Source organism: Tenrec ecaudatus, chromosome 1, assembly GCF_050624435.1.
Source record: "Tenrec ecaudatus isolate mTenEca1 chromosome 1, mTenEca1.hap1, whole genome shotgun sequence".
In the NCBI taxonomy this organism is placed as follows: domain Eukaryota; kingdom Metazoa; phylum Chordata; class Mammalia; order Afrosoricida; family Tenrecidae; genus Tenrec; species Tenrec ecaudatus.
In genome coordinates this window covers 95,919,545-96,207,902 of record NC_134530.1, presented here as the reverse complement: position 1 = coordinate 96,207,902, position 288,358 = coordinate 95,919,545, and the positions used below count along the sequence as shown (strand labels likewise).

Below are 288,358 nucleotides of genomic sequence, written 5' to 3'. Positions count from 1 at the left end.
TTGGGGGAAGAAGCATCCAGGATCTGGGGGAAAGCTGTCTTCTTCATTGGTACTACCTCGCACCCTAATTAACCCATCTCCTCTCCTAAACGCCTCTATGAGGGGATCTCCATTGGCCGACACTTGGGCCTTGGGTCTCCACTCTGCACTTCCCCCTTCATTTAATATGGTATATATATACATATACATATACACATATATACACATACATACACACACTTATATTGTTGTGGTTTTTTTTTTGCATGATGCCTTATACCTGGTCCCTTGGCACCTCGTGATCGCACTGGCCAGTGTGCTTCTTCCATGTGGGCTTTTTTGCTTCTGAGCTAGATGGCCGCTTGTTCACCTTCAAGCCTTTAAGACCCCAGACACTATCTCTTTTGATAGCCGGGCACCATCAGCTTTCTTCACCACATTTGCTTATGCACCCATTTGTCTTCAGCGATCCTATCATGGAGGTGTGCAGTCAATGATATGATTTTTTGTTCTTTGATGCCTGGTAACTGATCCCTTTGGGACCACTCGATCACATAGGCTGGTGTGTTCTTCCATGTGGACTTCGTTGCTTCTGAGCTAGATGGCCGCTTGTTTATCTTCAAGCCTTTAAGACCCCAGTCACTATCTCTTTTGATAGCCGGGCACCCTCAGCTTTCTTCACCACATTTACTTGTTCACCCACTTTGGCTCCAGCCGTTGTGTCGGGAGAGTGAGCATCATAGAGTTCCAATTTAATAAAAGAAGGTATTCATGCATAGAGGGAGTGTTTGAGTAGAGGCCCAAGGTCCTTCCGCCACCTTAATACTTGACCTATAAATATAGACACATAGATCTTTTGAATGCACTTCTCTCGGTTTTTGTAAGTAACTAGATCTGAAAGCATCCAGCTGAACTTGAAGAAGCTGTTGTTTTTAAAATACAAAACACTGTCAGCGTATTTAAATGTACATATTGCTTAAAAATGGCTTTTAATTTTTTAAGGTATGAACACCCAAAAAGGTAGCAATATTGCGCGGAGATGGGAAGGAGGACAGAGTAGAACTGTTCCTTAGGGTTTTTGAGACTGTAAACTTCCCAGAAATAGACAACCTCATGTTTCTCTCAAGGAGCTGCTGATGGTTCCAAACTGCCGACCTCTTGGTTAAAAACCCAACACTTAAATCACCGCATCACTAGGCGCTGCTTTGACACAGAGTAAAACGCAAAACCTCAAACTCGCTGCCATGGAGCCCACTCTGACTCCTCTCCACCCTATAGGACAGGGTGGAACCGCCCCTGGGTGGTTCTGAGATTGTAACTCTTTAAGGAAGTAGAAAGCCCTATTTGCTCCTGAGGAGCGGCAGGTGGATTTGCACACATCACCCACTATGCCACACAGAGTCAGTCCTCAGTAACTGACGTTTCTCTTTGTTGTGTTTTGAAAGCAGGCACTATTAAAGGTACTGGCACAAATGCTTTGCAAACACCCAGAAGCCAGTTTATTGTCCACAGGAAGGAAGACTTCACCACCTGTAACAATGGGTGGAAGGATAAATAGCATTGTGAAAGGCAATGGACTTAGATTGTTTAAAACTGCACCTCCTTCAGATGTAAGCGCAAGATGAAACTCTAGTCTCTCTCTTTTTTTAATCATTTGGGAGGGGACTCATACAATGCTTATCACCATCCATACATCCATGCATTGTGTCAAGCACATTTGTACATTTGTTGCCATCAGCTGATAGACAGCAAAAGCTTTGAGAATGATGATGGAAACCCTAGTCTTGACTGAGTCAGGTCTGTGCTGGGCCAGGGTGAGTAGCAAGAAAAGTAGGCAGCCTGCTCTTGATTCAGAAGTGGGGCTCTCACCACTTCTCTGGCTCTGTCTTTCCCAGATCAGGCTCACATCTGAAAAGAGTCGGGTGGGGTAGCAGACTGCCATCGTGGCTCTCAATAGGTCCTGGGTCGAGGGCCCCTCAGCACAGATTTTTTGTCTGCAAACCCAGCTTCGGAGGTGCCTGAAAGTGTACAAATAGTGAACCTGGCCCAGCGGAGCCGATTCATTACAGGGCTTCAGTGCTGCCCGCTGAGGATTCACTCTGCAGCTCACCTCTCCTCGGGGGGCGCCAAGGAATCAGCAAATCCCCCTGCATCAGAGCCACCAATCCAGGCACAGCTCATTCACACACAGCGGGGCGGCTGTGGATTAATTGGAGGGGGGATGTTGTGAATTCCAGAGAGTTCTTTCTCTTTGCCTCACAGCCGGTGGCCAGGGATATTGCTACATGAAAGCTTTCCTGTCAGTATCAATCATCATTGCTGGGCCGCTACATTCCAGAGAATGAATTGGCCTCATTTGGTAACTCCGGGAAAGATGTGTGTGTGTGTGTGTGTGTGTGTGTGTGTGTGTGTGTGTGTGTCTGGGGTGGGGGTTAACTAGAGAGAGCAGTTATTCATAAATGGTCCACATCTTCAAGCCCTGGTTCCCACCTCAGAAGAAGTGTCCAAGGACAAACAGAAACCAGAATTGTCCAGCTTCCTTTATCTGGATTTCCCAGTTCAGTGATTGTTTGGGAAGGCAAAGGACCCTGGAGGTGGGGTGGGAAAGGGGTGGGATCTGGGTTAGGGCCCGGCAGGAAATTAGTTGAAGGCAAAGTCCTGGTTTAGAGGAGAAAGGCAGACAAATAGCCCCCCAGGGCCTCTCTGATTGCGTTGATGCAGAGACTTGCCTGTTCTCCCTGACAGCCTTCCCTCCCCTTTTACTTCTCAGGCCTGTCTTCTCTCTGCAAAACCTCTTGAAATTCCCACTAAGCCCAAGGTCCACCAGCCAATGCCACAGTTTGCTCTGTGAGGTGCTGGGCCGTTATTATTTCCGAAAACCATGGAGCGTTATCCCTGTGAGAATTCAAGTTACAAGGTGCAGAAGGCGAAGCTATCCCCCATAGGCATGATTGTAGGGCAACAGGCCATTCCCAGGGGTCCTCTGGCACAGCAAGAGGCCAGCATGGGTCTGAGGAACAGACTGCCAAGTCACTCTCACTAACGGTCATCTTGAGCAAGCGTTTTCTCCCCCTGGGCCTGTTTCCCCCACCTCTAACAGAAGTGAACAAAAACAGACTTCGTTTTAAAAAGATCATTTTATTAGGGGCTCATACAACTTTCATCACAATCCATACATGCATCAATTGTGTACAGCCCATTTGTACATTCCTTGTCCTCATCGTTCTCACAACATTTGCTCTCCACTTAAGCCCCTGGCATCAGCTCCTTATTTAAAAACAGACTTCTTTAATTATCTTATCCAATCCTCTTTGGTTTTTTGTTAGTTTGTTTTTAATCATTTTATTGGGGCTCCTACAACTCTTATCACCCACCCCTTCTGTTTTATGATTCCTTGGATGCCTCAATTAGGTCTGCTAACTCAACAACTCTTAGAATGTCCAGTTCATCCACTTGAGAAAGTATCAGAGATTACCTATCTTCATTTCGAATACAGAGAAGTGAGTAAAACAATGCCAGCCGCTGTGGACTGCCTGCTTGATTTTGACTCATTGAGGCCCTAAATACTCAACTACAACCCACTGCCACCCAGCGACCTTATAAACCCTTACAGGAGCATACCAAAAACAAACCAACTCACTGCCATCTTGTCCATTCTGAGTCACAGTGACATCGCAAACCCCATAAGGTTCCCAGACGGTGGCTCTTTGGGGAGTAAACAAACCCAGTCTCCTTCCCTCCAAGATGATGGTGGTTTCAAACTGCTGACCATTTGAACTGCAGCCCAAAGCCTAACCCGCAGTGCCACCTGTGCTCCTCAGAGACCTGATAGGACGAAGTAAAACTGATCCATGCCTTAGAGTTTATATCCCGAAACTAAGGTTGCCAACGGCTACAGTTCACGGTGAGAGCCCCAAATCCATTTTGAGCCTCCGTATAAATGTCACCTCCATGACTTCTTTCTGACCATTCAACCAGTCATTTGACTAGCCTTGCCCTCGGGAAAATGGATTCCAAAGTGGATTACTACCATTCCCACTAGCCAGGCCATTGCTTAGGGACTTCACTGCGGGTGCCCTCACTAGGAATTTGGGAGTGGGTTTCCCCACAGTCATGAGTCAGATCCTGATTGCCTTGGTCAGAGGGCCCTGAACCCATCTTGTAGGCTTGTCTGTGTATCGCAATCACGGTCCCTTTCCCGCTTCTGCTGACCTGTCTGCAACTGTGGTGTGTGGATCTGCTGCCAACAACGCTTTCGGGGCCATTTTCCTTGTACTTCCACGTCCTATTTAGGGGGCCAATGTCTGCACATCCCTGGACGCCATTATGGCTGGTGTCTATGGACTGCCTCATCCCGATGAGTGTTCTTGGTTGGGTGACAGGACAAAGACTGGGGCTTTCACTCTCCTAAACAGTTACAGGCTTGGGAACCTGCAGGGGGTCACTATGGGTCAGCATTGACTCCATGGCAGTGAGTTGGGTTCCGTTTTCTGTCCTGTGAAAGACTAAACAACATGTGTCTGTCTGTATGTGAATTCAGGGTCTCTTTGTCCCCCTACAATACCCATAGAATTTTCTAGGCTGTAAATTTTCTGAGTATAGTTTGCCAGGTCTTTTTACCTTAGGAACAGCTGGTGAGGCCTAGCCAGTTAGCAGCCAGTGCTTAACCGCTGCACCACCAACGGTCATGTCAGCCCCTAAGGGACTATACGGCTACATCATCCTAATGAGGACATTCCACCCTGGAAGGCCTGCTGGCATATGTAGTTGGCTGTACCTTGGGCCGCTAATCTCCAGCTTTGCGCTCTCTGTTCTGCTGGAGAAAAATGACGCTCGCTGCCCCTGTAGATTCCCAGCCTCAGAAATCCTGGGGTGCAGTTCTATTCTGCTCTATAGGGTCGCTATGAGTCGGGATCGGCTCAAGGATTGTGGATTTGGGGGTACGGGAGAATCACATTATGTCTTTAGGACATGATCTCCAGTGTAATTAGCACAGGTTTCCTACCTCCACATAGTTTAATGTTAAAAGTGCCCTGTTTGCTAATCACTGTAAAGAGTAAATCACTGATACCTGGAAACCACACCTTTGTGTTGCAAAACTCCTAATAAACAGGAGGTCAGCATTCCATTGCACCGAACCAGAACTTTTGTCTGAAGCTTTCCACCCAGAGCCCTTGCCTTTATCTCCCGCTGCACACATCTGCCTCCTGAGACTTCTCTTTCATTCCCAGATGCTGTCAGCTGGGTTCTGCCCACCCTGGGAGCCTTCACGTTCAAGTTCTGCCAGCTGGATGGAGTTCAGCTGTAACTGTTATCCTGATGGGTTCTTTTAATTCTCCTCATTTTGATCAAGTCAGCTTCCACAACCAACAGGGTTCACCAGAATGGCGCCTGATCTCACCAAGGCAAACTCACTGGGCTTTGCCTCCCAGCTGCCTGAGGCCAGATCTCCTCCAAGTCTGTCAGGCTAGTTTAACCCTTGGCTATGGAAGCTTCCCAGAGAAGCACTCTTCTTCCTTCCTTCCCTGGCAGGGGCAGCAGGGTGGCGCCCTTAGAGAGAAACACCCAGTTGCCAGCATTAATTAAGCCAGGATGCACATGGCAGATGCCTTTCACCCGCACTGGAGCCAAGACCTGGTTGGCTAGGAGGATATTTCTGCTCCAAATGCTCAGCAGTTCACCAAGAGTTACTCCAGCTGATAAAAATAGCTCTCTTTATTGAGTGGCAGGGAGAAAGATGGTGCTTTCTACAGCTGTAAACTGTTACAGTCTCAGAAAGCTACAGGGGCCATTCTGTCCTGTACTATAGAGTCGCCATGAGGTGAAATTGTCTTGAGTTTGATTGGGTGTCAAGAACTATTTTAAACGATTTACAGTACTAATGCATTTCATATTATGAAAACATTAAATAGATATTGTGCTCATTTCATAAATTAAGAAATCAGGATGATAGCAGTTAAGCAGTGTGCCCAAGATCGTATGGCTTGCCTAGACAGACTCAGTGATTTAAACCTAGACCCTGGGTCATAAATGTTAGCTGTTAATACCCATTGTTTTGCAGTGAAAAGAGTTCTTGTTAGGAAAGCTAGATTTACCGACAGAGGGGTGTCCCTCCCATTCCTGCAACGGCCCCCATAAAGGAGGTTGGAAGGAAATACGGCAACCGTTAGACACCCATGAAGACACCAAACTGAGCATGCTCACACTCAAGCTCCCAGCCAGGTGGGAGGTACACCTGAGCAGTCCAAACTAGGCCCCAGGCTCATGACATCACCCAGGAGGGCTCAACCCAGCTAATGGGGTCAACCAATATCATCACCCACACCTCCCGGCTGGCTCCTAGTGGCAGGGGAGGGCGAAGGTCCCGTGTACATTTGCGTGGGCGCTGGGCCTTCTTGGGGCCTACAGCCCCTCTCGCCCCATACTCTGGCCCCCTCACTCTCTGGCACGCTCTCCTGTCCCTTGTTCCCATACCCCTAGGTCGCTGGGAGTCCCCCCCTCCCCAGTTCCACACCTGTGGGTGCTGTTTTCCACGAGGGTGCTCATGCCAGTGTGAGCCCCTTTGAGACTGTGAAACCTGAAACTTGTCCTGTCCTTCATAAAAACCCACTTGGATTACAAAACGGGCTTTGGCGTGAATTCTTTCATCGCAGGAAGCCAAGAGCAAGACGAGAGAAACCGGACAATCTGGGCAGAGTAGGAAGTTCTATGACTTTAGGCGCCTTGGACAAGCCTATTTTCTGGGTCTTGATTTCCTTTTATGTAAATTAGGGCATAGAATTAAATCCCTTTTCCCCCTGACTGCATTCTTTACTGCTTTTCCTAGATCTACGTACAATTTGTACTACTATTTAATAGACATTTTAATTTAAACCAAGGCACTACTTGTTTAACTGTGTTGGGAATTAAGTGAGCTTATACAGAGCATCAGCAATTCATACCTATTTGGAGCCAGCCCATCGGTTGCCATCCCCACTACATACTCTCCATAATTACAGCCCTTCCTCCAGCAGTTCCGGTTTCCATGACCCTTTTCTATCTTTATGTCCTTGTCCTGGGCTGAATGCTGCTCCTTTGATCTGAAATCCTGATTATTCCAACTCGGAGATGAGTTCGTTAGTTCCAGACCTGATGGATAAGAGCTATACTCTTGACCAGTCTCTCTCTACCAGTAAGGCTGATCTCTTTTATGATTTTGAGTTTTGGTGGACATTTTTCTCCCATTGTATCTGGAACTGTCTAATGGGATCCTTTTCAAAGAAGTTGGTAGTGGTAGCTGGGTCCCATTTAGTTCTTCAGATCCAGGCTTCAATGCACTCTCTAAAGCCATCTAAAATATATTTTAAAATTAGACTTCATTAATCAAAAGCCAAAATAAATTGTTCTAAATAGATGGCAGTAATAAAAATATGTTGTCATTGTTGTTGTTGTTGTTGTTAGATGCCATTGAATCAGTTCCCACTCAGAGGGACCCAACCCTAGACACAATGGAACAAAACACTGCCTGGTCCTGAACATGATAAGCCACATGGAGAGAATGCAGAATAGCAGCACAAAACCTCACGTGCTGAACTAGAAAATGCCAGGGGCCCAGAGGGCGTGCTGGGTCCCACACTGCTTGTATTCCCTTCCACCCCACTGGCTAGGGGAGGCATGGTTGAAGGTATGGGCTCGCCCCTACTGGCTGAGCTTAGGTCCCCCTGTGTGATGCCATGTGGCAGGGCCTAGTCTGCGTGCCCACGAGGACCTCTCACCTGGGCCTAGGGCTTGTGTCTGAGCATGCTCAGTTTGGATCTTTCCATAGGTGTCTAATGGGTGTCTGGTTTCTTTCTAATGCCTTTGTTGTGGCCCCATGCAGGCATGGGGGAGACAACCCCCTTTAGTCTCTAGTTGGCTACCTAACAAGACTACTGGAAAACCAAACTTTTAAAACCTCAAACTTGTTGCAGTGGGGTCACTTCTGGCTCCTGGTGACCCTACCTGTTGCAGAGAAGACCTGCTCCGCAGGACCTTTGACTGTCGTGTTCATGAAAGCGGACTCTCAGGCCTTTCTTTGAGATGCTCTTCGGCGGTTTTGAACTGGTCGCCTCTCAAACAGAGTCAGTGTGAATTGTTAGTGCTACTCAGGGACTCATTTAACATCTCGTCCATTTCAAATTTGACCATTTCATCACGCGAGTCTCTTTCAGCATTTACACTTTTAAAATAACTTCAGTTCTAATTAGGAAAGGGATGATTAATGAGAACTAAATTTAAAAGTTAATTCAGCAGCACCTTCTGGGTATTTCTTGACCTCCAAAGAAAGTAAAATAGGAAGCGACCTGACAATAAGCCATTACTGTTATTTATTTATTTGAACAGAGAAAGAGTAAAACTCTTTCTTGGGACCATGTCTTCCAGGACTACCAATCGCCCTGCCCTGTGCTGTGGGCAGTGTGGCCCAGCAGCGTTCAGTGTGGTTGAATCACCTAGGAATCCCCAACGCCCGTTCAATGGGTCCCAGAAGTCAAAACTATTCTCTAGGAATGCCTTTTTCGACTCTGCGTGAGCGACGCTGTGCAAAGGCAAGATAGGATGTAAAATACTGCAACAGATTGAAGGCAGAAATAAATATCAAACTCCAACAGTCTTCTCTTGAGACAGACATTACATAGATTTGAAAAAGAAAAGGTAAACATATAGCTATTAAACATAATCGATATCCCAAGACCAAAGCATTTGCAAATGTCTGAGCCATTACAAGCAGCCCTTCTGGACTCCATCTGTCATGGTCCGAAAAGGGTGAGGTCAAAAGGAGCTCAAGAGACCGGGTTCCACGGCGGTGCTGGGAAAAGCTAAGCATCGCCAGTGATGAATTGTTAGAGTTAGAAGTAGTGAGCCAGCATTTCTGAAATGGTCACCAGCTCAGTACATGGCATGTGACCCTTACAAATGAGGAAGAAACGTGTCCACTAAAACAATATTTGCATGAAATCAAAGCTCTTTCCCTTTAAGTCCGTGTACAAGACCTCTTTAAAGTGTTGAAGAGCAAGGATGTTTCTTTGAGAATCAATGCCTGGTTTCTTCAGTCAACTCTTGGCACATGAAATTTGGATAATGAATTAGGAATATTGCAGGAGAATTGATGTATTTGCATTATGGTGTGGGCAAAGCATTTTGAAAGTACTGATATCACATCAGGCCTCAGAGCCCTCCTGAGACCCCATGCACTTTTCGGCCTTTGTACTCTGGCTTTGTGGTTTTGGTGAATTAACTTGCCTTTGCTATTTTCTTTTGGAAACTAGAGCTTAAGGTAACTCCTATGAAGTGATTTAAGTACAAAGGAATTACAGAGACTCATAGTGAAATAAGTAAAGGGTGGCCTAAGAATTAAGGTTCTTTATGATTGAAGTATAAGTCGTTTCTTTAGCAGTAAGAATTGAAACAAATTCGTTTATGTTTTTAGGCCAGAACAGGAATGCTTTTTATAAAGTTACTAGACTGCAATGTTTTCTTTTGAGTGGCAGAGTAAGAGCAAAAAAACTATTCCATTTTGCAGTCATGACCCAAGGTGACGACTCCTGAACACAGAGCAGAACGCAGCACGAAAAGAGGACATGGTATTTACCAGCCCAACGCCCTGCCGCTTGATTACAAGACTATTCGCACTGTTTTCCTACCCCTCTTTTCCTAATGGATGAAAAATCCCCTAATTCTGTTGGTGAGAGGACACAGTTTTTTGCTGTCTTGGATCCCCGTCTCTTTGCATATCAGTACTCCCTGCAGCCCTCACCACCCCCAGCACCCCTGTCTCATGCATGGGCTGGCTGGTGGCAGGCAAACCGAAGTACCTGCATAATGGAACTAGTACCCCGAACTGCTAGAAAAACAAGCAAATCAGTCTTGCTAGATGTACAGCCAGAATGCTCCTTAGAAGCGAGGACAGCAAGACTTGGGATTTGTTAGCAGCAGAGGTCAATCCCGGGAGAAGGACTCTGCTTAGTAAAGTAGAGGGTGGGTGAAAAGAGGGAGATGCTCAGTGAGATGGGCCAACATAGGAGCTTCAGCAATGGCCTCAACTGTAGTAATGGTTGTGAGAATGGTGCAGGACTAGCAATGTTCTCTTGTGCAGGATCACTGTGACTGGGAATGGAGAACATAACATTAACTTCTGGACATTGCAGGAATATAAAATCTGTCTGCTGTGCATAAAGCCTGGAAAGGGATGTGGAAAATGGAAACTTTTATTGGGAAATTTACATGTAAGAAAATGTTTAAAATACTGTATTTATCATTTTATTTTTAATGATGCCCTAATGCCACTTATATAATCACTATTCATTGGTAATTAAAATTTAATTTCTTGTGTTGTCAAGCTACTGCTGAAAGGTGGGACACTAGCTTTGGTTCAAAGATCATACACTTGATTAAGTCAACAAGTTGGGCTAAGGTAGCTTAGTAATTTTATTGTGGAATCTCATCAACTATATGACCACAAATTGATTGTGACTATCGGCTGAGACCCTGGCCAAAAACATATATAATTGTCAATTAGTGTGTTTCACGTAGATAAGGCCAAAGTGTATTGGCACCGACACTAAATGTCTCAACCTCATTTTGATTCTGGGAGCTCAATTTACAAAGAGAATTAACATTCGTCTTTATTTTAAGTGGTTTCTATGGATACCTTCTATGAAGCTTTTCATTCACATCCATCCAATTTAAGCTTCTCATTTTAATTTAAATACATTTTTCCTTTCCTTGAGAATCTATATATGATCCTCTCAGTTCATTTTCTGAAAATAACCTCTGAAAAAACTCATGCACACAAAATTTTAAATTAATCAGTTTAAATGTTTTAAGAGAAAGGAGAAAATAACCTCCTACAACAGAAATTCATAATCTCCAAATCTACCTTCACTCAAAGCCTGACTAGTAATCTAGAGACACTTGATTTCAGCTTAGATACTTTTGATCATTGTCCCCCTTTCTTGTCATTTGTTTTGATAAATTATAGTTTCTTGCATAATAGGGTTGGGGTTATGTTTGGATTTTCCTTGTATATAAACATTTCTGATAAAAACTAATAACATTTCCACTGCCAACATTGGATGCTCTAGTAAACACTAGATCTTGGTTTGGTGTTTTTTTATTTTTTCCAAGAAGAACTGTTATACAGAAATTTGTTAGAGAAAATATCTGATGTCACCTTAGCTGAAAATATATACATTTTTTAAGTCTACTGTGCAAATGTTCATACATCTCAGCCTGCAATCCAAGACTGCCCACCTTATGGCGCCAGATTGGCTGCCAATTTATTCACCACCACTCAATGCCAAAATACTGTTCTGCTACCAAAAAGCCTTCTCCTTTTCCACCTGGTCCCTTTGCCTACAAGCACTTCTGGCCTTTGCTCATAATTGATTCTCTCCCCTTGAAATAGCCTCATCAGACTCTTCAGTGTCTGCCAGCTGAAATCCAGACCTGCAGCGTGATTGCCAAAGCCCCTTGGAAAATCTCTCCTGTTCCTTCCAAACAGGAATGATCACTAGCTTCTGAATAGCCAAGGCCCTCTTCCTGCTTGATAGAATACATTGGTTTGGGATTTTTAAAAATTTGTTTATAAAAGGCTTTATCTACCTTTTCAAATAAAATCTCCTTTGAGATTTTTAGTGTTTTATGTTAACCAAGTAACCCGTGCATCTAGCGGTGATATCAGTCAGAAGGCACCAAATGACATACAAAGAAAAAAGTCTCCTTCCTGCCTTTCTCTCCAAGGTCTCCTCTGCACAGGTACTTACTACTCCTTAAAAACTTTCCCAGAGATATCCGATGCTTTGTGCGTGTGTGTGTGGAACAGTCGATTATTTAGTATGGCCCTTCTAGCTATGGTCTTTGACTGTCACACAATTGGGTAGTATTTTGCAGATCAGGTGTATGGAACTTGTTTCAGCTTGGCTGGACTATGATTTTCAGTGATTTAGCAATTTTGTAATGATGTAATTGGCCTCTTTTTTATGGTGTATTATAATTCCTAGCCTTTATGTCTAGGTATGGTCCCATTTGGGAATGAGTAGTCTGTTATGCCACTGAGGCAGAATTAGGGTGGGATGCATCTTAAGTCACTGCCTTACTAGATGATGTGACTCAGGACATCACCCTACGGTAATTACGCCCCTTCCCGTAGCCCCACCATTACCACCCTTATTCTGGTCATACCCTTGCACTACCTGCCTCAAGCAAAGGGAGCTTCCTTAAGGGTAGGGTCTGTATCTCATATATTGGAATGCTTTGGCAAAAGTTCCTCTCTTAACCTGGATCCTGTAACCAAGCTTGCTGTCATCTGACCTCAGGTTCTCAGAACTTGAGCCATCAGCCCATTTTTTAACCTGATTCTGCAACTAATAAGCCAACCTACAAGCTTGAGTTGGTCCATCCATGCAATCACATGCATGGAGAGAGCTTAGCCTCTAACAACTGTCCAAGCCATTTCTCTGACCATTTGTGAGAACTATAAGATGTTTCAGTGAATTAAGGAACCCAAAGATGGGACCTAGATTGTTGAGGGGAGGAGGGATACTTGATGTTTGAGACGATGGAGTAGTTTAGCAGTTTGGAAAAGTTGAACACTTAGACATCTTCAACCTCTGCCTCATAGGAACCCGCTTTAAGATGATCTTTCTAAGAAGAAATCATTTATTTAGTGTGTGTCCAATAAACAGCAATGGAGGTGGACATATCCGACTTGCTCTGACTTCCCTATCGCCATGAGCCAAGGCCTCCATACTCCACCCTTCCTTACCTACTCTGACACACTTCTGTACATCTATGCTGGTGTGATAATTCATTGCAATGGGCCACACAGAACTCACAAATACAACTCACCGTTTAGGGGTTTGTTGGGGGAAATCAATAGGTTACCACAAGTCAAGATTAGCAAGCAGTAAGGGTATAAACATTTGTCTCTTCACCCAGCAGTCAAGTCTCTCTCTAATTGTCAGACTCCCAGCTGTGTAGTAGCCAAGTCTCTAGGAGCCACGTCTCTCTCCAGTCCTCAGTCACTCAGTCATATGGTCCTTTAGCCTTTGTCTCTATGGAAACCAGACTGCCTACCACTCTGTCCCACAGTTCCATAGTCTCAGGCCAAATGAAGAGAAAGTACTCCAAAACCTCAGCTCTGCTCCTCTGAGTCTCCATGCACAGTCTGTAATGCACCTGGTCTCGTCTCAGCAGCCTCCACCACTTCAGACGGAGATCTTCAGCGTGCTCTTCCAAGGTCCTTGGGGTTTCTGTCTCTGCCAGTACTTCCTTATAGCTAGGGGTAGGGTGGGGTGGGGGTAGCAGTGAAAATGCATCAATCTCCTCTATTAGTCCTACACATAGAGTGTTTGTATAGTCAAGTCTAGCCAGTTGGGGAGAGTTCTAGAGACATGGGTAGAAGAGCCATATTAAGAAACTTAGCAAGAGAATAACTTGTATTCTGCAGGGAAGATACAAAGTTGGGTAGGCTGTGTCTTATTCAAGGGCACTGTGGTGGTTTGATTTTATATTAGTTTGCACCTGTGTGAAAATGTACAGGTGGAACCCAACCTGTCCATCAGGTCACAGCCTGATGATGTGGCCTTTTATAAGAGCGATAGTGGAAACTTCCTCTCTGGCCCTTTCGCCTACCTCAATGGGACTCTTATGTCTACCTTCAGGGCATCCCCATGTGGGTCACCAACCTGGAGAGCTGTCAGCGACCTGTCATGTCTCCACTGACCTTGGATCCACATGGCTCTGCACCCACCGTCCTGTGATTTCCCTGCTTCCTGATTCACCTTTTTGTCCCATCATTCAGCAGCTAGGTGAGTCTGAAGAGGGTCCCGGCTAGCATTAGACCAGGTTGGGATGCCTTCTGATAGAAAAGTACTTCTTGATGTAAAGTTCTTTTTTCGACATCTATGAGTATGACTTGTTTTGATTCTCTAGAAAACCCAACCCAACACAGGCACCCAGGGGAAGGGGTCACTGGGGTAACCCAGCCCCTGAGTCTCTGGCCATGTTGTATGATCGGCCACCTGGCTATAAACATCCTATAAAAGAGGGCCTTCTTCAGGTTTCCACAAGTTTGTCTCATAGATTAGCAGTGTCTCTAACATTTTCATTCTTTGCAAAATAGCTTTGTTTTCTTCACTTTGTACTAGAATAAGAAAGGGTTGGCATTACGATTTGTGCTTAAACACTGTCACTGGGAAAAGACTAATTTGCACACACTGTTTTCAAGTACTGGTCTATTTCTTTAGAACTGTCAATTCAGATTATCGATGACTAAATTAAGTCCAACTTGTTTTAAAATGAAGTAACTGTAAAAAGGATTTTTAAAGGTCATGAAGATATTATAGATAAATTTACTTATGGAGCTTATCATTATTCTATTTTGAAGCAAGACTTTAATTATGAGGCTGTGTTGTTTGGATTTTATTAAATCTAAAAACCAATTTAGTGCAATGATTATGCTTTTCTTTAAATTAGTCTAATACAGTATAAAATACATAGACAATTTCCATCCCCTGAGGATTCATTGAGTGTCAGTTGCAAAAGATACCGAGTCCCAGCCTCTTCTGGCAAATTCAACTTTAATGTTGCTCACTGCAGGAGTGCCCTTTTGATGTGTCTGCCCTCATTTTCCAATAGTTAAATCCCAACCTACTTTTCTTCTCAGAAAATCTGTCACTCTTCTATGAGGCCTGAGAGTTGCCATTCAGGACCATGATTACTGAAAAGGAGAACCCCGACTTTCGCCCACTCACCTGAGTATAATCGAGACTCCTACTCAGGTTCATCCCTCTAAGAATCTTATTTCAAATGGCCATGTCACTCTGCTTGTGTTTATCAGATCAGTATTAGGATCTCTAGAGGATTGCCCCAAGCCTAAAATTCAAGCACATGAATATTTTCCAACACTATAGAAATTGAGAATTTTCTCCTATTTTATGAACAACCACACACACACACACATACACACACACTCTTAAATTTTCACCTTACAACAAAACAAATCAAGCAATGCTCCACTAGCATTTACAGTGATACAAAGGGTTGTTGTGCTAGGCAGCAAAGCAAAATGTTGGCAATTTGAGGCCCCTCAGAGGGGCCCCCATATTAGCCACTGAGAATTCTACGGAGCCTTTAGCTAGTCTAAACAGCCTGGTAAAATGTAAAAGCTAGACCTTATATTCTGCGGATGGTGGACCTTCCAACATATGCTGGCTTTCTGGCGGGTCTTCTTTTATTGGCTGGTCCTGTGTAGTGCACTCTCCTCTTCTCAGGTATGTACATTCTGGCACCCCAGCACCACAGACTTCATGCTGTGCTCTTGGTGCAGACCCCACATTCAGTCTTTTCAGTCATTGTGGGGGTTGTGTGAACATCCTGTCCCTGCCCCTAACCCCCACCATTTCATTATCTCCAATATCTCAGGTCCCGTGTCCATTGATAAGGACATGTGTTTCATCTGACCCTTCACCTTCCTTTGTGCTGGAGGTTACACACAGAACCCATGTCTCTTCCTCTCTCCTGTTGAAGATCCCTGCTCATTTCCTTCCATTCTCACCTCTTCTACCTGGCCAGTTCCTGATTAGCTAACAGCATCCAAAGAGACCAGGGTCTGGAAAAGGACCACACGTTAGCTAAAGCAGGTCTTCAGCGGACAAGAGGAAGCCTATCAAAGAGGTGGATTGATACAGCAGCTGCAAGAATGCTTCTCAACCTGTGGGTTTTGACCCCTTTGGAGACTAAACAACCCTTTCACAGGGGCCACCGGATTCATAACAGTGCAAAATGACAGTTATGAAGTAGCAAAGAAAATGATGCTATGGTTGGGGGGTCACCACAACCTGAGGAACTGTGTGAAAGGATAGCAGCATCAGGAAGGTGAGAACCACAGGCTTAAACTAGCAATGACTGTGAAAATGGCATAGGACTGGGAAGGCTTCATTCTGGACTCTTGTGCATCGGGTCGCTAGTCGTGAGAGTTAACTCAACAGCCCCCAACAACAACAACAACAACAAGCATTCTCCAATCTTCTTTATACATTTGCATTCGTCTAAAATGATTGGCAATGCCCTTGCTGGCATCAGGCATGTCTTAGTCCTCAATGTCACAACTTTGCTTTTGAACATCTCCAATGGTTTTTTATAGAACATTTCTCCAATTCAATACCGTCTTTCATTTCTTGACTGTGGATTGTGGAGATCTTAGAATAATGAAATCCTTAACAACATTGATCCTTTCTCCATTTATCCTGATGTTTCTTAATGCTCCGGTTTTGAGGATTTTTGTTTTCTTTATGTTGAGTTTCAATCAATACAATAAGTGCCTCAAATCCTCTTTGCTTTCAGCAAGCAAATGTGTGCCATGTGCATATTGAAAGCTGTCTGAGCCGTCCTCTAATATTAAGGCTGCATTCTTCTTCACATTGTCTAGCTTCTTGGATTATTTCTCCAGCCTTCACATGAAGTACTGTGATGAGAATTAACAACCGAGATGCAGCCCTTTCTCGACTTAAAACCACGTAGTATCTCTTTGTTTGTTTTGAATGACTGCTTCTTGGTCTGTGCACAGGTACTGCATGAACACAACTCCGGGTTATGGGATTCCTACTGTTTGCAGTGTGGTGAAGCACACAGGGGAACGTCCTCATTACAGTCTCCGTTTCCAGTCAGGTTCCATCTGTGATCAAAAATGACATCCCTTGTTCTTCGATCATCCTCTCCGGAACTGGGCTTGCATTTTGGCAGGTGTCTTGATGGAGTGCTGCAACCATTTTAAATTAGCTTCAGCAAAATTCTAATTATGTGTGATATTAATCATAGTGTTTGACAAAGATTACATTCTGTTGACTCTTCTTTTAGTGCAATGCAGTGATTTGCTTAGTATGATTTTTGTTGTTCTTTTAACTATAGTCTTTGTAGCTTCCCAATGGCTGAGTAGGACTATGCAAGCGATGTGCTCATGGTCCACCAACAGGACTGATGGCTTGTCAATAAGCCATACTTGTGGAGGTGGAGCCATATATACAGGGTGCTGGGTGGGGATTGATTGGTTTTGACATCTCATTATGTTCAGAATGAGCCATCCCGTAGACTGAAAGGAGAATCAAGCAAGAGAGGTAGTAGAGGTGTGCTGCCGATGGCCCTGAGATCCCTGAGCTGCACCTGCTTGGTCCAGGGGCACAAGAGATGGCGAGAGAGAGAGGGAGAAGCAGCAGCAGAGGTACCCAAACCAGAAGACTGTTAGGAGATAAGAGATGGGCACCCAGGTCTGCCAATCAAGGAAGCTGAGTGCCTTCAAGCAGAAGGCTCGTTGGCAGATTGATGAGCAGCCTTGGGCAGTGATCTGGGAAGCTAGACTCGCTGCTGTCAGGCTGAGGTTTCCTGGTAGAGCAAGGTGCCTCTAGGCACCTAATTGTTAGAATTAAAAGAGCTTTGTAACCACTCGCCCAGAGAAGGCTCAGAACAAGGGGCCACATGACTGAGAGGCTGGAAGCCAGAGAGAATCTGTAGGTGAGTCTGAGCAGAGGTTTTCATAATCAAATCATTTACCCTGAGCACTTCTCATTCTGAATTGTGACCCATTAACGTCATGAGAAACCCACAGCAGTGAATGGTCTGTGAGTTGTATGACCACTGCAATCAATTAGGAAATCCAGCAGAGAAGCAGAGCATGCCTTGAGAGGGATGACTGTCAGAATTGGCATGTCTGCTCCCTGCCCTACAGGAATCAGCTTTGTGTGGACGCTAATTCTGACTCTCCCCCTCCCCCTTCCTAGTTAGCAGAGGTCAGATCCCACCACCCACCCTCCACTACCCTTCTCCTGGTTTTGAACGTCACTATGAGCCTCACGCAGGTCACGTGCCAGCCTCAGCCTCAGCCTCAGCCTCCACTTCCTAATGTGCGCAGTAAGAACGGCACCTATGGGGAAACTCTATTTTCATGGTGATTCGGTGAGCTATCTGTGCAAAGCATCTAGAAGGAGCGCCTAGACATCAAAGGCCCATTATAAAGTCCATTTCGTCCTTTACATCTAATAAACAAACAAACAAACAAAACCCAAGCTCACTGCCATGCAGTCTATGCTGACTCACCAGGACCCTATAGCGCATGGTAGAACGGCCCCTGTGGGTTTCCAGACTGTAACTGTTTAGGGATTAGAAAGCCGCTCAGAGTGGTTGATGGCTTCCAACTGCTGGACTTGCAGTGATCAGCCCAATTTGAAAGCATTACGCCACCTGGCTCCCTGTCCGTGTTTAAATCTCCCCTCGTCTGTGTTAGTCTGGGAGACTAGAGAACAAATCCAGAGACACTCATGTATGTATGAGAAAGCGCTTTATATAGAGTAACCGTGTTAGGTAATGAGAAGCAGGGACCAGGAGTTGTCCCTCTCTATGTTTGAAGGCACTCCCTCAGTCAGTCATAAAAGACTAATAGGTCATGCTCCAAATTTAGGCCCCCGAACCAGGTGAGCGGTATACCTGGTGGGCCCAAACTAGGCCAGGTGGGCTTAATTTAGCCAATGGGGCCAACCAATACCTTTGACCATGCCTCCCAGCCAAAGGCCCTAAATACCAGAACCTTGAGACCACCTGCTTTTCAGCTGCTTCTCAGCATTCCACTCAGCTGTGCCTCAGTGTCTCTCTCTGGCCTCATGTGTGGGTGTGCAGTCCTGTGAGGTTACCAATGTTCAGTGACTATAAACCTGAAACTTCTGTCTTTTATAAAAACTCACTTGGATCATAAACCAGGTTTTGGCTTGAATTCTTTCTCTTGTGAAGCCAAGAACCGAGGTATTTCCCACCCAAGAAACCTAACAATTGTATATTAAGAAAACATCCCAGCCCAGTCCAGATCAAGTCTATAAGTCTGATATTAGCTATATGTCTGATACCCGTGTCTATAAATTCCTCAGACTCAGGCAGCCATGCAATGATGCTGAATGCCGGAAGATCACAGGCCAGTGGGTGGAAAGTCTTGTGGATCCAGTGGCAGTGGAACCATCTCCTGGCGCTGGTGAGGGTCTCCATGTGGCTCCATCAGCATACCTCCATGCGGCTTGTCAGCGTGAAGACGAAGCAGTGAGAGTATATGCCTGGCCTTCAGAGGGCTATTTATCTCCATAGCGCCTCCAAAATGAGGTCATCAAGCTGTGACCTGATTGACAGGTTAAACTCCACCCCTTCATGCTTAGTAGTCTCAAACTGACCCGATTATGTAACTACCACAGAGTGTTTCCTGGTGGACAACAAATGCTGAACAAAATCCACCCAGCGCCATATAGAGGCAACAAGCCAGGGCTTGTGGAACTCATCTGTACTGGTTTTCTTTTAGGCAAAAATTTGATTGATTTGGCAGCTCATCGTCATCTGGGATGGGGACAATGCTGGGAAAGAAAGGTTTGAATGGTGATGGTGGGAAAAGGATATTAAATTACCCCATGTGCCCGCCAGCGAACCAAAACAAAACACAAAACCACTGCCATTGAGAAGAGTCAGACTCCTGGGGATCCCATTGTTGAAGTGGGGTGTGGGCAAGGAATGGAGACAGAAGAGATGGCCACATAAGATGACTAGGCTAGGGAAGCTGGCGATGAGAGCACTTTCCTCCCCTGGGTTTCTCAGGGACTATACCAGAATTTATTTCATCTTTCACCTGTGTGTCTTTACTCATGTGTGAAAAAGGACTGAAATGCCTAAGGCTCGTTTACTAACCTGCTGACTCTTGCTTCCGTGGTTTTGTATTGCTTAAACTTGCTGCTTCTGCATTAGTTTTCCTGCCTCGAGCCACCAGATTAAACAGTTTGGTGGGCTGTTGCCCATCGACATAAGGAATATCAGTGTGATGTCCCCTAGCTGTTCACCCCGCTAGTCAGCACGTGCGGTTGTGATTAGCATGAGAAGTCACTCCACCCCCTCGCGGTTGTTGCTTTATAAACCAGTGTTTGTGTAGCGCTCAGACAGAGACTTTGGTGGATAGCTGAGTCTTGGTCGCTGGTTTATAATAAAGCTTCTCATTAGACCAGTTCGGTGTGATCCTGATTGACTTGGAAACCGGGCTCATCAGAAGCAACCAAGAGAAACCCATCTATTGATCCATTTGCTCCTTTAATTTGAATTAATGAACTATTTAAATGTGCCCCAAAAAGGTAAAGCAGGGGTGGGGGTGGGGGAGAGACATAAAACGCTCCTTCCCTACAGTTGGCTCACAGTTTCACTGTCATGGCACAGAGGGTGAGTACTCAGACGCTAGCTGGAACGTCAGTGGTTTGAACCCACCAGTTACTTTGTGGTGAAAACGCTCTGTAATCTGCTCCTGCACCTGTGACGGTTACAGCCTCAGAAGCCCCGTGGGTACTCTGTCATATACAACGATTCCAACATACAGACGTTATAAACTGGCATCGACCCGGTGGTACACAACACCACCACTCCGGGGATAGAAGTTAGCGTGGAGAGTTAGGAAGCAGAGGAAAGAAAACGTGCTGGGGCAAAAAGAAAGAAGCCCTAGGCTGTAACCCCACCCCCACCCCACTTCCACCCCGCCCCGCCTCCTCCAGATTCCACAAATACATTTAAAACTCAAAACCAATCCCACTGAGTCAAATCTGACCCACTGTGATGCTCCACAGGGTTTCTGAGGCTGTTAATCTTTTAGAGAACATGAACTTTCCTTTCCTGCAGACCAGCTGGTGGATTTGAACCCCCAACCTTGTGGGAGGCACTCCAGTACTTAACTAACAGTGCCACGACAGCTCCTATTTAGCTTCATACCTTTTCTCCCAAAACCCCAACCACCAACCCTGTGATTTGTTAAACCAAATACTCACTGCAATGGAGTTGATTCTGCCTCCCAGCGACCCAACAGGACAGCATAGAAGTAGCCTGGTGGGTTTCCAAGACTGTCACTCTTCACAGGAGTAGAAAGCCTCCTTTCTCCTCCATAAAGGAATGAAGTCATTTGCCTTCGTAGGTCTCCATTCTAAATGGAGATTAGAAACAAAAACTAAATATAGTTGACATCAAGTCATGTAGCAGAGTAGAATTCTGTCCCATAGGATTTTCAATGACTAATTTTTCAGAGTGGATCACCAGAGCTTTCTTCTAAGGTACCCCTGGGTCAGGTTTAAAAAACAATTTAGTGGTTTATTGACATATAATTCACATATCATGCAATCCAATGATTTAAGCATATTTAAAATGAGTTGCACAATCCCCACAATTCAATTGATTAATTGATTGATTGATTGATATCCATAAGGGTTTATTGGGTGATTTCCCACTCATCTTGATTCACGGTCTGTTAGTGCTGCTTCAGTTCTGAAGGAGCGTTCTGTAAGCCTCGCTTTGACTCCCGTAGGCTGACCAAGGACTGTAGAGCAGCCAACACACAAAAGTACAGCTTGCGCGTGGCTGAAGACCGTGGTGATTTTATAGCAGCCTGGGCATTTGACATCCATGAATTAGGAATTGGGGCTCTGTACCAGGTGCTTCTTGTGTTTCCTCTTCTCTGAAGAGGGACGAAGGAAATCCTTTGAGAGAGGCATGTTCCATAGGGAGATCATCGTGGCCGGAAAGGAGCCTCAATTTGAGAACATTTTCTTCATTTTTGTGTTCATTATTATTAGCTACTCAAGACTCCCAACCTCCCTTGCTATTCATCCAGTCACTGTCTCTAGATTTGACTATCCTAGATTTCACATACAGTACAACACGTCAAAGAAACAAACCAACAACCACCCAAAAAAACCCAACAACGATAACAAAATAAAACACAAAACCTCAATCAAAATGAAAGCATAACATAATAAAAATAGAAATTTAAAATAGGTCAAAAGGGAAAACAAACGATAAGGTTTCAATTCTCACCTAACAACATCTGCGTGAATCCTCTTTCCAGTGCCTGCTACTAACGAGGCTCTTCACATTCACTGTCATGGTTAGAGGCGATTCACTGGAGGTTAGACCAATGTGGGGACCTCGCACATGGATTTCTGTCAGCCATAGCCTTTTGGAAACCAGGTACTCTCCTCAGAATGTTTAGATAAATTGCTCAGATTACATCACTTCAAACCAGGCAGCCTGACCTTCAGGGCCCTTTTTTGACCTCTAAATGATGAATTTCCTATATTTGTGTTACAGAGAATGGAGGACGAAGAACCACCTGTCTCCTTCCTGGAATCAAAAATTGAGCTGAGAACCCTTACTTAGCTCAGGGCTGTGCTCTCCCGCCTTTCTTCCCTTTCATGATGGCTCCCCAGAAATAAACGTTTAAAGTATTTTTACTTGACTGTCCATTCACCCTAAAATTTTCACACAGTAGATGTACTAGCCTCAGATATATATTCATGTACTGTGAGGAACATGTCTAAGATTTCTGCCACATCCACCTGCCCGAAGAGCCCATTTTCAGACTCCCAGGCGATAGCATCCTTTTCCAGAAAGTATGCAGTTAGAACACTACCCAGGAGGCGCTTTCTCATATTGCCATTACCTCACATCACCACCAAATAGTCTGAATCAAAAGCCCTCACAGACGCCAGCACGAGGGGCTCTACTGAAATGGGAAGATGGTGGTCACTTCTCCTTCGGCTTGCGAGGTTCTGTGTTTGGGGCGAGCGTGGGGGTGGAGGCTGGAGAGGAGGCTGGTGGGAATGAGCCGACACCAGAGTAACTGCCTCCAACCTGGAAAGTCCTGTTGTCCTTCTGATACAGCCAGTTTTCAATTATGTGTGCTAATGAGGTCCAGCAACAGGAAGGGTAATTGAAATCTACAAAGAATTCCCCAACCTCATTTAGAAAACTTGCAAGCTGCTTCTTGAACCTGCAAACATGTTCGAACCAGACTGGGACAGCTGTGCCTTTTCCATTGTCTGTACTCCGATGGAGTGGGAGTGGCCATCATGCCCCGCAGCTCTTTCATTGATTTAGTTGGGGCCTTTCCTGGGCCAACTCATAGGCTTCATCCGTGGTTGGAATCAGTCATTCTACTTTGCAGCTGTGAAAACTGACATGTTGAAATCCTTCAATACAGGGCAAAGGGAACCACCAGCATTCTCATTTCTGTGTTTCTATTTCTAAGGACTCCCCTTTGTACTAGCTTCAAAATGTTTGACATGGAAAATATTCAATCTAATTGACAACAAATGTCATTATTTGAGCTCTTCAGTTAGATAAACTGGCTTAATTTCTTTCTAATCATAAGCGAGTGTCCTAACTGCCCTGTGTTTCATTCAACATCCTTACCAGTATAACCGTGTTGTAAGAATCAAAAGAGCATGTTTTGAAGTACCAGGTACACATCACATCATCAGCCTTGGCATTTCCTTCTCCTTCTGCCAGCTTGTCCTATCATTCACCCGGCCTGTGGTCCATACTGCTCTGCATTGTTGCCTGCTATTTTATAAAAACCTGCCTGGCCTTCTTAATGGAATCGTAAGAACTTTAGTATCACAAACCACCATAAAAATTGTTGAATATATAGAAACCATAGATACACAAATTAATTTGGGACTCACATTTAATTCTAGTCCCATTCGAAGAACAACTACTTCTTATGACATGGCCCTGTTTAATGCTCACCCTCATGAAGAGATTGCTCAGGAAGCGGGTGCTATGGAGAAGTGTAGTGAAAATACTCGATAGCGCCCGGCTTTCAGAAGGAGTGGTGTCTGGGATCTTAGAGGCTTGTCTTCAAGCAGGCAGTAATGAAGTGAGGCATCAACTAACATATATACTCATGTATAAACTGAGTGTTTCAGCACAAAAAATGTGCTGAAAAATGGGTTCAGCTTATACACAGGTCAGTGGTACCCCAGCGAGGTGTAACATCTCCCTGTGATTGGTTCCTCCCCTGTTCATTCAAAGCCCCGCTGACACTGCAGGGCTTTGAATGTTTGTTTACTCACATCTAACCAATCAGAGCCTTCCTATGACATGGACGGCTCCAATTCACAGAAGCACCATAGTGATTCACTTATGCCAGCAGCTGAACTGGTAAGGATGTGTCTGTGGCTGCGCTCCGTCTCTCCCCTCTGGTCTCTGTGCTAATTCACATCCTGCATTCCTCACCCTAGGCTTATACTCGAGTCAATCGGTTTTTCTGGTTTCCCAGGTAATAATTAGGTACCTCGGCTTATACTCGGTCGGCTTATATTAGAGTATATACGGTACTCCCCGATGTGTCCTGGATGACCATTTTTATGGTCACAGTAGAACACAGATCGAGGCTTAAGTCTAAGAAAGCTCTATTTGAGGCCATAGAGTCCTCATTTGGGTATTATCTTTAATTGTGTCATAGTTTGATCATTTGTTAAATGATTTGTTCACTCATTACAAATTTAGAAGGATAACTGCTACAAAATTGTCAAACACTAAAACAAACACAAATTGCCGCACAAAGATAAATGATACCATCTAAACACCAAGGAACCAGGTGATGGAAGGGTCCAGAGGCAGGGCCGCTAGTGAAAGTGAGTGATAGGAACACACGAGTGACTCCATGGGAGAACAGACCCGAAATCTCCTCCCGTAACGAGATAGCCCAAGAGTCCTTTGGAGAAGCCCCATTCGGTCGTATTGGGGTGCTATGAGTCAGAATTGACCATAGTTCAACATGTAACACAATAACATGTTGAACCCATACAGATAAGAGGCATCATCATTTAAGCGTTCAAATTTTTCCTTACTGGGTGATGTGTGAGTCTGAACTTAACTTGTAATTGGCATTTAATTTATTTTGATAATTCAGGGTAATGTATGTAACGTTATTTATCTTCATTGTCTGTAACTCTTGTATATCTCTCTGAAATTTCCTGATCTTCGGTGATATTATACTGACACATAATCATTTGTGTGAAAGGCAAGACAACATACCTTAAGGGTATGATTAATAATGAAATCATAATTGGCATTTTAGGAGTGTCACTGTGAAATTTAAACAAATTCATGTATTCAACATTTTTATAAACCATTTTATTGGCATTTAATTCCCAAATCATAAAATTCAATAGTTCAGTCATATTAAGAAAATTGTAGACAAATGTACTTGACACACTAGATATATGTATGGATTGTGATAAGAGCTGTATGAGCCATCAATAAAACAATTTTTTAAAAAAAGAAGAGTTGTACAATCATCACCACAATAAATTTCAGAATATTTATTCTTGGAGTCATCATTATTGACTCCCCATCACACACACCCTACTTCCTTAGTTGCCCTGTCATATTCCCAAGGAAGCATTAATCTAGTTACTAACCTTATAGGTTCACCTACCCTGGTTTTAATATACAAGAAAATATTTCAAAACAAAACTAATAACAACAGAGAAAATAATCAAAGAGAATGCAGGAAATATTAAAAACTAGAGCAAATTTAAAATGGGTCAAAAGGGAGGTCAAATGATAAGATGTTCAATTTTAACCTGCTCCTGCAATAATCCACTTTCTAATACATTCTGCATGCTAGCAGGGCCAATCACACCCCTGAGGGGATTGACCAGAGGCTTGATTTATCACTTTTTATTTAGAACTAAAACAATATCAAAGTGGGTCAAAAGGGAGATAGAATGATATTACTTTTAACTAAACTATCATTTGCCAAAATCAACGTTGGAATGCTCTCTGATAACAAGGATGATGGTCAGTGATTCACCGAGGCGTAATCCATATGTGGACCTTGCAAATGGATCTCGGGCTTCCACCGTCATCCATAGCCTTCTGCAAAGCAGGTGTTCACAATTTGGACTTTGATATCATTCCCTCCTTTGGGTTTGGATTATATTACTTACAATCCTTAGATAAGACAAATGGGTGGAGTTCCTCCACGTGGACTTACCATAATTTTACCACAAAGCTGCATTAATAATTTGCTGAAAACTCAGCTTATACACAAGTATATACAATATTTCAACAAGTCGATGAAACATTCACTCATCTATGCTAAGAAATTTGGAAGGCAACCACTTGATTAACCAACTGGGAGAGATCCATATTTGTGCCTATCCCAAAGAAAGATGACTCAACTGAATGTGGAAATTATTGAACAATATCATTAATAGCATGTGCGAGTACAGTTTTGTAAAGGTAATTCAACAATGGTTGCCACAATACATTAGCAGGGAGCTGCTACAAATTCAAAAGAGGATACAGAATGAGGGCTAGGTAGATCTTGGCTGAAAGCAAAGAATACCAGAAAGATATTTGTGTCTTTTGGACTACGCAAAGGCATTCAGCTCTGTGGATCATAACAAACTATGGGTGACATTGAGAAGAATGAGAATTCCAGAACACTAATGCTCAACAGGAACCCTGGTGGCATAGTGGTAATGCACTGAGCTGCTAACTGCAAGGTCAATGGTTCAAGACCACCAGCTGTTCCAACAGAGAAAGGCAGGGCCTTCTACTTCCATTTAGGGTCACAATCTTGGAAGCTCACGGGGGCAGTTTTACCCTGTCCTAGTGCCTCGCCATGAGTTGGGATTGACTCTATGGCAACGAGTTTTGTTGGGTTTTTTGTTTGTTTGTTTGTTTGTTTGTTTGTTTTGGGTGGTGGGTGGCATACATTGTGCTCATGTGGACTCTGTATGTAGACCAAGAGGCAGTTGTGTGAACAGAACGAGGAAATTCTGTGTGACTTAAAATCAGGAAAGATGTGTGTCCGGGTTGGACCTTTCACCATACTTATTCAATCTGTATGCTGAACAACTAATCTGAGAAGCTGGGGCATACAAAGAAGAACACGGCTTCTAGATTTGAGGAGGGTATATACAACATATACAGATGACACAACCTTACTAGCAGAAAGCAAGGAGGACTTGAAGCATGTGCTGAGGAAATTCAAAGACTGCAGACAACAGTATGAATTGCAACTCAATGGAAAGAAAACCCACATCCTGGACTCAAAGAAACATGAGAAATTGAAAAGATTAAAGTTATCAGAGACTTCATTTTACTTGGATCCACAACCATTGCTCATGGAAGCAGCAGTCAAGAAATCAAAAGACGCATTGCATTGGGCAAATGTGCCCAACTCTCTGTAAGGTGATGAAGACCACGGTGCCACTTTGAGGACTAAGGTGTCCCTGATCCATTATTGTCAATCATCCCAGAGGCACATGAGAGCCACACAATGAATACAGACCACAGAAGGATCGATGCGTTTGAAACATGTTGTTGGTGGAAAATACTGCCAGAAGAATAAACAAACCTGTTTTGGTAGAAGAACCTTCAGAATGCTCCTGAAAATCAACGATGGATATGTTATTAGGAGAAACCACTTCTAGGAAAAGGACACTGTGCGTGGTAAAGTGGAAAGTCAGCAAAAAAAAAAAAGTGGAAAACCTTCAATGAGGGGGACACAGCAACTACAACAGACTTAAACGTAACAGCCATTGTGAGGACGGTGCGAGCCGGGGCGATGTTCCATTCTGTTGTGTACAGGCTCTCTAGGGCCAGGAGCGGACTCGACTCAGCAATAGCAGCATCCACTCATTATTTTTAGACTGGTTTCCCTTCACTGTAATCTTCAAGTGTGCTAGGGATGCTCATTTTTAGAGAGATGGCTTGCGAAGAGCACACGGTATGTGTGGTAGATTTCATGAAAAGATGGCCACACACACTTTTTCCTAATTATATACATCTGCTGCCCCTCTAAAATGCAAATTCAGAGCCATCAAGTTCCTTCTGAGTCACAGCAATCCAACAGGACAGTGTAGAACTGCCTTTTGGGGTTGATGAGATTTTGAACCTTTATACGAGTACACAGGAGTGGCCGGTGTGTTTGAACCACTGAACTTGTGGTTAGGATACCCTTGAGAAAAAATGCGAGTTCCACAGCCCTTCATTATGCTCATGCAGATGACACAAGCTTGGTGGCTGACGGGAGGAGGACTTGAAGCACTGGCTGATGAAGATCGACCACTGCAGCCTGCAGTGTGGACTACAGCTCAAGGAAAAGAAAGCATGATCTTCACAGCTGGACCAATAGGGAACATCATGGTGAATGGAGAAAAGATGGATATTTGCAAAAATTTCATCTTCCTTGGACCTACAATTGATGCTCATGGAAGCAGCAGTCTAAAGCTCAGGCAACACATTGCCTTGGGTAACTCTGCTGCACAAGACCTCTTTAAAGTATTGAAAAGCAAGCACGTTACTTTGAAGAATAAGGTGCATCTGACCCAAGCCATAGTATTTTTAAAAAATATTTTATTTAGGGTTTATACAGCTCTTATCACAATACATACATACCTCCTTTGTGTCAAACACATTTGTACATTTGTTGCCATCATCATTTTCCAAACATTTTCTTTCTTCATGAACCCTTGGTATCAGCTCTTCATTTTCTCACCGTGGTATTTTCAATTGCCTCATAGGCATGTTTAAGTTGGACATTGAATAAAGACTGAAGAAGAATTGATGTGCCTAAGTTGTGGTGCCCGGGAATATTGAAAGTACCATAGACTGCTAAAAGGACAAATCAATCTGTCGTGGAAGAAGTACAGCCAGAGTGCTCCTTAGAGGCAAGGATGGGAAGACTTCGTGTCATATCCTTTGGGCATATTGTCAGGAGAGGTGGGTCTAAGAAGGGCATCATGCTCGGTAAAGGAGAGGGCCAGTGAAAGAGAGAAAAGCCCTCACTGACATGGGCGGTTGCACAGGAAGAATTGTGAGGGTGTTGTAGGGCGAGGGAGTGTTTCGTTCTATTGTTTAGAGTACCTCTGTGGATCAGAACCGACTCGATGGCACCTAACAACAACATCGGATTTTTCCACCCATGGATATTCAGAGGAGGTTGGTGACGTTGACTTTGACTAATGCTCTCAAAGACAACTGACACGTGCAACTATCAGATGGAAGTCAGATTTAAAACTCAAAGTTGTTTTCCAATGTTGTGGTGGTGGGCTGTCAACATGCGATGGGATCTAGACTCTTGATGGACTAAATACCAGAAACGGAATGTCTAAGTAGTGGCTTCAAGAAGGCATTGTTAGTATGTAGACAGGACATGCAGCCGCATTCCCCTCAGAAAGCAACAAACATGAAAACACACAACCTTTTATTCAAAGTTGTATTATGTTATACAATCGACATTTTAATGACAAAGAAAAATAATAAATAAGCCATCATCTTACCACCAAAATATAACAGTTGTAATTTTTCCCAAGTAAATTTGCAATATTTTTCCTCATGCCCTGTAAAAAAGCTAGTCCTTACATTTGGCTGGTTTAGTATCCACATTTCCTTGCCACAAACTCAGAGCAATGTGGTCTTTGTGATCAGGGAGGCAGGGAAAGAGAAACAAGCGGGTTTGGGTTCCCTATGTCCCTGAGAAGCAGTGGTTCTCACCTTCCTGGTGCTGCGACCTTTTCATACAGTTCCTCATGCTGTCATGACCCCCCAACCATCCGATCATTTTCATTGCTACATAACTGGCCATTTATTTCTTTATTGAGAATTGCGGTTAGGCATCAAGAGTCAGTTGTGATTCATAGCAATCCTGTGTGCACAGACTGAACGCAGTCCGGGCCGGGCCGCCCTCACCCTCACCCTCACCCTCAGTCACCTGTTTGATGCCTTTGTTCAGCTTCTATGTCAACCCACGGGCTTGAGAGTTGTAAGTATGTCAAGGTCTTATAACTTATAACGTCCTTCAGATATGTCATTATTTTTCTTTCTTTATCTTTTGTTCAATTTTCTGTTTAAGGTACATATAAGCCTGGATCTTTTTTTCCCTTGTTCACCATCATTTTCCTAGAATTTAATGCAATTCCCGGGACTTAAGTAGATATCTGTTGGGTGGAAGCAGGGAACTGTAACTCTATGGGACACAGTTGCCAAACTGGAGATGGAAAGGAAGGAGTATAGAGAAAACTGTTGTTAAAATCACACAGTGGGTAAAGGCTATGCATGAGAAGGAGCGTGTGTGTGCCCCAATGCACTTTATAAGAAATATGGTCTCTTTGATTAACGCTGCTAGTTAGAATTTGGGTCTTCTATAAAAAAAGAAAAAAGATGAACCCTTCTCTGGAGACATTTTGTATTCAGTTCATCCAATATTTATATTGAGTTCTTAACATAGCATCCTCAAGGCGACCAAAGATGCTAGTTAGCCTATGCAGAGTGATCCTCAGGAGGAGGGCAGGAGCACTCCCGACGCTGCCAGTCCCAGATAAATCAGTCGAGATTGAGTCGATTCAGGTGCTCTTCTAGAGGGTGGAGGGAGAACACGAGAATGTTCAAAAGGGAACTCTTGTCCTTCCCTTTTTATTTCCCTGCAGGATTGTAGCCGACGTCGCAAATATGTTGCCTTTTACAAGGAGTAAAATCTAGTAAAGTTAAGAAAAAGCCTAAAAGAAACGCTTAAAGATGCAATGGTTGAAATAAGATGAAATTTTATTTGTCTCTTAAAAAAAACAAAAATAGGAGCCCTGGTGACACAGTGGGATGCATGGTGAGCTGCTAACCAGAAAGCCATCAGTTCGAACCCAGCAGATACTCTAAGAGAGACAAATAAGGCTCTCTGCTTCCATAACGATTTACAACCTCAGAAGCACAGGTGCAGTTCTGCTCTAACCTGTAAGGTCACCATGAATTAGAATCGACTGATGGAAGCGGGCTCGAAGACCAGGTTACTAGACAACTCTGCTCAACAAAATCCGTGGAAGACCTACATTTATCCAGTCAGTTTATCATCCACACCCTGATGACCCAAACCCAGTCCACCTTATACAGGGTTTCTGGGACTGTAAGCCTCTCAGGGAGCAGACAGCCTTATCTTTCTCCTGTACTACTTCTCAAATTTTGTCATGAATATAAATCACCTGTGGATCTTGACGAAATGCGAACTCTGATTCAGCAGACCTGCAATGAGGCGTGACTTTCTGCATTCCTTAAAACCTTCCGGGTAATTCTACTGCTTCTGCTCCAAGGACCAGATCTTTAGTAGCCAGGCTCAGGCCATTGCCGTCGTTTGCACGCTTGAAGCTGGCTGAAAGCACATCTGTGTTTCCCCTCCCGGGAAGGAGAAAGGAAATAAGTTCAGGGCAACAAGTTCTCTTTCAGCAAACAATGCAGAAATAATACACATGTATTTTTCCTAGAGTCAATAGGCAAAGACAGTTAATTGATAACGTTTGACTTTGAGGAGGTTGGCAAATGTGGTTAATGTCTAGCTCAGCAGCAATGTTATGAATCAAAAAATGGAGGGCAGAGGAGAAGAGTATTATTACCATTAGAAACAGGAGAATGGTTACTGAGGAGCAGACAGCAGTTGGCACTACAAATTCAAAGAAACGGAGCTTATAATTAAGCAATAGAGATGAAATATAACACAAATAAATGGAATAGATACACCAGATATTGCTTTGAAACTGATTAAAACTGCCTTAGCATAAAGCTATTGGATCAAAAGTCAAGGATCACTGATCACAACCCATTTTTAAAAATCATTTTACTGGGGGCTCATACAGCTCTTATCAGAATCCATCCATCTATCCATTAGATCAAGCACATTTGTACAATTGTTGCTCTCATCATTCAAAAACCATTTGCTTTCTACTTGAGCCCTTGGTATCAGCTCCTCATTTTCACCCCCCTCATGAACCCTTAATAATTTATAAATTATTATTATTATTTTGTCACATATTGCACTGTCCCACGTCTCTCTTCACCCACTTTTCTGTTGTCCATCCCCCAGGGAGAGGGTTATATGTAGAACCTTGTGATTGGTCCCCTTTCGAACCCACCTTCCCTCCACCCTCCTGGTATCGCCACTCCCACCACTGGTCCTAAGGGGTTCATCTGTCCTGGATTCCCTATATTTCCAGTTCCTATTTGTACCAGTGTACATCCTCCGGTCTAGCTGGATTTGTAAGGTAGAATTGGGATCATGATAGTGGGGTGGGGATGGGGGGAGGAAGCATTTAAGAACTAGAGGAAAGTTGTGTTTCATCATTGCTACACTGTACCCTGACTGGCTGGTCTCCTCCCCACGACCCTTCTGTAAGGGTTGTCCACTTGCCTACAGATGGGCTTTGGGTCCCCACTCCACACTCCCCCTTATTCATAGTATTATTTTTTGTTCTTTGATGCCTGATACCTGATCACATTGACATCTCGTGATCACACATGCCGGTGTACCTCTTCAATGAGGGCTTTGTTGCTCCTCAGCTAAATGGCTGCGTGTCTATCTTCAAGCCTTTAAGACTCCAGACGCTATATCCTTTGATAGTTGGGCTCCATCACCTTTCTTCACCACATTTGCTTATGCTTTGACTTCAGTGATCATGTCAGGAAGGTGAACATCACGGAATGCCAATTTAATAGAACAAAGTGTTCTTGCATTGAGGGAGTACTTGAGTGGAGGCCCAATGTCCATCTGCTACCTTAATACTAAATATATATATATGTATACATATATATATGCACATAGATGTATTTCCCGTCATCATATATAAATATATTTACATATGCACATGCCTGTATTTAGACCTCTATAAATGCCTCTTAGTTCTTTCCTCTATTTCCTTTTACTTTCCTCTTGTCCCGCTTTCATGCTCAGCCTTCATTCGGGTTTCAGTAATTCCTCTCAGTTACATTGCCCCTGATCAAGCCCTACCAGGCCTCTTGCACCCACTCCCCGCTGGTTTTGGATTACTTGTTGTTCCCTTGTCCCCAAGTTTCTTAACACCACTTCCTTTCCCCCACCTCCCCTTCTTCCATGTCCCCCTGGAACCATCAGTTCTCTTGTTTTCCCCTCCAGGTTGTTTATCCAGCCTATCTTATCTAGATAGACCTGTAGAGATAGTAATATGCACAAAAATAAGACAGATAATAAACAAATAACAAAGCAACAAAACAATAAACCAATGACTAAAAAAAAAAAAAAAACCAGCCTGTAAATAGTTCAAGGTCTGTTTGTTGACATTTAGGAGTGTTTTCCAGTCAAGTCTGATGGGGCACCACGCACTGGCCCCAAAGTTTATTATTGATATTCCCTCGGGACTTCCTTGCTTTGCTCTCCTTACTGTTCTGTTGCACAACTTAGTGTTTTGCCTCGGTGTGGTGGGGTCAGATCGGGCACAATTCCCACACTGTGTGTCCTGTGTTGTCCCCTGTAGGGCTATAGGTCAGTGAAGGATGTCGTGTCTCATAGTGGGGCCATATGGTCCTCTCTGTGCATTGGCTGCTCTGAGCAAGGATATCATCCTCAAGGCTTGGTGGACCAGGATGTGCTCCACACTCTCTTCCTCCCCCTTCATTTGCTCCCTTGTGCTCTGATTGGACATGTCCATCTCCCTGAGCTGTAGCTTCAGTGCTGTCCTCTGAAGTAAATTCTTCGGGGTGAAGGGCAGCTGTCCACATAGTTGGCATTGGGGCCAACCCCTCAGACCTCTCCACTGGTCCCCTACTCCATGCCAGCATGTTGCATTCACATTTTGGAGTACCGGGTTGAAGTCTGGTCCCTCTTTCCCTGTGGAGGTATAAACAACACCCTCCCCTTGGGTGGGTTAGTGCCCTGTTCCCCCACGACCCATATCTTTTTTCCCTCTCTTTTTAATTAGCTACCATATCTACTCTTGGATTGGATCTGGCCCCTGCCATACTACCTGGACCTCACCCCAGGAATGTTTGTGTACAGTAGTTTTTTTCTCTATACCCCTTTTGCATTTTTTAAGCTTACCTTAGCAGACTCATGTTGTACTTGTCCTTTTGTGCTTGGCTTACTTCGCTTAGCATAATTTCCTCCAGTTCTTCCTATGTGGCGATGTACTTCATGCGTTCATCACTGCTTTTTAGCGATGTGTAATACTCCATTCTATGTACCCAGAGTTTTTTTAATCCACTCGTCTGTTGATGGAAATTTGGGTTATTGCCAAATCCTTGCAATTGTGAACTGTACCACGATGAAGATTGGAGCACAGATGTCTGGCCTTGGTTTGTTTCTTGCCTCTTCTGGGTACATGCCCAATAGGGTGATTGCTGGGTCCTACGGTAGCTCGATTTCCATCTGTTTTACATATCACCAGATTGATTTCCATAGTGGCTATACACTCTTACAGGTCCACCAGCATTGGATGAGAGTTCCTACCTCACCACAACTCCTGCAACACTTGTTGCTTTCTGATGTTTGAATCAGCCTATCTTTGAGGGTATTTAGGTGGTATCTCATTGTTGTTTTAATTTGCATTTTCTTATGGCTAACGATCACAAACATTTTCTTAAATGTTTATTGGCCATTCAGATTTCTGCCCTTGTGAAACTTCTGTTCAGGTCCTTTGCCCACCTCCTCAGTGGGAAGTTAGTATTTTTGGTTTTGGAAGCTAGCAGAATATTGTAGATTTTAGTAATAAGGCCTTTGTCTGATATTTCATTGCTAAATATGTTTCCTCAGTCTGTGGACTCTCTTATTACTCTCTTGGTGAATTCTTTTGATGTCCACAGGTGTTTTATCTTCACTTGTAAATTTGTGACTCATCTGTATTTGTATCCTTCCCTATTTCTGATAGCCTGTGTGTTCCCTGTGCCAAAGTTCTCAGATTGATCTCAATTCCCTCACTGATGGCCCTAATAGTTTTGGGTTTTACCTCGAGGTCTGTGATCCACCTTGAGTTTATTCTTGTGCATGGAGTGAGATAAGGTCTTGCTTCCTTTTTCTGAAGGTAGATATCCATTTTATCCAGCACCACTTGTTGAAGAGGGCATCTGCTTCCCATTTGATACTTTTTGGGCCCTTATCAAAGATTAGTTGTCTGTATGCTGATGATTTTATTTCTGGGATTTCAGTTCTTTTCCATTGGTCTGAGTATCTGTCATTGTACCAATACCATGCACTTTTGAGCACTGTGGCTGTATAATATGTGCTAAAGTCAGTTAAAGCAAGCTCTCCCACTCTGTCCTTTACTTGAGGAGTTCTCTGCTAATTCTGGGCTTCTTCCTTCTCCATATGAAGTTGGTAACCAGTTTTTCCATTTTGGGGAAGAAAGATGAGGGTAATTGTATTGGGATTGCATTAAACCTATATAATGCCTTGGGCAGAACTGACATCTTTACTATATTGAGTCTTCCAATCCACGAGCATGGGATAGTCTTCCCTTTGTTGTGGTCACTGTTGGCTTCTTTTCATAGTTCTGTAGTTTTCCTCATATAGATCTTTTGTTCTTTCAGTCAGGTATATCCCTAGATATTTCAATTTGTTCTTGGCTATTGTGAAGGGTTTCACCTTTTTAATCTCCTCTTCTGTGGTCTTATCTGATCTGTACAGCAATGGGATAGGCTTCTCTTCGTTGCTCTTGTATCCTAACACTCTGCCATTTTCCTCTATTGCTTCCAGTACTCCCCTTGTGGAACTTTTTGGATTTTCCATATGTAAAATCATATCATCTGTGAATAACGATAGTTTCACTTCTTCCTTCTCCAGACAAATACCTTTGATGTCTTTTCTTTGCCTTACGCTGTTAGCTAAAACCAGCATAACATCCAGTACAGTGTTAAATAAGAGTGGGGACAAGGGGCATCCTTGTCTGGTCCCCTTTTTCAGTGTGATCGCTTTTGTCTTTTCTCCATTGACTACCACATTGGCTGTTCATTTTTCATATATAGCTTGTATTGTCTGGAGGAATTCTCCTTCCGTTCCTGGAGTGTCTTAAACAGGAGTAGGTGTTGGATGTGGCGGAATGCTTTCCCCACATCCATTGATGTTATGTGTTTTTATCGTTTTTCATGTCAGTGTGGCAAATAATACTGATGGTCTTTCATGTGTTGAACCATCCCTGCGTCCCTGGTATGAATCCCACTTGGTCATGGTTAATTATTTGTTTTTGTTACTTTTGTATTCTATTGGCCAGTATTTTGTTAAGGATTTTTGCAAGAATGTTCATTAAGGATATTGGTCTGTAGTTTTGATTTTTGTGTAATTATCCTTTTGATTTCATTAGGGTCTGTTGTAATGTCTCCTCTTTCATCCCTCATCCTTGCTATTGAAATTTGTTCCCTCCTTTCTTTGGTTAGGTTTCCTAGCGGTCTGTCAATTTTGTTTATCCTTTCAAAGAACCAACTCGTAGCAGCATTAATTTTTCCATATTTTTCTTATTTTCCCCCTCCTGAATCTCAGTCCTGATTTTTATTATTTCTTTTCTTTTGCTGTTAGTGGGATTATCCTGTTCACTCTGCTCTACTTGCTGTAAATTTTGTGCTAGCATAGCAATTATAAGTCTCTCTTCTTTTTTCATGTGTTCATGTATTTCTATGAAACTTCCTTTGATAACTGCCTTTGCTGTGTCCCACAAGTTTTGGTACATTGTGTTCTCATTCTCACTGGTTTCTAGAAATTTCCTAAGTTCATCTCTGATCTGGGCCAGTACACATTCCTTTTGCAATAGAGAGTTATTCATCCTCCAATTGTTTGCTCTTATTTTCTTCATCTTTCTTTTGTTGATTTCCAGTCTTAGGGCACAGTGGTCAGAGAGAAAGGTCTGTATGATATCAATGCGCTTAAATTTATGTAGATTACCTTATGCCCCAGAATATGGTCTATCTTCGAATATGTGCATGTAGGTTTGAATAGAATGGATCACAACCTATTTTTAATGTACAACCCCTGACATGCAGAGGCCTGCATGTCCTCCTTGACTTGTTTTTTGTGAGAGCTGACTGTATGACATGCAAATGGCAATGCCTCAGACTACTTTAGAGACACTGAGTGGACTGTGACATGTCCTTGGGTTGAGAAAATAAACCTAAAGACCAATGCAGCATATAGTTGAGATTTCATCAAAGATGACCCAAACACTAAGAAAAACAATCCAAACATAAATTAGAGTTTGTGGACACACTGAACATGCATTTATATCCCTATGACCATTAGTTAGCCAAGACATGTTTTGAAATCTGTCTGCTTCTGATAGCATCAGAAGCAAAATGTATTTTCCAGACCTTTGGACACGACACATTTTCTGAAAACATTCAACTGAGCCATACATTTTAGAAACTTTTAGCAAAGAAAATTGTATAATCTCTCTGGTCCTCCCACCTCCTTTCAACATTTATGTATCCTCTGATTTACAGAAAATATTTCTGAGCATGAAATGGGCATTATTAATCATTATTCCAGAGCAATAGGTATGAAATAGGGCAATCTTGAGTAACAGGGTTTATGGTCCCTCTAATTCTAGATAATGCTTATCATATTTTCTTACGTACATTTTTAAGTTCTTAGGAATAAAGGAACACTAATGGCTGAATTAGTATGTTGTGTTTGTAAAATTCTAAGATCTCAAGGAGTCCCTGGGTAATGCGAATGGTTACCATTTGTAGTTGCTAACCGAAAGTTTGGCTATTTCAGTCCATCCAGAGGTGCCTCAGGAGAAACGTCTGTTGATCTACTTTTGGAAAATCAGCAATTGAAAACCTTCGGAGCATAGTTCTACTCTGCCTCACATGGAGTTGCTGTGAGCTTTTAATCTACTTGATGGCAACTGGTTTTTAGATCTCAAGGAATAGTCATTAGTAGATTATCTTTGGTATATAGTCTGACTTCTTCTTGTGAAGGTTTACAGAGCAGATACTCAGTTTTACATTCAGCAATTCATGCACATTCTCATCTCACTCATGGCAGTCCCTCAATGCCATACCACGTATTCCACCCCCTCCCTGGGACTCCCCACCTCCAGTCCTCCTTCTCTCTGAACCATCCTGAAATTTTCCCCTGGCAAGTGCTGACCCCTTGATCTCAAATGGTTGATTATTCAAAGGTGTGCTTGATTCACTCGTGTTATTTTCCCTCTTCTAGACCTATTGTTTGACTAAAAATTGAGCCAATGGAGGTGAGTCCAATTCCAGACCTGTAGGATGACTAAGGGCCATAGTCTCGGGGGCTCCCCAAGCCTTTATCTAACCAGTAAACTGAGGCTCTTTTATGATTTTGAGTTTTGTTCCACCTATTCTTCCACTCTATCCAGACTCTTCTAACATGATCCCTTTCAGAGCAGTTGGTAGTGGTATTCAGGCACCATCTAGTTCTTCTGGTCTCAGAGTTATAAAGGCTGATGTTCACAATAAGTTCCTTTGGACTAATTGTTTCTCTGTGTCTTTGATTTTCATCACTCTTCTTTCCTCCAGACACGGAGCGACCGATAGTCACACCGTCAATGATCACTCACAAGCAGAGCCTTGTTGCTACTCACTAGAGTGAAAGGGTGCACATTATTTCTGTGAACCGTGTGATGCTAATTGGCCAGGAGAGACAATGAATGTGATGAGCAGGAAAAACGAAAGTTGGGCCTGGATCTCCCCTGGTGGCTCCGGCAGCCTGAGAAAGAGCTGTCCGCTGTGGTGAAAATCCGGATTGCTCTAAGAGAAGAGTATTACATGGGAGGCTGTAGCTCAAAATCACACAGCCTCCAGAAGTTATGAGAGAAAGCAGTATGCCGGGTGTGTCAGTCTGGGTAGACAAGAGACACAAATGCATGGACACTCATATGTGTATAAGAAGGAGCTTTATATGCAAGAGCAATTGAACATTGAGGAAACATCCCAGCCCAGTCCAGATCAAGTCCAGAAGTCTGATCTTAGCCCAATATGCCCAATACCAAGCTATAAATTCCTCTTCAGACTCACGAAACACATGCAATGATGCTGAATGCAGGAACATCACAGGCCAGTGGGTGAAAAGTCTTGTGGATCTAGTAACATCTCAGCACTGGTAGGGGTCTCCAAGTGGCTCCTCCAATTCCAGAGCCCTGTCTTGTCTACAGGAATGTCTTTCAGGGAGTGTGCATGTATCCCACCTCCAGGGAGCTATTTATCAACTTTGCCCCTCCAAATGAAGTCATCAAAATATGACCTGATTGACAGGCTAGACTCCACTCCTCCACAAGTTGACACCAGATTATGTAACTACCACACCAGATATGGAAATAAGGTTGTAACCCGTGAACAACATTAAGTGCTACCTCAAACCATAGGGACTCCTGTGGAAGTATAAAATAGTAATGAATGAAATAGCAACAACAAAGTGAGGAATGAGGGGCTGGGTTGTCAAGGTCAAGCATTAATGTCTGTGGATTCTTGGATACTGCACAGCTGATGAAGAATTATTGTTTTAAAAGATGGGTTCTGCCTTATTTCACTAGAATGAAGAATAATCCTTAAGTAAATTGAAGGGAATAAAATACATTGCAACCACGGAAAGCCAGAACCCAATAGGGCAGCCTTGTATTTTCATGTCTTAAAAGTTTGACATCTTTGACCGTACAGTCCTACCACTTTCCCGACATGCTCTACTTGTGGGAAATATTTGGGTTTTCCTTCTCTGACAGGTTTCTACCATACACAAGTGAAAATATGGAAAATTGTTCACAACAGATTAGTAGGTAAGTAAAAGGAAGTCTATGCTTGCATTATTGGTAACAAGACCCTGAATGGTAGTTTAGGGGAGTCACCATTGAATGATTATGCACCCTTCCCTTGTTGGACTAAATGTTGGGGGAAAGCAACACAGTTTTGTTGGATGAATGAGTAATTAGCATTTTTATTTCCCCTTTCCTCCATTCAGATGCAAACACTGCTTGAAAGGCCAACCTTACCACTTTCTTATCATAGGGATAAAGCGGAGAAAGGCCTGGTCATCTATGTGACAATTACGTAATCTCCTGTCATCCTGGGAAGGGGTGGAGTCTAGCCTGTCAACCAGTTTGCAGCTTGATGATCTCATCTGGAGGTGCAAAGGAGATAAGCTGGAGGCGGGACACACATTCTCTGCTTCGCATTCCTGATGACAAGACTCAAGGAGCTATGCTAGAGCCCTGGAGCTGGAGGAGCCACATGGAGATGCTTCCACCATCACTGGATCCCAAAGACATTCCACCCACTTGCCTGTGATCTTCCTGCATTTGGCATCATTGCATGTGCTGTGTGAGACTGAAGAGGAATTTCTAGATTAGTATTGACATATGGGGTAATAGACTTCTAGGCTTGATCTGGACTAGGCTGGGGTGTTTTCTTAATGTACCATTTCTTCTTAATATAAAGCTCTCTCTTTTTTGTGTGTGTGTGACCAAAGTGTGTTTTCATAAAGGATAGACGTTTCAGGTTTTACAGTCTCTGAGCACGGGACTGCACCCCCACACATGTGTCAACCTGAGCACGAAGGGAGGGAGAAGGAAGAATGGAAGGGGGAGGGGGTGGCAGGGAGAGGCCACAGCACAGCCACGCAGAAGGCAGAGGAGCAGGAGGAAAAAGAGCATAAAGTTCTCTCTTACACATAAATAAGTGTCTCTGGATTTGTTTTTCTAGTCAACCCAGACTAACACAGTCTACTTCTATAAAAATTACAGCTAAGAAAACCCTCAAACAATTGGAGATGAAATAACAGAAGTAATCCTTTTGCTTGGTATATCCCCTAGAGAAATAAAGCACTTAGTTTGGCCAGTTTTATGCACACTCCTGTTCATACTGGGGCCATGGGGAAACCTGTACTCATAATCTCATCGATCGTGGTACTCTCTATTTGGCACCAATTCCTCTCACCACCTTCACAAATCAAGCCCCACATCAAGGCTGATGTTGTCTTTTGCAAAATCTTTCACCAACTTTCCCCCAAACATTGGTCTCCAAAATTCACTGTCTTGGCAACATTAAAGGCAGGAGCATGGCGAAGTGTGGAACATGGCTTTTCTGTTTTCCAACCCTTCAGAATGGAAGGCCTGGAAGCTTCCTAGCAGTCCAACTTCCCTTTAACCCCAGGGTGTGGTGTGTGTTGGAAGGCAGAAAACCTAGGTTCAAAGCATTGTTCAACAACTTAGTAGCCATGTGCCTTTGAACAAGTCACTTACTCCATACACTCACATTTATTCATGATGACTGGGGCAATTAAATTAAGAGACACTGTGTGAGAATTCTTTTATAACTAAAAGTTTTTCTGTAAGAGAAGGTGTAAGGCCCTGCTTGCTATTAGTGGGATAGAGCACTTTTTTCTTGACTCAAGTAATCTTAGTATTAAAAAGAATATAACATCCTGATTCATTAAAAAAATTTGAGAAATAAGTTTTGAACAGCAGAAAATTAGACCAAAGCTTAATATTCACAATTCTCTATGGACTTGTTAATAAGCTCTAGGTTTTAGACTTGAAATGCCTGGGATATTTTTGACACTAATAATAGGATTCTTCTTAATGAATATGCAAGAATTCAATAACATTATTCTTGATCTCAGATCTAGTTTGCAGGAGCTTTCTAATTTTCTAATTTTGTGCTTTCTTCATGACTTCTATTGTTTGTTTTCATTTCTGAATATTACATGAAGATTACTGTTGAATAACAGAGTCTACTTGGTAGGGCTGATATTCAGCAGGTACCACTCATCCAGCCTCACTGATGGTTTACGTTTGAACTTGTTGATGATCCTAATGTTGTTTGGGTAGAAAGATTAGCATTTTTAAATCAACGGCAGGAACATATTCTTAAAATTTCAAAACAAATGTCATTTACAAGTTGAGTAAATCACAAAGACTTGCCCTGGAGAACTGGTACTATTAAAAGCATGAGTTTACTTAGTCAGGGCCCCTTAGACAATAAAATAGACAATGAAAGGACTCAGCACCCCTCCTCTGCTCCCTTCCATGGGATTAATCAACCAAAAAAAACAATGTATGCCTCTCTTTTAAAGATTTTTTTAACTTTCCTTATTTTCTATTTTTTGTGAAGCAATGGGTATTTCTTTATGTACACAATCTATAATCATTTTGCTTACTTGTTTATTGTTGAAAATATACATGCAAACACATAAAAACCTAGCCGAACCTACAGAAACCTATCACTTCAACAGTCTATACAGGCACCATTCCTGTTCTTGCTGTCATTTTCGGAGTTGCTTCTCCATGAGCATAATTTCCCTTTTCCTCCCCTGAGGTTTCTATCTAATCTTTCAAGTTACTGTTACGGTCCATAAACAAGCAGATTTTTTTCACTAGTTAAACTAAACTATTGTTGGGTTTGAATAAGACTGACTAAGACTTAAGGGAGTTTGGGGACCCAGGTCTAAGGATGATCTCAAAGCAATAGTTTCAGGGTACATCCAAACCGCACGGCTCCAAGGAGTCCGGAGTTTATGACAATTTTAAATTCCATTCTGCATCTTCCCCTTTTGATCAGGGTTCTTCTACAGCATCTTGGAGCAAAAGGCTCAGTAGTGGGAGGCAGGCACAAGCCAGTGCTCCAGGTCTCTTGGGAAGTGAAGCAGTTATCTATGGAAGCAGTTAGCCACACGGTTCATATCTTCTCTGTTGCTCCAGGACAATGGGGACCAATTGTTGTGCTTTGGATGGTCACTTAGAAACTTTTGAGAACCAAGGCACTAGAACAGAAGCACCGAACACATTATTACGCCAATTAACAGGATTGTCCCATAAAACCATGGCCATTATCTCCACACCAAGGAACCAAATTCCAAGATTGGTTTGGTTTTCCATAAGTAGCCTCAATCATTACTCCTTTTGTAGTTATTGTTGCATATATCTTTATCACACAACTTGCCAATCCAATTTCACAGGCGCTCCTCTTATTGACCATTATAATAATTGGCTGTGCAACCTTCCTCTTCATCAACATGATCTATCCATCACCATTAAACCCTCCTCCCTCTCTCCCACACTTTTAATTAACTTTGTTTTCTACACATCTGCCTTGTTATATATGAGATTATAGGATATTTGCCTTTTTGTGATCAGTTTATTCTGCTCAGCGTGTCTTCCAGCTCTATCCCTATTGTAGCATGTATCAAGACATAATTTGTGTGCCTGATGGAGTAGTATTTCATTGTACGTGTGCACTCCATCTTGTGTATCCATTCATCTGTTGACGGAGTTGAGAGTGCTTCAACGAAGAGTGGTTGTGTTAGTCTGGGTACACTACAGAAACAACTTCATGAACACATGTATGTGTATAAGAAAGAGCTTTATATACAAGGGAAAATGAATATTGAGAAAAGATTCTAGCCCAGTGCAGACCAAGTCCATAAGTCTCATATCAGTCCATATGCCTGATACCAATCTATAAAGTCCTCTTCAGATTCACAAAACATGTGCAATGATGCTTAATGCAGGAAGAACACAGGCCAGTGGGTGGGAGATCTTGTGGATCCAGTGGCGTTATAAACATCTCAGTGCTGGCAGGGGTCTCCACATGTCTTCGCCAGCTCCCAGGGCACAGGTACTATCAGTGTAGCACCGTGTGTCTTGTCAGTAGAGTGTCTCCAGCCTCCAAGGAAGAAATCCAGGAGTTCCCAGAATCCTCAGGAGAAGGCAATGCCCACACAGAGACCTCATTGGCTATGACTTGATTGGCAGACTAGACTCCACTCCTTCACTCTGAATCTCAGAAGTCCCAAATTAACTCCAGATTTTGTAACTACCGCAGTGGTGTACAAGTCTCAGAGTCTCTGCTCTCAAGTCTTTCAGGTGTACGCCTAGAAGCAGAGTTGCTGAATCCTACAGCAGTTCTATTTGCATTTCCACGAGTAATGATCAAGGGTCCACTTTGCCATACATCCTTATCAACAGTTGTTATTTTATGATTTCAAGATAACAAAGTGCATTTGACCCAAGGCCTGATATTTTCTGTGGTACACAGGGTCCCTATAAACTGGAAAGACTCAAAGGCACCTAGCAGTAAGCAACAATGACCCTTCTGTGAGAAACTCTTTCCAGATTACTAAACTGTGTAACTTTCTTTCTTTCTTTTAATTGAAAGATCATTTTACTGGAGGCTCTTCCAGCTCTTATACATCAACTCTGTCAAGCACATTTGTACCTAGGTTGCCATCACTATTGTCTAAACATTTACTTTCTATTTGAGCCTTTGGTATCAGTTCCTCTTGTTTTCCCTCCCACCCACATAACCCCTTGATAAATTATAAATTATTATTATTTGCATATCTTACACCAACCACTGTCTCTCTTCCTCAACAGTTTCTGTTGTTCACCCCCCTGGGATGGGGGTGGTTATGTGTCGATCATTGCGATCAGTTCCCTCTCCCTCCCCTCCTTTCCCTACCTGCCCCCTATCCTCCTGGTATCATTACTCCCATTCCTGTTCTTGGATTTTGTGTGTTGTGAGCTCCTATCTGTACCTGTGTACATGCTCTGGCCTAACGGGAAGTGAAAGGCAGGACCGAAGTCACGATAGTGGGGCGGATGCCTCAAGGAACCAGAGGAATATTGTGTGTTTCATCAGTGCTATATCGCACCCTGGTTGACTCATCCCTTCCTTGTGACCCTTCTGTGAGCAGATGTTCTGTTGTCAACAGATGGGTTAGGGGTCTTTGCTCCTACCCACCTTGTTCTCAACAATTTGGGTTTTTTTGGTTTGTTTGGGGGCTTCAGGTTCCTATTACCCAATCCTGTGGAGACCTCATCATCGCACACTCTGGTGTGCTTCTTCCATGTGGGCTTGTTACTTCTCTGCTAGATGGCCGCTTGTTTAGCTTCAAACCTTTAAGACCCCAGATACTATATCTTTTGATAGCCTGGTATCATCAGCTTTCTTCACTGCCTTTGCCTATCCACCCATTTTGTCTTCAGCGATAGTACTGTGAGGGTGAGCATCACACAATATCACTTTCTGAGCAGACCTCTGTGTCTTTAATTTAACCAGTCAAGATAACATCAGAAGTCAGTGTTTTGATTGGACCTATCTGGGGGGGTGGAGATATGTGAAAACACATTTAATGATACTAAGATAAATGTATTGTTGATAGAACTTGTTTCTAGTCATCCACTGATTGCAGACATGTTTGAACATGCTTGTTTGGGATCAGCCTGTGCAAATAAGAGCTGGAACCCTAGTAGCAATATATTTTTTACTTACACTTGTGTGTGTGTGTTGATTGCATACACACATATATGTGCTATTGAGTAAATTCTGACAGACGGTGACTCTATAGGGGAGAGCAGAACTGCTGCATAAGGTTGTCTAGGCTGATTGCTCTACAGGAGGAGATGGCCAGGTCCTTTCTCCCAGTGAACGGGGAGTTGCTGGTGGGTTTGAACCTCTACCTTTCAGTGATGAGTGGAGTACTTTGTACCACCAGGACTCCTATGTCCACATATGATATGGCTCCAAAAGCTTGTGGGAAAATGGAATTAAAAGGCATGATTTAGGATTTGTGGCAACCTGACTGGGCCAGGATCCTCAGTAGCTTTGCTGTAATACTTCCATCATAATGTGCAGGTCAAAACCTGATGACATCTTCTTGGGGGTGTGGCCTATTTGATATCCATAAAAAGAGACTCTGGAAAGAAAGCACCTTCTTATTCTTCTTGCTGTCCTGAATTCTGCTTTTAGTTCTCTGAGACTTAAATCAGCAGCCTGCCACATGGCCAGCCAGCCCTGGGAGCTATCGGCAGCATGCCAAGTTGTCTGCCATGGATCTATTCAACTCTGCTTCCAGGAATCTGTGCTGGTCCCCCCTCTTGTTTTGTCCTCTTGCCTCTTGGTTTATCTTCCAGCTTCCTGGTTCCCTGGCATGAGCAGCTTCATGAGTCTGAATGGGCCTCAAGCTTAGCATCTGACCCAAGGACTTGAGCTGAACTTGACCTGCTTCTCTGCTTCAGAGTGGGCCACTCCCTGGGTATCATTTCTGGCTTGATAAAAATTGCTTTATACATATATGAATATCATTGGTTTATATTTCTTTTTCCTCCAGAAAACCCAGTCTAATACAAAATGTAATCAAATTCTTCCACAAAATTTTTATAATACTCCAATTTATATATAAAAATTCACTACATCAATTCAGTTTTCACTTCTAGAGACCCCTATAAGGACAACGAGCTTCCCTTTTCTGTTTCCAGGCTATAAATGTTTGCTGGATCAGAAATCCTTAGCTTTCTCCCAAGGGGTAGCTGGTAGGTTTGAACTGTTGACTTTGGGGTTAGTAGCCCAATATGTAATCTACTATCCACCAGGGTTCCTTGCATAGATAATATGCACATCTAAATATATGCATACTATTTGGTTCATGTAAGTGGAATTATCATTATAAGCTTATTATACATATTGTGCTTATGTCAACTATATGAGGAGGGATCAAAGAGTTTGTGGGAAAAATGGAATTGAAGGGTGTGCTAGTTAGGTATTTTGACAACTTTTGGGAGCCAGGATTCTCTCATGATATGATTTAGCCATGAAGTCAACTCCATGATGGGATCTTTGGGGAAGCAGTCAGCAGTTGTGAAAGGAATAGGGAAGAGTGTCACCTCCTTAATCTGGTCCCAGCCTTCTCTTTGCAACCAAGGGAGCTTTCCGTCAGGGTATGGCCTAGTCTTAGCAGAGAGTGACACTGTGGAATCTAGCTCATTTCTACTGCTGAATCTGGGACCTCCTACCCTGGAACCATCAGTAGACTGCCAACCGTAGAGTCACTCAAGTCTGCCTTTACCAGCCTATGGTCTTCTTGCTTTATCTTTCTGCTTTCTGTTCATCAGTCCCTGCAACTACAGGAGTCAGGAGAAGCCTCCAGCTTACACCTGACCCATGGGCTTGAACCAAACTCAACTTACCTATTTCTACAACAGTGTGAGCATTTCATAGTATAACTCTCCCTCATTAGACATACACATACAAGCATCACTGATGTCGCTTCTCTAGAGAATGCTACCTAACACAGGGCTAATGGAATACTTCCACCACCTTGCCTGGTGATGCTCAAGGTTGAATACAGATATGTTTTTGTTTTTGTTTGGCGGGGGGGCAGAGTCCAAAACAAGTGAAGAAAACAGTTTGTAATTGATATGTTTGCTTTGCTTTTTTGTTTGTGAAACATACTTTCAACTTTTTCAACAAGGCATTAGATACTTTGTCCATTCCTGGCCTCTGATAATTTCCAATCCGTTTAATTAGCTCAAAGTAAAAGAGCGTGGCTAAATGAGTAAATTCAGAAATTACTTCCCTGTCCTTTGTACCATACCAGAGTAAGAGTAAAATGAAAAGTTAGAAAGTTCAACCATTTCTATCAAGCCAAATCAAATCAATAAATTATTGAAGGCACGAAATCTTCAAAACCTTAAATGAATGTAAAATAATGTGTGAATTATTCTAAACTACCAGGTTAGTTTCTCACACTTTTCTATAACACGTTAAAATATGTACTTGCTATATTTCAGATGTGAGGTTGTGGATGGTCAATTGCTTCCTCTCTGCTTAAACAAATTTGGTACTCCCATTTATTTATTTATTACTTTGAAACATAAATTTATTATATTAAGGTTACTTTAAAAGTTAGAATGCTCATTATGTGATAAAATGTTGACTCCACTTCTTTGTATAGCTTCAAAAACAGTATGATCTTTTAAAATTAATAGCTGTTGACTTAACTGTGGTCCTCTAATGTTCAACATCATCAGTTTTAGAATGCTTTGATGCCATAATTCTAAAGCCATTGTATGTTTATAAAATTGAATTAAAATTATATCTGTGGTGCAATATGTCTCAGGGAGGCACCAATGGCTGAAGGACTCTACCTACAAAGAACCTGAATCAATTGTAATGAGAAGTCAAATTCCTAACTTTATCACATGCTCATATGAACTTTCGCTCCACTTAAAGAAGACAGGTATCTGATTGTGACTAGGCATTGAAACAAAGATTTAAGCACATTTGCCTTCTATTCAGTAAAACTGAATGAAAATTGAAAAAGGCCACTGGAGAAGACATAAGAAAGCATTATAATGGAGTGTGCAATGACCTGAAATTAGAAAACCAAAGAAAATATTATAAAATTTGGCTAGTTACTCTTATTATGAGTTTCCAGTTTGCACAGTTTAACAGTTGGGAGGCGGGGAGGAATTCCCTCCAGGAGACCACTTACGAGACTCCAAGGTCATAGTCTCAGCCTCCCATGAACCCTTCTCCAGACTCCTCACCAAGAGCTACTTTGCAGTCTGGTGTTTCTAAGGGTGGGGGTTAGTCATTAGCTTATGAATAAATAGAATTTTAACTTCTGTTGATCTTACCTGCTTTAAGAAAAGTTCTTGTGTATCTTTATTCCCAGTGTGAAAAGTTGTATGAATAAAAGATACAGATATTATATTAATGTTACCACCCTGAAAAAATATGTATAATGTGTTAGCGTATTCAGCAGAATATTTACAACTTTCCGTTGACCTTGATGATTAAGCATGATACTAAATGCAATGTAATAACAAATTTTCCCCTCCCAACAAAAAAGAAAATCAAAAGGGAAGAACACGTTCAGCATATCTGAAGCTCAAAGAACTGCAGAATAAATGTAAGTCACTCGGCTGCAATGTTGAAGGGTTCTCTGAGCAAAATATGGAATTCTGTCAGAAGCATGAGAAGGGGATGGTGGGGGTGGAGGAGACATAAGGAATACATAAGGTAACTATACCACTAGAATTGGTGGGCATTGTACTATTCCACGAGGTAGCATATGGTCAAGAACAAATTGTATTGAAGGAAGAAATCCAAGCTGCACTAGAAGGTATTAGTGAAAAACCAGGCCCCAAGAATTGATGGAATATCAGTTGAAATGTTTCAACAAACTGATGAAGCACTGGAAGCACTCACTATCTATGAAAAAAAAATTTGAAGACACATACCTAACTAACTAAGTAACTAACTGGGAAAGATCCATATTTCTGCCTGTCCCAAAGAAAGGTAATCCAACAGAATGTGGAAATTATCAAACAGTATCATCAAGATCATGTTCTAGTAAACTTTTGTTCAGATTGTTCAAAAATGAACACAGCACTGTAGTGACGGCGAGTTGCTAGAAATACAAGCTTGACTCAGAAGAAGATGTGAGACTCAGAAGAAGATGTGAGACTCAGAAGAAGCGGTGAGACAAAGAGTACCACTGCTGACACCCGACGGATCTTGGCTCAAAGTGGAGAAGGACCAGAAGGGTGTTTTGTTGACTATGTAAATGCAATCAAGCGTGTGTCATAGCAAACGATGGACAACAGTGAGACGTGTGCGAATTCCCAAGCACCTCATTGCGCTAATCTGAAACATGTACATAGGGCTGTGCACATAACAAAGTACTGGGGCAGGGCTTAAAATCAGGAAAATGGGTGTCAGCATCATATCCTTTCACCAGCTTTATTCAAGCTGTGTGCTGCGCAAACTGTCTGAGAAGGTGGACTGTATGGAGGAAGAAGAGGCATCAATATTGGAAGGAGGCTTATTAACAACCTGCAATATGCAGATGACACAACCTTGTTGCTGAAAGTGAGGAGACTTGAAGCCCTTGCTGATGAAGATCAAAGACCGCAGCAGGTCACAGTACCAATTCCATTCAACATAAACAAAGCAGAAACTCTCACAAGTGGATCAGCAGCACAGAATGACAAACGGAGAAAAGACAAAAGTTGTGAGGGATTTAATTTTGCTTGGATCCATAACCGATGGTCATGGAAGCAGCAGTAAAGAATTCATTGGGCAAAGCTACAGTAAGATCTGGTAAACGTGAACAAGAGCAAAGTCGTCACATGGAGGACTAAGACGGACCTCATTCAGGCTAGGGTCTTTTCAGTTTCCTCTCTGCAAGTCAAAGCTGGGCAGTGAATAGGGCAGGCAGCAGAAGAATCGATATGTTTGACTAATGACATTGGCAAATGATATTGAAGTGCCGTGGTCTCCAGAAATCTGCTTTAGAGGAAATACAGCCAAGATGAACCTTGGAAGTGAGGATTGTTGTTATACGAGCTGTAAGAGCCCTGAGTAAAATGATTTATTAATAAATAAATTCCTAGAGCTGTAACGGGGGCTCGGGGGGTGGGGAGCGAAGATTGTGAGACCCATTCCTCTCTCGGATCACTCAGTGACATGGTCCCCTGGCCTCGGCCTTCCTAGACCAGGAAGCCCACCTGTCATCGTCTCACTGCCACGTCCTTGACACCACTGCCCTGGCTCTGTCCTTTGGGCTCCTTACCACACTCTCTGTTGCTTCTGGTCTTAGACGTACCAGCTCAGACAGACAGCCAATGGTGCTTTTCTGACGGTACTTCAACCAGCTCAGACAGCCAGGGCAGGGGGTAGCAAAAACGACCAGTCCCCTCTCTCAGCGTTAGACACCCTGTATGTGCATTGCCCCACCCAACCACTTGGTGGGAGCTGCAGAGGCACGCTTAGAAGAGTCTTTTTTTAAAAAGTCACTGGGACTTGTAGGTGCCGCTGCCACCGCTGTCCTTGTGGTCGGTGCGCTGAACTTCTGGGCTCTGAGAGCCGCCTCTGTCCCCGCCTCGCCACCACCATGAAGTGGACATTCCAGGAGACCCCTGGTTGGAGCACAGAGCGTGGAATCCGGGACAATCCGCGCGACATGCCCCGACCACGACCGGTGATTGGGGGAAAAGTCTCTGGCTCTCAGATTGTGACAATGACCAACGGAACATCCGGCATCCCCGTGGGTCATCAGGAAAAGAATCCAGCTTCCTTCCGAAAAGGCCATCTTCCTCGTTGTGGACAAGCCAGTCCCACGGACCAGACTTACTCTGGGCAGCTTTCCGAGGAGCAAACGGATGAAGATGGATGCTTGTGCGGGGCTCACGGCGGAGAGGACACGTTGGGCTTCAGCGGGCCAGCGCCGGCAGGTGCACCGTTCCTGTCTGTGGGTCTTGGAAACAGCCGGCAGTTTTCAGTAACCACACAGACATAGGTGATGGGTGCCTTTGTAACTGGGATTATTTCTTAATACACTGGAAGGTTTTGTTCCTTAGTACATTATCAGAGTTTATTTTGAGTTTTTCTTTTTTGTGCATTTTGCTCATGACGCTAGGAAGCGGGGGAACTTGTGCCTCTGGGAACCATGTTTAGTGAAGATATTTCCACACTGAAGCGAGGTAGCTGAGGTATTAAGATGACCGAGAGGGAGATGACTCATTGGTTCAGGATTGTTAGTTGGCTCAGTATTCAAAGCATCCTGATGAAATCCTTAGCAATCAGAACACTTGCTTCACTAGATTTTTGCCAACTGCCAATCACGTTGGATGAGCTCATCTGTCCCTCTTTCTGAAACTTAAGGTAATTGATTAACAATATAACTCGTCTTGTCAAGGGAAAAAGAAGAAATTTCACTTCACCACGTATTTGGTCCCTCCCACATTCTAAGAATTAATGGGTGCGGGCAACTGTTTCGTTCATTTGAGTGGGGCTCCATTCGCAGATGCAGGGCCTTCCAGCGTTGGTCCAGCCACGTCTCTCAGTGCTGCTCTCTCCTCTGGTCTCATTCTGGATTCTTTCCAACCTGAAGGGCTTCTCTTTGGGCACTGGATCTGCCAATGTCCTGCTGCTGTGCATAAGATTTTCGGGGCTTGGCCCTCGGAAAAGGACAGCCTAGTCCTTCTTCATAGTCTGTTCTTAGTCTAAAAGCTCCTTGAGACCTGTGCACCTCGAGTGATCCTGCCGCTATTTGAGATGCCCGTGGGGTAGCAACAACACGAAAGCCACCACCAATCGTTCCCAGTGGGCGCTGACTCAGTGACATGGCCGTCCTACACTTGCTGCATAGCCTCCCCAGGCTGCCTTACGCTAATCCATAGGTGGCGCTTGGGAGAAGTACCTTTGCAGTTGCATTGAAGGCTAGAGCGGCCGACAGACAGGAAGCCCGTGTGACATGGTGTGAGGAAGAAAAGCCGCAGGGCCATGGCTGCCTTTCAGCTGGCGGGTCTTACCAACGCCTGCTCTTGGATCCTCTGCTTAGGGAGCTGCTGCAAGGTTTGCAGGTGTGTTAAGTAAACTTCATATTCCCCACGCAGTAAATCATTTATGCCACCATGTGTTAGTTATGGTGAGATAGTTGCTTTGACGTCAGTAATAATCCCCTAAAGTAAGGAAATGAAAATGTTGGCATTGCAGTTACACTAACCTCTAAGGCAGGGTGGTAATTAGTGACTACAGTTTTCTGTTCCCTTAGTTATCTGAAATCGTGTTTCTAAGGAATTTCAAAGTAGGGCTGTGGATTTGTGTTTAAAATGGAACGCTGCCCAATAATAATGTTGTCTACTATACATTTATCCCTAACCCTTTTGGTCGAGATTGTAATTAAAAGAGAGGGTATTACAAGTGCATGGTTATGCCTTCTTTCATGTTAGGGTAAACTAGTGAGTCCCTTCTCGAAAAATAAAGAACCTAACTTGAAATTAAGGGATTTTCTAAATACTTCAATGCAGTTCTTTAGTGCACCGATACAGGTTTTCCGTATGTTCAGAAGACCCAGTTAAGCCAAATATTTATGAAAGAAAAATAATTCCTGGATTACTAGCAATTTGAACAACAAAGAGGCAAAGTAACTTTGTTTTTAAGTTTGGCAATGAAGAAGTGACAATAAAATATCCAGGAAAACGCCAAAAGGAACATTTTTATTATCTCAAGGAACTTCTGAACATTTTCCTAGAACTATGAGAGTTACACAATTGTTTATTACTTGATAAAACAAGCTTATTGCAGCAGTAATACAGACACGTGATTTTTTTTAAAAATTTTCAAATATAAGATAAAGCAACATTTTCCTCTCTTCTCTCCTCACTTCTGTAAGCTCACTTTTTTTTTTCCTGATCAAGTCCTGTTTTAATGAATAAAGAGTCACAGCTTATAAGGGCCAGCCAAGGGGGTAGCCTCAGCTGCACATGCAGATTAGGCTACCTTGGCAACAGGCCAATCAGGGAGTTCAGGGGAGCGTGCCCTGCCCATGAGTCAGTAAGGGCTTACAGTCTTCAATTAGGTACGCAGAGGAGTGGCATGTACATGCAAATCAAGCATAGGGGAAGATGATCTTTTGCCCAATCAAGGGCATGCAGGACACGGGTGCTTATCTAAAGAGCATTACCCCTTGTTTGCTCAAGCTTTACAGCTGCAGTGCTCTGTCACATAGGCTGGGGTAGAAGAATGCCCAGAGCTCAGGCTAATAAATTCCAAGTAATGGCCGGGCCTCACGGCTCCAGGCAAGTCCTAATAAATTCCAAGCAATGGCCGGGCCTCATGTCTCCGGACAGGTCTCCCTTTTATATATTTTTCAAAGCCAAGAGAGATCCCCTCGGGAACTGCGTCAGTCTTAGGTTGTCAGACATCAAGAATCATCCTTAACCGTCATTGATCAATGGAATGCCTTCATAAAATAAGAGCAAACCAATGTCTGTCTTAGGTTGCTATGTCTTGTGCCGATTTTACCCGTCAATGACTGCCAGTCCTTCAGGCTTTGCGGAGGGGGATAACTCCACGAACTTGGTTCAACTCATGCCTGTTCAGATGAACTTGTGCAGTACTTCATGCTAGCATGGTTTGAGGACATTGCAGATAACAAGGCAATAAATTTCAAAATTTTTAAAATAATGATAACAACATTATATTCCTTATATTCATGCAGAAACAACCCACTGTTAATTATCTCATTGATAAGCAAGCACATTTGATACACATAGCAACTCTATCTTTTGCCAAGTTAGACATCCTTGAGAAAATTAAAACACCTGTTTTTCCAGACCTTGCATACTTTCTTGCTCTTGATAGAGTCACAGAAGAAATCAGCAAACACTGACACAAGTCATGAGAATTTTCAGCTGTTTTAAGGTTGTCTTAATGGTCTTTAACATCTTTCTTTCCCCCTTTTTAATTTACTGAAGACGTTTTCACTCAAAACGTCAGCAGATGACTGTGTCTGGCTTAGGTCATCGAGTCCTGAAATCGCCCTTACCCGTCATCAGTCATAGTCCTCCAGGCGACTATGACCTGTCTTAGGTTGAGAAACTCAGACTTGATTTTACCCGTCATTGACTAACCAGCCTCTGCCTTACACCCCTGTTTGGGGAGGGGGCTAAGTGCACAGGTGCACTTCATGAAGTTTTGTTCCTAAGGCCAATAATTTAATCATAACCTTGCACAGTATCATAGGAAGTATGCATAAGATCAACAATACACACACTTGCTGTGACCATGTTATAAAGAGCATTAACTTTTTGTTCTAACGTTCTATCTTTTTGAGTACCCAACACATTAGTCGCATTTTTGGATAAAGTACAATTGCTTTAGTAATAGCAGTAGCAACTAAACAATATAGCTAAAATACTTGCTATAAGCAAACCTACAAAACTCTTAGTTTTCTCAATCTCTTCAAATACCTGTAACCATCTTTTTAAATAATAAAAGATTGATACAAAATAGCAATGACAACACCCTCAGGGGTTCAGGTAATACAATTGGACAAATTACAATTATTATAAGACATGTTAAACTTACAATCATCATGATCTATAATAATATTCCCTGCCAAAAGTACATAAGACGATGTTACACAGGCAGTAATGTTTCCTTGCGGTCTGTAGGAAAGGCCCATAAGCTTCACATCTCCAAAGTAGTCTCTATTTTCCATTCGGCAATATTTTTTAGTATTGTCCTGGTTGCTGGACCAATCGATGATATATCTCTCTTTTGTGATGTTATACTGGATGGGCTTGTCCATGAGACATGATCTCTACAATATGGTTTTATTATTCTTTCACGTCTCTAGTCCACAAAAAGAGAAAGGACTGCGCAGTAGATGATAATACATTTCCTTCACCTTATACAGGGAAAACGTGAGCCATTAACCCACACTGTGATTTCCAGACTCCCCAGACAGCAGGATGTAAGAGTGGTGGATCAGGAACTTAAGCCTAGTACTGCTCACTGTGCAATGTCCCCAGAAGCACTTTCAGGTAAATTACCATCTGCATAGTTTGCAAACTGCACCAACTTCTCTGGCAGTCACCTTGCTCCATCAGCATCCTGTGGGAAAAAACACAAACATGCCCTCACCCCCAAATTAGGAGGGGAGCTGGCTTTTGCCATTAAGTGGATCTTCAGTCTCACCGCAGCAGGTTTCCATGGCGGCCGAAGGAATTTTCTTCCACTTTAACTCGCCGGCTTATTCCTGCGCGTTCATCCCTCACTTTATCCCTCGTACCCAGTTCACACGATGGGCGCCAGTATGTCCCGTCCCGCGGGACGTTCACCGTGGGTCCTGGAGGAGAGAGTGGGAATTGGGGGGGGTACAAGAGGCACGGAGAATGAGGACAAGACAATATCCTGATCAAGTCCTCTGTAAGCTCACTTTATGGAGGGTGTCACCAGTAGCAGTTTATTTAATTTATAACCATTGAAAAGATCCCAATTTTATTATTAAAAATAATACCACACAAAGCTGTATAATTCCTATCCATGTAATTCTGGATATTTTTGCAAGCCTGTGGGTATGATACATTGCATATAGTCTTGGTAGATATTGATAAATTTCATGCATTAAATTTTTAACAATTTATATTATCAATAATATAGAAGAATGCCTATTTCCTTTAGTCCTTGGGTTTAGTTAAACTTCTAATGTTTTCATTTGGACAGAAATATATATATAATTATATCAATGACAATTAGCTTTTAATTTTTATTTTACTTTAAAACATGAATATAGTTCAATGGTCATTTGTTAATTGACCATTAATAATTTTTTGTGAATTTCATTGCTCATTTTTTCCATTGGGTTATCTTTTACCTACTTACGAAAACGTTTTGCATAACATCTTGTTTTATATGCACATTTCTTTGTATTGCATATGGCATATGCACATTATTTTATCACATTATTCCAAACATTTCCCCCAATCTGTTCGTATCCTTTTTGTTCTATTTTTTAAAATATTTCTGCTGGCATCTATTTCAAATATCATGCAGTGTAATCATTCAACCATATTTAGATTTGCGCTCTTGTCACCACAGTCATTTTGAGAACATTGTCTTCTCGCATCCATTGTGATTAGCCCCCCATTTCCCCTCCTTTCCTGCCAGCCCCCTAGGCAATTATCAACCTAGTTACTGTCTCTGGAGATCTACCTCTCCTGGATTTCATACAAAGAAAATGATACAAAGCACAAACAGGAAGTAAACAAACAAAAAAAATCCCTACAACAATGACTAGGAAAAACATTGTTACAAAACTCAACAGAAAAGAAAGCAGGAAATAATAAAACATGGAAACAAGTTTAAAATGGGCTAAAAGGGACATTGCGTGCTAAGGTATTGCATTCTTATCTAACTCCATCTGCCATAATCAACTTTACACTGCACTGCAATGTCAAAGCGATTCCCCTCCCTGGACCAGGGTGAGAGGGGATTCACCAGAGGCTTCGTTCATGTGGGACCCTGCAAACGGGTCTTGCGCTTTCACTGTCACCCACAGCCTTCTTTAGAGGTGCACAAGTTAAGCTCTGATACCATTCCCTATTTTGGATTTGGATTTATTATTTACAGTCGTTGACTCACACAGGTTGGTGTGCTTATTCAATGTGGACTTAGTTGATGCTTCACTTAGATGGCTGCTTGCTTGAAGGTAGGCCTTTAAGATCTCAGACATGATTCTCTTTGATAGCCAGACACCATCTAACGTCTTCACCACACTACTATAGCAGCCATGCCTCCAGTGATCTCTTCATGATGCCAAACACCATGATGCCAAACACCATGCCAAGCAGGGCCATGGCATAAGAATGAATTGCTCTTAGATTGAGGCTAGAATAGAGTGCGAGCCTAAGATCCATTCAGATACTTCGAGTTCACTTTAGATACATCAGTCCCATAGAATGTACCCCTACAGTCACCACTATCAGTGGATGCTTGTGTGTTGCATGATGCTTCACTGAAGTAAGGGAAGACTAAATAGGGGAGAAGTCTGCAATCTACTTCTGAAAATCAGCCAATGTAATTGCTGCAGGATCACAATCATGGGGATACATACAATTATAGAAATGGTGCAGAATGTGGCAGCAAATTTGTCCCTGGCAGTTAGTAGCCAGGACTTACCTGTGCGTACCACACAGGCATTTCTACTGTCTTTATATAAACTGCATTACATTTTTAATACAAAGACAACTAATGTTGCGTTTTAAAAAATGTTCGCCAGAGTTTTATTGTTTTATTTAACCCAAATGAAACTTATAAGTGAGTTGCCCATTTGTTGCCTTTCCTGTGAAGCCTGATATTGAAATTGGTGATTGATAGCCAAATAGGCTTTTCTTTCCAAGGAAACGTTTTGAACAATTTCAGCACAGTAAGGTCATTAGATTGAACCCACTAGTCACTCCTCGCAGGAAAGATGAGGCTGTCTGCTGTCATAAGATTTAAAGTCTCAGGAACCCAAAGGGCAGTGTTAGTCTGCTCTATGTGGGGCTGGGGGTAGAGAGCAATGACATGGCCTGAGTTTTCCTTTCTTTCTTTCTTTCTTTCTTTCTTTCTTTCTTTCTTTCTTTCTTTCTTTCTTTCTTTCTTTCTGTCTTTCTTTGTTCTTTCTGTTTCTTGAGAATTGCTGCACATCAGCAGCACGTTGTGAACCCCAAACCTACGGAGCTGCGGGGCAGCATGTCCTTCATTTCCTTGTTGCTCCCATAGGCAGGGCTGCCACCAAGACCCGAGCTTTGGCCCTTCAGCACAGTCAAAGCTCTGGATTTCTGTCAGAAACACTTAAATGTGATCTGCAGAGCCGTCTCGTGTCAGGTGAATTCCTTGGTAAATTTTGGCTTCATGAGCCAGCGGAGAGGAGATGGCGGCCACGCCTGAAGAAGAGAATGCTCATGTCATTTTACCAACAAATATTTGATACAAACAAAAAATAGCTTTATATATACTAAATTCTTCCTCATGGACCTCAATGGATTCTTACATCCATTTGCTTTCTTATTAAGTTCACTCCTCAAATTTCAGTTTTCTGTAGTAATTGTGAATATAATATTCTCTCATTCTGTTTTCCGACAGAATCATTTTAAAGTGATTGACTTATATTAAATTTGTGATTAGCCATCTTAATGGCTTTTCTTTGTTTATAAAACCTTTTAACATTTTATTGTGATTTGGTTGAAAGTTTATAGAGTAAGTTGGTTTTCCAGTAAATAATTCATACATACTTTGTTTTGTAACATTGATTACAAACCATGTAACTTAATAGCCCTCTTCTCAATTTCTTTTTTTCATTTAAAAAATTTTTATGGTTTATTTTAAAATTTCTTCTATGTCTGATGTTTTCATTTATTCTTTACTAGACCTTGGTGCCTTCTGAGCTGTATTCCTGGCAAACGCTGCACTTTTGACCTGGCAGGTTGATTATTCTGAGAATGTACCTCCGTGGTGCTCATGTCATGGTCCATCGCCCATCTGGACATTGAGTCATGGGGAGGAATTCAATTGCAGGCCTTAAGGGTATCTAAGAGTTAGTCTTGAGTGTTTCACCAGTCTCTATCAGACCAGTAAGTCCACTTTTGTTTGTTCATTTGTTACTTTGAGTTTTGTTACACAGTTTTCTTTCACTCAACCCAAGAAATATCTTTCAAAGGAAATAGTCAGGTACCCCCTAGTTCTGGAACGTGGAGATGGGCTCAAGTCAAGTGTTCTATTAGTTCTTTGGACTAATCCTTTCCCTGAAGCTTTGATTTCTTTCAAGAGTTGCCTCTTAAATGGCTGTGCACTAGTGTGTGTGTGTGTGTGTGTGTGTGTGTGTGTGCGTGTGTGTGTGTGTGAAGTTTTTCTTTTTTCATTGGGATGGGTTGGGGAGCATAATTTTGGGAATATTCATTTTAATATTCCTAGTCTGGGCTTTCCCCCCTTTTTTTTTTCTTGATGTTATTGCTCTTGCTGCTAGAAGACCCCAGTCCACTACTGACCAGTCCCTCCTCAGAAGAGAGCTGCTTCTTTCTCTTTGAGACACTTCTGCATTTGCTGCCTTTTCCGGCTCACCCAGGGGAGAGGTAGGTGTCTTCTTCTTGGGGACAGCCATCTGTTCAAGAGCACTGGTAGCCAACTCCTCCGTGGAAAATCAGATTTCTTTTTCTTAGGTTTGGGGAGTGCAGATCTAGATAGGTTTTCTTGCTTCCAAGTTTTTAAGACTTCTTTCCCTACCCCCCAAAATAAGATCCAGAACACGGACTCCGCTATGCCAATTGACCCTGATGTCCCCATTAATGAATTTTCTGACTGCTTACAAATAACTTTAAATGATATATTTTAGGGTTATGATTATATTTGTTATAAATAACTCTAAATTTGCTTCCTTCTTGTTTCTCGTTTTATTTTCTTAACTGACTGCACTGGCTAGCATTTCAAAAACAAGTATCAAATAATAGTGGTGATGTTTATACATAAGCCAATGCAATAAAGCAAGGAAGAAGATTAAAGCTATAACACTGGAGAGAAGAAAAGTATAATTATCATTATTTACATGTGATGTGATTATTAAAAAACTATACATGAATTATAAAACACAAATGGGTTTTATAAGAGCACTGGGTAAAATGTTGATATTAAAAATATATTGTATTTATATATACTAAAACCAAACAACTAGAAAATAAATGAAAAATCAGTTGTAATTGCAACCAAAAAATCTATATAGTTAGGAGAAAATCTAACAAAAAATGGGGTAAAATCTTTACTCTAAAATTGATAAAATATGACTGACAAAATTAAAGCAGAACTAAATAGAGGGAAGAAATCCTATTTTTTATTGATTGGAAAGCTCAGTATATTAAAGTGTCAATTATTGACCAAGTTGATCTATAGATCTAACGCAGTCATAGTCAAAATCCCAGAAAACTCTTTTGTAGATTTTGATATCATGATTTCAAAACTTTTATGAAATTCAGAGATCCTAGAATACCAAACTCACAAACTATGGTATCAGTATGTCATTTCCAACTCAGAGCAATCACAGGACAGTGTAGAATGACACCATCCTTTTTCAAGATTGTGAATATTTATGGGAGAAGACAGCTACATCTTCTCCTGTGGAGAAGCTGGTGGGTTTGACCCCGTAACTTTTGTTTTTTAATAGAACAAATGTTTCAGAGATATTCTTACATCAAGTCTTACTATAAAATTACAACAATTAAAACAGTCTGGTGTTTCCATAAATTGAGAGCAATATACTAATGAAATAAAATAGTCAAGAAACAGACCAGTGCATGTATGGTAACCGATTTACTACAAAGTCACTATTATAATTCAGTAGGAAAGAAATAGTACTGATGCAATTGAATAGGCAAATAAAAATTAATTTGAGATGAATCATAATTCTACATGTGAAAGTCATATAATCAAACTTCTAGATCAAAACCATTGGAGAATACCTTTAAGGCTTTGACGTAAGAAAATATTTCTACACTAGAATATCACACAAGCCATAAAAGAAAATATTGGGCTTATTTAAAATGAAAAACATTGTTAATTCAGAAAGATTATTAAAAGAGTGACACAACCAGCCACAGACCAAGAGATGATATTTGCCATCAATATCCTGAAAAATATCTATATCCAGACATAAAAAGGACTTCTCCAAATTAATAAGAAAATGACAATTGATGAATTTAAAATTGGAAAGAAAAAGACTTGAATAGACACTTCACAAACAAGGATATTCAAATGAATAAAAGTCAATATCTTTGGTTTTCAAGAAAATACAAATTAAAACTCCAACAAGGTACTCATATGCCCCAGCAGAAGGAGGAAAATTTTAAAAACTTATCATGTTAAGTGTTGGGAAATTGTGGAACTAGAACTTGCATTGCTATTGAGTGTAATTGGCATACAGGCTTTGTAAATTTTTTGCATAATATCCATTAAGGTTAAATATACCTGTATCTATAATTCAACAATTCTACTTTTACATATATGTGCACATCCAACAGAAACAAAGTATTGTGTCCACCAAAGGACAATGACAAGAATATTTATAGCAGCTGTGTTCATAAGAGCCACCATCTAGAAGAAACTCAAATATCCAATGGATAAATTGTGATATATTTACACAACGAAGTGAAAGAAACAAACACTATTATGTGTAATGATATGAATCGTTACACAGACATAGTAGTGGACCCAAAAAAAGCTAACCACAGAAGAATATAAAGACCTATTACAAAACTCAAAAACAGGAAAAAGCTAACTAGGATGCAAAAGACAGCGCCTTGAAAGTGCAGTGGTTAAGTGCTCCTCCACAGACTGAAACACGGGCAGGCCAAACTCCGCCAAGCCCGCCAGGATGAAAAACGTGGCCGTCGGCTTCCACCAAGGTTCCCGTCTTGGAAACTGTATGGTGCACTTTCCCTCTGTATGGTAACCGGAGAAGGCAACAAGAGCAGCGAGCCCTGGAGAATTAGGGGCTGGTCTGGGCAACAACAGCCTTTGGGCTGAAATGTTCTATTTCTTGATGGGGCTAATTCTATATGATTTTATGAGCATTCCTATGTAGTAATTTGATAAGTACGCCAATCACATGTGCATTTTCTGTGAGTTACACATCAATCAAACAGTTCGTCTATTTCTGGCAAACTTCCCAATAAGTCTCAAATATGTGCTTTCTCCTCATCATAATGCGGCCTCACAGTCCATCCCACATTTCTGCACAGGTTACCACGGTTTCTGCTTGTCTTTTAATTCCACCCTACCAGAGCCACAGCAGTTTGCTGTGTTTTAACAGAGATAAGAGAGAGGTAAGGAAGATGTGGAATTAGTTTATACTTTTGGGGGTTTTTTAAAAATAATTTTGTGATCTGAAAATGAGGATTTCATTTTCACTCCAGCAATAACTTTCGACGAACACTGAAGTTCTGCCTTCCCGTTCCAGTCTGTTTGTTTTACCTTGTGGAAAATGGAAATAATTTTATCAGGCCAGACCTTCAAGGTTTGTTACTTAGACTACTGAGACAGCATCCAAAAATTGTACAAAACTGATGTTATACAAGTACACATGAAGGTGTTATTATTCACAAAACTGATGTTATACAAGTACACATGAAGGTGTTATTATTCCTAATAATAAACATGATTTCGAATGATAGCTCACACAGATCTGTAACCATAATGAGAGCAGCAGCTGTCTGCCCTTGTTAAGTTTCTATCTTACATAGCTGTAGGTCTCCAAAGCAATATACTAGACGTGAAAACCCCCCCCCCACACACACACATAAAACCCCAAACAACAACAAGGAAAAACACACACTCCTCTTTGGCCAGGTGTATGATTGTATATAAATCAAGTCCATCCTATTCCAAAGAAAGATGACCCAAGAGAATGCTCAATTATAGAACACAAATGCCACTGATCTCACATGCAAGTACAATGTTACTGAAGATCGTCCCAAACGGGTGGCAGCAGTGCATTGATAGGGAGCTGCCAGAGCTTCAGGCCAGATTCAGAAGCGGACATGGAACAAGGGTTATCATGAAAGCAGAGAATACAAGATGTTGTGTTTTGTTGACTAGGCCAAAGCTTTTGACTGTGTGGACCACAACAAACTGTGGAGAGGCTTGAAAAGAGTGGGAACCACAGAACCCTACATTGTGCTCCTGTGGAACCATGCATGGATCAGACGGCAGCTGTGGGAACAGAAGGAGGAAATACCGCATGGTTTAATCAGAAAAAGCGGCATCAGGGTGCATCCTGTCACCATGAACAAATTATCACAGAAGTTGGATTGTATGGAGGAGGACGTGGCATCAGGATTGGAGGACGGCTTATTAGCAACCAGCACTACACCGATGACACAACGCTGCTTGCTGAGAGTGAGGAGGACTTGAAGCACTTGCGGATGAAGACCAACCTCTGCAGCCTGCAGTGTGGACTACAGCTCAACGTGAAGAGCACACAGTCATCACAACTGGACCGGCAGGCAACGTCATTGTCAGGTGGTGTTGAGTCAGTCCGACTCATAGCGACTTTCTGCCCAACAGAAGGAAACACTCCCCAGGACTGTGTCATTCTCACAATTGGCCCCATGCGGGAGCACCCCCCACCAAACTTTTAACAGAAAGGGTGAGTGTCTGGAAGAGGGTACTTTGGACATGCCTCTTACAGGTTGGGTAAAATTGGAGATCGAGCTGCTAAAGCCCAGGAAGAAAAATTATGTGCTCTGGGGTGGCCAACTTCATGGCTTAAACTTCTTTTTCATTGCCTTTCCCTTAGTATGTTTTAGAGACATAAACTTGAGACGTCATGTGTGGATCTGTGTGCTGTTTGTGGGTAAGACTACCAAAAACTGTCATTTTTTGGTCGTGATTTACCCTTTTTTCCCCCTTTGTATTTTTTAATAGTTTTATTGACATCTTACACATTCCAATATGTCCACTCCCATACAATTCTGTTGTTCAATCCCATGGGGGGGGGGCTATACAATCATCAATGCTATCAGCTCCCCTTTCCCCCACCAACCCCCCTCTCTTCTGGTACCCCCAGGGGACTCCTGTCAGTGTCTCTGAGGGGTCAGCTATCTTGACTACCATGTGCCGAGTGATCTTAAATATACAAATAGACATATGCAAATCTAACATGATTGATGAGGCAGAACACATAAAGACTTTAATAGTAAGGGGAGGCAATTTTAAAGAACTTGAGGATAGTTAAGTGGTTCATCCGTGGCATATTGCACCGTGGATTTGTCATCCGTTCCATGGGGACCTTCTGAGAGGGACTGTCCAAGTATCTTGCAGGTGGACTTTGGGTATCATCCTCATTTACTCTCTTATGTGTCTGGGAATATTCTGGTCATCTAAACACACTCAGGACAACAAGAGAATTTGACAGACCACGCCTATTTAGTGCCCCCCAAGTCTATTGGTTAGGTCATAGTGTCTTATGGGGTTCCATGTGAGGTGCTTTCATGTCATGGGGCTCGCCCCTAGCAATCCCGAGGAATGCCCAAGTATTGGAGATGAAATGTTTCTCTAGTCCTCGGAATCCTGCAAGCCTGGACACGCAATCAGGTGCACTTTCTGTCTCCTAACATGCCCATGAACATGCCCATGCCTGGATTTCCCCACTGCCTCTCTTAAAGGTACGAAAGGAAAACAATAACAGAAGAAAAAGACAGACCAGAAGTCAGGCAGTGAATGTGTTCCCAGTAGAACGGTCACTCACGGTGGGTCCACTGGCGCCCATCACTGCTCCACGTCGCCCAGTCACCAGGCACCAACAAAATGCCATTGGAAGGAGGGTCAGGGCTGTAAGCCTTTCCACTCCTCAGTTCCTGTCCTGCTCCACTCACAAGAAAGATGTCAGGCCAGAGACAAAATTCAGACCAGAGTTAGAGAAGAGGTTTGGATAGAAAGAGTGAGTTTATTGCAGGAAGATGCTTCCAAAAAGAAGGTGAAGGGGTCCTTCGCTAGTCTAAAAGGCGTGAGCCCATTTTTGTAGCCAGGCTGTCAATCCACTTGTTTCAGGGCTTTCCTACTTCTCACTGGCCCTCTACTTTACCAAACCTGACGCGTCTCTCCTGACAGCATGTCCAGAGCATGTACGGCAAGTCTCCTCATCCTTGCCTCTGGGGAGCACTCCGGCTATACTTCTTCCAAGACAGATGTGTTAGTCTATTTAGTAGTCCGCGGTACTTTTCAATATTCTTCTCCAGCACCATTTAAATGCATTGATTCCTCTTCGTTTTAAAGTATTCAGTGTCCAATTCTCACATGTCTATTGGACCATTGAAAGTACCATGGCTTGGGTCAGGTGCACCTTAGTCTTTAAAGTAACATCCATGATTTTCGATGTGACATGGCCCTGATCAATACCCACCTTCAGTGAAGGAAACACAGAAGATATGGGTACTGTAGCAAAGTGTTGTGAAGAAATTAGATGGTGCCCAACTATCAGGTAGAATCACGTCTAGGGCCCGCAGGCCACATGCGGCCCACTGAGGACATTTATCCAGCCCACCGAGTGGTTTTGCCCCGTTGTGGTTTTTTACTTCAAAATAAGATATGTGTACTGTGCATAGGAATTTGTTCATAGTTGGTTTTTTTTTTAAACTATAGTCTGGCCCTCCAACGGTCTGAGAGACAGTGAACTGGCTCACTGTTTAAAAAGTATGAGGACCCCTGATGAGGACCCCTGATCTAGGGCCTTAAAGGCTTGTTTCTAAACAAGCAGCTATCAAAGCAAGACATCAACCAAGCCCACGTGGAAGAAACATACCACCATCCATGATCTAAGGATTGTAAATTATCTAATCCAAATCTGAAGGGAGGAGTGGGATCAGAGCTTAAATTGTGAGCGTCTGGTGTGTAGAAGGCCATGCATGACAGTGAAGTTCAAACTGCACTGGCAGGGTCTACCGCGGAAATCGCCTCTAGTGATTTCCCTTTAACCGAGGGGAGGGGGAATGGGAACAACCTGGCAATCGGAGCATTGGGGAGATGGAGATAGTAGATTAAAATGATTAATCTGACAAATTACTCATCGTATTTGAACAGTTAAAACCGTGTCACTTAATCTCCTCTCGGATGCACCAGTTTTTTAATATTTTCTGTTTTTTCTTCATATTGGAGCTTATCGCTGTTGTATTTTGTCATTGTTGGTAGTCCGCTTGAGTGCTTAAAATGTGTTTCTTGGCATATGAAATCCAGCATGGGAGAATCTATAGAGACAGCAATTAAAATAAGGCTTCCCTGGGGATGGGGCTTACGGTGAGGGAGAGAGCGTGGTAAGGGGGAGCTGATATCAAGGAGCTCAAAAAGGAAGAACAAAAATTGAAACTGATTGTGGTAGCAATTGTACAACACTACTTGATGTGACTGAACTGTGGAATGGTATGATGTGTGGATTAGCTCCTTATAAAATGGTTTTGGGGGGAAAGGAACATTTTAATATTATAAAGAGGTCGTGGGCAGCAGCTTTACCTACATACATTTTTTTTTCTTATCTCTGCTGCTTCTGTGAGCACTGATTAGGAATACGAGTGAGCTCAGAAGCAAATAAACCCACATGGAAGAAGCACACCGGCCAGTGCGATCAAGAGGTGCCCAAGGGACCAGGTATAAGGCATCATGCAAAAAAAAAAAGATATAAGTGTGTGTATGTATGTGTATATATGTGTATATGTATATATGTATGTGTATATATGTATATATATATATCATATTAAATGAAGGGGGAAGTGCAGAGTGGAGACCCAAGGCCCAAGTGTCGGCCAATGGAGATCCCCTCATAGAGGGGTTTAGGAGAGGAGATGGGTTAATTAGGGTGTGAGGGAGTACCGATGAAAACACAGCTTTCCCCCAGATCCTGGATGCTTCCTCCCCCCAACTACCATGATCCGAATTCTACCTTGCAGGGCTGGATGGGACAGAGGCTGTACACTGGTACATATGAGGGTTGGAGGTACAGGGAATCCAGGGCGGATGATACCTTCAGGACCAAGGGTGTGAGGGACGATGCTGGGAGAGTGGAGGGTGAGTGGGTTGGAAAGGGGGAACTGATTACAAGGATCCACATGTGACCTCTTCTCTGGGAGAGGGACAGCAGAGAAGGGGGGAAGGGAGACTCCGGATAGGGCAAGATATGACAAAATAACGATGTATAAATTATCAAGGGCATATGAGGGAGGGGGGATGGGGAGGGAGGGGGGGGGAAAAAGAGGACCTGATGCAAGGGGCTTAAGTGGAGAGCAAATGCCTTGAGAATGATTGGGGCAGGGAATGTATGGATGTGCTTTATACAATTGATGTATGTATATGTATGGATTGTGGTAAGAGTTGTTTGAGTCCCTAATAAAATGTAAAAGAAGAAAAGAGAAAAAAATGATTAGGGCAAAGACTGTACAGATGTGCTTTATACAATTGATGTATGTATATGTATGAACTGTGAAAAGAATTGTATGAGCCCCAATAAAGTGTTAAAATAAAAAAAAAAAAGGAAAACGAGTGAGACAAAAATCTTTGACAACTTCAATCTTTTCTCCACTTACCATATTCTTACCTATTGGTCCAGGTGTGAGGATTTGGGTCTTGTTCGCATTGAGTTGTCATCCTTGCTGAAGGCTACAGTCCTTTGATGTTCCTAAGCAAGTGTTTCAAGTCCTCCTTAGTTTCAGCAAGCAAGGTTGTGTCCTTTGCACAACCTGACACCACATTCCTCCTCAACTAAGCCAGTTTCTCTAATGATTGTCTTAGTATGCAGACTTCATTTAGTATGGTGAGAGGTTAGAACCTCATTGTACACCTTTCTCAATTTTACACCATGCAGTGCTCCCTTGTTCCCGCTCACAACTGCTTTTTGATCTCTGTACCTGTGCCATATGAGTGTTCTGGAATCTGCATTCTTCTCAGGGTGATCCATTGGTTGTTATGGTCCACACAGTCGATTACTTTGGCATAGTCAAATAGACACAAGTAAACATCTTTCTGGTATTCCCTGGTTTGAGCCAAGATCCATCTGTCAGCAGCAGTGATATCCCTTATTCCATGTCCTCTTCTGCATCCAGCCTGGACCTCTAGCAGCTCCCTGTCAATGTACAGCTGCAGCAAAATTTTACTTGCATGTGCTATCAATGAGATTGTTCTACAATTTGAACATTGTTAGATCACCTTTCTTTGGAATGGGTACAAATATGGATCTCTTCCAGTCAGTTGGCCAAGTAGCTGTCCTCCAAATTTCCTCTCATATATGAGTGTGTGCTTCCAGTACTTCATCAGCTTATTGAAACGTATCAATTGGTAACTCATCAATTCCTGAGCCTTGTTTTTGGCTAATGCTTTCAGTACAGTTTGAACTTCTTCCTTAAATATCATTAGTTCTTGCTCATATGCTACCTCCTGAAATGGTGTAATGTGGTACAGTGACTCTGTGTATTGATTCCATGTTCTTCTTCTTTTTGTTTTTGTCTTGATAATTTAGCAGAGTCTTTACTTGGTTATAATTGGACTGCTAGACTCTAAAAGTGATTCTTTGATTTTAGCACTGAGTCCACATTTCAGTCCATCTTTTAAAGGTTAAAAAAAACCTCATTTATCTGTTGTCCAGTTCCATCTTTTTTGGATACTTCCTGCATTATTCAATGCAACTCAAGGCTTGAATTCCTTCTTGAGTTCTTTCAGTTTCAGATGGGCTGAATATGTTCTTCCCTTGTGGTTTTTAGTTCTACGTCTTTCCAAGTTTAATTATATTTGATTTTGTCTTTTTGAGCTGCCTTTTGAAAATTTCTATTCATCTCTTTAACTTAATCCATTTTTTCAAGTGCTTTAGCTACTCTACAAATAAGAACGAGTTTCACAATCTCTTCTGACATCTACATTGATCTTTTCTTTCTTTCCTGTCTTTTTAATGACCTTTTGCTTTCTTCATGAATGATGTTCTAGATGTCTTCCCATGCTCATCAGGTCTTCTGTCAATGTTCAATGCAGCATGTATCTGTTCTTGAGATGTTATCAAAATTCAGGTAGGATAGACTCAAGGTTGTGTTTTGACTCTCTTGTGTTTTGTCTTGTTTTAATTTTCTTCCGCTTTAGCCTGAACTTACATATGAGCAAATGATGATTTGGTTCATAGTCCGCCCTAGACCTGGTTTTAACCACTAATATTGAGCTCCTCCATTAGTTCTTCTTGCAGATACAGCTTATCTGATTTCTGTGCATTCCATCTGGAGAAGTTCACGTGTGTAGATATGTATTCGTCTTTGGGGTTGTTGAAAAAAGGTATCTACCACGAATAAGTCGTTGGTTTTGCAAAATTCTTTCATGCTTTGTTTCTATGACCAAGTCCTCATTTTCCCACTACTACTCCTTCCTCTTTGTTTCCATGTTATGCATTCCAGACACTAATAATTATCAGTGCGTCTTGGTTGAGTGTTCGATCAATTTTCAACTGAAGCAATCAGCAGAATTCTTCAGTTTCTTCATCGCTAGCATTTGTGGTTGGTGCAGGAATTTGAGTAGTAGTTGCTTTGCTGTACTTCATGATTGATTTTTCCATGTCCTTTTTGACAATGAATGACACACCGTTCCTGTTGATTGCCTTTTTCCTGGACAGGTTGCATTAATCCTTCATAAATCACATGATCTTCCCACTCAAAATGACTGGTTATCAGCCCATTTTAGCTCACTAATGCCTAGGATAACAATTGCTATGTGTTCCATTTCTCTTTGACTTCCAATTTTTTTTAGATTCATACTTTATACATTCCAAGTTCCAGTTATTGCAGCTGTTTCTCCTTACCTTGAGTTGTACCCCATCAGCAAGTGAAGATCTAGAAGGCTCTATTCCCATGTATTAGACCTTACTCAAGTCACCACGGTCCACTCCACCCAGAGAAATCCGTCCCTCCTCGGTCACATCTGGAGTGCCCTCGGACCTGACATTACCTGGCATTACCTCTGACAGTGTTCTGCTCTCCTTCACTAGAGCCTCTGTATCTGACGATGCTTCAAAGATATACATGAGGTTTTCAGTGGCTCCTTCCTATGAGTTGAGGAGCCACGTCCTTGCGCATTGTCTGCTCTTCGCCTGCAAGTTCCGCTGAAACCTATTCACTCTGGGTGACTCTGCTGGCGTTTCAAATACCAGTGACACAGCTTCCACCAGCACACAAGCCACCAGTCTGACTAATTAACAGGCAAGTGGTGGAACACTGTGGTTAATGGAGAAAAGATGGAAATTGTCAAGGATTTTATCTTGCTTGGATCCCACAATTCCATAGTCATGGAAGAGTAGTCAAGTGATCAAAGGAGGTGATGCGCTAGGTAAATATGCTGCATAAGACCTCTTTCACTTGATGAAAAGCAAGGATATTACTTTGAGGACCAAGGTGTGCCAGATCCAAGCTATGGTATTGTCTATTACTTCATATGCCAGTGCAAGTTGGACCTTGAATAAGGAAGCCCATAGAAGAATGGATACATTTGAATTGTGGTGCTAGAGATGAATACTGAAATACTACGGACTGTTAAAAAAGGAAAAATAAATTATCTTGGAAGAATTACTGCTACAGTGCTCCTTAGAAGCAGGGATGAAGAGACTTTGTCTCACATAGTTTGGACATTTTGTCATGAAAGACTAGCTCCTGGAAAACAACATCAGACTTGGTAAAGTAGAGGGGGCAGAGAAAGAGAGAAATGTCCTCCGGAGGACGGATTGGCACAGGGGCTGCAACAATGGGCTCAGGCATTGGAACAATTGTGAAGGTGGTGCAGGACCAGGTAGTGTTTTGCTCTGTTGGGCACAGCACCATGATGGGTCGGAACTGACTCAATGGCACTTAGCAACAAGATGATTATATACATAGTTTAGGAGTTATTGATTTTATCTTTGTCCATCTGTATTTCCCCTTCTTGTATACCTGGAGAATAGCTACTCATCTTTTAAAAACCATCCTGAGTTACTACTTTTTTAAAGACTACTCTGAATTATTTCCTTCTCCTTCAATATAAAAAAAAAATCCATCCTCTCTTTCACTTCTGCTTCCAAAGCCAGTATTACTTTCTTATGTTATGGATTAAATTGTGTTCTCAAAAACTATGTGTCAAAAAATAAATGTGTCATTCTGGCTAAACCAGATTCTCAGTGTTATGTAATTAACCTCCATTTTGTGATTTGATGTAATTAATTTGTGTGTTATAAATCCTAACCTGTATGATACTAACAAGACAAGATTAGAGGCCTCCTAAGCTGTGAAAGAATGAATTTCTGTTTGTTAATACCATCCACTTATGATATTTCTATCTATCTATCTATAATTTTCTGTCTATCTGTTGCAGAGGTACATAGACAGGGACCTGTCAGAAATGACATTGAAGCCAGATTCAGAAGAGGAAGTCGAATGAGGAATAATACTGCTGATGGCATATAGACATATTGGCTGAAATCAGAAAATACCAGAAACGTGTTTACTGGTGTTTTATTGACTGTGAAAAGGCACTATATTGTATCGATCATAACAAACTATGGGAAACATCACATAGAATAGAAATTCCAATAGACTTAAATCTGCTCGTGTGGAAGCTGCACACAGAATGAGAGGTTTAAAATCAGGACGTGTTTGCATTGGGTTGTGTCTTCTCATCACATTTATCCAATCTGCATGTTGAGTCAATAATTCGAGAAGCTGGATTGTATGAAGAACACAGCATCAGGATCGGACGAAGGCTCATTACCAATCGACAATCTGCAGATGACAAAAGCTGGGTAGAAGTTAAGAGAACTTGAAACACTCACTGATGAACAACAGAGATTTCAGCCATCTATATGGATTGAAACTCAATGTGAGAAAAGAAAACAAAAGTCCTCCACACTGGATCGATAAATACCATCATGAGAGGAAAAGATGGAAGTTGTCAAGATATCAAGCCACTCGTTGCTTTGGAAAAATATATAGCACAAGACCTATGAAAGCATTAAATAGTAAAGACGTTACTTTGAGAACTTTGGTAGTACCTACATTATAGAGGTTATTGTGAGGATTGCATGGAATAATATTTGTAATGTTCGCATAACTGTTCCTGGCACAAAGAAAATGTGAGACTTCACTTACTGCTATTAGAATCAAAGGCGGAAGAGAATGATGTTTAAGTACTTCGATTTAGGTGCTAACCTATGTGAATTAAAATCCCAGTACCAGTTATTATTGGTTGTGTGATCTTGCTAATAGATAGATAGATAGATAGATAGATAGATAGATAGATAGATAGATAGATAGATAGATAGATAGATTCAGCCCTGGGGGTGCAATAATATAAACATTGAGACCCCAAAGCTGGTGGGTCAAATTCACCAGCCACACCGTGAGAGAAACAAATGAAGATTTGTTTTTGTTGTTAGATGCCAGCAAGTTGGCTCTGACCCATAGTGACTCTAGGCACAATAAGAACAAAACACTGCCCAGTCCTGTGTCATCCTCACGTGTTCCTAAGCCTGAGCCAGATCGGACCTTGCTATCTTTTGTTCCCCCTCTACTTTACCAAACCTGATGTCCTTCTCCACAGACTGGTGTCTCCTGCCAACATATCCAAAGTGCATGAGACAAAGTCTCACCATCATTGCTCTAAACAGCACTCTGGCCATACTTGTTAGCAGTTCATGGTAATTTCAATATTCTTCTCCAGCAGAATTCAAAGGTATCAATTCTTCTATGGTCTTCTGTATTCCGTGTCCAACTTTCCCATGCATATGAGGCCATGGAAAATATGGCTCGGGTCTGGCGCACCTTAGTTCTCAAAGTAACACCCTGGCTTTTGAAATCTGCTGATTTACTTAATGCACCACATCTTTTGATCTCTTTACTGCGGCTTCCATGAGATTGTAGAACCAAGCAAGATAAAGACCTTGGCAATGTCAATCTGTCCTCCGTTTACCACGATGCTGCCTACTGGTCCAGCGGTGAGGATTATGCTTTCTCTCATTGTTCTGCAGTCCACACTGCAGGCTGCAGTTTTTGTTCATCATCAGCAAGCGCTGCAAGACCTCCTCACTTTCAGCAAGCATGGTCGTGTCTGTCATCTGTGCTGTTAATAAGCTGTCCTCCAACCTTGAGGCCACATTCATCTTTATATAATCTAGCTTCTCTGATCATTTTCTCTACATCCAGATTGAATAAAAATGGTGAGAGGTTGCAGCTTTGATTTACATCTTTCCTGATTTTAAAAACCATGCAGTATTCCTTGTCTGGTTCCTACAATGCCTTCTGATCCAGGTACAGATTCCCCATAAGCACAATGAAGGGTTCTGGAATTCCCGTTCTTCTGAAGGTTATCTATAGTTTGTTATGGTCCACCTATAGTTAATGAAACGCAAGTAAATATCTCCTGGTATTCTCTACTTTGAGCCGAGATCCATCCGGTACCAGCAATGACATCCCTTGTTCCACATCCTCTTCTGAATCTGGCCTGAGCCTCTAGCAGCTCCCTGTCAAGGTCCTATTTCAACTGTTGTTGGATTATCTTACGCAAAACTTTACTTGCATGTTATATCAATGATATTGTTCTGTAATTTAAGTATTCTGTTGGGTCACTTTTCTTTGAAATGGATACAAACTGACCGGACTGCTTCCAGTCAGTTTGCCCAGTAGCGATTTTCCAAATCCCCACAGATCCATGAGTTAGTGCTTCAGCGCTTCATCAACTTGATGAAACATTTCAAATGATTTGCCATCAATTTGTGCAGCCTGGTTTTGGACTAATGCTTTCAGTGCAACTTGAATGTCTTCCTTCAGCACCATTGGTTCTTGCTCAGATGCTACTTCTTGAAATTATTGAATGTCTACTAATTCTTTGGGGGACCATGACTGCGTATTCTATCTGCTTTGATGATTCCTGAATCATTCAATATTTTGCCAATAGAACCTTTCAATATTGCAACTCAGCACTTGACTTTTTTTTCTTTAGTTAGTTTCGTTTACAATAGGCTAAGCACGTTCGTCCCTTTTGGTTTTCTAACACTTGGTCGTTGCATATTTATTATAATATTTTACTTTGTCTTCTCAAGCTTCCCTGTGAAATGTGCTGTTCGGTTCTTTCACTTCATTTTTTTCCATGTGCCTATGATGAAGAGCAAGTTTCAGAGTCTGTTTTGACATTCACTTTGATATTTATTTTTATCCCCTATGTGTCTGAAATGAACTTGTATGTCTCTAGACACTCCAAGGCCACTTCAGCTTTACTCTTCCTCCTTCTTGTAGCCACTCAGGACAATATCTGTTCCAAGGGACAAGGCATCTGAAGGGTTATTGTTTTGTTTTGAAGCCTGTGAGTCTTCACTCTTTGTTTTTGCATTTGTTTTTAGAGAACCATATTCTATGTAGTTATAAAACTCATCTTGACAAATTTAATCAATAATAATATCTCTTTAAGTCACCCCATAAATTTGGTCTCTCCCCCCACCCTTCTGTCTTCCTTCCTTTTAATCTTCATTCCTACTACTTGAGGTACAAATAGTTGTGGTGAGAAAAATTGCTCTAAGTGGTGTGTGAACAGCACATGCACACACATACACAATGGGGCTATCAAAAGTTGATGGAAAATTGCATTAAAAGATCATTTAACAATCTCTGCACGGGGACCTGGCTGCAGAGATCATGGCTGTCCCGGAGGCAGGGGGTTGGGGGGGACTGGGGTCATAGAAGCTTTCAAATGGTCATCGGTGGCACACAGAGTGGCCCCTCTTCACCTGGCATAGAAGTGACAAGACGAACCAGACATGGAACATGTGGTGACTTGCCTCCAGGAACCCCTGCCTCCTTTTCCACGAAACCCGAAGAACTGGATGGCAACTGGCTGCCTTACTGAGCGTTTGGATGAAAGATTCTGCAGAAGAATCCTGATCAAAAGAGAAGACATATAGAGGAGAATTTTAAATTCTCAGGGACTCTAGATGTTCTACTGCCATGGAGAGGTCCCCCTCGGAACAATGGACCGGAGACCCTCGTGAAACCCTAAACCAACAATGCCTCCCAAGTCCTCAAACAGAACCATAGTTTAGCTTAACTAGTAAAAGCAAAAGAAAAAAGGTTTACCTTGAATTCTTGTAAGAACTATCTAGGTGTTCAAATAGTCGGCAAGTGCCTTGGGGGCCAGGAGTCCGTGTTGATGGAGAAGGAACGGCTCGGCAGAGGCGCGAGGGCAGTTGCTCAGCTCAAAGGATGTCGTCAGTGTCCCTGCACTGGACATGTGGACACGGCTGGATCGGTGTGTTTTCTTGTGCATATTCCCAACAACAAAATAGAAGATATATATAAACTTAGAGAACAAAAGTCTGGCTGTAACGAAAACTTCATTGGAGAGGGCGGGAAAAATATCTGGAGAGGGGGGGAAAAAGATGATTTAACTTTTTCATGAACTTTTAAAAATATTTATTCTGTCTATATGTATTTAGAATATTAAATTCCTATCATAACCATTTGAAATATATGCCATTGTTTTTCTATCATAGTGCTAAGTGTTAAAGATTTATAATAGGTTTATTTGTATGTATATATAGAACTCTTTAATTAAGTGACAGGTATTGTCATGCAGTTATATATAGCTGTCATTTATATGTGAACCACAGCTGTCACATAGTGTGAGTGTTCATAATTTAATTATACTGCATTGCTCATAATGGGTGACATATCCACTTCAATTTCGGTGAAAGCGAAGATGGTTTATAGGCTTCAGTTTTGGACCTCTGGGCAGTCAGTAGTAAGCAATGCAAGCAGAGGGATGCCAAAGGATACGGCTTCAATGACAGCACCCTTAGAGAACTTTTCCATGAGAAGACCCTGAGCTAGACTGTGAGAGCTATTCACAGAAAGAATTTCCTGTGTGAATCTAGGAGCAGACAATCCATGTACGTGGTAACGAGACCTTAAAATATATAGTGAGATTTTGATAAATAGTAGAATGCAAATGGTAGACCTTATTTTGTAAGTAATGAGACATAAAAGGATTCTATTCAAGAAACAAGAAAATAGAGGTTTTATTTCATGACAATCACGCTTTGTGAACTGGGGCTCACTGGATTCTCCTTAGTAAGACACCCGAGTTTGCAGCCGTGATAGGGAAGGCCTTCAATCGTCCAAGGTGGATAAACCACGAGAGTCTGCACTGACTGAGGGCTGGCTCATTATGAATGAGGGAGGTTGAATTTGGCCTGGATAATTGGCTAGGTATGTGGCTGAGAGGAGCTTTGGTGGTGTAATGATTATTCACTGGACTGTTAACAAGATCAGCATTTCAAAACCACCAGCCACACCACTACAGAAAGATGAGGCTTTCTACTCGCATAAAGAGTCCCAGTCTTGGAACCCTACAAGGAGTTTCTGCCCTGGCCTTTAGGGCCAGTATGAGTCAGAATTGATTCCATGGTAGTGAAAGGTTATGCGGCTAAGGAATTGAGAATGGTCTGGGGATATGTAATTTAAATGACTAGCTGGAGTGCTGGGCCACTACGTGAAGTCAGGAAGACAGGAGGCGAACGATGCTTGGTTACTTTGAAGGCACACATGCTTGGCCAGGTGGGAAAGTCCAGGCGTCGTTGGTTCTAGGAGTCCAACGTTCAAGCATGAGAGCTTGGATGGAGTAGAGGCTCTATTAGTATAGATAAGGTAAAGGCGGGAGTACTCAAGAATATTAATATTGGAGAAGTGAGCAGAGGAACTGGAGCCAATGAAAGAGAAAGAAGGGATGTGTAAGGCTATGGAGGAACGGGGTGAACCGGACTTTCCCTCAGACACACTTGTAAGCTGAAGGCATAAGTTGGAAAATACATGGTGTCAGAGGAAGCGGAAGGCAGCAGAACCAAGATCCTTGAACTGTTGGTGGGCGGACAAGCATGGCCTGGCTACATCAATGCCCTGTATGCGGCATTAAAGTATGTATTATTCCGCAAGCTGTCATGGACATTCTGTTTATTTGTTTTTGTTTGTACATATTAGGGTGTATCTCAGAAGTGTTATGTCATTGGGGGGACACCCTCTTGAAGTTGTTTTATATGGTTTTCAGTAAAGGAAACCTAGGATTGATGAACCTATGGGGACAGCGAGTAGAATAAGAGTTTCAGTGGGGCGGGGTGGGGGTGGGGGTGGGGGTAGGGGTCGAGGTGGGGTGGTGGTAGAGCATGAAAGGGAGACAAGGTCAAGGAGTCCAGGAAGAAAGAGTGTGGTTGGAAACTGATTGTGGAAGCAATTGTGCAATTCTGCTCGACATGATTGAACTATGGAATGATATATGTATTAGCTCACAATTCAGAACAAATTTTAAACAAACATGGAGCCAGGAACGGGTTTTGGTCTTGCACTAAATCCTAGCTCCAACTTAAGAACAATTAGTTCTTATAGCATGGCCTTGCTTGATACTTGCCCTCAAGAAGGGAAGCAAGAAGATGCAGGTATTAGAGCAAAAATGTGGAGAAGAATTGAAATGGTGTCCACAATCATATCAAATAGTTTGGCTCGTGAAGGCTTGTCTCCAAACAAGCAACCATCTAAGTACAATGTCAACCAAGTCCACATGAAAGAAGCACACCATCATCCGTCACGGAAGGATTGTAAGTCACATAATCCAGGGGATTAGTATCAGAGCCCAAATTGTGAGAATATGGTTTGCAGACAGCTATGGAAGACAGTGGAGCCAAAGATTCGTTTGTGGGAATTACATAGGAAAGACGCCTCTGGTGAACTCCCTCTATCCACAATTTAGGGACGGGAGGAACGTGGTTACTAAATAGAATGCTTGGCAGAGGTGAGTATGGAAAATCAAAGGCCCAAATCTGACGAACAATTTAAACTCTGTCAGTTGATCCCTGCTATTATGCAGGCAGGACCTGATCTGGTTTGCAACATTTTCTGTATGCGTTTTGTTTTGTCTTTGTTTGTTCATACAAGGGTGTATCTCAGAGGAGTTATGTCATTGGAGTTATGTCTCATGAAGTTGTGCTATATGGTTTTCTGTGCTTCAGTGTATGAAACCCAGGACTGATGAACCTATAGGGAGAGCAAGTAGAAGAAGGGTTTCAGGAGGGAGGGGATACAGTGATGGAGGTGGGGGTGTAAAAGGGAGACAATGTCAAGGAATCCAGGAAAGAAAAGAATGTTTGGAATTTGATAGATACAGTTGTACAATTCTGCTTGACCTGATTGACCCATGGAATGATATAAGTATTGACTCTTTAATAATCAAGATATTTTAAAGAATATAGAGGAGAACCAAGAGAATAAATGACTGAAGGCAAAGAGATAGAGAGGGACTTAAAAATAGAATTGTCAAATTTCAGTGATAAAAAGTAAGCTAAGCACAAAAGAGCTGGTAGTTCTTTGTCAGTGCAGAATGACTGGCTTAGTAGATCTGGACTCTAGTAGGACTCTGGGAAGTGAGTGCTGCTGGCAATTGAAGACATTGATAGTAACTAAGTTTACTGATGTCACGTGGATCTTAGCTGAAAGCAGAGAACTGGTCAGATGTCTCCTTGCATTTCACTGACTGTGCACATGGTCATCTCCACCATTGATCTGTCAGCATGTCATACTGCGGGGCGTGGCTGTGATTTTGGAAGCTCTGCCACCAGTACTTCAAACACCAGGGGGCCAGCCATCGTGAACATATTTAATTACAGCCTCCAAGCTAAGAACTCATTAAGAATGAGTAGATCGTCCACTGCTGAGGGATTAGCCACAGAAAATCTTATGATTAGCAGCAGAACATTGCCTTAAAGTGCCAGAAGACGAGTCCCTGAAGTTGGAACAAGACAAGGGAATGCTGGGTGGAGTAAATCAGTAAAAAAAAAAAAAAATTCATCAGGGTTGTATTCTTTAACCAAATTTATTCAATATGTATGCTGAGCCACTAATCTGAGAAGGTGGACTATAGGAAGAAGAACGGGGCATCAGTTTTGGAGGATTGTTGATTAAAAACCTACTGCTCGCAGATCCCTTGTGCACTGGCTGTAAAGTGCAAGGTCAGCAGTTTGAGAACACCAGCTGCTTTGCAGGAGAAAGACCGCGCTTCTATGCCCATCAAGAGTTACCGTCTTGGAAACTCACAGGGGCGGCTCTACATTGTCTTACAAGTTTGCTGTGGGTTGGCATCGACTCGATTGCAGTGCGTTCCGTTTGCTTTTTTGGTTGCTTGTTGAAAGCGAGGAGGGCTTGAAGCAGTTACCCGTGACAATCAAGGACTATACCCTTCAGTATGGATGGCTACTCAACGTAAGGAAAAGAAACATCTTCACAACTAGTCCAAAGAGATACCAGTATAATAAACTGAGAAAAGATTAAAGTTGTCAAGGATTTCATCTTGCTTGACTCCATAATCAACAGTCATGGAGGCAGCAGTATAGGGATAAAATGACATCAGACAAATCTGCACAAGATCACGTTAAAGTGTTGAAGACAAGGATGCCACTTTCCAGACGAAGGTGTGCCTGATTCAAGCCCTGATATTTTTACTCACCTCACGTGCATTCAAAAAGTGTACACTAAAAAGGGAAGATCCGAGAAAAAGCTGCACATGCGAGTTATGTTGTTGTTGGAGATAGTGGAAATGTCATGGCCTGTCTGAAGAACAAACAAATCTGTCTTGGAAGAAATACAGCCAGGATTCGCCTTCGTAGAGAGGATGGGTAAGACATCATCTCTCGTACTTTGGACATGTAATCAGGAGGAATCAGTCCCTGGAAAGGGTACCTGGGCAAAGTAGAGGATCATGGGAAAGAGGGCGACCCTCAAAGCGATGACGACACCATGATGCAGCAATGGCCTCAGACATAACAACAACCACGCGAACGGGCAGCGTAGCGGGAGTTTCACTCCGCTGGTCATTATGCTGGTAGGTCAGTGCCTAGCAGCAACAGCAATGGACAGAAGTCAAAGACAGTAGTGGTTTGGGGTTTCGTCAAGATATTGAAAGTGCAACAGGCCCTAAGGTATTCTTGTGAAAATAGCATAAAATGGGGATGGGGGTGACTTATTTGTCACCATACGTCTATATTACAGGAAGAGTAATTCAGGAACTGCTTTAAACATTTTATAAACATTAGTCATTGAATCTGCATAATAACTATATTTATTACAAAGAGCAGTATTGTTCCCATTTTACAAATGAGGGAGCTGAGGCACGCAGCAGTTAAGAAGCCCAGCTAATAAACTAGTAAGTCACAAAGCCAGGTTTAGGGTCTAGGCAGTCAAAATGTAGACGCCGTGCTCGAAGCCACGAGACAATTTCAGTTCTGTGAGACCAGTGGGAGCCACAGCATATAAGAGAACCCTGCATGCCCAGCGAAGCAGAGCACCTTCTGTCAGGTTTGAGGGTTTTTAAAAACGTGCCTCCTGTGATGGTTATATAATCGTTTATCAGTTGGAGAGGATCCAGAGTGAAGGGGTGGAGTCTAGCCTATCAATCAGGATATAGCCAATGAGGCCACTGTGTGGGCATGGCCTTCTCCTGAGGATTCTGGGAACTCCTATATTTTCTCCATGGAGGTGGGAGACACACACTCTCTCTGCTCACTCCCTGCAGGGCATCGATCTTCCTGCATTTGGCGTCATTGCATGTATTTCGTGAGTCTGAAGAGGACTTTATAACTTGGTATTGGACATGTGGGCTAATATCAGACTTATGGACTTGATCTGGACTGGGATGTTTTCTCAATATTCAACTGCTCTTGTATATAAAGCTCTTTCTTATATACATATGCGTGTCTATGGTCTACCCAGACTGTTTTTCTAGTCTACCCAGACTAACATACCTCCTTTGCTGTGATTATTTTTTTAGTATCTACTCTATCAGCTCATAGATCCCTTGATTTACCATAATTCATTTACACAGATGCAATTAAAGACAGTCCCCAGTTTAAGAATGAGATCTGTTCCTAAGTGTGTCTGTAAATCCAATTTGTAGGTAAATTTGAAGAGGTATGCAAGATTCTAATTTAGTCTTTCTTTAAAAACTCAAAGCTTTTTCAGTGACTTCATGGGCAGTATGCAAAGGTGATTGGATGAAAATTTTCTTTGGGGAAGGGATTGGTTCAATCATTTCAAAGTAAGGGCAAACTTACATACATTAACGATCAAGTATGGATGGATGTATGAATTGTGATAAGAATTGTACGAACCACCAATAAAATGATTTAAAAAATTTTTTTACAAAAGAACATAAAAGTCACCAATAAAATGATTTAATTAAAAAAAAAAAAGGATCAAGTCTGAGAGCGGTCCATAATGAAAGATTCCTAATGTGGGGATTTACTGTATACACTATTGAGAACAGGGGTCATATTACCTTTTTTATAACTGGATTCCAGCACTTGAAAGATATGGTAAATTCCTAGTACAATATACACATAATAAGTATCTGTGAAGAAATCATCAAGTCTGTCAGTGTTCAGGTACCCAATTTCTCAGAAATTGGGAACCTTTTGCCCCCTCCCATCACTGCATTATGATCAATAGTTAAAGAGCAACTTGAACGCTTTGTCAAAGAAGGCTTTCTTGGGATTTCATATCTGGATTGACACAACAAAAGCATTTTCACAATCAGCTGCAGATACTGAGAAAACGAACCCCCCTGCTGTGAAGTTGATTCTGACTCCTAACGACTCTCTAGCTAAATCAAAATTAATTTTATGCACTCGATTTCTCTTGCTAATGGGTATACTTCAAGATTGTCCTCAACACCTTCTGGTTTAACAGTGGCTCTCAGGAGTCACTGACTGGAACATTGATCATTAACTTGGAAAGCTGCTAACAGCAACTAATAGCAAGGAAGGAATTGCACAGATTTAAGGCTCAATGGGAATGAGTTTGACCTGAGTGGGCGCGAAAGCTGAGGGCGAGAACAAAGCTGAATGAAGGAGCGGCTGAAAAACACGACGACCAGGCTTGTCTGAGAGTTGGCAGGCCAGTCACTGCAGAATCAGTGTTTTCTGACGAGTCACAGGGAAAGCAGGGACGAGTGTTTTGGTACACAAAGCACTTAATTTCCGCTCGCTCCCACGGCTCTGCAGGTGTCATCGTAAGTTCAAAAGGCATGAAAAGTCAATAGAGGCGGGCTGCCATGCCGTTGATGTTTGCTTGATGTGTGTCAGGGTAAAAGTGTGTGCCATAGCCGCCTCAGGGGCTGATTTTTCTACAGGGAGTTCATCGCGTCTTTCTCCCCAGGTGTCTCTGGGTGGACTTGAACCTCCAATCTGCTATCTCCAATAGCAGCTGAGAGTGTTATCCATTGGCAGCACTCAGGGACTCCTCCAAGAACACAGCTGACTGACACAGACAATGTAAGACCTGTGGTTCTAGGCTCCATGAATGTAAGGCCTCTGCTGGGCTCCTGACCATCTCTGGCATCTCGATCCATTCCTGGCACCTAGTAGCTGCTCACTAAATACTTTCTGCTTGAATTCATGGTCTTGAGCATATACATTAGAATTCCAACTTCCCCGTGTGACAAAGGACGTAGTCTTAAAGCCGCTGATTCTGCTGTTCCTAAATGGGTGGCGATGACATATGTGAAGCATTTTGCGCAGTGCTTGGCCCACAGGAAGCAGTCTAGAGTTAGTTTGGGTTGTACTTGCTATAGTTACTGGCACGACTCTCAGGAGGGATTACATGCCACTGTAAGAGTCCCTGGATGGTACAAATGGCTAAGCATTTGCCCAAAGGTACGTCAGAGGCACCTCACAAGAAGTGTTGGTAAGCCTATTTGAGAAGATCACAAAAGATCGCAGCCACTGCTAATGTTAAAAAGAAAGTGTATGGGAACACAGGTCTACTCTGACACACGTGGGGCCATCAGGTGTTGACATCGACCGATGGCCGCAGGTTTGTTTGCATGTTGGGCTCTGTGAGTTCAGCAGTTCTAAACCACCAGCTGCTCTGATGGAGAAAGAGGAGTCTGTCTGCTCCCATAAAGAGCTGTAGTCTTGGAACCCCACAAGGGCATGTCTACCCTGTCCCGGGGTCACCAGGGGTCAGAATCAACTTGATGACAGTGAGATGTGGGCTTTGGGGGATCACTGGCCCTCGCAGACACCATGGTTTTCATGAACTGATGCAAAGCCTTTGACTTCGTTGACTTGTATTTTCATACAACTTTTTTTTCCAACATCACATGTAGAAATTATAAGGTGTACTTTAAAAAACAAATGATTCCTGCTTGTACAGTGGATGTCTGCTAACTGTAAGCTCAGCAATTTCTAACTAAAAGCTCAGAAATTTGAATGCAGAAAGAGATCAATCCAGGGGAAAGATGTGTTTGTCTGCTTCCGTGAAGATTCCAGGCTTGAAAATGCTCCCAGGCGGGTTTACATTCCCATACTGTTATCAAGGGCCTTGGTGGTGCAGTTAGGCTGCTAACCTCAAGGACAACAATTCAGACCCACCATCCCCTCCTCGAGAGAAAAATGAGGCTGTCTGCTCCCATGAAGATCTACTGTCTCAGAAACCCCTGAGAAGCCAGCAGTCTGACTTGTCCCATAGGGTGGCTGTGGGTTGGATGGCAGTGGGTTTGGTTTGGGCTTAAAGGAGCAAAGCCGTCTGGTGACACGGTGAGCAGCCCCTGAGCTGCTGACCACAGGCTGGGAGGAGCAAGATCAGACCACCGACACCTGTAAATATTTAAAGTCCCTGAAGCCTACAGGGGCGATTCTACTCTGCCTTCCAGGGTCCCGATGAGTCGGCAGCAATTCAGTCGATGACTGTGACTCAATTCTGTGGCAATGAGGGTTTTGCGGAGGAAGTTGCTATTAAGGAGTCCTGGTGAGGAGTTGCATGTGAACCACAAGTCCAGCAGTTTGAAGCTACCAGCTGCCCCTCAGGAGAAAGCTGAGGCTTTCTGCCCTCAGAGATTGATAGCCTTGGAAACGTCTATCACTTTCCTATAGTGTCGCTAAGAGTCCGAATCAACTCAATGGCAGTGAGTTTTGAGTTTGAGAAGAGTTGGGATGCCCTGGACGGCACACAAGAAGAAGCTGCTTGTATTGGAGGGTGTGCTTCCTGCTGATCTGCTTAGTGATGGCTTGGGACTGGTTTGCAATAATAGTACTGATGGCTGAAGGATTGGGCTTTGTCCGTCGGTGCTAATTTTTGCTTCACCGATGGTATGTCTCAAGATCAATATGAATCTTTCTGCTTCCCAAAGCCCTCGGAGAAACAGGGATTGGAACCAGACCATCCTTCAGGGCAGGTGTGTCTTGGCCGGTCTAGGCTCAGGTCTCATTCTTCCTGGCCATGCGGCAGAGAGGATGGGGAACGGTGTGTGAGCAGGAAGCAGTGTAGACGGAAGATGAGTAGAGGGTGCAGTCATGAGGGCAAAGAGACCATCAGGGCAACACTCAATTGCCATCTCTAGGGAAAACTGGCAAGGATAAAAGGCTCCTCCCATCTCTGCTCTCCAGAAACACAGCACATTCAACCTTAGGTTTACGCAGGGGAGGCGTCACAGTTTTCTGCATCCGTCTCGATTGAACCTGGGAAACAGGAGGAAGGTGGTTGGCCACTTCTTCAAGAGGTAGGCTACCTCCCATCACAGGCCTCTAGACACCTATAAAATTTCTTACCTGCCCTTCCAGGTTGTCTGGGTTCAAAGAGGCAATTTCATAAGAGACTATAATTAGGGGTTTTATAGTTCTGGCTCTTTGGCTTTGTTTTGTTTTGCTATCTGGGAACAGAAAACATCCTCCCTTAAAATCAGGCCAGCTTTGCTAAGGGTCCCTTCTGTGTCGGGACCATGCTAGGTATCTTTCTGCATTGTTATGCTTAAGGATCAAATCAAGCAGATGAGTTTATTATTATTTATGTCATTTTATTATCTATTATAAAAATCAGAAAAGGCTCAAGAGGAGAAGTGAGGGGAGCAGAGAACATTCTCAGTACCCCAAGATCCCTATGCAGTGTACCTCCTGGATAGAAAAAAAGGTTAAGTGATTTCCCACCTTTACTGACCCAACCAGTGATGCCTAACACAGGAACTGAATACACTGGCTTGGTGAAATGACCATAGAATGTACAAGAAATGGTGATGTGAAGATTTAGAAGGTGGGTGGGGATGTAAAACGGGAGGGAGGTGTCAGGCATTATGAAACAATTTCATGGTTGATGCATTGGTCTTCTGAGCCCTGGGTTAGTGTGTCAAAGGAAAGAGCTGACGATGTCAATAATCTCCATAGAGAATAAGACAAAGGGTCCTCAAGAGAGAAAGAAGGGAGAGAGGGTGCTGCTTAAGACGGAGGATAAGCATTTTAAAAGCAGCTGTGACTAGACATATATCTAAGCACCACGTGTGTGTGTGTGTGTGTGTGTGTACACACAGAGAAAGTAGAGAAGGGTGACACTGAATAATAGAGTGTGAACCCACAGTGCCTACTCACATCCACAGGCACGAGCTATGAGAAAATCGCCCCAACCACGGCGCCGCGGGGATACCATTTATGGATAAAAGCTACTATGTGAACAAGAAGCCTCGGAGTGAGATTAGTACTCTTGCTAGGTCCCTCTGGGAAGTAAATTAGGTGTTTAAGGAGGTATATTCAATTCTTTTATAGCTGTACATTACATTTGCTGCAGTGCCAATAATGATATGGTGCCCACGGCTTTCCAAAGAAGGTGCTCTCTCTCTCTCTCTAACACACACACACACACACACACACACACACACCAGCTCTGAGTCCCCTTCTGTGCAAAGTGCTATGATGAGATGTGAAGGAGACAAAATCCAGGTAACACTCTCTTTGTGTTTAAAACTCACAAGCCAGTTGGGGAGACAAAACACTATCTATCTATCTATTACCTTTTTATCTATCTCTATCTTTCTTTTGATCTGTCTTTTTTTAAAAAAACAATCATTTTATTGGGGGCTCGTACAGATCTTCTCACAATCCATGCATACATCCATTGTGTCAAGCACTTTTGCACATATGTTGCCATCATCGTTTTCTTTCTACTTGAGCCCTTGGTATTAGTTTATTTACCCCCTACCCTACCCTCCCTCCCTCCCTCATGAACCCTTCCCTCCTATCTTATCTATCTATCTATCTATCTATCTATCTATCTATCTATCTATCTATCTATCTATCCAACAGTTCAGAATATAGGAATCCCTGGGAGGTGCTAGCCGTTGCTATATTGACACCTAACTGAAAGGTTGGAGGTTCAAATCCACCATAGAAACTTCAGGAGGAATGTCCAGTGATCTGCTTCTGAAAAATCATAACCAAGGCACCCCATGCAGTTTCTACCCCATGCTCAACTCTGCTCTGAGACACACCGAGTCGCCATGAGTCAGAATATTGCACCCCGGGTCATCTCCATCTCTGTGGAAATCGACCTGCTGACCTAAAACAAGCAGTTTCACTGTTCGTTGGGAACAGTTTTACAACAGAAATTTCTATGTTTTGAAATCAGTGAGTGTTGTAGGGTTTAATCCTACACACTGACCTTATTAGCACCCTCGTCAGGTTGTTAGTGCAGCCAGAAAGCTCCTAAAATATACTTCAAAAACTAATAACATGTTAAACTTTAGAGCTGGGAAAGAACTAAGCAATTATCAGTTTTACTGGTTTTTAACATGAGGTTATTGAATTCCCTTCGACTTGATGGCAATGAGCATTCTTTTAATAAACCTATTCCTAAATCTATCAGAACAACTACATCTTACATGATACAGGTACTATTATCTCCACTTAGCAGATTAGGAAACTGAACTTCAGAGTACAGATAGGGATTCTCAAGAGAGGCAAAACCAGTGATGATATGTATGTGTGTGTTGGAACAGACTTGATGGAATAGACTTGAGTAATACATATATGTATGTGTATGTATGAGAGAGGTCAAGAGGAATTTTTATCAAGAGAAAGGCTCACACAGTTGTAGAAGAGGGTAAACCCAGTCTGGTTTCAAGCCCATGGATGGGATGTTAAGCTGAAGTCTTCTCCTGCCTCGTGTAGCTCTGGGATCTGATGGACCCAGAATTGCCAGGAATACCACAGGCTGGGGAAGCCGTTAAATCCAAGTTCAGTAGGTCAGGTTTGTGACTAGATAGATAGATAGATGAGCCCAAGGTCAGCAGGTCAGATGGTAGCCTGCTGATCACTCCTAGGATCAGGAGCAGGCTATTGGCTCCAGTCAGTTGAGCCAGATGGAAGATCCAGATCCAACAACACAACTAGCAAGCTTTCCACAGTATCTACTTATATAGGAAATAGGCCACACCCCCGAGGACACCTTATTTCAATGGCATCAGGGCTGTGACCTAAGTAAGGGGGCTGCCCTCGACCCAACCTTAAAACTGCTTGGTGACTCACAGCGGTCCTCCGCGTGGAGTTGACTACATTATGTTAAGTCACATTACAGAGGATTCCTAGGCTTCACTGCCAAGTCACTGAGAATCCTGCCCCAGGCAAGTTGAACCATCACAGAGTGAGTAAGTGACTGTGTGGCCAGTGGTCATGCTTAGGGCTGCTGATCTCAAAGTCGACAGTTCGAAAGCACCAGCCATTCCTCTGGAGAAAGATGAGGGTAAAGAGTTACAGTCTTCGAAAGCCACAGGGTCCATCCTACCATGTCCTATAGAATCACTGAGCTAGAATGAATGTTATGCCCACGAGGGAGCACGGGTCTCCTTGGAGCCCGTGTGGTGTAGTGAGCTCTGTCCCGGCGGCTGGGTGCAGAGTTGACTGCTGAGTGCGGAGTGGAAAGATGAGGCGGTCTCTTGCTACAAAGACTCTCGGGAGCAGTTCGACAGGCTCTCTGTGCAGGAGTTGACTCCGCAGTGGCTTTGCTTCTGATTTATGCTGTGCCCTTAAGAAGGCTCGGTGGTACAATGGTGAGGAGTTTTGCTGAAGCACATGATTGGTAGTTCAAACCAACCAGTGGACTATGGGAAAGACCTGGGTTCTGTGGGAGAATAGATGGCCTCCCATAAAGACCTACGGCCTTGGAGAGTCTACGAGGCAGTTGGACTCAGTCTCAGGGGGTCCTTATGGAGGGCATCCGAGGGCACACACCACTATTCTGTCCTCTAGGACCATGGATCCATTAGAACGGGGAATCATTTAGATGGGGAACTATAATTTATTCTAAGCCTCTCATCTCCTGATGAGAAAGCTATTGCTGAATGAGACAGCCCACATTACTCAGCAATGCTGGAATTGGGAGCAGAGGGGTATGTTGCTTACTGAAATTGATAGAAAAATGAGTTGAGGGATTCATTCACTTAGAATGAATAAAATCCATTCAACCAAACAAGATGTTCCCTTGCGGCACCAATTCAAATTTGAAATGTGTGGGGCATCATCTCCTTCTTCAGAGGGAGAGTATATTTTAGTATTGAATCCTGTCAAACTTACATTTAAAAAAATCTGTTGGCATCAAAAAGAAATTCTGAGCCAAAGACTCATTATGACTCAAATGTGTGGAAGTTGGACGCTTGCTCAAATGAGAACACAGAAAGCAAAGTTAACTAGCTGCCCAGGAGAGAAGGGTATGCTTCTCATGGTGCTCCGGAACCCCCCACTGTGAAGAAGGAGGAGGAGGCAGAGGTGGAGGAGAAGGAGAAAGGAGAAGGAGAAGGGGGAGGAGAAGTCAGTAAGGCAAAAGCCCTACAACAAACTATGCATGGACTTCCTTAAATACCCCTAACCACTACTATTGGCAACAGTCTGTCTATTCCTTCCCATCTGACAGTACCTGGTGCGCTCCAAAGTAAAGGTGATTCAATACTATTTACTATGTGGGCTCCTTCTGGACCGAGCCCAGTGTCTTGGAATCCAGCAATCTTCAATTGTTTCGAAAAGAAAGCTTGGAGAGTGTGGGGAGCACAGGTTGTCACCATTGTATAAAACACTGAAAGAAAAGAAAGAATAAATAGCAACAATAGTTACCTCCCTAGCTGCTCCCTGAAGCAAAGAGCTGGTGGTCTACTTCTGAAAATGTTGCCTTGGAGCACAGCTCTACTCAGACGGACTGACAGCCAGCGTGGCTGTAGTCAGAAGTGGCTTGTTAGCAATGATTGTTTCCAGTCCCAGGACTGTTGGAGGCCGCAGAAGCAGCCTTTCATAGACATAATGTTCTGGTACCTGTCCTTCAGAAGCCGGCTAGCCTGGGTGGAGACTGGGCGTGAGGGAAACAGATCAGATAGAGACTGCAGGAGGGTGGAGCAGATTTGGGATATTTCTGTGGTCTTAAAGAATGAGGAGGATTTGCATGGATTGGGGATGGGGCTAGGGATGAACAAAAGAAAAACAGTCTTGACCCTGGCGTTCCTAAAAAAGTTTGTGTTTTGAGGGTGAGGTAGCTCCGAAACGCCAAGATGAGAAGCTGGATGGGCCGATTGCCCAGTTTCTGAAACATGGCAAAACCAGGCCCTGGTATTTAGACTCCATTGAGCAGGCAATGCCTAAGGACCAACCCCCTCCTCGCCCTTTTCTCTGGAAGTTAAGTACAAATATAAATATATCCTCCCAAAGAGACAACAAACATTGCAACCTAATATGTGTACCATGTAAATCAAATAAATCAGGCCTTTGAAATGCAAGCTGTGGGCCTGCTTTCACATTCCCCTATTTATTCATTCCACAAAAGTTTATGGAGGGCCCGCTGGAGCTGGAACTTTGTTAGGCACAATGGGGGGCGCCCAGCCGAATAAAACTCGGTCCCTATCTCCCCAGACTTTACAGCTCCTCCTGGGAGACAAAGGGCGACACATAAATTCTTACAATCGGAAGATAAAATCTCACCACAGGATTGTGCGGGCTTCCTTCAGGTGGTGTGGAACCTTAGCAAGGTTTTTTTTCAGATGAGATGATTTTAGAACCAGGTTTCAAACTAACTGCTGGAGCAGAACAAGCTTTCTTTGAAGCGTCGGCCAGGGTCAAGACTGTGGAAGCCCATGGAGCGGGGGATGGTACGAAGCGAGGGCGGTCGCCTTTGGCTGGAGCGCAGGGTTCCTCTGGGGGCGCGGGGCTGGGGTGGAAGTGGTTATATGCCCAGGAACTGAGGCTGGCATCGGACGGAAGGGCGCCTCGCTGAGACTCTGTCTTTCATTTAAGCATCCTGAGGTTTCTTTTTAAATTCCCCTCTGCGTTCCTAAAGAGAGTTCTAACAGTTGGGAGGTAGGAACCATTTCCTTAAGTCACCGTGTAAGTTAAAGGTCTGAGATGTTGGTGAATTTAAATCTCGCCACTTGGGCAGCCAGAAAAGAAACCGTGTGAGAGGTGGCGTGGGGGGAGAATCCACTACCAAGAGCCGCCCCCCGAAGATTCCCATCCTCTCCCGGGACAGGGAGCAGGGCGGCCGCGGGCCGGAGCCCGGAGCCCCGAACTGGCGGGCTAGGGGGAGAGCAGAGAGAGGGAGGAAGGGAGGGAGGGAGGAAGCGCGAGAGGGAGGGAGGAAGAAAGGGAGGGAGGTGGCGTCATGTGATCCGCTTCCCTGCTCCTTTAAGCGTCCACCGGCGGCGGAGCGGCCACAATCACAGCTCCGGGCACTGGGGGAGCCCGAGTCGGCTGCGTCGGGGGAATCCGCGCGGGCGCCTGCCGTCCGGGTCCCATCTTCGCCGCGCTCCCGCACCCCTGAAGTTTGCAGCGCTCCAAAAGGAGGCGAGGGAGGAGGGAGCGGGAGGAGGGAGGGGGCAGCAAGCACACCCTGAAACATTTATTTTAGGGAGAAGAGGGGGGGAAAAAGGAAGGGGGGCGCGTCAAAATGGCTGGGGCAATTATAGAAAACATGAGCACCAAGAAGCTGTGCATTGTTGGTGGGATTCTGCTGGTGTTCCAAATCCTCGCCTTTCTGGTGGGAGGCTTGATTGGTAAGTGCAAGAGCTGCAAACTTTTCCCCGCTCCCTCTCTTTCCGGGCCCCTTCCCTCCGCGCCTCTTGGGCTACTTGTTACAGTATCACTGCCTCGCTTCTATGATCTAATTAGTCCGGCTATTGTGCTTAAGAAAGCCGAGCTCCATGGGGCTCCGTGGGGCACCATCCAGTCTAGTGGCTCAGAGAAAAGGAGGGGAAAAGTTTTGGCCTAGTTTCAGTATCCACTTGAAAGGAAGGAGGTGGGGGGGTGGGGGGGGATCTTAAGCATGGCGACGGATCGCGTGAGGAAGCGCTGGCTTACAAAGTTGATTGCTCTCGCCACCCACACCCCGCTCTCCGTGCTTTTTCCCGCGTTCCCCCCTTTTCCTCCCCGTTCCCTTCCAATCAGCTCCCGGAGGGCGCCCTAACCGACTTTATTGGGAACAACAGAAGAGTCCGGGAACTGCGCTCGGCTCGGATCCCGAGCCCGGTTACGGGGCTGTGGTTTCGGCGCGGCTAACGTCGCCTGGGGTCGGCTCGGCTGGGGGGAGGGGGGCGGCGGGTGGAGAGGGGTGTGCCGGGGGCTGGGGTTTGGGGTCGCGCCCCTCGCGCCCTCGGATTTCCAGCCGGACCCCTCCTTCCCGTCCGCGGACGCGGACAGGTCGGAGCCGTGGGCCCGCAGGCCGGATGGGCTGGGCTGGGCTGGAGCGAGCGAAAGTCCTTGGCCGGCGCCGCGGGAAGTTGGAAAGGTCGGAGGGGAAGAGCGTATCCGAAAGGTGTTGCTTTTGGCCTCCTGCCCTCTCGCGAATCTCCCCTCCACCCATTGCACGCCCCCCCCCCCCAGATTTGGTTGGTGAAGTCCCTGGACCTCCCTTTTGCCACCCCCCCCCCCAGAGTTGACCCCGTAGACACCCCACCCCCGCAAGTGACAGCTCCCAGGCTCCCCTACAGCTCAGGCCCCGGGAGACCTCCCTGCCTTCGGGCACCGCCGGCCTCGGAGCCAAACTGGCACCCGGTGGAGGAAACCGTCTGGGGTACCATCGGTTCGGAAACATTCTCTGCTTTTTCTTCAGTGCCCAATTCCGTCGCCTTTCAGCCACCCGACTGCCCGCGCTCTTGCGCCATCCCCCTGCCCCAAGATTTCGGACATCCTCGCAGAAACTTCACCGCAAACTTTGCAGCAGCCGCGGGTGGGAGGTTGTTTCCCTGCTTCCTCGCAGCGTTGTCAAACTTTGCTGAATGGACCGAGGCCACTGCTGAGCCTTCTCTGTACACTCCTTCCCGAGAGCCCCGCTCGGTCTGCAGGGGACCGGCCCCAGGGAGTGGGGTGAGGGGGCGCTGGCGGCGTGGCCCAGATGATGCCCCTCCAGTCCTGCGAGTGGGGTTTTGTCTGCAGACATCATGGTGGGCACAGATGAAAGGCAGTCTGGTACTGTAGTACCTGCAACATTCAAGCTAATTGTTTCTAAACAAAGGAGAGTGGGAGAAGCGGCTTCGCAGAGGAGAGACATTGCAGGAAACTCGGCCTTTCTCGGTTTACAAGTGTGCCATCCACAAAGTGGAAAGAGTTTTCCAAGCTTCTGCCTTCGATTTAGTGCCAGTAACGTGGTCTAATGCGCCTCATTTTTCTGTTTCTGCCTCTTTTCTGCCGCTCTCACACACACCCTCCCTCTCTCTAACACACACACACACACACACACACACACACACACGGATTTGTCCTTCAGGTTGCTAGCTCTGGTTTGGCTCCCTGCATTCGCCATGTTTCCCTGTATTGGATTTTTCTAGGCTCTAATACCTCCTCTCCCTGGGAATTGGAGGCAGCCTTCTCTGCGCCCTCGCAGTGATTATGCAGCGGTTACAATTACACCTCTTGTCTCCCTTGATGAGCAGTTGCAGTTAGATGCCATTGGATCTTGTGTGATTTCAGTGGCAGACCATAATTAAAATTTCTTGCACCTTGTGCTTTCAGAATTAAATTGGCCTATTATCCTCGCCTGACCTTCATCCTCTTTGAGGTTTTTGCACAAGCCCTGAACCATTTACACATAGATAGTTCCCTGTGTTTGTGTGTTGCATTTGCGTTTTCTAAAGCTGAGCTAGCCTCTAGGAGTCCATTGTCCCCGTCTGTAGTTTTCCTAGGACTCTCTTGGAACTCCAGCAATTTCTGGCATCCCAGCCATCAGAGACAGGCCAACTCACCTGTGGCCGGCGGCTGGACACTGGAGTGACTGTTGGGTCAGAACAGTTGTCCAAGGTGGGGTTTTGTCTGGAGCATATGGTGCCAGCAGTTATTTCTGCAGACCTTGTTTAGTGACCCCCCCAAAAAAATCCGTGACGGGGCTTAAACGTTGTTGCCTGCTGTTGAGCCCACTTCCACTTACAGCGACCCCAAGTGATAAGAGTAGAACGACCCTGTGGAGTGTTCTTGGCTATAATCTTGTTTGCCTGAGAGGCAAAGCCTGTGGGGGAGGAGGGGGAGGGATTGATCCTGGCAAACATTTGACAAACAACCTCATGCTTTAATCACCTCACCATGGGCTCCTTAACTATAGCCATTCGAAACCAAAATCCAACACCATCACCATAGTCACCATGAAGCAGATTTCCTCATCAAAGCTAGATTTCCCTTAAAACAAGTGATGTTTCCCCACCAGTCAGGCCTAGGACACCAAACATCCCTGCAAAGCAGTTGAGAGCTTCACAAAAGGAGCCAGGAGAAGCAGTAAGTTGCAGAGGAGCAGTTTGCAGGCTGGACAATTCAGAGTAAAGTGTATCAACCACTTGGTCTGCCCTTCCCTTGCTCAGTCCCAGAAACCCTCAATGGTGTTCGGCTCTTGCATTTGCAGCAGCCCTGAGAAAGTGAAATTGTCCCTGCTGCAAACTGATCAGAAATGCTTCTTTGTCATTCCTATTGCCCCTGTTGCAAGTAAACGTGGGTGGCAGCATAGGGGGGCAAGGACCTAAAGAGGCCAGGGTCCTGATTAGGAGGATATAAGGACTACCACACTCACACCCACAGCAGAAAAGCAAAACACCAGCAAACGCCATACTAAGGACAAACCATGTACCGTGCCTGTACAGTTGTGACAAACCCTGTACAATGACCATGCCAGTCGGTTACTCTAATAGGCTTCAGTCTGGTAGATTTAATGAGTTAAAGGTGTCTTTTGGTTCTAAATTTTTTTTCGATGCAGTGTTCTGTGACATTTAGACATATGATACTTAGTTGCAGCCTTCTGGTGTTGATAGGGGAATTTACATGTTAGACATAAAGCAACCAAGGGTAATTGGTGTCTCCTGTAGCCAAGTGTGATAGTAGTCTGAGCCCAGTGGTCTTCTTGTGAAGCGTTGGTTTGTTTGCCTCTTCTCTTTCTGTCCTGCATCTATATTCTGCTAAGCCTTTAATGGGCCTTTGCACAAAAGCTTTGAAAAGCAATATCTTATGTGGTAGAATTTGGGATGGTTAAGAATCTATTGAATTATGTAAGCCATGTTTTGTAAAAAAAAAGTGCTTATAGAATAATATATCTGATTGTTTTCTTGAATAATTGAGAGAGCTCCTTAAGCTGTTAACTTCTTTAGCATTTATAATTCATCTAAAAACATCCCTGAAGGAAGAGAAAATCTTGAAAAATATATAGCTTAATATTTATCCTCCTTAAAAAAATCCACAGAAAAGTTCAAAAAATCATTTCCTTTGATTTCATATTTGGTCAATTTAGTTGGCGGAGAGGCGGCTGCAAGGGTGGCAGAGGGGGAGGGGAGTGAGTCCATGTGCCCTGAAACAAGAGTGCAGCCGACAAAAAATCATGAACTTGAGTCTCTGGTTCATTATGTGCAATTTTCTCAGCCTCAAATTAGTGATGTCTGGGGGATATAATGGTTGAGAAAGCAGGTCACTGTTCCCACCTGTTCTGAAACTATTAGGGTGTGAAGATCAGGCCTAGATGAAGAAAAAATTAGCACATTGTTATAAGAATACCCACAAATGAGGAGATTTCAAAGCTGGACTCAAAATAAGTACCAATAAATCACCAATTTTTATATTTCTAGGCAAAGCTGTTGTTTATTTCTCTGGCTTACTTGAGCGGCCTCTTTTGTGTATGTGTTAATGCTGAGTGTGTGTGTTTGTCATTTCTCAATTTGTTTCTAGGATGTATCTACTGTATTGTCCATAATATTGTGCTGTTATTGTTTAAATAGGAACTATTGCTAGGTTTGATTATAGTTCACTCATTTAAGTTTTTGCTACTGTTAGACATATGAAGAGTTGAAGAATTTTAAGACATTAATAAAATGTATGTATAGTATAGTAGGATTTATTTCCTAATGCATTAGGGTTTTTTTTAATACATTAGGTTTTAAGCCTATTCTAGTATTTATTTTTCAATCCTGCAGAATGTGGGAATCTGGTGGGAATTCTAAAAGTGCTAATTAATCTGTCTTCCATTTGCCTATATTTAATTCTCTATTTTGGGGGTAATAGTTCATATTTAACTCATCAAGCCATGTCATTTTTCTCTTTGTTAACCACCATTAATGTGATTTGTAGAAGTACCATAGAACCATGCAAATTCTTGTAAAGGTTTGGGAAACACTTTTAGTAATGGAAATCATATTATTTGATGCATAAAAAGCTAAAGTTTGTTTTGTGTAACAAAATTGAGTTGGTGGTAGTTCCCTGTAATTGATCTTTCCATGTAGTTCATCTCGCTGCTTTTTCTCGAGGTCTGTCTGGCTTGTTGTTGAACTTCCCTTTCTTCCCTGTCAAAACGCTATTTCCCTAAGATAATAGCATTATATGTGGCTTTGTGAGGATTTCAAGTCCCCTGCCTGGATCCCAGCTTTTGACTCAAAGTTTTCTGTAGCTACTTGACATTTTACAATAATTTGGCCTTTCGAATTTTCCTTTCACCCATACAGACTGAAGATAAATGTCTGTGCCTTATCTTCCACATAGAGATGTTTCTGTGGAGATTTAGAACTTGTTGAGATTGTACGAAGGCCGTTAGCTTAGAGCTCATATGGGCTACTTGCCTAACTTGCAAAATATTGAGTTGAGTCTATTGTGTGCCCAGGATCTGCCTGAAATGCTGACTGGAGCTTGGGGAGGAAGGGACTTGGAGCCTGGGTACACTAGAGGTGACGGGGCATTCCTAGCAAAGAGCCCTTCTTAATTCAAGTTTTATCAGCAACGTAATTTCTTATGATGAAGTTTTCTAGCATCAGGATAATCCTCATGTATTTTTGGGAATTGGAGAACATATGAAATTAAAAACTCTGCTAAATATCCCATCCAAGAATTAGAATGCTATTTCATATCTTTAAATAGATATATTTGAATGCCTACTGTGTGAGGGTTTATCTAGTTTAATTTAAATAAAACTCTAGCCAAATGGGTGTTGTACACATTTACATATAAGTAAATCGAGGTGTGGAAAAGTCTAGTAAAATTACTCGAGATCCAAGCTGGGATTGAGCTCCTAGGAACCTGACACCACAGCTGAATTCTCAACCACTAGGTGATCCTCCTAAAGGGGTCCTCGTGGTCCTGCCAGTTAAGCATTGCACTGCCAAGTGCAAGGTTGTCTGTTTGAACCCCCCAGGACATTCCTCAGGAGAAAGATGAGGCTCTTTTGCAGATTTACAAAGTCTCAGAAGTCCATAGTGGGTTGCTATGTGTCAAATTGGCTTGATAGCAGTGGTGGGTTTGGTTTAGCTGATCCTCTAGGGACCCACCTCCTCAAACCTTGATTTTTAGTATGAATTTAAAACTCAAACAAAGAACCCTGCATGCATAAAGACATGGTGAATTTACAACTTATTACTCATTTTTTATTATCCAAAGGAAATCTACCCGTGTTTTAGGGTCTAGCTGTCCATGCCGCGGCAGTGCTCCGTCAAGGCCACGGCAGGACTCTTTGAGAAGTCTGCATACTCGAGTCCAACCAACTTCTTACAAGTCCCAACCAGTCCTGCAATTGTATGAGTCATCCGATTGGCTGAACCTCGGAGTTCTTTAACTATAAAGTGTTTGGGATTCTGCTACTTTAAGGACGATTGCTCACTTTTATTTTCTCAAGCTAGTGGTTTCAACCTAATTGCCGTACATCGGTCTAAGGTGGTGGTGGTAGAGGAGGTGGTGATGGTGGTGGTAGAGGTGGTGGAGGTGGAGGTGGTGGTGGTGGTGGTGTTGGAGGTGGTGGTGGTGGTGGTGTTGGAGGTGGTGATGGTGGTGGTAGAGGTGGTGGAGGTGGAGGTGGTGGTGGTGGTGGTGGTGGTGGAGGTGGTGATGGTGGTGGTAGAGGTGGTGGAGGTGGAGGTGGTGGTGGTGTTGGAGGTGGTGATGGTGGTGGTAGAGGTGGTGGAGGTGGAGGTGGTGGTGGTGGTGTTGGAGGTGGTGATGGTGGTGGTGGTGGTGGAGGTGGAGGTGGTGGTGGTGGTGGTGGTGGTGGTGTTGGAGGTGATGATGGTGGTGGTAGAGGTGGTGGAGGTGGAGGTGGTGGTGGTGGTGGTAGGTGCTTCAAAAAGTTCTTTTAATCCCATGGTCTCTGTCAACTCCCTGCCGATAGACAGTCTTTATTGAAAAATTGGTAGTCCTTGATTTTGGAATGGCTGTCAAGGCAGGAAATACTCATGTGGTTTCATTTCAGTCTTACTCCTCCTCCGCAGAGTTGACACCATGGTTAATACACAAATGAGCTAGCAATCCATGGTGCAAGCAGAGAAACTGCCGAGAAAATCGCCCTGCCGTTTCCACCTTGATGGTGCTGTATTTCTTCACTTTCCCTTTGCATCGAGCCTAATCTGAAAGGATTGCTAAATTACAGAAGAGCATGTCGTAGGCTTGCCTGTTAGAATAGAGGCATACTGACGTTTTCTAGCCTTTGCCCGCCTGCCTTTCCCTGATCCTTCCCCACCACCGGTACCTGCTCAGTCCCTAATTCAATCTCTTGTGTAAGGGAGAGAAAGCAAGAGGAGGATTGTTAACACGACTAGTTTAGGCCACGGTGGATCCTGGGCAGGGTTTGGCTCTGTTGTGCAAGGGGTCGCCTCTTGTCAGGGGCTGATTAGATGACAGATAGTAACAGAGAGAGTGATTTGGTTTACGGATGATGGGCTATAGGGGGTTGAGGATATATTGGGTGATTATAGAAAGCACTTTAGATGTGTTGGTTGATTTAATGCTGGGGACAACCCCAAGAAGCGGCAATGCTGCTTTCTGCACCTTTTCAGATGACGCTGAGGCCATTTTAAGGAACTTTTTCTCAAGTTACGGACATGCTAAATCCAAGAGCTGGCCTCACACCCATGGTGCTTGGACTCCGGAGCCATGTTCTTAAGCTCAACGCCACTCTCCTCCCATTGTCCCTAAGAAGTAACGGGGAGAGTGTGCTAGGCTTCGGCACACATTGTACGGCAGGCAGACAAGAGCTCAGTCTCTTCCCTCTCTGCTCCCCCTTCCCCACTCTACTCAATCCCATCGCTGGGTGGTTACTAACCCTTGACCTAACGCCCTGTGAAACCAACTCCTGACCAGGGCTGTCAGGTCATGTTGGAGAGCACTGGACTGAGAAATCTACAGCCTCAGCTCCCACTGACAGAACTTGTGATCTCCGCCACGTCGGGCTCAAATGAAAGGTCTTGGGGAGGAAATGCGCAAAGGATGGTTGATGCTGGTTGTTCGGAACACGTGTTGGAATGAATGTCACTTGGCCTTGGTGTACACAATCGGGCCCTTCACGTAGTTGCTGGATGCAGAAGGGAGGAATGGAGTGAAGGGACGTGAATGGAGAAAGTAGAGGCATGCTAGGTGAGAAAAACTAAAGCGGTGTCAACATAGGGACCATCTCTGCAGGACACCACAGGTGCCGAGTTAGGGTGTCTATTTGCTTTTCCTGGTTAAATCCTACGCTTTCAACCTCTGCTCCCTTTTGTCTCTCGTCAAAGTTCACTCATCCTGTTCCCTGGCAAAAGGCATTCTTCTTTAAGGGACCCACAGGAATGAAGTTGTTATCAGGTGCTGTGGGAATGGTTCTAACGCACGGCAACATTGTTACAGTCACTGTATCAATCCATTTCCTTGAGGCACTTCCTCTTTGTTTTCCTGGTCCACCCTCTGCTTACCAAGCATGATGGTGTCCTTCTCCAGGGACGGGTCTCTCCTACTAATACATCTAAAGTCCATGAGATGAAGCGTCTCTATCCTCATGTCACGGAGCGTTCTATCTGTGCTTCTTAGCACACAGACATGGTCAGTCTCTTGGCTGTCCCTGGCTTACTCAGTCGTCTTCCCCAACACAGTAGTTCAAAGGCATTTGTTCTTCAGGATTCCGTATTCCTTATCCAGCGTTCACAGGTCTATCATGCGAGTCAAAACACCGTGGCTTGGAGCAGGTGTGCCGTGGTCTTCAAGTGACCCCTTTGTTTTTGTGGCATTCTAAAGAGATCTTTTGCAGCAGATTGGCCCAGTGCGATGCATCATTTGATTTTCTACCTGGAAATTCCACAGGCATTTCCTGTGGATCTAAGTAAAATGAAATCCATGACAACTTCAGTCTTTTCTCCAAATATCACAGCGTTGCTTAGTGGCCCAGTTGTGAGAATTTCTGTTTTCTTTATGGTTGGTGTAATCCATATCTCATTGTTCATCTTCTTCTGTGTGTGATTCATACCTTCTTGGCTTTCAGCCAGCAAAGTTGTGCCATCTGCATATTGTAGGTTGTTTATGAATCTTCTTCTAATCCTGGTGCCGAATTCTTCATATGCTTCACTTTCTCCAATTATTTGTTCAGCATAGGGATTGGATAAGTATGGCAAAAGGACATAACTCTGATACACGACTTTCCTGATGTTAATATGCAGCATTCCTATGTTCTGTTATAGCTGCCTCTTGAGCTAGGTATAGATTCTGCATGGGTCCGATGAAGTGCGTGGAATTCCCATTTTTGGCACCGCTATCTATGATTTGTTAAGATCCCCACAGTTGAATACTGTTGCCTACTAAATGACACACAAGTTAATATTTTGTATTCTTTGCTTTCAACCAACATCCATCTGACACCAGCAATGATTTTCCTCATTCTATATTCTCCTCTGAATCTGGCGCAGGAGAATTATAGAACCTTTATTCACTTCTGTCTGGATATCCTGGGTTCCTGCTGAGGCTCTGTCCACAGGTACTCATTGCTGCGCAAGCAGGTGACTGTAAGAAGAGAGCAGATGATATGTATTTGGGCAAGGCTCTGTGCCCTTCCTTTAGAAAGAGAACAATCTGTAAATGGCTGACTCCATTTTATTCAAGCCCCAGATTAATAAGGCCAAGCTTATAAGAACTAGTTGAGGGCTATTTTATTGGAGCGAGAACTATTGGTTTTAAGGCAGCATGGTATAACGGAGGAAAACTCTGGCCTCTGCAGATCACCAGTGATTTCAAACACATCACAAATACTCCCTGTCCTCCTCCCTCAACTGTCACTGGAAAAAAAAAAAGCTCACTGCCATCCAGTCGGTTCTGACTCTCAGCAACCCTCTAGGCCTACAGTAGAGGACAAGGTGCGACTGTCTCTGTGGGTTTTTGGGACGAACCGTGGAAGTAAAAAGCCTCATCTTTCTCCCGTGGAGCATGTGGATGCTAACTGCTGATACTAGCAGCCCCATCTGTCCCCGGGATACCACCAGAATGCTCCGTGTGTCTGGGATAGGACCCCCTAACCCGTGGGAGATTAAATATCACTGAAACCCCTTATCTAGCAGACATGACACAATGAACTGAGATTATCGTGGAGCACCTCCGTGAGCTGACCTCACCAGGTAGGTAATTTTTCAAGGGGCTTTTTACTGATACAAACCATCTGCCGAGCCTCATAGACATCGGACTTTTCTTTGTGTGCCCCTCTGGACCTCAGATCTGAGAAAGCTTAAGCAGGGTGTTCTTTGTTCTGGTCAAACACCTCCAGACTCAAGCTTAGCAGTGACCTCAATCCCTGAAGTTGTTGGGCAGGAGGAATGGAAATGACCTGACTTGGAGTTGAAAGGGCAGCCAGCCTGCGTTCTGCAATAACGCCCGTGTTACAGCCGAGCGTGCCATCAAGAGCACACTGGAGAGAGCAACACTATTGCTGGGAACCGGGAACATGGGCTGAGACAAGCATCCTCCGAAAGTAAGGCCATTGTACTTCCAAGAGAACGCCTCCTGCTTCCCCTCCGGCTTCTCTATTGCTTCCACTTTGTGCGTAACTTGAGCAAGGCTTGGGTGTGCCGTTGTCTGCATCCACAGTAGTTGGGACAGTTTCTTCAGGAACTTATTTTCAGCAGAGCAAGAGAGGAATGTGGTGACATGAAGATCAAGAAAAAGACAAGGAATCTATTACATGTGTCCATCCAGAAGGAAAATGTCTAGGATTCCATAAGGCAGAAACCTTTCTGGGTGATATCATAGGCTAATATAATAATTGATTCATTCATTGTTGCTAGATGCCTTCGAGTTAATTTCAATGTAAACAAACAAACAAGTAAAATGAACTCACTGCCATCAAGCTGATTCCTTCCCAGACAGAACCTATAGGACAGGGTAGAACTACCGTGTGGGTTTCTGGGCCGGAACTCTTTACGGAAGTACAAAACCGCATCTTCCACCCTCGGAGCAGCTAGTGATATCAAACTGCTCTCCTTGTGGCCAATAGCCCACCAAGTAACTACAATGCCACTGAGACTCCAGACTGCAACTCACAGTTACCCCATATAACAGAATAGATGACCCTAGTTTTCTTGGAGGTGATTGTTACAAGTGCAAATTGGCAGGTCTTTCTTCCGCAGAGCAGCTAGGAGGGTTTGAAGTGCTAGCTTTTTTGTTATTAGTTGAACCTAAACCCTTTGTACCAGCAGGGCTTCTGATTCCGCCCTGCAGGTGCCTGATCTGAGGGCAGCCTTTTGAATCCACTGTGTCCGAAGCCTTTGCTGTTGTTGGGCCCGACTGGAAGCTGTGGATCTAGTCAGTACTATAAATAAGAAAGGGCCTTAGACTCTATCTTGTTTTTAGGAGGAATCCGGAAAGAAGTGACATGCAGTTCACACAATCGGAATTAGAAGCCGGAGCTTGGATGCTCATGCCAGACAATGCATGATCCTCTGACTTTCCTTGGGACTGCCACCTGATGGCTGCCCAAGGCCATAGAGCTAATGCGCAGATAATTCCCAACTCCCGGTTCTTAATGCGCTATTAACTTTCTGCTGTTGGAAAATGCAATAGCAATAACTGTAAGGTCTTGATATTTTGGGTTGATTTCTAGTAGAGAGGCAGAATTAGGAATAATGTTATGCTGGTCTTTGTGGATTTTAAAGAATGCCATAGAACAGCAGTTCTCAACCTGTGGGTCGTGACCCTTTTGCAGGGGTCGCATAAGACCATCGGAAAACACATATTTCCGATGGTCTTAGAACCTGAGACACCACTCTATCGTCTCCAGGCGGGTCGCCCACATGCAGATACGCCCACGAGGAGTACCTGGCGTGAAGACTGTTACCTAGGCTACTTCAAGACCAAGTTTCATTTATTTGCCATAAGAAATAACTATTTCACAATCTAAAATTACATACTGTTTTTGTGATTAATCACTATGCATTTGTAACCATGAAAATTCATCTTGAATATCAGATATTTACATGACGATCCATAACAGTTAAAATTACAGTTATGAAGTAGCAACAGAAATAATGTTATGGTGGGGTTCACCACGACCTGAGGACCTGTATGGAAGGGTCGGGCATGGGGAAGGGTGAGAACCACTGCCTGAGAACAAGAAGAAATAGGAAATAAACACCTCCTAAATTCCTATCTTGCTTACCGAGGGTGTGGCACATTCCTTCCTCTGGCTTGGGGACATGTTGTCAATTTAAAACTCAAGGGAAGAGTGGTGGGGGGGGTGGGGATGGGACGGAAGGGGAATTGGGAGGGCCCTTCACACACACACACACACACACACACACACACACACACAGTACGGCCCTTACCTACCCAGCAGAAAGGGCAGTTCACAGGTTTTAAGACTCCACCAGTCCAAGGCTTTCTTAAGTGTGAATCTATAACTGTGGGGGTCATAAGTGGAGTCATTCTGAAGTTGTACTGAGCTGCCCAGAGGTGCGGGGGTGAGGGGTCAGGGGAGTGAGAACCCCCTATTTTTTGGTGTGGTTTGTGAAAGCCTTGACACACTCCGTATCCTGGTCTCTGCCATTTCTTCACCCTGGCAATAGTGGCAAGCAGGGAAGTTGTACTGCCCAAATAGAGTGTAAAATGCCCAGGACTTTGTGACTGGAAAGTATTTTTTTAGGGACGTTTAGGCGCACACTCTTCTTTGGCCTTTGTCTTTGCTGAGACAAAGCAGAGAGATAAAGGACCAGGCTTCTGCTCCATTTAATGCCCCACAGTCTGCCTGGCTGTCGTTAGCCGGAAGGCATCTAGACTTTGAAGTCTCTGTTTCACATGCTTGCCTTCCGTGATCACAAGCAAGATGCTGGCCTCCATTGGGTCTTAAGCCCAGTTTTCTGAGTGCCAACCCAACCTGTCTGAGGGCCTTTTTTTCCACTCTGGTTCCTGTATATTTTACCTGCTCTCAGGTAAGTTGTAACTTGCCCGAGAGCAGAATGCCTCGAATTCTTGTCTCTCTCTGTTCTTTGGAGCTAGTTCTGGCTCGTGTGAAATGGGTTCCGAGGTTAGCCCAGGCATGCCTGGGCCAAGAGAAGATGTCGATAAGAGGTTTGCTGAAGCTTGGAAGAGACTCCATCCGGACCTTGCTGCCGCCTGTAGAACACAGTCCTGGACTTTAAACGGCTCCGCTTCTTCAGAAATGGAAGGGGAGGCGGGGGAACGTGGGGAGTTTCTGGGACAAATGTAGTACCTTAAGTGCACGTTTTGCCATCCTTCCCCACCCGTTTTACAGAAGGTTCCGGTTCTGGAGTGCGGGTGTTTCATCCGTACCATCATTCTTGGAACGTGCCTCAATAGAAGAGCCTTATTCAGTGACAGCAGAGAATGGTCAATTAAACAGAAACAGGGTTAAGCTGCTCAGTGTTTTTAAAAATATAAGGGCACTTAGGTCCGCCTTTCAATGCTCACGTTTCTTTTTTAAGACACAGAACTCACCAGTTACCTTCCTTGCACTTCTGTTGAGAGAGACTGAAAATGTGGTCCGAGGGAAAGATGCAGTGTTATGTTTGGAGCTGGAACCCAATCACGATAGTCTGTGGCTAGGAGACAGTGGGATTTCTGGGTGCAGGGAAGTGGTTAACTCTCCCTGGATCTTCACTTTAAAAAAAAAATCATTTTATTGGGGGCTCATACAACTCTTATCACAATCCATCCATCCATCCATCCATCCATTGTGTCAAGCACATTTGTGCATTTGTTGCCATCATCATTCTCAAAACATTTGCTTTCTGCTTGAGCCCTTGGAATCAGCACCTCATTTCCCCCCTCCCTTCCTGCTCCTACCTCCCTCATGAACTCTTGATAATTTATAAATTATTATTTTTTATCATACCTTACCCACTCCCTTAACCCACTTTTTTGTTGGCTATACCCCTGGGAGGAGGTTATATGTAGATCCTTGTAATCAGTTCCCCCCTTTCTACCCCACCCTCCCCATATCGCCACTCCCAGCACTGGTCCTGAAGGGATCCTCTGTCCTGGATTCCCTGTGTTTCCAGTTCCTATCAGTACCAGTGAACATCCTCTGGTCTAGCCATATTTGTAAGGCAGAATTGGAATCATGATAGTGATGGGGAGGCGGGCGGCAGCATTTAGGAGCTAGAGAAAAGTTGTATGTTTCATTGTTGCTACCCTGAACCCTGACTGGCTCATCTCCCCCACCCCCGTGACCCTTCTGTAAAGGAATGCCCAGCTATCTACAGATGATCTTCCCTTTAACTAACTCTTCTCACAAAACAGACTGAATAGACCAACAGAGTACGTTTAAAGGCTATCTATCTGTTGATGACTTGGGCTTATGATAGGATTTCTTATTGTAAGATTACAGGGAATGGTCAGTCTATACACAAAACATGATGTTGGCTCAAGATTGTCCACAGGGCGTTTCTGCTCTATCATAAACTACTTATCTTTCACTGAAAGAAATCAGAATTCTAGTTGATGGTGTATGGATTTATGGTTGATGGGTGGGCATGATCTGGTGTATTATCTGTTTACTATCATTGAACTGTCTTTATAACATGATTGACCACAGATATGCTGTGAGATTCACTTTCTTTATTTCAAAGACGTGTTTTCACTAGGTGTTTGTAAATTTAAAAGAGTACGTGAGTTACATGGGGACTTGAATGTGGTTGCTAGATTAATATATGTGAACCCCTTCTGCCACTAATTAATTAGTTTTTAAAAGTCTTCCAGTAACTGGTAAGTTAGTTCTGTTTCCTCGTGGATTAGATAAATTGGAGATTCAGCAACCTTGCCTGAGAGTCTTCCTATTAAGGACAACCCCTGCTACCAATGGTCTAAGATGCATGCCATTCACGAACTTGGTATGTGGTTAATTTATTTCCTGATTCAGCTAGTGGGAGCATTCCCCGAAGTCTAGACCTAATTTTACAAGTCTGTCTTTCTAAATTGTGGGCCAGCATTCCAAGACTTTTGGTAGCATAGAGAAGCCCAGATGGCAGGATCTTTAAGTGGATATTTCTCCTTACATCGAACTATTCCATCCATGCTCGCTGCAAAGCAAATCCCAGTTATCCTCTGCTTCACATGATAAAATTGGAGCCACCATCTCCTGGGAATAGTTTTGTTTCGAGAAGGAATGTAAATGACAAAGATCTTTGAAAGTCAAGCTTCAAGGGAAAAAAAAATGATGAAAGAAACAACTCATTTCCCCTTATGAAACATTAACCAGTTCTGAAACATCTCCTGGAATTAGAGTGCTATATTATAAAAAGTTTAAGCAACAACAAAATAATAATGATTAGCCTTGAACCTGAGTGAGCCCATAGACTACAGGAGAGCACAACAAAACACCAGTTGCTATGGCTTTAATCCTAAGCCATGGTGACTCTGTGTGTACAGAGTAGGACTGCGCACCATAGGGTTTTGATGTGATTTGTTGGGGGGGGATCAGGGGGGAGCAGGTAACCAAGCCTTTCTTTCCCACACACCCTGGGGTGGGTTGGGGTGCAGTACACAGGAACTCCAACCTGAGGGCAAGGGTGGTCTGGTCTGCCTCCTCAATGTCTCCTGTGCAGTGTAAGTAAATCCCTTGGTTTCTGTACCTATTGCAGAAGTAGCTAAAGTGTTTCCACTCCAAAGTCTGTTCTGTGGTCCTGAACATTAGCTGCTGGTCAATCTTTGATCATTTAAGTGAGGCGGGTTCACTTTCCAATACGTACTTGAATTTAAAGCATGGTTTGTTGTGTTTTGGGAGGGAGTGGCCTCACTGCTTAAATTTCTAAAATCAGGCCATTTTTGGAATGAGAAAGAAATCTTCTCCTAATTATATTGTAGAAACTAAACCCCAAGGAGTAAGAGGTTAGTTTTTGAATGGAAGTTTCCACTAGTGGAGAGCTTGACTATCACTATGTATTGAGGTGGGAGAAATGTGAAGCTTTCAGAGTTAATAGTTTCAGAATCCCACCAAGGCATTTCTTTCTGTCCCATCGCTGGGGGCTGGGGGCGGGGGGGGGGGGTGGAGTGGGTGGGCAGTGGTGTCTGACCTGACTGTATGGCAATGAGTTTGGTGTGTGAGTATGCGTTAAGGAGACTTGGTGGCACTGTGTGTAAAGTGCTTGACTGCTCATCAAAAGAGCCGCAGTACAAATCCACCAGTTGCTCTGTGGGAGAAAGATGTGGCAGCTTGCGTCTGCAAAGATTCAACCCAGCAATTCCACTCCGAAAGACTTGAAAACAGAGAGTCTAAAGGAGACTTACACTTCAAAGGTCATTGTAGCTCTAGCCACGATAGGCAACGGTTAGAAACAGCCTACATGCCCATCAAGAGCTGTATGGATAAACAAAATGTAGCACATGCCCAGAATGGAATGCTACCCATCCAGGAGAAAGGATGTCTTGAGTCACACCTGGAGTTTGAAGACATGCTGAGTGAAATAAGCCAGTCACAAAAGGACAAATATCGTATGGCCTTACTTCCATAAAAAGACAAGAAAAAGCAAGTGTGTAGAGATCAAAGTTTATCATGGCTATTAGGGACAAGAGGGAGGAGAAAGGTGTTGGTAAATGATGATGGAAAAGAGCATACTGATGCAGGGCAAGGTCACACAGCTGATTACTGTAGTTGATGCTAATCAGTCAGATACCTGTACAAAGTGGAACTGACAAAGGTAGGTGATGGTTACGTATACAATCACTAGAGTCACAAAAAGAGAAACCCAGGCTGGTTTTGTACACCCAAACACCTCATGGGATATCTAGGACCTCACTTTGGAGGTTTAGGGTCATGGTTTTATGGGACATCCCAGTCAATTGGTCCAATAACATGTTAGTGCTTCCGTTCTACATCCCAGTTCTTTGTTGCATGCCAGGGCTTTAAAGGCTTGCAAGTGCCCTTCCAGGGCACACCAATTACTCTGCATGCACCTGGGGCAGCGGAGGGGAAAGGAGAGTTGGAACAGCAGGAGGGTATGGAATGGGTGCCAATTGCTTCACTGAATGCCTGCCTCCTTTGCCGTGAGAGGAAGGGGGTGGGGGTCTCCCACCAATATGGAATATTGTGATGAAAGGTTCTATAGAATCGTCCCAATCAAAATGGGGACTCTGCAGAAGAGAACTTCACATTCTCATGGACTCTAGACTTTCTTGAGCCTTGAAGGATGGGTGAACCCCTGAAACTAATGCCTTGAAATAATCTCTAAATATTAAACTAAAACAAAGATCACCTGAAGTGATCTTAACCTTGAAACAGTAGTTTACCTTAATTAGTGAACAAGGTCTGCCTAGAGCATCCTGTCTTTTAAGAGTTATCTACATGGATCCAATTGACAACAGCAACTTGAACTATTAGCTCAGAATCATAGAGGGCAGTAAATCTAAGTTAATAAGGGGGGAACAAGTATGGAAATGAGGGTAAGAATGGTGACCCAACTTGAAGATTCTGGTCAATGGCGCTGAATTGTATAAGTAAAATAGTTGAATTGGGCTATGCTTTACTGTGAATGAGGAGACATGGTGGTGTTGTGGTTGTGAGTTCGGCTACTAACTGCAAAGTCAGCAGTTCGAAACCACCAGCCTTTCCTACGGCAAAAGGTGGGGCTTTCTACTCCCATAAAGAGATACCATCTTAGAAACCCAGTTTTGCAGTTCTTCTCTGTCCTATAGGGTCACTATAAGTCACCATTGACTCGGTGGCAGTGAATTTGAGGGTGTGTGTGTGTGTGTGTGTGTGTGTGTGTGTACATTCTTATCAACAACAGCAAAATAAAATTTGGAAGAAAAACAGATTAAGAAAGTAGAGGAGATAAGGATACTCCACAGGATTAAACTAAGCCCAACCCACTGCCAAGTTGATTTTTCCTCCCGGGGACCTGGTAGGACAGAGTAGAAGTACCTCAGGGGATTTCTGAGGCGACCCTCTGAGGAAGCAGACTGTCACGTCTTCCTTCTGCTTCCTGGCTGCTGAGTTCAAACCAGCAACCGTTGGGTCCATAGCCGAGCACTTCCACAGGGTGACAGCTGGACTCCTTTCCGTAATGATATCCTTTCTGTGGGATAGTTTCTGTGTACTCAGTTCTACAGTCTGAGACAGAAGCCACCGAATGGCCCTGTGTGATGGTGCAGCAAAATCAGCTATGGTATGGCTGTTAGGTGCTGTTAAGTCGATTCAGACTCAGAGCCCCCTTGTACCCGAGCAGAGCGGCCCCACACGGTTTTCGAGGTTGCAAGCTTGATGGGACCAGATCGCAGGTCCTTCCCACAGAGCCACTGGGTGGATTCAAACCGCCGACCTTTGGTGAGCCACTGTGCGACCAGAACACCTGGCAGCTGTTGTGTCTGGTCTGTCCTCGGTCCTAAAGGTAGAGCTTTGACTGTGGCTGCTCAGGAAGTTTGGTGGCAAGAAAGCGACCAGGTACGTGTGCACGCCTTTCCAAATGCTGAATATTCAAATAGCAATCAAGTGATAACGGGCACGTCGTCATTTACCACCTTTAAGGATTAAACGGATAGCAGATCACCAAACCCTTCTTCCGAGGCCCCTTTGTGTGGCCAGCTGGCGAGAGCATTAACTGCTTGCATCGCCCAGGGACTCAGGGGTCTCCTAGGCTGCTCAGTTTCCGACACAACTTTTAAAGGATGGAAAATCATCTACCTCGGCGTCTCTTCAAGGCATTTCCTGGGCTTACGTACAGTTGTTCTTCGAGATCAATAGTGCATTTATGATGTCAGTTTTCATAACGTGCCTTGACAAGAAAGCATAATCAATACAAATGCCCACCCACCTCCGCACCCCGTCGCGTGCAGCGTGCGGACGAGGTGGGTGGGCATGAACTCATCCGCAGTCTTCCAGCGTCCTGAGTGGCGCCGAGACCCGCTGCGCTCGATGTGTGCCCGCGGGCAGGGCGGAGTGGGAGTCTGGTGCTTGGCAGTGCAGCCAAGCTGGGGGGTCGGACCGAGACTGAAGCAGCAGATGTACGGGGAGAGGGAAGGTCGCTAAAGCCAAGGGGACAGCGACACAAAAGCTGGACTTGGATGCAGCGGAGAAGGGTAAAAGAGGTGGGCACAGAGTTCAGACCGTGAGGGGAAGGGGAAAGGAGTCCTTCCTACCCTGGACCATTGTGTGTCCTCCGGAACTGGTCGCTAATATAAAATCAAAGCCCTTTGCGCTGAGGCTATTCTGATTCCTGGTGACCCCGTGTGCTTCAGGGCAGGACTGTGCTCTCTACGGCCTTTAATGGTGGCCACTCTTCGGAAGTAGATAGCCAGGGTTTCTGCAAAGGCACGTCAGAAAGGATCACCACTCTCAATACAGAAGTTTTTTTCTTTTTGTTCTGGATACGTTCACTGCTCTCAAAGCTGAATGGAACTGCTAGAAATGCGAACTTACTGTCCTAACTGTAAACAATAGCTTTGCTTGTGGAAAGATTGGATTCAATCCCCCACTTTTGGGCTGTGTGTTCTTGAACAATTTCCTTAATCTCAGAGCCTCAGGTCCTTTGTTTCTCACATGGGAAAGTAGCATTCAAAGTGCTTGTCCATATGAAAAAAATAATAAGTTATAAATTATCAAGGGTTCATGAGGGATGGAGGGTGGAGGTGAAAAGAGTTGATACCAAGGGCAAAAGTAGAAAGAACATGTTCTGAAAATCATGATGGCAACTTATGTACAAATGTGCTTGACACAATGGATGGATGGATTGTGACAAGAGCCCCCAATAAAATGATTTTAAAAGAAATGCTTGTCCGTGACAGGGTGCTCTGTGAGTCCAGTGGTTAAAGTGCTCGACTGCTCAAGAGAAATGTTGGTGGTTCAAACCCACCAGCCGCTCCACCGGAGAAGAACATAGCACTCTGCCTCTGTAATGGTGCATCGCCTTGGTACCACTGTTAGCCAATTCTACTCTGCCCTAGGGTGTCTCTGATTCAGGAGTGATGGCACAGGGCTTGGTTTGGGATTTGGTCTTGTGAGGTTATGTTGAAAAAGGAAAGAAACCTTTTATTGGAAAGGTCTCAGGTGCGTTCCTAACAAACAGCAAACATGTAGCAATACAAGGCATGGCTGTACTATCAGTCATATTCTGTGAACCTGGGAATTCCATTCTGGAGACGATCACTTCTCAGGAGGCCTTGGGAGGCTGGTCTGCTTGGAACCTGGCTATGTGGCTTCAGGGAATGATAGGAAGCTCCAGAGTCTTGTTTGAATGTAAACTTTGCTTGTTTGAATTTAAAATCCAGTGACTCGATACTATGTTGATATATTTTTTTAATTGTACATGAAATTTTGAGTTGGTAAGTGTTGTGTTCTTCTACTTTTAAAAAACAATTTTCTTTCAAATCTAGTAACCAGAACCATGCATTCTCATCTCCTCTCAAGCTTTCTTTCAGACCACGGCCTGTGCTCAGTGATGTCAAAATAATTTGTCCGAAGGAAAAAACAGCTCCTCCCGTAACCACCATGATCATGAAACCATTCCGTGTTAGTCTTCTACCCCTTTGCCTCTTGTAATCACATCGCTCCAGTCCTGTGAGAGAGCAGTGTGAGTGCGGTCAAGTCCAGCCAAGGGCTCAGGAGCGTATTGTTGCTGCTGCTCCCCCCAAGTGCGTGTTTATCTGGGATGTGTAGGAGTCAGGTCCTCTTCATCTCCTGCTAAACTTCTCTCCACTATTTCCCTCGGCCTTGCTTGTGGAGCCATTGAACCATGGGAAATTCATTTTCAAAATCTGCTTAATTGCTGTGAGACTTTTAATTTGTTCTGGATGATGGTACTAATGTCTGGGAACTGGGACCGCAGCCCTCCAGGGTTGTTAATTCAATCAGCCGCTGTGCCCTTGCCATGCCTAATGAAGGCGGGCCGCCCAGCTCCCTCTCACAAAGGCTGGGTCCCTCCTGGCCACCTCCTCATGGAAGAATAAGAGGGGCCTGCGGCAGGTCGAGCTCTTGGAGCAAATTGCCCAGGGTGTCAGCCCGCATTATCCACAGCCCTGGGCTGTGCTTCCCCCAAGACCCTGCAGCAGGTTTTTGTAGAAGCCCAGAGTGTCGAGGGTGGGTTTTGTGCACTCCGTCTTCACACCTGCCACTCTGCGACAGTCTTTCACAGACCAGGTCCCGTGGTGGCTCCGTCTGGAAGCTGGACAATCGTCAACATCGCCCGTAGACTATTGAGAGTGCCATTAACCAGTGGCGTTTTCCATGGCGAGACTGCTGAAAGCTTGCTCTGTCCTCATGATAAATTAGCTTGTTTATTCCTCTTCTGCTTATTTCTATCCTGCTGTTGGTTAGTGTAATGAAGCAGAAGTCCATTGTGCGTGTTCATTGGGTAGTGATCCTCTGGCTCCAAAGGGGGTAATTGAGTAGAAAGGCGAATGCTGTTGGTGGATGGGAGAAGTTAACACCACATGAGGTCACCAGGCTTCAAGCTTTAATCAATGTGGACACAATGCAATTGAGATTTTGAAAAGGGTTTGTTTATAGTGGGGGAGTAGGGGTCAGTAGTTAATTTGAAATGCTGTAGGTGTGTTTTCCTTGAACCAAGAAGGTGCAGAGCATGTACCACAGAGAATTGTAAATATCCGCAAGGGAGGGATGTAAGTGGGGGCAGAGGCTCTAAAAAGAATGGGCACTTAGAATTCAGTGTACCGATTACTCGCCCATCTGTGCTTTATTTCAACGTGTACCATTCTGCAAGGCGAGAAACAACCTGACCAAGAAACACTGTGTAAGTCCATAGCACAGAGACTGGAAGGCCTTTGGATTCAGGCAGAGCCCTCCGAAGAAATTCATTTTCTATAAAGCTAAGCCCTGTTTTCCTTTGGGAGAATATTTTAGTGCTATAAAACATTGGCATTTGTGTCTTAATTCTAAAAGACTGTTTACTTCTCCAAAATGTATGACAGCCTCTAGGATTTTAATTGTAGCTTCAATGAGATAATGAGAAATCCACTCACACCTCTGTTTGTCCAGGCTGCTGTAGTTTACCATTTCAGGGTTTCAGTCTAGATCAGGCAGCCTATCTTCATTTTTTATTATTTTTGGCATTACCCCCATTATTTAAAATCCCTTCCCCCATTGTTTAATTGCTTCATTTCAGTGCCTAGAAACACCCTAGTTATTTAGTCACTCCCCAACCATGTTGGAAGTAGAGAGGTTCCTGCCCTTTGGCTGTGGGGAGCGCTTGCAGCAGATAGAGGAAAGAGAGCAAGGAAAGAACATGGAGGTTCTGGAGGAGCAAAAGGGGTGATATGGACTCTCCAAAGGTTATTGAATGCGTTAGGTTGTTGGTAGGTGACCGTGAGTCAGTTCTGACCCATAACAACCCTATGCCCGACCGCAGAACAAAACACTGAAGGTCCTGTGCCCTCCCCACGATTGTTCTTTGCCCAAGCCCTCTGTGCAGCCCGCGGTGTCAGTCTGTCTCTGAGGAGCTTCCTCTCTTCTGCTGTCACATCGAGTGGCCAAACCTATCCCCGATGCCTCGCATTGGTACAGTACCTTTGTCTTTCTTCAGATCATTTGCATAGAAATCATCTCATTTGATCTTACCAATAACGCTCCGAGGTAGGCCCAGCGACCAGGGGTATTAACTTTTGAAAGTTACAGGAAGAAGATGGCAAATAATAGAGTTTATCGTGAGTTTTGTTTGGGAAAGTAGTAGGTTAATTTGTGGTAGGAAGAACTCTGGGGATTTGAAGATGAATTGTTACTTAATTATCAGACGAAGCATGGGAAAATGTTTCATATATATGTCATTGTATATTATCCAGCCATTACTTTTTTAAACCATTTTTCAAGACAACTAAATGGTATCTCTAGGCCACTTCCTTTCCTTTCCCCTGTAGCATTCAGCTGATCCTGTCGGTAATTGTTGAACAACTCCACAGAGACCATCTTTATAAAGGAAGAACACATTTTAGCCCGAGAAGGGTGGCCAGAGAGGAAAAGGAAACAAGTCTACCAGGTGTATGGAGTGAATGCAGTGTGGTTGCCAACTGCACAACTCCTCTGGGTGTGAGAGTCCCCTGTATGGGTGTCCCATCAGGTTACTTAATCTTCTGGTGTTGACACATTGTCTCCAGCTGGGGAACTACAGCAGACAGCAGTGGGCAAGCCTTTCTGGTAGTTCAGTTCTTATGCACATCTTCAGTTGTTTTCCCAGCAGTTTCGCTTAGGTGAAGTACTAACCGGAGTCCATCTATTTTCACAAGCTTATTGGCTACTTACAGTCTCCTCACTTGCCTGGTGATTTCCTTCCTTTAATGTGCTATATGCAAAGTTATGCATCCTTGTAATACAGCCTCTTTGAGATGCGGGCAGAGAGGGAGAGCCTTTCAGGGAGGATAGGTGTTGGCTTGGGGCTGTCTATTGTTCTGTTAATAGCAGACACGGAATTTCACTTTGCGGCATTTTCTTTCTCCCCTGAATTTCCCTTGTGGCACAGGAATTTCCCTGTGGTTTAGGAAGAGTTTCATATCTTAAACCCCATGGACAGGGAGTGGGGAGGGGCATATGACCAAGTCCAATGTTAACTCGGGAGACATGTGGCCCAAATTAGTCTACTCAGAGTGAGTCCTGAGGCCTCTAGGCTGGCTGCCAGGAAGAGATGCCCTCTTCTTAGTCTACTGAATTTGAGCCCAGAGAATATAAATCTAGGACTCCCACGATCCTTCCAATGAAGCCCAAGAAGGAAGCTAATACAAAAAGGTGCCATGCCGGGATGGTATAGAACTGAGGACAAGGGACAAGGTTCGATTTCTCAAAGTAATCATCATTTAAAAACACTTCTCTCCCAGGGAAATTTCCTGTATCACCTTATTGAATGATTGATTTTTTTTCCCCTTCAGGCAGCTCTAAGCAGGCTTCTCTGCCTCTTGCAACCTAAAGAGACCAGTGTGATATTCTTAACATGCCTTGAGTTTATGCTAAGTCTTGATGGCGGTCACGGCTAGGTTGCAGGAGGCATATTTGAAGGATTTGTTCATCTTTGACGGGTTAGGCCTTCTGTACCAATTGAAACACAAATCAGGTCATAACAACCCCTGTCAAGCACATTTCTTCCACCTAGATCAGTGGCTGAAACGTGTGTGTGTGTGTGTGTGTGTGTGTGTGTGTGTTTCAGGGACCAAGTGGCTGGCGAAGATCATCAGTGACAATTCCTGGAACTTGGCCAGGCCGTTGGCTTTGAAGCAAAGCTCCTTGCTACACGTGCTCCCGCTGGGCTGGAGGCGTGTGAAATGGATGGGCCACAGGATGTGCCAGCAGTTGAAACAAGGTTCTGGAAGGCAGAGGAGTGGCTTCCACGACTGCCCAAGCAGAGCAGGGCTTCGGAGGAGGTTGGAGAATGTAAGCAGAGGTCGCAGTGATCTGAGGTTTCTCTGGGTTACCTGGAAGTCTGTGAGGCAGAACCAGGAATGTGCCAGCTCACGTGCTGTGGCCCCTGCACTGGGTTAGCGATGGACCACAGAAGGGCCGACATGGCTCCTGCCCTTGAGGAACTTGAGTGTGATTGGAGAGACAGGACCGTGCAGAGATGAGTTTGTTGTTAAGGGCAAAGCTAAAAGCTCTAGGTACTTTTTAGATCTGATGGGAAAAAAATAGACATTTTTGTTGTGAAGAGGTAAGATTTGCCCTGGGCCTTAAAGTGTGTGGCTGTCACTTGAAGCACACTGCGCACAACCTAAGACAAGATTCACTCAATTGAAGACCCTGAATTAAACAGGAGTTTAATTGAGGAAATCCCAAGATTCGGCTCCAGCTCCTGCTGCCTCTGTAGACCTATCACTGCCTCTCACGCCTCCTTTTGCTGCTCTTCTGCTGAGTGAACCCTCCCGACGTAACAGAAGGTTAACTGTGTGTTCTTACAGTGATTTTAAAAGACTGTAATCATTCTCTTTACATTGGAAAGCTGCCTTGAAATAATCGTTGTCAACGTGTTTTGTCTGTATGACATCACGTGTGACAAGTCAATATTTTCCATGCATACAGTGCAGTGTCATCAGTTGCATTCATTGCGTGTCGTACCTGCCGCTGATTCCGTGGCCAGACTTCTAGCACCATAATAGAAAGTTCCTGCTTCCTCCAGCAATGCTTCCCTTCCTTCCTCCTTCCCGTCCCTGGTAACCAGGAATACACTCTGGTTTCTCTCTCTGTTTGTTACGTCAGAGGAGTGAGGTTACACATCGCTATCTTTTCACCTGGGCAAATAAAAAGAGGCATGACTTGGTCTCAACCCAAATACGCGGGCCTTCCCTTCCGTTTCTACTGTGTTGTTGTTAAAGACACTGAATGACACGACGCTGTCTGTAGATTGGATGTTACTTCGCCTGGCCATCGAGGTGTATCCTAACCCTCCGATGGAGCTATGGGATGCTCTTTGGACTGCTAACTGCAAGGTTGCCTGTTCAAACCACAAGCTGCTCAGTGGGAAGATGAGACTGTCGGCTTCCGTAAAGAGTCCTTTTCAGTAACCCTCTACAAGGTCAGTGTGAGTCAGAGGGGACTCAGTGACAGAGGGCTTTGCTGAATTCCAGGGGATGTAGAGAGGCATAAAAATGTGATCATAGTGGAAATAGCAGAGTTGAGTTCCCATCAGCAGTCTCTGGCGATGAAGCCGCCTGTGCTTACTGGAGTCCTTGGCTGGTGCAGATGATTAATAAGCTCTGCTGGAACCTGATAGGTTTGATATTCAACCCCCAGAGACTCTGTGGGGCGCAGCTATACTTGGATGCACGCAGGGGCCGCACGAGGTGGAGTTGAGTGGATTTGGTTTTTTATTGTCGTCTACCCTAGAGCTGTAGAAAGGAGTCCTGGTAGCCAATGTGACCGAAACACGGGCCGTCTGAACCCACCAGCTGCTCTGCAGAGGCATGGGACAGCGTGCTTCTGTGAGGACTGACCACCGGGGGAAACCTATGGGGCAGTTCTCCTCTGTCCTATAGGGTTGGATCTGGGTTGGAATTGAGTAGATAGCGAAGAGTTTGGTGTTTGACCGGAGGTTTAAATATGATAATGTGGTTGAAGGTATTTATCCCTTAGTGTGCCAAAGAGAAATAAAATGGCACTGTTGGATCTGAGGAAACAGGCAGAACATGTGTCAAAATATCACCAATAAATTAGAACAGCATAGGATAAAAAATACTAAAAAGTGAACAAACAAAAATACCCCTTGTTGTCAAGCCTGTGTTGACTTAGAGCGACTCCAGGTACGGCTGGCAGTGGGTTTATCTATGGACAGGACAGGGTAGAGCTGCCTCACGGAGCTTCCAAGGCGGTCTTATGTGTCATGGAAGCAGACTGCCACATCGCTCTCTCCGGTGGAGGGCCTGGTGACTCCCGGCGAGACTCCCGGCGAATAGCCAAGTACTTAACCACAGCGCGACTGGGGCGCCTGTGACAAACACGAACACAAGAAAATAACTCCACAGAACCAAACTCACTGCCGTTGAGTCAATACTGGCTCACAGTGACCCCATAGGACAAGGTGGAACTGCCCGGTACACGTCCATAACTGTTACGGGACTGGAGAGCACCATCGTTCCCTGAAGGAGCTGCTGGTGGTTTCGAACTGCTGACCTTGTAGACCTCAGCCAATTCATAACCACCGTGACGCCAGGGTTCCTCCAGAAACAATTCTGTTGTTGTTGTTAAGTCCTGTGGAGTCGACTCCAACCCAGAAGAACCCCGTGCACAGCAGAAGGAGGCACTGCAAGGTCGTGTGGCAGCGTCACCGTTGTTCCCATGCCCGTGCCCCTTGATGGACCGCTGCGTCAATCCATCCCATCAAAAATACGAGGGCACATTAAGTGGGCACTCCACTATGTGCCAGGAAGTGTGCTGGGTGGTTTGGATGCGTTATCACAACTCCCCGAGGTGGACCAGCGGGAGCTCGGATCTTTGTATACCCAACTTGGTGTTCTCGTGTGAAAGGTCTAGACAGACATCGACAGATCCTTAAAGCTCGGGGACTTATCCTTCTCTAACATGTTAATTGTACCTTTTTGGAAAAAAAAAATACCACAAACCTCCCCTTGTGACAGTAATGGAGTTTGGGGGACAAAACTGGCGGTGGCCATAAATTGACCAGAAGATTTGCAAATACCCATAACGACCGGCATTGTCTCAGACATTGTGGACAGGGTCATTCAGGCCACCCCTCCGCCAGCATTTCCCTCTGGCTGACTGTCCCGTCCTCCTTTGTGGAAATGAGGTCCTGTTCCTCCTGTCTGCTTTCACGGCGGGAATGTTTTAGGAACTCGCAGCCTGGCTGGATTGTCTGTTGGCGCTGTGAACAGATTGTGTAGGCGATGAGACAAGTAGGAAAAGGCTCTGCAGTCAGGGGCGGGGGCGGAAATCGCTTTCTCTTACTCTCAGAATGAAGCTCAGCCACAAAAGGAACTTCGTTAATCATGCCTCCTTTGTAATCAGAATGGCAGAGGCATTAAAAGAGTGAGAGAGAGTGAGAGAGTACTATTTTGTCCCTTGTCCCCTCTGAATTAAACCAACTGTGCAGTAGCTAATTGAGGGGTTAAATTTTTCCCACATCCAGCCAGACGGAATCAACTTTACTTGCTACCACTGCGTCCATCCTACTTGGGAAAGCCAGTCAAATGTGGGCCAGGCTTCTGGAAGATAGATAGGATGGCTGGCCTGGCAGGAGTCCCTTGTCTGATAGCTATGTGGCAGCTGATTTGTGCATAGCTGATGACCACTCCATGCATGTGTGAAAAGGGGAGGGTTGGGTAATGCGTGCAGGTTTGAACGACTTTACGGGGTTCACTTGATTTGCACTAAGTCGTGGAAAATCCAGGCATCTTGATTTACCGAGTGCCCTTGGCCACCTTACTCGGAAGATGGTTCATCTTCCCGGAGTTGCCTTCTTAGAAATCAAAGGGCGATAATGATCTCCGGTACCTAGTTAACTGGCCTTGTGTGAAGTAATGAGGCTGTAAACGCTCTGAGTGCCCAGGAGATGGAGAGATAGGGAAAATTATTCTCAATATTATTTCTATTTAATTTAGAAAGGTGACTCATTCTAGCTTTGTTTTGATTTAAATGAAGTCCTATTTTCCTCTCAGCACCTCTGCTGGACAGGGGCGGGGAGTGCCTCCTCGGCAGAGGTTGACTTGGATTTGGTGTTCTAGAGAAGGCACTCAGTTAACCCTTTTCCTGGTGGTTGTGGTTACTCTTTGGGCTGCGATCTGAATGGTCAGCCGTTCGACACCACCAGTAGCTCCATGGTAGAAAGACTGGGCTTTCCACTCCCATGAACAGTGACAGTCTCAGAAACCGCCCGGGGGTCCCTAAGAGTCAGTGAGTTTGGTTTTTATCTGCTCCTAAGAGTGGTGGCATCGTGGGCTACATGTTGAACTGCTAAACCACAAGGTCAGCAGCTCAAAACCACCAGCTGCTCCAAGGGAGAAACATGAGGCTTTCTACTCCTGTAAAGAGCTACAGTCTCAGACACCCACAGGGGCATGTCTACTCTTTCTTTATGGGGTGTCCTGATGAGTCAGAACTGACTGGATGGTGAACAGGGGTTGTTTTGTTTTTAATTTACCTGCTTTATTATGACTTAATGATGAGATGAGTTATAATGACTTGCGGGTTCAGGGCCGAATTGGTAGTGAAAACCAAAGGTATTTCAAAGGGAACTGATCAACTACTACCCTAGTTGTTCCCCAGCTAGATGATTATCTATTTTCTTTAAAAATAAAATTGAGTTTTCAAGCCAAAATAGTAGGGATTGGTTGTAAATTCAATCGGAGGCATAAGTGCAACTTAATGTTGGAAGATGACAGAAAAGAGCTGCCTGGTTCCGGTCTTTCCCTCCCCCCGCTGGTCTGTCTGGGACCAGCTCCTCAGAAGAGGTAAGAAAATCCCCACAAAGTTTCCTCCCCTCTGTGTCTAGTTGGACTTAAATGGCTTTTCTTCCCAGTCAAGGTGGGAGTTTGCTTCCGCTGTTTGGGGACCATGCCTGCTGGTGCAGTCTCTGCAGTGGAAACCCCCATTGGCCTGTTGCCAGTAGCTAATCCATAATTTATGAATTCTTTAAGAACAGGGAGGGATACTTCTTTTGGAAGGGGCCTGGCTATCTGTTTGCTGGGTCTTCCTGCCAGCTTCTCTTCGTTTCAGTGATGGCTCTGGTCCCACTCCAGGGAGGACTGGCTTCAGTTGCCACATTGCTGCTCGTGAATCTGGTTTCAGAATATTCTAGAACATTTGTTTCTTTTCTAGTAGGTGTTGCTTTTTCAAATAGTTGAACTAGGCCATCATTTTTCTCCCTTGAGTGTGTCCTGTCTACCTGGCACGTCCCTTGTCAGGTTTTAGTCCCTTAATACCACGCTTGCCACCCTTCCAAGTCATTGCCTTTCTGGTCAAGATGCCCTTGCCTTTTCTTATGGAAGCCAGCTACAGGCCTGCTTGTGACTTGGTGGAAATCACCATCTTCTTGTTTTCTGTAGGCAATTCATAATTTTTAAAAATCGGCTGTTTTGTGTGTTTTAGACCAAAGGTATCTCTATTGCTGGTGGTCTGTCTGCTCAGCAAAGAATACGGACTTAACAACAACCAGGGTTAGGGCCACTAATGATGCCTCAGGTTGTGTTTAAGGAGCTCTGGCTGCACTGTGGTTAAGCACTCAGCTGCTAGCCCGAAGGTCAGTGGTTCAAACTCGCCAGCTGCCCCCCAGGAGAGAAGACATGATTACAGCCTAGGAAACCCTATGGCGTGGTTCTATTCCGGGAAATGAAAGGACACTGGAAATTTTCCTAGCACTTTTATGAAACGTCCCTGTATTAACTTTCCCATATTAATTGTATAAAGAAGGAACTGGCTTTCTATAAGAGTATGTAAGTCGCCCAACTAAATTGCTAGCAAGTCACGGAGCTGGGATTGGAACCTGTGTCTTTCTGAGCCTGGTGCTTCACTTGTAATCCTTCTGTTTGTGCATAAGTTCAGCAGCAGGAAGGACTTTTGCTGTGGAAAGCAGTGCCCTGGCTGTACTGAGATCACTGCTTTCTCTTACGACACTCCCGTCCCCCTCCCCCCCCCCCGCCCAGTAGAGGTTAATCTGGATGAATCTTGAAATATATTAGCAACCCCGCAGTTTAAATGAAAAAATCTGAGCGAATGTTATGATTTATTGTCTCCTTACCAAATTTTGTCAATGATCTCTTGGCTTAGGGCAGTGTATACCACAGTTTCCAATTCTTCTGAACAATAAACTTAGCTCTGAGCTTATTTCTACCATCCTGAAAAATAGAGGTTGGACATGGTCCAAGTGATTTCACTGTATTGGAATGTTTTGTGTCATATTAGACTCTGTGTATGTGTAGCGTTGGCTCAGAGCTGGAATGGAGTGTTTTGTTTTCCTGAAAAACTTCATTATGATTGGATGGGGCCCATCTTCTCCATACCATATATTATCAACAACCAAACCAGACTTGTTGCCACTGAGTTGATTTCGACTCTCTGCTCTCAGCGCCTCTACAGGACAGAGTCGAATTGCCTTAAAGGGTTTCTGAGACTATGTTATATATAAATCTTTACAGAACTAGGTTGCCACATCTTTCTCCCACAGAGCAACTTAAGGGTTTGAACCGCTGACCTTTAAATTGTCACCCAAACACTTAACCACTGTGCCACCATGGCTCCTTTGACCACATATTAGACAGGTGTGCACATTTCAACCTGATGAAGAAATTAATCTGAAGTGTTCGCATATATAGTTAGCTGAAGCTTCCCCTCCCCCCCCCACCCCCCCACCCCCTGATTTCTAGCATCGTTCATTGGTCTCACCAGTTTGGGGAAGATAAGAAAACACCTGAGTCCATACAGTCTTCCCCAAAACACAAGGCAGTGTAGGATAATTAAGGTGTCCCTCTCAACCCATGCAAAAATACAAGGAACATGCGGAAGGCTTCGTGGCCTGTAATGTGGTCATATAAACAGACTCTAATTTCATAGGATATGAAGGGGCTTCAAAAAGTTTTGGGGGAAATTCCATTACCTTTTAATTCCACTTTCCACGAACTATTTCCATGAACGATCCTAAGGTTCACGAAATGAGGCCAGTTTTTTAGCTTCATAGTGTTTAACCTGAAAATGTTGACTTTTACCATTACACACAGTATAAAAAAATGCCTTCTCACCGTGTAAAACCGCCTTAGAGAACATTGTGGCTCCCAGAGGACTGGAATGCCGCGATCCTGATTCCTGGGACGAGTCTCTCCACACAGGTCTGGTCCTCGGGCACCCAGTAGCTCCGAGAACGGCAGACCCACTGGTGGCCCAGGACTGAAGCTGCACATAGGGTGTCACTCATGGAACTTTCACGACGGAGGAGGCCCCAGAGGTTTTTCTCTGCCACCCCCGCCCCCGCCGGTGCTCCCAGGTTCCCTGCTCCCGGTGCAGGAGTGACCCATGGCAGCACCTGCGCTCACACAGGCAACAAGTACGCATGCGTGTTCACTGAGGAGCGCAGCTTGGGGCCAGTCAGACTTCACTGGTCTAGGGTTTCTTTCTTTAGAACTTGCAACATTGAAATGACCCCAAATAAGTCTTAATTCCCTCTCTTCTTCTTAGTGATTCATATATTTGACCTGTTTGCCAGCGCCCCTTCCTTACACTGAGCCTTTTTCTTATCTAAGCCCTACCCCTTCAGCTTCTAAACCAGTGGTTCTCAACCTGGGGGTCGCGACCCCTTGGGGGCCGAATGACCCTTTCACAGGGGTCTCCCAGTTCCTAACAGTAGCAACATGACAGACGTGAAGTAGCAACGAAAATGATGTTGTGGTTGGGGGGGTCACCACAACACGAGGAACTGTGTGAAAGGGTCGCGGCATGAGGAAGGTTAGAACCACCGCTCTAAACTTTGAGTACCCCTTCCTGTGCTCCGCGATTTCTCCCACACCGGGCTCTCTCACTGATCTTCTGTACTAGTTCTTTGAGAACTCTCCTGTGTAACTAATGGGGGGCAGAGACACGAACTCCTATAGTACACGCATATGGCAGAGAATTCTTTCCCTTAGGTTCTGCCAGCTCCTGTTTAGCATTGTATTTTTATGGAACTAATGTGCACACTATATGTTTTTGTGTAGTGTGTGTGTGTGTGTGTGTGAGAGAGAGAGAGAGAGAGACCCTGCGTTGTTTTCTTCAGCTCCATAGACCCACACTGGCTCAGAAGCAGCCCTTGCCAGAACCGCGTGCCCCAGCTCAGTAGGTGGGTGGGTCTGCACACCGCAGGCAGGGATACCACTCTGTCACCTTGAGCATTCCGCCCCACTGTCTGCCTGGCTGGCAGCTGGGCTCTGTAGGTTGAATTTCCGCTGCCCGAGTGGAGCTGCTGGGTGGCACCAGACCTTTGAGCACAGAGACGTTATGCGTCCCTTGCTCAGAGACAAGTGCCCATCGGATTGCCTGGGGCTCTGGTGCCAGGACAGTGTGTCACACACCCACGACACCCTACTGCCCAGCGTCACGTGGGGCTGGGCACACATAGGCAGCAACAGCCCTCCCCTTTGGGGAGATCAGCCATGCTGTGCTCTAGTACCCCTGCGAACGGCAGCCCTCCACCAGAATTCCCATCTGCCTCCCTTGGACTGAGCTGTCCAGGCCCCGCCCTCTCAGGCTGGGGCTGGAGACTGCCCCAGGGCAAATGCACCATCTCAGTTTTCTGGTGACGCGCCTGCTGCCAAACTTGCTCCGTAGTTTTTGACCGTGTCTTATGCTGTCATTAAACAGACAGATGCTCATATGGTCCGAATAGCATTCTTAGAGTGACGGCAGATGACGCCAACCCAGGCGTCAGAAGAGCGCCCGAGGCCACGTGTGGCGTGTGTGCACTGTTTGTTTATTTCCGTTTGCACCTAGTTCTGTCATTTCTGCCCATTCTATGTGTACGTGTCTGCACTTGGCAATTGTGTGGGTGCACTAGTTGTGGGAACTTATGAAGATTTGGTCTCGAGAATAAAAAGGGGTGCCCATAGAAGGGACTGGCTAGAGGATGTTGTCAGTGAAACTGCCCAAAATTTCCCTTAGGAAGTAGATACTTTCATACAACCTTCAAATTATGCAGCCGTCAGTTGCATGCATTTCAGACTACAATGTGGATATTTTATCCCATTTGGTCTTCATTTGCTCTCCATCCATCCCAGCCTTCATCCCTTCGGGCCATGCTTGAATGGAGTAAACAACTGGAAGTTGTTTTTCAAGAACCTCAATTTCCAGGAACCATGCCAAGGAGAAGGGGTGGCACTGTGGGCTCTGGCTTAGGCTACTAACCACAGGCTCGCTGGTTCAAATCCACAAATGGTTTGGAAGGAAAATGATTAGGCTGTCTGCTCCTGTGAAAATTTAGGGTCTCAGAGTTTTAGGCGTGACAAGAGCAGGTATGTCGAACAGCGGGGCCTCTGGTGGGTCTATGGTGGAATTCTCACCGTCCATGCAGGAGAGCCAGGCGTGATTCCTGGCTAATGCATGTTGTGCACAGGCACCCCTCACCTGTCATCGAAGGCGACGTTTTGCTATGCTACTCAACAGATTTCAGTGGGCCTTCTTCACTGACCTGGACTAGAAAGAGCTGATGATCGACTTCCAAAACCTGACCAAGGAGAAACTTGTCTGTCTGCAGAGTTAGTCCACAACTAAGCATCCATTGTGCATGGGATCCCATTGTGTTGGGGGCTGACTGCACAGCAATTCTGCACCCCCATCAAAGAGCAGTTACCTAAGCATGCGCCCATACTTTTAATGTTTCCCACAAACCCTTTGGGGAAATTTGTCAAAGCAAAGGTTTTTTGCTGTCTATTCATTTCTAAAAGGTACCTTCCTCCTTATAGGCTGCCGGGATAGTGTTTCAGTTTAGGACAGTTTCATTTGGCTCATCAACATTTCAGTACTCATATATTTGATATTACCCATCTGTAAGAACCAAGGAGAATTTATAGGAAGTGAGCCTAGATTTGGATATATTTGTTCTAATAGATATAGATCTAGAGGTTGGCAACATAGAAAGCTTCTTCCCAAACTGTCCTTGAATAACACTTTTATTCCTCACTTCTGGGAACCACAAGACATTTACCTTTTTTTGTTGCTTACCATGTGAGGTCACACAAAACTCATCCTTTCATGACTGACTTACTTCACTCAGCATGATAACTTCAGGTTTGGCCATACTGAATATCATTTGTAATTGCCCTTTGATACAGGCAGGCCATCTGATGTCTAGCGAACTATATGATAAAAGTTTAATGAGTACATGGAAACTTAAATGAATACTACTGTGCTTATGATGTCATAAAGTACATGGTCTAGTCTGTGTGCTGGATGCCACAAAGAGGAAGAAGATGTGGTCCTTGCCTGTACATTGAGTTGTAATCCAAACTGAAGGTTGCAGTCCATGTTCTCCATCAGCAAGTGCAATGTGATTTTAATGTAAAGACAATCCAAATCCTCACAACTAGACCAATAGACGGCATCATGATAAACAGAGACAAGATTAAAATTGTCCAGGATTTCAACTTGCTTGGATGCGAACTCAATGCTCATGGAAACCACAGTCAAGAAATCGTACAGTGCGCTGCATTGGGGAAATGTGCACAAGATCTCTTTTAAAAGGTGTTGAAGAACAAGCGTGTAATTTTGAGTACGAAGATGTATCCTGCACAAGTCATGGTATTTACAGTCCCCTCATTTGCATGTGCAAGCTGGACCTTCAGTAAGGAAGACCAAAGAGGAGGCTCTCTGCTGGGATGATCGTTTTGGTGAAGAGCACTGAAGGCGCCATGGACGGCTGAAAGAACCAACCTCTGACTGGGCAGTACAGCCAGGACGCTCGTTACATATGAGCATGGCGAGACCTCGTCACATGTACTTTGGACATGTTATCCGGAGAGAACATTCCCTGGAAGCGGACATGGTGCTTGGTAGAGCAGAGGGGCAATGAAAAGAGGAAGGACCCCTCCCTCCCCCATGAGATGGATTTTCCCAATGATTTCAACAAGGGGCTCAAACAGTTGGAACTGACTTGTTAGGACCTAACAACAAGAACAACAGCTGTGTTTTCCAAAAGAGCTACTCAAAATATTCGCTGAGTTGATGCTGGCTTATAGTGACCAGATACACTGAATAGACTCTCCCCTGAGGGTCTCCACGACTGTAAAGCATTATGAGAGGATAGAATCGCATCTTCCTCCCAAGGAGGAGCTGGTGGGTGTGAACTATTGACCCTGTGGCCAGCAGCCCAACACAGAACTGACGGGGACACCAGTGCTCCTTGTTAAAACAAACAAAAAAACAAACACTGCCATCAAGTCCATTCCAACTCATAGTGACCCCAAAGGACAGTGCAGAACAACCCGGAGACTAACTCTATGGGAGTAGAAAGCTTCATCTCCCACAGGGTGGCTGTTGGCTTCGAACTGCTGACCTCTGGTTAGCAGCCCAACATGTAACCACTACATTACCAGGGCTCCTTGTTAAAAACAAGAGAAGGCTAAAATAAAGGCATAAACCAGGTGATGATGACACCAGAGCAGATAAGGAACTTTGTACATAGTAGATGTTCCAAGTGAGTTAGAGATGTGGTGCTTCACCAGAACTTAGAACTGATGAAAAGAGTGCGATATTTTATATATTATATATATTGTTTTACTTAATTTGATTATATCAGGCATTTTAAGAAAACCAATGGTTGCTAGAAATATGAATGCAAAATTGCAGTTACTTTTCCTCCAAAGCATTCAGAAATTATCAGGGAAAGTGGTGTCATTGCAGAAAAAGTCATTAACAGAGCTTCTTTGACCTTGCCTTCAGTTTACATTGTTTAAAAATAAAATTTTGACCCTTGAGGGAAATCCTGGATTTCTGTTATTTTAATAGCTTTCATCTGTTTAATCTGAGACCAGTCAGAAAATGGAAAAAATAAATCAAGCTGAGTGCTGCAGCTTTATGTTGAGCCCCAAAGAATTCATCCAGGGTCTTCAGTGTCTGCATGCGCTAACAGGAGACTTGGCAGTTTGATATCACACAGAGGAACTTTTGAGTTTGGGCTCCTATCTCTTCTGTCACTTCCTGCCCGCTTCATGGATGGAAAACTGCCCTTTCCTGAGTCACTTGATCCATTGTTTGCCTACCTGTTTGCCTGAGAAGCACTATGGCTACTGGGAGGAGGACTGGATATAAAATCAGACCTGGATTCTAGTCTTTGTTCACCAATTAGCTCATGGAACAAACCCCACTGATCTCAACTGTGCAGTGGGATTGGGGCAGGGAGGGGCCAGAAAGGGTGGGAGGGGGAGGTGTGGGTCATTTTAATACTTGTATGTGTTTATGATGAGGATTAGATGGCCTACACTCCTAACTCAACCGCAGTGCAGCCAAGGCGAGTCCAATTCATAGTGACGGTATAGGATGGAGGAAGGCCCACCCTCCTGCCGCCGAGTTTCTGAGGCTCTACATCTTTACGGGAGCAGAGAAATCCCATTTTTCTTCCTCAAAGAGGCTGGCACTTAGCAGCGCAATGCTTAATCCACGGTGCCACCATGACTCTTTAGACAGTCTGCAAAAGACTTTGTGGGACAATGTCATAGCTTTTAATACCCCTGTTTGGGGAACTTTTTGAAGCCTCCTTCATTTCTCTGAAATATGTGCAATCCACATTGAAGATATTCATGTTTGCGATCACCACGGATAATGATATTGTTGGAAGGGAACTATCTGTAATGCACAGATCATAAATGTCGGATAATAATTATCAATAAAATGCCTGAAATGTACATTGTATAACAACTATTTTAGAAGGAAGCAGTTGGCTATTTCTCTGAAAAAAATTTATTTTGGGGTCTCCCTACCCTAAAATTCGAATCCCGGAGAGAGCTCACTCAGGAAACAGAGGCACTTGTCCGACCTTTTGTCACCTCCAGTCCCCTTAGCGCTGGCTGGGGGCTGAGGGGTGCTGAGGGATTCCCCACCCTGCTGCCCCCTTCCATGCTGGGTTTCTGAGATCATAGCCAAGGTAGGACACCAGAAGCTGCCATCATTCACTTTCCAGAGGTGGGATGGCAGCATTCCACTGCCTTTTGGCTGGAGGGTAGCTGATCTTGAAACACCGACACCCAGTCAACAACGCGCCCTGCAGACTGGTTGGCTGAGCGATGGGCAGTGTCTGTGGCAGATGAGCCTTTTTGGTTTTCTGGGCACGTCTTTGTTCACCTCTTGGGTGTTTCATTGTTGCTGTTTTGATGAGTCCTAGAATGATGGAGAAACAGCTGTCCGCAGGCATTCTGGTGGGAGAGAGGTTCGAACTGGTGATTTGATGTTCTTCTGCCAGGCGTCTTGATTTAGCCTCTCCGTGCTGCTGGCCATCAAAAGCAAGGGCCAGTTGCTGTTGCTGTTTTCATCCCAACTCGGGCCGTGGGCTTGCTCCTCCAGTGAGCACATTTCAAATGCTGAATCACTGACGGGTCCTTTGTGTGGCTTTTATTATTGGGGGACAACAACAACAGCAACAACAACAACAAGAAACTGGCACCAATCTTGAGCCTAAAATAATCTCATGTTTACCACTGCATTTCAAATACGATGTAAGCGTCTGGCTCAGTGTCCTCAAGCATTCTCATCCCCCCGCCCCCCGGAGTTCCAGCGCTCCTCCTTTCAATGGGATCCAAGCCAGCCAAGAAATGTAAGCCAAGTGCACTGCTTGTTTGCCGTGCAGATTCTGACAAATATAAAGTAATTTTTCTATTCTTCAAAGCTGCTACATCGTTGGCTCCAGAACAATTGAGGTTGTAGGCCAAGCATTTCAAATCCGCAGCAGCTTAAGGCGAAAACATACTCTTTTATTTTCTGCTTCTTCCCAATATTGAGTCAGAGCGAATTTACGAAACAGACGTTGCCACAACTCCTGAGCTGTTGCTTGAAGCTGTCAAAATGTCTTTGTCGTGTTTTCAAAGTTTCAGTTTTAGGGAACGAATTTTAAAAAGAGTGCTCAGTTTTGGTGTGCGCAGGAAGATGTTGTTTAATGTGGTGTGTGTTTGTGTGTCTGGGTGTTTGCATATTTTCGTGGTAGCAGTAGAGAGCAGTGTCCCTCTGTGTTAAACTACTTCGCTTTCCTAGAACAGATGGCAGCACAATTAACGTAGTGGAAATTTCTGGCAAGAGTTACACTCCACTCAAGACTACCCCACTACGTGCACCAGAACAGAGCTTGATGATTCCAAAATATCCCTTCTCCCAGATGTAGGCCCTGCGGACCAACTTTGAACTCTCCAGTAAATGAGATGGACATAATAATTCATTGAATAATCTAGTGATATTTGATTGGCATGGTTGCAATATAGGTGCAGTTCTCCTTGAAGGTAAGAGAGCAGCTGCCCATTATGATTTCAGACCAAGTTAATCCCTTAGCACCAAGGCTATGGGACAGAATTGATTGGGTGACCGTGAGTTTGGTTTTGGAATGCTGTTGTTGTTGTTGGTTGCCGACAAGTTGGCTCCTACTCATAGGGACCCTAAGCACAACAGAATGCAACCTCCCCAGTGTTGTGCTAACCTGCTGATGCAGCCACTGTGTCGGTCCATCTTGTCAAGTGTCTTTCTCTTTCCCCCACCCCTCTGCTTTACCTAGCAAGATGTCCTTCTCCAGGGACTGGTCTCTCTTGAAAACATGTCCAAAGTAAGAGAGACGAAATCACACCATCCTTGCCTCTGCTGAACGCTCTGACTGTCCTTCTCCCAAGACAGATCTGTTTGTTTCCTTGGCGGTCCATCATACTTTCAATCTTCTTGGTGCATTGGCCATTCTTCACTCTTCTCAATGTAACGTCCCCCTTTCACATGCATGTGAGGCAATGGAAGACACCATGGCTCGGAGCAGGCGCACCTTCATCCTCAAAGTAACATCCTTGCTTTCTAACACTTTAAGGAAGCCTCGTGCAGCAGAGTTGCCGAATAAAACGTAGTTGTATTTGAAAAACCAGCAGAGTCACTCAAAGAGAACAGGTTTCAGCAGACTTTCCAGACTAAGGAGAGACTCTGAAGAAGGAGTAGTTTAACACTTTTCTGAGGAATTAGCCACTGAAAATCTTAGGATAGCACTAAGGCGGTTCAACACGAATATTTACACTTTAAAAAAAAATGTAGCTGCTGGCGTCTGGGGGTCTTAAAGGCTTGAAGATAAACAAGTGGCCATCTAGCCAGGAAGCAACAAAGCCCACATGGAAGAAGCACACCAGCCTGTGTGACCACAAGGTGTGTCCCCTTCACCTTCCTTCCCACTACCACCACCACTATCATGACCCAGTTCTACCTTACAAATCTGCCTAGACTGGATCATGTACACTGGTACAGATAGGAACCCTCCACACATGAAATCCAGGACAGATAAATGCCCTCAGGGACAGGAATGGGAGTAGCAATACCATGAGGGTAGGGAAGAAAGGGGGAACCGATCACAATGATCAGTGTGTAACCGCCTCCCCGGGGGGGGGGGGACGAACAACAGAAATGAGTGAAAGGAGTCAATGGACAGTGTAAGACATGAAAATAACAAGTATGTATGATTTATCAAGGGTTCACGAGAGTGGGAGGTTGGGGAAGGGAGGGAAAAATAGGAGCTGATGCCAAGGGCTCAAGTAGAAAGAAAATGCTTTGAAAAGAATGATGGCAACATGTGTACAAATGTGCTTGATACAGTTGATGTATGGATTGTCTGTTATAAGACCTGTAAGAGCTCCCAATGAAATGGTTTTTAAAAATTGTAGCTGCAGATTTTGAAGTGCTCATGAATTACAAGGCTGTCTAAGACTTGGACACATATTGTGACAGATGTTACAACATCTTTTTTTAGGAACTGACCTTAAGTAAGCACAAGTGACCAAAGAAATGCTAGTTGCCCAAGAGTTTACAACCTAACCCGTTTATATGAGCTGGCTACTGAAGTCATGAAAGTATTTTCCACAAGTTTCCAGTTGACCAGAACTAACCAATAGAAGCTTTTAAGCTTGAGAAAGGCACAAATAGGGGGACTCAGCCTAACACTTAAACCAACTAAGGTGTAGTTTTCACTGTGAAGAAGATAGTTACATGTTAATGCTAAATGGATGATGGACATTTGAGTAAAACTTTAGTTCTATCAGTAAGAGGGATTAATCTAGTCTCCTTGGGTCTTATCAGCTATACATTCTCTTTTTCCTTTTTCCTTCCTCCTCTTTGCACGTCCAACAAATCCTCAGGAAACCCCGGGACTTTCCAGGGGTCTAACTTTCCAACAAATTTTATATACATTCTCACCAAAGCAAGCATAAATATTCAGATAGGCAAAGCTTAGAACCAATTTGGGGATGTAATTTTTTATTGACATCATATAAAATGCCATTCATAGGTGGCCAAGGGAAGTTGTTTCAGTATTAACAATCTGCAATGGGGATTATACCACTTAGCTTTATATTTTAGATACATTAGCCAGCCAGCCATTGCCTTTTATTTTTACTTTTGCAAGAATAGATGCAGACCAAGTAAAATTTGGTACTCCCTGAATATTCATTCTATCCTTTAAAATGAGTCCCAATTATTGTTCTGGTAAAGTCCAATCCTCTTTTTTTTTATAACCCAAAATCTTTTATGGAGCAAGGTGGAGCATAGACCATGGATAAATAAGCTAAACACGCTCGTTTTGAAAACTGGCACAGAGATGGTGTTTGGAGGTTTTTTCATTTTTGTTCTGAGAGCAGAGTTTTAGCCGAGAGTAGTTAGTAGTTTTCAAGAGGTACATCCAATGCAGTGCATCTGGAACCCCTCTCTTATCCTCACAGTTTTTCTGTGAGTCTAGCATGCTTCTTTAAGAAACAGTTGTTTGGTTTTTTCCCACAAAGAGCTAAATGGACCTTGAGCCAGCAAGAGAAAATACTTGCCAACAATGATCTCTGTATTTTAAAATCACCCTGTATAGTTTTGTTTGGTTGCAATTTGTGTTAGCTTAGATGCAGTGTTAAAAATAAAAGCCTGTAAAATGTTTCTGAAATCTTGAACCACTTTTCCCTTAAAATCACTCCTCTTTTCAAATTGTGGGCTTCCTGTGATTAATGCCTATAAACGGGAATTCACCTTCTAACTAGTCTGCTCTCCACATTCCTTCCCCTAGCAGCCGGCAGCAGACTAATTCTTTAAATAGCATCTTTCTTGCAAGGCCAACATTCTTCCTCTAATTTAGGTGAAGGGACTTCAAAGGCCTCTTGGAGGCCAGGTTTGGGAGCAGTGGGCAGAGCCTCTCCTTTCCCACCCTGACCACTCTCCTGTTCCCCTCTCCCAGAAGCCCTCGTGCCTGGCCTTTTGGCTTATGAAAGAATAGAAGGAAGCGGCCCCCACATAGAAATTCTTCGTTATTTTTAGACTCTGCATCCCAAGTGTCTCTTCTGATTCCATCCTTACGTCGTGACAGTGGTGAATAGTCTCTCCCAACGTGAGAGGTTTGAATGGGACTCCGAGGTGCCGTGAAAGGCCCAGGAGCTACCTTCTGTGAAGCCACTCATTACAAACCATGCGGAGCATCGTTTCTGCCGAGCCAAGGCCGCCGTGAGTCAGCATGAAGTCCACCACCAATGGTGGGCCAACAAGCAAAACGTGGGCACTCACTAGACTCTCTTAAGAGTACCTGGACTCCTGGGGCCCGGCAAGTGTTCCCACGATCATCTCTGTTGACTGACAGGCTGGTGCTACGAGGCCACTCGAGGTGCCTCAGAAAGAAGCCCTGTGGAATTCTGACCCACAGGGTTGCCATGGGTCTGACTCAACTTGCCCTGCGGTTTGGTTTGCGTCAGGTGGAGCCGAGAATGCTCAGCAGAGAGGCCAGAGGCCCACAAAGGCACTCACAGGACTGCACACTTACCCGCCAAGTGATCTGTTTTAAAATGTTAATATCGAAACACAGGCATCAGTGACAAATGGGATTTTCCTAAATGCCCTGTAACCCGGCTCATGTTCTTTCAGGAGGCCTGCCTCCGTGGCTTTCCCCCTTTCCACCTGCCAAACTCACGCCTGCCCTCCTTCAAGGCTAAGTCCAGGGCTCCCAAGCTTGCAACCAGGATGTAACTCTCCGGGACATGTCAGCCTCCCACACCCGCCCATGAGCGGTGCAGGGTCTGGGATGGGTCCCTCCTAGCCTTCGTTAGCATGGTAACCGCATAACAGGAATGCATCTAGAGAATTGCTGAAGGAATTTTCTTTACTTGTACAGCAAAGACATCATTGTTTTCTTAAATTTTTTATTTTTTGGCCTGGATGGAGACTTTGTGTCATGCCAACAGTCTTCAGTGTTGGTTTAACTTTTCTAGGAGTCAACCGTGTCTTTTCTCTCTGGCCAGCTCTTTAATGATGGATTCTGGAAGGAGTAGGGGCTAATGATTTGCTGTTGACTCCATTTGGAGCAGGACAGTTGGTTGTGTTGGTTGCACAGTAAATTGGAGGCTGCACAACCACTCGAAATGTGATAACAGGAAGCTGACGGAGCCAATGGCGACTCCTTGGAAAGAAGGACACTTTCCATCATTATCTACTTTCATTTTGATCTGAGGTGGCACTGTAATGATTGCTGGACTTCTGGGTCTCCTTCTAGTAAACTCATTTCTCCTGCCACTCAAAGTTGGGACTTCTGCCTTTTTTAGGTAGTACCAGGACAAAGGTAATTATTTACCCATTCTCCTCTTTCATTGTACATTTCTCGTATCTGGTGTCTGTCAGGTTGACCCGCTAGCACAGTGCCTTGGCACTAATAGGTGTCCACGACCTACTTTCTGAGTGCAGCATCAGCTCCAGTGAGGTATGCTGCGGAGGGGCCGCTGATTGTGCAAAGCGACTTCAAGTTGGGTTTGCGCAGGTCGCCATGACTGCAAATTGTCAAGTCTTTTTGATTTCCTCTCCTTCTAAAATTGAATCTTAGATGGTAGAATACTTCCCAGTCCTGTGCCCTGTAGTGGAGGGAGTGTAAGCGCTGGTGGCACGGTGGATAAAGTGATTAAAGTGCCAGGCTGCCAAGCCGAAGTCAAGGGTTTGAACATGCCAGCCACTTCACAGGACAAGGACGTGGCAGTCTGCCCTCCTCTGTCCTATAGGGTCGTTGTGAGTCAGAAGGAAGTCCACCCGATGGCGGTGGGTTTGTCATTTGTGGGTACAGTGGAGAGGCGGAGACCGAAATGACTGTGCTAAAGTGCAGGTAGGGAAAGAAAAAAGTTGTCAGTAGTTGACAAAGTCAGGAAAACTAAAGTCCCAATAGGTTTGTGATTTTTAGCATTTTATGGGCATCCTCTTAACTATTGTAATTACCTCCCATTCGTTAATTAATTCAGTGACTGGGCATTTTAATATTCAGCCAATGTTCTGACTAAATTATACTGATGTAGCTTTTAGCCCGTTTGTTTCAGTAAATGGGTGGGTGGTGGCGGTGTGTGCCTTCAAAGCAACGCTAACTCACAGCAAATTTAGAGGACAGTAGAACTTCTCCATAGGGTTTCCTAGGCTGAGCTCTGTGGGATTCTATCTACAGGCTTTTTGTCCCACAAAGTGGCTGGTGGATTTGAACCACTGACCATGGGGTGATGGATAGAAAGACTTTTTAATGTGTGCTCAGGCAGCTGGGTGATACTGCATTACTATCCCAGGAATACTCAACAGTGGTTATTTTTAGCTTTCACCTGAACAAACATGACTCAGTTTGTTGACCTGAATCTACCTGGCCCCTTCTTAAAGACACAAACTCTATTAGTCCCTAGAACCAGGCTGGTGACTAAGTAGTTTAAGCCTTTAGTGCATTTACCTGTCAACTAGATGACTGGTTTGTTCACAAGTTTCAGAAAAATTTAAAGTTCCTCTATTTTGTTCTTCCTTCTAAGAAACCCTGCATCCCTTTCCTTTCCTTCCTCCAATTTAAAGAAAAGTTTGTCTTAAATTGTTGGTACTAATTCATGCCCCGTGAGGTCAGAATGTTAGCTGTAGTTGACAAAACCCCCAGCTATGTTAAACACTCAACTGTTCACTAACAGTTAAGCAATGATTTTAGATAACTTTGATATACTTTCTGCAGGAACAATTGGAAATTCACTTTGAGCATTCTTGATGTAGAAATGAGGACATTATGTGAAACTGTTGAGCAAAGCATTGGGATCATATATCACAATGTCTTATTAGCTCTCCCATACGGTGCAAGCATTTTGCCTTTGGAGCTTTGCCATATATTGAATTCTCTTCTGACATAGCTTTCTGACCCCAGAGAATGCATGTATTCAAGCGAAGAGAAATATTTGTGACTCCGGTCGTGTCGTTTGAGATGCACTTGAAGCTCCTCAAAGTTCCTTGCCACGACATTTATGAAAATATTAGTGTTCCTGGGATCTTTTTTCCTCTATTCAAGAAACACTAGGCTAATGAAAGAACAAAAATAATGCAAGCCCTACAAAGGCAGGCAGGCGGTTCGTTGTTTCCATTAAAAACGCGCACTGAGCCTTTGTGCCCATAAAGGGTCCGGCTTCTGTGTTATTAAGGTTGGAATGTGGTTTTGGAGCTTAGCTGAAGAGCTGGGCTAGTTATTTTCCATTTTGAGCTGAGGACAGGAGACTTGTTTTTCAAGAGAAAGAAGGTGGGGGAGGGGGGAGGGCTTGTTCATTTTAGAAGAAAAGAAGTTTTTAAAAGTAGGAACTATTTTCTGCAGCAAATAGTCAGTCTGAGTAGGTTAGCCAAAATAAGATCCGATGACTTTTGTCTCCTTGTTTATACCTCCAGCCACATTAAACAGTGTGCCGGTTGGCCTCACTTAGGTGAGTGGGTCTTCAGCTGAGTCAGGCCAGCCACCGTTGGATTGACTCACACTTCCAATCTTCAGTCAGGTGTCTGACTTCTGGACGTTTCGTGGTTAACGTCTCCATGATTCTGTTTGGAATTGTAAAAGAAAACTCCCCTAGCATGATATTTTACTACTTGTAAACTGATGAGAGCCTCAAAAGTTAACATCTTAAGCTAGTTTTGTCAGGAGGGGCGTGTTTAAGGAGTGTGTTTGAAGATTAAAATTAGGACAGCATGTTAATAATAAACACGTTTGCCTCCTACATGGCGCTCCCCCTGCTTCACACAGTCGGCTCGTTCCTACCCGATCCTTATGATATCAGAGATGGTTTTTGCTCCGGAAAGGTCCGTAAACACAGTGTGCAATGTACTGTAGGCACCAAATTAAATGGATTTAACGTGGGTGCTGCTGTTAGGTGCCACCGACTCAGCTCCGATGCTTAGTGACCTACGGACAACAGAACCCAAGTCTGTCCCGTGCCTTCCTTACGGTTGTTCTGTTCGAGCCCACATGCAGCCCTTCAGGCAGGGACTGGCCTCTCCCGACAACTTACCCAAAGTACGTGTTGGCTTCTACAGCATCCTCGCCGCTAAGGAGCACTCTGGCAGTCCATGGTCCTTTTTAAAAAATCATTTTATTGGGGCTCATACAACTCTTACCACAATCCATACATACATCAATTGTGTAAAGCACATTTGTACATTCGTTACCCTCATCATTCTCAAAACATTTGCTCTCCCCGTCAGCCCCTGACATCAGCTCCCTCCTTTCTCCCCCCTCCCTCATGAACCCTTGGTCATTTATAAATTATTATTTTATCATGTCTTATACTGTCCGACGTCTCTCTTCATCCACTTTTCTGTTGTCCATCCCCCAGGGAGGAGGTTATTTGTAGATCCCTGTAATCGGTTCCCCCTTTTCACCCCACTGTCCTTCCACCCTCCCGGTATCGCCACTCTCACCACTGGTCTGAAGGAATCATCTGTCCTGGATTCCCTGTGTTTCCAGTTCCTATCTGTACCAGTGTACATCCTCTGGTCTAGCCAGGTTTGTAAGGTAGGATTGGGATCATGATAGTGGAGGCGAGGGGTAGCAGGGAGGCAAGGAAGCATTTAGGAACTAGAAGAAAGTTGTATGTTTTATCATTGCTACATCTCACCCTGACTGGCTCATCTCAACTGTACATCCCCTTACGGAAGGGTCGTGGGGAGGAGATGAGCCATGGTCCTTTCAATGTTCTTTACGAGCCCCACAATTCAAATGCATACATTTTTCTTCTGTTTCCTTATTCAATGTCTAACTTTCACAAGCTATGAGGCCATTGAAAATGCCGTGGTTGAAAGCAAGGCTGTTGCTTCAAGGACTAACGTGTGCCTAACGCAAGCTAGGATGAGATTTTAAAGTGAACATAGGCATAATCCAAAATGTTTTTCTTATACTGCCAGCTTTTAGAGACATGTTTTATAAATACATTATAAAAAAAACATTTAGTCCTAGGAAAAACTACATGAAGAAAATCATGGAAAATTTCAGAGATATATAAAAATAGACGGATGTTAATAGAGAAGCCATGGCTGTTCTTACATGGGAAGATGAAATTTTTTTTTTAAGATGCTGATGGTGACCAAAATGATAGGTTGATTTCATGTAATTTCAATTAAAAAAGCCCATTCAGCCTAAAGATATAAATTTGAAATTAATTGGCAGAGGGAGGTTGATTTTCTTATATTAATACAAAACATCACTAGCCAGGATTCACAACAGTGTTGTGGTGGCCCATGAGGGCGGAACCCATGGAATGGAGGTGAATGTCATGGATTCTCTTCTGGTTTCTAAGCTGTGCAAAGGGGTTTTTGGACTAGAGGATTGAGTCAGGTCAACGAAAATATGGGCATGCATAGGATAAAAGGATGTCATGAATCAGGAGGCAAGGAAGGCTTTTTCAATAAAAGATCACTTAAATATTTAGAAGGAAAAAAATCACCCTAGAATCTCACCTTATTTCAATAAATTCCAGATGTGTGAAATGCATTAAAAGAAATGAAACCATAAAAGGATAATTAAAATTGTGTTACGTTTTGAGAGAAAGATGGTTTGTCTATGCATAAAAGCATGGGGGGAGGAGGAGGAAAAAATCTATAAAATAGGAAACTTCTTTATTGCTAAGAAAGCCACAAACATTGTAGGTAGTATATCAAAGATGACAAAGTTAGTCTAAGTTCCTAATTTAAAATATGAGCTAAATAATTCTTAGTCTTACTCTTATTTCCAGTCCTTACAAATCAAGATGGGAATAGGTAATATTTGGCAGCCACTGATGGAACATTTCATATTTCTTTCATGAAGTGGCTGGTGGGTTCAAACTTGGACCTTGTATCCAGCAGCACGTAACCCCTGCACCCCCTGGGCTCCTTTCAAATGCAAGGAGCTTTCAAAACATTCATGGGAAAAATTCCATTATCATTTCATTTCCCCCCCATGAGTTATTGGAAGCCCCTTGAAAAATAGACAATATACATTTCTTGTGTTTAAGCTCTGTTTGAATACACTTTACACATTGGTTTGTTTAATGCATACAGGGACTTGGGGATGCAGGTGGTGCTATCACCATAATTTAAGAGATGATAAAGCTAGTAGATGGATGGGTTTCATAACTGGCCCCAAATTTCTCCAGTATTGCTCAGGAGTCACTAGGATCTGACACAAAGCTGGCTGAATCCAGAACTGACATGACCTAGCACTGTGCTAAGCATTGCTTGTCAAAGTCAATGAAAAGGTTACTGAAGGATGTATGATATGACCTACTTTGCAAAAATATGTGTGGATACTTGTATGTTGTTTTAATTATGGAAATTAATTCACTTTTAATGTTTTTCAAATTGCACCTCCATAGAAATGACATCTTATTTTGATGTGTGTATTTTTCCCCCAGTAGCGATTACTTCTCTCTAGTGGGATTTGAGTGTATGTTGTTTTCAACTTTAAATTTTCCAGGTTTTGATGATTTTCCGTAATAACCTTGAAACTGTTATATAATCAAACTCAAAATTATTTTCCATAAAGGTGTATATTTGGAAGTTGACTTTCTCTCTTGAAATGGCTGGGGGATCTTACTCAGTACTCTCTTTGAAATATCAACCAATGTTTGAGTTCTAGTTACCTTCTACTAAATGCCAAGGTGGGATCCTGAAGTCAACATAGTTTCTCTCTGTCAAAAGTAGCGTTACAGAATTTTAGGGCAAAGAGAACATTCGACAGCAATCATCTCCTTTCTCAGTTGTGAGTCCTGAAGCTAGTATAGATTTGACTGATTGACTCAAGATTAACAACTGTCAACTAAGTTGTTTAACCAGGCTTCAAACTAAGTGGTACAAATAACTTGTGCTCCGCTACAAACCCAAAGGTTGGCTGTTCAAATCCACGCAGCAGTACCACAGGAGAGAGGCCTGGAAATCTGCGTCTATAAAGATCTCAGCCAAGGAGATCCTATGTGGCAGTCTACTCTGCTGCACATGGGATCCCCATGAGTTGGAATCGACTCCAACGGCAACAGGTGTCTTTGTTGTCCCTAAAGGTCCCCAAACAAGCAACAAACTCATTGCTGGTGAGTCCATTCCAACTCATAGGACAGGGGAGAACTTCCCCTGTGGGTTTCTGAGATGAAAATCTTCACCACAATAGAAAGCCTCATCTTTCTCCTGCAGAGCAGCTGGTAACCTTGAATTGCTGACCTTGGGTCAGCAGCTATAATAATCCCACGCTATGAAAGGAATTCTGCAAAAAGGGAAGCAAAGGCAGTGGTGGTTTATCTAACGTGGCACACCATTCTCTTTTCAGCTCCTGGGCCCACAACAGCAGTGTCCTACATGTCAGTAAAATGTGTGGACACCCATAAAAGCCATCACAAGACAAAATGGATGATGCCTTGGGGACCCAACCAGTGTGACAAGATCCGAGACTTCAACGAAGCAATTCCGAAGGAAATCCAAGCCAATGACATTGTGTTTTCTGTCCACATCCCTCTCCCCTCCATGGAGATGAGCCCCTGGTTCCAGTTCATGCTGTTTATCCTGCAGCTGGACATCGCCTTCAAGCTGAACAACCAAATCCGTAAGTGCGCTCTCCCTCGCTCCTCTTGCTTAGGGGACTTTCCCCCTTGGGTTTTTCTCAGCGTGAGTTCTGACAACAGCAAAAGCAATTAAAACGAGAGTTGACGGTAGCCAATTGCCTACGACTCACTGGGCACTTTTCTGAGCACGATACATGTACTAACCCACCAATAAGTCTAGCAATTTCTGGTGGGGCGGGAGAAAGAGAAGGCTTCTTTCTTATTTCATTTTCTAGATAAAAATGTGGGCACCACTGAGGTTGCCCTGAATCGGAAGACTAGAGGAAGGCAGAATTTGGAATCAAAGGTCAGCGGTCTGGCTTCAGAGCCCTGACCGATCTACCAAGCTACCTTCACCTCTCTAGTGAGATAGTGAGTACATGCTTTGAGCAAATAGTCTACATTTTGCAGACTTTTTTCCCCATTAAAATCGTGCAACCATTTAATAATGGGGTGATTCGAGGACATCGGAAAGATCCCTTTCTTCCAAATGGCTTTTTCCTACTGGGCTTTGAGCAAAGCCATCACCTTAGAAAAAGATCCCTTCAAAGTGGGAATGGCAGGCTACTGCCCTTCCTGGGCACGCAGGGCTATTCCGGGTGGACCGGCACCCCCTCTTCACATGGACTGGGCGTGGCTTCAGGAGAGGGGCCTCAGAGTAGAGGTGTGTCTGGACACATAGACTCAGGTGCATAAGGAATGTGGCGAATAGGGTGGGTACCGGTCCTTCTACCCCACTACATCTGTGAAAGGTAGCATCTCTTCCAATAGCCAGGGAGAGTCCACCACACAGCATCCCTTTGGGATACGATGGGATTAAGGAATGGAAATCACAGTGGCAAATACTTAGAGAGATGAGAGATTGGAAACAGAAATCACCGGCAGAATGAAGCTCCCTCTGGAGTCCTTTAGGAAAATGTCCATGGGCATCCCCAAACCCAACAGAGGCATTGGCTACTGTGGGTCTGGTTCTTTCCTGTCGATCACCTTATTCTTCATGAAGCTGACTGGGCAGTCCCCCAAACTTAAGGCAGCTGAGCCCAGAGAGTGGGTTGTGGTGAATAAACTCAGATTTATGGCCTTACTGTTTAGCAGCTTCTCGGGAAGAGTCAGTGAGTGGGGCTGGTTGAGCCAACCTCACCCTTGTTCCCTGGCCAGGCCCAGACGTATGGACTGGGTCACCACAGCTCCTCAGCCTGCTAGCTAGAGTACTGGGCCAGAGTTCCAACGAAGAGCCTCATTGCCATTTCCTGTGTCTGGAGAAGGTTGAGAGGAGGCTTGATGAATGACATCAGAGATGGGTGACATCCCTGTGCCTTCAATAGGTTGGCCTACACGGTCCTTTTCCAAAAGGGAATTTACACCAAAGAAGCCTTACTTGTATGTGGGAATATATTGTTAGTAGCAAGCAATTGGAAACCACCTAACTGTCCATCCATAGAAGCTATTATTACAGATTATTCACCATCTTAAAAAAACAAAACAAAAAAAGAGAAACCAATTTTAAGCATGTAGTCTTCTATTCCAGTTTATTGTTCTAGCGTATCCGGTTGCAGTTCAGGACTCTGAGGGAGTGAGTCAAACAAACATACCATGGGCGGGTAGAGAAGATTTCTGGGGAACAGATCCATGTGTCTCGCTGCCATCAAGGGGATGCCGACTCAAATGGAGCTTCTAGGACTGGGTAGAACTGCCCCGTGAGACTGTAACTGCTTACAGGGGCAGAACTGCCCTGTCATTCCCTGAGGAGCGGCTGGTGGCTACAAACCACTGACCTTACCAATAGCAGCCCAGTGCGCAACCACTTCACCGCGAGGGCTCCGATCCTTGTGTGGCCTCTGGAAATACTCCAGGGAACCTTAGGGAGAAAGCCTTATTGACTGAAATGGGATCAAGGATGAGGGGATAAAGGGAGCAACAACAGCAAAATAATGGGTGGGGACACCTGCCCAGGGCCTGTCCGTGGGTTAAAGTACTCTGAGACAATGCGTTTTCTTATATCGGCAATAGTCTTCTTAGTCAACAGTGGTAATTTAACTCTTGGTGAATTGGAAAGGGTGCTTGATTGACAGCTCTTGTGGAAGGAACAAAGAGATTGTGATGAGATAATTTTACAGAATGCAACGTTTTCATTTTTCTATTCATTCCACCTTTTTTTCTTCTTCTTCAATTCCACCTTTTTATTGGTGATGTTACACTGGTTTGGAGGGTCTGCTACTGGCGGGCACTACAGGTGGGTGTGGACACCGACGAAGGCCGTGGTCTTCAAGGTGCTCGTAATCAAGTGGAGACAGTAGACAAGCAAGCCAATCATTGTAACGCCGTGTGTGAGGGGCTGTGACCGAGGTGTGCCCGGCGGGCGGGAAACATCAAGAAGCGGCAGGCGCCTTGCTGTGTTGAGAGACCTCATGCGCGAGAATGGGTTCGCGCATTTCGACGGGAGGAAAGTTATCTGGGGTGAGTGTTAAAGAAAAGCCAAGCAGGAAGGGGAGGAAAGTGGCAGAGCATTCCAAGTAGAAGAAAAGGCTGATATGAAAGTCCAGATTGTACACATTCAAGTTCTAGTTTCCAGGTCCCCTGAGGGACTCTCTGCTCTCTTCTCCTTGCCTGACTCACTCATTTCTTTATTCAAACGTGGCTCACCAAGAACTGTGGATTAATAAGAACCAGCCACTGAAGGTGCAGGATTGAACAAGGCATGGTTCCCGTAAGGCAGGAGTAGGGAACCTTTTCACTGCCCGGGGCCCTTTGGATACTTACAATATCTTTCACGGGCCATACAAAATGATCAACTTAAGCATTAGCTTGCTAGTTTTGGTTCAACGTTTCATTAATTCACCCCTAATGTGATGGCTGGAACGGCACAGCTCTAGTCTGACCCTTCCCCTGCTCCAAACACTTTCAGTGAGGCCTGTGACGCTAGCGGGCAGTGATGTTTCTTGGGCCCTAGGACGCCCGCGGGCCGAATGCTCCCCACCCCTGATATCAAGGAGGAGGCTTGTTGGAATAAAGAAGCCAGAATGCGATATGTGCGCTAATGGGATTGCGCCACGTAATGCGTGAGCGTCAGGGAGCGTCAGGGAGCGTCATGAGTTTTACAAACTAGCCGGCTGGAGCTGTCTTAAGCACCTTGAGGGGTACAGTTTTGCTGTGGTCCTTGTTCAAGGAAGGGGTTCAGAGCAGAACAAAGCCAGTGAGAGGAGTCCTGGCATGATGACATAGATTGATTGACTGACTTAAGTTTGGGGGCTGAGGCCCCAGACACAGTATTCTGTTACCTGGGCTGGTTGTGCGTAGTGTACTCTAGGTATAATCTGTCCTAGCCAGATTCTTCTCCTAGTGCCAAGCATAAAAGAAAATAAGGACTCCATAATAAGAAATTAAATAATTGAGGCTTACTGGGTGAATTAGTGCCATGCAACAAATTACCCCCCAAATTTAGCAGATTAAACGGCAAGCACTTAACTCTCTCTGTAGTTCTGACCATCAGGAGTCTGGGCACAGCTCAACTTGGAAGTGTCTGGTTCAATCAAGCGGTTCGCCTTATGTAAAGTCTCATCAGCAGGCTTGAAGGCTTTCTAAGGGGGCCAGAATTCACGCCTAGCATCACTCCTGCGGTTGTCGGCAGGCCCAGTCTCTCACTGCATGGGCTTCCCCACAGTGTGACAGCTGGCTTGCCCCCACAGTGAATGATCCAAGAAAGAACTAGAGACAAGAGGAGCGCCTACAGCAGAAGCCACGGTGTCTTTATCATCCAACCTTGAGGGTGACAGCCCATCACTTCTGTAATCTTTTATTTATCACAAGTCAGCTAGTAAGTCCACTTGAGGAGGGGCTTAGGCGAGGGTGTGCGTGCCGGAGATGGGGGTCATTGGAGACCATCTTCAAGGCCGCCTCCTCTGCTGGCATCCTCTTCAGAGGATCCAGGCTTGCATTTGAATCTGTTCACTAATGTGCTCTTATCCAGAGGAGGCCAGATGGTCGACTCTGTCAAAGCATGGACTTGAGCAGTAAACAGAGGTGGGTTGAAAACCCTATAGTTCTTCTTAGAAGCTCTGCAATTTTCAGGATGAGCCTCGGCTTCCTCAGAGGTGACATACAAATAATAATGTCCAATTAACTCATCACTCTGAGGAATAAATCTGTTTCTCTCAAGCTCTGTGGACACAGTGCGTACTGAGCAAAGGTAGCTCTGACAGTTTTCCATTTAGCCTGACTTCTGAGATTCAGCCTTCTTTTTCGATTCTCATGTATGCACCTTCAATTGAGTTCATCCAAGTTAATGGGATTAGTGGTTCTGAAAACCACAGCTCTAGTCTGACCCTTCCCCTGCTCCAAACACTTTCAGTGACTAAAACCCCATGCTCGGCATTCCAGGTCTTCCTTCTGGCCCAGGGCTGCTTTCGAGCCTCACCTGTCACTGCTGATCTTCACACATTCTCCGCAGCCTCAGCAGAAATAATTAACCTACTGCTTAAACATGCTCAGGGGTTGCCGCTTTCTGCACCTTTGCTCTCTCTGATCTTCCCTCCCCACCCCCTTCCCCAAAACAAACAGATCCTTGCTCAAAACCCACCCACCCTTAGGTTCCCAGTGACACAAAGCCTTCACGGAATAGAGATATACTAAAACACTAGCAAGATGCATGCCTGACAGCCCCCTCCGTAAATGAACGAAATACCTGAAACCATGGTACCAGCAAGAAAATCAACAGAAAATACTACTGATGAGCAGGAACAGCAGATGGGAGGAAAATGTGGGGCTTCTGGCTTTAGTCTGACAAAGTCTCATTTTGGATTTGTGGGAAACGTTTTATTTGCCCTAAAATTTATTCTCTATAAACCTGTGGTGGGCACTGAGCATGGCTGCAATTAGGGTGTGATGCGGGATGTGTTTGCTGTTTGTTACCACTCAGAAAACCGATCACTGCCATCGAGTCGAGTCCAATGCCTGGCAAGCCTACAGGGTAGGGCACAAATGCTCCTGTGGGTTTCTGAGGCTGTCACTCTTTACAGGAGGAGAAAACCTCATCTTTCTCCTGAGGACTGGCTCGCGGTCTTGAACAACTGACCTTGTGGCTGGTTATGTGCACATATGTTTTAATTATGCTTGTAAAACTCCAGAGGCCTAGGCTCTCCTCTGACCCTCAGATGATTCACACAGGAGACTCACTGCCCGCTCTTCACCCCGGCTGGCCTTCGTCCAGCAGTCACTGCGACGGGAGGACAGAGGCGGGTGCAGGGCTCCAGCTCCTTACGGTGGATGAGTTCCTATTTATCCAAGATTTCAGCTTCAGTATTACTTCAAATGCAAAGAAAAGTCAGAACCGACCATAGGCATTTGTCTGTCTACCTATTTATCTATCTATCTATCTATCTATCTATCTATCTATCTATCTATCTATCATCTATCTATCTATCTATCTATCTATCTATCTATCTATCTATTCCTTTAAGTTTCTCCAGGCAACCTGGGAAAGATTTCAGACAGTGAGAGGTGATTTCAAATCTGGGTGAAGAAATTATAGCCAACAAAGTGTCTGGTCAGAGTTTTCACCTGCTACTGAAGGGTCCTAGAGAAGATAAAATAGAGACTACAGATTGGAAATGGCTTTAAAACCACATGGGGTTATTTCTCTAAAAGAGCCCTTTGTTTTAAAATCAGTACAGGTTTTGGCTAGGATCTGAGCTCTTGACAAATCATCAGGATACCAGAAACCATTCATTTACCTGGGTATGGTTTTACCAATCCTAGTGGTTAATTAGGCTGGTGTCTTTGGAAGGAAAAAAGGTGAAATTATAGGACAATGCATAGTAATATAATTGGGTGGAGAATCTGGAAATCATATTTGATTGCTTAGAGAGAAGATATTCCTTGCATAATATGTAAAAAAAAACATTGTAACCCATAGGTTAACTTGCATTGCAGGATACTATTGTGGTGGACAGATGACATTGTGTATTTTATCAAAGTCCTGTGCGATAGCATGAACCCTAACTTAAGACATGGGCTTTAATTATAATAATTATTATCATCAATATTGGTTCAGCAGTCAGCAATTGCACCACATAAACAGAAAGCAAGATATTGTAATAGCAGAAACTGTATGTGGAGTCGTGGAGTAGATGGAAATGTTTACATTTTTCAGATAATTTTCTGTAAGCCTAGCATGGTTCTTTTAAAAAAGTCTTTTTTTTTAAGTAGTTTAGCAGAGCCTCTACTTTGCATCTTTGGAATAGAAGCATTTCTAAAATCTATATCATCATTCACTGATGTATGAAAATCAGTAGCCAGTTTAACTTTTAAATGGTGGTAGTTTTAAAACAATAGTAATTTTAAAACCATAGTCTATAAAAACTGGAGACAGGAGGAAAACCAAGGGGAAACCAGAGACGTGTAGATGTTGGGACAGAGCAGTGCTGTGGGCCCTCCGTATTCACAGATTCTACAACCACAGTTGCCCGGATTTAAGGAACCACAGGTGGAAAATATTTGGGGTGGAGGAGACAATTAAGTGGTCAAAGTATTCCCTCCATGACTAAAAGGATTGTTACGTGCTATTTGCATAGCATTTACATTACATCAGCTATTATTATCAGTAACCTAGAGCTCCTTCAAAGGCTACGGGAGGATGCACGTAGGCTATGTGCAAATACTCGATGGCTTTTGGTGCCCACTGGGATCCCGGAACACATTCCGTACAGGTGCCCCGGTCATGACTGTCATGGACCTCTCAGGGAATTCTAAGTAAGAACGAGCCTTTAAATCTCTGAGAGATTTAAGAAAAGAAAAGAAAGACCAAACCCATTGTCATCAAGTGGAATCCAACCCATGACAACCCTATAGGTTAGAATCGAGCTGCGCCAGCGTTCCCAAAGCTGTAAATAACCACAGACGCAGTCCGCCGCCCGCTCGCCCTGGGAACAGAGAGTGGATTCCAACTGCCCTAGGAGCATCAGCCGACTGCGAACAAAGTCACCGCCTCCCTGGGGCTCCTGGGATTGCTTCCACACTGGCTTCTCTGTGAACCTTTTCATGGGCTGGATTGAACATTCTGGTCAGGGCACACAGCTGGTGTTTCTGTAGGATCGTAAGGGATACGGGATCTCTGTTTTCTACTTAGGAAACTGAAGAATGTGAGTAGACTGAAAAGGATGCAGGTGGGAAAAAGTCCGCCTGAACTTTGTTGGTTCCATTGTTGGTGTTCTGGAGTCTAGATATCTGTTTAATCATTAGGAAAATGAATACTTATCTATGTGATTCGGAACCACGGTGAGAGTGCTGTGGGTTAGTGATTGGGTTGCTCAATGCAAGGTTGGCAGTTCAAGTCCACCAGCCCCTCCTCTGGAGAAAGAGGAGGCCAGCCGCTCCCACCGAGTTTTACTCTTGGAACCTGACTATGTTTCAGAATTGACCTGATGGCAGTGGGTTTGTGCTTTTGCTTTTGTTTTTTGTGTATCTTTATGATGGGCTTAGCTTTTTCTGCAAGAACGAATCCTGTTATTTGAAAATGGACTCCTAGCCTCCAAAAGCACTTCCCAAAACAAAGATGCCATTATTTTTCTTATCATTTTGAACCACCTCAGTCTTGTAATCTTTTATTGTCAATTGGATAGCAATGTACAGAGGAAATCAGTTGCCCATTCAGACACACTTTATTTCATATCATTGATCACTGTCCCTGCAATAAAACATCACTTGTTCCACTTCCTCCTTGTGTTTCCTTTCTCTAGCTTTCTTCATTATCTGAGCCTTTTGAACTTTGTTCTGGTCCAAATGCTGCTTCTCAAATGATTGATCTCAAATGATTGATGCTTTTGAGCATTACTGCGCCTTAGTGGGACTGTTCAAATAGTAGCCCTCTGCCATCTCTTTAAAAGGGTGTGATCAGTAATCGTTTCCTTACTGCTAACGACTGGATGAAATGCCGGAATTCGTTCTAGAAGTGACGAATAATGTTTGCCCCGAATGGAAAACATTTCTGGCAAACACTGCTCTAGTAAAAGAAAATAACTAGGAAGCTATTCCTGCCCAGCCACTTTTGAAGTCCAATGGCTTTGTTAACTGTAGAAGATAAACTGCCACATTATCCAAAATGACGGGCATGCGTTTGTAGAAGGAAAGAAGTCAGGGAAGCCTATGAATTTATTGTTGGCCACCTGCAAGAGCTGTGATTAAATCCAGTTTCTGATGCCATGTGGAGAGTCCATAAAGAGAGCTTAATGGGCCTGAGGGATTCTGTTGCTGCTAGGCACTGTCCAGTTGTCTCCGGCACATGGTGCCTTCAGCTCCGCAGAGGGAGCCCTGCCGGGTCCCCTTGAGGATCACAATTGCTCTTATGTTTGAGCCCATTCTTGCAGCCACGTGTCAGTCCAGCTCCTTGGGGGCCTTCCTCTTTACTGCTGCCCCTCTCTTTCCAAGTGTAATGTCCTTCTCCAGGGGCTGTCTCTCTGACAACACGTCTTACGTAAGCAGTGCAGGTCAGACCAAGTCTTACATGTATGTAAGTCCTTGCCTCTAAAGAGCACTCTGGCCCTACTTCTGCCAAGACAGTTGGGTGTGTGTCCTTTGAGCGGTCCATAGTACTTTTAAAATACCAACAACAATGGTCCAGGCCGTGAGGGAAGGGGCCTTGGGTAAAGTGGCATTTGTTATGAATTGCTGTCGAGTTGCCCCTTGCCTTGTGAGGGCTTCATGTAAAACCGACCTGAATGCTGCTGGACCCTGCACCGTTCCCGGTGGTGGGGAGGGGGAGGGGTGGGGTCGTAGATTGGCTTGTTTTGATCCATACGGTTTTCATTGGCTGATTATCAGAAACAGATTTGCAGCCTGTATTTCTAGCCCCTCTTCCTCTTGTCTGGAAATTCCGCTGCCACCTGTTCACTGGCACGGCAACACACCGACAAGTGGTGGCCGCGCGTGAGGTACACTAGCAGGAAGTCAATCCTGCTCCTCCCGCCTAAAGGACGGAGTCTTCCCACTGAACCACCAGCGTCCCTCCCAACAGGGTGTCTGCGCCATTGGATTGCCATGCCGCCTCGGGACATAGTCCACGTTCATGAAACGTGTTGAAGCAACTACTCAGAAGACATCTGTTCACCCCACCTTCTTATCACTGCCTTTACTCCTTGCCTCTGAGAAAACAAAGACTTCGTTGATCCATGACCACGCTAGTCTCTGTTTATAGGAAACATTGCTGAATGGATATTTTTTTATTGTATTTGAAGAAGTTAACCTTTACATTTTCTTTATCTAGCCGAATCCCCGTCAATGACAACCATGATAAAAACCTCAAATATTTTTTCCTCTACTGTCTGATGATGTTCTCCCAACCCCCAAGAAAAATATAATAAAAGAGCTCAGAATAAATCAGGAAACTTAAATGGAGTTGGGCTTGGAGGTTGTCTGTGGAGGAAGGTGGTGAGTTTTCAGTATTTGAAATAGATTTACATAGTAGATCTCTTTAGAAAACTGTGAGTTCCCTTTAGGTCAAGGCCCCCAAACTCTCACAGCCATGAGTCAATGGCGACCCTAGAGGACAGGGTCGTAGAACAGCCCCTGTCCTGTGGGTTTCTGAGACAGTAAGTCTTCACAGGAAGAGAAAGCCCCGTCTTTCTCCTGAGGAGCCGCTAGTGACTTCAAATTGCTGACCTGTGGGCTCTCAGCCCAGTGTATAACCACTGCGCCACCAGGCTCAGATCAAAGAGCAGAACCTAGAATTTACTAATGTGAACAGTCTTATATGCTGGTTGGGGTTGGAAAGAAATGGAAAAGTCTTAGGAGATGCTGTACAAGGGGGCTCAGAAGATTGGTGGAAATTTTTAATGAAAAAATATTGGAGTTTTCCATGAATTTCTTGAACTCCCCACCCCCACTCCATAAGTGATGGTTCATCCAGGATAGTCAAGGACAGGGCCATGATGCTGGTTCAGTCTTATTCCCGGAGTCCCTTTACCTTTGAGAGAATGAATCTTCCGGCCCATCCGTACAACTCTCCTGTTGGAACTCCTCACTGTGAACATGTTCATATTGGCCAGAGTGTGGGAACCTTTGGCACTGTTTTTTTGGGGTGTGATTATTAAGGAGCAAATTAGTTGGACAGGATCACAGTAGAGCTCTCTGGTTCTCGATATCTGGCTTGAAGGCTTATGTAATGCATATCCAAGTGAAAGAATCCAAGCTAGAAGCAGAGCTTGGCTTTTCCAAAACCGTTCCAAGATCTTGTCATGACGTTATACTTGGTGATGGTCCATGCAGCACCCGGAAGTAGATTGTATTGAGTTGGTCTCTAGTCTTGACAAAGCATGGGTTTCTGGTGTTGACTAATTTGTGGAAATGTTTACTAGACAATGACCATGTTGACATAGATTTTTAGCACTGGGCCTGTAGAGTGTTGGTGGTCTAAGAATTTTAAACCAGGGTACCTGGCATGAGTTTGAGGTTTTGGTCATATTTTCAAATGAGAATGCCTTTACAGTTTGGAAGAATTAGTCTTTTCATTGAACACAGGAAGAAACTTGTAGCCCAGAAATACTTGCCCGCCAGCACAGCTAGATTGGTGCAATGCAGCATCTCTGATTTATACAGAAACTGTGTAGCTGGTACATAACTATAAGAACTCAACCCTCTTCAGCTCAATGTGCACCTTACCAAATCAGTGGCCTCTGATATTCTAAGACACAAGTTCAGCTAGTTATTTTTTAAATGGTATATATTTTTTCTCTGTCTTTTTAAAAAAACAAAAATTCCTCCCAATCTGTAGCGCAGTCTAGAATCTAGGCAGAAGGCAGTCTGGTCCTGTTTATAGTGCCGCAGCTGCAGATCACCCACATGTCTCATTTCCTGCTCTGAGGTTAGAATGTAAATGAGATTCTCCTTTGCATCCATAACAAGTCTATCCTGGTTGCTAAAATAATAGCCTCGTGACATCATTGAATAATATGAATAGCAATGCAGAGAGCAGTCACCAATTCTCATATGGCACCTCCAGGGTGGGGAAGATATTCTCTGCTCTGCCACCCTACACACATCTTTACTTAGGATCACCAGAGCACCAAGGCAGGAAAGTTCAAAGCAAAATCAATTGAGGTCTAAGTAGAAAAATCTTTTGATAGTTAAGGTAGACATTTTACTCGCAAGAATAAAAAGGACTTGAAATTGGGAAAAAAATAAACCAACAACGTGCTCTCTATCCACTGATTTCCACTCCTCCCTGTACTTTCATGAGTTCCTAGTAATACAATGGGGGCTTCAAGAAGTTTGTAGAAAGATTCCATTGCTTTCTGTCCTATTTGGTCCACGGACTTTCTGAAGCCCCCTTGTGGTGTTAGTAAAAGCAGGGGTCGTACAGCTGTCAAGGGAGAAGCGGTCCCTAATTGTTCCAGTCTAGGTTGTCTTCTAGGCAGTCTCGTGCCTTGCCGGCTCTTCATATTGGGACTGCAAAGAAAGTCCTGGCTTGACTAACAAGTCGAACCACACCTTCTTAAGGGGTTAAGGTTTGGCGAAGATGGCAAATATTTAAATTTGGTATCTTACAAACATATAGGAAGGAGTGTTGTAGTACATGGTATGTCCTGCCGTGGAAGCGCTGGCTTGGCAGCAGTGAGCAGGCTGTCACTGGTAGAAGTCACGCAGAAGCTGGCTGATGGGGTGATAATAGTGACCCACAGGGACAGCTCACACTCAATGGTGCCTTCTTACAAAGCCCTGTGTCTATTATCATAGAACCCAGAGGCTTTCTCTGCTGGTCGTCTGGCAGAGTCATCTGTCTGTGCCTACAACGCTTTTCCTGCAGAATTTGCTAGCCCTGGTGAATCCATTCCCACTACTCCTGCCAAGCGGACAATTCATAACACCATCAGTTCCCCAGCTTCAGCTTATTGCATTAGCCACGGACTCTTGACCCAAAGGGCTTTATACATATTCTCTTGTGTAAGAAATTGAGATTCAATAGTTCCAGGTCCATCTTCATTGGCATTTAAACTGAGGACCACTTGGCCAGCCATCATTCACCAGGTCTGTGAAGAAGCAGAGACAGGTGATTGGCAGAGTGAAAGACATAGATATAAAACAAAATGTGGAGGGCAAAGGATCATACCGTATGTTTCTGACAGACTCCAAGAGATGACTCTCCATCTGCCATCTTTGTTTCTGCTTCCAGCCCCTGGCGCTTGCCAGCACTGTCCTGAGACATGCCTGCCTATGTCCATTCAGCTGCTTTGCTGCTTCAGCTGGTGTGGGTGAAATCATGTTACTTGTAACCAAATGTCTCTCATCTAATCATCTCAATAATTCTTCTTGACACGGTGAGGAAACTGGGGGTTAAAGAGGTTACATGATCTACCCAAGGTCTCCCAGCTGGGAGCAGAGGGTTTGTACGTGTAAGTGACCCTGCGCCTCCACTGAACTCATTGGAGTGCGGTGTGGGTGCTCTGCGGTCCCTTCCTGTTCAGAGGGGGCCATTCTGCAAGGTAACTTCTAAGATCCCATCATCCCAACTCTGATGCTGAAAGCCCATGACTCACAGAGGATCTGTCGGCTCTATAAAAATCCTATAAATACCCCTTTGGCTCTGTAATAGGTGATTTAAGAGACCCTTGAGTGTGAACCACTTTAGAAAGGGTTCAGGTGGGACGGAGCCTTCTTTGTTCGTGAGTGAGCTTCATGTTGAGTCACTTATGTGTAGCCTTCTGCTCGCTTCTAGTCCCCGGGTAGGCAGACAGTGCTGTTGTGCTGGAAATGTATTTTTAGTCTGACATTAAAAAATGTATCATAGACACCAACACAGGAAGCCGTTTTTAGGTGAGTCAGTGTAGAAAGAACCTCAAAGAGTTTCATGAAGGATGGGACGGCTTTTAGTCTATCATCTGAGCACCGCCCCCGCCCAACTTGCCTTCCTTCTTCTTTTCTCCTCTTCCTGTGTTCCTTCTTCCCTTTCTTTCTAACTCTCTTTCCTTCCCTCCCTCCCTCTCTCTCAACCTCCTCCTCCTCCTCCTTTCTCTTTCTCTCTCTCATTTTTCCCCCTGCTATGTGCTCACCTTTTGCCCAGGATATAAGATCCAAAGGCAAGTCTTTATCGATCCCTCTATGATTTTAGAAATCCACATTGCTTGTCTTTGTTTACCTCGCTGTTTGTCAAAACTTAGCTTTTTAAGGTAAGGAAGGTTGTGTTCAAAGTGCTGAGCCACCTCAGGCCCAGTCAATACCCAGGAGCCAGGCCCCAAGAGCAATGGGAAGGAAGGCATGCTCCCAGAAGCTTAGCAATGAAAACTCAGTTGTGCTGTTCTGGGACACACAGTGGCTCACCAGAAGCCAGAATTCACTCAGCAACATCAAGTTAACTGGTTTGAGTAACACACACACACACACACACACACACACACACACACACACACACTGCACTTGAAGAGTGTCCTAAAATAGAAGATGTGTGAAATGGTCGAAATCCACAGATGAATGTGCCTACGGGGCATAGTTTAATTGTATTTGTCTTTAGGAGCCCTGGCAGTATAAACCACCAGCCAATCCTCTAGACCACCACAAGGGCAAGACAGGAACAGAAAAAGAAGGGAGACAACCTCCTGAGGCCATGAGGCTGTTAAAGGAAGACGAGGGTATGAGCTGGCAACGAGAGAGCTTTCTGCAGCAAGATGAGGTCTTCAGCAGAGGCATTAGAGTGGAGGGAAGAAAGACTTACTATGCACCTCCTCTGAGAGTTCCCCTGGTGTAGTGGTCATGCGTTGGGCTGCCATCTGCGTGGTCAGCAGTTCAACACCACCGGGGAAAGACTGGGTTTTCAACTCCCATCGACAATTACAGTCTCAGAAACCCCCAGGGGTTTTCTATGTGTCAGCCTTGAGTTTGTCATGACAGAACTGGTCAAGCACTGGGCTATGAACCGAGATGTTAAGGAAGCCATCTTGGAAGAAAAGGCTGGTGATCTTCTTGAAACCTGATGGTCAAGTGTACCATGACACTCGTGCGTTGGGACCGACGTGATTGCAACGAGCTTGCTTTGGGTTTGGGCTATGAGTGCTCAGCACTTCTTGCAGATCACAGCTGTGCCATTCCTAGGGCTCTCCCACGGCTGTTGGTTGACTTCTGACTCACTGTGACCCTGTAGGACAGAGCAGGATGGCCAGGCAGCTTGTCCCGGCTCTCATCTTCACGGCAGCAGACTGTCGCATCGTTCTCCCTTGACGGGGCTGGTGATCTTCCAATTATCAACCACGCGCCTAACCCTGGTGGCACCAGGGCCCCTATATTAAAGCTCTCCAAACCCCAATTAAGGAAACTGAGCGACATCCTCAAGATGACCTGGTTTGCAGGGAAAGGAGGGTAAGCCCAGTTGTAGGAGAAGACAAGAGTGTTGCCAGTGGAGAAGATTTAGCTACATTTCCAGAAGACAAAGGAGCCAGCTGATGCCTTGATGACACCGCGAAGAAATTTGAATTTAGACCCTCAAAAAAATGAGCTGCAAACCACTTATCTCAGTGCTACAACGAAATGCGGGCTTCAGCATTGGAGACGCGTAGCCCGTCCTTTGAATTATACAACAGCTGGGAATTACATTGCCTTTTTTTTTTTTTTGCCTCCTTGCCCGAAATCTGGACTTCTCAGATGGTGGTATTCCCAACGGGAGGGCCTCTATGAACTTTTTAATGGAAGGAGTCGTCCAGCTGGGCTAGGGCCGCGTTCAGGTACAAATCTAACTCCGGTTTGCTTTGCAGCCGCAGAGATAGCCATCACCGCCACCACCAGCTGAGCGACTGGGCATCTAGGGGGTGCCAGTAATTGTGGGTTTCCGGCACAGAGGAAAAGATAAGAAGAGAGCACGGCTGCTTTTCCACAATTAAATATCGCCTCTCAGGCTTCTCCGTCAGCAGGAATCCAAGAGGTCAGACACCACCAGCCATATTATTTCTCTCCCTGGCTGCCTGCGCTCATTTGTATCCCCTCCTCATTCATGGGAATGAAGAAAAGGTGGTTCGGAAATAAAAAGCTTGCTCTAGCCGACTTTTTGCTTCACGAAACTTGCTGGAAGCGAAGCTTCCCGGTGAAACACAGGCTCCCTCCGGGCGGCCGGTTGCCCCGGTGTGCTTTCCATCTGGGCTCCTCTCGCCTGGCAGCACAGACACTTCTGCGGTGGGGAGGGACCACTGGTGAATTCTACTTTTGTCTCTTTGTTATGATAGTGTTTCTGTGTGTGTGTTTTTCTTAAGGACAACCTTGTACTCTGGTGTTCTGGTATTTTGTGTGCGTTGCCATTGAATTCTTGCATTAGTCAAACTCATGTTTATATCTGTCATTCCCACTCCATTATAAATGCCCCGAGGGCAGCATTTGTCTCATAGCTCTTTGCTTTTACCTCGATGCTTCCTGGTAGGAAGGCGGCCAACAGGCCGGCGGAGTTTGTTCAGGTTTCCAGATTCATGGAACGTTAGAAGCTAGAAGCTAGAATCTTAGTAATCGTAGGATGCAACTTTTAAGATTTCATGAAGAAACAAAACAACCTGCCAAGTGACTTCCTCAAATCATAGAGAGAGCGAGTAGTTTTCCTAACAGGTCTCCTAAACTCTTGGCCAGCTTCCACAGTGGGAAAGGGATTGAGTGAGCACACATATGCAGGGTGAGCCTGGGCCTCAGTTTCCTCCTTTTAGGATTGGAGATGACTATGTATATCTGGGTGGGCATCTCTGGGTGGGTAAAAATGTCTTTAAATAAAACTCTCAAAAGTCTGAGCTTTGAAGAATCATCATTTCATTTGTCTTTAGTACACTATACTGTACTAATAAGAAAATGCCCATTTCTGAGATCTCGTCCAGTGGGGGCACACCGCCCGCTGGTTCTTGCTGAGAAGGATGAAGCAGGCAAGCCGCCTGCCAGGCTCATGTGCGGAGATGTCAGCCTAGCATGGACTAGATAGGGAAACTTCCCACCAGCAAGCAAGGACCGCAGATGCTAAGCCATATCCCATCCTCAATGTAAGGAAGTTCGGGTGAGTTTTGGGGAAGTAGATTGCTAGCCTTTCCTCCAAGGCACATCTGGGCCCTCCTTGCTTCCTATGTGATACGGATATCCACGACTTCCAGAGCTGTGAGGACACAGGAGATTGAGGGAGGAGCACACAGGAGCAGCCCTGTCCCAGCCTTTCTGTGCAGAGGCAAGTTTGTGGAGTGGAGCATGTCAAGACAGACAAGCTGCAAAGAAGTTGTTAGCATTACCTGCGAGGAAAGAGCAATTACTCCCCGGGAAAGAAAGAGGGAGAAGCCAGGAGACAAGGTGTGAACAGGGAACCCAGCCTGAGACTCCTGTGAGTGGGGTGAGCTGCTGTGCCAATCTCCTGGGCTCACCCTCGGGTCCCGTTGTGTGAGGGGGCTTCCTTCTCTCACACAGACACACACAAGCAAGCTCCCCAACCTCTGGTGTCATGACTGTGCACATCCCCCGGAAGCCCAGCTGCCAGCCCAATGTTATCCCCTTGCCCCTTGAAGCTCACTGTGAGCAAATGCTGTGGCTGAGTGATCAAGGCCAGGAACTCATCGGCAAGTAGAACCCCCAAATCCCCGGGCTATAGGTCCCTGCATAGCTGTACGAGACAAACACTCTGTGTGAATAACTTTGGCCTGGCTCCAGCAATAACACAGCTGTTGAAACAGCTTAGTCACCAGGGCGATGGAGGCAGTGTGGTAAGGGAATGCTAGGGTGCCGTGATCTGACATTTAGCGGGCTGGCAGCAGCCCTGGGAGCCAGCACAGATCTGTGGGAGAGCTGGAGAGGGAATCTGCTTCCCGTCCACAAGCATTCCCTTGTTTCTTTTGAAGCCCAAACGTAATCCCCTCCCTGGGCAAGGCAGCCTGAGGAAGAAAACTGGAAAACATTTCCAGTCCCAGGCAAGGGAAAGAAATGGTTTGCTCCTGGTTTCTCCCCCTTAATGATCCCCTGTTTATTTCCTGAATAACATTTTTGAAAATGTTGCCCCAGGCTAAGCAAGCAGAGTGCACTTAGATACGGTGATGGGGGCCGTGGTGCTAGAGTAGAAAATGCTGTTCCCTTATCTTATCTGGGGATGGCAGGGGCTCCCCCTCGCTGGAGCGTGTCCAAGAGCTGGGCGGGGAAGTTAGTCCCTTCTTCCTCATCTTGTTTGGGATCCAAACTCTGAAAGACCCGGAGCAGATCTGGGCAAGATACCGATCAGGTTTCATCAGGGTTTTGGAAGGACTAATGGACAGTCAGAGGGTGACCTCATTCCTCTTCGAGCTCTTTGAAGAACTGACCTGGTGTGTCCCCTTTATCCTGGGCTCCTGTTGTGCTGTTTGTTTCGGAAGTTGTTAAGCTAAATTAGCCACCCCTTTCCTTTCCTGGTTCCTGTGCGGGGAGGCAGCTGTCAGTCTTCACACTCTGCCACCGCCTATTTTTAGATTCAGTGTGAATGAAGCTCTCATCTCTAATTGCATTCGGAGCAGGGAGCGAGGCAGGTTGTTTTTTCAGAGCTATCAAATCGGTTCTTCTAAATGATCTCTGTGCGGAGGGTGACCTGGGGGTGTCCTGGGGGTGTCCTGGGGAGCGGGCAAAGACGTCCTTTGGGTGTTTGCCTCCCTTCACTGCCAAGGTTGTTTCCTCGCCAGTTCACGTCGAGGGGGGCCAAGTAGCAAAGAGCCGTCACCATGTTTGCTTTCCATTGTTTGAATACTTGCATCCACAGTGGGGGAGGTTCTGATGTCCCTCGTTTGGGTTAGGAAAAGATTGGGTCATCGTTGAGTTCAAAACTCCTGGGGCGAAGGGTCGTTCCACCCCCAAAGTGGTGGCGACTCACAGATTGAGAGCGCTGCTCTGAGGGAGTAAGTAGTCTAGAGTCTGCTGAGCACGGTGTACATGCAGTGGGCTTCAGTTTCCTCTGGGTGTCTGCCCAGCCCCCCACCCATTCCCATGCTGCCTGTGGCGCTGCCAGCCTCTCCTTCTCACCTGAGCATCTTTCTAAACAAAACTCTGCGGTGCGGAATGGAGCCTTCCTTTGTCACCAGATCCTGCTTTCCCCCAGCCTTGCCTAAATTCTTCCCTCTCTTATTTCCCCACCATATTGAATTCATGGATTTCTCTGACTGCATTATGCTAGTTTGTGTTTCCATGCCTATTTCTGTGTGTCTCCCTCTGCCTGAGCGTCTTTATCCTTCCTCATTAATTTCTGGAAGTCTTCACACCAACTCTCTTGACCTCTACCCAACCCTTGACCCCTTTATTCTAACTAAATGTATTGCCTCAGGTGGATTCCAACACACAATGGCTCTGCAAGACAGAGTAGAACTGCCCAAGGATGTAATCTTTATGAGCTGACTGGACCCTTTCTCTCCCTGCGAGGAGCTGGTAAATTTGAATATCTAGCCTCTTGGTTAGCTGCTGACCACTTAACCACAGCACTACCAGGCTAACCCATAGGGAGTTATATTCACTCATTGATGTGCCTGTGTGGTACGACTTCTATCCAGTCTTTCTGCCGCCTACTAAAGGACTGGCTGGAATCATGCCAAGAAGGTGTAGAGGACGCTCATTTGGGGATTGGTTGGTTTTGCCTTTCTGCTGAAACAGAAACCACTAAGAAAATGGTACTCCTAGTGCACAGGTGAGCGCCTGCCTTATGTGGTGGAGGCTAGAGGCACCAGAGACCACGGTACCAGAGACCATAAGACAGAGCAGGGGAACAGTACCCAGACTATGCGACAGGGTGGGTAGAGGCCAAGGAACCACATAGATGAGGGTCAAGAACCAAAGAGAGACTTGTCTGCAGATGTCTGAGAAGAGGCACTCCTGAGGACAAAAGAATTGTATCCTTGTTTTCTGATTCTGACTTCTGGCGACTTGTTAACTTCCCTAACCCATCTCCAGATTTATAAGTGTTATATGAGTGCCACGGCAATGGATTATGAAATACTCCTGAGAAGTAGAGTGCCGTGGAGTGGGTGGTTGGTATCAGAATAGGTAAAGAAGGATGGAACGTGGAGAATTGTGGGACTTCGGCCTCGTAGCTGTCATCCTTGGGTAGATGTGGGCTTGGATTCTCCTTCTCCTGACGGAAGCTGGAAGAGGACAGATGGGGCCCACCACCTGTCTTCCTCTTTTCGCTGTGAGAAATATAAGGCCAATGACTTTGTCATATGTATGGATATATATGACAAGCATAACTTGTCCATGAAGATTAGTAGACTTCGAATATATTTAGTGGAGGAAATATTGAGTTGTTAGAAAAGAAAAATTATGTAAGTCAGAGACTCAGATGTACATTAAGAAAGGGGGAAAGTATTTGAGAAGGATATATATATATATATATATATATATATATACACACACATATATATATACTATATTTTAATTTCCTTATTCTTAACTGATCTGCCAGATCACAATCTGTTCAAAGTAACAAGAGAATTAATATGTTGGATGATTACACCTAATGGATGAGGTAACTGTTTGACAACAGTAGTATAAGGGAAGGAAGAACTTGGAAGATTTTCTTATAAGTTACTTGTATTACTTATGAAGTTGTATTTGATGTTATTTGATGGTGGACTTATGTTTGTTGTAAATGAATAGTAAAAGTTCTAGGGCAACCACAAAAATTTGTGAAAAGAAGCCAAAAGGGTTTTGAAGAAAAATGTGGAAGATTAAATAACACGAATAACAACAACATAAAAAACAAGGGGAATAAATGGAAAGTGGTTATAAATATGATTGATATTAAACAACTTTATCAGTAATCACATTAAACATAAATGCTTGTAAATGCAAATGTCTATATCAAAGACAGGCAGATACTATGAAACTGGATTAACAAGCAAGACTCAACTATGTGTTTCCTGCCAGAAATCTGCTTTAAATATAAAGACAATAAAGGCAAAAGGGTGGAGAAAGACATACTATGTTATCAATAATTGAAAGTGTTGGGTTGGTTGTACTGATTTTTGAAAACAGATTTCAGAACAAAGAAAATGATTCAGGATAAGGCTGGGCATTACATAATGATAAAGGAATATTTGCTTATCTCTTTAAATGTTTTTTCTTATCTTGTGTTGCTCTAACAGAAATATCACAAGTGGATAGCTTCAAAAAACAGATATTTCCCACAAGTTTGGAGGATAGATGTCTTCATTAAGGGTGCTGCCTCTAGGCCAGCCATTCTCAACCTGTGGGTTATGACCCCTTGGGGGAGGGGGGAAGCGCCCCTTTCACAGGGGTCGCCTAAGACCATCAGAAAACACATTTCCGAGCTGTCTCCAGATATGCCCACATCCAAGTACCCCGTTACCCATGCTACACCATGCTTCAAGACAAAATTTCATTTATTTGTCATTAGAAATAAATAGTTCACAATCTATAATTACATATTGTTTTTGTGATTAATCACTATGCTTTAATTACATTCAATTTGCAACAATGAAAATGCATCCTAAATATCAGATATTTATCTGATGATTCGTAACAGTAGCAAAATCACAGTTATGAAGTAGCAACGGAAATGATGTTCTGGTTGGGGGTCACCATGACATGAGCACCTGTGTGAAAGGGTTGCAGCATTAAAGGTTGAGCACCACTGCGCTGGGGGAGGCTCTTTCTCTGTTCACTGTAGAGGAAGTTTTTCTCTCTTTTGAGCTTCTACTCCTGGGTGGTCTTCTGTACCTTGGGTTGGCATCTCTCTTCTAAGGACTCTGCTTCTGGCTTGCTTCCTTAATGTCTTTTATATCTCAAAAGAGATTGATTCAAGATAAACCGTACATTAATTATTTCTCATTAATAAAGCAAAGCTAGTCCCCTCCCAAAAGGGATTATAAAACAGCCATAGAGGTTAGGATGAACAATGCACATTTGGGGGCATACAATTAAATTTGTAATAAGGGATCAGTTATCCAAAAGACATGGCCATTTTGAATTTGTATGTACCTAACAATAGAGCATTAAAATATGCAAGGTAAAAGCCACTAGAACTTCAAGGATAAATAAACAAAGGCATTATTGTAGTTGGAGATTTCAACACATCTCAATCAATAATTAATTAAGCCATAAGAATATAGTTGAACTGAGCAATACATCAATCAACTCTATCTAATTCACATTTATAAAATATTTCATCCAACAACAAACAAGGAAAATTTACCAAGACAAACTACTTCTTGGACCATAAAATACACCTTAAAGGCAAATTAAACGAAAGGAAAAAGAAAAAAAAAGCATCCTATCAGACCATTATGGAACTGAGCTAGAACTCCATAGCAGAAAGATAAACTGGGAAAAGCCCCACCGAGCAGTGAACAATTAGAATTTTAAATTAAAAAAGAGCATCATTTTCATCAACACCAATGAAATAAAATGTTTTGTTAAACATAAATTTAACAAAACATGTAAATGTCTATATTTTTTAAAAACTACAAAACTTTGAAGTAAATAAAAATTCTAAATAAATGGAGCTCTATTCCATGCTCAGAGATGAGCAAAAGCAGTTGCCCTCAAGTTGATTCGGCCCCAGGATGACCCAATGGGTGTAAAGAGTAGAACTGTTTTTCACAGAGGTTTTAATGGGTTCCTTTCTTTCAAGGCAACCTCAGGTAGCGTGAAACCTGCAGCCTTTTGTTTACCAACCGAGTATGTTAGCCATATACACTGTTTAGGTGTTCCATGTATGCATAGGAAGCCGTCGGGTTATTGATTGATCTGTGCATGCAATGCTATTAGACTTAGAAAACCAGAAGGGAGAAACATGCTCAGCAGATCTGAACCTGAAAGAACTCAAAAGCTTCAAGCCTCAACTTGCAATATTGAATGATTCTACAGGCATCGAATGGTGCAGGAATCATCAAGAGATGATGGAAAGGATGCAGAGTCACTCTAGCACTGTACCAATAAGATATTCCACCATTTTCCGGAGGTAACATATGAGCAGGAACCAATGGTGCTGAAGGAAGAAGTTCAAACTGTACTGAATGCATTAGCAAAAAACAAAGCCCCTGAAATTGATGGGACACCTGTTGAAATGTTCCAACAAGCTGGCGAACTGCTGGAAGTCCTCAACCCTCTGTGCTAGGAAATTTGGAAGGCAGAGACTTGACCAAATGACCGGAAGAGATCCATGTCTGTGCCCACTCCAAAGAAAGGTCCCAACAGAATGCTCAAACATTGAACAGTGTCATTGATGGCTCCAGCTAGGAAAATGTTATTGACCTTCACCAAGCAATGGTTGCAACACTACATTGACAGGGAGCTGCCAGAGGATCAGGTCAAATTCAGAAGAGGACAGGGAACAAGGGCTTTCATGGCTGATGTCAGATGGGTCCTCATTCAAAACAGAATACCAGAAAGATGTTTACTTGTGTTTCATTGACTGTTCAAAGGCCTTCGACTGTGTAACTACACTTGGATGACCTTGAGAAGAATGGGAATTTCCGAACACTTCATTGTGCTCATGAGGAACTTGTATGTGGATGAAGAGGCAGCTGTGGGAATAGAACAGAACAAGGGCACCCTGCATGGTTTAAAACCAGGAAAGGTGTACCTTAGGGTTGTGTCCTCTCCCCATACATGTTCAATTTGTATGCTGAGCAAACCATCAGAGAAAATGGATTATATAAAGAAGAATGTGGCATCAGGATTAGAGGGAGGTTTATTAACAACTGGTGATATGCAGATGATACAACTTTGCTTGCTGAAAGTGAGGAGGATTTGAAGCACCTGCTGATGAAGATTAAAGATTTTAGCCTATACTATGGATTACAACTCAATTAAGGAAGACTAACATTCTCACAACTGGACCAACAGGTCACATCATGATAAATGGAGAAAACTTTGACATTGTCATGGATTTTATCTTACTTGGATCCACAATCAATGCTCATGGAGAAAGAAGTCAAGATACTAAAACATATATTACACTTGGTACGTCTGCTGCACAAGACCTCTTCAGAGTATTGAAGAGCAAGGATGTTGCTTTTTTGTTGTTTCTATGTCTGATCCCACTGATGCAGCCACACGGTCAATCCATCTCATTGAGGGCCTTCCTCTCTGTCAGGAAAGAGCAGTCCCTGGAAAAGGATATTTTGACGGGAACCGGGGGAGGACAGCAAGAAAGAGGAAGGTCCTCAATGTGATGAAACAGTTGTGAGAATGGTGCAAAACTGTGTAGTGTTTCCTTCCATTGTGCATATGGGCCAGAGCCGACTCAATGACACCAAACAGCAGCAACAACAGCATGCTACTCAATGTCAATCAAAGTCCCACGTGGTTTCATGAATGCCGACAAACTGACTCTACAGATCATGCGGCAAATGCCTAGGGTAACCAAGACAAGGCTGAATAACAATGTTGGAAGACGAACAACCTTACCGCAAGGCTTACTATAGAGCGCTACTGATCAAGATCATGTGATACTGGCAAAGGAAGCACCAATCGGTGTAATGGAATGGAAAGCCCAGAAATAGATCCCTGCAAGTGAAATCGATTCAGAGTTTTGACAAAGTAGCAAAGGACATTCTATAGAGAAAGGCTAGTCTTTTCAACAAGCGGTGACTGACTGTAGATGAACAACTGGGCATCTACATACAGAAAATAAATGAATCTAGACATAGACATTCGTTTTTTCACAAGAAATGTTTATCTTTTTTTCTCCCCAAAACCATTTTATTGGGAGCTAGTACAGATATAAAAGTTAACTCAAGGGGGGAATGGCAGAAAAAAATTAACTCAAAATGATCATAGACCTACATGTAAGATACAAAATTATTTAACTTAAGAAAGATAAATAGAAGCAAATCTAGGAGACATTGGGTTTGGCAGTGATTTTTAGATGCAAACCCAAAGCATAGTCCATAAGAGAACAATAAAGTAGTTGGACTTTATCAAAATTAGAAATGGCTTCTCTGTAAAATACAAAACAAAACAAACAAAGCACATTAAGAGAATGTGAAAACAAGGCACTAGCTGGGAGAAAATATTTGCAAACCATCTAATAAATAACTTGTGTCCAAGATAAATAGAGAATACTCTAAATTTAGAAATAAGAAAATAAAGAAAAAAACATTTTTTTAAAGGGCAAAAGATCCCTACAGCAACTTCAATGAAGAAGAGCACTTGGCAAATCAGCACATGAAGAGATGCTTAGCACCACACTGCACTGTGGTTGGATGTCCGGAGTCCTGGAGTTGGTCCTCACTCACAGCAACCAGATGCACGACAGAAGGATACACTGCCGGGCCCTGTGCCATCTTCAAAGTTGTTCCTCTGTCTGTGCCCATCGGTGCAGCCACTGTGTCAGTCCATTTCTTTCGCCGCCCCTCTACTTTACCAAGCATGCTGTCCTTCTCCAGTTACGGTCTTTCCTGAAAAGGTGTCCAAAGCACGAGAGATGAAGCCTCACCCTCCTTGACACTAAGGAGCACTCTAGTCATCCTTCTTTCAAGACCCATTTGTTTGCCTTTTAGTCACACATGGTAGTGTCAAAATTCTTCTCCAGTCTTCCTTATTCAATGTCCAACTATCACATGCAAATGAAGTGGTTGAAAACACCAGGGATTGGGTCAGGCTCACTTTAGTCCTTAAAATAACATCCTTACTTTTCAGTAGATAAACTATAGTGTACTCACTTAAGACAAAAAAGAGAAATGAATAAATCAAGCTATCGAAAGACATGGAGACCTCTTAAAGGCATTTTGCTAGGTGAAAGCAGACTTCAATTATAGGACATCTTAGAAAAGGCAGGATCACAGCAACACCAAAAAGATGGTTGCCAGGGATCCAGGTGGGGATAATTGGGAAGGGCTAAGTAGAGAAGCCAAACTCACTGCCGGCAAGTCGATGAGGGTTCGACTCCCCCTGCATTTCTGAGGTGGTCACTTTTACAGGAGTAGAAAGCCCCATCTTTCTTCCCAATTAAGTGAAGCACAGAGTATTTTAAGGTCAATGTAGTGCCACTGGGGATCAGGCATTGGTCTCCTAACATCTAGGTCAGTAGTTCAAATCCACTAATTGCTTCTCAGGAGAAAAATGAGGCTGTATGGAGCTGCTATAAGTCAGAGTCAACTTGATGGCAGAGGGTTTGTTGGTTGTTTGTTTTGGGTGACAGTAGTGGTGGTGAAACTATTCTGCATGTTACATATTGGTAAATAAAGGATATTATGCATTTGTCAAAATCCATACAGTAGTGCACCACAAAACATGAATCCTAATGTAGACTGGGGACTTTAGTTAACAATACTATATCAATATTGGCCCCTCCCCACAGAAGAATTTCTTTCAAAGGACGGCATTGAATCTGCAGCTCCGAGAGAGGGACATATCTGATCAGAGCACACGGGACCAGATGAAGGGGGAGGAGGAGAGAGTGCAGCACATCCCGGCCCACCAGGCTTTGAGGATGATGTTCCCAATTAGAGCAGCCAGTCCACAGAGAGGCCCATATGGCCAGCCCCACTATGAGACATGATGCCCCTCGCTGACCCACAGCCCGACGGGGGACAACACTGGAGACACAGTGTGGGAATTGCACCTGATCTGATCCCGCCACACCGAGGAAAAACACGGGGTGGTGGTGGTGGTGGTGGTGGTGGTGAAATAGAACAGCAAGGGAATGGAGTGGGCGAGGTCCCCAGGGAATGCTGAAGGTGGACTTTGAGGCCAGGGCGTGGTGCCCCAACAGACTGGACTGGAAATACTCCTAAAGGCCATCGAGCAATCCTTGAACTAGCTGCAAGATTTTCTTGTGTTTTTTTTGGTCATGGGTATGTTGCTGCTCTTGTTGTTTTGTTGTATATTGTTGCTTTGTTTTGCTGTCTTGTTTGTGTGCATGTTATTATCTCTGCAGGTCTGTCTAAATAAGACAGGCTGGATGAACAATCTGGAGGAGAAAACAGCAGGACTAACAGTTCCTGGGGGGACATGGGAGAGGGGGATGTGGGGGAAAAGGTAGTGGTTTTAACAAACCCAGGGACAAGGGAACAGCAAGTGATCCAAATCAGTGGTGAGGAGGGTGTGGAAGGCTTGGTAGGGCATGATCAAGGATAATGTAACCAAGAGGAATTGCTGAAACCATGGTGGGGACTGGGCATGATAGTGGGACAGGAGAAAAGTCAAGGGAAATAGAGGAAAGAGCTTGGAGGCAAAGGGCATTTATAGAGGTCTAGATAAAGACATGTACAGATGCAAATAGATTTATATATGGGATGGGGAAATAGATCTGTGTGCATATATTTATAGGTTTAGTATTAAGGTAGCAGAAGGATGTTGGGCCTCCACTCAAGTACTCCCTCAACGCAAGAATACTTTATTCTATTAAATTGGCATTTTATGATGTACACCTTCCTAACACAACTGCTAAAGACAAAGCAGATGAATAAGCAAATGTGGTGAAGAAAGCTGATGGTGCCCAGCTATCAAAAGATTTAGCATCTGGGGTCTTAAAGGTAAACAAGCAGCCATCTAGCTCAGAAGCAACAAAGCCCACATGGAAGAACACACCAGCCTGTGTGATCCCGAGGTGCCGAAGGGATCAGTTTTATCAGGCATCAAAGAACAAAAAATCATATCATTGTATGTTCATCTCCATGATAGATTGCTGAGGACAAATGAGTGCATAAGCAAATGTGGCGAAGAAAACTGATGGTGCCCGGCTATCAAAAGGTATAGCGTTTGGGGTCTTAAAGGCTTGAAGGTCAACAAGCAGCCATCTAGCTCAGAAGCAACAAAGCCCACGTGGAAGAAGCACACCAGCCTGTGCGATCACGATGTGTTGAAGGAATCAGGTATCAGGCATCATCAGAACAAAAAAATCTTATCATAGTGAATCAGGCGGGGAGCGCAGAGTGGAGACCCAAAGCCCATTTATAGGCCACTGTATATCCACTTAAAGAAGGGTCTCGGGGAGGAGACAAGCCAGTCAGGGTGTGATGTAGCAACAATGAAAAATACAACTTTGCTCTAGTTCCTAAATGCTTCCTCTCTCCCCCACCCCCAAATCATTATCCCAATTCTACCTTGTAAGTCTGGGTAGACCAGAGGATGTACACTGGTACAGACAGGAGCATGGAAAGACAAGGAATCTATACCAGATGATCCCTTCAGGACCAGTGGTATGAGTGGCGATACTGGGAGGGTAGGTTGGAAAGGGGGAACTGATTACAAGCATCTGCATGTGACCTCCTCCATGAGGGACAGACATCAGAAAAGTGGGTGAAGGGAGACATGTGACAGGTCAAGATATGACAAAATAATTTATAAATTATCAAGGGTTCATGAGGGATGGGTGAGCAGGGAGGGAGGGGAAAAATGAGGACCTGATGCCAGGGGCTTAAGTGGAGAGCAAATGTTTTGAGAATGAAGAGGACAATGAATGTACAAAGGTGCTTTACACAATTGATGTATGGGTGGATTGTGATAAGAGTTGTATGAGCCCCTAATAAAACGATTAAAAAAATATTGGCCCATGCGTTGTAACAAATACACCATGGAATGCAAGATGTTACTAATAGGAGAAACTGAGCAGGGGGAAGAAAGGTAGATGGGAACGCTCTATACTTTCTGTAAAATTTTTCTGTAAACCTAAAACTTCTGCAAACAATAGAACTCATTAAGAAAAATGTGGATTGGATTGTCCATATAGCATCAGTGGATGCAGGAAGACTTTGGTTATCCATCTTGACAGTAGTGTTGATTGTCAGAGGTTCTTCCTTCCTAGTAGACCTCCTTTTCAACTTGACCCAAGTCATTCTCAACCCAAACAGAGCTGTAAAGTTTCTCTTCTCTGGAATCTCTTTCCAGAAGTCTCTTATTTCCAGGCACAATGCAGATATCAATGTCTCCACCCTTTGACTGAGTTCTGTAAACACTGTAAGCAGTAGACCTGGGCTCAGTCGTAGCTAGTCTATGATTAATAGCACGTTTCAGAGTCTCTTCTGATACCCACGCTGAGCTTTTCTTTCCTTCCTGTCTCTCTCTCTCTTTTTTTTTTTTTTAGAAGCAACACCTTTAATACCTGTACTAGGACGGGAAGATTTATTTCCCTTTTCGAGCTTCGATTTTCCTCAGGTAAAACTCCAGTTCCTTCCCCTCTAGCACGTAGCCGTCTGCTCGGCCACACTGTCCTGGCCGTGAAGCAATACAGGCGAGCAGCTTGCCCTGCTGAACGGCTCCTCCAGAAGACTACTGATGTTTGCGTTCTTTTTCCGTTCATCATATTTCTTCTGAATTTTCTTTGACCGCTTCTTATTTAATATCTCTTCCTCTTCAGGAGTCAGCTCAGCCCCCTTTTTCCAGCCCAGAGGCAGTGCGTAGTGGAACTCATACCACTGTCGGTACGATGTGCTGTCAATGAGCACGATACATTTCTTCACCAGCGTCTTGGTCCGGACCAGCTCATTGTTGGATGCGTTGTAGACAACATCAATGATTCTTGTTTTGCAGGTACAACACTAGGAGCCCCAGGAGAAGTTCCCCACGTCCAGCCTCAGGGCTCTGTACTTCTTGTTGCCTCCTCTCACACGAACCATGTGGATGCGTTGGGGGCCGATCTTAGTGTTGGCAGCCGGGCGTCCCAGCTCATACTTCCGCTTCTTGTGGCAGGGCTTTCTCTTGCCCCCGGTCTTGCGGCGCTTGTGCCAGTTGTCCCAAGAGATGCCCATCGCTCGGCGCTGGCTGGAAAGAGCCTTTCCTGTCTTTTTAATGACCCTTCCCTTTCTACATGAGTGATATTCTTGATATCATCCCACAGTTCAGTTGTGTCCAGTGCAACAAATCTGATCTGGAGATGTTCACACAGGTTGACTCAAGGTAGACTCAAGGTTGAGTGGTATGGACACAAGGTTCTTGTGGACTTGTTTATTTTTTCTTCAGCTTTATCCCGAACTTACAGAGTGGCAATTGATGCCCTGTTCCTCAGCCAGCCCCTGACCTAATTTTAGCTGTTGCTCATGAGCTTCTGCCTCCATTCTTCCCACAGATGTAGCCTACACTCTATCTGGAGAAGCCCATGTGTATAGTCATCCTTTTTGTTGTTGAAACAGGTAGTTGTGATGAAGTCTTTGGTCTTGCAAAACTCTGTCTTGCCTGCTTTATTTTGAATCACCAAATCCATATTTTCCAATGTCTGTTCCTTCCTCTTTGTTTCCAACTTTTGCATTTCAATGAGCACTAATTACTTCTGCTCCTCGATTGTATGTTTGAGCAATTTCAGGTGGAAGATAAAGGCAGAATTCTTCAATGTCTTGTTCACTAGCTTTGGTGATTGGTGCATACATTTAAATAGTAGTTGTATTTATTGGAGTTCCTTGAATATGAATAGCTATAATCCAATCACAGACTGTGGTGTACTTTAAAATAGATCTTGAATTGTCCTTTTTGATGACAAATGAAATACCAGTCTTCTTGCTTGTTTAATTACCAGTCTAGTAGACCAAGTGATTTTCTCATTAGAAATGCCTAATTTCTAATTTCAGCTCACGAATGCCTAGACTGTGGATTTGTTTGAATGCATTCCAATTCATCTTTTACATCTTTCCCAATTTTCCTAGATCCATAGGTCATGCATTCTCAGTTCCAATTATTCATTGAGTTTAACCACTGTTTCTTCTCCTTTTGAATCATACTCCATCAGTAAATTAGAAGGTCCCAAAGACTTGACTCCATCCAAGTCATTATGGCTGACTCGAACTTGCTAAGGCAGCTCTTCCTCAGTCCCATTTTGGCTGCCTTTCGACCTGAGGGGCTCATCCTCTGGCCTCCTCTCCAACAATGTTCTGTCTTTTCTCAGGAGGCTTCCAGTGTCTAACTAGGTGTGGGTTCTCTCCAGAAAGTTTTCTGTGGCTCATTCCTCAGAAGTGGGCACACCTGTTCCTTCTTTGTGCGTGGAAGCTCTGCTGAAACCTGTTCACTTTGGGTGATCTTCTGGAATTTCAAATACTAGGGTCACGGCTTCCAGCACCCCAGCCTCACATAAGCCACCACAGTACAACAAACTGACAGACAAGCGGTGGTGGGAAATTGATAGGTTAAGTTTAAAACTCGGAGAGGAAATTTGGACTTGAGATGGTGCCTGATACCCCGGGATCAGATAACATGCCTAGAGACCAGTGCGTTAGGTTAGCAGAGAAACAAGCTGTACTAGATCCTCTCAAAAGAGACATTTGGTGGTCTGGTGGTAAAAGTCTCACCTTCCATGCCAGAAACCTATCAGGCTGGCACTCTCCTGAAAATCAGCCCGTGGAAACACTATAAAGTTCAGACTGACAACAGGGCATTGGGTCGATGCAGGATTGAGCAGTGTTCTCTTCATATTGCATGAGGTCACCACCCCACGGGGAATGGACCGGGTTTCCTTGGTCCTGCGTGGGGTCACTGCACTCAAGGGCACTCACAAGGACAGAAGCTGGGGAACAGTGATGACTATGCTATTGTAGCTGCCGTGCATCTCGGCGTAGAATGGTGCTCCGTGGGGATTTCACGGAGGACACTTCTGAGAAGCAGGGTGGCAGGCTTTCTTCTCGGGATTCTCGGAGTGGACTCAAACCACCGTCTCGTGGTTAGCAGCAGCCGAGCGCTTTGTGCCTTCCGGGAACTCCCCAATGGATAGCATTTTTCCTGTCTTCCGTAGTGCTTTTGATTAATTTATCTACCATCCCCCCCTGGAAAAAAAAGTAATGTTCCCAATTATTGTTCCCCAGGTAGAGACTTTAAGCAACAATAGCCTTCAATAAAATAGGGACAAACTAAAAAACAAAGACCACCAACAATAACCAAAATAACCCAAATTCACCAGCATTCCAATTCATATCAACCATTTAGGACAGGTTAGAACCGCTCCTGTGGGTTCCCGAGACTGTACCTCTTTTTTTCCTTTCTTTCTATTTTTTGGGGGGAGGGGAGACTGTACCTCTTTGTAGGAGTCGAAGGCCTCATGGTTCTCCCTTGTGACTGGCAGCCTAAGTCATCGCCTACTGCACCCCAAGGGCTCCTTACCTGGTTGTTTCCCACCGAGAAGAAGTCACTGAGCAGAGGCTCAGAGCCATGAAGGGGGACCTCCCAGAGCTAGCATGCTGCCTGGACAGCTGGCTTCAGCCAGTAGGTACCACTCCGAGCGCAGCGCCCATTCTAGAGATGTGCGGAGGACATATCGTGGAAAGTGTTTCTCCACGATTCATATGCTGGGGGCGATGGCGAGAGAGCCGCCAAGGAATGTGAACTGAACTGTTAGGCGGGTTTGGACTCATTCATGTCCCACGCCCTTGGGACAGCTTATGAAACGGCCATGGCCAGAGTTATAATGAACTGAGCCCAGTTTGGGAAGACCTACCCATGGATGTGAAGCCCTCGGGAGACTGTAGGTAGTCCTGAACTACAAAACAAAAGGTGGGCTGTTTAACCCTACCGCTGCCGAGAAAGCCGCCGCCGTCCGCTTCTTTAAAGATGTACCACCTTGTAGCCCCCTGGAGCACCGCGCCTCAGCCCTCTAGCATCGCGATGAGTTGCTATGGATTGCAGAGCAGTGGGGTTGCTTTTGTTTGGGTTTGGGTTTGGGTTTAACCCACTGAAGACAGGGACAAGATTGGCCCTGTTATTTCTTTCATTGAATGAGGCAAGACCCTACGAGGCTGGTCCAAGGGCTTTGAATTGGGAAGGAACTTCGGCATAAATACCGCCCAGATGATACGTATGCGCAGGCTGGGCTCTTCTGAGGTTACGCAGACAAACCCCCGTGACTGGCACCTCCCTGTTGCACTGTGGTGACGCACAGGAGCATTTTTTGGGAAACCTTTTTCACCCCTGCCGCAGCCCCCAGGGCAATGGACCGGGAAAGTCAGCATTTCTCAGTGAACCTAAAAAGTTTCTGACAACCATGACATGATTCTTTATTTGTTCTTAATGTAACTTGTCCTCTCCCCCTTGCCCGCGTCCCCCCCTTCTCCCCCAGTTTTCTTTCCAGCTTGACTATAACCTATCAGCGCAGGGAATGGGGAGAAAGGGAACTCGAATTTTGAGTGCTTGCTGGGTGCCAAACACGTGGGCCTGTCAGCAGCCTTAGGAAACAGTTTCCGCCGTTTCCATCTTGCAGAGGTGGAAGCAGACTTAGTCAAGGTCGCCCAGGCAAGGAAAACCCAGGTAAACGTCACACCCAGTTCTGTCTGGCACTCCCTCCCCCCTTCTCTCAAGTGCTTTCCACCACCCTGGCTGACAACATTTCAAGCAGAGAGGGGGGTAAAGTGAGAAGCATTCTGGCAATGTCCCCTGTGCTGCTGTCCTTCATCACTTCCCTCTGGGGGCATGCTAAAGGCAAGCAGCTGCCTGCAGCTCCCTGCTGGTGCGTATCCTCGCCCACCCTGTATTGTCCTCCTGCCTCCTGCTGGCTTCTGCACAGGACTCTCCACTGGCCTGTGGGGAGACTCACTGGCACGTGCTCTTATGGAAGAGAAGGTGGGATAGTTGTAAAGGAGAGTAGAGTGTGGACTTGAATACTGTCCAAGGAATGTTGGTCATTGGTTCCCAAATGGAAAGACACCCTGAAGACGAGTCTGCTCCCCAGGACCCTGAAGCATAGGTTTCCTCTTGGCAGGGCGTTGCCCCTGTAACCTGATGGAGATTGTACATGTAACCCACCACAGTGCCTTTGCACACCTCCTTTCCCGGTATTTTGAACGCATTTGCCACCCAACGGAAAGAGGTCCCCAAGGCGATCTGAGACGTGTGAAGCTTGGTCTTGGTCCGGTATTGGTGTGGAAAACCATGCATTTCAAGTGCATGAACACCTACAACTCGATCGTGGGAACAGGTTTACCCACTGGCCTCCTTTTATAGGAAGCGTTTTTTCGAAGTGCCAGATGCATCTCACCTTCCTGCCATTCTCCCAGGGAGCTCAGTTTGGATTCTTCACCTTCATTGTCTCTCGGGGGAGTATTGCCCATGCAGTGTCCCGGAGTCATGGAAGCGGCCCTATTTCCGAGTCCATCAGAGGCAGGAGAGAACATGGGCTAGGCGGCCTGCTTCACACATTGCTCCTCTGGCCAGGGCTTCGCGGTTTTTTTTTTTTTCCCCCTCCAGATTTGGAGAGGACTTCCTAGTGGGGAGCTCCAAGATCCTGAACCCTGGTCGTTATTGTGAATTAAAGGCTTGTGTAAGTGCCTTCTGGAGCCCTGGTGGAAGAGTGGGTTAGGTGCTAGGTTGCTAACTGCACGCTCTGCAGATCAAAGCCGCCAGGCTTTCCTTAGGAGAAGGCCCAGACTTTCTGTTCTTGTAGAGAGTGACCGTATTGGAAACCCACAGGGACAGTTCTGCTCTGCCCTCCAGGGTCTCTGTGAGTCGGAATCTACTCCACGGCTGTGAGGTGTTTCACTTTCAGAATAGATCGCTAACAATGATAGCTAACACTCTGTGCTTGCTTCACGGAACTAAGCATTCCTCCTACACTAACCGACTGCCCCAAATCCTTGGAGACAACTCCCTTTCCCTCAGGTAAGGACCTCGAGTTTTCTGGTGGGGATGTTCCGAGGTTTAATGAGGACTAAGAGAAGGTCCCTTGAAAAAGCCATTCTCTCGTTGGCTTCTGTGTATGTGTGCTGTCCATCCTCAAGGATGGCAAAAGGTGGTAAGACTGTAGACCTTGCAGCTTTGGAAGCCTGGGGCTGTGTGTGGGGAGGTGAGACTTCCTGAGCCTTGACTTTGTTGTTGTGGTTGTTAGGTACATCGAGTTAGCTCCGGCTCCTAGCCACCCGTGGACAACAGAGCAAAACACTGCTGGGCCCTGCGCTAGCCTCACCGTCAGTGCTGCATCTGAGCACGTCGTTGCAGCCATTATGTCCGTCCACCTCCTGGTGTTCTTCCTTTTTCATGATCCCCTCCCAAGCATGATGCCCTTCCCCAGACGCTGTCCCTCCGAGTGACACGTTCAAAATCCACCATCCCCACTTCCAAGGAGGACTCTGGCTATGCGTATCCCAGGACAGACCTGTTTACCTTTAGGCAGTCGGTGGTCCGTTCAATATCCTTCTCCAACACCACAGTTCAAAGGCACCAATTCCTCAGGAGACTCTTGTACCTCACAGGTCAATGATAACAGATCCTTCAGGATAACAGGTCATGTGAGAAATACGTTGCTACTATGTATGGCTTAGGCAGAACATACTGCCCATTGACTGGTTCATCATAGACAGCTTGGAGAGAGCTTGCTTGATTGTGAAGCAGCTAGAAAGGAGGGGTGGGCAGCACCCAGGATTCCGTGGCGCCTCCTTGCACATGATGCAGAGAGAGCCTGGTGTTTTTGACTTCACCTCTGCAGAGATGATTTTTGTTTGTTTTCTTCTTGTTTTCAGTGACTTGTTATTGCGTGCTGTCCAGGAAGTTCCAATTCCAATCGCCCTACAGGACAGACGAAGTGCTCCCTAGAGCTCCTCGGCGGCAATAGGCACGAGAGCAGATCCCCGCATCTTGTCTCCCAAAGATTTAGTGGTGGGCTCAGATGGCCACCCTTTCAGCTAGCAGACATGTGCTTAACGGTTGAACCACAGGGAGCTCCTTTCATAGTGAATTATATACAGGCATTTAAAGTGGGGAGAAATCTCATAAAAATCTGAATTTGTGGCTTTTCCTCAAAGGGTGGGGTGGGGAATCTGGTAACACTGACCTGTAACACTCATGAAAGCTGAGGCAAATGCAGGTGCTTCCTGAGATAGGGATTGTCTTCAGCCTATCCATGATCGCTCGGGTACTTGGGTGCAGAATCAAGACCGGAATTCCACGGCATGGCTCTCCTGCCTATTTTCCAAACGGATGCTATGTTGTTTTTAGCAATCACGCTAACCCCTCAGAGCTGAGATGAGAGCTTGTATGAGTCATTCTTGGAACCACCCAGAAACACTGCATCTGTTTCTCCCAGAGAAGCCGGGAAGGGCGTTTGGTCAGAGCGGAGGGCCTCCTCACTGCCGTACGCGCCATTCATCTGGTGCTTCCCCTGCATTCCAATGCTTTTCTCCCAACAGCTGTGCTGAGGAGCCGTGGGACTCTGGGGTGAACCCGGTGGAGGCCTCAGTTTCAGCTCTGCCATTTGTTAGCCATGGATAAGTTGGCTTCAGAAAAGTTCATAGAAAAATCAGATGAAAACATCATAGAAACTTTCCAAGAACGTCTTGAAGTCTCCTCGTATCGGTGGACATTTTGTATAGCCTCTGTCTGGTTAGGAATGGCAGGGGCTGCTCCTCACAGGGAGGGCGCGGAGACGCAAGTGGGCACCAGCAAAGGGAAGGCTGCTGGTCTCTGTATCCATTTCCGTGGTCCCATTTTGTCACTTGCTTGAGGGGCTTCTGGGTGTTCACAGATTAGTCCGTTTCTCTTAGACAAGCTATAGCTTTGAAAGATGAACCCCGGAAAAGCAGAGGAGCTGCTTTTGAAAAAGCAACAGTTTCCCCTCATCTCATCATCAAGAAAATGATTTTTACCAGCCACTTCATAGCTGAGCATCTTGGTTTACTCCTAAATCACAAGAAACCATCGGTGCCTGCTTCACAGAGTGATTGGGAAAATTCAGTCAGGTCGTTTCAGCGAAAGCACCGGAGTCAGAGGGGTTTAATACAGAAGGGTGTGAATGTTTTTGCTTTCATCAGTATATTCCAAAACAGTTGTACCTTTGAGGCTCTTCAATGGGTGAGATTTCCTGTTAAGCTGGGATCAAGCAAGACACCCTATCAGGCTTCATCTCCTCGGAACCAGGGCTGTTCCGTGTGTGGGGGGGGGTGGGGTGGATGGGGGGGGGTTGTCTCCTGAACAAGAGTACCAATTTGTCAAAATATTTAAAAGTGGTAAACCACACCAGCCAACTGTTTTGTTAAATGTGTTCTTTCCTCTGATCTTGACATATGTACCTCCATCGTGACCTGCAAAGTCAAGTTTGAATTTATGATCGCTGGATTCCTCGGCATTCTCAGGCAAAACGTGAATGAGCAGGAAGGCCAGGCTCCCAGGCCCCACTTCGCCCCACCCCTGGCTTCACAGCAGACAGAGAGGGCCCCGGCATGCTTGTCTGCCTGTGGGCGCATAGGCTCAGGCTCAGTTAACATGATCAGGTACCTCCTGCCCACTTGGCAAATGCGATCTTGTCACCTACTTACCCTCATGTCATTGGTATCATTCTAGAGATGGATATTGCTTTGTTGTTGTTGCTGGGTGCCCTCTGGCTGGTTCTGACCCATAATGACCCTATGTACAATAGAACTGCCTGGGCCTGGGCCATCCTCAAAATCACTGGCTTTCATTGAGTCTGTTCTTGCAGCCACAGTGTCCATGTATCTCCTTAAGAGTCTTCATCTTCTTTGCTGCTTTCCAGACCAGATGAGCGAAGTACGGTGTCTGGATGTTGTCATTTACTCAAGGCTTTGAACTAGAGCCTGCCACTGAACCAAGTCTCATCACCCCAGCAGGAGCTGGCTCTCCAGTCATATCGCGCCTCCCTTCCCCCATTAAGATCCCTCTGTTCTTGAACTTACTTAGCATAGTATAAAATGTGCAAAATGGAAAGATGCACTTATTGTTAACCTAATCTCCTTAATGAGCTCTGTGGTGAGTCAAACACATTTTGTGATATTTACTGATAGGAAAATCTGTGTGAACACTCATTTATATGAAGATATCCTTATTATATTCCTATCTGTAGAAGGAGGAGCCTTAGTGGCGTAGCGGGTTACACGTGGGGCTGCTAACTGCAAGGTCAACAGTTTGCACCCCCAGGTGGTCACTGGGAGAAAGGTGAGGCTTTTTACTCCTGTCAAGATGTACAGCCTCAGAAACACCCAGGGACACGCCTCTGATGTCCTGGAGGCGTGCTGTGAGTCAGAGCAACTTGATCGCAGCGAGTTTGGTGTTTTGAGTGTGTGTGACGGTATCCTTTGGGAAAGATCATTTAGCTTTTACTTTAGTTTTCTCCAAAAAATGAAAAAGGGGGTTGAAATATTGAGAGAAGTAGTAGATTCTACATCAGAGAGGTCACTTTAAGAAGGATGTGTCGAAACCAGAGCATATCGGGAGCATGGAAAAGGCACTTAACGCATGTCCCTGAGGGGGTGTGATGGGCCCTGGTCTCCTTCAGCAGAGGAGCGCAGACACAGGCAGTCAGGGTAAGGTTTCCAGTAACCAAGAGACTTTTTATGGAAGAAGGAGCTCATCTTCCAAGCGACCGAGCGTGGTGGCAGCTGCCTTGAAGCGAGGAGATCTCTGTCTCTGAGGGGTTCTAGCTCTTCGACTGCTGGCAGGATGGTTTGGTGTGGGGAGCGATGGCCTCAAGCTTAGAACTTCAACTTCCATTGATCTGTCAGTCTTCAAGTTTTATTGTGGGGTGAAGTTTGATAAGAACCGGTCTGTCTCTTCTTCTTGTATGAATCTCTGGACTATTTCCAAAGCATCTTCCTCCATTTTCTCTGACAGGAGAAAATGCCGAAGTTTCCATGGACGTCTCCCTGGCTTACCGTGATGACATGCTTGCCGAGTGGACGGAAATCGCCCATGAAAGGGTGCCTCGGAAACTCAAGTGCATGTTCACATCCCCCAAGGTAAGGATCCCTGATATGAAGGTGAAGGGAGTTTCTAGTTGGTCCCCAGGTACGTAGAAAGATTAGTTTTTACTACTCACAGACAGGACCTTTATATCTTGGGTTGTGCCATCCGCAAAGGTTAGTCATTGTCTTCTGTCACAGTTGAAGAGAAAAGACTATCACAGATCCACGCTCCCACACACCACCCTCCGAATCCCAGTTTGACCATTTGACTGCAATATCTCCATAAAGCAACGCGTGGGGCTTTGCTGAAAGTGTTTAAAGACCTGTGCTAGATTGTTCCTTGGTGCGAAGATCTGTTCACATTGGTTTAATACTTGTGTCTGCTTCTGTTTTAAGCAAGGCATTCCTTGACTTGGCGATGCATCCTCCAGGTTATTCAGCCCTCTGTGTCTTTCTGTCTCTTCTCCTGTGTAGGACCCTACTCCAATGTGACCTTGGTTAACTGATAACATCTCCAACGATCCTATTTCTAAACAAGACCAGGTCACAGGTACTGCGGTTAGGAGTTTGCTAGGGACTCAAGGTGTCCTCTAAAAATATGTGTTGAAATTCTAGTGTCTATTGTTGTGATTGCTATTGTTACGTGCCATCAGATTGATACACTGTCCAGTCGTGCTGTACTATGTTCACTGCTATGTCCAAGCCTGATGTAACCATGTGTCAGTGCGTATCGTATTTCCCTGACTTTACCAAGCGTGATAACCTCCCTCCGCACTGCTTTCTCTTTACGTACAGGGGATGAAGGGTTGCCATCCTCATTTCTAAGAAGTGTTCTGAATTTGTTCTTTCTTCAGGCAGCCTATGATACATAGACGATATTTCACTCCCATTGTGATTCAAAGATATTGATTCGTCTTTGGTATCCCTGCTTGTGCAGAATTTGAATGCACTGCTTTGGGCCAAGCGCACCTTAATCCTCAAAGAGACATAACTGGCTTTCAAAGGTCTTTTGCAGCAAACGTGCCCAGTGCAATCCATTCTCAGTCTCTTGATCACTCATCACTAGGTCTGACTGTGGATGCAAGTAGCATGAAGTCCTTGACAACTTCAACCCTTCCATCTTTCAGCCCTTCCATATTTTCTCCATTTGTCCTAATACTGCTGATTGGCCCAATGGTGATGGTTTTTGTTGTCTTTATCTTAAAATGTTATCTGTAGGGAGGGCTCTGGTTTTAGAGCTTCCTCGGTAAGGGTCTTCACTTCTCTTTGCTTTTATTTTAGCTCGGAAAGTTGTGTCATCTTCAGATGGGTCTTCCTCCAATCTGGACACTACACTCTTCCTAAACCGATCCAGTTTTGCAGATATTTGCTCAGCAGACAGATCAAAAAAGAAGCAGACAGAGAGATAGCCTTCAGTCAAGGAAACATGGGTGAACATCTTCCAGCAGGTAGTCTCTGCTGTCAGCCGAGAACCAACTGTCATCAGCAGGAGATCATCTTCAGCTTGGGTTTCTGGCAATTTACTTCGAATGCGCTGCTGTAGCCATTGCACAAGGATCTTCAGCAAGACTTTGTCTGCATGTGATATTCATGATACTGTTGGGTAATCTCTGCCTTCTGTTGGATCTCTTTTCTTTGCAGCAGCATGGGTGCAGATCTCTTAAGGTCAGTTGGCCTTGCTCTTTCCCAATATCTTTGATTCAGCCTGGTCTCGCTTGAACATATGCTACTTTGTCAGGTGGTTGAAAGGTGACTAATTTCTTTCATCTTATTTTCATGCTTCCTGTACCAGTCAATATTTTGCCTGTAGGATCCTTCACTGCTGTAACACAAGCCTTGTTTTTCGTCTTCGGTTCTTTCAGCTTGAGAAACACTGAGTGCACATCCCTTTGGGTTTTCAAACTCCAAGTCTTTGCATACTTCAGTACAGCTATTTGCCTTCTCCCGCTGCCTTTTAAAATGTTCCGCTCAGTTCTCTTGCTTCATCATTTCTTTCACTTGTTTTTTTTCTTGGTTTAAAAAAAATCATTTTATTAGGGGCTCATACAACTCTTATCACAATCCATACATACATCCATTGTGTAAAGCACGTTTGTACATTCGCTGCCCTCATCATTCTCAAAACATTGCTCTCCACGTAAGCCCCTGGCATCAGCTCCTTATTTCCCCTCCCTCCCCACTACCCCCTCCCTCAGGAACCCTTGATAATTTATAAATGATTATTTTGTCATATCTTGCCCTGTCCGATTCTCCCTTCACCCACTTTTCCGTTGTCCGTCCCCCAGGGAGGAGGTTATATTAAATCCTTGTACTTGGTTCCCCCCTTTCCACTCCACCCTTCCTCAACCCTCCCAGTATCACCACTCTCAGCACTGGTCCTGAAGGGATCATCCATCCTGGATGCCCTGTGTTTCCATTTCCCATCTGTACCAGTGTACATCCTCTGGACTAGCCAGATTTGTAAGGTAGACTTGGGATCATGATAGTGGGGGTGGGGGTGGGGTGGGAAGCATTTAGGAACTAGAGGAAAGTTGTATGTTTTATCATTGCTACATCACACCCTGACTGGCTCGTCTCTTCTCTTCCATTTGTTTTAGCTGCTTTACATTCCAGAATAAGTTTAGAGTCCCCTTTGACAACAATTTTGGTCTTTTCTGTATTTTAATGACTTTTTTATTTCTACATATGATTTCCTTGGTGTCATTCCACAACTCATCTGGTCTTTTGTCACTAGTGATTAATGTGTCTTATCTATTTAATGTTCAATGTATCACTAATATTCAATGTATCATCTAGCTATGACCATATGTGATATCTATTCACTAGTGTTCAATGTGCCAATATGTCATCTCTCGATGGTCTCTAAATTAAGGTGGAACATACTCAAGGTTGTACATTGACTCTTGAGGGCTTCTTTTACTTTTCTTTAGCTTGAACTTGAATTTCTTATGAACATTAGATGGTCTCTTTCACAGTCAGCCCCTGGCCTTATTCTGCATGTTGACATTAAGCTTCTTTATCACTTTCCCCTTTTCTGAGGAAAACAAGATATTTCCAATTAATAGGTCATGGGTCTTGAAAACTCCTGTCATGTAATCTCCCACCTTATTTCTATCACTACGGCCATAGTTTCCAACCATTTCCCCTTCCTAATTTGTGAATTCCATATTTTAATTGTCAGTAACTATCAGTACAACTTGATTGCATTTTTTGACCAATTTCAGACTGTAGAGGCTAGTAAAATTCTATGATTTCTTCATCTTTGGTATCAGTGCTTGATTGGTCCAGACGTTTGAAGAACAGTTGTATTGATTGGCCTTCCTCGGAGACGCGTGGGTATTCTCCTGTCACTGACAGTATTACACTACAGGACAGATTTTGAAGTGATCTCTTTGACCGTGAACGCAGTCCCATTCCTCTTCTGTTAGTCCTCCATGGTACACTAGCTTCTACTGTCTGATTCAAAATGGCCAGTGCAGTCCATTTCTGCCCCTACGATATCAATCTTCATATATTCTATTTCATATTTTAAGGACTTCCACTTTTTCCAGATTCATATTTCTGCGTTCCATGCTTAGATTATTAATGAATACTTGCCGCTGCTTCTTCCCAATTTCCAGCTGTACTTCACCAGCAAATGGAGGTCCCAGAAGCTTGACTCCATCGACATCGTTTAGTTTGATTCTACTTTAAGGAGGCAGTGGGGAAAAACTGACTTCTCAACTCTGTGGAGAATCCCATTTGGAAATAGAATTTTCTTTGTTATGTTAATAAGGCAGTATCAGTGTGGAATAGGTCTTAAACCTAATCATTGCTAATTAAAAGGAGCAGAATAGCTACACAGACAAGCAACCCCAAATGGGAAGGCTTGATGCCAAATGAAGAACACCGGGAGCTGGGAAGTGCTGGGCGACAGGAGACGAGACAAGCATATTCCCGAGTGGCCACCAAGAACCATCCTCTAGAGCTGCTGCCCAAAATTCCCACTGAGCTTCATAACCTCTGATAAAATTAATTTCTTTTTTTTTTAATATGGAACGCTTCATGAATTTGCGTGTCATCTTTGCGCAGGGGCCATGCTAATCTTCTCTGTATCGTTCCAATTTTAGTATCCGTGCTGCGGAAGCAAGCACCAAAATTAATTTCTTGTCCTTAGGCCACTCCCTGGGGATATTTCTGTTATAGCAGCACTGGGAGTCTAAGACTTCAAAATAGTTTATGGTGGAATTTGCTCTATAATTCCAAGTCGCACCCCAGGCCTACGGAATAAAAACTTCAGGGGATGTAGGACCCAAGAATCTATGTTTTAGTTAGGCAGGCTGTCTGTTTTTTAAGCTCAGCAAAGTTTGAGAACGACTGCCCTAGTCTCTGTGCTGAATGCCAAGTATGCGGCTCTCCCCCAAAGAAACCAACAGAATGTTTGGGGCAGGCCCTTGTGGACACTCTGTCGGTTGAAAATGAATATAGAGAAACTGAAGATACAGGAGAGAGAAATAGTTGAACATTTTTAGGTCTTTCTATGAAATGAGCAATAATTAAAATCGTACCCGCTGTTCCTGCAGTTGATTGCATCTTTCAGGATGAAGACTGGTTGGGCTTCTCATCTAATGGTGTTTGGAATATGGAATTTCATCCTCAGAAAAGGGGAAAGTCATTTCTCACCTAATGTACCCACTTAGAGGGGGCACCAGGAAGCAGAGAATGAGGAGGAAGGGGCACTTGCCTGTAACTGCTTCTTAATGACGTTGCTTAATTATCTTCAGGATGTGTTGAGCCCTTTCATGAAAGATATTAAATCTTGAAAGTTGTGAAGAAAACGAATCATCAAATCTGTGCTTTTTGATTGCAGTGAAATCTAGTCTTGAGTCTGAAGATTAAATGAGAAATTGCTTTAAAGCTTTTTAGTCCCTGGTGGATTGTGAAGTTAAAAAAAAACCACAAAAAACCAGTCAAGTTGCCACCTGCTGTAATTTGTCCTAATTAGCCAGGCTCTTGCTTGAGTTGGAGGAGGGCTGAGAAGGATGGGAGAGATGAAGGCAAGGGAGATTAAGGTACCTGCCTTCCTAAATGCCCTACATACTGGCAGAAGCAAAACCGCGGTGCAGGAAGCAAAGTCCCTAACAAGATACAGTGAATTTGTTTCTGAGACAGGTAGGTCTAACCAGGACCCTAAAATCCAATGTGTGCCAATAGGTGTGTTGAACTTGGGCCAGAAGTCCTGGTGACACAATGGTTCCAGGCTGGGAAGTCAAAGGATCCACACCCAACTGTGGCTCCACAGGAGGAAAGACCTGGCTCTCTGCTTCCATGAAGATTACAACTTGAGAAACCCTGAGGGGGTGGTGGAGTTTTGTCACCTGGGGCTGCGACAAGTCAGAATCCAATCGACATCATATGACCACCGTGGTACCTTCTCTGCAGACACCGGGAAGGGAAGGACATCCAGAGACCCATGACGGACGAAATAGACGGGATTCTTGAGCTTCTGCTTTATTTGGGAGGAAAAGGCAGCTCAATGAGCTGGGGAACCTTCCCAAGATGATAGGGAACCAGCAAGGGGCAGGACCAGCAGTAGCTTCGCAGTCTCATGGCTTGGGGTTCAGCGTTCTCTTCGTGCGGCACCGCACCACACTTCGGCCCTATCGGAGGCAAAATCATGCTTTTACGTCTCCTGCGCTGGAAGGGCTTCCATCCCAAATCTGGAGGCAGCAAGGCAGTGCAGCTGGGCTTGGAAGAGGTCTCTGGGTGGCAAATACAGTTTGTAGTCACATAATACTCCGGAGATTGGTGGTTCAAACCTTCCTAGCTATGTCATGGTGGGGGTCCCTAAAAATCGGATTCCCTAAAGCCCTATAGAGCAGTGCTGCTCTACTTGAGTTCATGCGGTCACTATGCTTGGAATTGACTTGTTTGGACATGACCAAGTTGGTTTCTCGCTTTGAAGCTCAAAGGTTTATGCCCTCATGCTAATTCTGCAATGACCTCTTTGGAACCTTAGGCAAGACATACAGAAGGCGTTAGGCACAAGGCGTTAGTTTTTCTGCCCTCCTCAAATTAGCAATGTCTATTAATACAAGTACCTACCTTGACCATATTAGAAACCTCCTCCTGTTACCGCAAAGGGTGACCAGCTGCCGCAGTGCAGATTAGAGCTTCCGATGTATTTTCAGTAGTTCCTGTAGTGCCCTAATACTGGTTCTAACTGGCAAGCCGTAGGAGAGAAAGGGGTGGAAGGGAGGAAAAAAAACTATATCAAAAAAGAAGAATTAGACAACCTGATGCTTGAAGCATCAATGGGTTAAGTATCGAACAATGCAGACGCATCAAAAGAAGATGGAAGGAATACACAGAGTCTCTGTACCAGAACTAACTGATGACGCTCAGCCATTTCAAGAGGTATCACATGATCCAAAAACGATAGCACTGAGGAAGACATCCATGCTACACTGAAGGCATTGTGGGAGAAACGAGGCTCCAGGAATTTGTGAAATACCAATTGAGATGTTTCGACAAACGGAGGCAGTACCAGAAGCATTCACTCCTCCGTGCCAGGCCTTTCGGAAGCCGGCTAACTGGAAGATGCTCACCTGGAAGAGATCCCTATTGGTGCCTGTCCCAAAGCGAGGTGGCTGAACAGAATCTGTGAGGATAAAGCAATATCTTAATATGCAAAGAACATTTTGATGACGGCCACCCAAAACAGGTTACAGCAGTACATCAACAGAGAACTACCCCAAACGTAGGTTGAATTTAGAAGACGTATGCCATGTGAGGTAACATGTTGACTGCAGGTGGTCCTTGTCTGAACACAGAGAACACCAGAAGATGTTCACTGTGTTTTGGGGACTGTGCCAAGGCATCTGCCTCTGCAGTAAGCAACCCTGGACAGCATTGCCAAGGATCCTGGATTCAAGAAGACTCCATTGTGCTCACGTGAAACCTGGACACAGATCAAGACTGTTGTTCTGGTAGAAGAAGAGGAGGTTTTAAAGAACAGGTTTTAAAATAAGGAAAAGTATAGGTCCTAATTATGGCTTTTACCATAATTACTCAATCTGTGTGCTGAGCCAATCACCTGAGAAGTTGTACTATATGAAAAAGAACATCATAACAGGATGAGAGGAAGGCTCGTTAACAACCATCAATAGGTAGATGACGCAACTTTGTTTGCTGGAAGCAGAGGACTCGAAGCATTCACATTATCTAAAGATCAAAAACTACAGCCTTCTATGTGGTTTGCAATGCAGTGTAAACAAAACTAGCATCCTCAAAGCTGGACCAACAGAGAGCATCAGGATAAACAGAGAACAGAGTGCCATTGTTAGGGATTTCACCTTCCTTGAGTCTACAGTCAGTACGCATGGAAGCAGAGTTCAAAAGAATCAAAGGATGTATTGCGCTGGCCACACCTGGTACACAGATCGATTTAAAGTGTTACAGAGCAAAGCTGTCCCAAGTTATGGTATGATCATTCCCCTCATATGCGTGTGGATGCTGAGCAGCGAGTGAAGGAAGGGCATTTGAATTGTGGTGTTGCTGACGAGGATCGCAGTACCGTCGACTGCCAGAAGAAGAAGCAGAGCTGCTTGGAGGAAGTGCAGCAAGAGTGTTTCCTGGAAGCAAGGTTGATGGGACTTGGTCCTAATGTGCTTTGGACAGGTTCTCAGCAGAGCCCAGTCCCTTCCACGGGACGCCATACTTGGTAAAGTAGACATGGTTGGCAAAAAAGAGGAAGACTCTCGAGGAGATGGGATCACACAGCGGGTTCAAACATAGCGATTGTGGGGACAGTGCAAGACCAGGCAGCGTTTCACTCCACGTACATCGGGCCACCATGATTGGGACGGATTCTACGGCACCTGACATCAGCAACAACAGCTGTAGTTTGGAAAAGAAGCAGAATTCTTTCTTCCGAAAAATATTGCTAAACTGTTAGGCTAAATTTTTCTCAGCTGGAAGTGTCTGGGAAGAGCCCCTCAGACGTTGGAAGATTAAAAAAAATGATCCTGACACAGTTGTGAAAACTAATTGGCCATTCCCAAACACCTTGAGGGAATGAGACACTGGGGACTTGGGACTGAGAAGAGCAGCCTGGAAGAACATCAAGGTCGATCGGTGTATCATCCACGAAGACAGTGTTCTACGCCCTACTGTGGCGAGTGGCCACTGGGGTCTGACAAGCTTGTGAGTAGGCACTTAAGATAAAATTACTAGTCTTTCCCCATCTGGAGTCAAGACTGAACGAAACGAAAAGTTCAAGGAAAATGATTAGTCCAAAGAGCTCGTGAACTATGGAACCACAGTCTCCACGCCCAGAGACCAGAAGAACCAGATGGCGCTTGACCGCCATTGCCCACACCTCTGATTGGAATGACTGAAGGTCCAGAACAGAATGGGAGAGAAATGTAGAACAAAATTCAAAATCATCCCAAAAATGGCCTGGCCTACCAGTCTACTAGAGAATGGTTGATCCCCTGAGACTGGCCCTTGGGTACCCTTTAAGCCTGGAACTGAATCTATCCCAGGAGATCATCTTGAAGCCAAGCAACAGATAGGCCTATAAAGTGAACATACTCAGATCAATTGACCATATGAGCCTAAAAGGGCAACATGTGCCCCAAAAAGAAAGCTTACAAGACAGGAAGGAGAATGAAAGATGGTTGACTAGAAATGGCTAATCTGTGCTGGTGCATGGAGGAGATTGCCACCAAGGTTATGAATTGTTGAATTAAAAATAATTCATTTGCTTTGTAAACTTTCACCAGACGTTCCTGCAAAACTGGCATAATTGCTGAGGGGTAGTCATGGTGAATGAGTGGGGAAGGAAAGGGTAGGAGTACGGAAGCCAGATAGCTGCCAGGTCTGTCTTCAAGTCGTTGTCCCTGGGTAGTGCAAACCGTTCAGGTGCTGCTAAAAGAGAAGGGGGAAGGTTTGAACCCACACAGAGTGCCTCAGAAGAAAGGTCTGGTGATCCACTTCTGAAAAACCAACCGTTGAAATCCCTTTGGAGCACAGAGCCCTCTGACACACCAGGGGCCATCATGTGTCCGAATGGACTTGATGGTAACTTTTTAATTTCCTGGTTTGGTCTTCCAATACTGAGACCAAATTAAATAAACAAATAAATGGATGCATAATAGTAAAACTGCTATCTCTACATCCACCATGTACAAAGGACTTCAAACAGTTTGTGGAAAGATTCCACTATCTTTTAACCCCATCTTTTCCATGAAGTTTTTCAGCCCCGTTCTATGTCTTCTGTCTCTGTACCAAGGTCTGTCTGTTGTCCTAAACTTTAACTGCCAGACTGGTAAGGCACGCCCCAAGATCACAGGAAGGAGAGAAACCCTCCACATGGAGACCAAAAAAGACCCTTGCTGTCGTTTTTTTTGAGATGTATGTCCCCCCTGGGTGTTTCACCCTGGATATTTGCAATGAGTTCTGGGGGTCCCGTGAAATACTCTCACTCAGGCTTCGTGAGGATAAATTAGGCCAGTCCTATCACTTGTCCAGGTGGTGCCAGCAAGCATTGCAATTGGCCTAGAAACCCAGCAGTCCCCCACTGTATCAGGGGAAAGCTCCGCTATCTACCTCCAGCCAGGAGCCCCGGGGAGATAGAGCACGTTCATTTCAAAAGCAAGCTGTGTCTCTGCTCTCCGGTCTCCCACAGCCCTGTGCTGGGCAGTGGTGTGGCAAGAAACCTCTTTCTAGAAACGGGGCCAGTTTGTGTCATTAAAATGTCTGTTCCTTTTTCTCGTCCTGCCTCTTGTTACTGGGAAGCCTGAGAGGCAGGGTATTCAGAGTGAGCCAGACCAGCAAACTCACCTCATCATTAACTTCCTTCCCATTGGGGCTTCTCCGAAGTCCAAGGATTCTTCCTTTTCTTGTCAAGTCACTACAAAGATCCTTCTTAGCCTCCTGAAAATCATTAGCCGGCACAAACTGGGTCGTGAACAACAGCAAGGGTTGCTTCGTGAACGCTACAGAGGTTGGTTCGCCAACAGAGTCTGAGAGGCTCCAGGTGACCTGCTGCAAATAAGAGGCCCGTGCAGCCCTGCTACAGCAGGTTGCTGGAATGGGTACCTCAAAGGAGAAGTTCTAGGGTGGTATCTTTATGAAGTGCTTGATTATTAAGGGTTAGTAGCAGTTTGCTCCTCTCCAGCCATGCCTCCAGAGAGAGGCCCGTTGACCGGCTTCTGACTGCCTTGAAAAGTCTCTGGAGGACAGTGCTGCGGACATCGGGCTTTCTCTTGAGTTGGAATCACCAAGTGAGTCGGGCTTGGGAGGTTGTTTTATTAGTGTTGAGCACAAACGGTTTAAGAGCGAGAAGGGATTTCTGTGCTGTACTTGTCATTTCTGGTTTTGCGTCTATTGTGGCTTTTTTGCTGGGGAGAGGAATAGACACCAGGTCTCTCTCAATTGGAATGAACCCTACTAGAATAACCCATGAATCTCTTCCTTGAAGCGCAACTTTCTTGTAATCCATGGCGTGGCACGGCGCAAACAGAGGAGCACTCAGGCACAGGCTGTTGAGGTCGTGGCCTGCCTCACACCCCGCTCTTCTTCCAGACCCTGGAGCACGAGGGACGTTACTATGAGTGCGAGGTCCTTCCGTTCATGGAGATTGGGTCCGTAGCTCATAAGTACTACCTCCTAAATATCCGACTGCCTGTCAACGAGAAGAAGAAAATCAACGTTGGGATCGGCGAGATTAAGGACATCCGGCTGGTGGTAAGCGATCCAAGCGGGCGGCTACGTGCGGGGCACTAGTTCTTGGGTACTCGGATGAACAGGAAACACCTTCTCCCTCCTGGCATCCCTGTGCCTCAGTTGTCTCATATGAGAAATGGGCCTAATTTGGCACTTGTGGGAGGCGGGAACTCCAGGTGAACTCATTCGTGCCTGAGGTTACAGAAATGGAAGACAGTTACTCACTGCTCGGTGAAGACCTGATGACCGGGGACACAATTGTGAGTAACAGCAAGACACGAGCCATGCATTTGATTTGCGAGCAGACGTGGTAAAGGGCAGAGTGGTGTTTTAGGTGACCAAGTCTTTCCCGTTGATTAAAGATGATACCAGAAATGTTTTTTTAAAATATTGGTGAAGACACAGAATCCCATCAAATTACTGTAATATCTTACCATCCAGAACTAGTCACCGCTGTTGAGATGTAGATGTGTCTCAAGAAGGTGGCCCATGACCAGGTGACATTCATTCTGTTCTGGTTTTGTTTTGTTCTGTTTCACATAAGGTCACCATAAGTGGGGACTGACTCTGTAGCAACTCACAAGAGCGGCTTATACATAATTGTTCCCTTACAAAAAGAGATGTTATATCTAACACGTTCTATTCCCTGCTTTTGCATGTAATATTAAGGCTATCATATAAATACAGGGGGGCTTCAAAAGGTTTGTGGGGAAATTCCATTATATTTTCATAACATTTTTCCTGAACTTTTGAATTCCCTCATCTACCTTACAATATTGTATAGCATTCCATTATAAAGATTTACCTTAACATACCTAGTCAATCTCTACATTTTTAGCACCTAAAAGAGCCCCAGTTTTTTAATGGAAATCTTTACAGATCAAAAATCTTTGATCCCAATCTTAACCATTTTTGTAGCATAGAGGGTCCCTTTTTGTACCTTTGATACCGACTTAGTTCCATAGTGTGTGAGGAGGAGCCAAGGGGAGGATAAGGACAATGTGTGCGGGGGATATTAAAAGTTCTCAGATCTTGAACACTCAGAACACCCAATCTCTATCCACTTCCCTCCCATGTATTTGATGGTCAGAAATAATGCTATGATATATTCATTCCCCTTCAAAATTGTTACTGACCTCTGTCTAGGGAATCCATCAAAACGGAGGCTTCACCAAGGTGTGGTTTGCCATGAAGACCTTCCTTACACCCAGTATCTTCATCATCATGGTGTGGTACTGGAGGAGGATCACCATGATGTCCCGGCCCCCGGTGCTCCTGGAAAAGTAAGAGCTGGCTTGGGACCACTCATTTCAATCAGTGGCTTCCTGTGACCTGCCACACGCCTGCTTTCACTGGAGGCAGGAGGTGGGTGGTGGGTGGTGGTGTGGGTGGCGGTGGTCTAGTTCAAGCACCCAGTACGTTATGTGGCCTAGCGAGTCAACCAGAAGTCATTCTGGACTCTTGTCTTGGACGTGCAATATTTTGATTACATTCTCAGGACTATACTTATATTTCTGGTCCATTTTTCTGTATCTGTATTTCATTTCTACTGTCAGACTCAAATACGTCTTTCTCAGACGGTGGCTGAACTACTCTGAGCCCCGTCCTTCTTACCTATACAGGGATGATGCTTCTGCAAATGCGGGCTCGTTCTCTCTCGTATCATTCTATGGGCGATCGAGGGGAAGGCTAGATCATTCCGGTCAGTATACAAATGCATACACATTTCCCAGATGGCTCTCTGTTGTCCTCTTCCCCCTGAAGTTGCCCTATCCATGTTTTGTTCTTCTTTACTGCAAGGCTCCTGAAAAGCTTTTCCATAATTAATCTTCCATTCTCTCCTGAGCTCGTTAGAGCCCGGATCCTTCCCCACCACTTCACTGAACCCCTTCATAGCCAAATCCAGTGGTCCTGCCTCAGTGTGCCTTCACGCAGCACCAGCATGTGACGCCACCCCTCTCCACTGGTCCTCCTTCCTCTCCACTGGTCCTCCTTCTCAATTCTTGGCTGTCCTCTCTCTTACTGCCCAGTAGTTGGTCTCTACTGCTGTTGGCTCACATCTCGCTAACCTCTTGAGGACCACTGGTGGGGTGGTGCTTATGTGCTGGGCTGCTAACCGTAAGACTCGCAGTTTGAAAACACCAGCCTCTCTGTGGGACGGAGGAAGCTTCCGACTCCCGTGAAGCATTATAGTAGAGACCCCAGGTGCTGTTCCACCCCGTCCTGTGCGGTTGCCCGGAGAAGGAACTGACTCGATGGTAGTGAGTTTGGTTTGCCAGCCTCCTAGACTGCAAAGCCAGGACTCAGATCTTACAGCTCTTCTCTTCGGTAGCTGCACTTCTGTCTCCGATGAGCTTATATGGTCTCACGACTTTTACAATGATCTATACTCTGATGGCTTAATGTTATCTCCAACCAAACTTCTCGCAACTCTAGACTCTACTTTCTTTATATGTTCACTTACATTAAAAAATATATATGTAACATATATGAGCACCCACAAAGCTCATGTAATGCTTCCCTTTTCCGGCCTGCTCTTCGCCTGGCTTCTGCCTTTGCAGTCGCTCCAGCTACCCATGTGGGGTCACCAATTGCTCTTCAGGTTTTCACTTCCTGCCCTCCGACTGATCAACCAGGATATTGCATAACTTGCACTGGGACCCCTTACTCTCACCTACCATCACTTCCCACCTGCTTCACCAGAAATAGACTTGCAATGTGTTCTCCTTCCTGCCACCAATTTCCTCCTCAGACTTAATAGTTTTTCCTCCATACAAACGTCTTGGCTCAGGCTGTGTATGCAAATGTGTCGATCAGGACATGTCACTCCACGACTCAGAGCTCTCTCCTGACGTTGCCTCTCCTTTGCCCTGACCTGCAAAGCCCTCTGTGATCTGGCCCCACGCCACCTCTGATCTCTTATGTCTTCTCCCACCCATCAGCCTCCTTGACGGGGCTCAAGCGTGTCTGGCATGCTCTGTCCCCTGGAGACATCGCACTCTCTCCTTCCTCCAGCTAAATGCTCTTCCCCAGAGAGCTCTTGGGCACAGTGCCTGCCTGCCTTCTTTCCTGGCTGCAATGTCTGTTTTCTTTCCAGGCTTTTCCCAGCGCCTGATAGAAAATAGCACCTTAGTGTTTTTCTGTTGTCTTTCCCTGTTTTGTTTTTTTAATAGTTGGGATTTAATACATATGTCATTCCAAATTCCAATCTCATCAATTGGAATTGTACTCTTGCTACCATAGTCAGTTGCCAAACAATATTTTTCTACATGGACCTCCTTGACATCCTCGCCAACCCTCCTCACCCCTGTACCTCCCACCCCCACCCGCCCATCCGAAACCCTTATTCTACATGCTGTCCCTATTGGTTCATCAATTCTGGATGTCAAACCATGTTTTATTTTTATTTAAAGTGCTCATTCTTTGTTTACTGTCTTTTCCCCTAACACCCACCCCTCCCCCCACCATATCCCATCTACAGGTTCTTACGAAAGCAAGACTCGTGCCTATTTTGACACTGCAGTTCTTTTCCGACTTTGGAATAGTAATTGACACATGGCAGACACCCAGTACATATTTGTTGTAGGAATGAATCAAAGAGCCATACCATTCCATTGTTCAACTCACTAATAGGTCCTTAGTCCCCTGGAGACAAATGTCTAATTCTGTCGTCAGGCATACAAACATCCTCCAGTCTCACATCCTGAACTTTTCCCATCAGTGTGATTTGCAGGTGCCCAGTTGCTTCAGACCAGCGGTTCTCAACCTGTGGGTTGCGACCCCTTTGGGGGTCGAATGACCCTTTCACAGGGGTTGCCCAATTCATAACAGTAGCAAAATGACAGTGATGAAGTAGCAACAAAATGATTTTATGGTTGGGGGGTGACTACCACATGAGGAACTGTATGAAAGGGTGGCGGCACTAGGAGGGTGGAGGCCTCTGCTGGGACTGTCCTTCCCCATCTGCTTCATCTCTGCACAGTCCCGCTCAGTTAGATCTTCATCATGTGACTTGGCATGGACAAATCTCAGTTGCGTTTTGCCTGGCACCCCCACTAAACAATCGCTGTGTGAGTGAAAACGCAGGTCCTATTCATTTAGGTCTCTGTAGCCTGGACACAATAACCTGCCATATTACAAACATGTATTGCGTGGGTATGAATGAAAGTGAATCACTTAGCAACATCATGAATCTTGTTTTGATAGAAGAAGCAAAGTGACGGGACTATGAGAGAGAATAGAAATGAAACCAGACGCTTGACGAATTTATATTTCATGGTTATTTCTTTGGAGCCATTTATTATTGAAATAAATATGCTCATGTAATTCATTATTGCTGAGGGTATCATAGGAATAATGCCCGCATCCCTGTAGAGAAAGCAATTCAGTCCGATGGGGACTATAGATGAAGTCACGGGAGCCAAGCACCTGTGGGAATACAGTGCAGTCACTAAGGAGATGAAGGCCGATTGTGCAGCAGGGCTGGGGAATTCTCTTTATCTGGGAGGGGCACCAGCTAAACGGGACATTTCGCATCTCTGTAGAACCTTGTGAGAGCTAAGAAAACGATCGGGGGGGGGGGCTTTTGTCATAATAAGTAACTTCTCGGGCCCCCCAATCGGCTCCTTGAGATTGCAAGCCTGCCTCCTAGAGGAATAAACAAGTGCTCCCCGTGTGTTCTCGCCATCAGAGTCATCTTTGCCCTGGGGATCTCCATGACCTTCATCAACATCCCAGTGGAATGGTTTTCCATCGGCTTTGACTGGACCTGGATGCTGTTGTTTGGCGACATCCGGCAGGGCATCTTCTATGCGATGCTTTTGTCCTTCTGGATCATCTTCTGTGGCGAGCACATGATGGTAAGAGCGCACTGGGGAAGGGGCCGGCATCTCAACACGGCTGCTGTGCGGGCGCTCAGCTGACCCCGCGAGGCCCCGCCTCGGCTCTAGTGGGGGATGAGGCAGGGAAGCCAGTGGTCGTGGGCAAGATCCCTGTAGTCGGCCCTCTGGCTCAGATTCTTCCTTCTTCACCATCCGCTAGCTGAGTGACCTTGGGCAAGTGCCTGATGTGTGCTCAGTGTCAGGTTCCTCCAGTGTAGATTCGAACAAAAGCCCTAATTTCTAGGTGAGAATTAAATGAGAAAAACGCGAGCAAAGTACTTAGCAGTGAGTGGTCACCCCAGCCAGCAATGTAATGATGATGATTTCCTCTCCTTTGACTTGAGTGGAACTTCAGCGTTGCTTCGCGTGGGCGTGGCTCGTTCTAGGAAGCAGGTCGTTGCAGGGAGGTGGTAACCCCTGACATACTGCTCGCTGATTCCAACACCCATTTCATAGGTTCCTTGCTGTATTTCAAGATGAGGGAAGGTACCACAGGTGAAACTCAAAATGGTGCTGGCATCCCATTGCGGCGAAGGCAGCAGGGCAGCTGGAGCCTGGTCCTCCTGTCAGGCACTGGGTTCCTCTAGTAGGTCGGACTGCTTTTGAACTCCATTGGGGTTTGACCATGGTCCTGAAGACTTGCTGCCTTCCCAGGAAACAGCAGGAGTGGGAGCAAGCCCCTGATGACTGCTGACCTCCCCGTGGGGTCCTCCGACAGTGACACGTTGCGAAGGAGCCCTTGGTACTGAGGGGTGGAGGTGGTGCTGTCTCTGCAGCAGGACTGCCAGCCAAAGGGGCTCACCGGCAGTAAGCTGGGGTGGACTCCCCCGCCCCGGGGTCCTTGCCTGGGGCCCCAGACATGTTTTCACCCTTCTTAGTTTTCCCAGTCTCTCTCCCATTTTTAAATGTTGTGTCCTTGTGCGTCTGTCCAGAAGAGCCATGCTTGTTGCTAATGATAAGCAGGAAAATGTCTTTTTTCACTATAGGAGGCCTCTTTCATTGGACCTATTTGGATACCTCTGTTTGCTCCTACAAAGGCCACCCTACCTTCCCAAATTCTTCTCCTTCCAAAGATGTACTCACACATGGATTTCATTCCGAACGAGCAATTTTGGGAGGACCACAAACAACCGCAGGCTGGGGGATGTCCTTTCATTTATTCCCATAGCATCCTGTTCTTATTACTATCAATGGCCTTTTATCGACTGGTTTTGAAATCATTTATGTGCGGGACTCCTCCAAAGAAAATATGCTCCTTACAAACAGAGAGTTCTATCTTACTCCTCCTTGTATGCATATAGTATGGTGTCCAATACAGAGGAGATGCTCAGCAAGTCTGGTCTGCCCAGCAGGCTCACCTCTAGAATGGCTTTGCTCTGCTTCCATCCCTGGCTCATGTCTCCATTTGGTTTTCCTTAGGATCAGCATGAGCGGAATCACATTGCAGGATACTGGAAACAAGTCGGACCCATTGCAGTTGGCTCTTTCTGCCTCTTCATATTTGACATGTGTGAGAGGTGAGCGAGTGCCCACCGGGCTCAGAACGGACACGCCCACTCCCGTCTCTTTAAGGGGACTAGTCCCAAAAGCAGAGGGGTGACCATGAACCTTTTCTCTGGCATGAAAGAGTTTGCCATCGACTCATCCAGAGCTAGGCGTTGTGATGGAGTCAGAGACCAACCTGCAAGGGATGCAAAACCTTTGGACTGGTCATGTTCTCAACTCTCCCACTCTCACTAGGTTCTCCGGTGCATTCCTTAGTCTAAATACAGCTAAGCTGCACATTTAGGAATATGCAACAGGGAGCATTCCCCCTTGGTCTTTTCATGAATCGCCTTCCCATCTTGTTTCTCTTTGCAGAGGGGTGCAACTGACAAATCCTTTCTACAGTATCTGGACCACAGATGTCGGAACAGAGCTGGCTGTATCCTTCCGTGTGGGGTTTAGAGTTTTATTTTTTTCCCACAGCTAACTGGTCCCCAGGATGATTTTCTAAGCCACTGCCGATGCTCTCCATGTGGTTCCAGCCAGAGCTTTGATCCTCAGACCACTGATAGCATCATAGTTAAGGCAAATAACGAGACGAATTAATGCCTGCTCTCCAGCCCGGGAGAGAGCAGCCGGAATGGGGGGTTGCCGCACATCCTCCTGGTAGAGATTAGTTTCTGGTGTTCCCACAGCCCGTCTAAACGGTCTATTATCCACGTGTTTACCTCAGACTGAAGCATGACTAGCTTTCCCCTGGAGCCATTGCGGCCGTCTGCAGGCCCCTTGGTGAGAAGCCTGTTTCTGAAGTCATCTCTGTCCGAGGTTTCTCAAAGTGACCTTGGCACATTGGCGGCTGCTGCTCCTGCCCGAGAGTGAATGGAGATAAGACTAAGGTGATTAGTTCCAGAGGAGTCGCCGAGTCCTCTGGTTGGTTAGCATAAACTCTGTCTGACTCATCTTCGTGAAGCAGCAGCGACAGTCTTCCCTTATCCCGTTTAGGATGCTGGATTTGAATATTTTATCTCCCCGAATAGTATGTTAAGTGCTTAGGGGAGAAAAAAAAAAACTTTGGAGGGAGGAGAAAGGCTTGGGTTGGACTTTCCCTCCACGGATAATGCTATGTTATCATGTGCTGCTTAATACGCTTTGTCCAAGGTGATGAGTCTATTCGTTTTCTTAGTGCCACAAGACCTCTATGTGGAAATGGAAGCAGGACCATGATTACTTGTTCACATCCAAGGATGCGAGCGTTGGATTCCCCCTCCGCCCCTCTCACCAGACATTCACACGTAGCCAAAGGAATACGTCCCCTGCGAAGTCGACTGCAGCCCTTTGGTTTTGCAGAGTTGACCGCGTGTGCCGAGTAGAACCTGGCCTTTCGAGGCCCTGGCCTCTCAGAAGCAGATAGCCAGGCCTGACTTCGGTGGTGTCTCTAGGGGGATAGGAACCACCAAACATTGAGCTAGAGGCTGAGCACTGAACCATCTGTCCCACGCAGGGACCCCTGCGGTTACTGCAGTGAAGAGGGACTCTTCTCCCAGCCCCCCTTCAGCCTCAGAGGAAGCACTCCCTCCCCCGAGCCGGGTGTCCCTCTGCTCCAGGCTCCGCTTCACAAGGTCTGCTGTGATGGTCATAACAGAGCTAAACCCGCCAACCGTCCTCATCCCTGGGATTACGGCAAGACCTTCCATTCCATGGCCAGCGTCCTGGCAACTCCAACCCCAAGGCCTTTTAGGCCAATGATTCCAAGGCATCTTAATTCCCTAATTACAAAAACTCCAGGATTTAGCCACCCCCCATGTGGGTTTTGTGTTCAGCTGCTAGCCCCAGGGTCTAGGGGAAAAAGATGCGTTTTTCTAATCCCATAAAGAGTTACAGTCTCTGAAACCCACAGGGGCAGTTCTGCCCTATCACAGGATCGCTATGAGTCAGAATCAAATTGATGGCAAGGAGTTGTTTGTCTTGGGTTGGGTTTGGTTTGGTTTGGGGGAGCCGTTGCCAAACTCAGTTACACTTGGTTCCCTAGCATGGGAAAAAACAATTCCATCTATTTGGTGTGCGGCCTAGGCGTCTGCATTTAGCTCACTCTTGGCATGATTTCAGGAGTCCCAATAGTGTATTGGTTACATCGGACTGCTAACTCTAAGGTCCACCATTCAAAACCATCCAGCTGCTCCACAGGGGAAAGACGGAGTTTTCTATCCCTGTAGAGATTTACAGTCTTGCAAACACACGGGCACAGGTCTACCGTCTTAATGGGCCACTGTGAGCCAGCACTGACTTGTTAGCAATGAGTTGGGGTTTGGGGTTTTGGTTTTGGTAACCAAGGAGGGGGGAACCCTGGTGGGCTAGTGGTTACCTGCTGGCCTGCTAAGCGTAAAGTGAGACCTTTGAAACCGCCAGGCACCCTGCAGGAGATAGCGTGGCTTTCAATGCCCGTAAAGAGTGAGTCTCAGAAACTGAGAGGGGCAGGCCTACCTGTCCTAGAGGACTCACTAGGGACGGCATGGACGCAATGGCCATGAGTGGTTCTTTGTTTTGTTGCGTTTTCCTTTCGACCTAATCTTAGTGAAGCTTTTCACTTGGTCGATATTTAGCATCGTGTGCAGCTGACTCTCCGGGGCATTGGTTAAAAGGCAGATTCTGATTCTCCAGACCTGAGTGGGCCCTAGATGCCACATTCCTAACAAGCAAGGCCCCCTTCTGCTTCTCCCTTGATTAAAAAGCCAATTTGAAGCCTCTTCTCTGTGGTACTGCTGTGCCGGAACCCGCACCACCCCCCTCTAGCTGCCCTGACAGTGCCAGCGCCGAACACTATCTCCCTGAAAACGGTGTGGATCCTGAGTGACAAACAGCCATGTGGACAGGGCTGGGGAGAAATGCTTGCCTACTGTCCTCTTTCCTTTACTGGACACCCTCAGATGGCCTTCATCATTGTGGCCGGCATCTGCCTCTGCCTCTATTTCCTCTTCCTGTGCTTCATGGTCTTCCAGGTGTTTCGGAACATCAGCGGGAAGCAGTCCAGCCTGCCCGCCATGAGCAAGGTCCGGCGGCTGCACTATGAGGTGAGTGAGTGGCCTGACTCTTTCTGGGACTATTGTTCTCAGTCTCCTTTCCTGCTTGACGTGTAAGCACACACGTGTGTGTGGGTGTGCACACGGGTGCGTACACACACCTACGGCTTGACACGAAAAGGCTCTTCTTTCACATACACGCTGACATTCTCATGTGGCATCTGTGGGCCAAATTCAAGGCGCACTTTTACTCTGAGAACCGTCTAGCTGGCTCCTCTGAATCTTGGACTTCCCTGTGGTATAAATTTCTTTCTGTCCTCAGCAAGGAGTAACTAGTTCAGCAGGTTCTTGGGGCTTCCCGTGCAATGGAGGAGCATACCGGATGGGAGATTTGCTAGGATTGGGGTGCGGCTTCCATCAAGCTTCTCTGCTGAGAAGCAGCCTGAGACCCTCAGGGGTCCGATTTCCAGACCCTCATAGGCCACATTTCCCCGGAATGTCCAGCAAGTGCACAGAGAATGTCCACGAAGCTCAGTTTCAGCTTGCATTCTCACGCAAGAGAATGCACTTAACAGCCCCCCATCTCTAATGCAGGCAGCCCACAGCTTTGGTCAGTCAAAGACTCCCTCGGGTTCATACCTCGTGGCTCCCCTGGGACACACAAACTGCCACCCCACAGGGCTTTGTACGCAGTGTGTCTGCACATGTTACGGTCCGCTTCCCGTGAGTCCACCAATCGGACTCCCCGTACCCTCGTGGTCACGTGGGTGGTGCAGGACCAGACAATGTTTTGTTCTGTTATGCATACTGGGGTATCTGCAGATAAGAGTGCCCAAGTCACAGCGGGTGCCTGCCCCCAAGTCTGGCACACAGAAAACTGCTGGCACTGCCTGAGGCTCGCCTGTCTCCTAGGCTGGAGCAGCATGTGGGAAAAGTCAGCCCGATACACTTCTCGCATGGATTAAGATGCACATTTCTTTGTGTTCACTGAAGCAGAATTGTATTAGGACTGCAGAAAACTTGGAGTTGCTAACTTTGAACCCTTGCAGAGAAGCATAACCAGCTTAGCTGGGAAATTAGCAGCTTCACGACGTGCTGTGAATGTAATTCCCAGGCCCTGGTAGCATGTGAGATAAGAACAGAGGAAATATTGGGCCCGAGAAATTTCCCAGCCACGTTCTCCTCTGCAGGAGGAAGGCTGCTCCGTGGAATTGTTTTACTCCTAGGGATTTGTGCTTCTGGGGTGGTTTTTAAAAAAAATAATGAGCTTTTTATAAATGTACATGCTGCGATAAGGACTGATGGTAGAGGTTGGAATACTAAACGACCTCCCCCCCTCCCTCTTTCTTGCCAGGGGCTAATTTTCAGGTTTAAGTTCCTCATGCTGATCACCTTGGCCTGTGCTGCTATGACCGTCATCTTTTTCATCGTTAGCCAGGTAAGTGGACCCTGAGATAGCAGAATAAGAGGGTCCCTCCACGTCACAAAGAAAAGTGGGTAGAGTCACTGAGGGAAAGGAACCAAGAGGCGCTCGTTGGGGTAGCTGGTAAAGCCATGCGGATTTACAGCCTCAGAAGTCGTACAGAGAGTCGTGAGATTCAAGGGCAGGTTTAATCTGAGACCCGCCAGTGGTGGGTCAGTGGTAGCATTTCTCCTTCCAGGTGGTGGGCACGGTTCATAGCCAATGCACTTCAAGCGTAGCCACCACCCAGCGGCCAGTGGAGGTGTGTGTGTGTGGGTGTGCCTCAGACACTGGCCAGGTTTCAGTGGAACTTCGAGGCTAAGACTAGGAATAAAGGCCTGGCAACATTTGCTTCTGAACACCTGCCTGGGCAACCCTTATGGATTGATGCACTCCGATCCCATCGTGCAGCTAACAGCAGCAGCAGCAGCCAGGGCCGTGCTGGAGCTTGATCAGCGGAGTGGACTGATTTCCCCTGCCGTGGGGTCCACTCTGACTCGAAGTGCTCCCGTAGGACAGAGTGGAACTGCCCCTGTATGTCTCTTCACAGGAGCAGACAACCTCATCTTCCCCCTCCCCTAGAAAAGGCTGGTGATTTTGAACGGCTAACCTTGTGAATTGCAGCCCACCACACCACCAGACCTCCTCATTGAGTCAGTGCTGACTTACAGCAATGCTGTGAGACAGGGTAGAACTGGCCCTTTGAGTTTCCAAGACTTTCGCTCTTTACTGGAAGAAGAGAATCTTGTCTTTCTTTCTTGGAGCTGTCTGGTGGTTTTGAACTGCTGATCTTGGGAAATTAACCGCCCAATGCATAACCACTAGACCATCAGCGCTCTTGGACCATAGGCCTAGGGAAGGGGAAAAACTCATTTAACTCTTTTTTCCGTTCCCACTGCAATCCTAAGGAAGGAAAAATATAGTTAAATAAATCGAAAGTCTGCAGCCAGATGGAAGGAGGCTTATTTAATTTACTCGAGAGAATAAAATTTGTGAGCCCTGTAGCAGTATGCTAACAAGCAATGTGTTAATTTGACTTGATCCCGATCTAGCCATTAACGTAGATCCTTCAACAATTCTTCTGCCATTCTTTGTAATCATTATAATGAAAAGTAATTCCGGAGTCACTTAATTATATTGCCTGTTAAACATGAAGAGGAATCCATGAGTCCCTGGATATAAAACCAGAACTATTCATGTCAGTGATTTCCAAAACTCAGAATTTGGCTCACCTTGGAAATCCCCCAAATGGTACTGATAGCTTTAAATATTGGCCACTGGTTCTCACAGGTGGGAAGTACAGTTTAAATGTAATGTATCACTTTACAAAAACCTGTGTGGGAAGGGGAGCAGTAGTTGGTGTCCCGGTTGGCTCTGGTCTGACATCTGATGGTTCCGGAAACGTTTCTCGGTTGTGTTGCTTTCCAGCTAGTTGGCACTTTGGATGAATCACTGTACCTTTGGAAGGTTTTACTTTCTTGTCTGCTGGCTGGGCTGAAGGTCAAATGAGGTAATGCAGTGGGATTGGTGGAGCGCCTGGCACACGGTAAACATGTGAATCACACTGCTCACACTCACTGCCGTCGGAGTGGATCCTGACTCGTGGTGGCTCGATAGAGCAGGCTAGAACTGCCCCTCTGGCTTTCTGAGGCTGTGACTCAATGAGAGCACAAAGCTTCATCTTTCTCTCGAGAAGGGGTCTGGTGGTTTCAAACTGCTGACCTTGTGTTTAGCAGCCCAAAGCGCAACCACAGCACCACCACCAGGGCTCCTCAGCATGTGCTGTGGTATTGCAAGAACAGGGAGGGTGGACGTCTTGCTCAAGGACAGACAGTAAGTTCTGGAACACTCGGGACACCCTGAGGCAAAATTAGCGGATGGCATCTGGTGAACTAGTTGGAGTCCTGGCGGCTGTGCTTCTTAGCGAGTTCGTGTTATCAGCTCTCGTGAAGGCTGCAGTGAATGGGGAAGAGAAACGTGTATGTGGGGTGTGTGTGTGTGTGTGTTCGTAACTTCTGTTCCCCTCTAATTTGACCTACAACAGTGCTGCATTTGTATCAAGCTGTCTGTTTATGAAACTTGGGAAAACGTTGCTCCCACTCCAAAGTAGTAAAACGATTCCAAAAATTCTGAATGAATTTCTTATTCAACCAGCCGAGGTGTGCGGCAGAAGCATGACCTGGCCTCCATGAATTCCCTCCCGTGACGGAATGCTTCCCAGGCCCTGCAGTGTCTCAGGAATGCGCTGTGACATCAACACTCCCGGTTCTGCGAGGCGGAGGGAGCAGGAGACACAGGGAAACTGGGTCCAAGGAGAAAAGGCCACACCCAGACAAGCTTTCCTGTAGGCGGGACCAAGGGTATTTGGGCCCTACCTCCCACCACTCACCCTGCTCCCCTGACTCCTCCTGCCTCAGTCTGTCTCTGTACAGAGCTCTTCCCATCTGAAATCAACAGGGACATTTTATTGATCTTTAAGACTACCTGCTGCCAGAGTTAACTTAACACCCAAACCCCACACATGCTTTTTGATTCTGTTGATTCTGACTCACGGCGACCCTGAGGACAACTGCCCAGAGAGTTTCCAAGGATACAGATTGCCTCAGCTTTATTCCATCAAGTGGCAGGTGGGTTTGAACCACTGATTTGCAGTTAGCAGCCCAGCTGGTAGCCTCTGTGCCCTCAGGACTTCCGGAACATGTGGGATTCTATCTATTAATACACCAACACCAATGGCCGTCCATGTGATTTCTCCTCTCACTGACCCCATGAGTATGCTCCTCGGGAGTCTCGGGGCTGAGCTTTCACGAGCTCTGCATGCCTTCGCTGTTTGCGCAGTGTGTCCAGTGAAGACCGGGAGGCCAGTCTTCCAAGGACCTACGTTTGGGGCTATTCTTTGGAGCCCAGATGAGCATTCCATCTGGCAGTGCTTTCTGACACGGCTCCGCCCTGCAGCCGGCTTTTTATACTGGCTGCCACCGTCTGCGGGCTTGATTTCAACTTAGGGGGGGACCGTAAAGCCTTTTGGATTCCATTAGCTCCTTACAGTCCTCTGGCTGGATTTTCTTTCTTTTTTTTTTTTAAAGACTTATTTATAGACATCTAAGATGTGTTCAGGTATAACTCATGGTGTCCCAGGTACTGTATTAATATAGTCATCAGAGGCTGTATTTTTTATGCCATTTTGAAATGTCTCAGCAATGATCTCACCTGAAAGAAAACCTATTGGGTAACTTTTTGAAATGGATCCCAGCCTTAGGTGAAAGGAATGTATTAAACCCCCCATTATCCTCTGGGGCTTGCTGGGAGAGCTTGCATTTTAAAGCCTATGAAATATAATACGAGGGGATCTCTGAGGCCAGGAATGAAAGGCCGGCGGAAGCTGTGGACCGCAGTGACCTTGAGGCTTTGCAGCTGGGTGTGGGTGCAGGCTTCTGCATGCCTACTATTTTAATAGCCTCCGTGAGAGCAACCAAGGCGTACTGCACCAGGCTAGTATTTCAGCCCCTTCCTTCAAGGGGAAGAAAAGAATAGATGTTTCCTTTGGGGGTGGCGGGCATTAGAGAACAGATGTGCAATGCTGGGGGACAGGGTCACTGAACCCCACTAAGGGAACCCCTCGGTGCCTGACATCCGGGTCCAGCCACTTGTAGCAAGGCAGCAGAGAAAGAAACTATCCCCAACTCTGTGTGTGTGTGTGTGTGTGTGTGTGTGTGTGTGTGTGTGTGTGTGTGTGTGATCATTCTCTTACAGAGGAAATGTTTCCAGTGAGAGGGCCTGTGTCTACAATCTGGATATCTTGTTGTTAAGTGGAATGCTGGTTGTCAAGACTACTGGGTGTAAAAGGATTTGACCTTCACTTGGCTCCAGGGGTGTAATTGGGTGGTTTCACACAAAAGTAAATTGTTCAAATGGAACACTAGGAAAAACAGAGACTTTTAGAAATAAGGCTTATGAAGACAGAGGGTGAGATGCCTTTGGGGGCCAGGGTGGAGGTGGGGCAAGGGAAAGAGGCTGGTAGCACCTGATTTGTCTCCCTGGAAGTTGAAAGAAGGTGACTGTCCCCTCTTGCATGGCATTAATAAGATGTGGATTTCCTAAGCCTGCTCAGTTGCGCCCCGTTATTGTGGGACGCATTGGTGGGCCTGTGCTCGGTGCAGGCTGTCTCAGGTGTGAATAATTAAACGAGAAGGGGAGAAAACCCGACCCAGTCTCTCAGCAGTGGAGTGACACTGTATGCACAGTTCATTTATGCAAATCCCACTCTTGGTCCTCAGCAGGAAATTATGCCTTTAGAGATTGCAAATTAAATCCTGTGGATAATTCCACCCTTCCTTCTAAGCCACGTGCAGGAGTCTCAGAGTAAGCGTGAGATAGGAGAGTGAATCCACTCTTTGCTCCATCAGATCCCGCTCCCACGTGCCTCTGTGGTAGGTGTATGTCACCCCTTGTTCTACTGGAAGGTTACGCGTGCATACCCAGTAGCTCAGTGCACCGCCCACTGTTGGGTGTAGAGAATGCAGCCTCCCTCGGCGGTGCATTTTTCATTCTGGGGTAGCACATGTGTTGCTGGAAGCTCTGCCACCAGCATTTGCAATGCCAATGGGGTCACCATGGTGGGCAGGTTTCAGTGCAGCTGCCAGACTTAGAACAGACTCGACAGGAATAGGTGGCCCTTTTTAAGGTGTTAGACACCGAAAACCTTAGGAATAACAGAGTGATTTTTACTGCCTGAGGATATAGTCCAATGCAGACCTGGCGATCTACTTACAAAATCCACCAATGGGATCTCTCTGGATCACAACAGAGTATTGTCTGATCTCATGATTAAGAGCGAACCCTGGTGGCATAGTGATTACAAGTTTGGCAGCGATCCTCAAGGTAAGGCACTTAGAAACCATTTGCTCCAGGGGAGAAAGATGGGGCATTCTACTCCCATAAACAGTTAAAGTCTGGGAAACTCACAGGGGTAGTTCCACCCTGTCTTTTAGAGTCACTATAAGTCAGCATCGACTTGTGGCAGTGAGATTGGCTTTTGGCGTAATGATTGACAGGGCTGCAAGAATGAGCTCAAATGTAAATGCAACTGTGAGGCTGGCACAGGACTGGGCGACCATCATGACGCAGAGCCAACCTGTAACATATAAGGTTCGCATATACAAAAACCTGTGAATAGGGACTGTACCCCGTGGACCTTTAAGGAAATTTTCGAAGGAAACTTGACCTTCCATCAACAATAGTTGTGCCATCATGCTAAAACCAGTGAGTGGCCACCACTAAAGGTACTCTTCTTACCCTCGCGCTATGTAAGAGGTACACAGCAGAAGTGTGACAGCATCTTGGGCTAGGTACTTGACCCATCTGTGCCACATTTTGCCCGTGGGCTCATTTGACATACTGCCTATCTGCTTCTTGAGTTGCTCCCAAGGCTAAATAAGATATTTCAGGTGAGATACTTAGTGGTTGGTGCATCGTTCCTGTTGAATAAATGTCGCTGCTACACCTTGTTATGACTACAAAAATATCTTAGCCACCTACCGTCTGTGATAACTTCGTGTTCTAAGTAATGATGGAGAGTAGCATTTAAATTAACTATGACTTAGTGTCCACCGGCATATCCTTTCCTTTTTAAATGCGATTCTTATATTGTGGACTGCCAGAAGGACAGACAATCCTGTCTTTGAAGAAGGATGGCCATCATGCCTCCTTGGAAGCAAGAATGGCGAGACTTGGTCTCACACACCTTGGACATCTTGGCAGGAGAGACCAGTTCTTGGACAAGGACACCCTTCTTGGTGAAGCGGAGTGGTGGTGACAAAGAGGGTGCCCTCAAGGAGATGGGTGGACACGACCATGGGCCCAAACGTCACGACCATTGTGGGGCAGGTGCGGGGCTGGGGCGTGTGTTGTTCTGTTGAACATCATGTCCCGTGAATCAGAACTGACTCAACAGTCCCTAACAACACCACCAGGTGATTAGCTGCAATTTTTAAAGTTTTCATTTTCCCGTCAGGTAGCGCTGAAGAGTTGTCGGTTGGTTTCCGTTTGTCCCCTCTATGCATTTGTGCTGGTATCTCTCCACATCCGCTCCCATTCCCGCGGCAGATGCCCGATCTGTCATCGCATGCCAGGCGTGCGGTTGCTCATTCCTGTAGGTGGGTCAGTCACGCTCGTCCTGGTACTAGTCTGTTTCAACGAGTTGTCAGGACGGAGCGTCCTCAGGAAGGTGCCAGGGTCTTGAGTCGCTTACAGGCCGCTCCACTAGCTGAAGAACCAGGACCTTACCAGAGTCAAAGCAAAGAAGACCTGCCATCGTAAGTCTGACCTGCAGCTCAGCCTCTCTTAGCCCTTGCAGAAGTGTCCCCTGTATTGTGACAGCAGGAGCATTCAAAAGGTCATGGGAAGATGGAATTAGCTTTTAATTCCACTTTTCCACAAGCTTTTTAGAGCCCCCTAATATCTATCTGGGTACTACTGTACCGAGAAGGATCCCTGGTGACACCGTGGATTAAGTGCAGGGCTGCAAGCTACAAGATTGCTGGTTCAGACCCACCCACTGCATGGGAGGAGGAAGACAAGCAGTCTATTCCCCGTCAAAATGGAGTCTTGGAGACACCAAGTAGCCATTCCAATTCTACTCTGTCCTATCGGGTCCTCCAGTCATAATCCGCTCGGTGGCAGTATTTGGGTAGTCTGTTAAGAATCCCTCTTCTTTTTTACTATATTCATTAATAATCTAGCTTAGATTCTTAACCTGTGATGCTAGCTTAGAGGCAAGGGTGGACAAGGCTTTGTCTTCCGTCATTTGGCCGTGTTGCCAGTCTCTGCAGAAGGACGCCATGCTTGGGAAAATGCAGGGACAGGGAAGAAGATGAAGGCCCCCCTGGGATGGATTGGCACCGAGTGGCCACAGTGAGCTCAGGCACGGGGACCATGGTGAGGATGGTGGAGGACCAGGCAACACAGGTTTGCTCTGGATCAGAACCAACTCCCTGTCACTAGCAATAGTAACAAGATGCTAGCTAGTTACCATGAAGTTTATAAAGGTGGAATTCTGGCAGCATACCTGATTTTACTGTGCTTCGTAAATCTCACTGCCACCGAGTCGATGCTGACCCATGGAGACCATGCAGACAGGGTAGAACTTCCCCCTGTGAGTTTCCGAGACCGTGACTGTGAACAGGAGTAGGAGGTCTGCCTTTGAGACTGTGGTTTGAAACTGTGGACTTGCTCTTTGCAGCCCAGTGCATAACCACGTGGCCACCAGGACTCCTACATGGACTTCCCGGGTAGTGGCTGGTTCTTCCTATTTTCCTTTACCAATGGAAGACTTTGGCAACTTAGTCTTGAGCCACTCTATCCCAGACATTTTCTTAATTCTCATCATATTTCCAGATTTGCCCTGATGCTAGGACACTCTTCAGTCTCATGTAAGCAAAGATTGTCCATGCACCAGGAAACCAATGGTTTTGTAGGGCTCGCTTTATTGAAATCTATCTATTGCAGTATTCTGAACTAACGATGTTCTGCAACATCTCCAGGGCATACTTTGACTCTGAGCTTACAAAGTTCCTCGGTTGCCAAATGGTTAGTGCACTTATCTGTTAGCTGAAAGTTTGGAGCCTTGAGTCCACCCAAAGGAGCCTTGGAAGAAAGGCGTGGCTATCTACTTACCCAAAGCTGTCCATTGAAAACCCTAAGGAGTCCTACTCTGACACTCCAAGGGTCACCATGAATCAGAATCGACTTGATGGCAATTGTTTTCATACTTTAGTACCTAAAGTTAAGAAGAATGCTATTTGGAGATATTTCTAAGAAGATCTACTGTATATACTCGTGTATAAGCCGAGTTTTTCAGCACAAAAGAATGTGCTGAAAAACTGGGGTTCTGCTTATACACGGGTCAGTGGTACCCCAGCGAGGTGTAACATCTCGCTGCCCCCTTCCACCCCCCAGGTATTGGGACAAGCACCCGTTATCTCGCAGGTGATTGCCGTTCCTCCGTCGTTCATTCAAAGCCCCGCTGATACTGCAGGGCTTTGAATGTTTGTTTACTCACATCTAACCAATCAGAGCTGTCCTACGACATGGTGCTAGCTTATTTGTGAATTATAAAAATGAACAATAAATCCACCCTAAAATGGTGAGATCAATATGTTAACTTAGTTAACTGGCTTTCAAGAAGAACTGGTCTTCGAAGAAGAAATACCTGTGCTTCCACTTTTGTTATTCCGCGGCCCCGCTGAGTGAAGGCCTCAAGAGTGTCCCAAAGACCCAGAGGAACCCAGCCCCACGGCATGAAAAGCCGCCCTGACTACAGGCATCAACATCGAGATCCAGTTTGACTTCTTGCAACTGGGACCCTTGCTCGCCACAGCCTCCTGAAGCTAGCCCCGGGACATTTGCCGGACTCATTTCCTCCTGGTGCAAATGGCCTGTAGCCAGCAAAGTTCACAATCGCGCCTTGCTCGCGGTGGGCGCGAGCGAGCACGGAGTGTTGTTCACAGCCCGCAGCACAGTCGCCCGTCATCACCCGGCCCGTGAACAGTTCCCAGGCTGGCGATAGCAGTTGAAAGTAGATTCCAAACAGAGCGCGCACTTGTAAGGCCCATGAAAGCTTCATACTGTTATGAGTGACTGGCCTGCAGTGATCTTCTGTAGATGAATAAGTGTTATTTTGCATTTACTATGTTCCAGGCAATTTCTTAAAAATATATATTCCGCCCCACCCCTACCCCCCAAATCTTCTTGGAGGCTTAGGGATCACCATCGTCACTCACTAGCTCATGAAACTGAACTTGAGCGTCTTAATTGTTGTCTTCCACAAAGGAGAGGCTGAGTGGGAGAGGCTTGCTGCTGCACCCCCAGCAGGGAGAGCCCAGCCACTCATTCTCTCTTTAACGACAACTGTGCTCTGTTGCTGACTGATAGGTGGGAGGTTCCGGGGCACCCAGTGGCCCCTCAGGACAAAGACTCGGCCATCATTTCTGAGAAATCAGTCGCTAAAAACACATTAAGCTCGGCTCCTCTACCACATTTGAAGGCCCCATCCGTCAGTCAACTCACCAGCCGCTGTAGCATATAGTTTATGTCGTCCGTCAGCCTCTTCACTGAGGGCCTGGGTGCGGATACAGCAGGGCACCACACGGGGCTAGCTTTGCCTTCGGGGAGTTTCTGTCTAGCAGAGAAAATGGTGATATTTGTGAATAGGTGTTAGATTCCAACACAAAGCAGTGCTGTTTGAAGAAGAGACTATCGCTTGTTCTAATGGAGCCCGGATGGCAGAGTGGGTTACAGAGTGGGCTGCTGATTACAAGGTCAACAGTTCAAATCCACCAGCTATTCCATGGGAGAAAGATGAGGCTCTTACAAATATTGACAGCCTGGAAAATCACAGGGGCCGTTCCACTCTTTCGATAGGGTCGCTAAGGGTCGAAATTGACTGGGTGGCAGTGAGTTTGGCTTTGGGTTAGTTTTAATATCTGTTCTCAGACTTCAGAGACTAGGGGGAGAACCGAGGAGGCCAATGAAGGAGCTTCTCCCAATGCAAGTTCCCGGATCAGCACACAGCCTGTGTCTAATTCCCCGACGAGGCAGCAGAGGGTTGAAGCAGGCCTGTGCGTGGTCAGAAAGCGCACGCGATTCAGAGACCGCTCACTCTCTGCAGAACGACCACAGCAAAGTGTGACAAGGCAAAGAGTGATTCCAGGCCTTCAACGCAGAGACATAAAATGCCTGGTGGAAGAGGGAGGGAAAAGAAGCGACACTATGAATATGTTTTTGCTTTGCAGTCACTGAATTTAAACTAGGAGTTGTTTAACCTATGGGTCTTCCTAAGATGTACTGCACAATGCTCAGCTGTTATGTCATAAAAAGATAGCAGGCTCGTCTGTCTACTCAGCTAGCAACAGTATGGAGTTTTACTTTTGGAAGTACAAAAGCTGTGCTGAATTTTTTTTTTAATCTTTTAACATTTGAGTAATACAAGAGTGTTCATTTATTTGAAAAAGGGCAGGCACGGTGGTATTAGAATGCAGAAAGGCCACGTAGAACAGCAAGCAGTGTTTCTCCAACTTCTTCCCAGCAAGGAGTTTCTATCACAGTTCTGGAAGGTCGTGCTGGCACCTGCTTGGGCGTGAATCGCCGGGTATTTGTTGAGCACTTATTCTCTGCTTCTTGAGTGGAGCAAGCAGTTCACTTGCTGGGCTCTTAACAGTCAACCTAGAGGCACCTCAGAAGAAAGGCCTGGTGATCTACGTCCCCAAAGCAGCCACTGCAAACCCGATGGTGTCCAGTTCTGCTGTGGCTCACATGGGGTCGCTGTGAGCCAGAGCCCGCTCAGTGCAACCGGGTTGCTCTGCTCAGAATTGGATCAGCTGTGGATTGCCGCCTGGCTCCCATTCTTAAGGCATTTGTAACTTGAGGTAAAGGCATGTGCTCTATGTCACCATTGGTTGGTCACTTCACAGAGCTATTCAATCATCTGTCATGTGGCCTAACTGCATGATGACACTGGGGAGGGGCCAGCCTCAGCATTTGTGCTTACGTTTGATGGGATCTTGGGAAGGGAGGTAGTTTGATGAAGGAGATTCTTAGGCGATCAAGTGTGAGCAGAGGCCCGTGGAGGGAGGGAAGGAGAGAGGAGGGCATGCTGACTCGGAGACGGAAACCTCCTGGCCCTTTCCCTTTATCCCCCTTTTATTTTCCTCACCACTGTGGTTCCAGTTTCCCGCGCCTTTATTTATTTGTTATTGATTATTGTTGTCAATGCAGAGGTGGTGCCACCAGTGCATGGGTAATGGGATGAAAAGATCGTGGCGCTTGGAGCCCCTCCCGTGTGTGTGATAGATGGCTTGCCAGCTGAGCATTCTTTACACGCACAAGCCAGTGACTTCCGCCCTCTCTGCCTTGTTCAACCACGCCATTACCCATTTCCAAATTCTCCTAGGGCCCTTAGCAGAAACTCCGTGTCTTTGCAATTTTCAGAGCAGGTTTGGGTGTACAGACCCTTGGGGAGCACTTGGTCAGTTTCTGGCTCTGCCTCGGGCGCTCTCGAGAAGCAGCATTTCTCTGCTGGCCCTCCTCCGTGGCTTCAGAAGGGTTTGTCTTCTCTCAGCCTTGGTTTCCTCCTCTGGAAGGAGAGGTCATCGTGGGAGCTTCTCAGCCTGGTGGGGAGCACAAACGAGTCCACGCCCATCGTGCTGCTGGTGGGGTGTCTCCACGCGGCTGTTCTCAGTCATCGGAGCATCCAGGATTTTGAACGCTCCCCAAATGATCGTCATGTGCAGCCAGGGTGACAGTCCCTGGTGCTGTGCCTGATGCTTAGACTCGAAACCAAGCCCACCGCCACTGCTGCCAGAACTCCGTCGTGACCTACAGGACAGAGCAGAACGAAGCCATAAGGCTTCCAAGGGGGCATATCTTTCTGGAAGCAGGTTGCCACCTCTATCTTCCACCGAGCAGCTTGTACGTTGGGATCACTAACCTTCGGGTTGGCAGTCAGGGTATCTAGCCTGGGTGTCACCAGGGTGCTTTATACAGAGAAAGCCCGTGATTAAATGGACTCACACTGGTATGGCTCAGATGAGAAGGTAGGAGACCCAGCATACGCCTTCATTTTTCCCATATGTAAAAGGGGCAAACCTAGTGCTGACGTTGGTTCGGTCTTGCCTTGTGACCGCGTATCTTCTCCGGTCTAAGTAACTGCCATCGTTCCTTTTTCCATAGGTGACTGAGGGCCACTGGAAATGGGGAGGTGTCACGGTGCAAGTGAACAGTGCCTTCTTCACCGGCATCTACGGGATGTGGAACCTGTACGTCTTTGCCCTGATGTTCCTGTACGCGCCGTCACACAAGCACTATGGGGATGACCAGTCGAATGGTGAGTGCCAGGCAGCACACCTGGACTCGGGACAAGTAGCTTTCTGTCTTTGCAAGGTGCCAATTGCTAAGGCTCTGGGTTTCCCCAGTCACACTCTTCCCCAGAGACTGCTTCTAATGCTAGACACAAGGAGCAAACACCCCCGAAGACTCTAGACCTACCCCAAAAGGCAAGGACTCTCAGCCCTCACTCTTTGTTTAAAGTGCATTGAAACAACTACACTTTCATCTAAAATATGTCACAATTTTAGAGCAAAAAAAATTAAATGTGCCTCTCTCAATTTTTGAACCAAAATGGACTCTTGGAGAGTATGCCTCGCTCGCGCGTTCCTGGAGCTGAGCCCGAGACATCAAGTGGCGGGTGACTGGGTCCTGCGAGGTGAAGGTAGAAGAGTCTTCCTCTGGCGCCTGCTCTTGGTTCCTGCCAGCGTGTTGGGGGGCACGCCTTCCAATTAATGGCCGTTCATTCTCCTGTCCCCACAGCCTTCCTGCTATGTGTCAGTGCGTGCTGTCTTTCCCCATCTCAAGGCTGCAGAACCCTAAAGTACCGGTGCTGCCAATGAGCTTTGAGGAAGCTGAGTGCCCAGAGGAGGGGAGGCCTTGCCCAGGCTTCTCCATGGCAGAGGGAAATAGCAACCACCGACCCACCTGGTGGCCAGGTCAAGGCCTGCTCTGATCGTTCCTGTTGTTTTGGAGACTTGGCCTTACAAGGTTTTGCTCCAACTTTCTCCTCTCCTCTCTTCTTGATTTATACCTGGTTCACCACAGCCAGGTACTTACTGTTCTCAACACGGATGCTGCGCTCTCTTAAATCTGTGCCCTTCACTCTACCTCCGGCCCAGACTGGGGCTTAAGTTCCTGGGCTTCCTGTGTGGCCAAGGGTCAGCCTTGCTCATAGCAAGTGCTGTCTGATGAAGGGATCGGCTGGCCTGCTTCCACCGGGCCTGGTGAAGCCCTACCCATCTTTTAGGCTCACATGCAAAGCTGTCGTCTCCTGGGAAACTCTCCTTGACAGCCCAGTTAGAATCCAGCGGATCACGCTCGGTGGAATGTTGTTTCCTTCGGATATTCGTAGGTCTCAGTCATCAAATAAGTTCCAGGAGCACTAGGATGACCAGCGTTAATGAGGTTTGACTCAAGGCACCAAGGTATACCAAGGCATAAAGTAGATTTTAGTAGACTAATTTATACTCCAAGTTTGACGGAGAGAACTAGGTGCAGATAACACTATTTCGCAAAATTATTAAATTCTTTGACCTCAGTACCCTTTTTCCGAGTAGTATGTCTTTGTTGGACTGGTGTGCTGAGAACAGGCCTGGGGGAGCGTGGTTACACTTTTCCTATGACTTTTATATGTAAGGCCCCAGTAGTAAGTGAATGTGCCCAAACTTTCTCTCTCCTCCCAACGCATTAGCTTCTTTCTCATGGTCAAGGACTGGTGCGAAAGGGCGCTTTAAAAATGGTGAGTGAGCGTGTGTGTTAGAAAGAACAGTTCAGATTAGCCTGCCTGTTCCACAGACGGGTCATCGATGTGGAGAGGATGCAACAAGACAGAGGGGAAGACATGAGTGGGGGAGACAGAGCGGCAGAGTGGGGGGGCGGGGTGCTGAAGGTCCAGGGTGAGAGAGTGGACCCAACCACCATGCCGCTGGTCCCATCTTCACCACCTCTGCATCCCAGATGCCAGACGTCTCTTCCCTGGGAATCTTTGACCCCTTTGGGCTAAAGACTTCGTGTCACCATCAGGTTCAGCCAGAATAAAGACTTCTTCTGGCTTATCCTCTTCCTCACCCTTGCTGCCATCTGTAGCTTTCTAGAAAGCTCGGGAGCGAGGGGCTGACTTCTCCATCAGGTTTACTCCATGTGTGCAAAGTGCAGGTTTACTCCATGTGTGCAAAGTGCAGGTTTAGTCCATGAGTGCAAAGTGGGAGCTTGCTGCCAGCCCATCGTGCACCTCCAGGCTCCAGCGGCAAGGAGTTCAGGGCTTGTGAAGAAGACTCTTCTTTCATTTCATACCCCTGTTGGATTTGGGGAGCCCTGGTAATGAAATGGGTACCCGTTGGGCTGCTAGCCACAAGGTTAGCATTTCAAAACCACCAGGCTTTCCTCCAGAGGAAGACGAGGCTTTCTACTCTTGTAAAGCAGTACAGTCTCTGCAGCCCACAGGACAGTTCTCCTCTTTCCCTGTAGGGTCGCTACCACTTGACGGCAGTGAGGGAGTTGAATATGGGCAGGCGCCACATGAACCTGTCTTGACTTGAGGCTGATCCCCTGGTAACTGGAGTTCCTGACTTCCAGGGAAATCGTGCTCAGAGCAGTCACCGCACTTGCTGCCGTGTGGGGATGATCATACTGACAAGGAAAGTTCTGGGTATGGACCCCGGGCTGCTGCTGCTGCTCGTGGATGCACAGTCAGTTCCAACTCCCGGTGACCAGAGCGGACCAGCTCTACAGTGTTTTCACGGCTGGGAACTTTCAGAAGCAGGCTGCCGGTCGTTTCCCAAGGCCCCTCGAGGTAGACTCAAACAGCTGCCCTTTCAGCTCGTCCTGGAGCGCCAAATAGCCATCGATTTTCCAGTCGTATTTTCTCTAACTCAGCAAATCATTCCATCTCTCTGCGGCACCTCTCAGAACCCCGAATGGTCCCTCACAGTCCTCCCGAGCCAGGAAATCTCTGGTTCTCTTTCTTCTTGCTAGCAGAGGACTGACTTCCTGTCATTAGGGGCAGCCAGGGCGGATAGCTGTCTCTAGGGAGTACCTTTCAGATCCTAGTGACGATGGTCCGAACTCCAGCATCGTCCACAGACAGGAAGGTTGCATACCACCATGGGGAGCAAGGTGTTCTTCGGCAGCCGTCATCAGAACCTCTCACGCTGTACCACACGAACCCTGGTGGACTTCAAATCCTCCAGTGGAGCGTAGCAGGTGGTCCCTGGCTCATCAGTGTGTTGTGTTGAAGATAACCTGATCTGATGTTCCATAGAGCACTTGATGCATTCTCGACCAGGGCTCACACGCTGCTAGCTCCTGGCCAAGCGGTGTTTGGCCATCTCCGTGTGTCTTCGGCTTGACCCCCGCCTGGGACCTGCCACCCTTCAGGTGCTTGGGATGCTGATTCCCCTTCACAGAGCAAAGCAGGCCCTTTTACCAAGGGGTCTCTCCGGACCCCATGCTGGGCCTCAAGATCAAAGCCTGGAACCTCCAGTTCAAGGATCATGTGACCTGGCACGGTGTACGGTGTCCTTCCTTGATTGGGCTCTGGGATCATGTATCCTCCCTTCTCTTACACTTTCCATCTCTCCATCTGCCCCCAGATCGGGCAAAGTACCCTAGGCATTCCGGAGTGTTTGCCAAGAGATTGGAATTCCTTAAAGGAGCTAATTTGAAAGACATGGAAACTTTAAAACAAAAACAGAAACGCTCCCTGTAAGGTGGGGGTGGGAGAAATACACTGTATTTTTAAACTTGCCCTGGATGGCATGCCTTGCCCTCCCCCAGCCTCCATGCTTTTTTTTTTTTTTTTTTTTTTACTTTCTCATGGAAAGTTTTTATTTTTAAGTTGTCCTGGAAGGTTCAGCACCAAGAATCTGGTCTCTTGCTCTGGAGAATGGGTCCCAGGTGTGGGGTCTTACTGTCTCCGTGGGATTCCTCCTGAGGCACTGCTGGGGGAAAAACAAGCAGCAGCAGCAGCCTGGTTTCAGGAACTTTGCAAGCGGTTGCTACCCAGGCAAAGGCCTCCTGGGGATCCGACAAGGGGAAGAGCCCTTGGAGAGGGCTATTTGGTCTGGGCACAGGGAGGAGAAGCCAGGGCACCAGGTCTGGAGGGCGTGAGCTGGGTGGGGGTGGAAGCAGAGCCCGGCGCCTCCTTTCTTTGGGTTTGTGCATGGTTTCTTGAATAGAGTTCCATTGTTTTTAGAGCGTCGATGGAATACAATTGTTTACTCTCATAAGTAAACACTGAACCACTCAGCGCGCAGCACTGTTTTCCCTTGGATAAGTGGGATAAGATCAGAGTCGCGGGAGGTGGAAACAGCTCGGCCCTTCTCTTAAGGAGTTACTAGTGGTGTGATCTGGCAGGCAAGACTTCCTCTGCTGCTGGGAGAACACCGGCTGGGATGAGGGAAGCCTTTGGGGGGCTCCATCATCCCCCTTGGTGCCACAGACATACAGGTGATCACCATGAGAATGCTATCCGCCTCAAACAGCTGTCCCCTTGGCCCTTGACGCACTTCCCCGTGGACCCTGCATGCATCCAGGCTGCCATTCCCAGCTGCTGGCATCCGGCAGCAGATGCATCTGTGGGTCTGTCTAGCACCACAAATCCCCCGCAGCCACTGAGATGAAGCCAGGAGCCAGAGGGAACCAGGGGTTGCGTTTCATCTATTCCATCTCTGAGATACACTCAGGCTCTGTAGGCCCCTTTGCCATGGCTGATTGTGTGAATATGGATCGCCAGACATTTCTTCTGACGTGCTTCCAGCCTTTCAGTTAGCAGCCAAGCTTCAACCATTGATATCACTGGGGGTTGGGAGGGGGTGTGTGCTGATTTCAGAATACAAGCCTTTCAGCTCAGTGGTTGTCACTGTTGTCCCTTTCTTATTTTTCCTGCCCTTACCAATAAGAAACACGTCACAATTTTGGAAGGAGTTCTCCTTTGCCTTAGATGGGGAAAGACAGCATGTGAGCGTGCCAAGGACAGCAGATGGAGGGATTATCTGTGGAATTTGGAGACAAAAGGAGGGCTTCCGAGTCCACCTGTGTGACTGCCATAGCTCACTTCCATTCCTCAAGGAGAAATATTTGGTCTTCAAAATACAATATGAACCTGTGGGCCAGGGTCCTCATTTCAGTCTGCAAGCAAATGGAGAAATCGATTGCGTATTTGAATCTCTGTATTTTCATCTGTAAGGTCCAGCCGCCATATTGAAGAGAGTTAGAGGGCATGTTAGGTGCCCAGCCAAAATCAAAACAAAACTCCCTGCCCTGGGGCCCACCCTATGACTCATGTCAACCCTATAGGACAGGGTAGTACTTGCCCTGTGGGTTTGAGACTGTAACTCGTTAGGGGAGTAGAAAGCCTCTTCTTCCCCTGTGGACCAGCTGGTGGTTTCAAACTGCTAGCCTCTTGATTCACAGCGGAATGCATATCACCCGCTATGCAAGCCGCAAGAGCGCCACCATGAGGCACCGCTATTTCTGTGTGCTGTGAATTCTCTTTCCTCGGCTCTCCAGGTCGTCCCTGTTGTTGGGTGGCTGTTTTTAACTGTAACACATTGGCCACCGGCTGCCACAATGCACGTTGGTGGCAAGGTTGGCTCTAGGAAATGTGAATGGTTAATTAGGAGGCAGCATAGTTTAAAGGCAGGCGCCTAGCTGTTTGGATTTGAATCTCAAAGTTGCCGCGGTCCAGCTTGGGGCTTGGGCAAGTTACTTGCCCTGTTCTTCTTCAAGGGAAGGAGAGTGAGCATGCTAGTGTCTGTCAGAGGGCTGCTAAGATGATGACAAGCATGTAGCCTTTAGAATGGTGTCTGGAGCCTGGTGAGCACCTTTACATAAGGGAGCCAGGAACATATAGGCAGTGTCTTCGGCCCGCTGTAGGCTTATGCACATTTTCTCTCACAGTCATATCAATAGCTGTGGTGTCAACTCATGGAACTCCTCATGAGACATGCTAATTGCAAACAGGAATTCCACTTTAGGGACTTACATTCAGTATCTCTTTCTAAGTGGTCTTCAGTGAAAGGGATTCCTGAGGGAAAGGCTTGGAGGTGGTGATCACACCACTGGGGTGGCCAGGACTGTCCTTGAAATGTTGATGGAGCCCGCAGACATGCAGATCACATAGCTGGCTTTGAAATTCTGAGGCCCCCACAGATATGCAGATCCCCAATTAGCTTTGACCAGGAGATGAGAGGCTTGCAGGGGCGCTGAGGAATGTCCTGGCGCCAAGTGAATAAAGCTGGAAGAGCTTGCACTGAGATTCTAATGCCTGGCGGCATCTGCCCTCCCTCCTGAGGCTTTGCCCTCCAAGGGGACAGCCCCCAGGACCATTCGCAGCCACATGGGCTGGCTTCTGACCTGCTGCCAAGGCCAGGCGAGCTCTTGTGCTGGACTCTAGTGGAAGGCGGGCATTTAATAGGAGTAGTCTACTGCACAGCCACTGAGAAAAGGGGCTACAATGACCATGTGGCATAGACGGAGGGCTTGGTTATCCAGTCTGCAGGGCCAGTGGGGGGCGCGGCTTCATGGATGCCCTGATGTTAACTCCTGTAGCTAATGACAGAGTGTTAGACCTAAGGGCAGGGCCAAAGCTGCCTTGTAAGTTAGGCTGTGGCATCCCAGTGGAACAGTGTTTGTTTATTTTATCCTTGCTTTGAATTAGGAAAAATTGCAGTCCCAGCAAACAGATCGTATCATAAGTGAACAGCACACTAACAGACAGAGTTATTACTAGTGTTCCCCAGCACCAAAACCCCAAGCCAAACCCACCCCCGTCCCGTCCTTCTGTCTCAGAGTGACCATTCAGGGCAGGATGGAACTTCCCCTTGTGAGCTCCGAAGACTAACTCTTTCGCAGGAGTAGAAAGCCTCGTCTTTCTCCTGCGGAGCTGCTGGTGTTTTCAAACTGCCAGCCTCTTAGTTAGGAGCCCAACATGTAACCACGACGCCAGCGGTGTGCGCAGTGTGCACCACCTCCACGCGGCCCGTCCAACAGAGTGCAGTTGGTTCTTGACCTTCTCATTGCTCATTCCTAGTTCCACATCCTCGGACTTGTTCTACAGCAGGCAATCGGCCGCAGGGATTTAACCTTCAGAAGCAGATGCTGGCCCTGCCGACTGAGAAGAGGCACTTAATTCGTTTTTAGCAGCGAAACAGCTCTGTCCACGGAGCACGAGTGGGCCACTCAGAATCCATAAAAGCAGCAAGTTCAGAGACCCAATTCTGATCTCCCTTCCTCACTGAAGAAAACTCTGAGGTTTCTGAAATGTGTGACATACGTTGCCTTGTCCAATCGGTTGTTATATCTAAGCAGGTCTTGCTTGCCTGTGAACAATGCAGACCTTTTGTAAATAAAGCACCCTTGCCTACCCTCCTCCCCTACCCAGGGGGGTGGGTGGGTGGGGTGGGGTGGGAGTGTCAAGGATGGTACACTGGCCAAACCCACAGAGTGGACCTGTTGAATCCAATGCTTGTCACGCTCGCTCCCCGCTCTACCATGTGCCCGCTTCGCCACTGTGGGGCGTGGCGTCCCAGCCAGCTTCCTCGCCTAAAACATCAGTGTGGTTGCGGTGCCCCTCACAGGGCAGGAGTGTCTGAGGCCTTCACGGGCACGTCAGGCACAAAGTCAGCGTTCATCATTACCATGGAACCCATCAGGCAGCGAGCTCACGCCTGTGACTAGTGACTGCTTCCTGGCAGACAGCCGATGGCAGCAAGACTGCCAAGATCAAGGGGGAAGTTGGGGATGTTGCCTTTGTTCTTACATGTTGTGAGCCTCAGTGTTCCCTGTGGCCTGAGAACGGTCTGGTGGGAGCGGGGGTGGGGGGCAGTTGTGACTGAGCTGAATCCAGCTTTCTCCTACTTCCCCCGTGCACACCTTTAACACCACAAACCCTGTTGCAGGCGACCTGGGCGTCCACAGCGCGGAAGAACTCCAGCTCACCACTACTATCACTCACGTGGATGGACCCACCAAGATCTATAAGTTGACCCGCAAGGAGGCCCAGGAATAGGAGGCGGCTGCAGCGCCTGGCTGGGACTGTCTCTCCACCCACCAGCCTCTCACTAGAGAGTGGAGCCCGACCAGAGGGACTCAGTGCATAACCAAGTCCCGTGTGGCTCTGAGCTCGGGTTTGTCGGACCAGCGGCACGGACATTTGTCGGTTTGCCTTCTGACCATAGCTTTGGGAAGAAGACACTGCGGCCACTGGTGCATCGGGTGTGATGACAGACCTCTGGTATGACCCATTTCTGTGACTGGTGTTAACGAGTGACATAGTAACAGCCGGAGCAGGGGGCTAGGCCACCTCCTGTGTTGGGATGTACTCCTTGGGGGATGATTGGGGCCAGCAGATTGTTGGACTCTACCTTGTGTTAGATTCTAGGATCAATGTTAACATCCTTTTCCGTCCGAGATAGACTGGGGTCCCAGTCTTCTCACTCGTAGTCCATGACCACTTTTGTTTTGTTCCTATTTATGTCACCAAGTAGCCTATGGAGTTAATATTTAAGTTGTCATCTCTAGAGGCGCCCCTGTTTTTTATGACGTAATGTAAAATAACTGAATTTCATCCAAAAGTCCACGACACCAAGGCATCTCAGCTTTGAAACCAAATCTTGCGTGTCCATGCTAACCTGTCTGTTGGATGTGGGTTAAAAAAAAAAGTGTTTGCTAAACTCCCTGGTAGGATGTATTGTATTAAATGGCCTTTGGGTCTGAAATGCTTTTTTTTAACATCTTGCTTAGAATGTGTTTTTCTTTTGATAAGATGCTCCAAACAGCCTCCAAACATGTAGATCTGATCATTTAAATAAACCTGTCTGTATAAGCCTATGTGTACACGCATATACCCTCCCCCGCCAACCCATGCCCTTGCCCATGCTTGGAGACTCCTGTTCCTGCTGAATCTCTGGGGTGGGAGGCCGGTGGGGTGTGGGGGAGGGATCTTTGTTAAAGGGTCCTTAACAATATGTGGCCAACAAATCAAAGTGTTTGGGGACAGTGTGGATTCAGGAACTGGAGTCAGTGGTTCTCTACTGGGCGGCTAACCTCCCAAGGCTGTTAGCGAATGCGCATATGCGCAGCAGTAAAAAAAACGGGAGGCAGAATTTGTAGGCTCTGGAAAAGAGCTACTCTTGTTGTTGGGTGCCGTCTAGGTGTCGGTTCCAACTCATAGCGACTCAGCGTCCTACGGAACAAACCATCGCCCTGTGACAATTGTGTCCTCACAATTGCTTTTATGTTTGAGGGCACCGTTGCTGCAGCCACTGGGTCCATCCTGGCCGTGGGTCCTCTTTTTCCTGTCCCTCTCTCTTACCTAGCATGTGGTCCTCATCCAGGGACAGGTCTTGTTAGGGTTCTCTTTCTGGCCTAAATCTCAGCCTCGGTCCTTGGCTCCACGCGAGAAAGATTTCACGCCGAAGCCGGGCTCGTGATCCAAGTGAATTTAATGAAAGTTCAAAGAAGCATCAGGTTTTACGCGGCACCCATAGGATTCCTTTGACCATGAGGCCTGGCAGAGACTGCCCCAGGTCACGCAAGGATCTCTCTCCTCCCACGAAGACAACCAGACCATCAAGCAAGACAAGCCAAAAGACCAAGCGCCCAAGAGGCCCTCTCCCTTCCGGTCCCTGCCTTTTCAAGGGTTCCCGGGGGAGGTGTGGTGAACGACCCCAGGTCGATTCCATTGTCTGAATTGCAATCACCCGGCCCAGGTGGGCTGCTCCAGGTGTAACGCCCATCCAAGCCCACCGGCGGGAAAATCCAGCTTTTATCTTTTGCTGGCTCTCCTGGGCATGCGTAAATGGACTTTGCAATTCCCTAGGCTAAGCTACCTAACAGTCTCTGCTGACCACTTACTCTACTGCCCTCCAGCAGCCTGGCTCCTTGTGTAACACACCCTGCCACTGGCGAGGCCACCGGGCTCCGAGCAGTGAGGTTAGATCTGGGGAAGCCCTGTCTCTTACTGGCTACATGATCTCCTTCAAGCCGTGTGACCCAGTAGCATTAATGACCGTCACCTACCTCATAGGTTGTGGTGAAAAGTCACTGTAGATGGACATACCTATTGCTGTCAAGGTGACCCATGGCGCCCCTACAGGGCAGATAAAACTGCCCCCTGGTTTCCAAGGCTGCCATCTGTAGGGAAGCAAACTGCCACACCTCCCTCCCACGGAGCAGCTGGTGGGCGCAGGCCACTTACCTGACCTTTCCGTGAGCCGCCAAGCCGCCACACCACCAGGGGCCTTGGTAAAGCATCCAGCCTGGCGAACACCTTCCCGCAGTCTGAACACGCAGCTTCCTGCAAACATTCTGTATCTCGGTGACCTAGTTCATGAAGACACTCGGGAAGGGAAGATGGTGCTTTGGGGCCTGGAAGGGATGGTGAGTGGGGGCAGGGGGGACCGTGGTGGCTCTGGGGATCCGTTCCCCGGGGCCCTTCCCAGACCTTTTCCTGCGTTGATAAAGAAAGAGTCGATGGCCTAACATCGAAGACACTTCCCCAGGAGCCCCGAGGGTGACAGGATTCAGGTTCTGCCCCTGCCGTCCAGTCCAGCAAGGGAGATGAACGGAAGACGGGGGGCGTGCCTGGTCCCAGAGGGCGGAGGGGGGGGCTACCCTGAGGACACAGTACAGGACCCGAGGTAACCCTTAAACAAGGAGCTCTTACCAAGGCCGACGGGCAGAGGGAACTGCAATGTCCACATCATGGAGGAGGCAAGACACGGGGTGGGGGTGGGGGGCCTTTGGGTCAGGCTGGTCCTCACGCACCACGGGGCGCTGCCAGCAGGAGGGCGTACCGGAGCGGTCCGCCCACAGAATGAGAAGGGCCTTCCACGCAGTGCGGGCCATAGGACCGAGCCTCTGGGCGGGAGGCAGAGACAATATGATTACACTCACAGGAGGAGCACGGGGCAAGCCCAGCAAAGAAGCCCCCAGCTGGAAAGCCAGGGCAATAAAGGGGGCGCAAACGCCCTGCCATGGAGCCGCCCTGATGCTCCTCTCCTCGGGAGCTGAGATCGGCCTGTGGGTGTCAGGGACTGTTCCTGCTTGATGCGGGTAGAAAGCCCTGTCTTCCTCCTGCGGAGGGGCTTGTGGCTTTGAGCTGCTGTCCCAGTAGCCAGATGGTAGCCAGTGTGCAGCCAGGGCTCGCTCTGGGCCCCGGTTATTTTGGAGGTCAAATGGGCGAGAGGTGAGCGTTCTCGACGTGGGCTGGTTGCAATGAGAGGGCCGAACCCTAAGGAATGGGTCAAAGGATTGTGAGGTCTGCAGCAGAATTGAAGAGTCCCGCTTTTGGAAGCGGTAGGTGGAAAGTAACTGTAGCTAAGCCTAACCACACACGGGAGCTCTCTTAGGATTGTCTAGAGTATGGATCCCGGGAGAGGGCAATTCACGCGTGGGCGTCCGGCCAGCGCTAAGGCGCCTCAGCACCTGCCATGCGCAGGCCTTTCCTCTCCAGCAGCAGCGCTTTTGTCGCTGGCGTCTTGGCCACCTCGCCATCACGTACAGCCAGGAGAAGAGCTCCCCACGGGTTCCTCCCCAAGCTGCACCCCCACCGTGCCAGGCAACCCCGAGCAGAGAGTCAGGCCAGATGGAAGCTAGGGGCCCAGCCTGTGACCTGGGGGCCGTTTTCAAAGCCTGGAGAATCTGGCAAAAAGCCCCCCACCAAGACCAGCTGCTGAATCTGGATTCCCTTGGATTGGTTCTCCCAAACCTCTCCAGAAGGTTTGCCAAGTGGGGGTAGTCCGCTCTCGGGGGGCGGGGCGCAGGAATGGCCCGGGGGACTGCAAAGGCAGACACCGACACTGGATGGACACTGGATCGTGGGCTTTCATGGGAAGGTTTTTAATTGCCCGGGGGTGGGGGGAGGGGGGCATGGAGTAACTTTTTTTCTTTTCTGAAAAGAGGGCAATAAGTCAGCGAGTTTGGGAATTTGTGTTTAAGAGGAAATGTCAAGCCGCCGTTAGAAATGACACATTGGTCAGCGGGAGTTGAAAGTCATGAGCAAGGAGAAGAGGAGGCATCTGGGAGTTGGAAAGCCGAGGGGTGGGGCAGCATAGTCCAGAGGAAGAACGGGAGTGAGGGGGGTCTTGAGACTGGAAGATGGGGGTGTCAACGAGCAAAGTTCATGGTGGGGGGGGGGGGTAAGACATCAAACAAGGTGAGCTATCCTGAGATAGCTCCTGAGCAACAGCACTGAAGGACTAGGAAAGGCCTGTGGGGCTTGGTGGCTTAGCGGGGTGTAACCTTCGCATAAAGAGCCCGGGTAGCACAGTGATGAAGAGTCGGGCTGTGCCAGTGTGCCTCCTAGTCCCGACGAAACACACAATGAACGTCCTTGTCACTCTGGGCAAGAATGGGCTGAGTCGATAAGTCTGAAGGGTGAGAGCCAGCCATGGAGGAAGGAGGGAGTTAGACAAGTCCAAGCAGTTCAGAGGTTTGGTACCCAGGGCAGCGGTCTGGAGATGGGGACGACACTTGGGGTCTGAGACAGGGGGAGCGCAGCTGGAAGGGGCAGGAGAGACTCCGGGCTACAGGAGGCGAACTCCCAGGGTGTCCTGTCTTCTCCACAAGCATGAACCGTGTGTTGTTGGAGTTCTTGTGCTAACGAAGGACTCCCTCTCCAGAATCTCTGTTCACCGCAGCCGTTCTCCATCAGCGGGAAGTCCAAGAACCCCTTCAGCGGGGAGAAAACTGTCTTGTCTGAAAGGATCATCCATGGACAGGGGTTAAAAAATTAATCATCGGCTTCACTTTCAGAAATCATTAGAATCTTCACATGGCTTTGCAGACTAGGTTAGAACCTGAATATACAATGTTCCAGGTGGCTGCTTTTGAAAATAAGGAACTTCACTCCCAGATCCAACAAACAAGTTACCTCCAGTGGCAAACGCAAATGGGTAACAAAATCCGTTTTACGTCAGCCCACCACGTTTTTATTATGCCATCGCAGAAGAAAACGTTCGCCTGAACGAAATCCGCGGTTCCCTGGGTGACTTCCTGTGAGGTGGTTGTTGTTGTTATTGTTGTTGCTGTTGCCCTCGTGTCCAGCAGAGTGAAACACTGCTCTGCCCTGTACCAGCCTCACCAGTGTGGTTGATGTTTGTGCCCACTGTTGCAGCCACTGGGTCAATCCCTCTGGAGGGGCTTCCTCCCTCCTCCCTCCACTGCCCTTGTACTTCACCACGGCTGGATAGCAGTCAGGTTCTTTGGGGGCAAGGGGGGGCGGAGGTTTGATTTTGAGTTTCCATGTGCCTTGCGGCTCTACCATTTTAGATCCTTCCTTTCTTCCTGCTGTCAATCACCTGGAAGCAGCTGCCAGGGGAAGTGGGATTGGGTTGCTCGGTGGCTGCGGAGTGAGTTCCACTGAAACAGGGCTCAGCTCAGCCACAGAACATAGTCCCAGGGCCCTCACAGGCACCGAGCGGGGAGTCCGAATCCAGCCAGGCTGGTGGACGAGCCGGGGAATGAGCGCACGCCCTCCCGCTACCTCGGATGCTCCCGGACGACTGAATAAGCATGGCTTCCTTGGGACTCTGGTCATTCGAGCTAACTTTGCTTCCTTTGATGGAATTCATCATCCGGTTATGATAGTGCAGCTGAGAAGACCTGTCAGTTCTGTCTGCTTGGTAAGAGATATCTTCGTTCCCCCTTTTAGAAAGGTACTTTTGATCCTGCTGTGAACCGGAACCGTTAGGACTTGTACCAACTTGCTGTCACCCGCCATGTTTTGATAGATGACCCATGTCGTCCTCTAGGGTTAACGTGGTTTCTGCGATCACAGCCACAGCCCCTTCCTGCTGACACCGAGTGCCCCAGCGCTCCTTGACCATCTCCTGCCAGGCCGTACTGCCCCTCGACACCAGCTCTCTCCTGAAAGAAAGTCCTTTCGTATTCACCCCAGACCTTTCCCTTGTGCGTTTGCGCGTTTCCCTGCTAAACCTCGTCATGGCACCTGCCCCACGCAGCTCTTCTCTGCAGTCTCACCTTCTCTGTTCCTCAACCCGCCCTTGACACATGGTTTCCACAGAGTTCCCCCATCGCTGCCAGCTGTTCACAGTTTTCTGTTCTGAAGTACAACACCCAGGCTGTGATTGTGTGACAATGCCACCTCCTGGACAAGGGCTGGGGGTGTTACCTGCTTGGCTGCTGTTTACCTCGAGGCCAGCAGTTCGAAGCCAGCTAGTCCACAGGAGAAAGATGAAGCTTTCTGCTCCAGGAAAGAGCTACACTTTCAGCGACACATGGGGCAGTTCTACCCTGTCCTCTAGTTGGCGTCGCCTCAGTAGCAGTGAGTTGATTTGTTTGTGTTTGGCTTGGTCTGTTCCTCGGAGTTGCACACCCAGACTGCAGCCCACACGTTGAAGGAGCAATAATATAACTGCTACGGGTTCATCCCTCACCTATGGCATCAACCACTGCATGGGTGTTACGTTCATCCAGTATGATCGCGCTGGACAAGAGACGCATGCAGAAACAGGAACGGCGCAGACCGCTCACTCTTCCTCCAAGCACCCAGGCCCATCCGAGGCTCCTCAGCAGGTGCTCAGGGGTTAGGGCATAGCCACTCATGTGACTGTGGCCTCGGGGTCGTGGGTCCCATGTGGTTCCTGCGGTGCTGTCCAGGTCACTAAGTTCATGCCTCTGAGTGACCCCACCACACTCTGCTTGGATGGACGCCCGCCCTGCTGGAGGAGACCCCTGCACGGCATCTTTGGAGTCTGCAAGAAACCCCTGCCTGGGCGTGTCCAGCTTCTCTCCTAGAGCCAGCAAATCCACCTCAGCCATCTCTCCTGCAGGTGACACAACCCACCACCTCTCCATCGTCAGTGTCAGCCCTTGGCCCACGTTCCAGCTTTATAGTTGGAGTTCAGGTGGTTCTCAGTGCAAGGACCTCAGGTCCAAAAGAAGTGTTCTGCTCCTGCCTCTTGAATGGCCAGGAAAGCCCCAAATCTCTGTGAGAGTGACCCCTTATACACTCAAGCCTGACCTTCCCACCCACAGACCAGTCTCCTAGGTGGACCACGCAAGCTGATGATGTGGCTAGCAAACGGACCAATCCCTGCAAGCTGCTTACACAGACACATCGGTTTTGAGATTACAGCCTGGCCGATCGTGCCCGGAGAGTTGTGAACCCAAGACCAGGAAGCCCAGCTAGATGAGAGCTCCTGCAGACCAGCTCGAGGTCCAGAGAAAATGGATTTCCACCAAAACGCTTGGTTTTTCTCTTTCTTTTAAGTAATGCTATCAGTACCACCCTCCGTATTCAAGCAACATGTTGTGAACCTATCCATTCAGCAGGTAAAGTGTACCTCTAGCTTTTCAAATAAGTGCCTGCCTTCCCAGTGCAAACGACAAAAAAGGAGACGGGTTTCAATTGCTAGAGAATTCACAATTGAATAATCCACCCCAAACCAGAAAAACCTTCCCCAGACCTGGCCTCTCTCCTTTGTCTGTCTGTCACAAGCAACCAACACACACACACACACACACACACACACACACACACACACACACACACACACACACATCATTGCTCTTATATCCGCTTTGTTCACATCTTTGTCTCTTGAGTGTGCTTAGTACTGTATAATAGGAGTCCTGGTAGTGCAGTGGTTACTTATTAAACTGAGATCCCCAAGGTCAGTAGTTCGAAATCACCAACCTCCAAAAGACAGAGGGGGCTTTCTACTCCTGTGAAGAGTTCATCTTGGAAACCCACAGGGCAGTTCTAGCCTGCCCCTTAGGGTCCCTGTGAGTCGGCATCGACTCGATGGCAGTGAGTTTGGTTGGCTTTGAGTAGTATGCGATTTAAAAACTTACCCTGGGTATTACCCCGCCCAGGCAGAAAGCAGCTCACCGTCCGCAGATGAAAAGTGAAGCGCGGCAGTGAGGGCAGGCCGTCCGTTGAAGCGCAAAGTTGCACTGAAGTCTTCCATCTCCAGCCCTCTCTGCCTTTCAAGTAGCATGTTTGTAGCAGATGAGTCAAGAATTGGTTTCAGGCTGCGACTCTCTTTAGAGCAAATGACCTTATTGGGAGATGTAATTCCAGGCTTGTGGGCCTGGGAAGGGGGCGGGCAGGGGGAGGGGGGGAGGGAGTGTCGTGGATTGGACTTTTGCTCCTTCTCCATCAACAGCAGGTGTTGTCCGCCCTCTTCTGGTCAAACGAAAAATGGCAGCTCTCACTGAGCAAATCTTCAGCAGCAAGTCAGAGGGAGGGGATTGGAACTTGTTAGTGGACCCTGGAGCTCTGGTGGTGTCCCTGCTAGAGTGTTACACTGTTAACCAAAAAGTCAGCGTTTTAAACCCACCATCCACGCCTGAAGGGGAAAACGTGGTGGTGTGATTCCATGAAGGTTTCCAGCCATGGAACCCCGTTGCTGCCATGAGTCGGCAATGACTGAACCGCAGTGGGCTTGGTTTGATTTGGTGCCCGGGATAATGACGGCTTTCTGTTGTTTTTCTAAGCAAATTAAATCCTGTTTTTGCCGTTAATCCAGGGGAGTGGCCTCCCCAGACGACACTGATTAGGGAATTTCCGAAGTTCTGACCAGCCTGCTCCTCAGAATCATGACAGGGGCGAGCTGTCCGGGACGTCCTGGACCAGTAAGTCCTTGGTGGCTAACCAAAGGGCCGGTTAACAGAGACGCCGCAGGAGAAAGGCCTGGCACTCTCCTTTTGGAGCACAGGTCTACCGTGGGACACATGGAATCACCAGGCATTAGAATGGCCTCCACCCCTGGTTTGGTTTTTAGGAGGATCCAGAGGTCTTGCGTGCACCAGGAGATAGACGCTGGCTTGGGGGTCTTGGGGTGGGTGCCATGCACGGATCACTGCAATGCTGCCCTCTCCACAGCCCTAGCCCCGTGTTCACTCCCCTGCCTTTCTCAGGCCACAAACTCGCTGAGTGTGGCTCCGGTATCCAGAAGTTCTTTTCATCGGGTGAATCAGGTTGGAATAGCTTCACTCTGGAGTGAAGAAGCAGGGCCTCCCATTCTTTCAAGGTCCAGCCCCGACAGATGGGGATTGAGCTCCAGGCAGGAGCAATCCAGACGCAAGTGCTCCCCACCATGCCATTTTTGCCAAGGCTAGATGGGCGAGACTTCATCTCGCACACTTTGGACATGTTGTCAGGCGAGACCAGTCCCTGGAGAAGGATACCCTGCTTGGTAGCGCGGAGGGGCAGCAAAAAAGAGGAAGGCCTCAATGAGCAGGACTGACACTGTGGCAGCAACATTGGATCCAAGCACAGGAACTGTTGTAAGGATGGCACAGGCAGGACTGGGCAGTGCTTCGTTCTGTTGTGCATCGGGTCAAATGGGTCAGACGCCACCATCCAAAGGTGAATGACTTGAAGAAGAATGTGGGATCACATTGGGAGCAAGGCTTACTAACGACCTTCGCTACATGGATGACACAGTCTTGCTTGCTGAAAGTGAGGAATTGGAGCGCTTGCTCAAGATGAAGGATGACAGCCTTCCGTATGGATTACCAGTCAATATGCGGAAACAAAATCCTCCCAGCTGGGCATCACGAGAAATGGGGGAAAGGCTGACGTTCACAAGGCTTCAGCCTGCTTGAATCCACAAGCAGTGTTCATGGAAGCAGCAGTAGAGATCAAGCAATGCATTGTATTGGGTCAATCTGCACAAGCCCTCTTTAACGTGTTGAAGAACACACATGTTAATATGAGGTCAAGTGAAAGTGCACCTGACCTGAGGCTTCATATACATGTGTAAGTTGGGCATTGAATAGGGAAGGCCGAAGAAGAATCGATGCATTTGAATCAGGGTGCTGGCCAAGAATGTTGCAAGTACCACAGACTACCAGAAGAACCAACAAAGCTGTCTTGGAAGAAGTCAGCCAGCACGCTCCTGAAAGGCAGGGTCGGACATGTTATCAGGAGAGCTCGAGCCCTGGAAAAGGACGTCATGCTTGGTCCAATAGAGAGGCAGTGACAAAGAGGAAGACCCTTGACGAGACAAACTGACATGGCTTGAACATCACAGCACTGCCATCGCACAGGATGGGCAGTGCTTTGTACACACGGCCTCTGTCAGAACTGACTGGCTGGCACCGAACCACAACACGAGTGGAAACAGACTCAATGGTACTAGGTGGTTTCTATTTTTTTAAAAATCTGTCACATCAGATCCTTGGCCTATTTCCCTTTCAGAAAGTGTATCATTGACTTAACTGATTGAAGACATCCATCCCTTATTCTGGAAGGCCAATATTTTCCCAACTTGTCCCTGACTTTTAATTTTGTGTTTAAAGAAGTATGCAATCACATTTGTGAATCTTTCCTGTAGTAGATTTTTTTTGGCTTAACTCTAATGCCGAAAGAAATTAACCCAATCCTAAGAAAAGAGCAAAGGTCACCTGCATTTATTCTAATGTTTAAAATTTCCCATTCCTATTGGTTTTGTTTGCTTATCTTTTCACGTGGGATGTTAATGAAACCTTGTGCCCTTTCTCAGATGGTTCCCCAGCCTGGTTTGTTCAGTGATTATTGGGTCGGGCAGGCCTGGTAAGCAGTTTGGGAGGATTGGGGCAGTGGGAGACTGGTCCCCTGGGCAAGACCTTCAGTGAGACTAGTGATCCGGGAAAGAAACAGGCCACCTTGAGGCCAGGTGCAGCTGATGGGAGAAGCCACGGGATTTTCAGTCACGTCATATGCATGTGAAAGCTGGACTGTGAATAAGGAAGATCGAGGAAGAATTGATCATCTGAGCCATGGTGCTTGTGAAGAACATCAAAAGTGCCAAGAACGTCCAAAAAAAACGACCAGTTGTGTCTTGGAAGACGATCTGCTGAGGAGAAGTTGAGAACTCTGGGGAGTAGAGGATGACGAGGAACTGGGAGAGCGGAGGAATATGTGGGGGCCTGTCCCATGTCGGCTCTGACTTCCCAGAGCCCAGGGGAAAGGCACCTTGGGACCCAGAGCTGATGCCGAGGCTGATCAACTGGGTCTTAAGTGAGACCCTCGAGAGAGCGGGTGCTTGGTGGCTTGGCTTCTGCGCTAACTGTACGAGTTGGCTGTGGGTTCTTGGCCCGTAACTGGTGTCTGGGTCTCGTTCTGGCAAACCAGACTGACATATGCATACCCCACTGCACTGGGCAGCCAGACGCAGTTGGGAGAAACCCTGTAGAAGGATTTTCTGGACTGTGTGGCATGCAGGCTGCAGCGGTGGTGCTACGTGTCAGCCGGATGCATGGATCCCAGTGGTCTGATCACCACCCTATCCTGAGGGACGCTGTGGGGAGGGTCAACCCTAATATGGTCACCCACAACAATAGGATAATTGCTTGTCTCAGAGAAGCATTGGTGGCTAGCTAGCGAGGAGACCAGTGTCACAAAGGAAACGAGTTGGAAGGAGAGAAGAGACATGGAGGGAGGACATTGAAGATAAGTTGGGCCCGTGGGAAGAATTCACCAACTTTTCTAGTTTGCACCAAGAGGTGGGGAGGAGGAGGGCCAGTCAACACGCTTCTCGCCAGCCCTAATTGGGAGAGTTGGTGGTGTTAAGCTTTCCAAGTTTAACTTTCAAACTCCCCTTAATGGACTCCGTGGCTGCGTGTTTGGTTTTCCCAGAACTAGTGTCTGCCGTAGCCATGAATGGGGGTTCCCCTGCTCTGTGGGAGACAGAGGGTATTTTCTACTCCAATAAGGATTCACGGTCTGGGAAAACCACAAGAAAGTTCTACCCTGTTCTATAGACTCACAATCTGTCAGAATTGACCCCATCGCAGCAGGTTTGATTTTAGGGGCTGGGGGAGTCCTAGTGGTATCATGACTACCCATTGGGCTGCTAACCTCAAGGTTAACAGTTCAAAGCCACCAGGTGCACTGCGGGATAAAGAGAAGGCTTTCTACTTGGTAAGCAGTCACCGTCTCAGAAACCCCCTGGTGGCTATGAGTTGGAATGAATTCCGTGGCAGTGTTTAGCTTTTTTGAGTCTGTCATGGTCATCTGCTGCCCTCTGGTGGCCAAGATAAATAATGACAATATTCCAAATAAGTTTTATCTGATTGGAATATGTCTATATTCACCCGACCAATATTTGCAGGATAATTATTAAGTACCAGACACTATGCTAGGCTCTTGAAATGCTCCAGTCCCCCAAACAGATCCCTTCCCTCGCCGGACTTGAGAAAACACTTCAATCAGGGTAACAGCCATAAGACTACCTAACACTTCATAGAGTCGTTTCTACAGTGTTCAAATCGTTTCCTACTTGTTTCATACCCAGGCCAGTCCTATGAGGTGGATACAATTGGTTCCCCCATTTTACAGATGAGGAAACCGAGCCACAGAGACACTGAATGGTTTCCCCCAAATCACACTGCTAGGAAGACACTGGGCCTGGTTTAATTCACACAGTCAGCTCCAGAGTCTGCTTGTGGCCTCTGCACACACTCCCTTGCATTGCCAAGCGGCAGTGGACACCACTCCCCTCCCGCCCCAGATGAAGTGTGGATAGGATGTGATGGGGTCCCTTGTGTGTGTGGGGGGGGGGGGCTCCACAGCAGGCCCTTTCCTTGGGGAAGCATCTACTTCCTCCCTGCTGCCATGTGGCATGGCCCCACCTGTGTGGTCTTGGAGGGGGAATGTGGCCCAGGTGCTCCTGCCCTCGCTTCTCCTCCACAAAAAGGGCCAGGAAGCCACCAGCTGGCCAGAATCTCTGAGCGGTCTTTTCTGGTTCCTGCTTCTCTAGCTGAGCATCGACAGGGCAGGAGGTAATCTGGAAGGTTAAGGATGTGAGTCAAAAGCCTGCCCTGTTTGGGTAAAGAGGCCAAGGGGCAAACGACAACACAGGGCATCCAGGGAGAGCTGGCCCCAGCCGGCCAGAACGGTGGCATCTGGAAACTGGAGAGGGTAGAAAGTAGTCTTCAAGTCCAACTTGCTCATTTTTAACTCCGTGTGTGGCCACCTCACAGGAAGTCAAAATAGTGACTCGTAGAAAAAGAACATTTGTAGATCCTAATTTTTTTTAAGTGCTTTTAGAAATGTGTTGGCATTTTCAAAAGCCAACTTTCTAACGTATTCTGGTGATCCCAGACTCCCTTTTTGTCAGCGCATGTCCAAACAGCATCGAGAGCAGGGGCTCTGTAGGAAGCCAGCGCCCTGTCCAAGGCCGTGTCCCCTCGAATCCTCGCAGCCTCTGCATTTCACAGAGGCCGCTGGCAGGTGTGTAGGCTGCGGCTCAGAGCAGCGCACTCACTGTCCCGAGTCACGTAGCTGGCCTCTGGGTGGTGCTTACTGTGCCTTCCTCTCCTGCAGCTGAAGAGATGAGGAACAGCATCCACATCACGGCATCACGGCGTCACACCCCTGGTTCATCACCACGACACTGTGCCTTCCTCTCCTGCAGCTGAAGAGATGAGGAATGGCGTCACGGCGTCACGGCGTCACGGCGTCACGGCGTCACGGCATCACACGGCGTCACGGCGTCACACGGCGTCACCCGGCGTCACACGGCGTCACACGGCGTCACACGGCGTCACGGCGTCACACCCCTGGTTCATCAGCAGGAAGAGTTTTTCTTTTCCTCGTGTGGTGGCCGTTTGTCGTGGAGATTCAACCTTTCCCCACTGCGGGCATAGTGCCATAGACGCGGCTTAGCAAAGACCCCCAGCCCCGTGCAGGGGCGGCCACAGGGTGCCCTCCCACCTGCCCATGACCATGTGTGGCTCACTAGTTCCGCAGCCCTTGTTCCCGTACTTTCGGAGTTTGGATCGATGGTCTCCAAAGGATTCATTGCTGTCCCCCAAGGCGCCTTCGATGGATCACGGGAAGGGCTGCCATGGTTGGGTCATGTTGGCATCTGGGGAGCACTGGGTGTTTTGTTTTTTAACGAATTATCCTTTGCAAAGTTTTTTGTTTTGTTATTTTAAATCATTTCACTGGGGGCTCGTACAGCTCTTATCACAACCAATCCCTCCATGCACCGTGTCCAGCACATGTGTACACTTGTTGCCCTCACCATTATGGGTGCTCTGTTTGGATCTGTGGTGAGGACATAGATGCCGTTATGTAACGAATGCTGTGCCGTCTCAACAGCCCTCGGGGGACCGCTCAGTGACCCCGCATGCCATCACCATCACCATCACCAACACCATCACCATTACCAACACCATCACCATTACCAACACCATCACCATCACCAACACCATCACCACCACCAACAACAACACCATCACCACCACCACAAACACCATCACCAACACCATCACCATTAACAACACCATTACCAACACCATCACCAACACCATCACCAACACCATCACCATTACCAACACCATCACCACCACCACAAACACCATCACCATCACCATTACCAACACCATTACCAACACCATCACCACCAACACCAACACCATCACCACCACCAACACCATCACCACCAACACAAACACCATCACCAACACCAACACCAAAACCATCACCAACACCACCAACACCATCACCACCAACACAAACACCATCACCAACACCATCACCACCACCACCATCACCAACACCAACACCATCACCACCAACACCACAAACACCACCATCACCAACACCATCACCACCAACACCAACACCATCACCACCACCAACACCATCACCACCAACACAAACACCATCACCAACACCAAAACCATCACCAACACCACCAACACCATCACCACCAACACAAACACCATCACCAACACCATCACCACCATCACCACCACCATCACCAACACCATCACCACCAACATCACAAACACCACCATCACCAACACCATCACCATCATCATCATCACCAACACCATCACCACCAACACCATCACCAACACATCACCACCACCATCACCAACACCATCACAATCACCACCACCATCACCACCACCATCACCAACATCATCACCAACACCATTACCACCACCACCAACACCATCACCATCACCAACACCATCACCACCACCATCACCAACACCAACATCATCACCATCATCACCAACACCACCACCATCACCAACACCATCACCACCACAACCAACACCAACACCATCACCAACACCACCACCACCACCATCACCAACACCATCACAATCACCAACACCATCACCACCACCAACACCATCACCAACACTATCACCATCACCAACACCATCACCAACACCATCACCACCAACACCAACAACACCACCATCACCATCACCACCACCATCACCATCACCAACACCAACACCAACACCATCACCAACACCATCACCAACACCATCACCACCAACACCAACAACACCACCATCACCATCACCACCACCATCACCAACACCAACACCATCACCAACACCATCACCAACACCATCATCACCACCATCACCACCACCACCAACACCAATACCAACACCACCACCATCACCATCACCAACACCATCACCAACACCATCATCACCACCATCACTATCACCATCACCAACACCCGCCCTGACATTGCCCATCAGCCTTCTTTTGAGGAGCACTGGGTGTTCTGCTTTGTTTTCCCAGTGGTAAATGTTAGTACAGATGGAGCATGACCTTTGCTGCCTCCGCATCCTTCCATGTACAGTTCAAGGGCACGTGTGACCTTCCTTATGATATGCAACCCTCACTCAGTACCACCCGCCACTGAGCGTCCCCATGCGCCCGCCATCAGCTTGCTGAGTTCCACGGGAGGGACAGGCATGCTTGCTGTTTCTCCGCTCTGTCTGACCCTGGCCTTTGTTTGTAGACAGCCCATGGGCCTTGGTCTTCTCAAGCCTTCCCCTGTACACGGGGTGGGTGGGGGCCGGGGTGGCGGCAGAGAACTTGTTAACAGTCCGTGTCTCAGGAGGAGCCGGCGATCCTGCCTGTATAACCAGCTCCTACAGCTCGGTATGCTGCTGGCCCCCAGGCTGCACTTTGGACAACTAAAGCTTGGAAGCGATCATTCTGGAAGGCAAGCCTGCCGTATTTCCTATGCCAGGAGCTCCTGAGACCATTCTGCCTCCACCCTTCACCGGCGGAGCTGCCTGGGTCCTGTGAAAAGTGGGCGGCTAGGCAGCTAGGTAAAGTGGAAGCTCCGGAGGGCAGGGACTTCTGTCTGTTTTGTTTCCAGTGGTGTGTCCAGAACGAGAACCCAGAACTGCCCCAGGAAGAGTATTCAGGCATCCCCCATGCAATCGGTGCATTGCTAGAGAAACTCCGCAAAGATCCGGCCGGCTGTGCTCAGTCCCAGTGGGTTTGCACCCTCGAATTGGCCAGGACTTCTACAAACTCACTGAAGATTTAAAAACTCCCCGAGCCGTCTTTTTCCTTAAACTCACAACTCAGACTCAGCCAATTCCTTCGGAAGAACGCCCCCTCCAGAGACACGGCAGGATTGTCGCCCAGTGTCGGTGGCCTCCGCTGTAAAGGGAGGCCGGAGGACGCAGGGCGACATGCCCAGGGCCTCTGACAGGGTGGTCCCAGCCCCTGCAATGGCAGTGTCTGTGGAAGGGCTAAAGCTCTCCAGACCAACTTCCCTGGGAAACCAAATCAAGCAGGTTGGCCATCGTGTTCCCAACCTTGACCTGGCGCGGCGTTGGCAAGTCTGGCCGGGGCAGCGTGTCTGCTTATCCGTTTGTCTTGGTCCCAGAGAACAACAAGAAAGCTAGTTGTCACCCTCGTAGTTGCTAACTGCAAGTAAGCCACGTCTTAAATGAGTTCTGTTCCTGAAAGGGCCCTAAAAGTGTGTTAGGAAGAAAGACACCCAACACTTGAGCTGGTTCACCGGGGAGTAGTAGAGGCCATAAGCGCTTTTTAGTGTGCTGGGGTGACCCAAGAGGACTTCCCAGAGGAGTGGGACTTGGCTGAACCTTGACCTGAGAAAAATAGAGAGGAAAAGATCACAGCACAACCTTCCATTTCATAGAACATATTGTGGATATTAAGTGGCTCATAGATGTAGTTTATATTCACATTAGTCTACGATCATAATTAGTATTCAGTAACTTAATTTTACAATAAAATATTTTCATTTGGAAAAAAAGAGCAGAGCAGGAGAGACTGAGGAGGTGAAAGGACATCGAATGAGTCGAGAGGCACTGTCTCCAGGAGTCAGCCTCGGTAGGAGACTCTTCAAAAGCCAACTGGAAATCAAGTAGTGAACCACACAGACTGGACAGCCATGCCTGGGGATCAGCCGGGCCCACCCATTGGGACACGGTAGTCATGGAGAAATGGGACCATTAGTGGAGCCATGGATGGGTTAGCAGATTGGGGAGGGGTGAGGAGCTGGTCCGATTGCCCAGCTTGGGTCCTGCCGAAAATGCCCAGGCCCAAAGGCAGGCAAGTACTGCGCTGTGGCTCTCCTCTTCTCCTCTAGCTGTGGACCCTCCCATGTGGGAGGCTGCCCCATCCCAGGGGGTCCCCTGTGCATTGTTTCCAAAGGCTCCCGTGGGCTTCCTGTGGTGGCCTCATCCTCCCGAGCCACAGCCGTGGATACTTTCTCCCTGTGGCCAGCTGTACATCTACCCAGACTCGCCCATGGAGGGCACTGCTTAGCTTTGCACCGGAGCACAGAGCTCTTCTGAGGAGGCAGTTTGAACCAGAACAAGCCGGTTTTCTGCTCTGACTGGGCTGCCCTCCCAAGCAAGCAACTGGCCTGTCTTTGTCCACTGCCACCAAGCTCAATGGAATCTTTTTCGAAAGGCAACAGAATGCCCTAGCAGGAAATCCATGACAAGACTGTGTGCAGCCCTGTAAGCTTGAAAGTCAGGGCCAGCAGCGGTGTGTCCTGAGAGCTGAACACTTTGTAAAGTTGTCCTGACCCCACTAATGCCACGCCCGCTCCCTCCTCTCCCCTCCCCAGAGGCAAAGCCTGGCGCCAGCATCCTGCACGCAGGTGATACAGAGAAAAGGCCGGAGCTTAGACGGGCTGTGAGGGCCAGCTCTCTCAATGGAGACCTGGCTGCCATCGAGAGTGGGACTGACTGTCCCACAAACCGCAGGCTCTCTGTACCCAGACCAGCCCACTTGAGGCCAACATGATGATAACGGAAAAGCTCCCCAATGGGTCAAGCGCCCCTCAGCAGGGTTGTGCCCCCTGTGACTGCGCTCTGTCTTCATTCCACAGGATTGGGCATGTCTTCCAGGACCGGTGTACGGGAGTTTTTGGAGATCTGGCTTTCGGGGTGGAATAATAGGTCCTGGGACCCACCACTTAGCCTCGAGCTGGTTATGCTGGGGCAGCCTGCGTATCGCTGTCACGTCGGAAGCTGAGCCACCAGTATTGCAAGTTCCGGCCAGGTGACCCATGGTAGGCTGGTTTCAGCAGAGCTTCAGACGGCAACAGACTAGGAAGAAGGGCCTGGAGATCTACATCCCACAGAACTGGCCCGTGAGCATGGGCTGACTCCAGCGGCATATGTCCGATCATGGCCCCGGGCGGTCGGTGAGTCGTGCCCGTGGGAGAGGACTCATGATATCACTTGGAAAGAGCTGCCTTCAAAGTGGAATTGACCTTCATGACATGATGGAGTCAAACTCCAGGGACTTTCATTTACTGCTGGCCCACGACTTAAAATGAGAGAGAGAATAGAGCCATCAGGATCCATTAGTAATTGGAACACGGACGGTACGAATCTAGGAAAATTGGAAGCTGTCAAAAATAAAATAAAATGCTTGAAGAATGATTTCGTTGTAGGCATTAGCGAGTGGAAATTGGCTCTTTTGAATCAGAAAAACATATGGTCTACTGTGCTGGAATGACAAATGGAATAAAAGCATCATCACACTCCCTGTCAGACAGAACACGGCAAGCACTCTGCTGCAGCACGATGCTCTCAGTGATAGGGTCGGGCCCGCATGCCTGCAAGGGTGACCAGCTAAGGAGGCTGTTATTCCAATTGACTACTCAGCCACTCATCTCTGGGAAAGAAATTGTAAAAAAAAAAAAAAAGTCAAAAAATCTTTACCAACTTCTGCAGTCTGAAATCGACCAGACATCCAGTTACGGTGCATTGATCAATACTGGTGATTGGAATATGAAAATAGGAAACAAAGGAAGAGGACGAGTTAGAGACACGGCCATGGTGGCAGGAGTCACACTAGGGATGGCACAATAGAATTTTGCACCAACCATCTATTCATTGGAATGACCTGCCCCTCCTCAATCACATCACTAGCAGCTTAGACAGGGGCTTCTCCAGATGGAATGGCCAGGAAACACCTTGGTCGCATCTATTGAAAGGGACACTGCAGAGGCATGAGATCAGTCAGGACATGACCAGGCCTGACTGCAGCAGACCATGTTCGCAGGCAATTTTAAGTTGAAACTGAACGACAGTAAAGCCAATTGAAGAAAGCCCAAGAAAAACCTTAAATATAGATCCCACCTGAATTGATAGATCATCTTAAGAACAGATTGGACACATTTAACACTAAGGACCGAAGAGCTGACCAGCTGTGGAATGACATAAACCAGCCTCATTAACAACCTGAGATATGCAGATGACCAATCTTGCTTACTAAAAGCCAAGAGGACTTTAAACACTTGCTGACAAGGATCAAAGAGACGACCACTTTCAGTATGGTTGATACCACAACATAAAGAAAAGAAAATCTTCACAACTGGACCAATAAGCAGTATCATATTGCGATATACAGAGAAAATAGAAATTGTCAAGGATTTTATTTTACTTAGATCCACAAGCAATGCTCCTGGAGGCAGCGGTCAAGAAATCAGATATTGTATATCGCACTGGGCAGACCTGCTGCAAAAGACCACTGTCAAGTGTTCCAAAGCAGATGCCGCTTTGAGGACGAATGTAAACCTGACTCAAGTCATTGCTTCATATGCATGTTGAAAGCTGAAGAATGAATATGGAAGTCTGAAAAAAAGCATGCATGCCTTTGAGATCCGGTGTTAAAGAAGAATATTAACTATCTCATGGGCTGCCAGAATCACAGAGCCCTTGGTCATGGAAGAAAGACATTTAGACTGCCCCTAGAAGCAAGGATGCAGAGACTTCAGCCCATCTGCTTCAGACATGTCAGTAAAGACCAGCCCCTGGAGAATTGCGAATGGGTCAGCAAACAAGGGGACCCATTACGATGTGGGTTGACAGAGTGGCTGCAACAATGGGCCCAAATGTAGGGCAGGTGGTAAGGATGGCACAGGACCAAGCAGGGCCCCCTGCCCTGGACGTCGCTGGGGTTGGGAGCAGACCCAAGGATTCCTGTCAGCAGTCCTGATCCAAGGATTATAAACAGTAAAACAGCTTCGCAAAGTGACTGTAGAGATGTTACTGTCATCAGATTTTATACAAGCTCCTTTTAGTCTGCATCCTCATGCACGGTATTGTCCTTATTTTTCTAACTTAATGTGTATAAACTAGAAACCCATTGGTTTTTATTCCCCTGATTTCTAATGGGATTAACTGTATTATCATATTTATCATTTTTGTTCTGCTTCAATGGAATGCTAATTTGTATCATGTTCCCTTTGTTTACTGTGTTATTCTAATTGGTTTTTAGAGATTTATAAATATAATCTAGATATTCATTCCAAGTCAGTTACAGCTGCTTCAAATATCTTCTATTAGTTTAGGGGGTTACATTCTCGCTTTATGATACCTTTTGATGATTTTAAGAGAGTTGATTGATCGATATTTTCTCTCTCTTCTTGCTTGGAACTTTAAAAATCTTTGTCTAGAAATCCTTTCTACCCACATTTATTTTAAAAAACCTCACTGCCGTGGAGTTGATTTCTCCTGCTGGTAATCCTATAGGACAAAGCAGACTGCCCTGTGGGTTTCTGAGCCTGGAAATCTTCACAGGAGTAGAACGTCTCACCCTTTCTCCCATGGGGTGGGAGTGGTTTACAACTGCTGCCTTTGTGGTTAGCTGCAGAAGGGATAACCCACTGTGCCTCCAGGGCTGCTCAAGTTTATAACGGGATTCTGGATGTCTTCTAAATATTTTAAATCTTATAGTTTATCAGGTACTCATTTTTATATTTAATAGAAAGTGGGAAGTTATTTGAATGCTCCCCTCCCAGTATGGAGAAGCAGTGAGACCAGTACTGCTTATTGAGCAGGCCATCGTTCTGCGTGTGCGCTGCACTGTCACTCCCTTCATGAAGCAGCCTCGCCACCTGTGCGTGCACGTCACGTCTCCTGATCTTGCAGCTTTATTGGCCCGCTGAGTTATTCGGACTACTTGAAATACTTTAGCTTTTCACTAAATTGTGCAATCTATTCATCCAAATTCCATAATCCTGTTCGTCTTCAATGCCGTGGGTCTTCTTGGGCATTTACTCTTTTATCTAAGGAACCCGTCATAGGCCAATGGCCATCTGAGCTGAGTCACTTGGATTCTGCTACTTTCAATCTTGTGACCATGGGGGGTGGATTATACATGCATGTGCTTTTCCTCAGGTGTAAAGATGTGGCTATCAATAGATAGATTAATACCATTGCCATGAGGATTAAGTGAGACAGCAACCTACTGCTGTTGAGTCGACCCTCTCGCGGGGCTGTACCGCCAGGGCTCCCGCGTGACAATGAGAGGTCCACAGAGGATGGCCGTGCTTGCTGTGCTGTCCAGTTGCCTTGAACTCACTGTGACCCTATGGACAGAGCGGAAGGGCCCCAATGAGCTTCCTAGACTGCGTGATTTACAAGAGCACGTCACCAGGAGTGCTGCCCGAGGAGCCTAACACAGTGCCGGAGAGACTGAGTAATCAGGCAGCACTCCGTCCCATTTCCACAAACTAAGATTTTAATAGTTTCATGTGTCAACAGTGTGATTGCAGGTTATTTTGTCATTTCTTTATCCTAACCAACCTATGCTTTCTAAGCTTAAGCAAATCTTTTTTATTGTGTAATTGCAGAGGTGACCGAGATGGAGTTATTTTAATTGTGCATTACTGAAGCCAATTTCCTGTGCTATTTGAACTCTCAGGGGAATTGACGTTTGACGTCAGGGTGTGCGTCTGCTGTGAGAGACTGACCCGCTGTTGTGTGGCACTGAGCATGTCTGCTTCCTGGGCACTGACTGCCGATAGCCTGTACGCGCACACACACAGACACACGCTATATGTAAAGATATTCTCCAGCTCCACGCATTTTAGATGTTCCTTGGGGTAAAAGGAAAGGCTCTGCATATGTATGAGAGGCACTGCACTCTGACAGAGAAGTATCTAGAAACGTTAAATAGCTACTGGCAGATTGCAAGATCCACCAAGTCCAAGAGACAGGTTTCTGAAGCGCTGTTTTGATGGGTTTCCTCCTGGGTGAAATCAAATGCTGACTTTACCCTCCAAGCTGCCTTTTAGGGAGAGCCAAGCAGCAGAGGTCACAAAGACTCCTGGGGTGCTGAGGACACCACCTTCCAAACCCACTCCCAGAGTCCCGGGAGCGCTCCCATAAGCCTTCACTGCTTCCCAGACTCAGCCTCTGTCTGAAGCACTCCCTGCTGCCTCCCTTCCTTTGGCCGTTAGGATAAGCTGCCTTGTACTCTACGTTAACTCTTTACGAATGAGTTACAAATGCCTTTTAATAAGCTACTCAAGAACATATGTACATATATTATTTATGACTACTTTGTAAAGTACAGAGCATTGCCATCAAAGAACTGTTACTGGGCTTTAGCAGTGAGTGAATTTTCCATCATAGATGTGTACCAGGGAGTTCTGGAAATTCACAGTAAGTCCTTTCATATTAAACTTTTGACCATAGTGGCCAGTGTCAAATTGAAGATCATTAGTCTGAAGATAAACAAGAGAGAAATCATCATATAGTATCATCTTTTCTCTTTGTCCACCTTTTGTACTCCCACAGATCCATGTCTTTCCTATTTGGGGCCAAGGTCTTTTCTTCCATTTTCCTCTTTCTTATCGAAACATCTGTATCCACTATGGTTCTGACTTAGTGACATAATATTGTTATGATTCCCACAGATGTGGCCTCACCACTTAGCCTTGTCTTTCTTTTTTCCCTATTAATTTTACATATTTATTTTGTTTAAAATATGTAGATATTCTATTAGAAAATATTAAAGCATTCCACATGTGGTCTCCTTTGACCAATAATACAACTCTATCTCAAATACCTTATCCCTATGACTGCTATGAATTTATTGTTTATTCTTCGGATTTTGCATTGCAACTTTTTTCTTATTTTCTTATTAAATAAATCATTTTCTTGGGATATCTTACATCTATGATAACAACCCATCCGTCCATTATATCAAACAGACATGTACAACTGTTTAAACTGGTCTTTCTACTTCAACTTCACAAGTCATCTTTCTTAATCTACGAATGAAGTTATGGAATTATAAATGAGTAATGAAGTTGCTCAGACCCTTCACATTCCACTTTTACCTGTCAACCGGCATCATATGCAATGCTGAGCCGAGCCCAGGGAGAAAACAAGGACCTCTTCTTCATCTGAGACTGGAGGGTGTGAGAAAGCCAAGGACTTGCTTTGGAATTTTCAAGGGTATCACCTAGGATCATGTATCTCTTTGTTACAATGTGAAGAATCTTGGTCGTGGCCCTTTATCACACAACATTATATTTCCACTTTGAGGGGATGAGCCGCTAAGTCTGGGGGCTCAGAACCATAGTCTGAAATCAAAGTCAATTGTTATAACATAACACAGCTCATCAAAAAGTTTTCTAGACTACTTTGGTGAGCAGAAACTGGGGTCTTAACATTTCTGAGGGGTCATTTAAGATGCAACTATCGTCTCTCCTCATCCACAGAAAAGGAAAGTGAAGGATAAAGGACTAATGGACCACCCAAGTCCCAGCTTCCATGATCCTGAGACCAGAAGAACTTACGTGGTGCCCCACTACCATTGCTAACCTTTCTGCAAGGGGTTTCAGTAGGCGGTCCTGGGTAGGGTGAGAGAAAATGTAGAACAAAACTCAAAAGAATAAAAATGATCACACTTGCTCTTTAAACAGAGACTGGTGGACCCCTGAGACTATGGCCATTAGACAACCTTCCAGCTTCGCCCCTCTGTGATTCCACTTTCAACTAAACAGTAGACAGGCCAGCAATGTGAAGAAAGTGATATTAGAACTAGAGAAAGACTTATTAACAACCTCTGGTATACGGAGAACACACCTTACTGAAATTGAGAAGGGCTCAAAGCGCTTGCTGATGAAAATAGGGAATGTAACCTTCAATAGGGATTACAATTCAATATAAGGGAAAAATCTCACAATTGGACTAATGCAAGTAGGTAACATTATGAAAAATGGAGAGATGATTAACGTTGTCAAGCATATTTATCTTGCTTGGACTCATCGTCAGTATTCAAGCTTCAATTCCATAGTCAATGGAAGCAGCAGTCAAGAAATAAAATGTCACATTGCATTGGGCAAATCTGCTTCATAAGACATCCTTCAAGTGTCGTTGAGCCAATATATCACTTGGAGGGCTAAGGTGCACCTGACCAAAGCCAGGGTATTTTCAGTCACCTCATAGGCCTGTGAAGTAGGACATTGAACCAAGAAGATCAGAGAAGAATCAATACATTTGAATTATGGTGAGCAATACTCAAAAAGAAGAGCAAGCGAATCTGTCTCAGAACAAGTACATCCAGCATGTTTCTTAGAAGCAAGCATGGTGGGTAGGTCTCACATACTTCCGCTACATTGTCAGGAGAGACCAGCCCTGGAAAAGGGCATCGCCATGCTTGGTAAAGTGGAAGGGCATCGAAAAAAGGGAAGACCCTCAGCAAGATGCATTGGCACCGTGGCTGCCACAATGAGCTCAAATAAACGAACAATGTGAGGTTGGAGCAGGACCTGACAGTGTTTTGTCCTGTCGGTCTCTGTGAGGGAGAATCAGCTAATGGCACACAGCAACAATAGATATGTGAACAGAAGCTAGAGAGGCTCCCTGCCTCCCTGCCATGGCCTCCTGAATCCCTACGTGGGACTATAGTCTTCTCTTTCCCTAGTTTTCGTGGTCCCTTACTAGGACATCATGGCGTCCTTGCTGACTTGGTCTTTAATGCCTTCAGCTTTTGGGCAAATCAATGGAAGAGCATTGTGTAAGGAATGTGAATGTATCGCAATGGGAAGCAACCTTTAACCATCCTTTTCTCCTCACCTGCTTCCCCCTCAGCCCAGGCATTCCTGCTAATTTAGGGCAATTACAGTATTTACAAATTAATCATATCCCCATCGGTTTCCCTAGCAACTAGCTCTGACTAACATGATGAGACAAAGCTATTGTTGTATTCAATAGAGCAGCTCATAGTGAGAATTTACCCCAGTGTGGGCAGAAAGAGCGCTGGGCAAAGAGGCAAGGGACCTGTGTATAGGGAAAGATCCCGAACGGGAACATATCCCAAGACACTGGTGATCGGGCCTCCAGCCAAGCCACAGACTGGGGAAGGCAGACACTGGTGCTTCTGGGTGCACAAAACGTGACGCCCACAACCATTTTAGGCAGGAGGTCTGCTTGGGGAAAGCGGAGAAGGAATGTGGCCCAAGGGAGGGCAGGCTTCTACAGGACCGGCAACCTTCGGGAGATGAAAGCAGAAAGGACAGCCCACACACTCACAGCCTTGGGTGAAGCCTGATCTGACCCTGCTGGGATCCAGGGAGAGCCTGGGAGGCGGAGTCAATGGAGGCTGAGACAATTCCCCAGTGAAAAACTTAGGGAGTGTGTCCAGGTGAGGGTGAGTGGCAGATGGAGAGCATAAAAACCCCCAGAGTTTGACTCTACAAATGGTGAAGTTTTACTGCAGACTCTGGGGGAGCCCTATAGTCCCTGTATATTAAATATAGGGGCGGAGTGGGAGGTGTCTATTGGGACCTACTGGGGAAACCAGCTGCTTTGTCTAGGCTAGTTGGAAAGGGGAATTAACATCATCAGCCCCTCCCTTGGAAGACTTGCCCATAATGAAGAGACCAGGTGAGTCTTGGGATAGGTGAGGGGAAAATCCATGGATGTCACACACCTGCCTCAGGAAGGAGGAGAACAGGTCCTGGCCTAGGCCGCCTCCGCCTCCACCTCAGGGTGCCAGGAGAACAGAGCCCCTCCAGTGACGTGGCTGCTGACCTTGACTCCTGGGCTTCCACTCTTTGTTCACAGTTTCCTTCATGGCCACAGAGCAGGTCAGTGTTGGAGATAGTCAAGATTCCTCCCAACTTCCAAGTTAGGTGAATTGATTCTACTCCATTTGCTGAGAGAAACGACTAGAACAGCTTCATTTGCTCTGAGCAACTGTTTTTGCTTGTTTGGGTGTAAATGCTTATAGAACACTTACAGCTAGCTTCTGTGTACTGCTCTAAACACATTATCCACCTTAACCTATCTTCTCCCTCCCATTAAAATATCTGGTACATATTATAGGCATTGCTATGGTCCTATCATATAGGCAAAAACACCAAACAGTTTAGTCAAGGTCTTCCAGTTAGTGAAAATGAAGCCGCCTGGAATCTAAGCCACGGGGTCATAGAGGTCAGGTCCTTACCTTCAGGATCATTTGCTTTTATATTACCAACAACTGGATCAAGTGGCCTTTAAAATCACAGCCTTTGGGCCTCTCACCCTCTAGCGCATGTGCAAGCCCTTGGGCTGTGTGCTTCAGGGCGGTCTCTCCGCCAGCTTCCTCCTCCTGCTTGCTTCGTTTTGCTCACAGCTACTCCGCCAGATCCCCCACCTCCCCCCACCCCACCCCCCTGGATTATGAGTGCCTCTTTGCAATTTACCAAAAGATTATTTTGGTAAGAATGGAAGACACAAATATACACCCATGAAGAGAAATGAAGTCCTGGCACCTGCAACCACCTGAGGGAACCCTGAGTGCATCACGTGGAGGGAAGTATGCCAGTCTGAAACAGATGCCATTTCTATCAAGTGTCTGGAAGAAGCAAGTTGATGGGGACTCGCGGTTCATGAGCGGTTACCAGGGGCGAACAGGAGCCGGGAGGAGAGAGAGTTGTTGTCCAGGAGGGCGCGGAGCTTCTATTCAGGGTCAAGGGAAAACGGAAAGAGGGCTCCTAGTGATGGGTGAACGACGGGGTGAACACAACATTGGATTGTGTAGGTGGAGATTGTCTGAATGGCAAATTTCTTGTTTCCTATTTACTTACCGCAAGAAAAACCCAGTACACAAACAGAAAGACAAGTCAATGATCCAAGTTTGGAATCCTATTAAGTGGGCTACCGCCCCCCCTCCAAGCCTGATCTGTGTTTTACAGAATGTGGAAGGGGACGTGGGGTCAGCGCTAGCTTAAGTGAACCAGGTGAAGCCCCGCACCGTGGTTCTCAGTGGAAATGCTGGGGTTTCCGCGTGCCCTTTGGAAATGTGTTAGGTAGGAGCAGGTAACTGAGGCTTCAGTGGACAAGGGGTGAATCAGTGAATTCTCCCACAAGGAGGGGTACAGGTCCACCCAACTGTCAAGTGCCCACTAGAAATTTACAAAGGCACCAGATCTCAGTCCTTATCTGAGCATAGCATCGAACTCCCTTCTGTGTTTTTCAAGCATATGTTCCCTGGTTTTTAATGTGCATTTACTTTTCCAGGAATGCAGCTCCTGTGTAAGCCCGATGATGATTGTACTTTGTTCATTTCGGAGATTTACCAAGCGCTGTTCACCACTTCAAAAGAGCTCCTCCGTAAGGACAGCACCGCCCCTGGTCTCTGAGCCGACGGCACACCCCACCTATATTGTTTGCATCTCCCTCCACGCCAAGTCCACGTACATACACACACACACATGTACACACACACGTACACATGTGCTCCTCACATGACCCTTGTCACAGAATGTTTAGTGCAAGGAAAAAGTGGCCACAATGAAGGTTATTTGAGTGTTGTATTTCTCTTATCCCAGGTGAAAGTAGGAACAAGTCACCGGCCGCATCACTGTGTCCCGGGTGTCATCAGACTGAGTAGTTCCACATGGGAATCGAGGCTGTTTTATTAAAAATTGCTCTTCATTCATTTCTCCTCCGTGTAACAGGGAATTGGATTATTTTTTAACAAAAATTCGATTATCTATGCATTTCTTTGCAAGACAGCACAGGGAGCATTGCAGATTGATGTGTAAAAAGGATGGCATTGCATGGGATACACTTGGGACCCCCTGGCTAAAGCCTCAAAGGGACAGGTTCCCGGCCTGTGTAAAATCATCCACGGTGTGATTAATTCCAGCACAGCACAATGTGCAGAATTTGATAGATGTGGCTTCACATATTTCCACTTCACTCAAATTCACTCATCAAATACTCGATTGAAAACTACCAGGTGGTAGTTCCGTGGTAGCTCGCTTGCCTTCCGTGCAGGGGACCTGGTTCAACTCCCAGCCAACGCAGAGCCACCGGCCGTCTGTCAGTGTGGCTGGCAGGCTGCTGGGCCGCTGGGCAGGCTTCCGCAGGGCTGACTGAGATGAATCTGAGTGGAAGAAGATGGAGCAGGAAGAAAGGGCTCTTGTTCTACTTCTGAAAACCAGACAGCGACAGCCTCCTGGATCACCAGGGACCAAGCCCATTGTGCACAGGTCTCCACAAGGCCGGTGGCCCGCCCAAAGGCACCCCAGGTGACAGATGCGGTGCTGGGTGTTTGTGTCAATTGTTCTCTCAGGAGGCACACACTTGAGAGAGGGCTTCTTCTACAGAGCCAAACTGGAAATCAGCGTGTGCTTAGAACAAAAACTCTCCACTCTAGAGAATAGTACTGTCCCGTAGAAACAAGGTAGGCACGTTTATCACTTGAATTTTCCCGGCGGTCGCATTATAAAAGGCAAAAAAGGAAAAAAGCTGCACGGAAGTCAGGCTGTCTGCATGCGGTTTCCAAGTGAACCCACTGCAGTTCTCCAGGGAGTACACAGGAAGAAGTCTCCGATCACACTCCACTGCCCTTGAGTGGACAGGGGGGTATTTCTGTGCAAAACCAGAAGCCACACACATGCACTAGAACAACAGCAAAAGCAGGCGACCCAATGAAATGTCCTCACAAAAGAGTAGCATTGTGTTTAGCAGAAAAGTCATTCATACGAGTTTGGTTTTAAAATACATAGTCAAATTCATGAATGTAAAGTTAAATTAAAATTTCACGTCCTCAGTCACACGAGTCCTTAACTACTCGGTAACCATATATGGCAGGCAGTTGCCATCCTGGATGGCACCGCGGCAAAGGGGGTAGCTTTACTACGGAGGCAGCAGCTGGCAATCTTGAGATCATATAACACCAGCTGGACATTGGCCTAATTGATAAAAATTAATAGATACCAAACACAGAAATGATAATGTAGAAAATTTACACTCATCGCTCTCTCAGCATATCAGAGAAAAACCCAAATGACACCATCTGCCACCAAGCTGAATCTGACTCAGAACAACCCCGCTGGGGACTTCAGGGGTCGCAGCTCTTCCTGGAGCGGATCCCACTGCCATCAAGTCTCTCCTGGCTCAGAACAGCCCACTGGACAGGCTAGACGGTTCCTGTGGATTTCTGAGGTGGCGACTCCTTACAAAGCCTCATCTTTCTCCCAAAGAGTGGCTGGTTGTTTTGAACTGCTGGGCTTGTGGTCAGAAGCCCAACAGGTTACCCAATAAACCACCAGAGCTCATTGAGTTGTTCTGTCTCCTAGCGACCCATGTACAACAGAACAAAACACTGCTTTTTCTACACCATCTCCACAGCTGTTCTCATGTCTGAGCGCCCACTGTATCAGTCCATCTAGTCCAGGGCCTGCCTGGTCTTCACAGCCCCTCTCCCGAGGAGCCAGCAGTCCAATGCTTGATATAATTAATAGATATAAAATTGTATTAAGATATATAAATCATGCATAAACCATATATTATTTAAATTACACCCATGTAAATTAAAAAATAGCAACAGTCTGAAGAAATTCAAAAGCCAAGAAGGAGAGGAAGTAAACCGCCCATGAAGACATGCACAAAATATTGGAGGCTACTTGAGTATGGAGCTACTGAATAGGGAGGTAGCTGCCAGGCTGAGCATGTGAATAGAGCTGCTGAGAGCCTAATGAGGTGGGTAGACAGCAATTGTAATTCCAGGTACACCAAGAAACCTTTTCCTTGGAACTCTAAAGGACTAATCCATAAAAGTAAAGGTGAAAGGTAAATAGACTGATCAGACTACAGACTGAAGCTTCATACTGAATTACCCTGATGTCTGATCGGAGACTGTAAATTTTCTGCAAGGAGCATCCCTTAATCTCTACACCTGTAAGAAACAGACACCTGCAACAAACAAACATCCTCTCTAAAGGGAGGTAACTTTACCTTAGACCTCACACAATCTCTAAGTTCTTTCATTTATAACCTATGGCAAATAATAACAAATGACAGCACACACCATGCACTAAGGCATTATGAAAGCAGACATCGACACAACAAACAAGAGAAAATATACAATAGCAAGTGGGGAATTTGGGAAGTGTTGGGAACTAACAAAACCAAAGGGATTATCTTCCAGCTAAAATGTAACAACTGAAATTAATGTAATGGATTCACTTAAAAGCAGAGTATACACAATTGGAGGAAAAAATGATGAATTTGGAAGCTATAAAAATTCCAAAGCTTTAAGCATGAAAACATGGAAAGATCAGATCAGAAAGTCTTCCTTGCCTGTAATTAGAGCTCCAGGGAAAAAGAAAATGGGGAATAAGTGAGATGGAAGATGATGTAATTCAAAATTTTATAAAACTGACAATGTAATAAACTCACAGATTCAAGAAGTAGTATAAAATACCACGCCCACTACATCTAGAAACCGCCTAGTAAAGCACTACAAGCAATGACAAAGAGAAAAAGAGACAGGAAGATTCGTTCTAAAGAAACAATTAAGACCAAGATCTGACTTTTCAGCAGTTATAAAAGAATTAGAAACAATGAAGCGGTGGCTGTACAGTGTTGAATGACAATGAAAACCACGCGAGTATTCTGCATTCAGCAAGATGACCCTTCAAAACAAAGATGCAATGAAGATACTTTCAGGAGAAAATTCACAGAATCATTTTATTATATTACTAAGATAATAAAGTGTCCACATCAAGTTCATACATCTTTTTTTACAAATTAGGATGTCCAAGTAGCTATATACCTGTGAAAGGTGGTCCACTGGATTAGCAATCAGGGCTAGGCGAAATAAAACCCAAGTGATAAGTAGCTACATATTCCCTAGAACTACTAACACTAAAGAGCCCAACAGCACTAAACGTCGGAGTGGACCAACTTGAACCCCCATGTACTACACCAGAGTATAACTTTGTACAACCAGCGACTCTTTGACATTACTTACTCTATTTATCTGACAAAACATTAGTACAAAAGACCCCAGGATTCATAAAAGCATTATTGGGAGTTTATAGTAACTCCAAACTGAAGGCCACCCAAGCGTCCAGCCTCAATCGCAATCGTGGCGCACTCATTTAGGGAAACGTCATGATTAACCCACAATATAAACATGCAACATGGTGAATCTCACAAACACTATTTCCATCAACAGACACTTAACACACAAGAATATAGATTGCACCGTCCCATTTATCTACAGTCGGAAAAGAGCAACGCTAAAGGTGGCTGTCTGCATCTGCATAGTAATTAAGTTGGAAGAGACTGGCTTGGGACAAAGAGTTTCAGTAACCCACTCGGCCTTTCATGTACTGGAATGTCATATTGCTGATGGTGTTGCTGAACATCGAACTCTACAGTTACTTATGATTTGTGTTTCTGTATGTGTGCTGCATTTCAATAAAAATGTTTAGTGGTTGTCTCTGTTTTCATCTTGCAGTGCCTTGATCAGAGAACTGTCTCACAAAATCATTTACACCATCAGTTACAATCATGAAATAGTTGATGTGACAATTAGAAGTCAGATAGAGCCAACAAACCCAAAGGGAAAACTATACAGGGTCAAAAACTAGTAAAAGAAAAACTGTCAAAGAAAAAAGTCGTACTCATCAAAGAAATTCCACATCCACAATATGAACTGATTTATTTTATTCTTTTAAGGAAGGTAGTTCAACCAAAACGCATGATAACAAGGCAAAGACGTTGGTCTTGGCAGGCATTCCAGTGTCTGCTGCCCTGGCTGGTGAGGCTCTTGCAGGCTCCTACCCAATGCACACCTCCTTCTCTTCCTGGCCAGACGTTGGTTGGTCTTACCCCCGGGCCGAAGGAGCGGGGAACCCTTTCAGCACGCACTAGCTAATGGCAGGACTGAACCGTCTCCCAAAACTACAGCTTGCTGTCATCCCCCCGGAGGGATTGGGGTTCTTGGAGGTTGTTTTCAATCATTTTATTGGGGGCTCGTACAACTCATCACGATCCATCCATCCATTGTGTCAAGCACTTCTGTACATTTGCTTCCCTCATCATTCTCAAGACATTTGCTTTCTACTTGAGCCCTCATTTTCCTCCTCCCTCCCCACTCCCCATCCCACATGAACCCTCGATAATGTTTAAATTATTATTATTTATTTTTATTGTAAGAGGAGCACACCGAACTCTTCTTGGATTTGAATTTGTAATGGGAAGGCATGTGCTTAGTAACAGGGCTATTTTCTTCTGTGGGAGTTCTGTTGTTGTTGTTGTTGTTGTTGTTGTTGTTGTTATGAAAGAAAGAGAAGGAGGAGAATGGAATCTTATACCCGCCAACTTGGCTTTCCAAACCTCGCTGCCATTGAAGGGATCCTGACTCATAGTGACCCTATAAATCAGGATACAATTGCCCGCGTGGGTTTCCACGACTGTCGCTCTTTATGAGAGTAGAAAGCCCCATATTTTACCCTTGGGGGTGCTGGGGACTTCGAATGGCTGACCTCGTGGTGAGCAGGCCAAAGTGGAATCTACAACACCACCCTGGTTGTCAATACTTCAGGATCATCTCGCTTCACCCCATCCCTAGGCCTCCCCACCCAGACGACCTTGTCAAACCTATCTCTCACCAATCCTCTAGGTGGCAGGCTCCACTAAATAAACGAAAACCACTTCTCCAAAGAAAACGCGCTGCTCTTTCCTACCTCACTCCACCTTCATCAGGGAGCTAAGTAAGGTGCTCTCTCTTCCAGAATGGCATTCTGTCCACCCTGTACCCTCACGGGCATCCTTCCCCGCGCACTCCAATAGCAATACTGTGATTACATCGTCCATGCCCTATTTCAGAAATATGTGGTCTTAACAGAGCACACTGATCTACCACTTAGGAAGGTGAGCGTCCAGTAGATCTCCTTGGAAGCGGAAAATACTGGATTTTTAGAGTAAATAAATAAAAATTTAAACTAAAAATAAGGTAAATCAATTGTGTTTTACTACTAAAGTGTGCACGTTGTGTCGTTATGTTAAATACCTCATATACATAAATTCATTGAACCCGCATGGGAATCATAGAAGTTATGAGTTGTTGACAAGTTGGCTCCCAATTCATGACAACCCTGTCAGTAAAAATGATGCTGCCTAACCCGATACCATCCCCACGATTGGATATAGATCAAATAGTTATGTTTCACAGGATTTTCACTGGTTGGTTTTCAATACATTAAAAACAATGTAGCTATTGAGTGGACCCTGATTCGTGAACACCCATGTATATCAATCAGAGCAGAACTCTGTCCATAGGCATATTAGTGATTGATCTTTCAGAAGTAGAATACCAGGCCTTTCTTCCAAGGCACTTCTGTGTATATTCACACCGCTAACTCCAACCTTTTTCTCCCTCTTAAAATTTCTTTGAACTTTTATTGACATATAATTCACATATCATAAAATTCAAGACTTTAAACATATTTAAAAGAATCATACCATCATCACCACAATTTTAGAATATTTTCTTCATTCTTACTCATGATTTCCCCATAACCCTAGGAAGCTCTTAATTCAATGACTGTCTTTATAGATTTACCTGAATTTAGTATAAAGAAAAACATACCATACCAAACAAATAAACCTAATAATTATAACAAAATAAGACATAAACCTCGATCAAAAAGAAAACATAAAATAATAAAAACTAGAACATATTTTAAATGGCTCAAAAGGAAGAGCATATGATTCTGTTAAATTTTAACCTAACTAGATCTGCATTAATCCACTTTTCCATGTACTCAATCTGACAGCCAGGCTAGTCACATCCCTAATCAGTGGTTAGAGGGATTCCCCAGAGACTCAACCCATGTGAGGACCCTACAAGTGGATTTTGAACTTTCACTGTTACCCATCGCTTTCTGAAAACCGGGTGCCCAGGTCTAAGACAGTTCCCTCCTCTGGTCTTGAATATTACCATATACAATCCTTGGATCACACAGGTTGTTGTGCTTCTTTTGTATGGACTGACCTGACACCTCACTTAGATGACTGCTTGCTTTAAGACAACTTTTGAGTTCCCATACACTATTCTTTTGGATAGCTGGGCACCATCTGATTTTATCACCCTACTTTGTTGTCGCACCTGTTTTCTTCAGTGATCTTTTCATGCGGGCAAGTATTGCACAGGGCCCCATCATAAGAATGAACTGTTCTTCAGTTAGGGCTACAAGTAAATGCAAGCTCAACATCCAGTCATGTATCTATGATGCAGACATGTCTCTGGTCCACTTTAGAGACATCATGATTTTATTGGGAAACATAACAAATCATCCCCACGGGGCATGTAGTAATTCTATTGATAATATCATTAATTTAGCTAATGGTATAGAATTTAAAATGCTGTTGCGAAGAGGAAAGCATACATGTATAGGACAGGTTTTTAGACTAAAATGCATGGCTATTGACTTGTACAGCTTTAAAACTTAAGTGACTGGACACTGTTTACACAAACAATGAAACCTCCAATCTTTTAGTCAGCAACTCAGCATTAATCAATTACACCACCCAAGCACCCCCTGGTTTTTCATATGAGGCAGTAAAGTGCCGAGCCAGAATTCCCAGTGAGTTTGGGACATGCTGCCCACTCTGCCACGGATCCGCTCATAGAGGTGGAATGTTGAAAGATGGCAGAGTCTAAGGCACCTAGGGTGTCGCGAGAAATCTCACTGGGGAGTATTTTCCACATCAGGCGACAGCATCCTGAGCTTGGACTCTCTCCAGCAGGCAGCAAGAACATGGTGATCTGAGCAGGAGGGTTTCGGAAGGTGCAAAGAGAAGCCTTGGGAAGGATGTATTTCGAAGCAGTGTGTCCAGGGTTTAAGTCTAGAAGCACAGGGTCGTTTGGAGGCTCCTGTCCTGGAAGTGTAGGGGCTTCCATACTGCACTGCTCATCAAAAGGTCAGTGGCTGGAACCCAACAATCTGTTCCTGCCCAGGTGGCCTGTGCACCTTCAGCAGCCACCTTGGACATCACAGGCATAGCACAGTGCTCTCTGACAGTGTCGGTTGAAGGGTTGACACCCAGAGAAGAAAATGCCCACTTCCAAAAAGAATGGCCTAGTGCATGTTTCAACATCATGATGACAGGGATTTTCCAACACGATGCCAAGGGAGGAGAGGGTAAAGGGAAGAGTTGGGTAGACGTGATTTTGTTCTCAGTGGCTCATTTCAGAAGCACGAAGGAGATTGAAGATGAAGCGTTCATTCAGCAAATATTTGGGGCTTTTTTGCTTACTATGTGTCAGGAAGTATGAAAGCTTCCAGAGTGGATTGTTTGGAGATGCTGACCTCAAGCAATTTAACATGCATATGCGTGTGCCCTTGCGCGTGTGTGTGCACGCGCATACGCGTACACACACACACAATGTGCATGTCTTGCTTACTCTCTTTCTCTGCCTCCCATAAGCAACCATTCCTAAGTGGTTAGTATATAACTTATGTGCATGTGTTCCTGCAACATGTATATGATTTTGTGAGCACCTATAAATACATAATTTGTGTTGCTACGAAGAGGATTAAAAGCTTCACAGTAAAATGGAATTAACAAGTAATAGGATTTTTCCATGAACCTTTAAAAGCCCTTGGTGTATTTCATCCTGGTTTCTTTTTTCAGTAGCATTATGTTTTAATACCCATTTAGATTGCTCTGTGAACATCTATTCTATTATCCCTAATTGTCGCATCAGCACTCCAAGAAATAAAGACCTTCTTCCAGCCAGTCCTACTGTGGTGCCTGGCGCTCTCCTCCCAGACCGCCCCGCCCAGGGGAAGCTAGCTCCAGTTCCTTTGTCCCGTCCCTTGGGTCGAAGGCCTAAGTGCTCACTTATATAGACCCGATGCCGAGGAAAGTTTCCAAAGAAGCATTCTGGGTCATTTAATTAAGAAGACTGTGCTGGCAGCTCTTTAAAGCTGTAATTAGTGTAGTCTACAAATCCTCTCTGACTCCAGAGAATATACCATCCCTGATTCCTATAACACCCTTTTCCCCGCCTTATCCGCAAAGGGCTTTTGTCAACTCCATCACTTTAATTCCTACAGGCTTGCTGGAGCAGTAATTGTATTTCAGCATGTGCACCTGTGGGGAAGGGGCTGGGATACAGGGATAGTAGCCTTTGTCCTGGGGAGGAGTCTAATTGGCAGAGCCCCTTGGATCAGGCTTGAACTTCATCGTTAAGAGAATGAGTTCTGGGGTCATTTCCCCTGGACCTCAATCCCAGCTCTGCAACTTTCTAAGTGTACAAACCCAGGCCGAATACTCACCTACGAAAGGAAGTAATTGGACCGCAGATGATTTCTAGGCTGAATTCCAATTGCACTACTCTTTCATCCATAGATATCTTTTCTTGGCTCTCGGCCCTTTGGGCATTGTCCGCTGTCTAGGATGCCTTTGCCCCATGCCCTCTCCACACACCGCGTCCTCTGTGAAGCTTTCCTCCTGCCTCCCCACCGCCAACACATTGGAAGAAATCGCTCCACGTTTTTATTGCCCATTACAAATGTGTGTCTGTGATGGGTAGATGACCTTTGGGACTCCAGCTCGCCATAGAGGAAACATAAGACGGGGTAAATCCACCTCACACAGAGAGTTGCAGTCAGGACTTCATTACGAATGATGCAACCGAAGGGCTTCTATACAACAGAAGAGCCGGTGCTGTGGCCTAAGGGGGGAAGACAACATTACCAGAGCAATTTCTACCTCCACAAAGAACAAATGACACAACTCAAGACCTTTCTGCCTCAAACAAAGGGATTTAAAATGTGTGAAGGTCACAATTAAAGGCACACCAAAGCCAACCACCAAGTGCTGTTGAGTTGATGCCCACCACAGAGATTCCATGGGTGCAGAGTTTTAAAAGCTCCATAGACTTTTCAGGGCCATGACTTCCCAGAAGCAGCTCACCAGGCCTTTTTGCTAAGCACCTCTGGGTAAGTGAACTGCTGAGCTTTTGACCAGCTGCCAAGTGCTTACCCCTCTGTGCTGCTCAGGAACTCTGAGTAAGAATATGAGCTTCTTATTCATTACCCACCAAGCACCAGGCCCCAATTGTTTCACTGATGAATTCTACCAAGTATTCGAAGAAGAAATGATATCCAAGCGCCATAATCTATTTTAGAAAAGAGACTGAGCGAGGGGGCACATTCTAACTCAGTTTGTGAGGCTAGCCTCAAGCTCATGCCAAACATGAAGACAGAAAAAGAAAGGAAAGCTATAGGTTTGCATGAGGTCAGATGCAAAAACCCTCAAGAAGAATAGTAACACGTCAAATTCAACGACATATAAGAGGCAGCACATACTGCAGCTAAGTAGGACTTCTTTCAGGTGTGTGAGGCTAGCTCAACATTTGACACTCAGTACAGCCTATCACGTCAACAAGCGAAGAAAAGAAAAAGCATGTGACCAAATGAATGACTGGGGAAAATCCATTTCCCCAAATGCAATACTCATTTATGCTAAAACTGTCAGAATACTAGAACACAGAGGAACTGCAAGTTAATAAATGACATCTACCCAAAAAATCTACTAAAATTGGGACTAAAACTAGCCCTCGCCACTCTTGTTCAACACGATGCTGAAAGTCTTGCCTTTACTTCAATGTAATAAGGAAATGAACTCTGGGTTTACAGGCTAAATAAGAAGTAAAACGCTCTTTATTCACAGATAATGTGCTTGGCTATGTAGAAAATTTCAAAAAGCATCGACACACACACACAAAAGCGTTGGAACTAATAAATGACTATGGCCAGGCCACAGGATAAAAGGTTAGTCGATACAATCAAGTGTTTTTCTTTATGCCAGCAATGAATCATTAGAACTTGACATTTAAAATATAATATCATTTACATTAGTATCAACATTAAATAACACTCTTAGCTATAAATATGACATCAACCCTGGGGATTCAGTAGTTAAGAGCTCCACTGCTCTGTCTTGCAGGGTGATGAGTCAGAATCAACTCAATGAGAGTGGAGTTCTTTATTCTTAATGCAAAGGAGATTTGAATATATTCATAGGCTGAGAGAAAGAATCTAATGGAAAGTGAGAGAGAAAATATATAACTTTGAAAGTGGATGATCAATCCAGCAGAGCCCCAAAGGAGTCATTTCAAGCTTCCCTCTACATCAGAAGCACCTGAGAGGGCCTATTGATATACAGACATCAGGTGACACCTCTAGATTTTGATTACAATAAGCCTGAGGTAGCTGTTTTTAACAAAATTCCAGGTGATTCCAACATAGCGAGTCTAAATTCAAAACCAACTTGTTGCCATCAGTCAATTCCGACTCACAGGGCACAGCAGCACTGCCCCAGGGTTTCGGAGACTGTATATATTTATGGGAGCAGATTGTCACATGTTTCTCTTGAAGAGCAGCAGGTGGATTTGAACTGTCAACCTTTCCCTTATCATCCTAGCATTAACCACTGTGACACCAGATGTCTTTGATCCTAGGATCACACAATTTGGAAAACTCCAGGGCTCCAATGGAGGTAAAAATATTTTTTTCTTTTTTATTAAGCTTAAAAATCTTACTGAAAGAAAAGAGAAATTGCTCAGCCACTCATGGGGCCAGAGGAGCTGAGGATTTGTTTGGCAGCCTCCCTTTTCTCTGAGGCAGGGGGTGACATTTCAGTGAGCAAGGTGTAGGTGTGGATAGGAAGGCTGGGAAGGAGGAGGGCTTTCAGGCAGCAAACATGCATGAGCGGATGGGGGAGACATAGCATATTCCAAAGAAGAGCCATTTATCCCCCTGGTGGATACCGAAACCTGGGTTAAGAACCGCGGGAAAGGAAATGAGGTTCTGCTTGCTGGAGCTAGGGCCAGGCAGTTAAAGACTGGACCTCATTCTGTAGGCCATTAGCTCTTGATTGCAGGAGCTTTAAAAGACATTCTTTTATTGGGAAATAATTATACTTCATATACAAGTATCAGAAATGACACCAAAGTCCTGTGTATCCTTTACGCACAGGCTAAGAAACCCTGGTAGCCGTTTGGGTTAGCATTGGGTTGCTAACTGAATATCCACCAGCTGCCCCAGGGAGAAAGAGAGGACTGTCAGCACCTGTAAATGTGTACAGCTTGAAAGCCCTCTGTAGCCTCACCTGAGTCAGGATGAGTTAGTGTATCCTGTAAACAGCTTCCCCCAGTGCTAGCACACGTGCTAGTGTGTGTGTGTTACAATTAGGATATTGACCTGGATACAGTTCATCACACTGACTCAGATTTCCCCAGTTGTATTTGTATTCATTTGTGTAAGTGCGTGTGTATTCATTGTGGGTAGGCTTGCATATCGACAACCAGACTCAGGAATCTATCATGATGCCCTTTGATCGCTCCCCTCATCTCTTCCATAGGCTTTCCCTTAATGCTAATCCTTGGCAAATACAAATCCACCTTTTCTATAATTTTGTCATTTCAAGAATGTCATGGAAATGGAATCACACAATATGTAATTTTTTGATACTAGCTTTTTCATTTTGGGCAGGAAGACAGCTACATTTTTGTGTTTATTGACAATTCATTTCTTTTTCTTGCTGAGTAATGCTTCACTATGAGCGTACGAGTTTGTTTATCCCTCCTCTCACCGAAGGACATCTGGGTTGTTAACAGATTCTAGCTGTTGTGAAGTCAGCTGATATGAACACTTGTCTAGAGTTTTTTGTGTGAACATAAATTTGGAGTAAACACTCGAACTGGCAATTGCTAAGTAGCATATTTAGTTGACAGTTTAGTTTTTATAACAAACTCTACATACTCCCTTCCAGGATGGCTAAACTATTTTGCATTAACAAAGTATGAGTAATTATTCAGTGTCTACCCATTCTCACCAGTATTTGGTGTTATCACTGTATTTTTTTAATGATAGCCATTTTGATAGATATTACCATTGTAACTTGCGGTTTTTCTCTAATGGCTAACGGTGTTGTGTAGATGCGGTTCCGTTTTGCTTCCAATCGGTTCTGTTGTTTTCTATTGCGCTATTCTTTGAGGATTTTTTTCATCCATGTTATTGACCCTATTCAGAGAGCTTTTAAAATTGTCTTTGATTGTGGTTTTTTTTCTTTCAGTTTTATAATGTCTATCGAATCTTTAAAGGAGCCGCGGTGGTGTAGTCGATCGTCGCCACCAGCTGCTCCGCGGTAGGAAGACTGCCGGCTTTCGGCTCCGGGAAAGAGCGCCGCGCCAGTGTTAGAACCACGAAGGGGCCGGCTCGCTCCGTCCTTTAGGATCGCTGTGCTGGAACCAGCTTGATGGCAGTGGGGTTTTGTTTGTTTGTTTGGGGGAGTGCTTATTAGATCATTTTTTATGATTTTTATTTCTTTAACTGAGATTTTTTTTCTTTTCAGAAAATGTTTCATTGCTCAACATACCCTTAGGAGGCTGCTTTCCAAGCCGTGTCAGATGATTGTAAAATCTGATTCATCTACGTTGGTGTCCCTCGTCTGTCTTTTTTTATTCCCGTTTCTGGTGGTCCTTGATGATATTTTATTGTATCTTGGGCACTGGGCTATTAGAAGAAACTCTGGGTCCTATTGAATAGAGCAGAATGTCACTCTCGTTAGTTAGATTTATCTAAATAGAGTTTATCACACAGGTTCCGACTGACTTTGGTTCCCAGAAAGACTTAATTTTCTGTATTGTTGGTTGGTTTGATTGGATTGATGCAGTAACACGGGCTAGATCCCCGGTCACTCCAAAGCCTATGGACTTAAACATTAGGATTCCCGCGCAGAGCTTCTCTTTCCTTGTGGGAAAACACACAAACACGAAACCGTCTTTTCCGGCAGGATTTCTGTAAGGAAAAAAAGAGGGACCTTCCCTACAATTGTGCCGATGAACGTGGTAGCAACTTAATGTTTAATGTCACAAGCCCCTTAAATAAAACCTAAGTCTAAAGCACAGGAATTCCTGCCCTGGCGGCTCTTCTCCCCGGCGTCTCAATGGGCTGTCTCGGTGCGGACAAACGCTGGGTTTTATGCTGGACGAACCTTTCCTAAACCAAGTGCCGCAGAGAGCCTTCGCCGCGGCTGGCGAGCAAAGATCCCCGCCGGCCGGTCTTTGGTGAGCGAAGTAACCGAGCTTGGGGTAGGTTGACCCCCCTGGAGGCAAAGGGGACCCAGATAGCGAGGACCCCTGGTAGGCGAATCCTGTTTACACAGGGCTGAGAGTGTCAATCCCGAAACATTACCATTTGAATGGGTCGGACGGCTTCAAGGTGTGTGTGTCTGTCCGTCCGCCCGCATTGTCTGACTCCCCTGATGTTTGCAGCATAACCACCCCAGACTCATTCTGATCATGAAAATTTCCCATATCATAAAAGTCAACAGAAACCGAGGTGGCACCTACCACAGATGCAATGCTACTGTGATCGATCGCCCACTAGGACCCCCCCCCCATGCCCCGCTCCCCCCCTCGTCCTCCTCCCTCTCGCCCGCAGCGGTGGGACCAGCCACTCGGGTGCGGGGGATGCAGAGCACGCATTCGCTCTGCGGGGCCAGCTCCCCCCGCTCGGGGTGGAGTCTCCCCGCCCCCGCCCGGAATCCGTGTATATATACAGGCCGAATCCGCCACTGGTCGGAGCAGTCCTCTCGGATTCCCGAGCTCGCTGCTGCCCGACTGAGCTTCCGCCGCTGCTCGGAGGAGGGCGCGATTGCTCTCTGCCTCCGAGTTGCCTGCTTGCCCTCTAGGTCCGCGCTTCGGACAGAGGTAAAAACGGTCTTCGGCCTCTTTTCGGGCACACCAGCGCGAGGTATGGCGGGCGAACCACCGTTCCAGATGCTGCGGGGTGAGAACCGGCGCGCGCGTTGTCGGGAGGGAGTGGGCACCCATCCCTGGGCATCCTGAGGGATCGGGTGCGGGGTTCCCTGGGCGCGGGTGTTTGGGTGGGCTTCCTGGGCACCCCTCGCCTGCTTTGTCCCCCAGGGGGGAGAAGGGACCGAGAGGAGACGGGCGGGGCTCGTTGGGCGCAGCGGCAGCAGGGTTCTGTGTTTGAAGGGTGGGCAAGGCGTTAACTGTTGCAGCTTTCCATCCCGTCGCCAGCGGGAAAAGAGCGCAGTAGTGTGGTGCGGGGTGATGCGAACACTAGCGCTGTAATAAGTGCGTGCCACCGCCAGATTAAGAGTAACCCGTCGCTGTCCTTCGGAGCAGGGGTGGAGCGAGCCGCCCCAGCCAGGTCTGCGGTGAGTACGCTGGTCTCTGGCCGCTAACGGGTGCGGGGGGGCTGGGGGCGACGAGCCGACACTCCAGCCCCTTGCCAGCTGCGCCAGACAGTGGGCTCCCCAGGGCGCACGTGTATCTCGGGGCTGCAGTCTGAGGTCGGAGTCCGACACGCAGCTCCAGCCAAGGGGCGGAGTCTTGGAGTCGGCGCCGCTCTGTAGTCCCGCCCCCAGCCCCGCCCGCCCGCTACTTCTCCTGAACTGCGCACTCTCTGAATTTCGTTGTTTCATTAGCCCCATTTTACAAATCGGGAAACTGAGGCTAGTGAGGTTGTACTAAACGTATGTTTTTAAAAAGCCGGATCCTTCCACTTCTCGAATTCTCTACTGCTCATTAACTCTGCTCTCTCCTTCACCCCCCCTCCCCCAACCCCCAGGTGTGACGCGGATTCCTGGCGGGTATCTCAGCCGCTGGTGTGCACTGACGACCCCACCCCGAATATGCAAGTCCTCTGCGACACTGGCCGCCTTCCCCTTTTCTCCTGTTTGTATTGCAGAGCGGACCCTCACCAGCATCCCGCGACCGACCTCCCTCCCTCCCTCCCTCCCTCCCTCCCTCGGAGCCTCTGACCAGGTAGACGCCTGACTCCGCCCTAGACGGAGACCCTCACTCACTCTCCATCTCCTCCCCTAGGCCATCCCTACCAGCGCCTGACCTCCGGAGAAGGAGAAGAGCGACCTCGCGGGCGATTTGCCAGCATGGGCAACTGCTGCTTTGGCCTAAGAGAAAGGCTGATGCGCCGTCTGAGTCCTCTGCCCACCCTGCTGGTGATCCGCGCCTTCATGCCCCAGAAGCGGTGCAAAGATTACCGCGTGGTGGTGCTGGGCTCTTCCGGCGTGGGCAAGAGCGCGCTGGTGCAGAGATGGGTGCGCGGCACCTTCCGCGACAGCTACCTGCCGACCATCGAAGACACCTACCGCCAGGTGATGAGCTGCAACAACAGCGTGGGTGCCCTGCACATCACCGACACCACTGGCAGCCACCGCTACCCTGGCCTGAAGCGCCTGGCCATTGCCAAGGGCCACGCCTTCGTCCTGGTCTACTCCGTTACCAAGAAGCAGACCCTGGAGGAGCTGAAGGCCGACTATGAGCTGATCCGCGAGATCAAAGGTAACAACATGCAGAAGTGCCCGATCATTCTGGTGGGTGCCAAATGCGAAGAGAGCCGCCGCGAGCTGACCATGAGAGATGGGGCCATCTACGCGCTGGAGTGGAATTGCACCTTCGTGGAGACCTCTGCCAAGACCGACTTCAACATCAAGGAGCTGTTCTTCATGCTGCTGAACCACGAGAAGAAGCCGGCTGCCTGCCTCCAGCTCCCCCAGAAGAAATCCCCCAAGGCCACCGAGAAGCTGCTGGGCAAGTGCATTATCATGTAAAATCTCAATCTAAGATGCCCAATCTGCAACCTTACAGCGCGCAGACAACAAGAACCAACCCCAATGTAACCTGTTACCCCTACATGATTGATTTTGTGCTGTGATTTGGATTGTAACAATTAGATGTCAATAAATGTTCCCTGAAAATTAATAACGTTTCTTTCTCCCACGTAAGATAATCCAAACGGTTGAAACCTTGAGACAGGAACAGAAAAAGAAGGAACCAGATGCGTCATAAGAATAAAGCACAGACAGAGAGTCTCTAGAGAAATGTTTTCGACCGACCAAGAAGATGGTGAAATGAACGGAAAGATACCACAACCCTTCCTGTAATCCTATGATTGTGTATTAAGTTTAAGCACTTCAAATCCTGTCAATTAATTGTATTCTTTCCAACGTATACTTAATTGTTAAGTAATGTGTTTTCCCAGCAAAAGCTGTGACAAATTGCTGTGAAAGGGTACACTAAAGAAGAAATCAATGACAATGCTGTAGTTTATCAGGGGGGTGGGGACAGAGAAAATTGTACAAGTGCATTGTTGATTACCAAAGAGGTGATGATTGCTTTCGGAGTAATTAAAAAATGTTTGGATATCCTGCATAGATATTTAAAAAAAAGTGTACCAATTCTCTGACTTAATAAAGCTATTCCTGCATGAAGTCAGCTCTCCTCGTTGTTTCTCACCGAAAACAAACCCTTCACCACTGCGTGAGCATATACCCCTGACCTGGCGACAGTTTCTAATGAGATGATCTCACCAAGACGACCCTGCCCTCTTGACATTAGCCAGTGCAATCTTTCTATGGGTCTCTACTCTGTGGGAGGGGTTGTGCCCATAAACCTTCCTGGCCTGGGGTCCAGAAGGTCCTCTTTGCAGAGCATAAACACTATCTTGCTGTCCTGGAGATAGCTGGTAAACAAACAAACAAATCTATTGCCCTAGAGTCCTCAATGAAGTGCCCCTGGGGTGTCCAAGGCCACAGTCCTTAGAGGTCCCTGCAGAGCTGTTTGAATCATCAGCTTTCTGCCCTTGCAAACACTTACCCCTGCACCTCCAGTACCCCATAAGTAGAAGGCTCACCCCAAGCTTCCGTTGCCACCAATCCTTTCCTCAAGGAGAAATGGTGTGGGTTGGGGAAGGGGGGGACACACGGCAAGGGGGAAGAAATGGATGGGATTTGAACATGGAGAAGCAACTTTTTAAGGAGGTTTTTAAAGGATTAATTTTATGTTTGAACTCTTTTTTTTTTTTGAGCAAGGAAGTACACAGCTTGTGCCCTTGCTTTACTTTAGGGGAAGTTTTCCATAAAATATCACTCCAATATATCGAGTCATTTCTGTGTTTCTCAAGATCACTTATAGCTTTAGTTCTAGGGAAGAAGCATACTGTTAAGGAATTATGAACATCTATCACACAGTGGTGTAGACAGATGGCTTTAGAAAATCTGTCCAGGGTCCCAATTGAAAATAATTTATAATCTCCCCTATTTATTTAGGAAACAATTATTCTCACCATTAGAAAATAGTTAAGTACATTGTTTTTATATAGTGTATTTAAAAAATAATAACTTTTAACCTAAAGGTCCTAATGAGACCTGTAGGTAATAACTTTTTATAATAAATAAATAATAACTTTTTACCTAAAGGTCCTAATCATTCCATTTCTAAAAGAAAAAAAATGTGGCTCTTTTCCAAGAGAGTTCTCTTTGAAACATTTTCACCATTGTTCCTTGCAGATAAACAATGGAATTTCCAAGGGTGTGAGTGGCAACTATTAATCATTAGAAAGGTAAACAGATTTGTAATACTTCAGTGTTTACTTTAATAACACTAACTGCATTAATATTTTAGTGTTTTGTTAAAAATGGCATTGCAAAATAATAGCAGAGTCTTATCTACTTGATATGTCTTTCTTATGATAAGCATTTCTATAATCTATATGCCAGACGATGTTCTGTATGATTCAATCCCACAATCCATTGAAGTGAGTCCTGTTATGCTTATGTGTGGACGGGTACCCTAAGAAACACTCAGAGACTAGAAAGTGGCATAGCCAGGTGTGCTCCAGAGTCTTTAGATTTTTACCACTCTGGTAGACTGCCTCTCAAAGACGATCATTCAAAGGGCAAGTAATTAGACTTTCCGTCTCTATCTTAGAAAACTAGGAAAAGTGATCGGTTATAGTTCATCTTTTAGATATAACAATAGGGCATTGCTAAAGGCTTTGGGCCAACTTGATCGTATTTGCAGTTTTCAAAACATTATTCTTTGGTAACTAAAAAGAGGTAGCTAGACAAACTAGACCGCTGTAAAAAAACAAATAAATAAATAAATAAAACCAGGATTGAGGTTTTGAGTAAGTGCTTGAGGCACTTGCCTAAGGGAATGGAGAGAAAGGTTGGCTCTTCTGAGAGCCATTTTAGTGATGAGAAAGGCAAGAGCTCAGTGATCTATGGAGTTTGAGAGCTGGAAAAGGTGACCTCCCTGGGGGTGTTGGGTTGGGCTACTAACTTGCTGGACTGCTAACCTCAAGGGCAGCACTTTGAACCCACCAGCTGCACATCAGGAGAAAGATGAGGCTTTCTACTTCCATAAAGATTTACAGTCTCAGAAACCCACTGGGGGCAGTTCCACCCTGTCTTACAAGGTCCTTCTGAGTCACAAGCCACTCAATGGCAGTAAATTTCGTTTTTGCCAGGTTACTCCGTGAGATTGCCAGATGGCTTGTGGGGGCATTAACCAAGTTCAGAAATGCAGAAAGAAGAGGCAATTCAGGGAACATTTATTTGTATGTGTACACGTGGACAAAAAGTTTACATTTGGGACAAAATGTTTGCAAGTACAGGCAGGTAGAAATTTCTAATGAGGAACTGGACTGAGATTGGGGGCTGAAGACAAGGTTGTTGCTAGGTGCCATCTGGTTGATTAGGACTCTTCTCGACCCTGTGCACAACAGAAGGAGACACTGCACGATCCTGCGCCATCCTCCCAACGATTCCTATGCCGGAGCCCACTGTTACAATCACGGTGTCAATCCATCTCGTTGGGGGCCTTCCCCTGTTTCGTTGCCCCTCCACTTCCCCAAGCAGGATGGCCTTCTCCAGGGACTGTTCTCTCCTGACAATATGTCCAAAGCATGGAAGATGGTGTCTTGTCAGCCTTGCTTCTAAGGAGCACGCTGGCTGTAGTTCCAAAAAGAGATCTGTCCGTTTTTGCAGGCCAATGGTCTATGAGTTTTTAGCAGTTAGCTGCTGGCGAGGTCGTGGAAGGAGGCAAAGAGAGGATAAGATAAAAAGATTTAGGAGATAATCTTGAGAAACAGAAGCATTTAGGACACAGAGACTCTAGATGTGACCATAGAAGGAAACACCTAATACACAGTTGTAATTGCTAAGTGAAGGAAAAGATGAGTTTAAGGAAAAGCATATGGTCATTTGGAAACCCCCTTCCCTACTTTCCAGTAGGCATAAAAAAGGGTTTTTAAGTGTTGCTTAGAGTTAACAGGTAGGAGAGATTTCTGGTTTTACTTATAATGTAGTTCCCCCCAGGCCTTTTCTGTAACTACTGAAAAACTGGACAAAATGTAACAAAAAGCAGAATAAATCACTTAAAGGTGATGAGTTCCCCGAGTTTCCTTATTGTCTTTCATTTCTTCTCAGCAGGCCACTGCAAGAAACCTCCAGCCCAGTCACCAACAGGCACAGAAAAGAAAAAGCTCCCCGGTAAGCCAGCTCCCCCTAGAAGAGCATGAAAAGTGTCTTCTAACAATTGTGGACAATTTTCCCCTTCTCCAAACTCTAATGGCAAACCCCACTCCCTCTCACCACGGGGAGCGGATCTCCTAGCACTTAGAAGCAATCTGGCTATATGGTTGGGTCTCTCTGCCTAGTGTTGCTACAGGGCAGAGCTGGGAGCTAGCCCTCTGCCCTATTGTGACAGAGCCCAATGGGGGCCATGCAGCTGAGCAGGGGACTTCCACTCAAATGGCCTTGACAGGATAGGATCAGTAGGTGCTCAGCGGGGAGCTGAACTTCTATTCCCTCCTGGCAACTAGGGTGCCTGAGGTGTGACCCAGCAGAACAAGGACTCTAGGTCTTCACCCCTCCCTTGTCATCAGGGCACAGTGGGAAAACCTACATCTGGCATCAAGGGAATTGAAGAAAGCTGTGCACAGAAGGGCTAGCTGGTACTCCACTCCCTCTTCTACCCATCACTTCCCATTAGTGGGGAGTTGAGCCCCACTGACACCCCCAATGACACAGTATGAGTCTGTGACCCACTTTTGCTGGGAATGTGTTTGTGGGGCTGCAGAACTGATTTAAGCACTCCCACATAGCTTTCGAACTCCACCTTAGGAGAGAAATACCTGCTTAAAAAAATTAGGATTCAGAGTCTCATCAGATGATAATCAAAATGACCAGAACAATAGGAAACTACTCATCATGTCAAGAACCCAGAATGTCACAACTTGAAAGAGAAAAGAAAATTAACAGACGCCAACACCAAGATGAATCAGAGCTAGGACCCAGGGAAGCTCCAGGCCAGACCCAGAGAAAGACAACCCAGGTCTACTTGTCTGGAACAGAAGCTACTAGCGCCATAAATTGGTCAGAACTTATAATAGTCATTTTGATGAATCTCTGGAGACTGAGTGTACAGTAACAAAGGAATGAGAAAGTTCATGGGAACTGAACTCTGATTTTTATGGGTTTGACTTCCAGGAAACCCACCATAATCTCATGATAAAAAACTAAGGAAAAACCCTCATCTCTCAGACAAGGCACGGGGAAACATAACAACACAAATGGCAAAGTCCACTGTCCTCAAGTCCATTCTGATTGAGAGTGGCCCTACAGTGCAGAGTCCGGTAGGAAGACGGCCCAGGGATCCCAAGGCTGTAAATCTAGCCACAGGATGACTCATCTTTCCAAGTTCATTTAGTAGTCACATGCGTACCCACTCTGCCACCAGGAGAGGCACCTCAAACTCTCACTGAAGTCTAGCTTCTATGAAATCCATCCAGAGCTTTCTCCATAATAGAACCTTACTCTCCAGGAGAAAAGACTTGAGCAAAATCTAATCCAAGACTGATTTGAAGGCCAATAGCCTAGCTCAAGCCCACTCTAACCTTCTGGTCTCACTTAAAGAGGGCTGAGGAGTAGATGGGATTGGGGTGGGGGAGCAGAGGGGCATGCTAGAAGACATTTGTAAAGGTCATAAACCAGTGATACAGAAGCACTAAATAACTGAGACTTAACATAGTAGTATCATATGATTACCCTCCTCACGCCTTACCAGTACATCACCAAGTTTCCAACTTAATGGCAGTGGATTAAAATGGAAAATGATAGAAAGATGAGACTCCATTTCAGGATAATTTCTTAGGGAATACCGTCCCCCACCCCTGAAACTGGAGTGACAAAAATCAGGACACAAACTATTAAATATAGCTCAACACCTAGCTATATTAGCATAAATTCCCACAATAAATGGCTATCTCCCTCAGTTCCGATGACTCAACTCATCATAGTCAGTTTTCAACAGAAAAGTTACAAGGTGTATCTTATGGATCTCACTGTATCTCTCTGAAAGATTCACCGACTTGTCTAGGCTATGATTCTTAGTGTTACATAACTTTTCTCCATTTTGTGATCGGATGTAATTATCCTGCTGGTCACAAATCCCAACCTCTGTGATGCTAATGAGGTGGGACTCTTGGCAGTTATGTTAATGAAGTGGGACACAATCTATAGGATTAGGTTTTACCCTATTTAAATCTTTTTTGATATATAAAAAGATTCAATAAGCAAGCAGAGATCAGAGGGACTTACTACCATGAAGAAAGAAAAGCCAGGAGCAGAGCTTGTCTCTTGGGTCCAGGATTCCTGTGCTGGGAATCTTCCAGAACTAGGAGCCAAACACAGAGAGAAATTCCTTCTCTGCTCTAAATTTGGACTTCTTTAAACTATGAAAAAATGCATCTCTGTTTGTTAACCATCATCTTGAAGCATTTCTGTTACAGCAGCACTGGGTATATATGTGAAAAGATAAGAAAACAGTCCATTCAAAAGTTTGCAGATGTTCCTATCACCTACAATGAAAGAAACATGCACACAAGACAAAACAAGGGATGAATGGGACTTACCCAAAATAAGACGCTTACGTGCATCAAACGAGATTAAAAGACTTTTAATCAAAAGAGTAAAAAGAGAAGCCATGAGATGGGGAACAAACCTGATGACACATGGACAAGGAACTAATCTCTAAATCTACAGAAAACTACATCTCTGCAAGAAAAAGATCAGTAGCCCAACTGAAAAAAGACAAGGCAGTTCCCCACGAAGGACATGCAAATGGCCAATGGATACACGAAGAAATGTTAACTGTCCCAGAGATGCAAATCAAAGCAATGACATGATGCCACCTTACACAGACAATGGCAGCCAAGTACAGAAACAAACCCCAGACCAGAAAAGAACATTCTAGAAAGGCAGCAGGGAGTTTGGAACCCACATGCACTGTTGGTGGGGCTGTAAATATGCACATCTCTTGTGGAAAGCCATAGGGCATTACCTCCAACAATTGGGAATAGAAGTTCCCTATGATCCAATAGTCTCTCTGCTGGGTACACATCGAAGTAAGAGTCAACACGAGCAGACATATGTACATCATGTTCCTGGCAGCACTGTGCACAACAGTCTCCATCCAGAAGATGGAAACAACCTAAATACTCACCAGTTGAAGAACAGATAAAGGAACTCTGGGACTCGCACCCAGGGAACATTAGGCATCTCAACCAACAAGGACAAAACCACGAGGCACCTTTTGGCAGACAAAGCCCTGGAGAGCATGATGCCGAGTGAAATTAGCCAGTCAGCAAGGGACAAATATCTCACTCCACTACGGTTACAAGGGAAAATGAAGATACCAAAGGGAACCAACTTTGGAGATTGCCCAAGGGAAGGAGGGCAGAGGAGGCATGAGAAAGGTGAAATGGATGTTCTCTGTGAGAGGGAGAAGAAAAATCAAGAAGTGAACGAAGGTGGCCAGAGGTGAGGCGCGGGTGTTGATTAGTAGTTTAAACTGTTGAATACATAATTGCATATCTGAAATGTACCCTCCCACCACATTTACAGTAAAAAGTTTGTTCGATAGAAAGAAAGAAAATAACAAATTTCATTGAGAAGTTTGTGAAAAATATTAAATACTTTGGCATTATCTAGATGCATTCTAATATACAATAGTAGCTTCCAAAAATTTGTCAATTTTGTTGATCTTTTCAAAGAATTAACCTGTGCTTCCTTCTATTTTCTCTATTGCTTTCTCATTTTTTTATTTGTCTCTGATCTTTATTATTTCCTTCCTTCATTTTGATTTGTGTTTATTTTGCTCTTATTTCTTCCCTGGCTTCTTAAAGGTGAAAAGCCGCAGATTGGATTTGAGATCTATCTTTTTAATATAAGTGTTTACAGCTATACATTTTCTCCCAAGCTCCTGAAACCATCTTTAATGGTTGAAACAAAAATAATATCCTCTGATGTGGTGCTCAACATCCGTAGAGAAAACATTTAGGATAAATTATATTTTAAAAGTGGAGAGGGCAAACGACCTTAAAGGAAGGTGTCTACACTGCAGTTGCGTGGTAACACACCAACACTAGTAATGGTGCTAACTGAATGGGCAAATGCAACACCCAAAGCAGTCACTAATGGAGCTGTACCAAGCTATAGAATCAAAAGCATGACAAATAAATCAAGTTGAAATCTAAAAAATATTTAAATAACAGCAAGAAAAGAAGGAGGGAAAGAGGCACAGGAAACAGCAAACAGTCATAAAATTGCAGCTGATGCTCCAACATATCAACAATTATCTCAAATGTAAAGGATAAAAATACATCAATTACAATGCAGGGATTTGAAAATGGATTACAAATTTTAAAATGACTTAATAATATGATCCTTACAAAATAATTCACGTCATACTTAGCAGTTAGGAGATTATTGATATTTTAAGAGATTTTTCCATGGGACAGATTGCTGAAAATGGAAAAATGATTGAGGGAAAAAGGATTTGGAAACAGTGAGCATACATTTTAGCTGAGCTGAAATTTTAGCACTTTGCTGTGAAAAGGGGGAGATGAAAGAATAGTTATTAAGGGATGATGTAAGACCGTGGAAAGGAATTTAATTATTTTTTTAATTATAAAAGTAATAAAGTCACATTACAGTAATTTTGAAAAATAGCTAGAGGAAAAATTAGTTCAACAGAAGCAATTTCTCCTAGCATGTTCCTTATTTATATCTCTTCTCTCCTATTAGATTCCATGGGGGCAAGGACTAGATCTTGGGAACTTAATTAAAGTTAAATTGCTAGATGGAATGAATGCATGCGTGTTGGGACACATGTGATTCTAGTTGACGATCTCCTGATCTAGCACACCGCAGTGCACGTGTGCGCACTCATGCATATGCACTGTAACGGGTTTTAACTATATCTTTGTATTTGTCTGTGGTGCCTAGCAGGTGACTCGTTGAGCTGCTAACCACAAGGCCGGCCGCTGTGGGAGAAAGATGCTGTCCACTGCAGTCCAGAGCTCAGTATTGCAATCGCACGGGGGCAGCTCCCCTGTGCTCTCTGGGCTTGCTGTGATCAGAGCCGACTTGATGGCAGTCAGTTTGGTTGTTGGAGAGTCTCCTCTAGAGGCAGGCAAACCCCGGGAAAGCAAGGGCTTTGTGTTATTCAGGTCTCTATTCCAAGTGAGGCGCCCCAGGGGTGTAATGGGTTCTACCGTGGTCTGCCAATCACGAGGTCCATGGTTGAACTCCACTAGCCTTTATGCAGGAGACAGATGAGGCTTTCTGCTTCGGTAAAGATTTACAGCCTTAGAAATCCACAGAAGTTTCTAGCCTGTACCCTAGGGCTGGTATGAGCCAGAATCGACTCGATGGCGGTGAGCTGAGAGTGAACACATCTCAAGGGCACAGTGAGTACTCGATATTGGTTGAACTTAACTGACAGAGGAGCAAGAATACTACCCCTCAGCCCAACTAGAATCGCTTTCGATCACTTTCCCATAATACCCTCCCATAATGAAGTATAAAGTTTTTATTTTGTGCTGTATGGATTTGTCGTTGTTGCTTTAAGTATGTCCTTACTCTTTGGCACTAAAAGATGCCGCGTTCTTATTAACCACTCTAGTGTTTCAGGATATTTGCATCCATTGCCTTGCCCTTTGTGGGGTGCCATTGCAGCCTTTGTACTTTCCCAGTCTTCAGCAGGATATTTGTTTCAGGTTGGGACCAATTTGAACACCCTTATTTGCATCTGCTAGCCGCTAATTACATAATAGGCGATGCATGGGGCAGAGTTAAAGGAGTTAAACAGAGTTAAAGGACAAACAGTAGAAAGAGGGTGGAGAATCCAATGGTGACAGCTGTGGCCTGGTAGGACGTTAGTACAGAGGACTCCGTGATGGTCAATGCCATGTGTCACTTGGCTAATCCATGAATCCCAGGTTTGCCAGATATAATGGATCCATTCTCCATCTTGTGATCCGATGCAACAAGCAGTTGGAAGGAGAGTCTTTGGGGGTGTGGTCTGCATCCAACACATAGATGCCCATTCTGGTAATGTTTATTCTCTCTCATTTCCATCCTGTATTTGTCTTGCCATCTTCTGACCTCTGGTTCTTGGGACATATGAAGCCTCCTTCATCTTGATGCCTGACCTCCAGATGCTGACCTTCACCAGCACCTGGGACCCGGCGACTCAGCAGCCTGCCATTTCACCTGCAGGTTCAGGGTTCCTCAGTGACTGATGAACCGCGTCATCATAAACCTCCAACTTGCCCCTTGGTCCGCAGATGTGGAACTTGCCAGTCTCCACAATTGTGAGACCTATTTCTTAAAATGTTTTTCTCTATATATATTTACAAGCACTTGGCTACTAATCAAAATATCAGCAGGTCAAACCCACCAGCTACTCCATTAGCGAAAAACGTGGCCGTCTGCTTCTGTAAAAGATTTGTAACCTCAGAAATCCTGTGGGGGTAGTGCTACCTTGTCATGTGGCTTTGTGTTGGGTATAGAGATGGTTCTATATATTCTTTACTGGTTTTGCTCTCTAGAGCAATCTTAGATAACATACGCTCCAAGGAAGAAGGGAGACTTATTTAGAAGACTGCAACCTAATGATGACCCCAGGGCCAGCTCTAGCTCTGCAAGAGTGTATTTGTCATACAGAATGGTGAGAAGACTGCTAGTTACTGGCTTTGTTTATTAGTTTGTTTCTTTTGCTCTTACTGTTAAAGTGAACTTTAATACTAGAAAAGTTTTAAACTACAGAATTGTTGTCAGGAGAATGCCCTGTATATCCATATCTAGTATGGCAAACTTCTCACAATTAATGAAACAGTATTGACACATGACTATTAACTAAAGTTCATAGCTATTTCAGATTTGCTCAGTTTTCCCCTAATGCCCTTTGTTGTTCCCACCCAAGAATTCCATCTAACCCACTGCTCTGCATTTAGAAGTCACTTCCTTTTAGGCTCTCCTGGGCTGTGATCTTTGCTCAGAATTTCCTTTGTTATTTTAAATTTTAATGATAATGACATGTTGGAAGGATTTTAGTCAGCTATTTTGTAGAATGTCCTTTTACAGATATTTTGTACAAGGGGATTTGGCCAATGTTTTATTTTTTGTGCTTTATTCCCCTCGAGATGAGAGTAATGTGCTTTTAAGAGAAAAACGAGAAGGCCACAGGTTAGAGTGCCATTCCAGCACCTCCCACTAAGGGTGCGTATTTAAAATGTGACTTAGCTTAATTGTTATTCACTTCAACTACTTGATTTGAGGTAATAGTTGTCAGGTTTTCTTCATGTCCCAAAGCCCTCTCACATCAATCTTCACAAGTGTGTTCAATCTACAGGTTCAATCCACCCACTGATCCCGAGTTGCTTCAATTATCTTCCCTAAGCATCTCTCTGTAAGTGTGTTACCTCTCCCTCTTACCGCTGACTACAAAGAAAGATGAAGACTTAAGCTTATCAAAGGGGACCTCTGATTTACCTCCTCAAGCTTGTCTGGGACTGGTTAGTCCTCCGGGTTATGTTTGGCATTTCCACCGAACTTCACGGCGGGTGCCTTTCTTCCCATCTGTCCACTGCCGCTGAGTCAGTTGCCTCCTGTCCATGTGGAAGTTGGACATTGAATAAAGAAGACTAAAGAAGAATCGATGCTTTTAAATTTGGATGCTGGGAAAGAATATTAAATGTACCATGGACTGCCAAAAGAACAAACAAATTTGTTTGGGAAGAGTGGCAGCCAGAAGGCATTTTAGAAGCTAGGATGTCAAGTCATTGCCTCACAAACTGTGGGTGTGTTGTTAGGAGAGAGCAGTCCCTGGAAAGGACATCATGCTCCGCGAAGCAGAGGGGCAGCGTAAAGGAGGAAGGGCCTAGGCAAGGTGAATCGACACAGTGGTGCCACACTGGCCTCAAGCATAGGAACAATGGTGAGGGGGGTGCAGGAGCAGACAGCACGTTGTTCTGTTGTCCGGACGGTTATATGAGTCAAAGCAATAACAGTTGATGAGTAGGGAGAAAAGCCAATAATCAAACCCAAGTCTAGCAAATCCAAGCTACCAGACTGACGCTCTAAATGCTTTCTGCTTTGGCATCTTTGCCTCCTCCAACCAGTCCTCCTGTAGCACCAACTAAACTTTGAGTTGAGCGAGCGAAAAGTAACAAAGGAGAAAAAGAAGGCTGTCGGAGGGAGGAAGGGAGGGAGAAATGAAAGTGAGACGTTGTCGTCAGGAAGGGAGCATTTGAGACGAGTTTGACCTCGCAGGTGGAGAAGCCCTGAGTGTTGATACACATAAAGTGGTGTATTCAGGTCTGCCATGTGGTCATGGGGAATGGAGTAGACAAGATAGGAGTTGGCGATAAGGAGAGATTATGGGCCAGGGCATTGGAAGGATTATAGGGGCGAAGGATGGCATCCCCAGGGCCACAGCAGGGGTGGCAAAGAGAGGAGCTCCTCGTGGTCCTCGGTGCACTGTCATCGCTGTAGAGGCAGAGGAGCTGGGGCTCCTGATTCCATTTCTCTGGCCTCTTCCCATCTCTACCCTTCACTGACACTCTAGCTAGAATTCTCTTTTGTCAATGCGTCAATACAAGAAAATTAATAGTCTTCAAATGTGATAAGCACCGAGTCTGTCAGAAGCCTTCACCACTCTCTTGGTTGTAATTTTCTCTGTTAAGCGACTTAGCACAATCCAAGTAAACATTCATTATTTTTGTAGACGTGTGCTCTCTGAACTTAGATATGGAACTCTTGACAGCGGCCCAGTGTTGCTATTGTTCCACATCATGTGTAATCTTTCCTAATAATGATAAAGTCTAGATCTTACCTGCAAAGAATATCATCAACCAGGATCCAGATCATTCATACTTCATTTCCAACCTTCCAGGGTCATGAGTGCAAAAGGCACTTCTCTCAGCCTCAGTTTCCTTTTCTTTAGAATGGAGGAGAAAAAGTTCCACTAGTCCCTGTGGCTAGAAGAATGGAATGACATGTACAAGTCAAAACGTGTTTTAAACTATGAAAAAATACAGGTAACAGAATTTTATATCAGTTTGTGCACAAGAGAAATGTGATATTTACATTTATGGCCATGGACAGACTCTATATGCATGGGTCATAAGAGTTGGCAAACCTCCATTGGGAATTTGGCTAGAGAACTGGCAGTGTCATACAGGAGTTGGTCAGAACTTCGCAACCCATACTCTCATTTTCACAAGTGTTAAATGTCTATCATAGTCTGAATGTTCTTTGACAAGCAAACAAAATGTTTTACAACCCACTGATCTTGCTTGGATTTACCCAGTGTTAGATAGATTCATATGCATTTAGTTCTATGCAATTTTGTCCCAAGTGTAGATTCCTGGAACAACCCCCACAGTTAAGGTAGGAGCCATTCCATCACCAGAAGACTGCCTTGTGCTGCTCTGTTATAATCACATTATAACAACAGTTAATCCCTGGCAACCATTAATCTGTTCTCCAACACTATAATTTTGACACTACAAGAATGTAATATAATTAGAACCATGCAGTATGTAACCTTCTAGGAGTGATTTTTTGAAGACAATGAATTCTCTTGTAATTCATTCAATTTGTTATGTGTTTATTCTCCGAGTAGCATTCTGTGGTATGGATTTACGATGGTTGTTTAACCATTCTTCTGTTAAAGGACATCGGAATGATTTTCAGTTTGGGCTATTGCAAGTTGAACAAGAACTAACATTCATGTTTTTGTATAGCTATGTTTTATTCGTTTGCCAGAAAGTGCAAAGGCTGGCTCCTGGGAGTTGTTGGAAGCATCACATGAGGATGGTAAGAAAACATTACCAAAAAGAACTACTTGACATGTCCCCATCTCCAGAGGTAGCATGTGAGAGGGAACCCACGGTACTGAAGGAAGTAATCCACGCTGCAGTAAAGCATTAGCCCCAAACAAGGCTCCAGGAAGTGCTGGAATGCCCATTGACATGTTCCAGCCAGCTGCGGAAGCCCTGGGGGCACTCACTTGTCAGGACATTGGAAGGCAGCTACTTGGTCAACAGACTTGAAGAGCTCCGTATTTGTTCCCATTCCAAAGAAAAGTGACCCAACAGAATGCCTGAATCATAGAGCAATATCATTGCTATTACATGCAAGTAAAATTTTGCTGAAGATCATCCAACAACAGTTACAGCAATACATTGTCAGTTGTTCAGGCCAGACGCAGAAGAGGATTTTTAAAAAAAGAGATACCATTGCTGATGTCAGATGGGAATACTAGAAATATACTTATTTGTGTTTCATTGACTATTTAAAGGTATTAAATTGTGTGGATCACAGAAAACTATGGATAAGCCTTGAGAAGAAGGTGAATTCCAGAACAAGTCGTTGTGCTCCTGTGGAACCTGTACAAGGATCAAGAGGCAGCTGTGTAAAAAGAACAAGGGGATACCACCTGGTTTAAAAACAAGAAAGGTGTGTGTTGGAATGTACCCTTTCAACTTACTTATTCCATCTGTGTGCTGAGCAAATGACCTGAGAAATTGGACCCTATGAAGAACGCCGCATCAGGACTGGGGGAAGGCTTATTAATTATCTGCAATATGCAGATGTCATAATCTTTCTTGCTTAAACCGAGGAGGACTTGAAGCACTTGCTGATGAAGATCAAGGATTACAGTCCTCAGTGTGGGTTAAGATTCAATATAAAGAAGACCAACCTCCTCACAAGTGGACCAATACACAGCATCATGATAGGTGGAGAAAAGATTGATGTTATCAAGGATTTCCTCTTGCTTGGATCCACAATCAATGTTCAAGGGAACAGCAGCCAAGGGATCAAACAATGCACCGCCTTGTGTAAACCTGCTGCATAAAACCTCTTTAAGGTGTTGAAGCGCAAGGATGTTACTTTGAGGACTAGGGTGCATGTGACCCAAGCCATGGCATTTTCAGGTGCCCCGTGTGCATGTGGAAGTTGGACATTGAATAAAGAAGACTGAAGACAAATAGATGCATTTGAACTATGATGTTGGCAAAGAATACTGAAAGTGTTGCCAATTTGCCCAAGGACTGCCAAAAGAACAAACAAGTCTGTCCTGCAAGAAGTACAGCCAGACAGTTCTTATTGGCAAGGATAACCAGACCTTGTCTCACATACTTTGGACATGTTGTCAGGAAAAGCTGGTCCCTACAGAAGGACATCATACTCAGTGCAGTAGGAGGGGCACAGAGAAAGAGGACGCTCTCCAGCAAGATAGATGGACACAGTGGCTGCGACGATGGGTTCAATCATAACACTGGGAGGACAGTGCAGAACCAAGTTGGATATGACTCAATGACACCTAACAACAACTAAGAAAGCTCAGTGTTTCAGTAGGAATAGAAGAAAAGACATTTATCTCACCATATGCGGGTGGAGGCACAGGTCGTTGGGTGGAGGCTCAGACCAAACCCAAGGAGGTACACATGGATCCAACATAAAGAAGGGGAAAAGGGGGGGGGATGAGGGAGGAAAGAGGATGGGGGCAGAAACCGAGATGATGGCATGAGGGCAAGCAGGGCACTAATCCCCCCAGAGGGAGAGTACTGGTTGTGTCTCCACAGAATTGGGAGTGTGCATGCAGACCCACCATGGGGCACCAAACCAGGAGGGCAACGTAATCACGTGGAGGATAGCATGAAAAGACTGGGCTACAGGACCGGCCCCAACCAGAGCCAAGCTGACCCCCTCCCTAGAGGTTTGTGCAACAGAGAACAACACTAAACCTTCAGGTGGGGGAAAGGAGCCGACTTACTCTGCCCAAGAAGGGGAAAGAGATAGGGACAGCTGGCCTAGACTCCATATGGGCACACCAAGCCCGGGGAGGAGGTCCCTGCACGGAGCTGCTAAGGCACAGAGAAGACTGTAGAACCGCCAGTAACTCAAGCTATGTTGTCTCCTAACTGGAGCATACTGTGACAGAGGACAATAATGGGGACACATGCCAGGGAGACAGTGTGGTCTGAACCCCCCGCAGCCAGGCAAACCAAGAAGGGAGCATAACAGATCAGCAATTGGAGCAAAGCCCAAACTCAAAGCCCTAAAGGGGCCAAAGATAGACTTCAGTCTAGGAGGGGCAGCCCCGGGAACTCCCCCGGGACGGGGAAAGAGTCATAAAGGCCAGAAGACACACCTGGAACTATGCATGGCTCTTTTCACTGTTTAAACACTTTTTTTGATTGTTAATTCTTTAAAAAAAAATCATATTATTGGGGTTCGTACAAGGCCTATCACAATCCATCCATCTATCCATTGTGTCAAGCACATTTGTACATTCATTTCCCTCATCATTCTCAAAACATTTGCTCTCCACTTAAGCCCCTGGCATCAGCTCCTCATTTCCCCCTCCCTCCCTGCTAATTTGATATTTATAAATTATCACTACTTTGTCATATCTTACACTGTCCAACGTCTCCTGTCACCCACTTTTCTGTTGTCCGTCCTCCAGAGAGGAGGCTATATGTAGATCCTTGTAATTGGTTCTTCCCTCTTTCTACCCCACCTTCCCTCCATTTTTCTTTTCTTTCTTCATTTTTCCTTTCTTTTTTTCAATCTTTTCTTTTCTTTCTTTCTTTCTTTCTTTCTTTCTTTCTTTCTTTCTTTCTTTCTTTCTTTCTTCATTTTTCCTTTTCTTTTTTCAATCTTTTGTTTTCTTATTGTTTGGCCTAGGACACTGTTGATTTGCCTACTTATATAAGACAGAGACCTGGGAAGCAAGCTTGGGGAGAAAGCAACAGGGTCAGTCGCCCCGGAGGGTTCTTGGGGGAAGAAGGTGGCGGTTGGGGAAAGGTGTGGTGAGAAAACAATGCCATAGATGGGGAACAACCAGGGGATTAAAACCAACAAGGAGTTTGTGGAGATCCTGTGGGTATTAGAACAGCAGCAATCTAACTGAGAGGAAATACTAAGAGGTGGGAAAAGGGGAAATGCGATGGTGGGGCAGGAGGAGGCAAAAGGAAACAGAGAAAGGCTCTAGGAGGCAAGGGTATAGATAGAGGTATTAACAGAAGTCTGTGCTTATGTAAATACATTAATCCATAAAAATAGAGGTATTGGCCTATCTACATATATTTATAAGGCAATACACTGAGGTTGCAGATGGACCTTGCGGCTCAGTTCATACTCTCCCTCATTATAAGAACACTTTCAATTTGAGATGCTCCCCCCCTATGCCCTGCCCCCCATGATCACTGATGACAAAATGGGGCAAATGTGGTGAAGAAAGCAGATGGTGACCAGCTCTGAGAAGATTTAGTGTCTGGGGTCTTAAAGGCTTGAAGCTAAACAAGTGGCCATCTACCAGTGAAGCCGCACACCAGCCTGTGCGATCATGGGGTGTCATTGAGACCAGGCAGTGGGCATCAGAAGATTCACAACAAACAAATAGACAAAAACATGTTGTTGAGAATGAGAAGGTTCATAGCAGAGACCCAAAGCCCATCTGTAGACACTGGAATATCCCTCGACAGAGGGGTTGCAGGGAAGGAATGAGTCAATCGGGACAGTAGAGCACCGATGGATCACACAATCCTCCTCTAGTTCCTTAAAGCTTCCTCACCCCCACTCTCACGACCCCAGTGCAGCTTCCCCCTCTGGACTGGACCGGAATCATGTGAACGGGTACAGACAAGAGGTAAAGCTCATGACACCCGGGACTCAGGAACAGGGATGGGAACAGCCATGCCAAAAGGATAGGGGGAAGTGGGGCCGGGGGGGGGGGCAGAGAAAGAAGGGGAGAGAGGGGGAACCGATCACAATGATTGCACATAACCATGCACACACCCTCTCCAGGGAGAAGAACAACAGAAAAACCAGCTGGGAAGGGAGACAGTGGTTGGTGTGAGATATGAAAACAATAATAATTGATAACCTATCAATGGAACATGAGGGGGGGCAGGAAGAAAAGAGGAGCTAATATCAAGGGCTCAATAGAAAGTATGGTAAATGTCTAGAAAAGAATGATGGAAATATATGTACAAATATGTCTTACACAATTGATGTATGGATAGTAACAAGAGTTGTAAGAGCCCCAATAAAATGGTCTTTTAATTTAAAAAAAAGATAGCTTGGGCTTAATTTCATATTAAATTGTTGAACGTTTCCAGAGTGTCTGCTCTATTTGATATTGCCAGTAGCAATGCCTGGATAATCCAGGATGTCCATCTTATTCTTTTTTAGGTTTCATTTTGAGATGCGAGCACTCTGATGGGTGTATAGTTTTATCTCATTTTACTTAATCTTCATTTCTCCAAGGTCAGTGGGGCTGGTTATGTTTCCGAGTGCCCATTTGCTATCTATATGTGTTCTTTCTAGTGAAAAATCTATTCATGTTGTTTGCCCATTTTCTTATTGGAAGTATTATTATTATTATTCTAATACTGAGTTTTATACGTGCTTTATGTTGTCAGGTCGGTCACGTGAGTGCCATCTCGTAGTGACCATGGGTAAAACAGAGTGAAATACCTCCCGGTCCTTGTCCATCCGTACAATCATCCTTATGTTTGAACCATGGTCGCAGCTACTGTGTGAGTCCATCTTGTTGTGGATCTTTCTCTGTATCGCTACCCTTTTATTTCCCAAGCACGATGCTTTCCCCAGGGCATGATCTCTCCTGCTAACATGTACAAAGCATGCAAGATAACACCACTATCTTTGCTTCTAAGGAGAAATCTGATTGTACCTCTTTCAAAACTGATTTATTTGCTCTTTTGCTACTTCCATGGCACGTTCAATGCTAGTCTCCTAACTTAAATGCATTAATTATCTTTTGTCTTCCTTATTCAATTCAGACGAGGTGATGAAAATACTGCAGCTTGGGTCAGCTCTTAAAGTGACGTCCTTACTCTTTAACTCATTAAAGTGATCTGTGCAGCAGACTTACCCACTGCAACGTGTCCTTTGATCTCTTTATTGCCGTTTCCATGGGAATTGATTATGGATGAAAGAAGGAAATCTTTGAGAACTTCATTTTTATTTCCCCATTTATCGTGTTGCCCTCTATTGTTTCCATTCAGTTGTAATCCATACTGAAGACTGCAATCCTTGACCACCGGCAAGTTCATCAAGCCCTCACCTTCCGCCAGCAAGGTGTCACCTGTGCACCAAAGGTTGTTAATACGCCTTCTTCAATCCTGACGACTGTTTTTCTTCATATAGTCCAGATTCCCAGAGTATTTGCTCAGCCTACAGAGTGCTTAAGTATGTTGACAGGAAACAACCCTGACACACACCTTCCCTGATCTTAAAGCATGCAGAGTGCCTTTGTCGTGTTCCATGTACAGGTTCAACATAAGCACTCTAACGTGCTCTGGAGTTCCCGTTGTTTTTAAGACTGTCCATCGTTTGTCATAGCCCACTCAACACAAGCAAACATTTTCTCTGGTAGTCCTTAATTTTAACGAAGATCCCTCTAACATCAGCAAAGATTTCCCTTATTTTATGACGTCTTTCGAATCCTGCTTGGCGTCAGGATTGGAGGAAGGCTTATTGACAGACTTTGATATACAAGCAACACGACCTTGCTGGCTGAAAGCAAAGGCTCGAAGTTCTTGCTAAAGCACTGGCTGCTCCCAGTTTTTGTCCTGCTGCAACCATTGTTGAATGTGCTTCAGCTAAATTCTACTTGCATGCGATGTAACGTATACTGCTTAATACGTTCTGTGCTCTGTGGGGTCACTTTTCTTTAGAATGGGTGCAGATGTGTATCTCTTCCAGTAGGCTGGCCAGGTTTCTGTCTTCCCCACTTCTTAGCACAGACGAGTGAGTGCTTCCAGCGCTTTATCAGCTCTTTGAAACATTTCCTTTGCTGTAATCCTGTCAATTCCTTGAGCTTCGTTTTGAGTTTATGCCTTCAACACAGCTTGAACTTTGTTCTTCGTTCAGTCCCATGGCTCTTGATCACTGCTGCCTGTTGAAATGGGTGAAAAACAACGAGTTCTTTTCCACACTGACTCTGTGTGTTCCTTTGATCTTCCTTTGGTACTTCCTGCATCATTAATATTTTAATATTTCAGCCGAGGCCTGAGTTTTTCTTCGGTTCTTCCAGCTGGCGATACACTGAGCATGCGCTTCTCTTTGGGTCTTTGCTCCAGATCTCTGCACATTTTATTTTATCTTCTCAAGCTGCCCTTTGAAATGTTCTGTTGAGCTCTCTCCATCTTCCCTTCCATTGATCCTCGCCACAGTATGATCACGAGCGAGCTTCGGTGTCTCATCTGATATTCACTTTGATCTTTTCATTAATATTTGTCCTTTTCATGCCCTTTGGTTTCCTTCATGTCTGATGGCCTTGACACCATCTCACGGCTTCTCAGCTTTCCTGTCATAGCGTTCTACGGGACGAATATGCTCTAGAGATGTTATTGAAATTCAGATAGGATGTATAAAAGGTCATATTTTAAGTCTCATGGACTCGTTTTAATTCTCCTCACCTTCCACTTGAATTGGTCAACCCCCAGCCTCATTTTTCCTGCTGATATTGAACTTCTCCATCATGTCTTCCCACAGATGTAGTCAACTTGGCTCCTGTGTATTCCACCTGGCAAGGTTGATCTGTACAGCCATGGTTTACATTGAAAAAGGTATTCGTGATGGAGTCATTGCCCCTACAAAATTCTACCAGGCCACTTAGATTCTCTCATTAAGCCCGTATTATCCAACTGCGATTCCTTCCTCCTCATTTCCAACATTTAATTTCAACTGCCCATAATCATCAATGCGCCTTGATTGCATGTTTGATCAATATCAGATCAATGAGGACATGGGTAGAATTCTTCAATTTCTTTCTCACTGACTGTAGTGGTTGGTGTGCAAATTAGAAGAACTGTCATGTTGATGGGGTTTCTTTTATGCGCATGGATATAATGCTATCACAGATAGCACTGTGCTTCAAGATAGATTTGAAATGTCATTTTTGATAATAAATGTGCCACTCTTCCTCTTGAACTTGACATTCACGGCCTAGCAAACCATATGATTTTCTGATGAATAATGCCCAAGCCAGTCCTTTTTAGCTCACAGGTGCCTGCAGCATCAATATTTATGAGTTGTACTTCATTTTGATGACCTCCTATTTTCATGGATTCATACTTTGTACATTTCAAGTTCCAATTATTAACAGATGTTTACAGCTCTTTATTCTCATTTTGAGTCATGCCCCATCAGTAAATAAAGGTCCTGAAAGCTTTAGCCATCCAAGTCATTATAGAAAATCATATATTCTAGATATATGACTTGCAAATATTTTTCTAGGTTATAGGATTGTTGTTTTTCATCTTCTAAGAGGGCTTTTCACAGGTCAAAAACTTCAAATTTAATGAATTTTGTTCAATTTAACAAAAGTTATTTTGTAGTTGTGCTTTTACTGACAAGCTAAAAGTGCTTCATTTAGTCCCATGTTGTGAATATTTATTTCTACAATTTTGTGGGGAGGGCAAACTTGGGAGTTTTACATGTTGCTTTTCCTTTCAAGATCTTTTTTGAGTTAACTTTTATATAAGGTATACGTTTTAGGTCAAAGTTGGTTGGTTTGTGGTTTGGTTTTGTCATAGCATCATTTATTGAAAAAACTATGTTTTATTTCTTCCTATAAAGAATTGCTTTTGCACCTCTGTCAAAAATTAATTGGGCCTATATTCTCTATTCTGTTCTATTGGTCTGTCACTTCACAAATACAACACATGATTCAGAACATGAAGCTGACTGATGTACTGGCATGATTGCTATAGCTAGGCAATTGGCCTTCATATCAGGTGATAGGCTAAATTATGTTCTCTAAGGGTCTGAATCCTTGGAACATGGTTTCTATGGCAAAAGGGATGTTGCCAATATGATCAAGAGAAGGATTTGAAATGGTAATACATTTAATAAAAAGTATCCCTATGTAAAAGGATGCAGAGGTAGATTTTCACTGCAGAAAAAGGCACTGTGTCAGTAGAAGCAGACACAGGGGTGATGTGGCCATAAACTAGGTTTTTCCAGAAACCTCTAATAGTTGGAATAGATTCACTAGAGTCTCTACAATAGACCAGAAATTGATTTTGTACTTAGGCTCTTAGACCTGTATTGAGTAAATCTGCATTTTTTAAGACACCGAATTTGTGATGATGATTTTACAGTAGCCACAGGAAATTAATACACACTTTATTCTTCTGTTCAAGATTGGTTTGGCAATTGTAGTACCTGGGGTTTCCTCATACGTATGAGAATAATTTTGTCTATGTCCACAAAAAATTTTGCTAGGATTTTGATAGGAATTGTATTAAATCTGTATAATAACTTGGGGATATTTGAAGTCTTTACCGTGTTAAGTCTTCTGATCTACTAACATAGTGTATCTTCTGATTTGTTTAGTTTATCCTTAATTTATTTGCTTACCATCTTATAAGTTTCAGAATATAGATTCTATACATCTTTTGTTAAATTTATATATGAGCATTCCATTTTTCTTAGCCCGATGGTAAAAAGCATTATATTTCTAATTTTGGCCTCTAAAGTTAGTATTTAGTATGTAGAAATGCAATTGAATTCATGTGCTGGGGTTACTTCTATGGCCTTGTTAAACTCACTTATTAGTTGTGGGAGTCCACTTGTTTTTGTTTATGGGTATATTTTATGTAATTTTCCATATTTATAGTCAATCATATCATCTGGATATGAAACAATAAATTTCTTTGCTAACTTCTATTACCCTCACCCCACTTTTTCTCTAGATTTAGTGGAGTTCCTGAAACCCCCAGAGAAATCCTGTCGTTGTGAGGGCATGCATTCTTGTTTTCTCCTGATCACAAGTCGACAGTATTCAGCCTTCAAGTGTGATTTCAGGTGCAGAGTTTGTTCAGAGATCTTCTCTATATCAAGATGAAATAATTGTTCTGCACACCTACTTTGTTGAGAGGTGCAGTGATGGTTGGATGTTGGATTTTGTCAAATGCTCTTTGTTCTGCATTTGATATTTGTTTTCTTTAGTCTGCTAAGGTGGTAAATAACATTAATTGGCTTAAACATTAAGTAGACCTTGAATACCCAGAATGAATGTCACTTGTTCCAGGTATAAAATGTTGCTCATGCATTGCTAGATTTCAATTGCTAATTTTGTCAGAGTTTGTGTCTACATTTATCAATGATGTTGGAGTGTAGTTTTCTGCTTTTGTGCTCATTAGATTGTGACATTTAATCGCTATTGGCCGCATAAAAATTAAACGGGTGATAATCCTTCCTATTTCTTTTCTGGTGGAGATTGTACAAAATTGGCATTAATTCTTTCCAAATATTTGGTATAATTCTCCAGTGAAAATGATGGACTCTTTTCCCCCTGAAAACTCTAAATATCAAATTCAATTCCTTTCATGCTTATAAGACTATTCAGATTACATTTTTTCATCTTAGATGAGTATAACAATATGTGTTTTTGAGAAATAGGGGCATTTTCTATAAGTTGGATATGGAACTGTAAATTGTTTGTAGTTGTGTTAGGCCAGGTTGACTAGAGAAATAGATCTAGTAACATTCAGATATGTATAAGAAAGCGCTTTATATCAAGAAGTCATTACATATCAAGAAAACATCCTAGTCCAGTCCAGATCAAGTCGATAAGTCTGATACTAGTCCATAAGTCCAATACTAGTCCATAAATCCCTCTTCCGACTCACACAACCACCAGCAGTGAGCAGAATGCAGGAACGTTACTGGCCAGTAGATACCAAGTGTTGCAGATCCAATGGCAGCGAATGCATGTCCAGGTGGTGTCAACAGGAAGGTGAAGGCAGAGAGAGTGCGGGGGAGCTTCCAATTACCCTCCTTATTAGGAGGTCTTGCCCCCAAGGAGGCTGTGCCTTGATTGGACAGGCTAGACTCCACCCCTATACTATGAGTTGACGACATGAAATTATGTAACTGTTGCAGTAGTAGTCCTTTATCATCCTGCAGTAACTGTATCGTCGATATGCCCACATTTCACTTGTTATATTAGTTTCTTTTGCATTTTCACTTTTCATAGTTATCAGCCTTACTAGAACTTTATCATTTTTTGAAGAACCAACTTTTAAATTTTCTTATTCATTCATTATTCTTTTCCTGTTTTTAGTATCATTTATTTCTGCTTTTTGTTTTTTCCTTCCTCCTGCTTGCTTTTGTTTATTTCATCTACTTTTCCTGGTTTATTGAGGTCAGAATCTTGGTTATTGATTTTAAACATTTATTTTAGTATCAGCATTTAATGCTATATTTTTTCCTCTCAACCATACTTTAGCTTCATTCCACATTTTTGATACATCTTATCTTAAATTTTTTTATGTTATTCAAGTATTTCTATTTCTTTGGGACTTTTCTTTTTTACTTGTGGATTACTTTGAAGTGTGTCATTTCATTTCTGAGTGTTTCAAAATGAGCCTGTTGTACTTTTGTTATTGACTTCTAGTTTGATACTATTATACTCAGAAAATGTACCTAATTTAAACTTTTAAGTTTAGTTTATTTTTAATGCCTCAGAGAAAATCCATCTTTTGTGGACCTTAGGAAAGCAACCAGTATCCTCTCTTGGAGAGTGAAGTATTCCTTACAGTTCAAACACAGACTTTTGATTCATTATGAGGTCCACATTTCTAAACTTTTGCTTATTTTCTGTTATACCTGTGACTGAGAACAAAGTGTTGAAATACCTGATTATAATTATGTTCTATGTCTCCTTTCAGTTTAAACAGTTCTTGTTTTGTGTTTTCTGAGGCCCTGTGTATTATAAACATTTGGGACTGTGATTTATTTCTGGTGGATTTTATATTTTATCATTATACAATGCCTCTTTTTTCTCTAATCATTTTCCTTGAAGTAGAGTCTATTTCGTCTGATATTATTATAATCCCTTCTTTAAAATGCTGCATGGTATATCTTTTTCCTTACTTTTATTTTCAATTATCCATGTTATTGTAATTGAAGTGACTTTCTATTAGACATCTTAATGTTCATTCTTAGCTCCTTGCATTTTATTTATTTAATCCAGACAGCCAATGTCTGCCTTTAAGTGGTATACTTAGAACACTTTTGCTTAAGATAATTTTGAATATTTTTGAAGCGTGTCTGCCATTTTATTACATTTACTATTTATTTCCTGCGTTTCATTCTTTTATTTCTCTTTATTGCCTTCCTTTGAGTAACTAATGGCTATTTGTCAATTTGTCATACGGTGGTGCCTTGTGTGTTGTGTGATGCTGGATGCTCTGTCACTGGTATTTCAAATGCCAGCAGGGTCACCCACAGGGAACAGGTTTCAGTGGAGCTTCAAGATGAAGAGCAGACTACAAAGAAGGACTCAGCTGTCCACCTCAGAGGAAGGAGCCACTGCAAACCTTATGCATTGCATTGATACTTGTTAGATAATGGAGGCCTGGTGATTAGAAGCAGCACATTGGGAGACGGTGGCAAAGCAACCCCTCAGGTCAGAAGGCACTCAAAACGTAACTTAGAAAGAGCTGCCTTCTTAAAGTCAACCATAATGATATTAGTGGAATAAAGCTTGTGAGACCTTCACTTGATGGTGGGGGCGCAACTCAAAATGTGAAGAAACAGCTGCAAAATATACTAATATTGGAAACCTGGAGTGTGTAAAGTATAGACCTAGGAAAATTAAAAGTTGTCAAAAATGAAATGAAATGCATAATGAGTAATATCCGAGATGTTAGGGAGCTGCAGTGGACTGGCATGGCCGTTTTGAGTAGGAAATTCATATGGTTGACTCCACCGGAACTGAAACCCTCAAGAGGAATGGATAGTTCAAGACCTATCTTGAAGTACAAGGCAATCCGTGATAGGATTATATCTATCCACATTCAAGGAAATCAAATCAGTACAACTATTATTCAATTTTATAGACCAACCAATAAAGCAAGTGATGAAGAAATTGAAGAACTCGACCAACATTTCAGTCAGAAATTGACCAAACATGCAATCAATTATTGACAATTGGAATGCAAAAGCTGGAAACAAAGAGGAAGAAACGGTAGTTGGGAAACATGATCTTCGTAATAGAAAGGAAACTGGAGAGCGCATTTTTGCAAGTCCAACAACTTTTTCATAGCAAATACCTTTTTCCAACCAAAAAATGGTGACTATATATGTGGACTTCTCCAGTGGAATACACAGAAATCAAACTGACCACATCTGTGTGGAGACAGCAGCGAAGCTCAATAGCAGCAGCTAAAATGAGGGTGGCTGACTATGGAACAGACCATCATCAATTGCTCATATGTAAGTTCAGGTTGAAAATGAAGAAAATTCACACAAGTCCACCATAGCCAAAATATGACCTTGAGTCTATCTCATCTGAATATTGAGAACATCTCAAGAAGAGAGTTGACACACCGAATACTTATAATAGAGGACTCAGTGAGCTGTCGAAGGATATAAAGAACATTCACAGGACAGCTTGAGAAGACAAGGTAAAATCTTATAGTAAAATGTGCAAAGACCTGGAGGGAGAAAACAAGACAGAATACGCTTAGCACATTTTAAACTGAAAGAACTCAAGAAACAACAATCAAACATCAAGTTTCACTATTGAAAGATTCTATGGTCAAAATATTGGATGATGCAGGAAGCATCAAGAGAAGATGGAAAGAAAACCCAGAATCACTGTTCCAAGAAGTCCACATCGCACCAACAACTAGTGGTACTGAAGAAGAAATCCAAGCTGCACTGAATGCATTAGCCAAAGCCAAAGGTACAGGAATTAATGGAATACTGATTGAAATACTCCAATGAGCTGATGGAGCATTGAAAGCACTCACTTGTCCATGCCAGGAAATTTGGAAGGCAACTACTTGACCAACTGGTTGGAAGAGATCCACATTTGAACCCATTCCAAAGAAAGGGGATCCAACAGAATTCTCAGACTATAGAAAAATATCAGTGATATCACATGCAACTAAAATTTTGCTGAAGATTATCCAACAATAGTTTCCCTGTACATTGATTGACAGGGAGCTGCCACATGTTCAGGTTGGATTCAGAAGAGACTTGGAAAAGGGGATCTCACTGCTAGCGTCATATGGGCCTTGGCTGGAGGCAGAGAATACTGGAAAGATGTTGACCTGTGTTTTACAGATTAGATGAAGGCATTCACCTGTGTGGATGCTAACAAATGATGCATAGCCTTGAGGAGAACAAGAGTTCCAGGCCACTGCACGGTGCTCCTGCAGATCGTGTGCATGGATCCAGAGGCGGTGGTGAAAACAGAACAAGAAACTACCGCATGGTTCAAAATCAAGAAAGGAATGTGTCAGGGTTGTATCCTCTCACCGTATTTATTCAATCTGTATGCTAAGCAAATAATCAGCGAAGTTGGAATACATGAAGATGAATTTAGCCTCAGGATTGGAGGGAGGCTTATCAACAACCTCATATGCAGATGACAAAACCTTGTTGCTGAAAATGTGGAGGACTTGAAGCACTTGCTGATCGAGATCAAGGATTGCAGCCTTCAGTGTGAGTTACAGTGCAGCTCAATGTAAAGAAGATGAAAATATTCACAAATGGATCAATGGGTT

General features: G+C 45.4%; 2 protein-coding genes, 1 long non-coding RNA gene, 1 other non-coding gene and 1 pseudogene across 4 annotated transcripts; 2 read left to right on the top strand and 3 right to left on the bottom strand.

The window, feature by feature from the left end:
• The first annotated feature begins 89,886 nt into the window (after positions 1 to 89,886).
• Positions 89,887 to 218,109, top strand: WLS (Wnt ligand secretion mediator). The gene is made up of 12 exons (XM_075557285.1): positions 89,887 to 90,045; positions 138,361 to 138,633; positions 176,057 to 176,181; positions 186,697 to 186,858; positions 187,984 to 188,120; positions 191,528 to 191,696; positions 193,137 to 193,234; positions 193,578 to 193,641; positions 196,127 to 196,270; positions 197,574 to 197,657; positions 209,409 to 209,562; positions 217,184 to 218,109. The coding sequence occupies exons 1-12, from the start codon at positions 89,940 to 89,942 to the stop codon at positions 217,291 to 217,293; spliced, it is 1,626 nt and encodes a 541-aa protein (XP_075413400.1). The 5' UTR covers positions 89,887 to 89,939; the 3' UTR covers positions 217,294 to 218,109.
• LOC142436213 (small ribosomal subunit protein eS8 pseudogene) lies at positions 166,655 to 167,280 on the bottom strand (annotated as a pseudogene).
• Positions 180,154 to 180,260, bottom strand: LOC142438193 (U6 spliceosomal RNA). The gene has a single exon (XR_012782619.1). It is a non-coding gene; the product is annotated as a U6 spliceosomal RNA (small nuclear RNA).
• On the bottom strand, positions 198,652 to 225,270 carry LOC142455790 (uncharacterized). Its single transcript, XR_012785924.1, has 5 exons — positions 225,105 to 225,270; positions 219,952 to 220,145; positions 219,484 to 219,582; positions 206,748 to 206,859; positions 198,652 to 203,961 (listed from the first exon to the last, which is right to left on the bottom strand). It is a non-coding gene; the product is annotated as an uncharacterized LOC142455790 (long non-coding RNA).
• Positions 225,271 to 259,208: 33,938 nt separating this feature from the next.
• On the top strand, positions 259,209 to 261,865 carry DIRAS3 (DIRAS family GTPase 3). Its single transcript, XM_075540026.1, has 2 exons — positions 259,209 to 259,405; positions 260,470 to 261,865. The coding sequence occupies exons 1-2, from the start codon at positions 259,372 to 259,374 to the stop codon at positions 261,213 to 261,215; spliced, it is 780 nt and encodes a 259-aa protein (XP_075396141.1). The 5' UTR covers positions 259,209 to 259,371; the 3' UTR covers positions 261,216 to 261,865.
• The last annotated feature ends 26,493 nt before the right edge of the window (positions 261,866 to 288,358 follow it).

Bases quoted from the DNA above. Each gene is read 5' to 3' on its own strand.
- WLS (XM_075557285.1), top strand. From the start codon at position 89,940: ATGGCTGGGGCAATTATAGAAAACATGAGCACCAAGAAGCTGTGCATT. The intron at 191,697-193,136 runs GTAAGAGCGCAC...GGTTTTCCTTAG, and splicing joins TCTGTGGCGAGCACATGATG to GATCAGCATGAGCGGAATCA. The intron at 209,563-217,183 runs GTGAGTGCCAGG...ACCCTGTTGCAG, and splicing joins TGGGGATGACCAGTCGAATG to GCGACCTGGGCGTCCACAGC.
- DIRAS3 (XM_075540026.1), top strand. From the start codon at position 259,372: ATGGCGGGCGAACCACCGTTCCAGATGCTGCGGG. The intron at 259,406-260,469 runs GTGAGAACCGGC...CTCCTCCCCTAG, and splicing joins ACCGTTCCAGATGCTGCGGG to GCCATCCCTACCAGCGCCTG.